Source organism: Calonectris borealis, chromosome 1 (genome assembly GCF_964195595.1).
Source record: "Calonectris borealis chromosome 1, bCalBor7.hap1.2, whole genome shotgun sequence".
Classification (NCBI taxonomy): domain Eukaryota; kingdom Metazoa; phylum Chordata; class Aves; order Procellariiformes; family Procellariidae; genus Calonectris; species Calonectris borealis.
The window spans coordinates 205,160,330-205,403,446 of NC_134312.1; the positions used below are offsets into that span (position 1 = coordinate 205,160,330).

Genomic DNA, 243,117 nt, shown 5'->3' on the forward strand with positions numbered 1-243,117 from the left:
TAACTGTACTGATGAAGTTACAGAAGTGAACTTCCCTATGACCCTGTGGTTTCACTATTGGAATGATATGAAAAGAGAGAGCCAAAGCTGGCTGGTAGCTGTGACATGACATCAACGGGGAAGTCAAAGGAAAGATTTGTTTAACATGCTTTTGTTTACTTCTTAGAATAGTGATGACATTACATTAACACCACCAAAAAGTGAGTCACATGTAATTGCCACTTGGAGCTATCAGGATCTATATAAGCATTTTAGCTGTGGTCTTGGGAGACAGAAGGCGAAACCCTTTCTGCTGTAGCAAGGCTCCTTAGCAAGCTGGGCACTATGCAATACCTCCTACTTTGTGCTGCCATCCTCCTACCTGAGAGTCTTGCTTTTCCAGCACGAGAATCATGGGGCAACACAGCCTTTGAGAATGTAAAGGTATGTTACCAGAGGGACAATGTAACTGCATTATGAATAACCTGGTTTTTGATTCAGTTTCTACATTCCTTTTCTATCGGTTTATATTATCTTCTTATCTTACATTACCACAACAGTTTTTGCAGAGGTGACATAAAACAATTTAAACTTGCTGACTAGTTAGATAACTTACAAAAGGGACCAAGTTCCAACTGGTAAATAAAGGGGAGCATGTCATTTTTAAAACATCTAAAAAATATTATGTAGACTACATTGGAAGGCTGCGGATTTGAATGCTCAGTAAATTGTGTTTATTTAAAAGGATTTCTTGCTTACAGTGTTTCGCTGCTATTGCAATGCTTTTTATATATGCTAATCTATACTACAGAGAAAAACAGCACTTGCTAAACTGAAATGGGAAGAAAAAATACATCTGAAACTAGCCATGACTGCAGGACGATGAAACAATTCAATCAAATGTAACATGCAGTCACTAAAAGATCACAGATATTAATTTTTATTTTCCTTTTCTTCTTCCAGGCATATCTTGATAAATACTTTCCACTTTTTACAAAAACACAAAGCCTAAGCTTAGAAGACAGGATTAAAGAAATGCAGAGGTTTTTCCACCTGACTGTAACTGGAAAATTAAATGCAGAAACAGAAGAAACCATGAAACAGCCCAGATGTGGAGTCCCCGATATAGCAGACTACAAAACATTTCCTGGAAGTCCAAGATGGAAAAAGACACATTTGACTTACAAGTTAGTGATGTTTCAGGTTTTTGGGGAAGGGGTTGCTTCGTATTTAACTATGTGGGTTTCCTTCATACCCTAAATGACATTAATCTGTTTCCTTCTGCTCCCAGAATTTTCAATTATACACCTGATCTACCCCCAAAGAAAGTGGATGATGCAATTAGAAGGGCTTTTATGGTATGGAGTGATGTGACTCCACTGCAGTTCCGAAGAGTATTCAAGGGACATGCAGACATTGTGATTGGATTTGCGCATCGTGGTGAGAATACCTGTCATTTTTAAAATGCAATGGTCTATATTTGACTCAAAGCATGCATTTTTATAGCCTCAGCTTTAAGAAAGAACAAAGAGTTTGGAATTATTCTGAAGTCTGCATAAATTTTATCTTCTCTTTATCATGCCACCAAACTTGTATGTTATGATTCAGTTTTCCTCCTATGAAACCATTAGAAAATCCTTGCAGGGTTACAGCTGTGAAATGGAGGGAGAATTCAGCTCCAGAATGAGACACCTAAATTTAGATGTTCAAGGCTCTGTCTGCCTTGACAAATAGTGCAAAGTAATGGGAACAGATCTGTAGAGCAAACCAGCCGGTTCTGAAGATCCAGCCTCCACAGGCTGGATTCAGGCAGGTTCAGGCAGGTTTACTTTGGTCTAGATCTAGTCTGGTTCCCTGGACTAAACAGTCTTTGGCAGCTGGGGTGCATTAGGTTTGGCCATAGAGAGTATCTTCTAGCTGATTTTCTTCCAGAAGGAATACCATTGGTGCACTCCAAAATTGCACCAAGGTGCAAGCCAAAGTATGGTAAATGCGGATCAGTAGAGTCACTTCAGAAGCTCACTTGTGATCCAGACTAATACATGGATGTAGCCACAACTTGTGCCTGGCACCTAAACTGACTCAACTTAGCCAAACTAAATGCCTACTTTAAGGTTAGCTGACTTGTTCTCTAGATCCATTGACCATATTTGCTAGATCTCCATTGGCTGTAAGTGAAGATCAGACACCTGCCTTACAAGTAGATGACGGCATATAACCACTAAAGTGTCCCAAGCTCATGCTTCACTGATGGGAAGCATATTATGTTGCCATGAAGAGTCAACTAATGTGCCAGTCAAAGTGAGAAAGGATCCTGCAAGCTGGAATGGGTTTTAAGCCCTCGTCATGCACTAGGACTAGGTCTCTTCTGCCTCGACCATCCACCTGGTCTGAGGGAAAGGACACAAAATGGCATTTGAGTGCCCAAATACTCCTCAATCAAGTCAGAAGCTCACTAAGGGGTAGGGGAAAATTTTCAGAGCTGGTACAAACATACCATCCTGTCAGCTCTTGCACTCAAGGTAGGAAATGGTAACGTTCCACATGCACTGTGATAGAAGTAGGTAATAGACCATACTCCAAGGCTGGGGACAAATGAACTTAGCCCTTCAGGAACATGGTTATCTATCCCAAACCATTGTCTTCCACTAAAATCAGTAGAAGTGAGAATGGCTACAAGTAATGTTGCCCAGTACTTTCAATATTGAAAACATTCAGGTGCTTATAACGTTGTCAAGCATCAAGTAGTTATTCTGAAATAATACCTGATTGCTGCCTCAGAAACACATTTCTGACAAAGGCTCAGAAAAAATGTTCAGCTCTTTCTGAAACATGCAGCAGCCTGAATTATCAAATACAAGTTTTGAACTTGTTATGAATTGTGAGATTGTTTCCTAAGCCTTGCTCCTCATTTTTACAACCTTGCTGCTATCGTAGGATTTTTTTTTAAGGATTGGTAATGAACAAAACTAGCACAAACAAGCAACGTGCTTCAATTTGCTGAATTTAAACATTACAGCTGATGCCATCTGATGACATTTATTTCTTTTCAAATGCAGAGCATGGTGATGGATATCCTTTTGACGGAAGAGGTAACACACTAGCTCATGCGTTTGCACCTGGAGAAGGGCTTGGTGGAGATGCTCATTTTGATGATGATGAAAGGTGGTCAGAGTCCAATCGAGGTAAAACCCACATGTGTGTATGAAGGGGAAAGGCGAATATTGTATATGTTAGAAGAACACAGCCATAGGAAATGCTTTCCATAACTCTTCATGCTTCGGTACCATTTCAGTACCAACATTTCAGTTCTTTTCAACTACCTTTCAAAGTACTTGTGCTTCATTATCATTAGCAGCTACATAATGCCTGTTCTGTCCATATTTTAAAGCACTTTTCACAGGCTAAACAAGGACTATGAGCCTCTGCTTTCTACATAAATTATGAAAAGGTAAAATGACTTGCTTGTAGGAAGAAGGTTGACTAAAAGCAGAGTTGGAAAGAGACTCAAGGTCTCTAGATGCGTATGCAAGGGATCGGTAATGTTTTTATTAAAATATTATAGTTACATAAGAAAGTTCAGTAATAACTGATCAAAACTCCGAGGTTTCATTCCAAGGGAATGAAAGATGTAAATTCTCCTGCTACTTTGGTTCTTTGTATGCTAAAAAGAAATTCCATACCTTTAACATACTTTTCTATGCTTCTGTGCTGCAGAAGTTAATTTGTTTCTTGTTGCTGCTCACGAATTTGGCCATTCTTTGGGACTTGCTCATTCAAATGTCCGTGAAGCTCTGATGTACCCTATCTACTCATATGTGAACCCAGCAACCTTCAGACTTTCAGAGGACGATAAGCGAGGAATTCAGAAGTTATACGGTAAATTCATGATGAGATTTTATTTTCAAGATAAAATCTACTGGGGAACAGGTTTCACTACTCTCCCTGATTGCAAGGGCCTCATCAAATTACCGAAAAGAAAGAAGGGGAACAAACTTGGGAAAAACACATTCCTGTATACTCCGTCCACTATGTTCCTTCTGTAGTGTGTCCCCACTGCAACCAAGAGGTGACGGAGCAGCAGTGCAGCGGTCTGGCACACTGTCTTCCTGCACACCCACATATTGCCAAACAAATCCTGTGGACCTTGCTCTGCGAATGAGCTGTTTCACTGAGTGGGACTACCGGCAGGGAAATGAGAGATACTGTGCCACTTACCAAGTCAATGGGACAGTTCAGTGAAGGCAGAAACTATTCAGCAGTAGGAGTGGAACATAACCAGAATTGACCCCACAGGGTAAACTTTGCCAGGTTTGCTTTTCTTTAGGCACCACCTTGCTCAGAGCGTGCTAGAGGAACACTAGGAATAAAACACAGTTGTCTCCATTGTCCATTTCCAGTACAGTCTCTATATTTTGTGCTTCTTTCCCACAGGGAGAAAGTCGTCAAACTCTTGAAGAAAGTGCTTCAAAAAGACCAAAGAATTCGCATCTGGTTTTTCTGGTGTTCCAAAACAATTTTAATCCTCTAGCTAATTAAAGTGCTAAACTCCTGGACTGCACTTTCTTTCCCTGATTTTTTATATTGATTTATTTGCACTTTATACAATTTCACTTAACAATTAAAAAAAACCCCAAACTTGTACACTCTGTTGTCTAATGTTTTTTTTTTTTCTCACATTTCACTGGGGGATTAAATAACTCCTGCATGTGTGATAGACAGACAAATATCCTTCCAAATAGAGGAACAGGTACCTAAAGAGCCTATGTGCACTTACTGCTGGAGTCACAAACCCTGTTCCTGGCTTGCTTTCAGTTCCCATGCATGTCCTGGCCCTTCACAGTACCTCCTGCTGCCTCCTCAGAATCACAGTGTGCTTCCCAATCGGCTCACACATAGAGGACAAGGTCTCCACACTGCTTCCTTCAGCACGGGCTGGGATGCTTTCCTAAAGGGAAGAGCTTTTCAACTTTGTGCCCTCCCCGGCTTGCCAGAGAAGCAGGTTTAAGAAGTAGTGGACTAGGATTTCCATTGTGATATTCAAACAACTCTTGGGTATTTTGAAATTTAAAAAACCAACCAAACAGGAATTCTCCTTCTCTCCTTTGGAACACTAATCCCACATTGCCAGAAAACAAAAACAAGCACAGACAGGCATAACCCTAGAAAAACTAGGATCACCTCCTGGTTGCTGGAGCTGGTCAGTTGTCCAGAGGGCCTGAGCTGCTCTCTCCTGCAGGGTGGGATGCCTGTCTTCCTCCATAACTGAAGAGCTGAAATGACACGGGAAAATGCATCCATGTCTCTCAATCCCAGGAGAAAATGGCTATGCCTTCCTGGCTCCCTGAGCAAAGCATCACCTGAGAAACTTGAAAGCCTCCACTGGGCTCAGTCCTTGGAGAGGTTGGGAAGGATGTGATGAGAATAGCTTACTTTGCACACAGGCACTGGTCTACAAACACTAGAGCTTTTTTGCATATTTAACAGGATAAACTCTTATGGGATCAATGTTTTCTCTGTTAGGAGTTTTTTATGCTCCCTGATGAGGAGAGAAGGCTGCTTCTACCTCAACACATTTGCCAAATCTGCACAAAGTTCTAGTCTCTCAAAAGCTTGACAGCATTTCCCAGACTTTACCCAAAAGCCTTTTCCAGTTCAAGAGCTGCTGCCTGGTGATGCAAGGGCTCTGAGTCCACATAACAACTGGGAAAAAGTTTTGCCCAGCCCCAGGTTTGGTGCAGGACACCTGAGAGAATGAAGTCTGCTGATGGGCAACGTGAGGCACAAGAAAGTGGTGTCATCTTTTGCAATTCAAGGGCCGGGTGGAAAGGAGGAGAGGTAATTTTAACCTATCTGTACTCAGAAGACTCATGTCCTGCTCTCACAGCCACCAGACATATACATTTCCTAGGGTAGCATCTAAACACTACTACACTTCCCAAGGTAGGCCTAATTCCCAGTCAAGTTTCTGGGACCCAACTGATCTCTGGGGTTTGCTCCTCCTGGCTCCCTGGAGCTGGAAGGGATGTGAAACAAGTAAGGAATGAAGGTCAATTCCTCCCTGTCACATTGAAAAACTACCTTTTCATGCTTTCCTTCTGACCTCTTCTAATCATTCCCTTCCTAGCTGACACTTTACTTTCGAGGAACCGCAGCAGAAAAAGGATCTTCACCATCCATGGGATCGCCACTGCTCTGTTATTGCCTTGGAAGTGCCTCCAGCAATGGCAACACAGCAACCCTACAGCTACCTCCTCCATAAGGAGAGGGAGCAACCAGCTAAAGAGGGGAGGAGAGAGAATTAGAGGTCCTGACCTGCCAGATGGACAGCAGTTTATTCCACAAAGAATTCCTGTTAGTCCAGTCCATCTAACCTAGTATCTGCTGCAAGAAGCGGCATCAGATGGTGGGATGGCTGAAATAAGTCGCTGGCTGAGACATCCAGAATGTCAAGGATATGTAAGGATAGGGTATGAAGCATGGTTCCTTCAAGTTCTTCCCTCTCAGAAAGGTTTCTCACCTCTGGTAAGACAGAAGTTTGAAAACACTCCCATCAGTTACTAGGCATTTCTTCCACATTAAGCTCAAAGATGAAGTAGCTAGCGCTAAGTGGGTATGATTCTGAGAGCACGGGTGCCTTGAGGCATGAGAAAAACAGGAAGTCCCAGAATAGAGGGTCAGATCCCAGACTCCATTAAAGACTATGAAGAATAGGACTAGTGAGCTCCACGGCCTGGTGATGCTCAACCATCATGGGCCGACCTGAGGGGTCCTGGAAAGATGCAATGTTGACAGAAAGTACCCTGTTCTCTTGGCCAAAGTCCCCACAGGGAACATAGCACAAAACAGAGACACGCCATGCTCTTTACTGAGCTCAAGTCACTCGCTAGTGCTTCTTAAACAGAAAACAGACTAAAAGACAGACATCATCAGAGGAAAGACTGTGCAGAAACAACCATTCCTAAGGACGCATGGGACAAGCCATGCACCATGCTGGACGAGGCACCGTACTGACAAATGAGGAAGGCATCAGAACAAATACTTGACTGAAAGTAGCAGATCTGTTTTCTAGTGTACAATTAATTTCCATATGAACTGAGATGAATGGGATAAAATTCCAGAGGTGTATTCGTAGTAAGACTATCCTGACAATGGGACACATCTGGAAACAGCTTCTAACGAGCACATGAGCTGACTGGCCTGCAGCGGGGCCAACACAAGGTGGGAGTGAGGTAGTGAGGTGTCTTGAAGGAGGTATCTCCGAGAGGCAGTAGCACTCAGCTAGCATCTCCACAGCATGTGAAATAAAGTAGGAGCCAGGATTTTTGTCCTCAGAGAGGGCAAAGGTACCACTGATGAGCTGTCAGCAGCATCTTACCTCTTGCCGAGCTCCTCTTGTGCTTCCACTCGTATACAGGACCTTTCCATTGGGGAAAACGGCTGCCACCGGCACACCTCACCCTGCTTACTAGATGTGAACTATGCAATATCTGCCTCCATCTAGCGGTACAGCTCGGCAAACTGCAGTGGCTTTACACCCCATTGTAAAGTGCATCTTACCTGTCCACAAGCCCACAGTAGTTACTACTATACATCCCACCATTAGAAGAAATTAGGGACAAGAGCAAATTTAGCAAGGGTGCTGCTGCCTCTTCCATCTTCACTTTATTCTACTGCATTCTGTGTAAGTTTTTACATGCTCTCTCTAGTACATATTTGAGGATATCGAAGTGCATTATGTCACTTAAATAGCATCTGCTCCTGCCTCTTCCATCCAGAGGAAAAAATGGGTAATCACGTAGTATTTTGTTTTGGTAGGGCTTTGGATTTTTGTTTGCTTGTACTACTGTTCTTTTAAATAAAAATATATTTAAATGCAGCTTTTCTGCTCCAGATAGTACAACGAGCAGCAAATGAACTCTCAAATGTGTTAACATTTCTGATGGGTCCTTTGACCATCCGCATATAAAGGACAAGCTTTACTCCTGTTCTAAAAAAGTCATGGTTACTACCCTAGAGCTGCTATTATTGGGACTCACCCAGTCATTCAGGTATCCTGAGTCTACTCCATCAAACACGGAGTGATATTCTAAGAGGGCAAAGTCGATATACGCGTGATAGAATTGTGCACAAGAGGTGCACAGGACCGGTAGGAAAATTCTAGTTTTAATTCACACTACACTATTGATTCTACTTCATCTGCTGTCTAATAAAAGTTTAAGGCAAAATACACATTTGGATCATTTTAATTGTACCATGCATTAATTTTTCATTCTTTTAAGAAGTGTTTTTAAATATAATTGTCTTATATAAATTTATCTGTCCATATAGATGTATGTACGGATTAGATTTGATTAGTATAAATTGAAACTGTATCACAGGTTATTCTTCTGAATAAAAGCCCAGTGCTATGCTCTAGCCTTTTTTCATTATCCAGATTTTAAGTATTTATTATTTTATAAGATTTTGAAACAGTTTGTATATCCGAAGACATAAAAAAAAGTGACGAAGGTTGTCGTTTCCTGAGCCATCAGAAATACTGCAGGAAGAGTCCTCATCTCTCCTCATCTGCCTTTGCCAAATACAGTAGAAACAGCATTTTACTCAAAGCACTAGCAATTTCTACAGTTTAAATACACACCGTTTCAAGGTGAGCAGGGGGGACTTATAATTCCCCTTTTCTACTCTTAAGTCACTGCTTTTTCCTTTCACATTAATCTTTTTACATAACATCCCTCCTTCTTTTTAGATATTTTTAGATTTTTTTTAATTACTGTGTCCGTATTTTCTCCTCTTCTCCTTGGTGATTGTAACAGTGTTTGGCTGTGCTGGGGCAATGCACATTCAAACACAACCTCAGTCCTTTCTTTCAGTCTATCATTTCTCCTACCCAACAAGGGAGAATCATCTTTAATCCAGAGCTTCTCTGTGAAATGTGTGACATGATGTCCTTGTGATTAGTTTCCTCTAGAATCCTGGAAATGGAAACATTTAATTATACAAAGAAAGCCAGGAAGAAGGTTATACTGGGCATAAAGACACTTTCATTTATCTTTTAATTTATTCATTTCCCCAATGAACAGCCTACCAAAAAGAGAAACAATAGTAAAAAAATACAGACAGTGTATCAGGAATTAAGTGAGATGGCCGTTTTGACATTGCAAGGGTGGACAAAGAGTACTAAATAAAACATCTCACGGTAAGAAATACACTTTTGTTTCAAGTTCTCAGCTACAGGAAAATGGTCCTCCAACACATGAAATGACCTAAGTCCAGCTCTAAAGTTTATACAGCAGCCTGTAACTCTTCATTTTCTATATCTCCATGTCTGAGATCACAGAAATAAAAAATAGAGGTCATGCCATGAACAGTACATGCTCCCAGAGCTTTGTTTCATTTTGTAGTGAGGTATTTCTGCACACAGTGTTAACAGTGACATTCAGTGGAGCTTGTCTAATTTCACCACATGAGAATCCACTCCTGGTGCTGTAATATTCGTGACCCTTCACTTCCAAAAGGGCCATCATTCTTGAGGAAATTCCTTTTATTTTATAATCTGAGTACTTAAAGTTTATATGGTTCAAATACTGTCTGGACAAATTCATGGAGAAAAAAAATCCATTAAATGATTCCTCGTGAGTCCCTACCTCATGGACTTCCTGACCTACAAATTACTAAAAGCTAGTATGTTTTTCTTGGGAATTACTACTGCATGTTTGTCCTATTATTATATTCTTGTCTAGGTAGTCCTTATGGGAGACCAAACACTGAGCTACACAGGTATTTTTTTGATCCAGTATAGCCATTCTTATATTTGACTTTTTTTTTCCTTTCTATAGGATATGTCCTTAAATCCAACCTGCTTTTCCAAGCTTTGCAATCTGCCCAAGTGCGCTCTCTTACACTTCTTTTACAAGGTTATTTTGCCAACCCTATCTTCATCTGGCTATTTAATAACTATCTATCTCACTGCTTTCTGAATATTTCTCAGTTTTCTTTCTCATTTATATACAGTTCCATCCAGGGCCCTTTTTCCTTCTCAGATGAATAATAAAAATATATATTTCCCTTTACTGGCTGCTGTTCCTAAGAAAAACAAGGGTACTGCCCTTGGCACCCTGTCGCCTGTGATGCATTCAGATCCAGGGAAAACCCTGCCATCAGGCAGCTGAGCTCCCACCCCAGCTCTGTGCAGGAACTTGGCTTCACACAAAGCTTCACACAAAGCTTCAGCTTTTAATTCTATAATGGGGCTTAATTGCTACACACTCTAAATGAGGGCCAGCAATACCTGGTATTAACAGAGGAATAAGATCTCTGGAGAATAAATTTAATGACAGCAGCAGCAGCAATTCCAGCCTTAGCAATGTATATTAAAGCTGCCACAGATAAAAAGCTCACAGATATATGATGGGAAAGAACTGATGAGCTGCATACGTATGAACTATGGCCTGTCACAGTTCCGTCCTCTTGGCTTTTCCAATGTTAACTGGAAATGTCATCCAATTTGAAGATTCTTTTTTTTTTCTGTTTTTATAAAATCATACCTTCAACAAAACCCACCTCAAACAGGATGTTCTTAATGGTATCATAATTACGTTTTCAGTTTCAGCAATGTCAATCTGAAGTGGCTCCACTGATGTCAATGGAATTATTTTGGATTTATCTATAAAGGTAAAAATGTTAGAAAAGGACTACAGAAAATATTATCTGTTTTGATTATTGTTACAGCGGGAACCACCACAAGCCAGAGAACTACAGATAACCACTGTTTGTTGGAAAAGACTGAGGAAAATTATTTGGGGGTGGAAATTGTTACTGTTTTCTGTCAGCCCTAAAAATAAAGTTCACAGACAATAAAACAAGAAGCATAGAGAAAAGCAGCAGGATGCTCAGGGTTATATGAAAATATGGAAGCCCATTCACATCAGAAAAACAGAAACACTAGAGGTCTTCAGCCGGGCCACATGAAGGCATCTGACAGAGCTGATATACTGAGTGTAGTAAAAGATATTAATTTTTTCTTGTAACTCATAAAGTACTGCTCTGTTATGGGAGATTTTAAATGAAGAAGGATGTACTTTTTTTACACAGCAAGTAACTCAGTTGTGTAATTCACTAACATAGGATATTCATTGACTGTGGAGACCCAAATTCATATATGGATTCTGAAATGTTTAGACATATTTATGTAGCCTAACAGCTATTAAACACGAGGGCACGGTGGCAAATGGTGGCTCACTATCTTGTTGAATACCAAAGGAAGGATCAATCTACATCTACCCAGTTTTGCTAACATTGCAAATCGTGCTATAGGCAAAAGGAAACACCTTGTCTGCAAAGCCAGGAATTCTTAACTTAGCAGTTTAATCAAAGAATTACTATTATTCCAGATGTAAGTATTGCAGAAAAAAAGGGGAGAAGGCAGAGGGAAGAAAAAAAAGAGTACTAATACAGAAAAAGTCTCAATAATGATATAGCCAAAATTATTAGCACACTTCCTACTATTTACCCCTTTCTCTGCTGTTGTGCCCACGCTTCCCCAGCCCCTCTGCATCCTACAGTCCTTGGCGCCAGTCTCAGGGGAGTGTTACAGTGAGTCACCAGTGTCCCGAGTCTTTCCCAGGAGTTGATGTTGTTGATGGTTTCTCTCCCTTCACTCTAGAGCTCACCTTTTGTTGCACTAAACAAAACAAATTTTATTTTTAATAAACATTCCAGTTTTCTACTCAATCTGGTAAGTCCTCTCCCATTCATCAAAATCCTTTTTAACCTATAGGCCCCAGAAATTGATATATTCCAGCAGTCATTTATAATGTCAAATAAAAGGGTGAAAAAACCAGAAAAGCCCCATCAACGCCTCCTGCTCCTTTCTCAGACATCCTTATATATTTACATAAGGAGTGCATTAAACATTTTAGTTACTGCCTCACACTGGAAGATCATGTGCAACTAGTTATCTACCAAGACTTCTAAGTCCTTTTCAGAATCACTGTCTAGGGACACCATCCTGCCCTAAAGGCCATGTCAGGGTGAAAGGGATCTGTGGCATTACTATGGGCTTTCTCTAGATGGAGCTTTGCACTCAAAGCAGAGATATCTAGGAGCAAAGTAAGGTGGTGCCAAAAAGCAGGTTGCATTAAACACCAATGTACCCAGTTTGGGCATGAATCAAAGTTTTCTTTTACCAAGTAAACTATGCAAAAAACCTGCATAAAAGTAAATAGCAGTTTTATAAATCAAACCTTAAGTACCTATTCCCATTTCAAGCAGTAATTTAAAGAGTTGTAGCAGAAATATTGTCTTTGCAGCCATTATAATTCAAACACTGAAACTTGTAAACCTTTTATTATAGCCCATTTTCAAAATGCCTATGCCTAATGTAAGAAAGGTATTTCTAATTCTGGTAATTTGTGCTATCAGAGAGGTACAAACAGTGAATGTAATGTTATTCCCTGTAGATACTTTACTTCTAGGCTATGTCTATAAAATAGAAAAAATACCATTTTTGTAATTACTTCAAATATAATTGCAGGTGTCATATGATATAAATTAGAGATCCCTAAATCTTTCCCAACTGGAGTGTGCATTCACAAGCTGATGTGCACTCATGCATAGCCACAGATGCTTCAAGGTGTACCTTCTTCAGCATGGACTTATCCTTGAGCCACAATCCCTTCAGAGGTATACTGTTTTTCATCAACAGAGAAAAGAATAAATAAGAACATATATGCAATGTAGTAGAAAACCCATCGTATTTCAGGATACTAAACAACATTAAAATCAAAAAAAAGGAATAAAACTTGGTAGTCCTGACTCACTGAAGTAGACTGAAGAACACTGTCTTCATTACAATGCATTGTCACAGAGTGCTAGGCTCTAAATTAATAAAGTCTGAAGACAAGAATTCTTTGTAACTGATCTAGAAAGCTTGGCTATTTAAAAACAGAAACAATTACATATTTTACTAATCTGCAAACATTTTTATAGGAAGCAAAAGGACTGAAAAGCAAGCTTATTGGATAGGGTTGCGAACAGTTTGTACAATGTACAAAACAACTGACATGAGGATTTGTTATTCTTTTCAAATAGAATGTCTCCTAAAAAGATGAGATGAGAGATTTTAGTCACTCATATGGAAAAAACACATGTACTCTCCAAAAAATAATCTATCTGATAGGGGTCTCTCCATCTTTCTCTGTATACCATGTAATTTCTGTAAACAAACTCTAAATGTTACATCAGAAGATAATATATGACTGCTTTGAAAATGAATGGTATGATTGTATTATAACTTTAAAATAAGCAATTTTAATTATTCTTATTACCTCAACGGATGCAGTTTTTATTTAAATTTATTGCAGCAACGATTTTATTTAAATCAGATAAGGCAACTGTGATGCTATAAAAATAAACATTTGAATTGCATCCCTTTCCCATCAAATATGAACAACTTTTGTATATGCCTTGGATCTATGTCACTTTAAAATACTCAGTTGAGTTTGCTCCCAAGTATTTTTGGGATAATTTCATATGCTAGTTTACTGTCTTTCTTACAAGGTCTTTGTAAAGCAGGTTTCTTTTCAAGTCTGATAAAAAGATCATTTAAATCAGCTGGAGATTTTGGGTCCGGACAGTTTTTCCAGTGTCTCTTCCTTTTCTAGTCTCTTTTACTCCCTCTTTTATGTAAATATTTTCCCCAGGGCCATATATGTACACAGGTTATGGACATGTGTCCAAGGCTTGTTTGTCACATGTTTAGGAGCATATATGACACAACAGCAAATAAAGGTAAGCTTCTGGGCTGCGAGTAAGTCTCACTTCAGGTCTAGGTGACTAGGCAGAATGTGCATGCCTTCGTCATCGGTAGGTACACTGAACAAGGATGATTTATTGGCTGTGCATCAGGTAGTTTAAGGAGAAGCTGTATGGAAGAGCTTGGGATGGAAAAAAGGGAAGGAGTTTAGACCAAGACAGTCTAAGTAGCACTGCAACAAAATATCCATCTGCAGCCTTAGCATCAGGGCCTCATCTACACGTCTTTTAAATACTTGCAGGGATGGTGACTCCACCACTTCCCTGGGCAGCCTGTTCCAAGGCCTGATCACTCTTTCAGTAAAGAAATTTCTCCTAATGTCCAATCTAAACCTCCCTTGGCGCAACTTGAGGCCATAATCCCATTTGGAAATGACAAAATACTGATTCAAGGCAGCGGAGAGAAGATGAATAACAGAATCTACCCATTCTCCTCTTTTCTTCAAGGAAAGAAAGCATTTGCTTTTGTCAACAGGAAAGAACTGGGTTTCGTCTGCTCCTCAAGTGATCTAATACAGGGGCAAGGCAGCTGGTCTTTAAATGCCGAGGTAGCAATGGAAAAATAGAAACTTACTGCCATTCTCAGACAGCTTCAAAAGCAGAACTAAAGGGACAGAAGCACACAGAGCAAGTCTACCAGAGCTCTTAGCTGGTCTTATGCTATTATAGAGAAGTCACTGTAGACAGTGTCAGGAGACCATTTCTGAAGACATGCTGCATGCTTTGTGTGGAAGGGGAGTTCCAGGAGACAAGGTGTGTATTTTTTTCCCCAAGCTTTTCCGCAGATATCACTCCTGAACGCATTTGACTTCCATAAGGCTATTTTAAAGCATAAAGTTCATTATTCAGTCCTATTTATTCTCTTTAAGAAAGAAAGGATCCAGAAATGAACGGCAGAAGGCTTAATTAAACCTGTTATGTGTCTGTCAGGATAACACTATGGTAAGAAATCCACACGGACCATTTCAACTCTTCCTGTAGAAATCCTCATGTTTAGCAAAGAATTTAAGCACGTGCTTAATTTTAAGCACGTACATCATCCCTACAAAACTTCAAAAAGATCATGCAAATATTTTAAGAGGAAATATCTTGTTAGACTAGGGCCAAAGTTCTTAGCATCTTCCATCATTGAACTTAGTTGTATAAGATGAAGGTTTCTATAAACAACAAAATAATCACCACTACAGCTAAAATACAAATAACTTCATTTCTTCCAAAGCTGAAATTACATTAAAAGTTACAACTTGACTCAAAGTTTCATTTTTTCACCATTTTCAAGTTAAAAATATACATGTATTTCAGTTTAAAAACCCTTCTGAGCAAATATACTCCTTGCAACAGCAGCAGTCACACATGACCTGCAAAGGCCAGAATTAGGACTCAGGCGCTTTTGGTCTGATGATGCTGTAATAATGCAAAGGCAAACAAACAGGTCGATAAGAAAATCACGACACTTCCAGCAATGGACACCCCTTGCTACCAGAGTCACTCCATCTGGCTACACGCTTCCCTGCTACAGTCCCTCCTTTAACAAAAGACTCCTCTTGGCATCTGCTTGAATTGCATCAAAACAACATGATTTTAAAAGTTGTTTTTTGGGACCTCTCTATTTCCATACATACCTTTCCGATGCCCCTTCCAAAGGCAGGATGGACTCCCTGCCCTATTCAACACAAAAATACTTCTGGTCCAGAATTCCACTTCCAGGAACTAGAAGGAAAAGCATTTGCATATATTAGGCTCTTGTCAAATATCGTACAACAGTAAATCCTGCGAGGGAATAAGGCCAATTGCTCAGAAGGTGTGATTGGAAATACAGTTCCTAAAGGTTTAGCTACAAGTGTACTCTGAGCAACCTGACCCAGCAGAAGGTGTCCCTGCCCTCGGCAGGGGGGTTGGACTAGATGGCCTTTAAAGGTCCCTTCCAACCCAAACCATTCCATGACTCTATGATACCTGTATCAGGAGATTAGTCTACAAGGAGAAAAGAAACTCATTCTATTTCATGGGAGTACCAAGTAGAAACCATCTGAACAAAACAGAGACGGACAAACTCATCTCCCATTCTCATCAGTGTAAGTCCACAAAGCCTCCAATGACATCTATACGTGTTTTTCAGTTTAAAAACCTTTCTGATTCTCTCAACGTAAGAAAGGGCTGGATTTGCGGAATGGCAAAGTAGGTATGTGCAAGCGGTTGGAAACTGCATGTGGGAAACTGTGGCCCGGGGGTTTGATCCGAGTCCTGCATTCACTAAAGACAGAACCTTAACCTGGAGATCTCATTTTCTAAGAAAGATCTCACTCATAAATAGGTGACGAGATGGCAAGCAGAGTCTCCACAGCCGAACTACAAGTCAGATCCCTTCCTTCCGTAAGATAACACTACATCCTCAGTCTTCATTTACCTGAAACTCCTCGTGGAGCATGACACAAATTCATATTCATCTCAGGTTCACTGAATGATACTCTTCAATTAATCAACTAGTTATGAATAAAATGCAACCTGTCCTATATACAATGAACTTCTCCTGGCATGTACACCCGGTTTGCAGGTGTATCGCAAACATTGCACGCATTTCCCCCGAACAGCAACTTGGAATTATGCAGAAAATCATCCAAAAGCTTTACAGTGCAAATCACTGTTGACCGACGTAGTAACGTCTGTGATGCTTTCTGAGCAATGCCCAACTCAGGCTGTATTACAGGATGATCAGGGACATTTTTAAAAATGAAAGTATGACTACTTGCATTCTGATTTCTTTTCCCATTTCAGCTTGTTCTCGTCTTTCTTTTATAGTGTTGAAAACTGTTTAGCTGTGTATGGTTTAGAAGGAAACATGGATATTGTAATGCGATCAAGCATTTTCTTATGTTGTATATTCTGGAACTAACACAAGAAATCAAGGGTTTTCTCAGGTACAGAGGGTTGTAACTAAATCAACTCTTTGCACATTAATTTTTATTAGAAAACCATGGAGTAAAGCCAACAATACGCCTGAGGCTCTCACTTTTCTTGTCATTTCTTTCAGCTGGAGGTCAAATGGCCACCTGTTAGCCGTGCTCCCAAAATGGGAACAGAAACCTGAGGTTCAGAGCCCTAGAACAATCTATGATACCAGTTGTCAGGTTCTCTAACCAAGTGATTTATTTCAGGATGTTTTTCTTGTCTAAAAGATAAAATGTAGCAGAATTTTCTCAGAGCTAAATAATTTTCTCTGAGCTAAATAATTTTCTCAGACAGCCAATAACACGCAGCGATAAGATGAAGCGATGAAGCTCTGCCTCCCTACCTCATGTGTCCAAAGAAGAACAATGAAGCTGGTGAAAGGTCTAGAGAACAAGTCTCCCGGGGAACCGGGACTGTTTAGTCTGGAGAAAAGGAGGCTCAGGGGAGACCTTATCGCTCTCTACAACTACCTGAAGGGAGGTTGTAGCGAGGTGGGTGTTGGTCTCTTCTGCCAAGTAACAAGCGATAGGACGAGAGGAAATGGCCTCAAGTTGTGCCAAGGGAGGTTTAGGTTGGATATTAGGAAATATTGCTTCACCAAAAAGGTTACCAAGCATTGGAACAGGCTGCCCAGGGAAGTGGTTGAGTCACCATCCCTGCAGGTATTTAAAAGATGTGTAGATGCGCCACTCAGGGACATGGTTTAGTGGTGGACTTGGCAGTGTTAGGTTTACGGTTGGACTCGATGATCTTAAAGGTCTGTTCCAACCTAAATCATTCCGTGATTCTATGATTCTGATGATTATGGCCAAAGGACAGCATCAAGCTTAGTCTACAGAACCTGACAGCCCTGGCTGTTGCTAAGGAGGACAGCTACACAAAGATACTCTGTGCAGTAACCCATTCCTTTGGCAAAGCTTTGGATGGAGATGTTCCACAACGTGTGCCTGACAAAAGCTTTGCTGAAAGAAGCGACTCAAAACAGATCTTTGGTCTCTGAGGAGAAAGCATATTCCTCATTTTACCAAGGATGAATTAAATTCGTGAGCCTTTTTTTTGCAAAACTATCATCCACAAACACTTGGGACTTGAAAACTGTTTAGCAGATGCATCCTTTATATCAAAAGTAGAACTTTTACCGGCCTTATGATAATCAAAGTTTCAATTCACGTTTCATCATCAAAGCCTTAGGCCCAGATGAGCTTAGAGAGTTCATAGAGCTGAGTCTGCACTGCATGAAGGCAAGGAACCTTTCTTTTCCATGCTTTCAGCATTTGTTCTTCTGAGCCCAAGGAATGGAGAAACCTGATTTAAATACAGAAAGTAGAAGAGCAAGGCCTGGGAAGAGCAGGGAGGAAGATTGATGTATGTAAGCTGTTATCAAATAAGGGATGTTGGCAATGGAGAAAGGCAAAAGAATATCAGCTGGGCCAAGATACACCAAATTCAGAGAAGACTGGTCCAGGGGAGACTGGAATTAGCTGGAGGCTGGTCAACGGTAATGCCTGGCAGGTACCAGGTAAATGGAAGCTCAGATCACATGAGGAGTTGGCAGAAGGAATACTAAGTTTGGGAGGTGTTTGGGAGTGAAAGGAGAAGCCTGAACAGAAGAGACAGGGATGGCAGTGAAGATAAGGTGCAACAAGCCAGGCTTGGCAGAGACAACCTCAATTCTGGAATTTTTGAGTGCTTTAAGTGGTTTTTTTTTAAGGTAGCTGTTTTTTAAAAGAAATGTTGTACTGTGCTGGGCCTTCCATCAGCCCTGGCTCCCCCTGGTGATGTGGTGGCCGTGTCACAGCGGGCAGAACGTTGGTGGTGGCCCTGTCACAGGGGGTTGCTGGCACGGCCGCCCGGGACGGCTAGAGGAAGGGCTGCGCGGTGAGCCGGCCCAGACTGGAGGCGAGCAGGCGGGTGAGCGAGGGCTGAGGCGAGAGGGCGGGGAGGAGGGCAGGGAGGAGAGGGCAGGGCTGCTGGGCCCGGGCAGGGAGGCAGGGCTTGCCCGTGGCGCGACAGATGGCGGCTGCTCCTCCTTTGTCTTCCAGAGCCGGAGGCTCACACGAGGACAGGACCAGACCATGGCGCTCTCCCCTCCTCGGCCACACAGCCAGAGAGATTCGCTCCTGTCTACAGGAACACTAAGTTAAGGCATCAAGAGTCTGGCAGAGCCCTGGGCAGGGGTTGCCCACGGTGAGCCAGGGTGGCTGCTCCCTTTGGTTTTTATCCTGCTTTTTGCAGCCGCCAGCCCAGACAGGGACAGGACCAGACCATGGCGCACTCCCGGCCCCTCCCTCCGCAGCCACTCAGAGAGAGATTTCTGCAGCTGTCGACAAAGCCATTGACCTCAGGACAAGGAAGCACACACAGCCCCAGTCTGCACCGCGCCATGGTCCCACAGGCAGCTGGAGGCTCCCCACAGCCGTGGACAAGGGGAGCTCCGCGCCACCCGCCCTCTCCCTCTGAAACTCACCTTGAAATACAATTTTCTGATTCGTGAACCATTGGCTGGTTCTTCTGCTTTGTGTGGTCTTTTGGGCCTCTTCCTTATTGTCCTTATTACATTGAATTTCTAGATCTTTATTTATGTCTATAGATAAAAATAGAAGTATCTTTCTCTATAGACATACAGAAAGTGTTCCTGTATCCTCCTTATGGGAAGGAAGTGGGGAGCCCCTCAGAGGCTGCTCTGAGATCATGTGTGTATGATGCTTTCAAAACATGGAAGCCAGCCAATCACAGAGCAGTATGAAAACACGAGGGGTGTGAGCCAAGAGCCATCTCCTTGGCTCAGGGGGATGAGGCAGGAGGCAGAGGTCAGCCTGCGGTACACGGGCTCCAAGCAGACCTCACCAACGAGGTCATTTGTTGTCAAGTGCGCAACTGGGATGTTCTACACTCGGTCTCTGGGCATTTTCACCAGAGGCATCCAAGGAAAACATTTCACCCCCTGGCCTGTTTTCTCCTAGAAAACATCCATTAGCCATGGAATTCCCTATAGATTCACATAAAGATGCGTATGGATGCTATTCTGAATTTAGCGATTGTAAAATTACCATATAGTGCATCAAATCCAGAGCAGACTCTGTTACTAAAGATTTTTTCCCCAACATTTCATTATATAGATTTTTAAAACCCTCAGATTCTCAGAAAATCATCAGTCTAAGCCAATGATGGTAAGACAATACTGGTATCTTAATAGTATCTTGGTAACTTCCCCAAATCATGGTAGAATCTCAGTTTTGCCAAAGTAGCTAAGCCAGTGTTTTATGCTTCCAGAATTCCACTTCCAGGAACTAGAAGGAAAAGCATTTGCATATATTAGGCTCTTGTCAAATATCGTACAACAGTAAATCCTGCGAGGGAATAAGGCCAATTGCTCAGAAGGTGTGATTGGAAATACAGTTCCTAAAGGTTTAGCTACAAGTGTACTCTGAGCAACCTGACCCAGCAGAAGGTGTCCCTGCCCTCGGCAGGGGGGTTGGACTAGATGGCCTTTAAAGGTCCCTTCCAACCCAAACCATTCCATGACTCTATGATACCTGTATCAGGAGATTAGTCTACAAGGAGAAAAGAAACTCATTCTATTTCATGGGAGTATCAAGTAGAAACCATCTGAACAAAACAGAGACGGACAAACTCATCTCCCATTCTCATCAGTGTAAGTCCACAAAGCCTCCAATGACATCTATAAAAGTCATCCTGGATTTAATCCAGACAACGCAGAGTAAAATTTACCCCGTCCTACTGACAAGAAGAAACAACACTTCCGGAGGTTTTTATTCCATATTTTTTAAAGTCTTTACATAGAATTTTTTTGGTCCACTCAAACATATCTCAGTACAATCAAATGTGTCGTATTCCCTATCCTTCCCATTTTTTCATATTCCCTATCCTTTCCCATTTTCAGAATATACTGTAAATGAGTCTACCTCGGAGGGGAAACAAGAGAACTTCCACATAGACCTCACACTTCCATGTGAGCAGGAGACTGCGACTTACTAGAATTTCTCAAATTATGAAATGCATTCAGCAAAGAGCAAGTTTGACTGATTTTCGGTTTATTCATTAAAGCTTTGGTTTTCAGATGTGCTCAGCGTTTAGTCTTCTGCTTCAACTTAGGGAGACTTAGTTAAGGATGCTTAAGGTCTTTTTCCTTACTTTTTGCATAGAAAGCACTCTAACCTGAGGGTCCAAGACTCAGACTGAATTTTAGACATTCCCTTTTAAAATCCTATTCTTACGATAACGTAGGGTTTTTTACAAACTGCATTGCTTCTGGCTAATTAGGCATAAAGATGTTCGTAACTTTCTAGAACTGTGTTTATTTTTGCAGTTTTTTCTTCTTTAAAAATGAGGTCACTATTAACAATCTCTGTTTTGATTAACAGAAGATCTCATAAACACAATATTTCATAAAGACAAGACTTTTAGTTTTTAATATTAAGGAATGCCATGCAGTGCAGAATATTATCTCAACCAACCACTAGTGCCAAGTACCCTGGCTGATGTGTTTGAGTAAGTGGTAAATTCATTCCTCTGATGCAATTACATTTGCATGAATATTTGCATTTTCATCTTTTAAAAAAGTGTATTTCCAGGTTCATCTCAGAGAATGTTCTGTAACAGGGAGAAGTTTTTCCACTACTGAGAATTACTTCTGAAAATCAAGATCTGATGTAATATAGCAGACTGCAGCTGTGTTCATATCTATTGCTATGAGCTCCCTCTCCTTCTGTCTGCATAGACATACATCTATACCCAAGTCTGAATCAGACTGCAGAAGCCAGCTGGGGTTAGCCTTAATCAGCACTAGGACAGATATGCCCAAGTGGTACCTGCCAAATGCTGAAGGAAGCAACATTGTCCATGCCAAATACATAAATCTCCCTGGTCCAGGACAGTGTGAAACCGATAGACGGCTGCACCAAGGGCTGTGCCATTAAGGTCCTGTAATGGATTTTGTCAGAATAGTTGTTTCGTCATCCCGTCAAACTGGTCAGGCTGCAAAATCAACTACTCACTTCTGGATCACTGAAATTCACCTGAAGTTCCAATTAGGTTTTTTTGTTGTTTGGTTTGGTTTTTTTTTACTATTTCCTGGTTTACAGCATTACGAACATTTGTGGTGTCACCTCTGTAAGGTGGCTGCATTGCACTCAGCCAACAGCCTCCTCTTTCTGTCACAGCACAACAGCCAGAAGTTAGCTATCTTGCTGAGCATCTTAAACTCCCACTCACTAAAGTATCTGTGCACTTTCACTGGAAACTGAAGAGTCAAAAAGACCGCTACACTTAATTTTCACAAAGCATTTTGAGCTGTGTGGAAAAACTGCTGTATAAGAGGAAAGCACTCTATTTTTACCATTTAAATTACCTGTTCAAATCAGGTCAATTATGACTGGAAGTTTTTTCCTCTGACAACCACTACCACTATATGAGAAGCAGGTAGTTGTTGCAGTCAGTTTCTTACTCATCAGAGTGCAAGACAACACGAAAAAGCAGCACTAAGCAGGTATGCTTCCCACATTCCTGACCATACATACCCCAGACTCCCGAGCACCCTCCGTAGCAGGCTCTATGCTTTACCAGATCCCTGGTTGAAAGGGTGCATGCCTCAGGACCTGCATGCAAAACTATGTGCCAGGCACAGCATCCACAGAAATACAACATTATGCAGTCTTAGTACAGAATTTACTATAGGAGCTAGTATAGTAGAGTTTGTAGAACAGAAAAGTCATCAGGAGGTTCACACTTACAGCGAGTACAATACAGTGATAAAAAATCTATTGTATAGATTGGAAAATTTAAAGCTGCCCAGGAATAGAAAGTTCATAGAGTTAAAGGCTTTTCAAACCACCATGTATACAGATCTTTCTGACTGACATACTTGAATTATGGTTGATTTTCATTACATTTGTTCACTTCTGGGTCAATACTGAGCTCAAGGAAATGCCAGTATTCATTCATAGGGTGCTGATGCTTCATGTGGGCACTGCTGCTTAACAAAATATGGCTAACCCTGGTAGTGCTAATATAATTTAGAACTCGTTGCCAAGAAGCATGAACTAAAGCTACCCTTGCCAGTATTTCAGCAAAACATGTTGCATGTTCCTGTCTTTTCCTGATTAGAAATACTGTGCTGTTAGCTAGCAGTGTTGCTTTAACTCTGATGTCTAAGAATATAAAAATGACATGATCTGTAAAACAAGTGTCTTCTATTGTGCTTGGAATAAGACATTTTGGGGTGGGGAATAAAAACTCTTTTACAAGTTGGATCCATACGTAGCAGACACCTAAGTACAGGCTGGGAATGACTGTTATTCTAAACTATACTAATAGTTTGGAATATTCTATACTAATAGTTTAGAACTATTCTATACTAAATTAATATTCCTCAAACACCTTAAGAGAGGAAGATAGCTGATGAAGTATGTCAACTAGGAGAGATGACAGGCTTATAGAAATGAATTTATGTGGAACGACAATGGGTTAATAGTTGATGAGATGTACGGAAAACTACAGCAGTCATAAAACTTTTACTGAGTAAATACTGAGTCCACAGTTTTCAGTGCTGAGTGGAATTTGTAGTTCTGGTTCCCAGGTTTGCCTTTGTAGGTCTTTCCTGAGGATCAGGTTTCAGATGTGAATAAAAAGAGTTTTCCTTGTTCCAGCTGGGTGTTTCTGGTTTTTGTTGATCACCTTTTTGAGTTAACCCTGCCCTGGAGCTGTGGAATAAAAAGAGTTTTCTTTGTTCCAACTGAGTGTTTCTGGTTTTTATTGATTATCTTTGTGAGTTAACCCTGCTCTGGAGCTGTTTGGTTTCACCTGCACCATCTCCACAAAGCCATTTTAATGTCTCATGGACAAAATGGATCTGAGATGCTCATGTTTAAGATCCATGGATTTTGACAATTCCATTGCGGGACTTTCATTTTAATACTTGTGCGAATGTCCTAGCAGTTATACATCTACCTCACCAACATAAGAACAACTTTCACCAATCAAGGACATTCCTCTAAGAGGTCAGATTGTACCTTTGAATGAACTGCTAGAATGTCAGGGTCATGAGTGCGCTAGTCAGCCTTAACTGATAATAATAAGCCCTGACCAACCTCACCTGGGACCTCCATCCACATGCCCTCTGCTCATTCATCCCGGAGCTCTGTTTCAACTCTGACCTGAGCCTTCAGTCCCTGCCTGAGCTGCACCATAGCTGTGCCTGTCCCCAGCCTGGTCTCCAGCTGCCCTGACTTAGTGACTGGTTTTCCTTGAGGGACTCCAGATTGACAAAGGTGGTAGCCTTATATCCTGTCCCCTGGATTGACATTGGACCTATGCCATAGCCTTGTCTCTGAGCAATCTCCTGCTGTTGCCTCCCAGCTGGACTCCCTGCATCGGCTCATCACTTTGACTTGTCCGGGACTGCTGCTGGACCCTGCCACTATCACCATCCCGCCCTGCTCAGGTCCTGTGGGACTGTGCCCTGGTTGGTGAGCTCCTGTGGTCACCCTCAGCCTCCAGCTCATCCGCACCATGGGGTAGCCCCATTCTTGCTGCTCCCTGACACTGAATATCGCATACAAAATTAGGAAAAAAGAAAAAAAACCCTCACCAATCCTATTTTTATGTGGGAATCTATATGGTAAATCATTAATTACACCATGTACCAAAAGGAGATGATCACTTCCACTAAATTTTCCCAGAATGTTTCCTTCTCAGCATACGAACAACTCCCAGCCACCTCCAGATACATTGTCAGAAATTCACCTCCCACAGAACAATAAACACCAAATGGAACAAGATCATGCCAAAACAATCAACACAAGTCCTTCCAACACCTCTGCCTTTACACAGTAAAGAGCCTGTACTATTTTGCAACACGTCTCAGTTCCTGCTAACTCATCACTTCTACAGGAGTTGCGTAGCTAGCTCTCACAAGCCTACGACTTCTCTTTGTTCCATGTATCTTAACTACTCTTTTCGTGCAGATACACAAGTTGAGCAATGTTAATTAGGCTGTTCCAAAATAAATTGCTTCCAGGCCGTTCTAAGCCTGGTGTTCACAGGAGTTGTGAAAGAGCTGAAGGACTTTTGGACTTGATGATCTTGGAGGTCTTTTCCAACCTTAATGATTGTATGACTTACATAATTAATATCTTTATCCTCTAAATATATGTTAATAAAAATATTCTTTCTCACTATAAGCTTTGCCTCTATAACCAAACAGAGGCCCTTATACTTAGTAACATATGGATTACTAGTATTTCTAAGCTTTACTGGAGTTAGGCTAGCTGCAGATATTACTCCTACTGCCATCATAAAGAAAAGCTTTGGAGGATCATCTCAGAAAATTCACAGGAAAAAGATGCACGTTGGTCTTCAGGTACCTTAGTGATGAGAACCGCACAGGAAGCAATGTAGAACAAAGGCATAAGAAAATGCCAGAAGCGTAACACACGCACCTATTTTCAATGAATGCAAACTATGGGGCCTAATTAGGCTAGAACAAAAAAAAATCAAAATCTTTATTTAGCATTTTAGTTTACTACTTGCTTGCTGAGACTTACAGAGCAAATGCAATTCTGTCATTAGGGGAGGGAACTAGGTTTCACACAGTACCCAAGTACAGTTTCACAGCCACTTTCCCTCTCAGGCCACTTTCCCTCTCTGGCTCAGATGCATTGCTTGACATGGAAACATCATTGTGCTGCAGTGAACATAAATGTAGTAATATGTGTTAAATATTCTACTGCGGCTTTGATGATGATCCTACAATTATCCACACTAAAAGTATTTCTCTCTAACTTATTAGAAAGCAATTTGTAGCAGTGCGTAGTTTTCCTTCCTTTGATAAATAATTTTCAAGTTGTTTTTACTCTTAAGAACATATCAATAAATTCCCTTTGAAAAATAAATTTCTAACATCAACTTCATGTTCGAAGTACACAAGAAAAATTTGAAAGAACTGAACATGGTTGTTACCTTTCACTTTTCCCTATCACCTTCGTAGTTGGTTTCACAATTTTCCAAGTACATGGGAAAATTCCAGATTACCTCTACGGCATTAGCTCTGGTGACTTAACAGCATAAAACACAACCAGACTGTATGATAGTCGGCACCATTTAAACGGACTGCGAACAGTACAACAGCTACAGCCTGTAGCAAGCTCTTAGGAAGACGTGCGCTGTGAGCTGCAAATGGAGAACATTAATAACCAGATACTATTCAGACAGATGTTACTAACAAGGAGAATAAATCCTCACTGTTGAGGCTCTGGTGGGAGATACTAAATTGGTGTTCAGAAAATGTGCTGGCTTACATTAATAATTGCCAGCGTTGTTTGCAGGCAGCTCGCCTAGTGCGTGACCCCCGTTTCCACGGGTGCTCACGGACCCACCAGAGCGCTCCGCGGGTATCACTCCCTGTGCACGTTGCGAAGCACGGGCTTCCCTCCACTTACTAGTCCCTCCCTACGAACACCACAACGCTTTGCCGCCCAGCCTGCTGTAAAACCGGCGGCAGAGAGCGGGGCCCCGGCGGCAGAGAGCGGGGCCCCGGCGGCAGAGAGCGGGGCCCCGGCGGCAGAGAGCGGGGCCCCGGCGGCAGAGAGCGGGGCCCCGGCGGCAGAGAGCGGGGCCCCGGCGGCAGAGAGCGGGGCCCCGGCGGCAGAGAGCGGGGCCCCGGCGGCAGAGAGCGGGGCCCCGGCAGGGCATCCCCCGCGGAGGAGTGGGCTGAGGCCGTACCGCGGGCGACTTCGCCCGCATCAGGCCGCGCCGCCGGCCCCGGCCCGCGCTGAGGCGGCCGCACCGCGCGGGGGCGGAGGGCCACGGCTGCCGCCGCCAGCGCCGTGCGGTCGGGAGGAGCGGCGACCGCCTCACGCTCAGGACGCGCCCCCGGCCCGGCCCGGCCCGCCGCCCCCTCGCGGCGCGGCGGCCCCGCCCCGCCGCCCCGCGCAGGCAGCGGCTCGCGTGGTGCGGCGGATTCTCAGCGGCGCCCCGCGGCTCCCTCAGCGGCCATGCGGCCCCTCACCGGCGCTTCCTGCGCGCTGCAGGCGGCAGCGCTGCTGCTGCTCGCCCCCGGCTCCCGTGAGTAGCGGCCGCGAGGGGATGGGCGGGCGGGACGGGCACAGCGGGCGGCGGCGCTGCCGCTCTCCGCCGGCACGGAGGCGGCAGCCGGGCCGCCCGGTGCCCGCTGCGACACCGTCGCCGGGCGGACCCAGGCCTCGCCGTGTCGCTGGCGGCTGGGAGCGGGGAGGGGAGCGGGGCCGGGGGTGCGGGCCGCCCCTTTGCCCCCCCGCCGAGCGCCCTTTCGCTCGGGTTTCCCGCTGCGAGGAAGTTGGGCGGTTTGCTGGTTGTGTCTCTCCGCCTCCCCAAACAAGAGCTGGGATTGCACCGTCCCAGGGCCAGTTTTCCTAGAGCGGACCTGTAACAGAAACGGGGTGAGGGGGCTTAATAGTCAGGATGTTTTCGAAGTAGAAACAATAATTAAAAGAACAAACAAACCAGACAAGGAGCGTTCTGGTTCTCGGGGTGTGTGTGCATGTTTGCACACCCCGCAGGGTGTGCCGCCCGGCTCCCCCCGAAGTTCAGCCGTGGCTCCTCTCTCCCGCCTGCCCGCGCGCCCGCAGGTGTGAGCAGGGCCGGGAGGGGATGCTCCCCAAACCCCGCAGGTGTCCCGGGGCGTGGGGCCAGGGCCTTCCCGTGGTGGGTGTCCGGCCGAGTGGGTCATGGAGGAGCCGGGGAAGCCGCGGCGCCCCAGACAGCACTAGACTGGAAGGAGACGCTTTCCTTACCCTTCCTGATGCTGTTCTCTGAGGCGTGCTGTAATTGTGGCGAGTGGATTTTAATACCTTTGGGGTCATCGTGGCTTTGCTGTTAGGACGGATGGTGTGTTTTGTCGCGTTTCTGTCAGGCGCTTGCAGCAATGCTTCTTTTTAATGGCCGATTCTAGTAAATGCACAGCCTCCTGTTTTCTTGCGCTTTAACTCAGGTGGTAGAAGACCAGATTCAGGGGACAATCGTCAACATGCATTCAAATAAAATGAAAGATACCAAAGTCTGAGCTGCCAGGGTTGCCTTTTCAGAGACTGAAATGCCTCATACAGTGCCCCACAGTTTTCCAAAGTAAAGAAGCTGAAAGATAGGTAGCAAAATTAACCTGCCATAAATAATGTTGAGGAACATCAGTCAGTCCAGCAGTGTTAATATGCTGTTGTTTAATCTGGTGAAGCTATAATATGAATTGACACAAAAAAAAGTAAAATGAGGAATGTAAACAGCTTTCTAATTGCCCGTCCACAAAAAGCAAGCTTTTTTTGAGGAAGTTTACCAGATCTTGTGGCCTCCATTTAACAACGATAGACTGTCATTTCATTTGGTACAAGATTGGCCTGATTTGTCTTTTATCATGCTGCTTCCTGGGTGCGTATGCTGGTTTAACTCAGTGTACAGTCAGTGCTGTCTTCTGGGGCAGGGTTGACCTCGCCTAACTTTTGACAGTCAAATGTAGTCCTTCCTCTATATGTGAATTTGTTGTCTAGAGCCCATTTTAATATGTTGTGTCCTTTTAAGGCTCAGTCAAACGTATCTGTTGAAGTATCTTTTTTTTCTTACTCAGAAACTTCCAGAAACTACTGCTGAGATTTGTGTTGGTTTCAGCAAAAGTTTGTGATTCACTAAGGAACGCTATAGGAGAAAGTGTGAAACCCGTCAAATACTATGATTTGCAAGAAGTGAAAGTGGCAATAGATTTGTCCTTGCTCCAGTTAAGATTTTTGGGCAGGCTGGTTATTTCAATATAATGCTGTTCTTTTACTCTGCTGGAAAGTTTATTTCTATGTGTCGGTCAAGTCAGTGGAAGAAACATCACCAAGATGTTATGGTTTAGGAAAAATCCTTCCCACTATTATGTAAAATCCAGCTGGCTTCCTGATATCTGAGCGAGTAAGGAGAATCCACACTTCCTGGGAGGAAGCTGCCCCCACCTCCTTCCTGGTCTGTTCAGAAAAGAGAGCTAGCAACATCTTCCAAGAGCTTACCTGTATACAAAACCACTCGAAGTACAAAAAATGAGCAGCAGCAGCAGCAGCCTCGAGACCTGAAAATAGGCATGGCATTTTGATTTCAGTGTATCTTCTTACTTCTCTTAGATTCTTGGGTGACAGCAAAAGGTGGTGTAGTTTTTCGATCTCAAATTGACCAGGGTTGAGAATTGGTTACTTGGGTCCATGTTATTTCCTTCAGCATCTATGCAATGGTGTTTACGCTTTCTTTTGCAAGACTGGGAGGTAATTTCACAATGTTAAGGCCTGAGGACCTGTCCGAGAAGTGGCTGAGATAATTCTGCCTGACCTCTGTCTCAGCATGACCTACCTTCTTCGTAGGTCAAGAACGCCACTTCAAAAATAGGTGCCAAAAGACCTTGTTGAGTCAAAGGGAAAAGAAGTATAAAGTTTCCAGATAGCAGGGATTTGAATTTATATTTTGTCAAAATTACCTGGCAGATGTTACAATAGATTTCAGGTCAGGGGTTGTTTTTGTTTTAATCTCCAGAATTTGAGTTTCATCCATTTCAACTGAGAAGAACGAGTATCCTGATGGAGACTACCTAGGGGATGGTTATATTCATGTTGCTGCTCTCACATCTCTGCTTTAACCATTCCAACATCTCAACTGTTACTCATTTGGATTGCTTAGAGGTTACTGTGCAAGTCAAAGATCTTTCTGATGGACGTGCATTGCCAGTGCCTCTGTACTTTTTGTTTTTAAACCAACAAAAGTGGAATGGCTTGGGCATAAAACTCTCCTACTTACCTGTTATGCATCAAACTTGAAAAGAGGAGATGCCCAGACAGAATTTTATATATGACTTTTGAAATGAATGTGTAAAATTGTGCTTAGTAAAAATGTGAGTTTATATACCAACATCTTTCTACAGCATGAGGTTTAGTTAGACTAGACATAAAGCCTGCAAGTCCTTAGAAATGTGTTTATCTTAAATGTGAATGCGGGAGTGGGCAAATTGACCTTTCTCACGTGCAGGGAATTGAATGAGTAGTGCCACTCACTCATCAGTGTATGGTTCTCCTGCTAGGCTTCATCTACAGAGAGTAGTAATTTGGTACGTGACTGAGCTGGAGACTACAGATTCCAAACGTTAAAGGTTCATGGGTGTTATCCACTGTGTTGATTTTTGCAGGATCTGGCAAAATCAAGTCCATTTAAAGTCTTGTCCTGTTTGTTTTCAACAAGTATTGGAGCTATCCCTATCACTGACCCTGCATCTATCTATGTGTTTAGCACAAACACGGACCTTCAGCTCCTGTGTCTGAATGCTACTTCTGGAAGCCAAATTCCAACTATAAAGCTGGAGGAACTGGCCTGATTTTGCCCTTTTGAAAGTTTGCTTATTCAAATTGTCTCCAACTCATGACTTCTTACGCACTAGAGCAACAAAACCGCGAGAGGCCCTGGAAGCGCTCAGTGTACCACACTGTGCCGTAGCGTTTCACAGGAAACACGCTTGCCTTCAGATACACCCCATCCAGCCACAAGCAGTTATGTTTTTAGCTGCATCTGCGCCTGACCTTAAATGGAGGAAAACAAGAGTTGTCTGACAAAAATATTGTTGATCCTCTTTCCCTGTCCGTTTCCAGTATGTGGTGCTTCAGTACATTCTTTTAAGTTGGGTATTTCCTTGGTTCGGTTCTTGTTCATCATGAAAAATGAACATGGAGATCCTTTGGGGTTTGGTTTTTTTTTTTCCTTCCCCTCTCTCCTCTGGATCACGGTGGGAACAAGCATCAGCACAGAGTTTCTCTGCTCAAGATTTGTAGGCCCAATATTGCAACTAATACTGTGGCCCAAAGAACTTTACCTCTGCTCATGCACAGGACCTTCCACGCTGCAGCTGGCTGCTGGCTTTCTCTCCCCTTCCTGTACTCAGGCCTGCACGTGTACACCTGGGTCAGTGCAGACTTCTAACCCTTGTACTTCTGCTCCCTGGAGAAGGCCAGAAATCCTCATTGTTTCGCTTTGGGCCGGTTGCACCGTGCAGTCTGTGGTCTCACATGAGTCTCCACTTGTTGTCAGAGCCATCACCGCATAAAAGCATGCTTTTCCCTTTGCCTTAACCCAGGAGTCCTTCCTGCCTCCCTGGTTGAAGTCTCCTGCTGTCCCTGCAGTGATACACATGGATTCAAATCCACAACCAGTCGGAGGATAGAGAACAGTTTGGGAATAGTGTCATTTTAAGATTTTCTTTTTCTTACCTGTCCCATTCACTGCCATGTGTTCCGATGTGGCATATGCTTATGCAGTACTCCATATTAAGATGTGTTTGTATTCTGGAGCAACTGCTTGTGATCCAAATGAAGAAACTTATCAATGTTTGGGGGTTTTTTGAGGAGGAAACAAAAAGTTGTATCTTTTAAGCCGGATAAGGTACTTGACGTCTTTCAAGGTGTGCAGTCCAAGCTGATCTGAACTAGGACTAATACAGTCCTGTCTTCCCTTCCACCTCTGGTTCCTGCCACTCTCTTTCATCTGATCCTACAGGGAGCCCATTCTGCTGGTTGAAGCAGCAAAAACCATTGTGTGCTGTTGAGGAGGGGGGTAATGTCAGTTTTCTGTTGGCTTAGCTTCCTCAATCAGATCACTGTTAAATGTGAGAGGACTAGCTCTGATGTAGACCACTTTCTGCAGGATTGGGTCCTTCCCCTTTCCTGGGGAAGCTTAGTTTAGCTGTGTCCCATCCTCCTTTTTCTGATCGTTTGTTTTCCTTCAGATCCCTAATTAAACAGTCTAACATATCTCGCAGTGCTGCCCTCAATCTTGATATTGCAGGGGTTAAGATGCAATGATTAAGATACAATATCATTTGTATTTGCAAACTTTACCGTTCTGAGATCTTCACTAAGGTTTTGTAAGTACTAAGAAAATGCCCTATTTCTGTGATACTTAGTGCAGGCTATTTGCTTGCCTTTAGCAGAATATTGTTATAAGTGATCAAAACTAAACTCTGCTTGTCAGAGGCAGAATCCACAACTGATCCTCTTGCACGAATGTGAATGCCAGACTTTTCATTCTGTGTGGTTTATCTTTAAATTTTACCACTTGTTTGTAGACCAAGCCTGAGGACAGAGTAATCAGGGCTCAATTAGTCTTTAGGGTATGATGATATTTCACCAGAGGTGTGATCCTTCTCTATCCCACTCCCCACCTACCAAATGCCCAGTGGATGCATTAACATGCTGTTAGTCCCAAACTGACCAATGCAACTTCTTTGTGGATCTTATTGTCTTACCATGCTGTCCATGAGCACAGCAAGCGCTCATGTGCCTGCAAAGGCCTTGCAGACTTGATAGGAAAAGATTTATGTGAGGAGTTCTTTTCCTTCTGCTGTAGGTGATGCAGCTCATATGTTATTACTGAAGGAAGGTGCCTGATTTTCTACCTCTTAGTTGTTTCAGTCTCATTTCATCTTAAGGAAGAAGAGAACTTGGGAAGGTGATGATGGGGAAGATAAAGCTGAGGATGGGACAGAGTTCCAGTTCATTTGATGGTTGGGTAGTGCAAATGTTGTCACTCTTAATGTGCTAAGAGGAGGCTATTGTACCATGCTTTTGTATCGTCTTTATACCTGACTCTTGTCCATGGTAGTTTAGTCATTTATATGCCCAAAGCAAGTGACAGATGCTGTACTAACTTTTTTTTTTGCTTCTTAGTAATAAAGCACCTAAAACTATCTTATTCTTCTTGTTTTTTATCTAGGAAATGAAAAGACAAACAACTCTGGCAGTACTACATCCTTTACTACGATTCCAGACCATAAGTTGCAAGGTAATACTCTTGGCATTTCTGTTGCTGTTCTTCAGTAGCATCAAGAAAAGCAATGTGTATTATTGTATGCCTTAAACTGTCCTGTAATAGTTTGCCCTTTATTTTATTTTGAATTGTGAACAGCTGTAGGGCAGGAGGGAGGTACTCCAATTGTCGCATCTATTCCAGGACAACTAAAGATATTTAAAAGGAACTGATGAACAGTAGAACAACTCAATCCTCATATCCTTAGGTACCCCAGAACAACCGAGAGAGGAGAAATCACATGGGAAAAATTTATGTATAGAACTAGAAATACCTGCCAACATCAATTTATAGTTAAAAAGAGAACCACCACTCAAGAAGTCTGCTGGGCTAGACTTCAGTGCTCATAAGAAAAAGGCAAGGCACTTTTCCATTTGATTTTTGATGTCAAAATGGATTCTAGGTCCACCGTGCTTGAGCTCATTGCTAAAGTACACATTTATTTCATAGTGTAATCTTACTTTGACTGCGTTAAGCTGTACACCTTTAAGCATGTGCCATGCAAAAGGCATATTCCTTAAGTCATTTTTGCCCTGTACTACTTCACTCATCTCATTTGCTGTTGGCCAACAAGTGGGATGTATAGCCAATACTCTGCTCATTGACTCACTCTATCTTGTGTTAATTGCATCACTGACTCACACCCAAATTCCAGGCAGTGTATGTGGCTTCTTTTCACCTGTATGAGCATGCAGTCCACATCCAGATGTTTTCCCAGGGTTGCAGAAGTAAGCATTCAGAACTTGGGGGGAACCCAAAGCTGTATTCTGGTTACAGTATTGGGCCAGTGTGGGAAAGGTTTAGCCCCAGGCATATCCATGGCTTACACTGGTATAAAAATCAACATATCGAAGAAAGAATGTGTTTGTAATTGTACAGTCATAGACTGTTTCTCAAAGGCAATTAAATCTGCAACTTAATATCCCAGGTATGTCAGTATAAGGGTTGTGTGTGCAGTACTCAATAGTGGGGCTAGCTGGCTATGATTGCACCAAAGAAAAGGCAAGGTCATTCCCTCTGTAATGTTTTTTCCCCCCTTTTTGGTAGGTGGTATGAAGGTATAAATTTGTGGCATTTGTTCTTAAACCTGAGCTTGCTTGTAACATGTATGAATTGCAAAGAGGGTTGACAAAACTGTTTTAGACTAGACTTTTCCAGTGGTAAGAACATCTGTTCAAAGGAAATAGGCCTGCTTCTTGATTCTGGTGGCTGTGTTGCAATTCTCACCATCTCTGAGGTTACGCACTTTGTTTTTAAGCCATGCTGAAAAGCAGTAGAGCTGCTGCAAGGCGCATAGCACTAGTAATGCAGGCAGATGCTGTAAAAGATCAGTAACTTCAGAGAAAAGACTAATCACAGAATGGGCGTAGACAACAGTGCAGAGGGAAGGGAGGGAAGTATGGGCAGTGACGCTTCCAGGAACGGGAGTTACCGAACAGCCCAGTAGATCTTTGCCAGGAGGAAGAGATCCTGTTAACCTGTAAGAAACACTGAAGAGGTTTGCAGCAATAAGGACAGAAGTAAGAGTGGGAGGGTGCCTGAGAACCTAGAAGTAACATGAGTAGGAAGGGGGGAAAAAAAGAGAACTGGAAAAGTAGAAGTGAAAGAAAGGAGGGACGGACAAAACCATTAAGACTGAAACTCGGTTTATGTTTTAAGTCTTTGGAAACAGGTACATTCTTAGGACCCTTTTTGTGTAGAGAGAGCATAAGCCCACAGAAAGATGTTTCACAGGGTATCGGTCTGTCCCTACTTGACACAACTACAGTGTGTTCCTAGCATAAACCCTGTTTGCAACAGAAATGCAGCAAAATGAAAGAAAAGATTGAGGGACAGGAAGTGGAACTGAAACAGAGGGATAAAAACTAGGAAAAAAAACCCACAGTGCTTAAGTAGGTCAAGAAAGCCAGTGAAAGTATGGCTGATACAGCAACTGGAATAGAGCATGACATAGAAGTGGAAGAGAGCAAAAAGAGGAGATGTAAAGAATTCAGATGCAGACCATTTGGGCATTGCTGTGCATACAGCGTAACCATGTTCTTGCTGCACTGAGATCTGGAAGCATTTTGCAGAGGGATAAAACCATCTGCTTTGGGATGGCGTACTCCCTGCTCTATTCCCACTTGTAGGCTGCAAACACAGATACCCTGAGGAGAGTATTGGGTTGTGGATACTTTAATTACAGTATGTTAAAATGAATAATATTTCTTTTCTTGTTTTCTTTTTTCCTTGAAGACAATAGCAGTTCATCCAATCTTACTGTTATATCATCCACACAATCTACAGCAACATCAACAGTAGGTACGTATTTGTTCATTTTGTCCATTACTATGAACCTAGAATCTGTTCATTTGTCCATTACTATGAACCTAGAAGCTAGCTCCAAACCTACCCCAGATCATACCAAATTCTAAAGAAATATCCACAAAAGTGGGTATTTGAGAGAGGCATTATCATTTTAGGGCTGGGGGGCAACATGTAAAACAACTCTGAAACGAAGCTATAGTGTTTTTCAAGTTTAGGTAGCATGCTTCATCAGTAGAAGCAATGACATTTGCAGTGCCATTGAAAAACAGGAATCAAAATAAAACTTCAAGGAAGAATTGAAAGAAGTTGGTCTTTTAATGTTCATTCTTTATCTCTAAGCAAACTTCTTCCATTTTCATGGAGTAAAGATGAATAGGTTGTTGTGCAAACAGTGCGTATCTGTTTAATGGTATTTCACAGTAAATAGATTAAGGGTATAATGAAGTCCTGGGGGCTTGAGTTTCAAGAGTAAGACTCCATTTCCCTTTAGGTAAGACTCATGGCACCTTATACCATAGAAAATAGTCCTTATAGAGCTCATAGCACAAAACAGTGGAGTTCAAGCGAGACACGAGCGGCAGATCTGGGACAGTCTGTCACAGGTACTTTTGCATTGTTCTAGTACTACCATCTTTCCTTCACAACTTGGCAAAATAACTGTAGGTAAGAATGATTTCCCAAGGCAACAGTGTTGCAGTCGTGATGCTCCAACATAAGTAATGTGTTTACAAAACAAATCTTTGTAGAAAGAAGAAATAGGTGTATTAGATCAACTAGTAGAGTTTGGAAGCAGGTATTTAACCTGGGGCACAAACAAACAGTTCATCCACTTGGATTTGCAGTGTTCCAACTGTTGGCTATGTCAATGTGAGATTATTAAAAAAGGAAGCTAAAAAAAATATTTTCTGGAAAAACTTGCATAGGCATATTTCACCACATCAGTAAAGACTGGATAAGAATTAATGTCATGCAGTTGTTCAGTCTGTGATGCACAGATAAAAAAGGTTGTATCTGAGAGAAGAGAAGAAAAGCTAGTTCCATGCATGAACTAAGTCCCCTTTTTGTGCTAAGAGCCATGTGAAAGCAGGGCAGAAATATTGTGCCTACCTTAAGATACTTGGTGTATTTGTGGAGTTTTACGCTGATCATAAGGTCCCAACTATGTCATTTCATTTCTAGTACAGCTCTCACTTTGTGTCTCTGTAGTCTCCAGGTGACCTCTGAGTTACCACACTCAGAAGTTGCTTGTTATTCATTTAAGAATAAAATACTCGCCAGGTCACCAGGGGAAAAAAAAAAAATCTCTGTAAAGACCTTTTGATAGCAAGGAAGTGGTGCAGTGTCTCATTCCATTGCCTGCAGTGTACCGGTTTAAACATGTCCAACTTGGAAAGTGGAGAGATTTTTGTAATCCCCTTGTTGCCTTAGGGCCTTTCCCCATGTGTAAAGCCATTGTTAACCACAGGTGTTTCACCCACCCTGTGCTCCAGTCCTTCTGCCCTCTGCTCCCACCCTGACTATGGGTTTCTTCCAGAGGTCTGAGCTTTACTATGTCTAGGTAATAATAGTAAAAAGAGGCCTGAGCCCTTTACTGTTAGGCACAGTACAAACCTTTTTTTTTTTTTTTTTTTGGAAGCTTTTCATGGCGGAAGCAAAAGTCTCTTTCATTCAATCAATTCAATCATTTTATGTGCAAAGGAGAATATTTATTTTAGGAAGAGCATTCCATGATAATTACTTTGTATGTTAGCACGGTGCTTATGCAGTTTGAGCTGTTGTGTTCGTTCTTGTTGAGTGAGAACACTAAGGGAGTAGTGCCTGCTGCTAAGAATTCTTATCTTAATGCTATATATGTAGTTTGATTGATGGATATAGCATAGCTATTTAATGTTTAAACACAGGTAGCAGACAAAGTAAAATACTTGTCTCTTTTAAAAATAAAGCATCATAAACCTGAACTGTATTACTGGCATGCATCCTTTTTAAATAATAAAAATTAACTCAGGCAGTCTGGGTTTGTTTAGCGTGATGTTCAATGAAGCCCAGCTGGTCTTTTGGGGGAAAAGTAATTAGGGAAATAAAAGATAAAAGGACAGATGTTGCTAGCAAATGTTCTTTCATCTTAACTCTGTTGGTAAAATGGTACGGGTAAGATTTTTCAAAGACGCAGAAGAACAGATTGGTGCCCAATTCATGTCAGCTTCCCAAATTCTCCAGCTGCCTCAGATAGCCTCCCACTGATGTTTTGAAATGACTGATGCTAAATACATCATGAAAGATAAGTCTGTAGGAGATTAACCAGATTTTACTCTTAAAGTTACATCACCAAGTCTGTAATCTTGATAAAGTAAGAAAAAAGGATTGCTAGTAGGAAAGAGAGGGGCAAAAAAGTAATGTGCAAATTTGCTGAAATTCCTCATGATAGCTGCTTGGATATTTTTTGTGCTGACTCGGGTTTTCTGTAGGGTAATTTAATGCCCATGGAATAAGTACCATCTTTGTGTAACATCGTTTAATAATGTTATGCATGGAACAATTAGCCATTATATTGCTCAGAAACACAAGCCAGTTTGACACTCAGAAATCATGGCTCAAAAAAAAAACGACCACAGAAAACTGACTGGTTGACACTTGCATTCAGATTTGTCTTTCTTTTGTTATCTCTTGTATTAGGAATGCAGTTACCAGGTGTGGTTTCATGTCATGTAACTGTAGATGGTTTCCATACAGAAACTTCCTTGCTTATTTCCTACAATGAGGAACCATTTGATATTTATAGATCATTGTGCCTTTGGGGAGTTTACCTGTCAGTATTAAAATGTGCCCTGAATTTTATCTGATGTATTTTACGCATGCTTCATAGAGGAACTGAATTTCCTAATTGTAACAAGGTAAGCACATGAATATAGTACTCCAACTGTTCCATCTCAATGAATGCTCATTTCAAGGTGTTTCCTAGGATTATGGCACAATACAATTATAACATCAAAGAACAGGAAAATAAATAACAATTAGTATGGGGAGTGTATTGGGCTGTTTCAGTAGTTTTTATGTTAAATGTCTCAGAAAGGTGTTTTGTAGGCCAATTCCTTTCTGAATGCTTACATTGTCGTATTGTCTGGGGTTTTTAAGTTTTTGATGTTCACATCTGTACTTAAGTCTTAGCAAAGATACCATTCTGTGTGTAGCTACTCACATTTTAAACCATACTTACAGGAAGATTATTCTATAGCAGCATTTTAGATGCTGTATAAAAAAAGCAGAAATTGAATATCAAGCTTACTGTGGAATTGAGATGAAACCACCTATTCTTCAGTTCTAGTTTTAGACAATTTCGAGAAAACATGGGTATAATTACATATTTGAATGTCCATAATGAAAAGCTTTTGTGGTGTTTAAAATGAACCCAGCTTGTGTGAGGTTATAGAAATAATACAGAAGTAGACAGCTGCAAAGGGAGCTTTTTCTCCCTAAAATTCCTTCATACATAAAAGCAATTTGCCTCATATTGTCTGCTTAGAGAAATGTTAGTTGCATAACAGGCTCATGTTTCTTGTTAGTTCCTTCTTAGAAAAAATAAGTAATTATTCTTAAGATCATTCTAGCTGGCTGCCTTTTACTAAGGTTCTAAGGATTTTGCTATAAATATCAATCTCTGTTATTCTTGAATTTTGCTTCATGGGATTTTTATTCTGAACAGTTCATTACTGCTTTTTGAGGGGGAAGGGGAAGTGTTAGGTAAAAGCAGAGTAAAAGTTAAAGACATTAGGTGTCAATTAAACTTGTGAAACAGCATTCCAGTCTTTGTTTTAACCTTGGCAAAACAGCTCGCTACCAAATAAATGATACAAGCCAGCAGATTTACTTTAGTCGAACTTTTATCACATGTGGAAAACCTTTTAAACCTTCAGTTTAACATACATACAGAATTCTCTCTGGTAACTTTAATATAGATGCAGCCTTAGTAAATCCAGTATTTCATTCAAAAGCAAATTAAAGATTAAATCATTACTAAAATTGGGGGGGGGGGGGGAGGGGGAGAAGGAGGGGGCTGTTTTCATTCAAAATTCGTTCTTATCAGAAAAGCTTAGTTACCTGAAAAGTGGGGCGCTTCAAATGAAGAGTTACTCTTGATCCAGAATTTTATCACATTTTAAAATCCTGTAAGTTAGGCGTGATTCTATGGAAATTGATAGTGTTATCCAAAAAAAAATTGACCCTTCTAAAAGTTAGCAGATATTATCCAGGTTTTCTTTACAGCTTTTCCTTTAAACCATTCCTGAGCCCCAGAAATCAGGACTTAGGTCTTTCCAAAGGAGATGCATAGGGGAAGAGTCTGTATGCAAGCCTCGATATCCATGCAGTGGCATTTTCATTGTTACTCTGTCATTCTATTTGGGCATGATAAATGCTATCTTATTCAATGAGTATACAGTTTATTATTTTTATGTATTTTTCTGTATGATATCACAAATAAAAATTTCCCAGGTATGTCCACCAGTACTACTCATCTGACCAGTACCAGTCAGCCCACCAACACCACTATGTCTACCACCTTGACGACTCAGCCCACCAAAACCAGCCAGACAACGAGATCCACCACAGCTTCATCAGTCACATCATCACAACTCAATATTACAGTGGTGACCACTTCCAAGTTTTCTTTCACTTCTGTAACAGGTGAGTTCACATTTCAGGAAGCTCATAAAGGCTTGTATACATGTTGACATGTGTTGTACAATTGTAGAATTGTTAGTTTTACAGTAGTATAACAAAGAAGGAAGGTATTTGTGTGCTGAAAAACGAGAGTAAGGTGGGGTTTTATTATTAAGTTGACTACAATAATGTTGCTCTGAGCACTCCACTTACTTAAATAAGGCTTTACTTAACCTGAGAGACCTGACATATTTAGGAGGAAAAAATAAAATGCGAGTGGTCTGAACCAGCAGCCACCTGCAAGGAGGTTAGCAATGTGAGGAGAAAGCCTGGCTTTTGAATACAACTTCTCTATTTGGTCAGTTCTCCCTTCTACAGCTTACTTGAACTCATCTCTAATACTTCCTTTTTCACAGCTGACCTGTGGCTCAAAATACACCTACTGGCTCGGTAGAAAGACAGAGTTCTGTTAGCTACATTTGTAGCATTTGTAGAATTTTATCCCTAATGGAGGATAGAGTGTGACTATGAATGAGTCACACTTCATGTAAAAGTTGGCAAATAGAGTTTGACAGTACCCTTTAATACAAAAACAATGATTGTAGAATTCAGTATTTCCTTGTGGTTAGCTGCTTGTTCACACCACTTCATGCTTACACTTCCAAACAGATCAGGGTTGCTCACATGTCAGTGAAGCGTTATTGGGTAGGTGGAGCTGTCATCAGCAGAACTTCTAGTTGGCCGTGTAACGCTACCTGTGGCAAGTGCAAATAGAGATGGGGACAGACTGGGTGTTTTGGTGGGAGTTTGTAGCAGATAAAACCAGTTCTTACACGGGAAACTGCTGTGGCTTATCTGAGGTCATGTTTATCTATGTCAATATTTGTGTTGGGCTGCAGAGCTGATCTCACTTGGAGAGTGAGGGTACAATTCCATGAGACAAGGTAAAGCAATCCAACAGCTCATTGCCACCAAAAGTATTTTACTCCCACCATGTAACTATGCTGACTGACTTGGTGGTTGTTGGACCCCTCTGCAGGCTGATTCAGTGTGCTTATCTGACTAAAAGCAACTTCCTTTTCTGCTTGGATTAATTTCAGGCCAGTTAATCTATGTTAAATTTGTCTAGCTGGGTCTTTAGATGATATGTCAATGGGAAGGGCAGATATAGAGGAGTCCCTCAAAACAAAATTTTGCAACCTCTGTAAAAACTGCCTTTTGTTTTCTTCTTTTCAGCCACATCAAAATCTGAGGCTGTCGTAGCCAAAACCTCCAGATTTGATGTGGGCAGTTTCATAGGTGGCATCGTGCTGACACTTGGAGTCCTAGTTATTCTCTACATCGGATGCAAAACCTATCACTCTAAAAGAGGCATTCAGTACAGAACCATGTAAGTTCCCAAGGGATTGTCCCTTGTCAATTTATTACTTTCTTGAGGGGAACAAGGACAAACAAAATAAGCAGAAAGAATTCTAATACATCCATTTGTTTAATGTACATTGTATTTATATCATTAAGAGATTTAACTATGATATTTTGTCTTTCACCACTTCAGCTATTCCTCATTGCTATTGCTATTGCCTCTCTTCTGAGTGGGTTTTTTCTCTGGTCTATTATATAAAATAATTTTGGTTTTTTAAAGGATCCTTGTCGTTTAGCTATTCCATGAATAGCTAACATTTCCTTGAAAACATTTCCTTTAAAGGTTTGCTGCAATTTGCAAGACTTCTCGTTCTTCCTGGCACTTTCTCCTAGACTCTATTTGTCTATTCACTCTTTGGTGTTTTCTTCCCCCTTGTCTGTAATTTTTTTGTAGTAGCTCTATTTTCTATTACCTATATGACGTCTTGTTGGAACTTTTACCATGACCTTTTATGTACCTTCAAGTCTAGTTTGAGCAGGCAGTTTTAAAGCCAGACATCTAATATTCTACATTCTTAAGCCACCACTGTTGAATTGATTCATTTATTTATTGTCACAGAAAATATTCAAAGGCAATATGGCCATTATTCACATTTGTAAAAGCACAGTATTTGAGTGTTGTCAATATATAAACTCAAACTTTTGTCCCACCTTCCAATATAGGCAGGCCAACGGGTTGATTTCTAATATTTAGTTTTCTGTGTTATCTTGTTCTCAACTCCAGAAACCTGCCCATAAAATTGTATGCACTGAACCTGCTTTAAATACTTTTCACAAGTCCATGAAATGAGAAGTAGAATTCATTTAACAGAATACAGGCATCTGCATCTGAACTAGACCTTTCATATCATTCATATTACCCTAAAGTAGGGTAAATCTGTCAGATGAATCAGCCTATCCATGCATGTTTGTATTCACTTACTCTGAGGGCAGCTAAAGGTCTTAGATAAAGAAGTCTGTGCTGTGGATATTGAAAGGTATAGGCTGGATCCCACCTAAAGTCACTTGTTTACTCTGTGTACACCAGTGACTTTCAACCTTCTTTGAGCTGCAGGCTGCTGATACTTTCCCTGTGGAGTGTAGGTGCTGTACAGCAAATACAACCCTATTGAGAGTAAGCTGGCTTTTCTTAGTTACCTTTTCAAGACCATTTAGAAGTTGTCTGTGGGCTTCAGACAGTCTGTAGACTACAAGTTGAAAAACACTGCTTTGAACAGATTCTCTACCACCAACAACTTCTAGGCAACTGGTCTCTCTCCTTTATGATACGAGCTTGGGGGACAGGAGGTAGTAGGCCCAGTCTTGTCTTGGGTATGGTTCTTTGTGGAGGTACTCTTTTCCTCTCCTTTGCAGCATTCATTTCTGAGAGCACAGCACCAGTCAGACATCTATGATTTTGACTTCATCTTGTATCTCACCCCTTTTGTAGTGAATAGTTCAACCAAAATTGTACCATCTCACTTTCCATTTATACCCAGCTCTCCTCAGTTTTCTTCCAGGCTTCCAGACTTGCCTCCTTGTCCCACGTTTAGTTTAAGAACTGGGAATTCTTAAAACTAGATTGCTTTTCTTTTTCCTATTCAGTATCTTCCATCTCGGTTGAGAAGCTGGTTTTAAGCGAGGTGATGTCATTAGACTTGTGGGGATGCTAGTGTTTAGGCCTTGTGCTTTGTATCCATCTTGATTCCTGCTTGCTGGTCATGGAATTCAACCAGTCCCTGCTGCATATGTGTACCCACAGTAGTGTTTGAATGAATATTGTAGAATTCAGATCACCAGTATCTTTAACATAAAGGAAGCCTGTCACTGAGCTTGTAAACTGGTTTTGATTAGCTGTTACTACTGGATATAGATAAGATAGATAGGGTAAAAATGCCTGAGCAACAGCTGATCTAAAAATATTTACTTGAATGAAATGTGAAAGCCAAAATGTTAATAAGGCTAGTGAAGCTAGAGGAGTGTTGACAAAATGAAATTGTTCTGTTAACTTCAGGCTTGGCTCAGAGAGGACTGTAACTCCCAGATCAATGTGCCCTTAGCCCTTCCCAGCAAGATGGCCTCTGTTCACAAAATAACCTTCTTAGTAGCAGCTGGGTGGCTGTTTCTCATGTTGACTCTTGCTTGTACTGCAGAACATTAATTACTGTGTTTCTATTACAGTGATGAACACGATGCCATCATTTAAAGAGACTTCAGGGAAGACAGTGTTGGAAACCCATCCTATCACAGCTGTCATAACTTACTTCTGAAAGAATTCCTTTCATAAAGATGTTCACGGTCTCTAAACCTGTCTTGAGTGTGATCCTGCAAAATGTTGAGAACCTCTTTAAACATCCTGATTTTTTTGCATTGGCTTTCATAAGAACAAGAGGAACTCAGCACTTTGTAGAGACATTATTTTCTTTTTCCAGTATTTGTAACCAAATTTAAAGAAACACACATATTGAGTCAATTCAAGGCACACACACAAGTCTCTGAAATAGCTAATTACTAGCACAGTGGATCGCATCATTGCAATTCTAAGTTCAATTGTTTCTCACATATGGCGTAAATCCAGTGTGTTCCATAACGGATATAGTAGGTTAAATAGGATACCTGTGAGACCAAGCATAGGCTTTTGCAAGTAAAATTTTTTTTTCCTAATATTTTGTATGAAGTTGTATTTATTTTGAAGTTTGATGTGAACTTTAGTTTAGAAATTTTGGATTTTGAACAATTCAGTTAATTTTTATTAGGCTATAAAGGGACATGGTTTGCTAACTGTATAGAAGGTGATAATGAGTACTTTAAACTTCAGTCATTAGCTCGCCAGTGACCTGCAGAGACTTTCCTTAACTGGCTATACAATGAGACTAGCTGCAGGAAGCATGGACAGACTGGAGATACTCATCCATAACTCTTTTCTCTAAATGGATCCTTATAAGAAAACAGACTATGCAATCCATAGCTTCTTTTTTCTAGCATGTCCTAATGACACATGTGCAATTGAAGATAAAATAAAAATGGAAAAAAGTAATTGCGCCATCATAAATAGGATAAAATATGAAAATTGCTTCTAAAAATTGGCTTTTAAGTTGAATGTAGCAATCACTTCACTCGGTTTTTATTATTATGAAGCTGTATGCAATGTTTTAGCAGCATTTGATAAGCATTGAAAGTTACATAGAGAAGTGGAAAATCTGTAAGATAGCATTTTAGAAGAATATTATCTGCATTTTTACAACTATTTTCAAACTTGGTACTGCTGCATATGTGTACAGAGGTCTGGTCAAAAGCCCACTGAAGGCAACAGGGCATGTCTCAGAAGGCCTTTAGATTAAGGCCCAAATACACTGGGGGTCCTGCGCAAGATGGCTGATGCTGCTTCCGTATCACTTCTGCATTTACACTGAGATAAACCTGCTGACTTCAGTAGATGGGCTCCTGATTTACACTGGTGTAAGGAAAACTAGAGCAAGGATGAAGAAACACAGCCCTGCATCTCCTTATGTCACTGAATAATCATTCAGCCCTGCTCAGGCTCCACTTGTAGACCTGTCCCTGGTGAAGACGGGGGATGGTGTGGTGGGACTTGACCATCCTGGTTACTGCTGGCACTAGTCCATCACAGACGGGCAGTGGTGTCAGCAGAGGAAGGTCACAACGGGAACTGCATACAGGTCTGTCAGGGGGCTGGGATACAGCACATCAGGGGAAGTAAGACTACAGCTCTGGCACAGGTTAAATTTTTGTTGAGCAATAGTTTATTCTGACATGCAGTGTTAAAGTGGCCATATGGGTGGTTTTTTCCTTTTTCACATGGAGTAGTAAAACTGTTGTGTCCGAGGCACAGCTGACTCCAGCAAACCATGGCTAGTAGTCTTAATGGCACCAGCCGTGCACCTGAAATGAGGGTAGCAGGGCTGTTTCATTTTCCACCGAGTTTGACGTACAAGGGGAAGAGAGATTTGAAGTAACTTTTGTGATTTTTCTTAATTGGATTTTTTGGTGGAAAACTTCTGGTTTGGACTTGAAGAGTTTGGAAACAATTCTTCCATAGAGCTGCAATTCCTTACTTTGTAGAAATTAAGACAATTAAGTGCAACTCAAATACTGGGATTCTCTCACCTGTGTTGTACAGATGAATAAATAAAGTTAAATCTTCGGAGTTACTATACCAATTTCAGTTGGATTTTTATTTTATTAGACGGTTTTATAATTCTCTCAACCTTTTCCAGTCATAACCATTGAATAAAAAGTGATCACTGTATACACTTTAAAATGCTAGAATACCAGACCTAGTGCATTTTTGCCCAGCTCAATTATTTGTAATGTATTTAGTAATCTCATTACTACAATACATCAAAATTATGCGGTCTTAGTGCAAATATAAAACCTGACATCCTTTCAGGTGTTTGGATACTAGACAAAGTGAGGTGCAATTGATAAATCTTACCTTTAACTTTACATTTGCTTTCCAGAAGTAAGTGAAAACCCATCTTTAAGTTACACACATATGAAGTGGAATGAACAGGGCAGGTTTTCAGTGTATCATAGCACCAGTAAGTACATATTTAGGCCTCAGTCCTGGACGTTGCTCTACAGTATTGGAACAAGCAGTAAATTCAGACCTGAATTTAGCTGTGTTCTACACATGTAGAGGGGTTGACTGTATTAAATAACTGAAATAGTAGTTTAGCATTCAAAAATCCTGATTATGTTAACTAACACTGGCACTGAATTTCTGTAAGGAAAGAGTATTTGAAAGGGTTTGCCGCAGGAGTCTACCACATTTTAGACCAATATGAGGTATAAAGCTGAAGTAGGAGCAAAAGACAGAAAAAGGTCTTTTGTCTCATAGACTGAAGTCTAGCACTATCCCAGGCAACTAGGGAATAGAATATAGAATAGCATAGTTGGAAGGGACCATTTAGTCCAACTGCCTGACCACTTCAGGGCTGGCTAAAAGTTAAAGCATGTTACTAAGGGCATTGTCCAAATGCCTCTTAAACACTGACAGGCTTGGGGCATTGACCACCTCTCTAGAAAGCCTGTTCCAGTGTTTAACCACCCTCTCTGTAAAGAAATGTTTCCTAAATGTAATCCCTTCCTCATGGAAGTTTCTTTCCACCCACTTCTCTGGTGATTAGTTATTCCAAATTCAATTATAAGTTTATGATCTGTTTATATTCATTATGTGCAACAAATTTTTAGCATAAATACCTCCTCCCCCTCTCTAGGTATACTTATGCTACAGTCAGTCTTTCAGCTGTTCCTTAACTGAGTTTATTAATATTGTGAAGATGATTCAGCTGTTTATAGTTCATCCTTTCAATGGGACTGCATAACTGTTTTCTTACTAGTACTGATGACTGAGCCACGCAGTTCATGGTTCCGTCTTGATTAGGAACCCCTCTGGTGACACATCACAGAACTGCATTTACAGCATTCAGTTGATTATTACAGCTCTTTCACACAATCCCTATACTCATTTTTAATCCTTAAAATTCATGGTTTTGTGCTCATACTAAAATTTATTTTACTTATTACTACAGGCTTGGGAAGTCATCCAATGGCTACAGAACATAGCCACCTTAGGTCAGATATCATGAATGTTACTTTCGCCCTTCAAACACATCTAGATCAAGCATATGACCAAATTTCAGGACTGCAGCACTCTGCCTTCCTCCCACAGGTCTTTTTCCTTTTTATGCAACGCTCCTTTAGCCTGTGTTTAGTACCAAATCACAGCCCTTCCAGCTTGTTTTGATAGGGCCCTGCATCAAAGGTTTCAAAGCAGCCCAGAAATACTGCAGTGCTATATTTGGGTTTTTATTAAAAAAAAATTAAAGCAAGATCATGTTACTGTGATACTGTTCAGTAACTTCAAAATTATCCCGTTGTAGATCTGCTTTCATACCTTTCCTTTTTGCTCACCGACTGTTAAAGCGCTTACATACTCATGCCATTCTTTATATTTTTGCCTTGAAGACATACATAGCATTCTTAACATGCTTTATTGAAAAAGATATAAGCAACAAAATGACAATATTGCTGAAAGCAAATTGGAACAGCATGAGAGACTGAAAATTGCCTAGATAACTCAAGAGGTTAAGAATTTAGCTGAGATACAGAAGCAGATAGGATGAGAATGGACCTGTGCAGAATGTATACACATTCTCTAGATGACACTGGAGGAGTCCTGACTGATGTATGACTGAGATAGGAGTCTTAAAAAACAGGAAAGTTGTTAAATGAATTTAGGAATCTGCATTTGACTGTTCTCACAAACAGCACAGACACACGGATTGCCAATTCCTGGTATTGATCCTGCAGTATCTAAGTATCTAAGCAGTATCTAGCTTGCGTTAGAATTTAGTGTTTGCTTCACTATAAAAACACTACTTTGAAGACTGGATCAATGATTAATTTCATCCTTCAGTGTCAGGTCATCGCTATACTTCAAAACATCCAATTCAGTAACTCTGAAAATTGAAGAATAAAAGAGACACTAAGTTCTGGAGGCTCTTAAGTGTCCTTTTAGAAGACCAAGAGGAAATACATTCTCACTCTGATACTCAAAATTTTGAGTTTGACTATTGCTTGTTCTGACCTTCTCCACATCAAGTTTAAAGCAGTTTGGAAACCAAGGTGGTGTACCTGGCCGGCACTGAGGTGATGGGTGCTTCTAAAGTGTTAGAAGAAAAACTATGTAACTCCGTTTCCTTGACAGGGTTCATAAAGAAAAGCAACGAGAGTCTGTACAAATGGGGTGCTTGCTTCTTTTTATTGTTTCATATATGACTTAATCTTTTCTAAAGACTTTATTCTTCCCTTAGAACTGAAGCTATCTTCCATTGGGCAAATCACAGCCCTAATATCCTATACTCTGTAATATCGAGTCTTTCACTTCTCTATCATCTGCCAAAATAATACGGCATCAGTTAAGTCAAGCTATACAGATCCAAAAGGAAGAGATTTTGTTCTGACCAAGTCTACACCCTCTAACACGTGAGCTTAGAAACCTTTCGCAAGTTCTCTAGCTTTTCCCTAAAAAAATTTCACCAGGTCAAAACTAAACGTGAAAGCCACTGCTAGGACATTGCTTATTGTGTGAACAATTTCCTGCTGTGTTCCAGTGTATTTTGATCTCTTCCAAGAGAAAAAAAAGTAACTCACCTGTCTCTTCTTTGAAAATAGCACAGCAGGATCTGCTGTTTGGAGTTCTGCTCTTCCTTGCGCAGGACGTATGCAATACCCCAGACTCTTAGGCTTGAAGGGTCCCATGCCGGGAGCCATCAGTGAGGAAGCTGGGCTGGAGCGTTGTGATCACATGCTCAATTAAAAACAGAAACAAAGGACCGGTGATTTAGTATTGTCTCAGGAAGTTTACTCCCTGCACTAGTAACCTCTGGAGCAAGAGTGACAACAATTGCATGTTAAGTAGTTTAACAGAACAGAGAATACTTTTTCGTATCCAGAGTACATCTCTTGCCTGAATTCATGTACCTGAGGTGGGTCACTTTAGGATTAACTAACAAACAGCAAGAAAACTGAATTTGCAAGTTCAGTCCACCTGCAACATTAAACATGATACCGCACACCCCAGCCTCACTACACTACAATTGCCACAATGCAGAATTAAAGGCAGATGAATACGCTGTTTACAATTTCATGTGTTTCTCTTCTTCTGATGTCTTGTGAGGAATATAGCAAAGAACCAAGTTCTGAGAGCGTAGCACTATGGAGTTACTAAACAATCACTAACTCTCTCAGTCACAAGAAGCAGTAATACAAAGATTTTTCTTTTATATCATGCTAATGGAGTTCCTAGGTATTTCATATATGGCCATTCATTTCAGCATTTAAGAGCAGTACTCTAATGACTAGTGGCAGTCTGATCACTTGTGGATGCTAGGACTGCATGGTGTGCTCAATTTGAAGAGCACTGGGCTTCCTAGTCAATGCTCAAAAGCAAACAGAAGAGAAAGATATGCATTCAGTTAAAAAAAATAACACACACAGAAGAAAAACCATGCAGGAAACTGCCAAACAATTACAATAAAGCTTCATGGCACTTGCTTCACAAAACACACAGCTGCTACTTGTGAAGCTGCTGTATCTTGCAGTATCTCAAACCAGTATCAGAAACTGCAACTGCTCCAGGCTAGATCCTTTGCAGGTATGATAAGCTTCATTCAAGTAAAGAAATTGCTGATTTACAGAAGCTGGGAATATTGCCTTCTATCTTCATCTGACAGCAAGTCTGACCACTGAACTCCAATGATACCAAAGTTCCCACCCTCTACACCCCCTAAGCCATGCAAAAACACTCTGCCAGCTCAAGACAAGCTGTGGACCTGGAACACTGACGTCTGAGAACTTGAGCTGCTCGATCAGCAGAGCTGCACAGGAAGCTGGGGCAGGGGGGCTGTTTATCGCTGTTTAACCCAGTCAAAGCTCCGGAAAACGCTTTCAAAGGAGGAAGTGGAGACAGAACAAAGTGTGAACACGGTCAGCTGGTTCACAAGTAACAGAAGTCACTTGATCCTCTCCAAACACCACTACGCAGACAGTCTTCTCCACGGTTTAATATTTTGCTAAGGTTCTGTTTGCAGTGTGCTATAGGCAATAGTTTTATTACAGCTTTCTTGGAATAGTACTGAGGAGAGCGCAACTGCTCACATGTACAGCATTATAGATCAGGGCAACCACAGTCATTATAGTGGGGAGTGGTGGAAAGCCATAGCTAGATCAGCCTTCCTGCCAAAACTAGGTCAAAGAGTTTTACCCAGTAGTTTCTAGATCAAGTTCTTCCACTTCTCAGGAAGCGGTTCAGCTGCCTACATGCAGGCAGCCAGTGCTGGCTGAAGTTGCCCAGAACATTCAAAACACTCACCAGCCAGGGCTGACAGGTATGTTGCAGATCCCGAGATACGCTCCGCCATCACAAATGACACTGAACACCTGAATTGCTCAGGTTTTAAAGCCCTGTATATCCTGTCATCTGATCTATATGTAGTAACTGCAACGTTTGGAAAAACTCTAAGCCCATATGGTTCTAAAGAAAAATGTATTGCTTAAAAAGTCTTCCTGCTACTGTGTTTTTCCCTATCCTCTTCCCTGTTCAGGCTTACATACTAATAATTCCACACTCTTCAGGTAAGTCTGACCTCTCCAGCTCCCCCTGCAGACTCATCTTAATCTGTAGAAAGTATACTTGGTTCTATTACTAATTTCCGGATCTGAATATCAAATCTCAAGTCATGTGCTTTATTCCTTAACAAGCTTTCATAATCTTTGACAACTTTTTAAGTTGCTACACAAGATAAAAGAGCCTTTAGAATCATCTCAAAACCAGAAAAGCAAAAGTATGTTAATCAAAGCTGTTTAAAACTACATGCTAGGTTTGAAATATTTACATTTTTAACATCAAAATTAAAGGGCAGATATGTACATGTAATAAAGTTGGACAAAATTCTGCATTTAAAAGAATTGCAGCAAGCCAACCTACAGTTAAAGAATCCTATGTACTGCAAGGAATGTATACCAAAGCATTAAAACAATTATAGTGCCAGCTAATGCACAGCATGAAGGTGTTGCAGAAATTATGGAAAAATGAATGAAACCAAAGATCAGTGTTGCCGAGTTCTCACTAAAAATGTTTAAAGACAAACCAGTCCAGATTCTTACACCCCTCCCCTAACCGCCCAGACAGCAAAGCAAGATTTCTTTAAAATTAGTATCTCCAGTATTATTTTGAAAGGGACTCTAGCCCAGGAGGTACTGCTTGGAGACAGAGGGGAAAGACAAACAGACGATAACTAGAATGTATCTGTAACTTCCTTCGCACAATTGTCCTCACTAAATTTAGTCATCAGTACTACTGATGAAAACATCCTGAATCTGCTAACAAATCAGCCACAATCACATAATTAACAGACAAAAGTACATGTTTTGGCCCTTTTTAGCTAGCCAAAACTTTGATTCAATGCTGTGGCTGCCATTATGCTAGAAATAAAACATGCTGTTAACTCCACGCACAGTCTATATTCCAAACTCAGTGGACAGATTTCCCCAGGTGGCAGGTGATTATAGGACGAGACCCAGAGGTCTCTTTCACAGACTTAGAGGGGGACTTTTATTAAATTACAACTCAGATGTACAACGGGAAAGATGTATACAAATGCCAAACATACAGCAACTGTAAGTATGAATAGAAATTTATTTGCTAGTGACAAACATTTCCCCCACTTAATACAAGCCTTGCTCTAAACACTAGGCAATCATTGCACAAGGGTAAGTCATTAATGAGTCACAAGTTACACAGCCTGCACAAGTTCTTTTTAATGTATACACTTTACTACTTTCATACATATGGGGTGCTCTCTTTTTAGACGAGGTAACACATGTATAGCTAAGAGCCATATATGAAGTGATGAAAGCCAGTTACATGCGCAGAACTTGCAAACATTGGCATCCTGAAACTTCAGGAAATGGTATTTTCATCTCGCACTACAGAGCGCAAGACACCAAAATACTGTTAAAAACATCTTATTGCTGGCAGGTCCGAAGATTGAGAGGTCCACACTTGGGCATTAAGATAGGTCTGCAGAAGACTGACTTCACAATTAGAGCCAGACAAACTGACACCACTACTGCAGGATCTGATGCCATTATCCTGGCAGTGTTCTTCTGCCACTGTTTTACATGAAATCTTTGAGCAATATCTATGAACGCTTTCCCCCTGTAGGTATCTACTGTTCAAGTCTAGGGATACAAAGCAGAAAATGGTAAAGTAAGAGTCAACCAGTAAGGAAGTAAGAGTCCCTGGGCCACCAGCTTACAAAACAAGACACAAGAGTTCAGAGTGGGCTGGAAGATCCTACTATTTAATTGCACAATCACTATAAAGTTCCAAATGCAGAAAAGCAGCTTTTACTTTTTAATCCCTAGCATAAAGGCTATATTGCTGTACAGCTACCCTCTGCCTCACCTCTAAGGTCATGAGGACCATTCCTGGCCAGGATTTCTATCCTTTGAAAAAATCAAGACAGAAGGAAGTACCAGATGCTGTTAGGGGTTGGGGGGGGGGGGGGGGTGGGGGGTGTTTTTAAATAAGGATAAAAATCTGACCCCCTACTTTACCAGAGGGAATCACCAAGCAGCATAGAAGCTCACTTCCCTGTTCAAAAATGAATTAAAAGACACACAGAATTAAGTATTCTTATACTTTTGCAGGCAAACAAACCCCAAACTTTTGTCGGGAAAAGACAGCATTCTAATCACTGCAGTCTACAGAGAAAAGCCAACAATGGGAACAGAGTAAACAAGCACTCATTTAAGGAGTAGAAATATTTTAATTCAGTCTTCATATAAACTATTAATACACATTACACAAGTATCCAGATATAAACAAAACTTTTTTAAAAGTCCTGCTGTTCCTGCAACAGTTAGCTTCTTTCCTCCTCAAGTCCACAGGAAAGCCAAAACAGAACCAAAACAGTAGCTGAAGTTAATTAATATTAATTATTAATAAACAGCAATCTTTATGTCTTTTCTCACATCCATATGGAGGAATCTCATCAGAAGAGTTATGCCAAGCTCCATTTTAGGAACTCAGCCAGAAAGCTTTTTATTCAAACTGACACAAGGGCATATAGTGAAACTGCTTTCCTTACTCAGAAAGGAAAGCTACAAAAACTTCACCTTAGTATCGAGTTAGTTTTATGAACAGAAATAGTCTTTGGCAAGGAAGACCTAGTATGTTCATAATGGTGTTTACTATTACACAACAGTGTTAGGTAGTTGATGAATCATCTTCTGTACCACAATTTTCCATTCTTAAGACACTGCTGGCTTAAGCTTCAACAGTTGGGGGATGAAGGAACAAAGACATTTTGCAGGTTTCCCTCTTTACGAAAGAAATGTACGAACTGTACCCTTTATTGTCCCCCTGCAAATAGGGCATTTTCTAAGGGACGGTGCACATTCTTTGCATACCACTAAGTGACCACATGGAATAAAAACAATAGAAACTTCTTTGTCCATGCAAACTTTACATGTTCTTTCCTCTTGCAATCTTCTTAGTTGTTCTTCCATAGGTAAACCTGGAAAAAATTATTTAACTTTTTAAGAAGCCTGAATGTATGTGCATTCTAATTAGAATATAGCCATGTTCCACTTCACCCTTTATTTCCCCATCTGTATCCACTAAATATAGATGGCAGTGAGAGAATAAGTACATTTTCCAGAGCTCAGAAAGTGGCATGCAAGGAACTAGTCTACTTTCCACTTCTGTCAGACAACAAACCGCTCAGGGATTGGAGGCCAACTGTAGTTCTTGAGACCAACCAATGCTTACATTTTAGCAAATGCTGTACTTTTCTTGCTTGGATATTAGAAGCACAGAGCACAGCCTGACTGGTGGAACTGAGCTATATTCAGGCTTGTATACTTTTCTGCAGTCTATTAACATATTAAGCTATAGGACTAAGAACCAAGAAAACTCAATCCCATGTCTGACAAGTTTTTATCTACCCAGCTGTTGGTCAAACTAGATCTTAGGACACCTATAACCCACTTTGGAAAAGTAGAGATGATGATACCTGCTGTGAAATGCTAACCGACTATTCACTGTCCGGTCTTTACCAAATGCCTGAATGTTGTACCAGGATCAAGTCCAGCACATGCTTGAATCGTCAAGCTCCAGAAAGCTCTACCTCCTTAGGTGCAAAAGCACATGTAAGGCACAGCAGATAGACTTGCTTGCAAGTCTGCACATGCACTTAACTTTTTCAGGTGTCCTCTTACCAAAGCAAAATTAGGGAGAGGGTAAAGCATAAAACCTACTTCTTAACCAAAGCAATTTTCTTTTTTATGATGTTAGCTATTTGTCCCACAATACCCTTTAAAGTAAGAAGATAGAGTTTAAGTACCTGAAACATCTTCAGTGGGAACATACTTCATGTTCTTCTCCACTAAAATAAGAGAAAAAAAATGCTAGTCATTTGACTAATCTATATTCAAACAGCATCTGTTTGGTTTTTTTTATCTTTAGGTTGCTATGACAGCACTGGTTAGACTTCTGTAAATTTACATTCTTAAAAAAAAAAAAAAAGACAGACATACCAAATAAATCTTTGTACAGTACAGGGTCACAATCTCGTAGACAGTTTTTAAATATGCTGGCTGCTTCATTTCCTTTCACTAAAACTGTATCTATCAATTCCCTTGCTTGCAATTGTGTCTGAGTCTTCTGCTTAATAACATCATGCTCAAGTTCCGTTATCACTTTAGCTGATAACAAACTCCCCAGGATTGGAAGTACACATGTTAAGCGTTGGAATAAAGCCATTCGATTCTTCCGGATTAAGGACAAATCATCTGGAATGCAAAGGGGATTAGATGTTTGTTAGGAATACACTACTCCAAGTTGCATTTCTGCTTAACAGTAATTGATACATTCTTTAAACTTTACTTGAAATGTGTGCTTACTACTCATTAATAAAGACCTCAGTAAGTTTTAGTGGTATTCACATAAAGAAGAGACTTAAGAAAACCACATACAAGCAGCTTCTGAGCTGAAGCCTTTTCACCAATGAACCCTCCTGCTCCCATCTCTAGGTTAAATTATCTGAGGGGATCTCGTCTAACTTCACACTACCAAGACTTACATTCTCTGCAGAACTGCAAAGAAAAAACAACACCTCTGCATAACACCAACGCTAACTCACTGACAACCAACAGGTTAACTTTAGTCAGTGGCAGTCAAAATCACGTCTGAGATGTAGATAGAATCAAGGTTTTCTAAGAGGTGTCCAACAGAATTATGTTCAAGAAAACAGAAGCCCAGCACAACCAGACTTGGGAGATTTTTTTTTTTAAATAGTCTACCACAAACAACAACAACAAAAAAATCATTTGCATTAAGATTTAATGGCTGAATCCATCTATGCTTTTTTGATAGAACATGCAAGTAGGAAAGAAGCAGTCTTAATTCAATTTATGATTGAGAAGTTCCATTACTGCTTCACAGACTCAAAAATAGTAGGATTTTTTTAGGCTTCAAAACTTTTATGGTATTAAAAAACAGTAGGGAATGTTAAAGACACATCAAATAAACACTGTTAAATAGCTGACTTACATGGTTGAGTCAGACACAGAAAAGCAGACCTTTGGCCATCTTACAGAATTTAAATTTGTAAGAGTTCATGGCCTCTTCTAGGTGGTGGATATGGTGGCTCACCGATTCAAGTAGCTTAAAGAGCAGGCAAATTTGGAAAAAAAAAAATGAGTAGAGTGTGCCAAGTAAAGTATTTTGGTTCCATTTATTTTATTAACAGCAATATAAAGGCACACAAATTAAAAAATGTGGCTTTGTTCCTGTGGAGAGAATCAGGCGATTCTGAACCCTTGGCACCTGTATAAAACATCCTCCTTTAAAGGGAATGAAACAATTCCCAGACTGCCAGTTCCATACAGATACTCTGACAATGCTTCTACAGAAGCTGATCCTAATAGCAATTAAATTAAATCACTTAGTGAATAAAAACAATTATAAAAACTATACATAACACAAACCGCTTCTGCTTTCACTTTTATTCATGCCTTATGCGTACCTGATGCCACTTCTTCAAATTGTCTCTCTTTCTCTTCTTCCCTCTTCTCATCTTCAGCAGTGAGCAGATCAGACACAAGATCATTAACAGTCTTGTAGTTTTCTCCAGTGGTCAAGATTTTACTTTGCACTGTTTGCTTTATTAGCCTTCTACTGAATCCCATCTCCAAGGCAGCTTTAACCACAGGCGTGTTCATCATGATTGCATCTTCTGAATGACTCTCTCCAGGTTCAAAATGAATAACTAATCAAAGAGGAAAATCACCATGTATAATATAAAGAATAAATACCCATACAACCCAGAAGTCAGACACATTGACATTACCTACACATACGCATATATACATGAATATCTAGCATTAAAAAGTTTCAATCGTTAAAAAAGTCTATTTAAGTAGTTAGTTTTAAAAACGGAAGCCAGTCACTTAGATTCAATTGGATTGAATCCATGATAAACTTCAATCCATGTCAGGCCTTCACTAAAATCTAGGATAATCCAGAGAAACCACAGAGAATTCCATTGTGTCTTCGCAGCTTTTTTATACTTAGTCATTTCTAACTTCAGCCTTGAAAAATGGGGGGGGGGGGGGAGGGGGGAGGGACAGGAATCAAATTCAGAGTTTATAGTACAAACAATTGCTCTATTCCATCTCTTGATCAGTATTTTCCATTCAACTTCCTAAGCACCAGGCACGTGGGATCCTGACTCATTGTCCTCAAACAGCAGGGACTATGATAGCATAACCCACTCACCCTCTGGGAGGAGTTTATTTCCACCATAACTAGAGTCCAACTCAGAAAGACTTCCCTTTATCAGCTTGTCCTACCCTCTCCTTGACCACTGCTGCTCAACTCAGGGCATTTACCTAGCTATGTGCCTAAAATGGAGTTGCATAATTGCATAGTCATGATACCCTCTAGCAACTGTTCCACCAAGTTCAATACCATAGGTGAATTTAACAAATGCCAAATCGACTTGTTCTGTTTAACCCAACCATGAAACTAAAAACCACAAATACAGTGGATGCCAAACATTCAAAACCAAAAATCTTAATATGAGCTGCTAGTATGAAAATAAGGAAAATGAAAGACAAGATCTCTTAAAGGTCTTTCCTTGGAAGTTCGTCTATATATCATTGAAGCTACCTAACTTTTATCGTTCATTAAAAACCCCTTTAATATTGTTGTTTCCAAGAAAATCTAAGAATTTTTAAGCAAGTTAGCTTTGAATAGCCAATCATTAAGTTTGCAAAGTGTTGAGGAAGTTTAAAAATATAATTTAATATACATACTTGCGGGATCAATGTTTTCATCTACAGGCGTATCAGAGGTTGACAAGAGCTGTGGAACACAACAGAACTGCATTAGTATCAAAGTACGGCTTTTCCCCACACATACCCTTCTAACATATTCTTCCCTCATCAACCATGCTAAGCTTTTTACCTGAATGGTACCTGTTAAGTATTTTAGATGTGGTTGCACAAGTCTGCAAATTTGTGCAACTATACAACTAATATAAAGTTAGTGCTGACCACTTCCATGAAGAGAAGTTTGGCTTACTCTTGCCAGAAGCATTAAGGATAGAAATAATTCAGGCTGTCCATGACTCATTTCCGAAATAACAATTACTGATCTGCATTATTCACAGAAATAATCAGAATTTCCTTCTTCTGACACGAAGGAGCTCACTGCCTCATAACACTTTCCATAAGTAATCTGGACAGGTTAAACTCTAGTAAGTCCAAGTCCGTTAGCCATGGTTCAGTACTGGTTTCGTTTTTGTGCTCATAAAAAGCATTTATGTTAGAAACCCAGTAAAAATATATGCACAAGTGAGGAGAAGGATGGACCAAACTCCCAAAAAGAACACAGCACTCTTCAACAAGAGAAAAATCAAAGTTACAGAACAGTAAAGTTTACCTGTTCAAGAAGATGGGGGAACCTGGCCTGAATTTGACTTACAAACTCTCCTCCTTTTACTCGAAGCAGATACTCACACCTGAAACATTGACAAAAGTGTACTAAATTATACTTTCCACTTGCCAAAAAAAGAAAAAAAAATACAGAAGAATAAAACAGTTTACACTAACACACCATAACTTAAGTACGTGTTTCTCTTCCTTCAGAAGTGAAAGAGTTCTCTTAATTGGAAGCCTGATATAGCCTAGTGTCTGGTGACACTTTGATAAAGCTTTTCCATGATGTTCAGCAGTCAGTAGGTTTAGGTATATAAATGCAGCAGCTTTACATTCTGCTACCACTTCTAATCAAAATGGCATGTCATGAGAAATGATACCGTGTCAGCGTCACTACAACGTGCAGTGATAAACTGTTTCTATCTCGCATCTCACCATTCTTATCTCCTACTCAAATCATTCAAAAGTAGTTAACAAAATTTAACACCACTATCAAAGCCAGATCTGCTTCACTAACGCAGAGTTATATCTCTTAAGTACATTTACTGAGAGGTGTAACACAGAAGGAGACAAAGGTATCAGTTAACTCTACATACATCGTGTAGTCCAGCAGTAGCTGGTAAACTGCCCATGAAAGACTAGCTTGAGATCTACAATGTGAAAAATTATTATTAGCTTTCCTAAAATTAAGTGCAGCTATTTCTGTCATTAATGTAGGTGGAGATTTCCACAGGCACAGATAGCAATTATGTATGCAATTGCCATTTAATTATGGGGGACATTTTAAAGAGTTATTTCTGTCATTTTTCCAACAGAGACATGTTAAACAACTGCTGAAATCTTCTTCACAAGTTTTTCCACACCGAAGAAACTAAACCACACCTGCTGAAAGACTGGTTCAAGAACATTCAGCGTGGGCACAGAACTAGACCAAAGGAGTTAGATATTCCTTCTACTTCATTTCTCAGCAGCTTTTGTTCTCCTCAGTCTGCTTTCTGACTGCTTCTCTTAGCTAAGTATGCTCATTAACAATGCAGCCTCACTTGCTAATAGTGATTTGGGGATGCACACAGCTTTTAATTATGAAGTGGAAAGCATTAACCATTATGCTTAATGAAGAAATGCTTTAATTAACTATTAAGTGCAGTACATATCTGCTAAAATTAAAAGTATTTAAGTAGAAAGGATGTGAACAAATTATGATAAAGATTTTGCAAGTTACCTTGGAAACCACTTTGCATGCTCAATCCATGGATCATCTCCAGATTCCCAGCACCTTAACCCACCATCACAGCAAAAACACTTGACATCATCGTTGCGACCTTTAAAAAAAAAAAAAGGCAAAATATCTAGCAAACATTCACACAACTTAAAGTAAAAGCTGACATAGCGGTATGAATAAAACCAGAGACGTCAGTTTTTCTTACCTACATAGTAAAAGCCAGCATCTGCAAGCTGTTCAGGCTGAACTGGAATTCTAGTTGGCCAATTTATGAATGTTTTAACACGTGCTTCATGGGTTTGCATGCTCACATTTGAAACATTGAAACTTGGCTGGTCTCGGGTAAGGTTTTCCACAAAAGGGCAGTTAGGAAAGTGTCTCCGATGCTCTGACATAGCATTATCTTTTGGTTCCCAGTTACTCAGCTGACCACCACAGGTGAAACAAGCAACTTTGTCTGCTGTCCCCAAGTAATAAAGTCCAGCCTTTGCCAGATCAGTGGGCGAGAGAAACGTCAGTGGCCATGAGTGAAAAGTGCGTCGTCTAGCATCTTCTGTACTCATTGAAGGATTGTGAAGTTTAGGTCTCAAGAATGAAAGGTCTTCAACTGCCCTAGTAGTTATTGGGTCTTGAGGAAAACTGCAAAAAGAGCCACTGAAATATCCAACTTGTTCTAAACTTGGAGAAAGTGTTATGGAACGTAGAGATGGTGAGAGACTGTTTGTGACCAGAGGCGAAAAGGCAGAACGAGAGGACAGTCCCAGGTTGTTAACCGAAAGCATGTTTTGAACAAAACTGCAGCTAGGATACAGCTGTTTATGTTTTTCCATAGCATTATCTCCTGGTTGCCAGTTATCCAATGTTAAGCCACAACTGAAGCACTTAACTTTATCTTGCACGCCAGTGTAATAAAACCCAGCCCGGGCAAGACTCCGTTCTGACAGTGGCACTTTAACAGGGAAAGTGGAAAACGTCGACATTCTGTAGAGTTCACAGGACAAGTCATACTTCAGTTCACCGCACAAAGCATTCTGCTTCATGATGCTAGCCAAGAAAGGGCTATTTTCCATTATGTTCATAATGAACTATTTTTGGAAGAATGGGACAAGTCTTCCTCTGGGAGGTAGTTGTGTGCATTAAAGGCAATTCGGAATAACCCCTGCCTGTACAAAAGTAAGAACCTGAAAATTAAATACTTCAATGTGCAACTTTGAATGCATATGCAAATAGAATCAGCCTCATGATTAACAGTCTTTAAACATTTGGGAAGTTCTTGTACTCAGTTTACACAACTGCTTTCAGTGCAAGAGCTGCCCCATCCCATTTTGACAATTGAAGAAAGCGTGTCAAAAAGGACTTTCCCTTGAATCATATAGGCATCACATGCTTTCCTTGTACTGTATATCAGTTTGTATCAATTTGCAGTATCAATTTGTCAAGCTAGGGGAGGTGGGATCCAGAGGGGAAAAACCTCAAATGGGTTTATCAGAATCCTTTGTCAATAAAGAAACTAAAATGGGGGCAACTAAAACGACATCATTTTTAACCAGAACATATGTTAAGTGATTTAAGAACTATTTCACCCCAGATAGCTAATACACATGTAAAGATTTTAGTTTATAAACCTCATCAGGAGGCTGAAAATAATAGTTTATCAAACTTAGAAGGCATACGAAAAAAGAGCCCCTGAACTGATATTACTGAATTGATCTGGTATATTTGTTACTACTAGACTTCAAAAAAAACCCTCAACTTCTGCATATTGTTGTAATAATTGTTAATACTAAAGAAGTTAGTTTACACTCAACTGCACATACATTGAATATTCAGCTATGAGATAAACACACCCTATACAGTGTCTCTGACAAGGATCAACTGTCTTAATTAACAAGACTGGAATAGCCCCAGGCTTTTGTGTCTATAACGTTGTCAGCACAGACTGAACAGAGCATTTCAGTTTTAACCTGGTGCCTTAGTTACAAGTATACAGTTATCAAATTTAACACAAATGAATTGCCTTGTGTCGGGACATTCTAATGCTTTATACTGTTGAATTAAGTTTTTTCTGTATGCCATGTTTATGGCATACAGAAGCAAACAATCCTCAGATTAAAAAAAAAAAAATTAAAGCCTTAGTTTCTTTATTTGTGCACAGAACTACCTCCCAGAGTTCAGACTAAAGTCCCTTCTAAGGTGCCTACGCCTCCATATTGATACTGACTGTTCGCAAGAAGAAATTGTAAGTATCTATAGTTTCAATCATTTAATTCTTTCGGGCGGAACAAAACCTGTAAGGAAGAAAGAGAGGAGTGTTTCAAAATATACAAAATGAGGTGCATGTGATGTCTAGACAAACAGGAATTACACAAATTGAAACACTAAAATCTCATCATAAGCTTTTTTGTAATGTTAGCTAGAAAGTTTCAGGGAGTCAACTTTACATACTGTCCTACGGTTACTTAATTTCCCTGTTACTGACACATTGCAAAACCGTTTAATCCACAAACAGAACTTTTTTGGCAGATAGATGAATCAGGCTGCTTGATCACAAGCTGTACAACTAAAGGTAAGATCTCTTGTACTAAAGAAGTTGCATCCATTTAAATTGGTTTAAAGCCTGCAGAGTCTCAAACAATGAGGATCCAGTTTTAATACACTGACTTAAATTAAGAGCACTTAAATTAAATTCTAATTTAGTTAAATCCAATGATAGTTGAAGCACAGGACTTCAGCAAAACTGAACTTCACCAAAAATTTCAGGTAAGAGCAAAGATAAAGTTCAAAAGTTTTTAAATATATAATTTTATATTTATTCCTAGATACATATATAGCATATATTACAGTATCAGTTCCTAAAAAGTTCTTCCAGGAAAGACTCAAAACAGATATACTTGTCATGATGACACAGCCCTAAAAAAAATCACCTACTGGAAAACAGCAGAGCATTTCCTACTCATCTCAGTAACTCCTAGTAGGTATGTTCTTAATACGGTCACACTATTACTAGTACTAGCTTCTTAATCACTGAGGACATGAGCTAAAAATGCCTTACACCAGTCCACTCCTTTAACACAGATGGTGGGACTAAACTATCAACATACATGAACGATGCTCGTCCAAGAAGTTAAGCCAGTTTCCATACCGGAGAAAGTCTGATACCTCAGAGTAAATTACTAGAAATATCAGAGCCAACTGAGATCCTGATAATCATAAAAACATTCAGGATCACTTAAACCTGAGATCCTGCACTCATTTTCTGCCGAACGCTCTTCTAATATTACGCTCCACTATAGTACTGAGTATCCTTGATTTCCAGAGTCACCCAGCTGCTCTGAATCTCATCGTTTTTTTCTTCCATTATCCTGCAGCGACACTAGGAAGTTATTCAAGCCCGAGTAGTGATATTTAAAGTACAGCAAGCTCAAAACTCAATTTAATACTCTTCTACGCTTGTTTGCTCTTTGTGCCAGGCAAAACAAGTTTACATTCCAAGCACCCTTGCCTAAGCTTACAGATCTCGAGCACCGAAATCCACCCGGCGGCGTCTGTGCGCGGTCGCGCACCCTCAACGCCAGCCCCAGGCCCCCCCATCAGCCCGCGCCGTCCCTCCCCGCCACGCCAGGGCCTCGCTCGCCGCGCCTCCACCCTCACGCTACCGCCGCCACCGCGCGTCGCTGGCAGCCGTCCCGGGCCTCCCGCAGGGCCCGAGCCCCGCTCCCTGAGCGGCCATCCAGCAGGGCTGCCGCGCCCCCCTCCAGCGCCGGGGGCAGAGCAGGCCCCTCAGCCCGCCCCGGGTCTCCCCTGCCGCCGGCCGAGCCCAGCGGCCACAAGCCGGCACCGCGAGGCTGGTGACAGGCGCAGCCGCCCCCTGACACGACGCACCCCCTCGGCCGGGCGCGGAAACCCGGCGCAGCCCACGCAGCAGCAGCGCTCTGCCGGCAGGGCCCCACCAGGCCGCGGCCCGGCCCCCACCCGCACCCCCCTGTACTCACGGTCTCCGGTCGGCCCCCCACAGCGGGCGGGCCTGGTGCGCGCCCCAGCCTATATACGGTGCCTGGCAAGGGGGCAGGGGGGAGAGGTGCCCCCGGCCGGCACCGCCCCTGCCCGGGAAACGCCGAGTGGAGGCGCCGCTCCGGGAAAGCCCCGGCGGCCGCCGGGCGCATGCGCGGCCTGACGGGGCGGGCCGTGCCTCCCCTTCCTCGGTCCTTCCCGCGGGGCCGGGGGAGCTGCAGGCCCGCTGGGTTGTCCCTCCCGGCCCCCGAGCGAGCGAGCGCCTTCGTGTGGCGGCCGCTGGCGGGAGGAGCGTGTCCGTGCCCCTCAGCCCTGGGGCATCGGCCAGCCGGCTCCTCCGTTCGGCCTCGCCGCCCTCTCCTCGTTCAAGCAGCTGCACTGAGGCGAGGAGGGAGGCCCCGGCCCCGCCGGCGTCAGCGGGGACGTTAGGTACTTTCCTCCCGGCCGGGGAAACCCGCCAGGAGAGCGTGCTTCCCCGGCGGCCCGGCCCGGCCTGTCGCGGCCCAGGGCGGGGATTTCCAGCCCCGTGGGCGCGGCGCCGTGCGGGGCTGGCGGGCGGCCCGGGCGGCCTGTGCCCCCCGCCGCCGGGAAGGGGAGCGGCCGGAGGGGCAGCGGCGCAGGCCCACGGCCTTGCCTTCGGGACCTCGCGCTAGCACTGACGGAAGCAAGCAGGGCTGCTGCGGAGGCGACGGCCTTTTCGGGTGCCTTGGCTCTCGCTAGCGCTGCTCTCCCCACAGCAAGCGGCTACAGACACAGCCCGCTCGTACGGTTTTGCTGTCCTGAGGGGCTGGCGAGGACGGGACTTGCTGCAACTCGGCCGTTTTACCTTTTCTCCCTGACACCAGCGTAAAACACAGTTGCTTGGCCACATTTCCTAATATAGACAGCACTGCAAACTGCAAGAGGGGAAACAACATGACTGATGAAAGACTTCAGTCATTGAAAGTCACAGGGGAAGAACAGGAGGAAGACAAAATAGAATACAAATTTCCACTGGAGGGGTATAAGACAGTATCTCTGCATATCAAAATCTGAAAAACTTCCACAGCAGGTACCAGAACACTGACCGAAGCTCAAAATCTCCCAGCACAGTCATGGTCTGGCATTTCCTATGAAGAAACAGCAGATAATAAAAAAAATTTTAAAAAGCCCCGTTTTGTGATGACAGAATGGTAGTAGGGTGTTTACACAACTGAGAACTGAAGAGTAAAAATAAAGGAAGCATAACTGAACAGGGCATTATGACACTAGCGGGTAATTTTCTGTAACAGAGTTCCAGTAAGATGAATTTGCAAGAGACTTACTCATATCTTTTCTAAAACTGTTTCAAATTTCCTGTCATATGTGATGACTTTTATCATATATAACAACACTGTCATCTGTCAAATTTCAAACATCTAGCTGCGGTGACAGCTAGTATAGTATAGCTACTACTGTAACACCATTTAACTTTGCATAACTATAGACACAGTAACGTTTGCTGTTTCAGCAGTTGCATAAAAAAAACCCCACAGGTTAAAAACTCCTTTTAAAAGTTTTAAATTGTTATCACATCATTGATGTGTTATTTTAAGGAAGCTGCTGACACGAAGAAGACAAGGCTACGGATTCAAAAATTGAGTCGGCTCTCCAAATACCATATCTGAAGAGTGATGGGCTGTGGGATTTAGAGTTTTATTGGACGTAGGGAACTGTTTAATGTCACATAAGGAACCGAGCTCTGTATCTGTACATGTGTGTGGCTTCAATTGCAACTGCTTAAAGATTTACTTTCACAGAGGGGATGCTCCCAGTTTGGGGACTTTAAGCAGGACCCCCCAAATGAAGTTACATTGAATCTATTGTAACAGATTCTTGACTTTTCACCATATATTCTCCCAAGGCTAATTAATCCAGTGTTCCTCCTTAACTCTCTGCAGCCTGCATCCCTCCCTCCCTTGTGCCACTCCACCCCCAGCCACATATCTGCCCTTTGCCCCTCTGTACCCTTCTGCCTCCTTCCAATCTGGCAATATAAGCCGCTCTTTCCTCCCCTCCCAGGCCTCAAGGCGAGCAGTTTCAGGCTCTCCCTTTCTGCTTGGCAAGCCTCATGTCGCAATGAGGAGGAAGGGAGGGGGAGGAACAAAAAGCTGGCTAAAATGCTTGTAATAGCAGAAGAGGTGTAGCTGCCCTGAGCTGCCAAGCCCTTTCTGCTTGCTTTGTCTCTTCAAGTATAGTAGCAGCTCCATTCCCAGCAATTCCTTTGCTTTTCAGAGAAAGGAATAAGAGGGAACTTTCGCCACCTACTTAGCTGCAGTGATGGATAGTCCTTTCCCCAAAGGACATGAAGTAAGAACATAGCTAAAGGTTTCTTCTTAGGACAGAAATTCTTAGGACAAAAATGAGGAACAGTGCATTATCGTCAGCATCCTGAGTCTGGCTTCAGCCTGGGGCCAAGGTAACTCTCCAGAGGCAGAGAGAGAGAGGAGAGCAGTGGTGCTTAAGTCCTACCCAAGCTAAATGCAGGCTTCGGCTTTCGTTCTTAGGCTGTGGCACATCACAGTGGGACTGATCCTTATTCCAGCCCTTTCACCTGCTGCAACAAGCTATCCCATGCAATGCTACAGGCTTGGGGAAGAGTGGCTGGAAAGCTGCCCAGAGGAAAAGGACCTGGGTGTGGTGGTCGACAGCCGGCTGAACATGAGCCGGCAGTGTGCCCAGGTGGCCAAGAAGGCCAACGGCATCCTGGCCTGTATCAGAAATAGTGTGGCCAGCAGGAGCAGGGAGGTGATCATGCCCCTGTACTCAGCACTGGTGAGGCCGCACCTCGAATACTGTGTTCAGTTCTGGGCCCCTCACTACAAGAAGGACATGGAGGTGCTGGAGCGTGTCCAGAGAAGGGCAACGAAGCTGATGAAGGGCCTGGAGCACAAGTCTTATGAGGAGCGGCTGAGGGAACTGGGGTTGTTTAGCCTGGAGAAGAGGAGGCTGAGGGGAGACCTCATCGCGCTCTACAACTACCTGAAAGGAGGTTGTAGCGAGGTGGGTGTTGGTCTCTTCTCCCAAGTAACAAGCGATAGGACGAGAGGAAATGGCCTCAAGTTGCGCCAGGGGAGGTTTAGGTTGGACATTAGGAAAAACTTGTTTACTGAAAGAGTGGTCAGGCCTTGGAACAGGCTGCCCAGGGAAGTGGTTGAGTCACGAACCCTGGAAGTATTTGAAAGACGTGTAGATGAGGCGCTTGGGACATGGTGTAGTGGGCATGGTGGTATTGGGTTGACGGTTGGACTTGATGATCTTGGAGGTCTTTTCCAACCTTAATGATTCTATGATTCTAAGCTTCCAAGATCACAACCTTGACCTAAAAAACAGTAAGACTGGTAAACTGAAACAAGGCACTCTACTTTGCAGACTCTTGGCTCTGGAGAGGTGGGAAGAAGGCTGCATTCAGATAAAGCTGTCCTCAACCAAGGGAAACTGCTTTCTTAAGGAGTACCATCTAATCATAGAGGTCGAAGTGTTAATAAAAGTGTGGCTGCCACATTACCAGTGTTTATGAAAATAAACCTCATGGCAGTGTTGACGGAAACAGCAAAGGTGACACAGCAAATTTCTGGAGGTGGAACACAGTGATCCTGCAGCATGAGTGCATTATCAATGCCAACATCAAGTAGCACAGACAGCCCTTGAAGTACCTGATGTAACTGCGTGTCCAGAAGTCTTCTCCAAGAGGCCTGATGAATGTCAGTCTCCCCACGCTGTCATCCTTTTCTGATGCCTTCTCCAGTTTACCGTCTTCCACAGCATTAAAACATCTGACTTTAATGGCGGCTTTGTAACACACACCTAAACATCTATGAAGGAGAGAGAGGGAGAAAAGGCACTGTTACACCTTTCCATTGCTACTGCTCTTCTCTCCCATAAATTACAGAAAAAATACTGTTACCTAGTTTCTCACCACCATAAGTGACTGTCAGAATATCTCGCTAGGATTTCAACCTTACCAGTTACACACACGCAACCTTAACAACCTGACATGCACAAATATTAACCATGATTTTTATCTTAAATGTTTTCCAGAGATACAACCAGCTCGAAGTAGCAAATTCATCATGTCAGTGCTACCGAGGATAAGAACAACATAATCTGCAGTTTCAGTAGTACTGCTCTGGTCTTTAATCTTAGCCAAGAATGTAACCTGTAGTTGCTTTTTTGTCTTAGGGACAAGCATTCAATTAGGTGAAGAAAAAATACGCCCTAGAACATTACATGTGTTACTGCAACTGTATCTGTAGCCTGCCTGGCTGTTGATGTATAGAAATAACAGAAACTATCTTAATTCCAAGCTGCTTTTGGGAGTGAGAAACAAGGCATTTCTCCAAGACTTCACAAGGCTTCATCAGGGAGCCATCCAACTCAGCTAGTGAACTGAGAGATGGAAGGAGACTCCTGTACCCACTCTCCCACAAATCTAAACCCACCTACAAAACCTGTATTAAAAAATAAAAACAGTTATCGCTGGCTAGTGCCCACATTTTTCAGCTTCCCAAAGGTATCAAATGCCTCCATGGAACATGATCTACTTATTTTGAACTTTGGAGCATTAGCTTCATTGTGAGCATCAACCCCCTTTCCAGCAGGAAAGAGGTAGGTTTCATGTTTGGAAGATGTGGCTCCTTCAGGACATAAGAGGAGGATAATGGTGAGAGAAATAGGAAAAAAAAAAGATATTAAGGAAAACTTAGGAAAAGCCAACTTGAGACAGAAAATATTAACTGTAGATAAAGTTGCACTATCTATTTAATTTACAAGTGAAGCCAAGTCCCAAGAGCAGAGTAGTTCTGACATCCTGTAAACATGAGATCAGACAAACTATATTTTGATAATCTAGGTGGATGTAAACTGCCCACTTTGTTTTGACTAAACACAGCCACAGGGCACCTACATCTAGACCAGCAATAACTATTACTTTTTTTTTTTTAAATGAGACCTTTTTAACTGCATTTGGGCATATAGCAAAAAAATGAGTAAAAAGCTCAGAAGGCACAAATATATCTAGACATTAAGGGCATCCATGACTCATTGTAATAGCCTCAAATGTTCAAGGAAAAGAAACCAAAACCCAGAGCGTACATCTTGCTGCTCCCTTACCGAAGGTCAGTACATTCACAATCTGGAAAGTTTCCATTCCCTTTGCACCCAGACAGAGTTTTGTTTTCCACATCCTCCTACACAAAGGATCACAAGTACAAATGTTGAAGTTTACCTAAATCAGTTGTGGGTTTTCTTTTCTCACATTTAGTGCTCAGATAAATTCTCCCATAACCCGTAAATAGTCTCAAGAACATATCAAAGCCACACTGAATAAGTTGAAGCTTTTAAATCAATCAGAAACTCTCTTTCATTGTTACTTGGAGGATAAAAAAGAGTTGGAATGAGTTGCAAGAAGATCTTGGTAAATGTTGAGTTCAATTCCCTTTTTAGATTTGAGAATCTGCTCACTTTTCTAAGTTTTATTCTCTGCTTCTAGGAAGACAATTTTGTTCTCCTGATGGTATAATAAACATTACATTCAGCAGGAGATAGGAACGTGAAGAATTCCAAAACAGAGATGACTGGACTAAAATAAGCCACATTCAGGTGGGAAAAGGACCACCTATATATCAAGGAAATCAAAAGGCTGCTATTCAGCTGCATCAAATTGTGTAAATTCAGGGCTCCACATTCCTGGTTCTTCCAAGGGAGTTGTCTTTCTAAACAGCAGGTTGTCTACTTGGACTCCAAGTTACTTCCTGCTGTCATAGTGAGAAAATTTCTCTAGATTTTATTTCCCTCATTTATTCCCCATCATCTCTCTGCAAATTTTAGATCCTTCCTAAGGTGTTTAATTTGCTTTAGTTGAACTAGCTGTTGCTATTCACGTTCTTGAGGAAACTTTTATGTCAATACTCTTTCAACTGAAAGAGAATCAGATGTGGCACTGTTTGATTTCCTGAGGATTACACTGGAGGTTTTCTAAGACTACTGTTAGGTTCGGGAAGATACAACCGGATTGTGAATCGTGCTAAATGTGATTGCATCACACTTTACCTAGGAACTGGGTCATTGCCGTGATGAAGCGTTCCGTTTAAAAGGCCAGCTACCTCAGAAATTAAATCGTTTATTCAGAGGTTACAGATACAAGGTGAAGTTTCCCAAAGTATCTACACCATGGTTTCAAATGGCACATAAGCACATGGGAATTCACTAACTTCCAAAAACCTTCGTGCAAAAAGGAGCTCAAATCTCATGTTGCCACATGCAAAATAAGGCCCTAATTCCAGAAGCAAAACCAGAAATCTGAGCTCTGTGCCCGAGTTCCCAATGCAGCTAATGGGGAACCGATCTGTGGTTTACAGCAAAACCAAAAAAAAAAAAACCCTGTGCGTAAACTGAACAAGCCATAAATCAGCTTTACTTGCACAATGATGGCACAAACATTTGTAGCAGACACGGGATTCAATGACGGGAGCAGGGGCTGCTTAGGTTAATCCTGCTGCCAAATGGTAGTAAAACTGCAGCCTGAGAGAAGCTGGGCTTTTCTTTTTTGTGTTCTGCTGCGCAATAGTCCATTTCTTAAGAATATTTTGAGAAATAAGAGGAGTCATATTCGTACTGAAAACCCTTTGTCTTTTTAGCACGTAAGGGAATGAATAAATGAAAACTAATTTAATGTGCACTACTGAAAAAAGTTTCCTTTAGACTTTACGTTAAATTTGTAATATTTTAATAAGAGTATATTGGAAGGACAAACATAGAGAAAATAGGAAGAAGGGTGATGAACCTTTGATAAGGGTTAAAGCTAGTATTTTTTGGCTAGCAGCTACAAATTGAATATTAACCCACATACCAATACCCGTTGGATACGCATAACGGGGAGGGGGGAAGAGACAACAAGTGCTAATTGAGTGAATATAAAAAGCTATTTAGTGAAAACGTTAGAAGACTGGGTTTCCAGCGGATGGAATTTGCTGTCAAATTTTGACAAATTTGCTGTTAAATCGGTCAAACAATTGAAAAGTTATTGCGGTAGAGTGGACAGACAGATACATTCTTACACAAAAAATGATTGCATAAACAAGATGCCAAACTCAGGCTAAAAAACACATACTAGATGCCATGCTGAATACTCACTACTTTTTTTTTTTTTTTAGTGGAGTAGGAAACAAAATTGCTCCGTTCCTGGTCCGTTCATTCAGAAGGATCACCTCAGACTCAGAAAACAAAGAACATACTGACAGGGCTTAATTCAGCATCAACCAGTGATGGCACTGACCTAAAATCCATCTATCCCAGTACCAGCCAGTACCAGACATCCCAGGTAGCAGATAATCTGTTTATGCAATGGAAGCCATCTGGACCTCTTGTGGTGATATTGTGATAATCCAAAAGCTCAATCAAGTCCTTATTTTATGAACAAAGTTTTTTTTGGAAAAAATAGTTTGCATCCAAGTGGAAACATTCTTGGCCCACAAATTCAGAGTGCCAGCAAGCGCAGCTGGCTTGGGGAGCAGGAGCTATATGCTGAGTTCTTTACCCCACGGTGCTGCCGAGACAGAGGATACAGCAGCCTTGGAGGAGCAAAGGGTCCTTTGTTACTATGTTGAGTAATTTCAGCAGAGACAGACCATTTTCAGCTGGAAAAGCACTGTCCTAAAGATCACTGGGATCAAAGAACATGAAGAGAAGGGACAAAGTAAGATTCTCCTCTCCTTTCATACGTGAGATTAAAGAAACAAAATAAAACACCCCATTGGTAACACACAAAAGCAATGACAGTGTGTTTTCAACAAAAAGGAAAACCTGGTAAAATATGCTTGCACAGCATCTGGAAAATGAAGCCCCAGCCTCTGAGGCTTTAAGAAGTCATTACTTTAGAAAACATTAATGTCATAAGTAGACATAAGATGGATTGTTCTGAGAGTAAGGCACATAGTTAAAAAAGACAGGACCACCAGTTCTGAGATTCAAGGTGCTGTGCTCTGTTCAGGCTCTGGTAATAGTGGACGTTAAATTACCGTCTAAGGGCTGGCACAGAAGTTCATGTGTCTCAATATCAAATGAAGCCTTAAGCACACGGCATCATTTCTAGCACCACCTGCACATTGAGAATTCCAAATGCAAGGGTCTGAATAAAGTACCAACATCTTGGGGTTTGATACTGGCCTTTTTGCCACTTCCTTATGACTTCTTTGGTTTTATTTTAGAGAAAGTTAACTTTTATCCTATGTCGAAGCTCTTCCTAATACAGTTTTGAATGGATATATAACTATGAACCTGGGTTGTGTCTGAGCTTTGTCAAACACATGCTGTAGGTCTCCAGAACGCTGTCTCTTTCACTTGGCCACTCAGTTATAAGCATAAAATAAACTACTGCGAGAACATCAAAAATTAAACAGGTTATCTTCCTCTGAAAGAATATACAACAGTTTGGCGTCGGCCCAGGACTGTAGGAGTTTCTGTGTTTTCTGCGGGTCTGTTTTTCTTACTTGGAAACAATAGTGGTATTCATGCCTGGGCGGTTCACGAGGTTACCGCTTCTGAAGCTGCGTTTCTCAATATGCAGCAATCGCTATAAAAGATGCAGCATATTTCAGACCTTAGCACATTCAGTGTAACCACAGTGATTTCCCTTCTGCTGGCTCCTATGGAGTAATTAAAAAATTAATTTGTTTGTTTGAAGTGAAATGTTGCATGTACATATGAAGCTGCTCAATCCTGCATCCAGACATACAGACCTACGGGCCAAGGCTTTGTAGACTGAAATACATATACATTGTGAGTGCTATTCTTTTGTTTCTGACCTTTCAAATCTCTCTTTCCCCCTCCAGTCAGTTCCTTTCTAGCCAGTGCTAATCATCTGCACACAGAAAATGACCACATTTATACAATATCCTGTTTTTCACATGTTGTTTTGTCCCTGTAGTTATTACACACAAGTAGTCTTCAGCTGACAAATTGTCAGCTACATCGTTTGCAGGTTGTCAGGCCTCCCACATTACAGTATATTTGCCCAGCCCCAGCAAGACATAGACATGGCTTTTTCATAGACAAAGATAAGCTACAAAATTAATTGTAAACCAATTTCTTCTGTTCAATAAGTAGTAGAACAAAAGATAAGCCTATGCAAAGCAATGTGTGTTTGTCTTCTGTAGTATAACACTATGACAGGCACTATGGAAAGCTATAGAAGGCAGGCATGCTACAGCAGCTCTGAAAACAAAAAGAGCTGCTGATCAGCAAAACTCTTAGGAAATGCCAAAAAAGGGTGCAGAATTTGAATGTCAAGCAAGAGAAGGACAAAGGTTACAATGATGCAATTAACAAGAGAGAATCGTCAAGTCAAATGTGGAAGAGCTGTAGGATAGATATATATACCTGAGCTGGTCAGTCTTTATAGTCGAATGAAAAGAAAAAGGTGCTTTTAGGATGTGTTTTGTATTAAATCCTGAAATAAACTTTTAAAATGGATCACATGCACCACCCTGAAGTGCCTTTTTCTCCCTGTTAATTGCTAAGGAGGTGAGTGTTAAGTTGCTAGCGAGCCTGTTCCAAGGCTGTTAGGGCAGAGAACAGAAAACAAATCTGATTTTAATCTTACATTCCAGTAACATCATAGGAGGCTAATGTAACTAAAATCAGTGGAAGGGGGAAAATGATAAGTCCATGGTTTCTCCACATCTACCTGCTTTTCAGTGCGTGGTTTATGTATCAAAGGCAGGAACCCAACAGTTGTTCCCACGAACTGGACCTGAGGTCTGGGGCACTCTGCTGCAGTTTCTAGGAGCAGCAGAAGGTACAAGAAGTTCTACAGCAGGAAGTTATGGGTAAACACAGCACACCTTCAAATACGTTTGTCTTTTTGTTTCTGTCCATTTTTACTTTTGTTTCATCGAGGACAGGATTTGATAGAACTGCAGAGAAATGAAACTGAAATGTTCCTTTCTGGGGCAGCAGATTAGAACACGAGCTTTTTTTTTTTTTTTTAAATGCACTGCTTCAGGGTGGTTTTTTTAGAGGATAATCAGGAAAGGGTCATTGTTTTACTGGAATAATTACACAGAATGAGCTATGACAATAATATTGACAATATTCCTAGTAAGACACTAAAAACTATCTGTAGATGTCCATTTGGCAGGCCTGAGCTCATAAAACACCAGCCCAGAAGGCCCAGGCTGGGTAGCCACATGCTCCGGTCCCAAAGAGCCTCTTCTCAGCAGCAAGCACCTTCTCTTGGGTTGGGCTGCTCCTCCCTGTGGCTCAGGGCACCGCTGTCCCCATGGCCGCTTCTGAGTGTGAAAATCCAGGTACCCACCGGTCATGGCAGTTGCATCTCACGCATTAGCAGCAGTTCTGCCATCTCGTCCTCATTCTGTGTGCCCAACAAGTAAAATGCAGTAGGTGCCTGCTGTTTGGGCGGCCAGACAGGGAGAGCGAGCATAGTGATAAACTGCTCATCGGGAGGGTGGTCCTGCAGAAGAGCACAACAGTCTGTTTCACACATCAGGATTTTGGAAAGCTGAGCAGTCTACAGGCGGGTTCAGACACATAGAAACTTTTAACTTTTGACACACTTACAAAGTGCCAAATTTCACAAGACAAGTAGTCAAGATAATCAAAATGATCTGGCTGTTCCCACCAAGGGCTGCGTTTTCCAAAGTATGATCTATCACGCAGCGTGACAGTGGGATTTTATTGCCAAAGAGGCTTGAGTGGAATCCTCAGTGAGGTTTCAGATTGCTTTCTGGGGAACGAGGCTTCCGGGGGTGGGGGCAGGAAATTTGGCAGGATTCCCCTCAGTTTGTGGGAATCATCTTTGAGGCTGAAGGGATGTGAGAGTTCGTGGACTGAAGATGGATCTCCCCAGCCTGTGGAGCCAAGGACTCAGAGGCACACCACTGCTGAGGAGCCAGTGTTTCTGTAGTGAACATCTGCTTTTCTAGCAGAAGTGTATTCGGCAGGGAAAGTCCATCCTTGGGGTTCCTCGGGGTAGCTACGGTCATTACAAGCGCTACAGACCACACACCTCTATGGAACGCTGCTGCAAAGAGAGAGCAGCGACAAAGCCAGACGCTCGCTCCTTTACCTTCCCCGTGGTGTTCTCCTTACCCCTGAAGCCCTCACCCCATCACCTCCTGCACCCAGCCACCACGGAGCCCGCGAGGTCGTGCGTCTCCCATCTGTGCCCCACCAGGGAGCTACAAACAGCCATCTCTGTCCCTGAAAGAGGAGAAGTTACGGGGTCTTGTTGACTCGCAGCACAAGAGAAGCCAGGATTCAGGTAAATCCATATTTTCTGGGTAGCCAGTGAACTGGAAGAGGTCCAGCCCTGGCAGAGCACAGGCACTGCCTGACTCAGCGTCACCCACACGCATCTGGCGTGGTAGCTGGTGCAGAGGGCAACCTGGTCATGTCCCTGGCATGTGCCACACTCCTGGAGCATGAGCTGGTTCTTGGGCTCTTCACACAGAATTTAAACGGTTAAGAGGTCTATGTGCATCAGCAGGTCGTAAGCTATAAATTAGGCCATTAACCCCCAACACTGCTTCTGGTCACAGGAAGTTAATACGCTAAAAACTGGTATGAAGAGGGAGAACAAAGTACTTGTTAAACCCTTGTCCGCAAGGATTTAACTGCCCACGTGCCAGTGAGTGCTGGGGATGCCTGGAGTTTTTTCATAAAACCAGAGTTCAGAGATACTATTGCAACTGTCCACACAGAGTTACATTGCAAGAATCAATACAATAAATGTAATCACATCACATGCTATATAAGTTTTTCTGACCAATTTTAACTTCAGAGAATCCTCCCCTTCAGACATACTGAGCCACCTGACATTTTGTGCGTGTCGATTCTGAGAATTAGGGTTAGGAAATATTTCTGGCTGCTCAAATCCTGATCCTTCTCGCTGTGCGCAGCTCCGCATGGGCTCTGCGCTGGATGGTGAGGCTTGGGTTCATCTCACCTGCCTGTAAATACCCAGAGGCAGCACACAAGTCAATTCAGATTTTGGGCAGGCTGAATTCCCCTCTGGGAACCTGAGTCCTGACTGAGAAGCCTGGACACAGCACTGGTGTTCAGGTAAAATGAAAAGCTCAACCTGTCGCTCTGAAGACCCGCTGCGTCCCTTCTCCGAGCTGCCCCGTGGCCAGATGCTCTGCCTGGGGAAGGGGAGAGACTCCTAACAGCCAGTTAGTCTGGCATTGGAGGTGCTTTCATAGCATCCTGAACACACAGCCCTTCCCAGCAGGACATCTCCTTTGGTGATACACACTAGTTTAAAAGTAATTGAACCTGAAGAGAATTGTGTGTCACAGGTTAAACTTTGTTTTTTTCACCCATCTTTTTCATATCAGTTGGTTAACAGAAAAAATGATTTTTCCCACAAACTGCCTAGCAGCATCAATTCTTCTTGGTCAGCTCTTTTTGAAAACAAAAGTAGTTTTAGTAGTGACGTTACCCCATTCACTTTTTCTCTAAAAACAACATAGAATCCTGAATTAATTAAATTATAATCAACATTAGAGAAAAAGATTGTGGGTTTGCTAATCTCTTCCTATGTAATTAGGCATGACGAGTCTTTTGTGTTGCTTATCTCTATCCCATTGGAAATGAAGAGCCGGGGTACACAGCAGCGACCCAGGGAGCTAATTAGGTTTCCTGACTATTGGATTTGCAGGGGTGGTTCTTTAAAGCGGTGACTTGAACATCCCCCAAGAGCGCAGACACGCTCCGCCTGACACACCGCAGTAAGAAAATGCCAAAAAAGGGCTGGTGTTGTTTCAGCACCACCGAGTGGACAAATATGGAAAAAAAAGTTCATTTTTGAGACTGGATGCGCGGGTGTCCTGGGCAGGCTCCAGGCAGGCGATGGTCCCGCCGTGGGGCTGGAGCCCCGAGCAGTGCTCCACCCTCACCATGTTCTTCTTCTTATCAACAAGTATCCCGGGAAGCTTTCATACACCTCGTCATCAAACCAGGCTTTTTTGTCACACTGCACGTGGTACCGGAGTCTGGAAAGTCACTCCAGAAAACATTAGATCTGTAAATACATACATAATATCTGTAATAAATATAACTATAACATAAAACCAAACAAAATCTGTAATTTGTAATACAGAATTTCAGTTACCTCAGAAATAGCTTAGACACTTCTCAGTATTTTCTGCCAGTTCTGTGCCTCCCTTGAAATCAATACCCCAAATGAGTGGGCTGTTCCCTAAATCACAGGAAAAAAGCCCTTAATGTAACGTTTCAAAGGGTTTCTTATACCCCAATTGTTCTGTGGGGCTTTGGAGAGTAACTCTTGTGGGTGGCTGAGCTTGGACAGCTTTTAATGCTGTTCACAGAAGATATATGAAAACATGTAGCAGCTGTAGCTATGTAAGAACTTCTTTCCCCTGGCACCAGATAAGATAGTTTGTTGAATTAGATAAAAGTGCACTCACCTCCCCACCTATATTCTCTATACTTTACTGGCATACTTCTGCCTAAAGCTTTGGCCAGCTCTGTCTCCTGTGACTTATCTGATATGGATCTATTATTTGGATTACACTACAGCCTAGAGAGCCCTTTGTGCTTGTCGTGGTTTAACCCCAGCCAGCAACTAAGCCCCACACAGCCGCTTGCTCACTCCCCCCTGGTGGGATGGGGGAGAGAATCGGAAGGTAAAAGTGAGTGAACTCACAGGCTGAGATAAAGACAGTTTAATAGGGAAAGCAAAAGCCGCGCACGCAAGCAAAGCAAAACAGGGAATTCATTCCCTACTTCCCATCGGCAGGCAGGTGTTCAGCCATCTCCAGGAAAGCAGGGCTCCATCACGCGTAACGGTGACTTGGGAAGACAAACGCCATCATTCTGAAAGTCCCCCCCTTCCTTTTTCTTCCCCCAGCTTTATGTACTGAGCATGACGTCATATGGTATGGAATACCCCACTGGCCAGTTTGGGTCAGCTGTCCTGGCTATGCCCCCTCCCAGCTTCTTGTGCACCTGGCAGAGCATGGGAAGCTGAAAAGTCCTTGACCAGGGTAAGCACTACTTAGCAACAACTAAAACATCAGTGTGTTATCAACATTCTTCTCATCCTAAATCCACAACACAGCACTATACCAGCTACTAGGAAGAAAATTAACTCTGTCCCAGCCAAAACCAGGACTGTGCTACTCCACAAATGCACGCGCTGTCTCTGTACCAAAGCGTTTACCACCAGCCGAGATAAGCCAGGGAGAAACCAAAAGCACAGGCCACTTTCGCAGCAGCTCAGCAGCAGGACCACCGCCACGGCCTGCGCTGTGCAAGGGGTCTCGGTGTCCTCCCACACCGAGCCGGTGGAAAGCAGGCAGAGATGGCTCCTTTCCAAGAGGGGATCAACATGCTGGTATAGGAGACAGAGACAAGGAGAGGCAACACTCCTGAAATACATCCTATAAAAGGTTAAAACTTGGACGACTGGTGAGCATCCTCTGGGATACCTGACCGCACCTCTGCAGCCACCAGAGCTCTCCTGGAACCAGCACAGGGCAGACTATGCACACCCTTTCTGCAAATTCCACATTTAACAGCATGTTTGCTGCTTGCTTATCACATACAGCCTGCTTAAAATAGAAGCATTTGAGAGACAGCTGGCATCTCAGGTCCTCTCAGCTTTGAATGAAGGAGAAAAAAAATCCCCCTCAGAGATTCAAAGGCTACAAATTCTAGTTGTTGCTAACCTTTGTCATGTACTTCTCCTCCTTCACCCCACCCATACACCTCTGAAGGTCCAGCAAATGCTCAGAGCCGGGTCTGGCAGTAGATTTCTCAGCTGTTTATAAGACATGGAGCACCTAAGTTCAAAATAATGCAGCCAAAGACAACTAGTCATGGGTCTGAAGAAAGAAGGAAGGAGCCTGACTACTATTTTGCTTGTTATTAGCCTAATATTTCCAGTGTTTACCTTGGACGCTTGAATTCCACTCCCTGCCCTCAAGACTATTTCTGTTTTACCTGATGGCTGTTCCTGTGTTTGATATTAAGCTGGTTTGATGGAGAAGGATCTGCCTCCAACCTGCCTGCCACTCTCCCAGAGGAGGCACTCACATCTTCAGCCCAGCACTCTCAAGTCCTTGGCTGCTTGATAGCCCAAGCACTATAGGAAGATTGGCAAATTGTGGCATTATTCCAAGTTATCTATAACCCGGACATGTTGGTTGAACTGGTTTAACCCTTCAGAGTAAGGAGAGAATTCACAACAGGTCCTCCACGTCCTGGGCACATGAGGTGTGCAGCTGGCTACTTAGGTCACGTGGGCCAGCGTGTTGGCCCAGGTACCAGGACTGGGTCACCTCCTTCAGCTGATGGCACCGATTTGCAGCACAACCTGTTACTTGCATACAGGCACTGCAGCAACTCATGGGATTGAGACTTGAACACATGGGGACACCGAAATTATTCAAAATCAGCAGGGATATGGAATAAGCGTGTTAGATCCCATGCAATATGCCCTCAACCACCTTCTCTCTTCTAAAATAAGCTTGAGCCTTTCTTCCATGAAAGAAATGAATTGCAAAGACAGCTGGGCTCAAGGGAAGCCTCTGAGCTAGGTACCCTAAGTAAAGCAAGGCAATGAAAACCCTGAAAGGCAAAATTTTAATCTATGCTTGTCCCCAGAACTTCTTGCTGGTTCATTCCAAGTAGCTTCCCACAAAACAGCTTAGGATCAGGTGGCTCTTGCTCTATGTGGTGACGTTTTGGATCCCATTGAGATCATCTGAGTCTTCCTAAATATTGCATGCAGGGAAGGTGGGTGCCTAACACGGGGTCCTGCTTCCATTCCACATGGGAAGCTCCTTGAAGTCCAGCTTTGCAACGTTCAATTTGTAAGCACATAAGTCATCTTTTACACCTAGTTCTCAACATCTGGGAGATCTGTTACTGAGCTTGTTTAGAAAGTATATTTGATCTTAGTTCTGGCTGGAGCAGAGCATCTGCATTTTGTCTCTCCTCATCCTGCGTTGTCCAGCTGTTTGTGTACCAGCTTTCTGTGCAAACAAACCTGCTCCTGCCTGATTCATTCAGCAGTTTCATGAGCTGGCATCTGTGACCTTGCAGTTCCCAGGCCTCCCTTGGAACAAGGCTGATTAAAGGAGAGCTTGTACTACCTCGCTGTCCCGGTACCTCACAGTAATGGGAAAAGGGATACAGAAACCTAGGACCACGTATGCATGTGAATACAATGAAGATATTGTTCCAGCTCGCCCAGCTGTGGCAATGACATTAAGAAAACCAAAGAGTTTGTGCTATGATTTTCATACTAGGAGTACAAAGGCTTTAAAAAGCGCAGCTACAGTATATAGCTCGGATCTCTCTTACCCTCAGGCTGACTTGCCGACTGCAGTGCTTTTCAGAGATGTAGCAATGTGAACTTCAATGAAAATACAGCCTAGAGAGATAACCCCGGCTGGCTCAGCAGTACCCATCGTCTCCCTGCCCCTTCCCTGCCTCTGGGGACCAGCTTGTCACCCTGTCCCCTCCTGACCCTCTCTGGCCTCTGATCCTCCCCAGGAGGCACCAATGAGCAATTAACCATTCTTCTTCTGAGCTTGTTTCTCACAAGCACCATCCAATAATTGGGTAAACAGAAAACAGACATGGAAAGGGAACAGGATGAGATCCAGCCGACAGCTCCCCACACCCCATGTACATCACATCATCCCACCACACCGCATCCTTCTGATCCATGGTACCACCTACCAGACCACCCGATTACATGCGCCTTCTCCAGAACACAGTGAATGAGGAAACCAGAAAGGTAAAGCATGCAAAGGGAGTTTTGAACGATAAAAACTATAAATAAAGAAAAAAGTGAATTTCCTGCAATTCTGATCGTTCTGTCTCGGTCACCTTTCCAACGACATCTGCAAATGTCTCCAGAGCAGGATTCAACAGCTGTGCAAAGGCAAACACCTCCTCAGTGCAGTATGCTCTCTTTGCTCCAAGGGATTTTCAGTAACAGAAAAACCCAGGTAATTGCATCGATTAGTAGATTGTAAATTAGTTTAATAGCAAATTATGTAACAAGCCTGCTATTGAAATGTGATAGACTATTTTCAAAACAAATGTTCTTATTTAACATCTGCAGCTGGTGGAACTGTTCTCATCCCAGCGAGGAAAAAGTTTTCCTCTTGGGTAACAGAGATGTCCATTAGTACGACCGTGATTAAACCGCTGGCGTTACCTAGCAGTCGGGTAACTCCACATCACAGGGATTCATCACCATTAAGAAGGTGCCAACTATTTAGGTACCTTTAAGTGCTCACAAGTTACACCCATCATTAACCTGAAAGCATTACAGATGCACAACCTGGGGGCTCATAACTGGGGGATCAGTGTGTGAAGTACCTAGAGCTACCATTAAATTGTGCCTGGGTATTGCTTTTTTCAAGAAGATTGTGGTCTAATTGAGAAAACCTCAATCCAGGGAAGCCCCACAGCCTGTGTTATGCAAGATATCAGATTAGATAACAAACCTGTCTCCTGGATTTACAGCTGTGAAACGCTGAATCATTCCTACAACTGACTGGGCAGAATTTTAACCCTCTGTGAATCCAAGCAAGAGCTGGCTGAGCAAGTTGACCTGTGGATACTTCATCCTGTGTGGTTGGTGAGCAACATACTCTCCTAAGTATGCCACTTGTACCTATTAGCTTATTTGTAAGCTTATATCTGGAGAGTATATAAACGAGATTCAAACAATATCCACAGATGCAAGTTATAGACTATCTGTTTTTTTAGTTGGCTTTATCTGAATCTCAATCCTATGCTAAATTGTAAGTTAATACTTCTTCCTCGCTTCTCACATGGGCATTTTTTGCAGCATCAGCAGCTTAAAAAAACATTAAAAAGTAGGCAGTGAGTGAAATGAAGCATCTATTAATCTTTCTGATTTTGGGAACAGACTAGATTTTACTAAAGGTTTGTTTTTAAGATGGAGCTAATCTAATCTAAGTTGTCCATGGTTTTTGCACACTAATTTTTTTGCCTTCTTCTAATTTAAATAATGGTTCATAATCAGGAAATAGCTTTACATAAATTGTCCAGTGAAAGTCAGTATCATAAATGTTAATGTATTCAGGATCATATGTATTTGTAGATTTGCCTCCTTTTTATAATCCTTTTTAAAACAAGCCCCAAATATTCTCAGCTGAGTTGAGTAAACTATTTCAGAGATTAATATTAACAGAATGAGGAGAAAAATAAGAGCAAAAGACAAGGGATCTCAGATATGTATTTACCGAAAGCTGACATTAGAGAGTTGATAGAAGAATACAAGAACGCTGTTCCAGATGGCAGGAACTGCAGAGGAGGAAGAGCATGACTGCAAGAAGCAACAGAGGATGGATGAAGTAGGATGAGAAACAGACACTCCGCGGCATGCATCCAATTCTTCAGGTTACATAAAATTATCTTTACCATTTATGCACTTCCCTCCTTTTCTGGGTGATGCACATTGCAGATAGAGTTGATAGCACTGCTTGTAATTATACCGCCTGACAGTTCTCGTTATAAGATCCTGCTTTCGGTTGCTGGTAAGTTTGTTAGATGTTACTCATCCAGGCTGAAATCTCTTCTGCCAAGGCCTGGCCTCGGGCTGATTCTTTCCCCCTCCATTTTCTTTGAGGAGGAGGAGGAGAGGGGAGGGCAGTTTCAGTAAAAATGGTTCTGTGGTTTTCAGGGCAAGATTAGGCAACCGTTCATTTGAGCAAGAGCTTGAAATTTGGCAAAAGTGGGGGAGGTCACCCTGATGCCAGAAGACGTAGCCAAGTTATAAATGTGTTTTTAAAAAGTCTCAGCTCACGTACTTTAGCAGAGACTTGTCAGCCTGGCAGATGAATTTGCAGAGGGCTGTGTCAGCACAGGGCACGCTGTGTCCCCTGCCAGGGCTGTCCCTGGCGGGCAGCAGAGCTGGACGCTGCCCGCACCCGGTGCTGCCCCCCACCCCGCGCCCCGCGCCGGGGCAGCCGCCTGCCTCTGGGCGCCAGGCTGCGGCTGCTGGGGAGGCTCACGGATGAAGGTGGGTGGGAGCAGGGAAGGGGGGGCTGAGTTAGCAAGGTTAAAAGGCACCTGATTACAAACCAGGGAGAATGAAGCTGTGATGACATAAGGAACTGGAAAGGTAAATACGAGCGCCCCAGCCTAGCAAAGGGCCCAGGACCTGAAGCGGGGTGACTGGTGGGACAGGAGGAGCAGGCTGGTCAGGTGGAGGAGGAGGAAGGAGAACGGAAGGGAGAGGGAAGAAAAACATCTCGGTGATAGCTACCACGTCCTTTCCAGAGCCCAGAGCGGAGCTGAGGTCACCCCTGTCCTCTTTTACCAGCAGAAATCTGGAAGTCGACTGGCACATGTGGTTCTTCCTGCTTGCAGGGGCTTCCCGCACTGGCTGAAAACCTGTTACTCCTGTTCCTTGGTTAGGTCTGAAGCTTCAATTCTCCACCAGGGAGATGCATTAGCGCTTCTCCTTGGTGGAGCACCTCAGCTTGGGATCAGGGCAGACTTCTCTGCCATCTGTCGTGCACACTCCACCCTAACGCTGCAGGGGAGATGAGAAATGAGTCGTGGTGCACAGCCAGACTAGCTGTCTGTGCTCCCTTCCTTGCTGCTTGGGGGGAGAAAGAGCAGCTGTCACCAGGCCGGGCTGCACAGAGATGATAAAGGCCCTAATACCACGTGTTGCTGCAGCCCCGAAGCATAACACAGAGCAGTTGTGGGGGAAGAACTTGAAGAAAGGTAAGAAGCAACAGCCATTAACGGTATCCTTGTTCTTATGTCCTAATGATCTCTTTCTTCCCCCAGGCAAGTCAACAGCCAGTCTCCCCTCACACCCCCACCAGCTCCTCACCCCAATATTTTCAATCCCCATAAAACTACACCTCTGCCCCAGTCATGCCAGCATGTCCTTGTTCGGCACCTCAACATCCTCCCAATACCATTGCTCCTGTGACTGTTATCCCTCAGGCCTCTTAGCCCCAGTATCATCTGAATATCCCAGCATCCTCCTGATAACTCAACCCCAGTGACAGCACCCTGGAGCCCTTCTAGATCTTGCATTAAACCATGTTATTCTGCAGCCTCTACACCCTCACGCCCCAGTCATCCCCCCCCTCACCAAGACCCTGCTCGCCTTCAGATTTTTCCATATCATCCCAAATGACTATTCCTACAACAACTCCCTCATCCCTGGTGCTGCCCAGGTCTCCAAGGTCTAGTTCCCAGTGTCATCCCGAACACTTTCTCCAGCTGCCTCCTCCTCTCCACGCGAGGGGAGCTGGACGCAGAGACCTCACCAGCAAAACAGCACAACACTTTCTTGTCTTTTCTAGATACAGTCAAACCCTCGGTCCAGAGGGTTGGGGTTCCTCCCAGCTGACCTTAGACACCTGCATCCAACCAAGTGAGCATCAGTTTCCCTTACAGTGGATGGAGATAATCGGACACTTTTAGGCCACTGTTGATCTAACTAACTCAGTTTAGACATTTACTTTGGCTGCCCCAAAAGCACCATTATCTCTCTAATCACTGTAAGTCGAGACAAGGATTAGCTCAGTTTAGATATGTCCCTTGTTGACTTAAAGTTTGTTGAGATGATTGCACCCCAAACAACATTGCATATTTACACTTATTTCTTAATTCATGCTCAGCAATGATCTTTATTGTCCTTCAAAACAGCATTTTTGTTTCCAGGGGAGTGTCCTGCATCGTGAGCTCGCCCAGTGGGGGGTAGCTCAGCAGCAGCACCCTTGGCTGATCGATGCCATCAGCACACCCCACCCCACCCCACCCCACCTAGTGGTAAGAGCTTGCATCTCAAAGCATGGTGTAGAAAAAAATTCATAACACAGTTGGGCACAGAAATGCCTCAGCGTTAAGCATTATTGCAAAGCAGGAATAAGGGAAGGTTCCAAAAATGTTTTTTCCACCATTTCCATCCTTGTTCCTAGGAAGCACCCTTCTCAGCTAGGCATTGTTTAGAATAAATTTCAGTGATACCTTTTGTTAAGGTCGGTATGTTCCAGTTTGATCAGCTTGACCAGAATGGGTTGAAAGCTACAGAGACTAGAGAGTAGAGGAGATGACAACATTACACGCTGGAGAAATCCAGGGTGTGCTCATGTCTGGAAGCCTCTGGGCAGTTTTCTCCATTGAAAATGATAGCGCGGAAATGGAAAGGCTCCAAGAAGGGCTAGAAGGGCACAGAGGTTTGGCACCAATTTCACACAGAGAGTATTTGAACAAGCTACAGTTTTTAATCTCACAAATAGAGAGGACTAAGGAGAAAAAGGTGAAATATAAATAGGAAGAAAGTGAACAGGAACTACTCCTCACCCTCTCTTCTGATACAAAAATCAGACACCACCAAATGAGATTAGCAGGGACCAGGCTCAAGACAAGAAGGTGCAATGGCTATTTGCACAAGAGTTAAGTAGGCAAAGAACTGTGTAAGTCTCTGCCACACGATGTAGTGAATACTGAAATGCTTACCGCCTGTCAGGTGAGCATTCAGGGCTTCTGCACCACACTCAGAGAGTGCAGCCTGTGATACTACTTCCATCCTCTGTGCTTACAGCCTCTCTGCTGCTGGCCACGGCTGGCGATGGGGTACCTTTGCTCTAGAAGTGGAGATGTTCCTCGGGAAAAAACATTGTGTTTAAGTACGAAACAAAATTCAGAAACAAAAACACAGTGTGTAAAGATACAGATAAATATATCTAAGATTTTTTTCAGTTGATCTTGAACAGTTGTTTTCAAAGTTTTACAATAGAAAAACTAAAAATGATTTTTTATTGTGCATTGAAACAAGAAAATCTGAAGTAACATAATCTTCAAAAATTAATCTTGGCTCCAAGCTCCTTTTACATAGTATAGGTTGGTTGCTCATTCACTGACTATTTTCGTTATGTGCTTCTGTAGGGAAGATGATTTGTAGCCGAATTTATTTGAAGACTATATTACAATGAATAAGCATAAGTAATGTATATGAGAAGGCAGGGTAGGATTGCCTGGCAGCCTTCAATCCGTCATTCCCATGACTGCTAACTTGGCAATCTTAACATAGCTCTTTGTGTGGGACAAATTATAAACCAAATAATCCTGAGGTAAGGCTTTCATTGCCTACAGGGTACTGAATGCATTTATTTTTCAATTCCATTCAAGCCCCAAGTGCTGTCAGAGTGCCAAAGCTTCAGTCAATATGATTTTTCATGCTGCACTGCAAATCATCTTTGTTTAGTTTAAAATGGAGCTGTCACATCTCTCGTGATGACTGGGGTAATGGTTTTTACAAAGGTATCAAAAACTATTGAAACTTTTCAAGGTCTCTGACAATTTCCACAGAGAGAGGTTGCCGTTGAGGTGCGCTGAGTCACGTCCAGCAACAGCCTCTCTGGCGGCTGACAGAGGACCTCATGGTCTCTTGAGCCTTTCTCTTTCAGTCTGGTGGTTTAGTAGGTGACATGGTGCCCAATGAGAGCTGCCACGAGCACGTCACGTAGCCAAGAGCCCCAAGGTCCCTGTGCAAGAACGTCACCTGAAAGCAAGGGCTCTGCTGGTTCCCCTCAGCGTGCGTCTTCAGCCACACCAAGCACGGTAACTCTTCACGGTGTCTCGGCATCGGCTCATTGTAATGGAGGGATATTACTCCTTCACGCACATCGCCCGCCTTCCAAGGTGCTTTCAAAGGCTTTTTCTCCCCTTTGTACAAGGGCAGGCGGTGGTTTGCCTGGGAGCTGGGGGGGAGCAGATCTCCTAATGCTCTCCAGCAGTTCATTCCCTCCTCCTCCTTCGTATACAAGTGAGTAGGGGGAGGGAAGGAGGAATGGAGCCCACTTCTGGGGATGCTGTAGCTGAAGATCCAGTTTAAACTGCCAGAGAGATTTCTTCTTTATTTACTACTGCAGAACAAAATACAATTACCAACGATTCGTTTATTTTATCTTAAAAAAAAAAAAAAAATGATTGACCTAGAAGGCTGATGCTTTTCTTTATATCGCTGCAAATGACAGATCTTTTTGCTGTTTCAACACTGGTGGCATGAAAGTTTTAACAATTAAAAAAAAAGCCAAAATAACCACATTAAATCTGTAAGTATGCACCATGAACAAAATAAAAATATCTTAGGATGCTAGAATCGTTCCAAAGCAAACACAACCTAAAAATAATGAAGCTAAAGTTAAATTTAACAGCAATCAAATATATTAAGATCCAGGAAATCTTAAGCTAAAAAAACCCACTTTGCTCTGACTCTTTAAAAAGTTATTTCAGGATCATAAACACTATTTGGTTTTATACTGAGCTGGGATTTTTTGGATGCCTCATCTATATATTTACTTCTGTTTGAGATTCTGGCCTTTACAAGTGTTTAACATTGGGCATTTATGAAGGAATTAAGCATTTAGAAATGGACGTTCCCAATTGACTATTATGGCTAGATGATTTTCTAGGAGGCAAAGGATTGAGGACAAAGGAAATTCTTCAGTTTAAGGAAAAATCACTTCAAAAGTTGAGCACTACTCTGGATAAGAGAATTTACATTGAATAATGAAATTTTTAAACAAAACTAAGAGGCATATACTTCCATTTACTTCCCCCTTAGTAAAAATAGTGTTCAAGCACACAAGTAAATGTAATCCTTGATGAGAATCTCTTCTGGTTTTCAAAACGTGAGCAAGAGGATGTTCAGGTTGTACATTTTGGGCCCATGCTGAGGTATTACGTTTTCAAAATCAGTGTGGTTGCTACCGATACTCCTCTGAAAAGCACCAAAGTTTCTGAATTGCTTTTGGGGTGGTCTTATTCACCTGGAGGTCTATGGTTTGGTGGATGCATTAGCTAACACTGCTATGTAGGACACGTTTCCTTTTTTATGTAAGCAGCTGATGCAAACTCCATCTCTTTCAAAATTATGTGTCAAGTATTTTCTTCTTTGCTGGGAGACCGCTTTTATTTATCTCGTAATTTTCCGTAAAGGTGGGTTGAGGGGGCCATTCTGTTTGGGGGAAAAAGGGGAAAGACTACTATTTAGGGTAGGACTGGCAGCATCCATTTCAGGTCCCTTTGGTTTGGAAAAAGCACCAGAGTTAGGCCAGAACAAAAAATGGGAAGGGCCAAAAAGCTCAAGAAAAAATGGTTATGATTTGTAGACTGTTCCATTTATTGTGAATGAGAAGAATAGATGAATTCCTAGCTTTTTCTGTCCATCAGTGAGTAACTGAGCTTATCCCAGCTCGTAACACAGCAAAATTCACCCCGAGTCTGACGCTTATGAACTCTTCCTGCCTCTCCCCCAGACAGCCGTGAACTTAAAAGCTGCTGTTCACACAAATGCCACAAAATAGCGAAAGTCAGCTTCAGCTGGAGGGCAACCGCTCTCGTAGCCAATTTCAACAGCACTGGTGTCATGAGGACCATCTCACCAGCAGGAGTTAGTTGGTGGCTTCTCCAAACCCGTCAAGCCAAATCTCTCGGTGCACACTTCTTTTCAGATTTTCCTAAAGCTATATGGATATGTTAAAAAAAAAAAAATTTCCCTTGCCCAGATACAGCACTGCCACGGAAGACCAGCTTGTTGGGGGGATCCCTGTTGTTACTGGATTTAATGGGTTAATCCCATCGGCACAGGATCTTTCAGACGTTTGGTTTTCCAAGGACTTTCTCAGGCAAGGACGCTGGGGCCTAAGTCACCGAATCACTGGTGGGGCAGGACATCCCAGGCTTTTACATACAGTCCCCCATGTTTTGGGGGTCTCTGCTGAGAGGAGTACCGTGCACGGAGGGCTGTCGGAGGATCTGGCACCCTGGCAGGAACATGGATGGCTCAAAGCAGACCGGCACTGAAGCACTCGGATTACTTTTCAATTCCTCCCAGATCTTTTAATGCAAAGGTGGAATTTACACTGCAAAGGGAAGGTTAAAGCCATGGAAGTATTCATCAAGCAAAACTGGATTCAGTTTGTTGGAGGTCCCGTACGCAGATCTGTGATTTACTTCAGGCTGGGAGCAACGTTTAGAGTTCCCTGTCACGGCTCTTAATTATGTTGTGCAGAGCTCCAAGCTTATTTAAAATTGTAGCAGACAAGTATAATTTGCGTGTTTGGGATCAGGGTGATTCACTCGGCCACACGAAAACCCGTGGCCTGCACTGGCAGGGGGACAGCTCGAGGTCTGCTCGCAGGGGGCTCTGCTGGCATCAACTTCAGCTATTCTCTTACATTATTTAAAGCCAAAACCAAGGAGCAATTTGAAAGTAATAGATGTAAATGAATTACTACTATAAATGAGGGAAAAAAATCCAGCTAAATGGAGAAATCATTTTTAGAGGATGCCCCTCCTACTCCCCCTCATATGTGCTTCAAGGTAAACTCTGTTCTTTCCTCCCAGACAGAAAAATAAAATAGGACCTAAACCGAAAATTGCATTATTAATTTGCAATTTATGGCATAGCAACAACTATCCAAAAGGATGCTGGATTAGCTGGCTCTGGGTTTGCTTTTATCTATCCATATTCTGGAAGGATGCACTTAATTCAGTGTTCCTTAAGTTTTAACTATGGTCATGCTCTGATAATTGAACTAAGCCCCAGGAATGGGATTTATATATATTTCTGACACCTGGCCATCACACCCTCCACTAAAGAAACACTGCAAAGGTAACGTAATGATTTTTTTTGTAAATGATGTAGGGACTCCACACACCTACTGAACGGGTGAATCAAGCAACTTACTTTTCAGCAAAACCATTTTAAGGTAGCTTTACAGGATTAGTAAAATTCATGAGAAATAACAATGAATGACTGTGCTCTCATTGATGTAATTGTACTGGGCGTGACTGCATGCTTACTTACACCTTTGCAACCATTTTTCCAGTACCGAGACTGACTACAGATTTCTGTTTCCCTCGTCTCGCTAGACAGAATAGCATTAACAGGTTTATACTGTACAGCAAACACAGTTGAAGAATATCCCAGGGAGAATTTTCCAGGGAATTTTCCATTACTACCTGTGATAATTCCTTTCTACACCTGTGATTTGACTTAGTGGCATTTTGCTCCTGCTTTTCATAGAAAAATCTACGCAGTATCTAACACACCACAGAGTCAAGGTACCCATTGGTACAAAACGAGAGATGCCAGGCTTGCCGGGGCAGTTTTCTGGCGTGACAGAGTTTTGTGGCAGATGCAAGCGTTGCCAAGCCTACGAAGGTGACACCGTTGGTGAGCTAGGCTCCAAGAGAAGGCACTGAAATACCTCTGGAGAACAGCAGGCCAAGCGCACCTTGGCTCCCAGGGAAGCCTTTCTGGGCCAGGTTTTCACACTTTCAGGAAATATTTGCGTAGTTCTTAACCCTACTTTTTTGTGTGAATGCCTTTCAAGAATGACTTGCTAGCAAAGGGAAAAAAACCCCTTGAAATTACTTGATAAAGCAAGTTATCTTCATAGTGGCACATTAACCATACCCATTTCACAGGTGAGGCATGTGAAGGGAAGAGGTTTGCCAGAAGTCTGTGCTCGATTACAGTTCCGGGTTTGGCCTGTGACCCTGTGCGACACCCCTACCCATCCACTCGCGAGTGACTGCTTCACTAGTCAGAAGTATCAAATTCCTGGTTTCGCCATTTGCCTTTCCACACAAAGCAAACTAGAAAAGCTTGCTTGTATAAAGTGACTGTATTTTTAATCTCATCTTTTCCATACTAAGGAATCAAGAGAATCGGTGCATTTTGTAGATCAGGCATCTTGATTGCTGGCATCAGGTGCAGGGTATCATACAGTTAATAGCCTCAGAAAGATGGTGTGTTGTCTTTTGTGCAAGACCAAAGCACACACGTGCTAAGGAGTTCTCTGCTAACCGGACTCAAATACCACTTGAAGGGAACAAAGTGTTCCCATCCCTCTATCCAAAAATAGACGAGGGAGAGACAATACTTCTTCAGGCATTTGCCAAAATGATAAGGGAGACAAACAGAAACCACTCCTAGCTCCAAAGCTCTAGTTTAAGCTCACCAAAACGCCGTTTCACCTACTCCAGTGCTGACCCCGAACTCCCCAAAGTCCCATCCCTTCCACGTGGGGCAGAGAGAAGCAGCAATACTATCTTGTCTGCATTTTAAAATAAAATCATTTGAGGGGGAAAAAAAAAATGCTGGTGAACTTCTGGAGGAAGTGACAAACTCTTTGATGGTATCACCTAAATTGGCATGCCCGGGCTTGGAACTCCACCTCTTGCATGTTGTTAGCTGTACATTTAGTTCACTGAAGTACATCTTCAGGGAGGGGCTGTCTCCTGAAAGCTTCAAGATATATTGCTTCCTGTCTCCCTCATCAGCTGTGCAACGGGGTAAATTTAGAAACAAAAGGCAGCGCAGCAGCGCTGGCAAATAGGTTTAGTGCACATTAAAACCTGTTTTGGAAAAGTCAGAACAGGTCGTGCATGTCTCCAGTGCAGGCAGAACTGGCAGGCTCTGAGCAAAATAATAAATGACTTGCATACATTTAGCACCTTTCATCCTGAGAGAGCCTGAAGTATTTTACATAATAGGAGTTATCGCCTACCCACCCATGGAACAGGCACCTGTGGAAGGCAGGCTGCACGAGCCAGATGGGGCACAAGCATTTTAAAGAGGCAAGTGAAGACTATCATCTCCTCTATTCAAACATGCAGGAGGAATTTAGGTGGGCACATGAATTAGCCAGGTTGGAATTTAGCCAGGAAAACAGCATATGAAATAGTCCTTGCTTGGCAATAAGTACAGTGAATTATTTAATGATCCTGAGCCAAACACAGAGCATTTCATCTTGACTTACTGAAATTGCTCCCGAGTCCCAAACAGGTTTATATTCCAAAAAAATTCTCTTTCAAGTCTCATGAAACTTATTTATTCAAGGGCAGAATTGCAAACAGCAGAAAGTCTGTTTGAGGAAGGCCTTCCTCAATAGCAAAAAGAAAAAAAAAAAATCTTAAAGAGAAAGTTTTGAGGTGAAGGGGGGCGGGAAATATGCCACTGCCTTAAGGGAAATATATACCAGTAAACAAATGATGTATAAGTCTGCAGGCCATCATTTTTACCACACTGCTCTGTATTGGAGAACGTGCAAAAGACTGTTCCATTAGAAAAGACCACACACTTCTTCTGCTGGATTTTTTTCCCTCTTACCCAGTTTGATGCTTTTGTTTTTGCCAAGACTGGTATCTGGGCTTAGCTTCAAGCTCATCAGTAGTCCCTTAGAGTTTCAGCCAAAAATACATCTTTTCCACAAAGGCTGGATGATTTTCAGGAAGATTTTACTTCTCCGCAGGAGGTTTTTCTCCTACTAAGTGGGAGCTGTGCTCAATCTATTGTATCTTGGCCACACTCAGACTCAACTAGCTGGGTTAATTCACAGACAAATTGAACACAAGCAGTACATTTAGTTAGAAGACAGATAGCACTGAAGTGCCCTTTACCACAGTGGAAACATTTTGTCCAGTTTATTAAAGCTGTCGAGCTTAATTAAAGCATGTAAATATTTTCAATAGAAGAAAAGAGCAGGTACTAAAGGACTTCTTAAGCAGAGAAAGAACCAATGTTTTGAAACCAAAGCCTGTGCACGGTGGATAATAGATTCTTAGTAGCAGTCGCTTTTTACTTGAAGGTCATCTTTAACTATTTAATCAGCTTTCCTCTTGGTAAACCACCCAACTACTGTAATCTTCCTGTCTCACGCTTTCCTCATCATCATTACTCTCCTCTGCACCCTTCAGTCCATGTCTTTCGTCAAATGCTGTACCAAAAGGCCGACCCACACTCAGCTGCTCACCGATACGCACCAGCGTAGAATTGCTTCGTGTCTGTTGTATTTGCATTTGTGCGTCTCGTGAGACCATATGCATTTTTATAATAGCAAAAAACCTGACAGATAAATCAATTTTGTGATGTTCCCTTGAGTCACAAAAGCAATTTTATCTACTGAGCTACCAGGTCCTGATCTTCAATTCCCGTAGTTTACTGTTGCTACCTGAGTGCATACTCGTGTATCTGTCTTTAATGGTTGCCTCCATTTTTTCTCCAAACACTTCACTGGCTGATCTTGTCTTACAGCACACTCAGAGCCCCTCCAATTTTTACGTGTGTATTTCTAAATACAATTCACAAATATATGCAAATGTATTAATTCATATAAACGCATAAAATGCAAACATTCCTGCTGAGACCTGAGTATTTTAGTAACAAGGAAAGTATATCATACATTTTTACAGATGACCCAATGGAAAAAAGAAAAAAAAAGAAAAGCCTAGAAGAGTGGCCACTGGAGTCAGTGCTAGCAGCAATTAGAGCACTCAGTTTGCCTCTTATGGGATATAAAAATCTCCTCTTTGTTCCAGTAGCAGGCTAGACCCTGTGCAAGCACAACAAGCAGTCCAAAGGGCTGATTCAAAACCTAAGGTCAAAGATTTCTGACTTCAAAAGCATCCTGAATCAGCTTCAAATGCCTGGACATCAGCTTGTCATCTTATATTCCAGTGCTACTGTTCTACCAAAGAAATACCTAGCAACAAGAGTTGTGGCACAGAAATAGTTATACTCAAGTGTGGAACAAATCCACGTGTTAATACCTTTTAGAACAGTCTAGGCCCACCCATGGACGCAGCTTAAACCTTCAAAACCAAAAGAAACTCTAGCAACATCATGGGATCTTGAGAATGGGGAAGTAATCCAAAACCATCTTAATCTCTATTTAAAAAGAATAACTTAAGCAAGTAGCATAGTATGTGCTATGTATCAGTGGAACATGGCACTCGGTAGCATTAGACGCCCATTAGGGGTTTAATCCTTGCCATGAGTAAACGTTTTGCTCCATAATGTACCAGTTCTCTATCTCCTTAGCCACACATACACAGGCTGTGTTTGTGTATGCACGAATATGACTATGCAGTTACAGAATTGCATAGACTAAGATGCATAGCCTGGATTATGCATTAAACTTGAAGGTAAACTTCAGTGTAGACAAATCTTCCCTGAAGCCAGCTGCCCTTCTGTCCCAGATTAAAGGCCACAGATCCGCTCTCACAGGAGGGGAGTGACTGGCAACCCATCTTCTTTCACCCCACTCCTTTGGTTTTGGGGTTTTGTTTTGGGTTTTGTTTTTTTTTTTTTTGTTCAAGGTGACTTTAAGTCCCAAAAAGCTAAACTAATTTACATATGGGTGCATACCTGAATAACATGTGCATTCACGTTCTCTCTCACTATTCATTTTGGTTTTGTTACTGAAATGCTCCTACATCACACCTAAAAACCTGAAGATTTAAAAATAAGCAACAACCATACAGACTTTATAACTGGGATGGCACTTCTATTGTTTTTTTTTTCCCTTATGACCCTAGACTAAATTTCATAATGCTCATGAGAACCTGAGTTGCCTTTAGGCAGGAAATTAGTGTTTATATATAGTGTGTCTATATATAGATACACATACAAATGCATCCAGCAGTGCTCTATGCGCATATATGTATAATGATGCAAGATTTTTTCCCCCTCACGCTCATAATTAACCAATATACATTTACAGCTAAAAGATTACTTTGGCTTCCCAGAAAGAAGACTGGATAAAGCTCAACAGGAAAGCTGAATCTGAAAAATAGCTAAAAACCTAAGCACAGAAGTTTTCAGAGAAGGAAGAACTGGTGCACGTTAATCTGTCAGTGGTAAACGTGCACTCTTGTCTTCCACCAAATACAAAGTAATTCAAGTTAACTGGTGAGCAGCAGAGGAAGGCTAACTTGAATCAGCTCACCCTTCCCACCGAGTGTCCACATGCCAGAGAAAACTATCATTTGATATGCACTTACATATTACTTTTCTGTAATGTATTTGTGGGTTTAAGCTAGTAGAATCAGATGCATACCTTACATTACTTTACAAAAATTATATTCCTATATGATGGTGCCACTCAGTAAGAGACCCTCAAAATAGCAGGGTTTGAGAATGAATTAATAGGAAGCACTTAAATACTGCTTTAGCCTCAAAGCATTTTGCAAACATTAACATTTCAGTGCTCACAAGTAAAACCATGCCACACAGCTTTCCTGGGAAATGGTAAAATGCCTCACTTAAAGGCTAGGCAGAAAGTCAGATGTGCCACTACAAGGTGGGAGTCCTCTTTATCCAGGGCAATGCCTGCCCAGCTAGAGCGCACCTGACTGCGTTTTGAAAAACATCTTTATCCTTTGTTTCAGTTGTCACCAATGCACTCACTTCAATAACGCGGCCATCTGTTAGATGTTAGTGACATTAAAAATAAAATGCAAGCAAATGTGAAGCCAGTTGCCACAAAGAGACGAGTCCACCAGATGTCTTCACTTCGTTAGAAGCGAGACATTTCTAAAAGCAGCTGAGCAGCTCTGGCCTCACGCAGCAGCACAGGTCTGCCTCCTGCCCCTTTTCATGGACCTCACCAGACTTCACCATTTTGTTTTCAAAGTCATGATAAAGCAAAATCCACATATTGCAACAGTAAACTTCATCGGCAGAGATCAGAGTCGTAAGGAACCTAGCTTCAATCATGGATAGTTGCAATCAAGGAGTCTTGCTGCAATCATGGATTTTCATGTAAAACCAGCTTATTTTCCAAGCCAGGGCTAGCATGTGGGTAAGAGGAACTTGGATACTGATACTGTTTGGCTGACAGGTTTTCTAGCATTCTTGCCACTAAGCTGCAAAGAGAAATTTCTATTTCTCAGTGATCTGTTGGTCACTACATTCAGACAATTCTTAGAGGAATCTATATCTATATAAAGATTACCAAATTTAATTCATCAAGTGCCTCAAAGGACTGAGTTCAATGCCTGTGGGTCAAACTGCTTGCTACTTGAACAAGAATGCAGAGAATGCGAAGAGGAATGATCTCCATCTCTCTTGCTATTTTGAGCTGGAACCAGGTACATGTTTCAGTGTCTAACAAAAACCATGCTTTTAGGGAAAACTCCGAGGTATTTCTCATTGTAAGCTCAGCTTTTCCTGAACATTACTTCATGCTCAAAAGCCTGTTTTAATCCTGCATTCGAGAAAGATCCTGAAAGCCTCTTAACAGGAACAAAGACCTTTAAAAGGAGAGTCATGTTTTAAGTAAAAAATCAAAATTAGGAAATAAAGGAAGTCACAGTTGTGCATAAATGGTGTATATGAATCTAAAAGCCAGGGCTTTAAAGCAGTTGTTAGGATCACCGGTGGCCGGGGGTGAGGGTGGCGGCAGGTACAGGCCGCAGCAGCGGGGGAGCTTTAAGTCCGGCAGTTGTCACCTGTTGTGGGCACCGAGACTTTTCTCAGGAGCCGCCGGAATCTCTCCTGTACAGAAAGCATAAGGCTGTCCGACAGGCTTTGCTCTCGCTAGCAACTTCCTTGGACTGAACAGACACCCATAGCCCCTTGCAGCCTGCAGACCACCGGCTGAAGGCCACTGGTCTAACCAGAAGGCATCTCACAGTTACTGCCATTTGCTGAGAGATATCACCGCCTAAATCATGCAGCTTCTTAAAAGTGTGGGTCTGGGATTTTGTCATAGATCCACACAACCAGCATCTTGTTTTAACTGCAGAAAGTCCAGAATTACAGCTGGACCTCTCAGAGGCCTCCAGGTCACACTCTTCAACAGCGGACGATGGGTAGGAAAGGACTGTATTGCTTGGTGAAGTCTGAAAAGGGTCACTCGTCAGTCAAGAGAGCCGAGACAATTGTATTTGCATGCCTAACAATGAAACTATGAGTGAAACACTGAATAAAACTGTCAGCTTTGAAAAAATCACTGTTAACATCAGGTTGAAGTGCTGGTTGAGTCCTCCAGCAGGCACGGTGGCAGTGGCGCGGGGAGGACTCTGTGCCCCTGCTATGACAACCAGCCGCAGAAATCAAAGTAACGGAATAGGAAAGCTGAACGTTTCCAGTCTCTGGGAAGTCAAACCAGAACAGGAATCCACCATCGTTCAAAAAATCGTGCTTGCCAGTAACCACCCTGTAACAGCGGTTGGGCAGCATGTTTGGAGTCAGACTGTAATTTCTGCATTATATTACAGACTTCAAACGGGATGACAGCTGAATGCTGGAGGGGAGGAACTCTGGTCTCCTTTGGGGACGAAGAGCACCTAGCACTACGGTCCCAGTCTTTAGGGGTCAGCAAGCAAAACTCACAGATGGTAAATACAATAAATAATTTAAAAAACACTAGAGTAGCTCAGAAATAACATCTAGGGGAGAAGGAGAAAGGGTATTTCAGGTGAGATCTAACATACCATTTTTATGGAGCTCTATTTTGTTGCTGTATAACATCGAAGAAAAAGCCTCTTGGGCTGCTCTTGACTTTCTTTTTTTCCCGTCTTTTTTTTTTTTAAATCATTTGCTAATAAAAAGACAGGCAAATCCAATAAAATTACTTTACCTCTCATGTTCTAATACAAGCCACTTTAATACCAAAAATACTATAATCAGAGTGACCAACTTCATTCCCATTATAGAGAAAATAATACCAGTCAATAACAGCCTACATCTGTAGCATTCACTGTTGCAACCTCCACATTAAAGAGAAAGGAGTATGTCAGGAAAAGTAAAAATAATGAGTTTTCCACAAAAACCATTAGGCAGCTTTGTCAGATGCATTGGTGTTTGTATGTTTCTTATTCAACATGCTTCCTCAATTCTTTTTCTTTAGAGAAAAACATACTGGGTTTTTTGTTTAAGAGACGAAGTACTGGATATGGTAGTTGGTACAAAGCTCTACCCGCTATTCTAAAGACAATTTGGAGACAATTTGGTTCTTCAGTTAGTGTTGGTTTTACCATTTCATGTAAGCCAAGATTTTTCATGCTGTACAGATATCTTCCTGCTTTGATGACATCTAAATTTAGAAGGTGCGGATAACTATTGTTAGCAAAAATAAGTGGTGACAACAAGGGGCAAGAAGCACACCTTTAGAAGCATAGAATCATTAAGGTTGGAAAAGGCCTCCAAGATCATCGAGTCCAACCATCAACTCAACACCACCATGCCCACTAAACCATATCCCTAAGCGCCTCATCTACATGTCTTTTAAATACTTCCAGGGATGGTGACTCAACCCGTCAGCCTGTTCCAAGGCCTGACCACTCTTTCAGTAAAGACATTTTTCGTCACGTCCAATCTTTACTCTTCAACAGGAACATATAAACTATGGATGCTGATGCTGTAAATAAAATTGATGGCCCCACTTCATCTCCGAATGAACCTCCAGAACAGGAGGTGCTACACAGATCATAGCCCGATCTCAAATAATTATTTTGTTAATGATCCTGGGTGAAAAATGCTTTTTTTGCTGATAACTTGCACATCAGCATAGGGAAGACTCAAGGCTTCCTCGGAAGCATACTACGTCTGGCTTACTGAAACCAATACTTTTTGTTTTTAACTAAGTGTTGAAAATATTTCAAAAAGAATTGCCAAGTGAGCCTGGAACACCTGGACCAGATACCCTGCTTTGCTGTAATACAGTCTATTTAGGACTGCCTCAGAAGGTCACTCATACTTCAACTACCGCAGTATGTCACCACCTTATAAATGGGAGAGAGTGATATCAGCAAACAAAATTGGTGCCTTGTCATGCCCTGGCACTGGCTTTCTACTCCCAGGTGCAAGGTGTGATGTTAGGTTTAAATTTAAAGAATCTTAGTGACTAAACCTAGCTATGAACTCATCAGTGAAAGACAAACCGATAGAAGCATTGAGCCCTGGACCTTTAACTAAGAAAACTGCACTGAATTTCACGGGGTTGAGGCATCTCAGTGCTGAATAGTAGTAACCCTGGGACTGCTAAAATGCGAACAGTGTATGATTTCAGCCATCACAAATTGCATTACATTAAAAAAAACACCTTTCAGAATTTCTGTTTTACAGAAGGTCAAAATCAATGAATCCTGTCAAGATTTTTTAAACTAAAATCTTCAGACACTTTCAAGGTATGTCATTACATATTTCACAATTCGTAAGTCAAAAATCAGAAACGAAAATAGTGTGTCTTTATTGATAGTCTGCCACAAATTATTGTATAAACTTAGAGTTAGCAAAAAATGTATCTGCTACGTGGGAAGATCCTGAACATTGCAAGCATATCTGCAAAAAGCGGATGCTTTCTTATAGTAGAATACAGATGCTCTGTTACCAGCTCTCACTGTAGTGCCATATGCAGTTAAAGTATTGTTTTTTACACAAACTGTATGAGGCTCAGTAGAGTCACTGTCTCTTCATTACTGCAAACACACAGAGATGTATACGTTCATGTTAAGCCTTCACTGACTTCAGTGGGACTCCTTTGTCTCTTAGGTGAGCTTGTACACAATGTTTGCAGGACTGGAGTTCATGACTACAAAAGCTGTGACAAGAGGGACGAGAACAGACATACTACAATAGGAATTCCAACAATTCAATGCATCCATCTTACTGAAGGAAATCAGTATCTTTACATACTATTGAATGTTAAAAACAAACAAAGATGTTTAAGCACAAAGTATATATTTATACCAAATAAAACAACTGAAAAAGTATTACATAAAGAAAAATAATGTAACAGAACGTACTTAAGTACCTAACTTACAGTCATGCTCATATCTAAAAGTAACATTGGTAACTAATATATATAATTTTTGACAAGGGTGCATTTAAGAGTTCTCTAACATACAACATTCTAAATGTGGAGAGTATTTTTTCCAAGATACAGAACACAAATTATTTTACAGGCACACCTGTTAATTTGTATAAAAAACATGCTTGTAAGTGAAAAGGTCACTTTAGTACTATTTTACCAGATGTGTGAAAGCTATGTAGTGTTAATCATGTTGAAATCGTCTCTTCTCCTTTTGCATTGGTGAGCGCCAACACTGAATGGTACAATATTTGATCCATATGGTTTACTGACACTGCAACCTGTTTCCAAGCAGTAGCCCTGCCCAGGTGTTGAACAGCACAGTACTGTACAGCTCCATCTGTCTGCATGTAGTGTATTTATAACTAAAAGCTATTACAATTATTACAATGATTTCTGTTTCAATATATACATCAGTATAAAATACTACCCAAAATACTTTCGCATTTCAAACAATGTTAACCACTTCATCAAACAACGCATTTGCAGAATTAAAAAAAAAAAAATCCAAATTAATGTCGATTGCCAACAGTACAGCATCTCTAGGGTATGTTTCCTAATAAATGAGAGAACGGAAATGTATTAAAATCAATTAAAATAAGTATCACAAAACAGAACTAATGTTAGAGCAGTTCAAGGATTCCCAGTTTGTCAGTATCTACCCTAAGCAGTGCTACCCAAATACAGTATAAGCCACTTAGTGTTTCTACGACGAGAAGAAAACATTCAAATATTAAAGCTGTGACAAACACACAAAAGCAAGGAAAGAAAATTTGTTCTGTACTCATCCCTGTTGTAGCAAGGTACAGCATGTCAGGAGTTTGCACTCAGTGCATTGTATGTGCTATGATACCTGGATACAACCGTGGAAGACAACTGAAATGGAATCAACTCTGAATTTCCTTGCTGTTGTGGTTTTCTGTCAGACCATTCAAGTTATAACAACTTAGTGTCTTTTTTTCCTGAAGGGAAGAAGAGAGAAGAAGTCATAATGAAATTGTAAAAATGCTGCTAAAATCCCTATCTTGGACACAATATACTGCTTTAGGAGCTACTGTGTCATTGCACAATATAAGTGGCCTATTAATCGCTGAATAATTGGTGTAGCAGAATACATTTGTCATTGTGGATGTGTTTTGAAAATTGGTATTTTAAAACCTGCCTGTATTCCATAACAAACCACAAACAATTTTGTGTATTTCAAACACCAATATCCTTACGTAAAGTAGTAAATGTACATTTATAGTGGCAAATTTCAAATCTCTGCCTCTGCTGCTTCAGCTTTTAAAATGAGACTTGGTTCAGAGTTTTCATTCTTTCCATTATCCTAAAACAGAACTATTTCTGAAGCATAAAAAATCCAAATGATAATAATAATATGGGTTTTTTTGTTTTGTTTTGCTGATTCATTCCTAGCTTGAAAAATAATCAATGTCTTTAAAAAAAACACAAAACAAAAAACTCCAAAAAATCTCTCCCCAGGAGAAGTCCCTGCTAGCTGAGATTTTTTTCAAAACCAAGTTTCACGCTTACAGTATCTTTATAGTCATGTTATACACCCTTGAAAATAAAGGCTCATGTTAAGAATGGTGACAGGCCCTTAATTATAGAGGTGTTAACTGGTGACACTATTTTTCATCAGAAAAAAACAAAAGCCCCACAAAACTTCATAGCTTATACTGAAAGTTTGATTCATGCTCATTTTGTTCATTTAAAAATACTCTTTGGAAGCTGTGTCAACTCCTGCAGACAACTTAGTGATACATCTTTTCCTGTTAAAATAAAGATAATTCATATTCACCTCTACCCCATGCTAAGCTCTACTACTAATATACACTTCATTACCTGCTCATGTCACCATCTAACACATATCCTTACATTCTTCTACGTATAGTGTCCAGGGCTTATTTTTCACCAAACAGAATTTGATAACTGTTACACTTAGGAGTTTTTCTTGAGGATTTTTTTTTTGGTGTTCTAGCCTTTTCATTGCAACTCAGAGTGATATTAATAGTTCAGACTTTTTCCATACTAACTTAAGAGAAACTTTTCATAAAGTTTTTTCCCCATTAAGGATTTTAAAATCTAAACTCGCTTAGATATCAAAACTGAAAACCAGAAGAGAGATTAGATGCATCTGTCATTTTAAAATGGTTTCTGCTACTTTAAAATGCAATTAAAAATTGTACATATGACACTTAGGATTCTAACTTTTACATTGCTGCAATCAGATTCTAATTCAAAATCTTGCAAATAAACGTGAAAAATAAGCCACTGGTCATGAATTCTAATGATTACATTCAAAGCTAGCCTTTAAAAAAAATAAAAAAGTTACAGGCAAAACATACTGGTTTATGTACTCACTAGCTTATCAGGCTACAATAGGCATGTTTTAAGTATAAAAAAGCAGACAATTCAGATTTAAATAAGACTATGTGAAATCAGAAAAAACCCTTAGATTTCACTATTTTAAAAAAAAAAACACCACCTATAATTACTTCCCATCCTACAGCTACAGTTAAACCAACTAACAAAAATAATCAAACTATTTTTGACAAATGAAAGTTAGGCTAGAATATGTGGCAACAATCAAAGTTCATATATGTTTCTATGTAAAATGACTCATGATTTACTATAACATAAAATATGAACAAGAGCACTTTGTGACTAATGAAAGAGCTACTAGTAGAAACACTTAATGCCAAACAGTCTTCAGCCCTCCTTTAAGTCGTATCTCCAAATCAGTATTGACTTCTTTTGACCAGATACATCATTTTTGGCTTGTCACCCCAGTATGTCATGTTTTACCACTTGCCACAGGCAGCAGGAGACAACTAGCTGAGCAAACTACAAGCAGTGACATGCAGAAATTAACTCTCAAATCTGAGCACTTAGATAAAATGATATGCAAGCGCACACTAGGACAAAAGGAATGGCATTCGTCATCCAAATAGGCTCATCATCCCTCCCCACCCCCCTTGAACAGTAGTTGCAACAGCAATAGAAAAAGATCAAGATGATGTCTGTTCTTCAGAGTCAACTGTGGAAAAAAGTCAGCAATATATAACAGCAGCGATGGACAAGGAAGAGCAAAACGAAAGAATCTTGTTGAGTATTTGTTCATTTACTTTTTCTGAACACAAGCCGAAGTGTGCCACACTGGCTTGTTCTGAACTTCAGATACAGATGTCCTATTCTCCTTAGATCCTTCACAGATTTAGAATTCAGTCTCCCTGAGGCCCCTATAACCAAGTAAGAAAACTCTCTTTATCTAGCTTGGTGGCTGCCAAGACAGATTCCATGTCATTAAGGATGTCAGAGCTCAAAGCCTCTTGCAGACTTGGCATCAGTTCTTCTCCTTCTATATTCATCCCATCTCCTTCCAGTGTCCCAAGGTCCACATTTGTCCCTGGAATGGCTTCAAGGTAGTCTGGGAAACGGTTCTGATGGGACGGTATGTTACTTTGGCTGATACTGTCACCTAGTTATAACACAAAGCAAGATGGATATTAACTATACTGGAAGTACCAAACCCATAATTTATCAGGACAACTAGTTAAAGGTTAATCCTGTATCTTGCATCGTACAAGCAACATGATTCATAGAAATCCATCACAAAAACCAAAGATGACTTGACTGCAGGCAGAGGTACAAAGAACATGCCTTTGTTTCAACCTTTTCACCTATTGACCCAAATCTCTACAGATCTTTGATGTCATTTAGCATATTTTAATTTTTATGCTTAAAGGAAAAAGACAATACTGAGTCAAATACTGTTTTGGTGCAGTATTAGCAACACTGGATGAGGTCCTATTCTTAGCTCTCACAAACTATTACTTAAAAAAGCAAACAGACACTCAAATTCCATATAACAACAGGAGTGATACTGTTAATGAGCAATGCCCCATCCTCCCAATGGAGTTAATTACAAGTATGTTTTTCACAAATCTAACTATTTCTATTACAGAAATAGAAGAAGGTAGAAAACAATGCAAAAGGCATCACAGCTTCTCAAAGTTGCTTATTTTCATTGCAAAGGGGCCGAGCATTTGATGGACACAAGTATGTTTGGAAAACGTGCATTAAGGATGTACACAAAAACAAACCTGTATCCATCTCATCAACACTGTTCAGGAAGTCATCAGGGGTTCTGGGTACGCTATAACTGCTCATGCTAAGTCCACTATCTGTGCTTTCATCTCTGGAGTGATATGTTCCACTGTAACAGAAGAAAGGGAGCAAAAAATGAGCGTAAAGTACTGAAGAAATTCAAATATATGCTTGTTTTTGAACCAGTTCAAGGGCTTTGAAAACATTGCTGTCACAAGAAAGACTCTATTCTAATCAAAAACTGAAGTCTCTGTGAGACACCTGGCTTTTATTTTATGCAGACCTTTTCCAATTAAAACCATATTATTTAGATTCAGTTTAACTTGAAGAGAACATAGTTAAGCAGCTTTAAAAAGCTGCCTACCTGTGTTCTACATAGTTTTAAACTTTTCACACCCACCCTCAGCTAAAAAACATTAGAAGTGTATCACAGATAGTCCCTAATGATTATAAAAATAATAATGGCGTACACTTTCACACTTGTATAAGGATAAAAAAAAATATTTCTAACTACTAATGTCCCCTCGTTTAATCAACCACTGAAATGTATTTTTAAGTTACTACTGTTATAAATAGGAGCTATAGTTAGAACTCCTTTAGCGATTCTTCAATTGCTTCCCACTGTTGCATTACTCCTAGTCCAGTCATACATGTCACGGCAAGAGTGCGCCCTAATATAAATCAAACACTGGTAGAGAAGCCATCCTGTAAACAAACCCTGTTCAGAACGATCTTGTTGACAGAACGAGATGGCGTGGGGCCTTACACGCGTTCGCTTTCTTAGTGGCACCTCACTGCCCGTGGAGCGAGCCAGACCAAGAAAGCTGCAGTGGGAAATCTGGGCTGGGGTGGGGCGCGGGGAAGTGGGCCCGGGTATTGAGTTCACGTAGCAAGGTCTTCATAGCAGGGGGGCTGCAGGGGGGGCCTCTGCGAGAAGACAGCAGGAGCTGACCCCATGTCAGACACAGCTGGTTCCAGCTGGCACCAAAATGGTCCTGCTGCTGCCCAAAGCTGAGCCCATCGGTGACAGTGGTGGTACCTCTGTGATAACCATGGAACATAAACCACTGTGCAGCAGCTGGAGAGAGGAGTGAGAAAATGTGAGAGAAACAGCCCTGCAGACACCCAGGCCAGTGAAGAAGGAGGGGACGAGGTGCTCCAGCTGCCGGAGCAGAGATTCCCCTGCAGCCCATGGAGAAGATCATGGTGACACAGGTTGTCTCCCTGCACCCCATGGAGGTCCGTGGTGGAGCAGATATCCACCGGCAGCCCATGGAGGACCCTGGGCTGCAGCAGGTGGATGTGCCCTAAAGGAAGCTGCAGCTGTGAAGAGTCCTTGCAGGAGGACCGGCAGTTCCTGGCAGAACTGTAACCTGTGGAGAGGAGCGCAAGCAAGGAGCAGGTTTTCTGGTAGGAACTGTGGCCTGCATAAGCAGCTGTAGAAATATACCATTACCTCCCTCCCCCTGCATCTCCTAATATCCAAGATTCACAAAGTATTTTCAAAATCTCTGTTTCTTCAGGTTGTGGTAGCATTCACTGAGAATCCTCACTTATTTTCCAGCTTGAATACTAAATGAAGATCAGCTTGACTTACTGTTGAAATTAGCATTTGAAGGCATACTGATTCTCCTTATAATGTGCTCATGAAATATATACCGTATGCCTTTTTGTCAAGTATGAAGAACCAAACAGATGGTGGTTGAACAGCTATTCAACATCCGATGCAAGCAGAATGCCATCAGCCATGAATATATATGTATTAGATTTCACGAAGACGTCTTTGCCATACAAGAAAGAAATCTAATGGTTTTTATAGTTAAATCATAAATATTTCTTTTTTTTTCAGATTGATTTAAAAATACTATCACCACAAATTTGACAACAATCCTAGTAATTAAGCTATTTAAAGCTTCTGTGAAGAAAACGTTGGTTTACTTTGTGGGACAAAATAATAAAAACAGAACTGAGACTATGCTGAACTAAATCACTCTAGTTGAGAAGGCTTTTTTGGCTGCTGCTCTCAGACTTGGAATGTCCAGCCCTTCTCTTCAAATCACTCTTTAATACACATTTCCTCTTTCTTCAACAAGGATTTCTTCATTTAGTAGTCACACCACCCAAAATTACTGCATGCAACTAAATTGCATTACCCAAAATAGAGTGGATGCTTCTTAACTAATACTTGTTAAAATACATGTATACACAAGAAGTCCCAATTTAGGAGTTAAACAGAGAATTACCATCACTACCAATATAAATCTAATAGACAAAAATATATAAACAGAGTGGCAAACCAAAAGGTGAAATCATCTAATAAAGTCTGCATTGCTGGATGTTCTATTTAAAAAATAAAATTTACCACAATGACAGTAAGTACTGAAGATAGCAGGCAGAAGATTGACTATGTAAATGAAAACACTACTGTACATTTTTTCAAATTGCTCCAATGTGGCAATTATTTCCTGAGGTTTTTTGGATGTTCTGATTATGTAGGCAGTGGAAAAATATTCAACTACCTAAACTTTGGATATCCAACTTTGGTACCTAAAGTTAGGAGGACTGTCTCACCAGGAACTTTATATATACCCTATAAAGATAGAGAGAAGCATTTCTCTAAGTCTGAACTTTAACATAAGGCACGTGAAGGAGATCTTTAGGGCAAAACTATTGGACTGCTGTATCTAATTCAGAGATAGCAACACATATCCACAAACGTCCTTTTCTAAAGTCTCTTTCCCCTTACCCATATGCCAGAATTAAGTGTGGTGATGCACATAAAATTACCTAGAAGGGCACAATGCTCAGACCAAAATGCAAATTAAGATATTCTGAAATAAAGTCAGGTACAGATTTTCAGTATTTTGCGTGGGGTAAGGGCTACAAAAACAGCCCAGTTAAACATATTTGCGACTAGGCAAGTAGTATCTTTTTGCACTTCACAGTAAATAGTCCTTGCTAATTATCAACCTGCCAAAAAATTACAAACAACATGAATTTGCCCTTTCTAGCTTTTTTCCTGTTTCTAATTAAAGGTAAAGATCCATCATTTTATATTTCATGTGTGTAGACACCCAATGGATAAATTGCATTAGCCCATGCCACGGCCATTTGAAACCTAAAGATGCATTTCTTTCAGGTCAGAAAACAGGTTTTGAAAATGTGAGGATTCTTCATCATTTAAGAACAAATTTCAAAATATACCTGGGCTCAATGTATTGATGGCAACAGCCTTCCAGAAACTCAAGCTAGTATGTTACTATAACACATCAAGGCCATCATCTATCTAGAGAGGCTTCTTATAGGAGAGCAGGTCAGTTTTAAGATTTCTTGTCCTTTTTATGCCTTGGGACAGGGCCAGTCCAGTTAAAGTTCACACCAGATTCCAGGATGAATTCCATGGAGGACAATCCCTCCCGCTAACAAAAAATTAAGTTTTCTAATCAGATTTGTCTGTGTAGGAGCTAAGTCTTCCTGAACGGCTGACCCAAAACTTGGAAATACTGCTTACTTCCTTAGGGAGTTTAACAACAAAACACCACTAGTTTCTTCTCCATGTGCAAGACTTTTTTTTTTTAAAAACTTGATTTTCTCCAATATATACAAAGCACTGTGTACCTTGAGACAAATTTTTCTCCCACTCTCACAGTAGCACACACAACACTTCATGCAGTAGGAGAAAAAGCTTAAGAGCAACATGCGTTATTTACAGAACCTAAACTATATGAATGACAACAGATTCCACTGGCAAGATGGAGGGTATGTTCTTGCACCATCTCCACTGAACTTTACTAGTTTTGAGAATTAGAGTGAGGATAGAGTATATGAAATGATGGAGAAGTCTCCTAGAAAAGGCAGAAAATAAAACAAACTTAAGCTAAGCTGATGGAATATCAGTAACTGGAAAAGTTACATACAATGACAGTACATCTTTAGGGATGAAGAACCTAAGTGTGAGAGATCAGCAACATTAAGTTATTTAAAAGAATACAGGAAAGGATTTATAATTGCAGCAAAGGTTTACAAAGATTTTAACCATTTTCAGTATCTAAAATTACAGTAGGTATTTAAGCTTGCCCTATTTCAAAATCATGCCAGTTCTAACTTGATGTGGACTTCTTACCTTACGAGCAGGTTTGAAACTGTATTGGTGGCAAAAACCAATGGAAGTTAAGACTTACATCGAAAGAATCAAGGTGAATTTTATGGGGTTTTCCACAAGTATAATAATGTACCATTAAAGAGAAGGACGAGCATTTGTTATACTTCATGAGCACTTACAGTAAGCATCCTAAAGTTAGGCTAACATTTCAAGGTGATGCAGAAAAGTAGTGATGAGCTCTGACAGAACAGATAATTTTTCTCTTTTATGGTAGGGGATACTGAGTTGGTATCAGTTTAGAATGCTGTCAAAATATAGTCCAAAAGAACCACAAAATTAACTACTCCAACTTAAGATCAACTACTTGATACTGCTGAAATGTTAGTACATTTTTGCTCCATTAATTAAAAGTTTATATGGCTTGGAGAGTTGACTGTTTTACCATTTTCACCTTTTCTTTCCAGCATGCTAAGCAAAAAATACAGATACGACTTATCTCAAGCTGCAGCAGTTTCTCCAAAGTTGTAATGGTTAGTATGAAGCATTTGCAAGCTGTAATTAGAACAGCATTTCCAACAAAACAAACATTCCAAATCAGAGGGATTAAAGAAGAAGTTATATGAAAAAGACTAGTCTATACTGTAAAATTCTAAATCTTGAATTAAAAGACCCGCTTCAAAACAATACAGCATTTAGAATGAAACATGCCATTATTTGCAGACCTAACATTAACAGAGTAAAAATACTGCTAAATTAAATACCTGAAGCGGAGGGGAGGGGTGAATGGAGAAACCTTAAAATGAACCTCAAGGTGTAGTCCTAAATGTGCCTCACAGTTCATTTGATCTCATAGCAAGCTATTCACAAATTCTTCTGAGTCAGTAATTTGAAATGACTGTTAGTCAACAGATTATGCAGAGGCAAACATGTTATGACTTTGAATAAAAAACCTTCCTACAAGTCTGAACAGACTACTTCCTCCCACAGGAGACAGCTTTTAATCCTCAACTTTTACTAGACTTGCCATTTAAGGAAAGATTCATTTACAGCTGTGGCTTTTGGCACAGACAGATGTTCAAAATAAACTATTACATGTACCAAACAGAATTTTAAATCAATTTCTTTCCACTCTAGTAGCTACTCCTACAAACCTGTTAAGAAAGGGATCAGAACTATTTGTAGTCATTGTTCTCAGTTCCTGAGACATTCCAGGAGATGACACGGGATTTTGAGATCCACCGTCTTGTTCCATTGTTGGAAGCTGGCTACGGAGAGCCAATTCCTAGAACAGGGGGAAGGGGAGAAAGAACGAACATGTTAGGCATTTGAATGCACTTTTCAGATACATAAACACATGGTAGGTAATTGTTGTTTTTACTGTTTTCAGTTACAACATTTCAATGAAATTAAGTTTCTGAGGACAAAGCAAGAATTTTTACTGGCTGCAATGATAATGAAAGTTCCACCAGTCAAGCACAGTATTACAGAGACTTTACTGTAAATGTATTTATGGATATAAATATCTGTATATTTACATAAATATTTTCTAGTTCACTTCAATATCCTTTTGCTAAGTCTACTCTTAAGATCAAAAAGAGAATTGTTAACACTATCTGACTCCTAAGATATGTCTGTCTAGCTCTGCTGACTAGCATTTTTTTCCCCATTTCTTTTAAGTTCTGATTTAGTCCCTGGTTTCCTTTTTACCTTGTTTCATTCACCAAACTTTAAAGTCTTTCCCTGCAAGTTCCCATTCACTCCTCCTGTTTGAGGCATACATTTCGAAATTTCTGATTGATCAAATCAGTGATTTGTCCTATAAGTAAATCTTAAAGCTCTTCAAATCCCTAGCTATTCTTAGTAAAACTAAGACACTGCACTTCTGAAGTTACGAACCTAGATTACATACATATTTTTATGCATCTGACTGTGCACCAACTTGAATCAATCCATCCATAAAGCTTGTCATTACTATTTGATGAAAATAAGTTTTAACGTAAAATACGCAAAATTTAAAGGTAGGTGGAGATAAGCAGCATTTTATGTAATGTCCAGTGCCCCCTTTCTCCCTTTTTAAAGAGGTAATCCATGTGAAAAAATACAATAATTTTCTTCAAGCACCTCTCCTAAAACATCATCAATGGCTCACGAAGTCTGTGCTTTGTTAATGTAGAGACTGGTAAAGAAATGTATTTACTATCTTTTTACCATTATTAATAGTATGTGATCTCCAGGCTGTGCCTGGGAAGCTAATCACAGGCAGAACCAATCTTGTCAGTCTTGACAATACTCAGTATTTCTCACTTGTAAAATGAGACGTCTTCATCCGTTCTCAATTATGAGCCTAAGGACTACTATAGACTTTTAATATATAAAAATAATCTTTCTCCAATTTTTCTTCAAAGTGCTTTCTTTTAAAAAAAGTCTAAGGTTATTTTATTTTCCACCAGCTTGTGCCAAATATTGAATGTTTCCCTACCACCTGTTTTTTTTTCCTTTTCTAATCTGCATATGCTTCACTCCCATTCCTGTGGATTATTATTCTACATATTCCTTTAATAGCAAGTTTCATGTCTTGTACTAGAAGGTTTTCTCACTCCAGTTGATTAGACCTTTGCAGAAAGTATACAAACATACCATTGGTTTTTGCGTTTGTCACACCCAATTGCCTACTCCAAGTAAATCCAGTCCTCTGCTCATCACCACTTACTTGGCCACTGTTCTAGTAAATAGTAATAACACTCCTCCTCCTCATATTCAGATCACAGGATGGTAGGCACCTTTTAATCATTTCTATAGGGTTATCCTATAGATTTTCATTTGCTTATGTAATAAAACCAAGTGCAAAGACTATATAATGAGGTTTTACTTCACAGCTAAGTTTACAAACTTCTATCAGTCCCATCAGCCTTGATACAAGAGGGTTGATGCACAGATGGACTCAATCCATTAAAAAAAAAAAAAAGAAAAAGAAAAAAGGTTTTCTTTCCTGGAATGCTTCCCAAATGGTGACCTGAAGAAGGCAGAAGGTCTTAGAGCAGCCATCCAGAGATGGTTCGAGAACTGCTCGCTCACATCATAATCTGTATGCTCTTCCTCTGGAGACCAGAATCCTTTCAAATGTCACCTGAGCATCCCCTTCTCTGAGAAACTGCCTTCACGTGATGACTTTTAACTAATTCTATCTTGCTATTTATCCAATGAAAAAGGAGGAAGGGAAAATAAATTTTAAAAAATCACTTGCTTTTGCACCACTACTTCTAGAATCTTTTCAGCCTTGGTTTCATACCCGGCACACAGCACACCTTCCTTCCCCGCTGACAGCAGAGCTGCCCGTCGGTGAGGGCTCTGCTCTGACGTAGCTGCAACTGCCTGGCTGTGGCAAGAATGCTCTGTCCTTTTCCCCTTCCCCCTTGCTTTGATCTGCGAGTTGCATTTTTATTTCCTCGGCCTGCAGTCCCCCACCAGGATGAAGAGAAGGGGCCAAAAGTGCCAGCAGCTTGCAGAAGAAGCTTAATCACACACCAGTGCCCCAATGAGTGATGGCAACGCAAAACCAACACAGAGTCATCTCTGTATATAAGGCACTAAAGTGACATTATATCTCATTGTGTGGTAGTCCTGGTCTTTCCAACCAGCACTGCCTCGTGATGCGGGGGTGGGGGGAGAGAGAGAGAGACAGAAGAGGAATCCATACGGTCCCCCTTTTCAAGAGTTACTGACACCAGAAAAGAAAAAACCCACAATTTTCTCCTCTGTATCTTAAGAAAAAAAGTCAGTACAAAGAAATAAGTAATTTGGAAAAATGAGAAAGCTACTTTTGTATTTTCTAAATCCTTAGAGGGTAGGTGAGATTGAAGTTTCATCAATTTATGCACTTAAATAGTACGGTAAAAATAAACGCAGTTAGATACTAGCCAGCTAAAAAAGAAAAATCACATTTCACTGAAGGCCCACTAAAAAGAGATGTATTAAACCAGGAGAGAGAACTGTATTTCGCCTATTCTTTGGCACGTACAATGTAGTGAAATAAGTCTTTTTAATATTAGTACTACTTTTATCCTTGTTTCAACAACAGTGCTAAAACTGCAAAACTACAACTATTTTTAACTACAAGTAGCATTAATGCTACTTATTCAGGAGGCAGAACTACAGCACTTCCCCCTAGAAAGAATGTTATTCCATTACTCATTCAAGTAATAAATTTATGTCAATCTGGGAGTCTACAAGAGAAAGGAATTACCAAAAAAGACGAGCTATTAAGAATGATTTTTAATCATTCCATAAGATAAGCAAAGTTTTCTATCAGCCCTAAAGAGTGTATTAAGACTATGTTTCCTAAAAAATGCATGTAATGGAAGCTAAAGTTGTGTTGCTTGAAGAATGATCTTTTTATTTCTTTTTCCTTTTAAAACTGATTCTCAATAAAGAAAGTTATGTGTTTCCTATACTTAAAAAAAATGTAAGGCAGTGTACAAGCCTCTCCCAGCTCCAAAGAGAGCAATGTGAACTCTAGGATTTTAGTTCATGCTTTAAAATATATCCTTTATTAGAAGTATTTAAAGTCTGGAGGCAAAAATAAAACCATGACAAAATCCTGGCTTAGATTTCTATAACTTGATCTCATCCTATTTTTGTAAGTATGTCAAACTTTTTTTAAGTACCTCTGGGAAAATAAAAGCTTAGCATTCCTATTGTTAACACAAAAGCTGAATTGTGGTTACTGCATAAAAGACCAAAATGATCTGTCATGTTCTTAAGCAAATTAATTTTAAAAATAAGGTCAGCATTGTGTAATTTATCCAGCTGACCTTATCTTTTTTTTTTTTTTAATAATTGCACAGAGATTAAGTTTTACATGAAGTCCAGGTCATTCACACCATGTCCAAATTAACTTTATAAAATTACTCTTTTCAGAGCATTTTTATTTTTATCTTCATTGCGCTTTTGAAGAAAGGTAAAAGACTCCCTCATGCAACTCACGTATCATATTCTGACTGTATTAAACATACGATATGCTACTCAACTTGAATTGATATATCCTTATAATTGGGGTTTTTTTGGTAAATTTACTTTAAAAGGCCAATTGTAACATTTTGCCCCCAAACACTACTCAACTATCAAACTATCCACAGGCTTCACTGGGATGGGAAAGAAGTGTTAGGGGAAAGAGGAGACCATGGCACTTAGGGGCAGACTTTCAGCACCAGTTATTTCTTCAGAATAAGTATTTACATTCTTGTTTGAGGGCCACAAAGTTACAGCATATGTATAAAAGAAACAGGGAAAACACATGGACAGATGAAGACAAATTAATTCAGCAATGAGGAGTTATGCAATTACTGAAGAGTAAGGGGGAAACATAAATCCTTCTGTGTTGCAATCATGAAAACCAGCAAAATTAATTTAAGAGGCGATACTGATAGAGTGATAGTTAATTGCATTGTATACACTTGGCAAAGAACTCAATGCTACCTACTGTCTTCTGCATAAACATTCTGTGAACAAAAGCTTTTAAGCAACTCCTTTGCAAGCGCAGATAGGGCATCATAAATTGGAATAGACATTTGTAAATAAAGTCCGGCTTCTTGTCTGGTTTTGCAGTCCTTCAACTGTGCCACTGCTTCATACTCCTCTTGCTATTTATCTGCCCGTGGCTCCAGTACTGCACCTGCCCAGCCGGGGTGTCTCAGAGCACCAGTAAGGCACGTACGTGCAGCAGGAGTCAGCAATCACGAAGGCCATGCAGAGCTGGGTGGCCTCCCTGTACCAATTTTTGTTTGCTTCTAGCAAAAGCTGTTATTCACGGCCATCTTGTACTCAGGTCAACATGACTCATATCTTCTGCTGACCAACTGCTTTAGCGATTGAGGTCTTCTGTGATTAAGTTTTGCAACTGCAAGCAGCACCAGTGACTCCAGGAAATCCACTGCAGTGAGCTACAACTCCTATACAGACACAAAAGGTGTCCTGAAGCAATTAGGGGCATAAAAACCAAACAAAGGCAATGAATACAGATCTGATTTACTCTATAGACTTTTAGACATGGTATTTATCCATAAAGATCTACATTCACAAGCAAGCAATAAAATTATTTTGTTAATCTGTAAAGCTTAGGTGCTGCGAGTGGAATCAGAGCTTCTGAATTTTCAAGTTACTCATTTAATACAAGTATCCTTCCTCTGTGTAACTTCTAGCTACTGATGCTCAGCACTTCCAATGTAAACAGAGTGTGAAACTCAAATTCTACAGCTCTTGCCACACAAACTAACAAACAAAGTTTCATTTAGATCTATGGTTTTCAATAAGGAATGAAGCTATATGATTTCAGAAGCCGAAGAACATTTAAAGCACTTAGTTCCAAAGATGGCTGAACAACAGCAATGTTGCTTTTGCAGTAAAACTAGCTGAATTACACATTTTGTACATTTTGATGGCAGCCAACGTACCTTTCCCCCCCAAATCTAGCCACACAATAATGCTTGCCTATTTATGTCCAAACATACTTGCGTTTTCTAGGCAGTCTTTACAGTAGTACCTTAGTGTACCGCTCATTAGAAATACAAAAGACTTAAATAATAATTAGGTCAAGTAATATCTCCATAATTTCTACAGGACATTCAACTCCAAGCTGAAATTCCCGACGCTTTGACAAAACTTTCTGTTTTATTTAACAGTGTTTAGAAGAAGCAGATTTTGTTAGTCAGGGCAGAGGAAGATGTGTGCTTTGATCTCTTAATCACTGTGGGTCACAACCCAGGGGCAATTCCACAGTGACTTTTTACTGATAGTTACAGAAGGCCTTTGACTGCATATTCTTACCCCTCTCTTCAGCTGGAACTAGCACTTTTATGGCCATACATTAAGACAAGTCAGAAAACTGACCTAGCTGAAAAATCATTTTTCTGATAGATCAGGTGTCTGATCTGTCTTGCAGTGTAGCCACACCAATGCTTCAGCTACTAGATTGTGAAAAAATAATGTTAGACACATCCTGTTCTGCTGCCTTATTATTAAGGCAATCTCTGGCAGACAGCTGAGTTTAATGTCTTAAACTGCTGCAGTTCAGTTTGCCAGAGCATGTCTACCAGACCTCTCACTCAGAAGTCATTTTATTAAGAAGCAAATATTTTGCTTAAAAAATACCACACAACTCCACAGCTGCAGTCTTCAGCCCCAGTTTAGGATGGCTCTAGACAGCTGGTTAAGTCTTCTCCTGAATTAATTTCTGAAGCCACAGCACTGCATAGGTGTGCTGTCTTACCTGTAAGCCTCACGGTACTCTATAACAAAGCTCTGTGCAATTGATGCAGAGTAAATGACGAGTACTTATCTGAACTAACCTTTAGCTAGCTAAATTACAAGTGCTTTCCTAGAAACAAATGCCTATATAAATAGAGGCAACATGCTAAGATTTGTTATTACCTGCTGAATTTACTGCCACAGACTAAAGAAGTCAGTTCATTAATTACAAAGATTTTTGTAAGGTAGTCCAGTGAAGAACAACGGTTTGTTACCTAATGAAGAAAAATATTCCTGCTAACCATAACATATCAACAGTTCAATGAAAACTGAGATAAACACATACAAAACTGATTGCTGCCTACTTGGAATCTTCAAGTTATTTACGATACCATACATGCTGCTCAGCTCCCTTACCTGTGTGACGGTTCTCCAGTAACATTTTGTTATTGACTTTGGAGAGTAAGAAATCAGTAAGTTTCTGTTCATTGTGCAAAAGAAACATCTAACAGAAAACTTAAACCATAAGGGACAAAGCAAAACTTAGTACTAATAAAAAGAGCTATCAAGCCAGTAAAACACAACAAAAGGAGGGATACAGTATTTACTTCCAATAAAATGAGAAGTTTCAGGTATTATTTGTGACTATTAACTACAAAAAGTTCAATCAGAAGCAAAATTTTTAAATGGGAAAAAACTTTGTTGGAAAGACTCTTCACTGTGTCTTAGCTAGCCCTCCTCAAAACTTCTCACATAATGGTTCTATTCTTAGAATAAGACATTATCACAGACGATTTTCTCTATCAAATATCAAGCAATAAGGCGAATTAAAACCGAGGGACACAACACAGCTAAGAATTTGCTGCAAGTGACTTGTTATTTTCTTCCTGCATCTTGTAAACGTAATTTTCAAAAATGTTTCTGTATACCAGTGGTCATATCTTCACCGGTTGAAAAAGTCATGTTCAAAGACCAAATGGCTGGCTTCAGTACCTTATCTCTGTTTAAAATAATAAAAAAAACAAACCAAGAAACAAAAACAAACAAACAAAAAACAAAACAAACAAACAAACTAAAACATCAACAAAAACCCAACACCAACCCCCCCTGCCAATACGAACACCCTTGATGAAACCAGGACAAGTCATTTATCTTGTTTACCTAGGTCAGCTTCAGATACGGGAATGGAGGGATGGGAAACAAGAGATTCAGGGACAACACTGTTTGGGATTCACTAAGAAACTAAAATAACTATTGTCCACTATTTCCACGAAGATTTGAACACAAGTATATCTTGTTATTTAAAGACATATTACAGTAGAGGAAAAAAAAAAAACCAAAAAACAAACCCAAAACCTAAGTCCTCAGTAAAACTTCCAGCTTCACTAACATCATAGAAGTTCAAGAGTACGGAATTCAAGACCGTACTGGTTTTTAACAATGCCTTCCCTACTTTCTAGAAAATGTCACAAACCTGACAGTAACACAGCTTTGTATTGGTGTACATGCAAATTGACTGAAAAAATCTCTTAACGAAAAATAGTAATAGTCTTCTAGAAAACTAATACTTTCCTGGAACACTGCAAGTCTTCTCGACTAAGCTCATGAAAGGTGTCAAACACCAGCTAAAATGAACTTTTAAAGAAAAGGAATCATAGGAAACTAAAATAATATTTCAAACCCAGTAACTATTCACTACTGTAAGTGCTTATATTTTATGCAATAAGAGCAAATATAAAAAAAAAAAAAGAAACAAAACCAAGTGATTCAGCAAACAGTGACAGACTGGCCATATGTCTTTGCAGATTCTTTCCTGAGCAGTGGAGTTTCCAGAATGTCACTTAAAAGTTGATAAGAAATAAGTCAGGGGCAACAGGACAGAGAACATGAGAGGTCTTTCATAAAATAAGAAGGACAAAAGAATGGAGACAATGAACAGAGAGTACATTCCAGCTATGCAGAATTACCAAGAAAGCAGCACAGAGGTAACAGAAAGGTAAGCTGGAAAGCACAACTGAGCAGAGCCGTAAGGAAGCAAGGCCGTATCTGGTTCTCAGACAGGGATCTCCATTCAGTGCTAGAAACAAGCTGCAGATACAGAATGAGCAAGCATATATAGAGGAACCTATTACGTAAACTGCTGTAGTATGCTGATCTTAGCAGCAAACACCTTAATATTAACAGCAGACAAATAAGAAATCTTCCAGTCTTAGCACAAGAAAGTAGTCTGCACAACATCCAAGAATAATGCCATCAGTACCTCAACATTATTTGCCTCTATCTCTTTGCATCGTACACTGGAAGGCAAGAAATCTGTTACCTAACATCTAGCCAATTTTATGATTTATACAAAAATTGACCAACATCTACTTTAGGTGAGACATTGTTGAAACTGGATGCTAATTGCAGGAAAACAGAAGGAGAGCTACTGTGCATGGAGAAAAAGTCAAGTCACTCAATCTCTTAATTAAGACAGGTAGGCATCTTTAAGGTGTTCACAGAAAATTAATGACGATAAGCATAAGTAACTGGACAGATACTTGGTGTTTCCATTCCCTGGATGTATCAATAGCTCTTGTTTATACACAGTAAATATGGAAGTTATAATTTTTGCTTCAAATACTTTTGACTTGGACATTTTTAGAATTATAATAAAATAATAAATATATAAATAAAATTATAAAATAATAAAATCCTCATTCAAACAAGAAGAGTCTTTCACAGTACTTGCTACAAAAGATGAAGCTGAGCAATTGTGTAATCTTTCCAGGAGGTATTTAAGAGCTAAGGCCTCCATACGTAACACTCTGAGGGTTAGTGTCACTACAGGATACTACAGTATCATGGCAGAGAGATAAAAACTGGCAAGGACACAATGATCGCCCAGTACCAAAAAAACCTGACCAAAGATATCAATACAACCATGGCACTGTATCCAGGTTATGTGGACAAAAATGTCAAGAAGGAAGAGGAGGTTGGGCTGGATGCGGGATGTTGGACTAGATGACCTCCACCAGTCCCTTCCAACCTATTTGATTCTGTGATTAAGAAAAGCTCAGAAACCCAGTTAAAAGTAAAGGAACATTTCTCAGTTTTTTCAATCGATATAAAAGAGATACTTCATTAGAAGCAAGCTTCAAGAATGCTGGTGTAATATAATTTCTTTACAAAAGGAAGACCTTGACAATCCCTCTCTAAAATAGACTTAGTCTTCCCAGAATTAAGAGCACTGAACATTCGAAGATTTTATTTTCAGTATTCCTTAAAAGAACATCTAAAATTTAGCAAGAGAAGCTATTATTCTTCCCCCAAGCACAGCTTTATCATCATGAAAGCAGATAATTCCTCTAAACTTCATTAATTTTATTCACAAAGGAAAGAAAGGATCTGTCAAAAAGAAAAAGTTGACTGAAGAAATGTTAGGTCTTCCTACAGATTTTTCACAGATTCCCTAGGTTGACTATGACCTGATAGGATGTACAGATTGGGACTTCAACAGCAGCATCACTGGAGAAGACAGACACCATTTGCCTCTATAGTACAAGGCCTCAAGAAGCATTTAGAGAACGATTTCCAGAAGCAGTTCTCTAAGCACCTTCTTCCACATGTGGCTGCTCGCTACATTTTTGAAGTGACACATGAAAACACAGAAAATACATTTAGATGATACAACATGAATAACCTAGTATTATAGAACTTCAGTTGTCATGATTGCCTACTTTTCTATCCACCAGATCACTCAAACACAGCTTAACTCATTAGCAAGTGCAGACTAATAAAACTGATCCCAGGCAGGTGAGTATACAAGTAAGTCTGGTATGAAGACAGTTTAAGCGTAACTGGAATCCTGATTTTTGCATAAATCCTTTTATCAGTTCCCATCCCAAACAAAGCAGAGTGACCACAACATACACATTTAATGAATTATCAATAATTCCTTTTGAGCTTTTGCAGCTTTTTAGTGTTTTAAGCCAGAATTTCAAGAAGTTCCAAAAATCTGATCTTACTGAGTTAAGTATGAAACTGATCCCAAAGTTCTCCATTTGCTGCATATTTCTGAGTTGGCAACAGGAAGAAGTTACTGTGAAAGAGCGAACAATTGTATGACAGGGCTTCAGGCATACAAGAAAACATAAAATACACTTTTGGCATTCAGTAAGAAAAACATCCCTTCTGAATGACCTAATTGTGGCAGAAGATAAGGTGTTTCCAACTAGTGTGGAGGAGTGTGTTTATTCCCTTGTATACCAGCAATTCTTAAGGAATTTTTTTTCTCCTCCTTCATAATAAGATCTTATATTGATCGATAAGATCATTATGTGGTTAATGCTCTGTAAATGAATCAAATTATTACTTCTCAATTAAAATGCTTCAGTTTTAGAGCTACACTAATATTGCCAAACAAGAAAGTATTTTTTCCAGGGTGTCAGTACTGTTTCTAAGGTCTGAGGTTTTGAAGATCATCTTCTCAGGAGAACTAGTAATGCACAAATTTTGTGCTACTCTTCAGAATGCAATAGTATACTCATGGCTTCCAAACACAGAATAGTTTCTTTTATTCTGTTTTTCTTGCCTAGTGTGTATAGTGTTTTTCTTAGAAAAACAAAGTACAATACAAGCCAATAAAAATACTGCCCTAAGAACCGTAGATTAAAAATACTGTTAGCAATAGCAAGCAAAAAGCTCTCTGAATACATCCATAAATCCACCCTTTCAGAGATTCATTCCATATTCAACTTCTTAAGAGCCTAAAAGAAGTCCACATTAAACTGTTTATTATGCTTCACATTTTGACCAATTTTCTTTTGGTATGAGTTTGCGAGGCTTTTCAGAATTGTTATTTCCTATACAGAAAATGTATCTGTGCAGGAGCCTGTTAAACGTCAAAATGGAATAATTACATATTGTATCCCCATAGCAATTATTTCGTTAGTCTAATCTATTAAATAATTCTGTTACACTGCACATGCTTAAAAATCATAAATATTTCAAGTGACTTTTTATTTAACTGATTACAAACATCCTTCTTCGAGATCATACCTGTTTAAACAAACTGATAAGAACATTCATATGAACAGTACTTAAAAGTCACAAACTACTACCTTAGATATAATGGGAGGTTTGCTTTAAATACACATCTTGATGACATCAGGACTGGAACAGCAGTATCCTCAAGAATGCTAAACAAGAAGGTTGTTTTCAATGCAGAAAAATGTGTAATGAATTCCTCAATTGCTTTTAAATATTGATACTAAGTTGTGGTAATGCAGCACTCTTAAAAACAACGTTAGGATCGTGACCAGAGAAGTGGTTCAAAAATGTGTATGGGCTTGGAGGTTTTTTTTCGTTTATTTTTCTTTTTTTAGAATGTCTTTATGTAGCAAAAAGTTCCTCTGCTAGCCTAATTTAATGCCTTAATTTTTCTAATTATGCTGAAACATCAGTTAAGAGCCTACCTGATGTTTTGGAGAATTTGCTGTGCTGGGATTGATATTCCGCAATGCCTAAGAGTAAAAATAAGATGGATAAAAATTACTTTAGCTGCATGGTTTGCCTATGCAGGCTGTCTTATAAACACCATCTTGTAGTATCAAGCCCCCAAGACAGGCCAGATGAGACAGGATAAGGGAGTTAAGAAACTATGAAAATCACAACACAGCGAAACAAAACTCACAGATTTACCAAGGATGCATATTTGACAGATTAGCTTAACGACCAGGGAGAATAACATGAAAGGAACTGGCTGTCACCTGGTCCAAAGTTAGTCAGGTTCTCAATGACAACTGAGGTAAGAAGACAATTAGAAGGCCTACCTAGAAGCATGCTAGCACAGGGTAAAATGTTTGTTGGTGGATTAATAGCAAAGCGGGAACAGCAGAAGCCCAGGTGCTTAAGCAGAGGGGAAGTCCTGATGCCACCTTTGCAATATATTCTTACCTAGAGTACTACAAAAAGTAACGGCTGTAAAGATGACCCATCCTACACCAAGAGATGCTGAAGATTCCTACAAAACAGGCCTTGACTACAAAGTGGATAACGGGAGTCAGATTCCAGGACAGAATACTGCAGGTGATGAAGAAAGAGAAAGGCTGTCTTTGAAGACATTAAGATATTATCCTCTCCTGATACAAGGCCCATCACCCAAAGTGAAAAGGGAACAGGGTAAGATTTTAGAAGGTTTTCCTCAAAGAAACGATTAGTGCTTTCTCTGGTAGTGTCAAAAAACCCAAAGAATATCCTAAGTATCTAGCACAGATGGTAGTAACTCTTAAAACATTCAGATGGAAAAATCGAAGCAGAAGGCTTAGAGTCAAAAGGAAGTCAAGCCCGAATTCAAATCTAGAGATTCCAATGTCCAGTCCTACACTTTAACATTTGCTACAGCTATATTCACAGAGTAGAAAAATACTGAAAGGAATAGCTTGCAGCCTAATTATGAAGTCTGAAATTCTTCAGCATAAGAAAACCACAGGTTCAAAACGCAGCACGAGTGATTCAGTTGTTGCGTGCTCCACTCCACTGTTTAACAGGTAAGATTTTAGCAACAAGGTGTCTCCCCAATGAATCTTATATAAACTTTAAAAGTACTTTGAAATCCTACAGACTGCGACAGGTTCTAAAAGTGAAAGACTTTCCTCCACTTAAAAGGGAGAACTAAAGCAGCTGTGGGAACTAACTTCTTGTCTTTTTGCATGACTCAGAACTCAATGAATATGAAATATATTCCCAAGAGGAATATCCAATCATATCAACAGTGCATGATGTCATCCTAATAGTAAAGAAGCCTGTTTTTGGAGAGTTTTGTTAGAGAGAGGAATGAGGGAGGAAAGCAAAATCCTTCAGTGTGGTAAGTCAGATGCTTTCACTACCAAGCTGATACCAGTAACAGAATGAATTCAAACCTTTTTAGGTCTCAAAGCTTTTGCACAGTCACCGGTCTTTAAGACTCACTGAAACAACAACTTTGCCACAACAAAACATAACATACAAAAGAAATAGTGGAAGTAGGTGTCTAACCTGTGGCCTCACCTGCCGAAGCAGTTCTTGATGCTTCAGTCTCAGCCTTTCCTTCTCCATCTGTAGCTGCTGAAGTCTCATCTGTTGTTGCTGATTGGAGCTACTCCCACCCATCACACCACCCTGGGGACTCTGAGGAGCCAGAGGGGGTGGCTGTTTCACTGGAGCACTTTGGCTGATTCGCTGATTCATGGCTAAGGAACCAAAACAATAAACATTTAAAAATGAAATTCAGACAAATACATGCAAGGAAAGTACTATCCTTAGAAGGCATATATTAAAAACTTTATAAAATTACAAGCCATGGCAGTACAAAACGTGCAACTACACTGATGCTCAGAGTGTGAAATGTATGCTCACATGTTATTCCTGTGAAATCAATGCAACAGTCTCATGTTTAAGAGTACATAGTTGTTCTAAAGGCTTCTGAACACAGTTAAATGTGTAAGTTGGTGAAAAATTCAAAAGTAGTAGTAAAATATTTCAAGTTTAATTAGAAGGATCTCTCTCTCTTCTTCCTAATAAACTATTCTCAATTTAGACACAAATAATACAAAATCACTTTTCTTATTCATGTGAAATCTTAGAATCATTAAACTCAAGAACACACAGAATGACACAACAGATCATCTCACTCATATCAAACTACATTTAGTTAAAGGCTACCATTCTTCCCAACGTGGTGCAGGTCATGCAACAATCATTCACGCCCTTGTCACATCAAGTTTTGAGCGTTACAGACTCCATTTAGGGCATCTTGACATGCAAAATTAGAGCTGGTACAGAAATGGCAGATGAATTATACTGCATATAATTATAGTGCAGCCAAAAATACTGCCATCAACATAGGAAACATTCTGCTAGTGCTTCGTTTTCTTTTACCCCACAGAAGTATGTAATGCATCTTTTCTGGGATGTGGAGAAGAAAAAGTATCATCTTGTATGCCTAATGCACAATGAGAACCCATCTTCCCCTCCCCCATAAAAGCAAGACCTAAGACAATTTTATTTTATAAAATAATGCATGACTGGGGTGCATCTACTTGACAGGCCTGTGATTTTTCCCCTATACGAGACCTATATGGTTAAAGTCAACAGAGACACTGGAGTTCCCATAGTGAAAGAGAGGGCTGGGAAAGGCTGAATGTATTACAAGGGCATTATTTTCAGGGGCTTTCAGTTTTGGAATTAGCTCTCCATCTTGTTGTCTGGAACAGCCTGAATCCGTTAACATTCACAATATGCTGCAGAATGCATTTGCTGAAGCAGTGATGGGAGAGCGGTAGGGATTTTTTTTTTTTCTGGGAATGAGGATTATGGTTTATGGGAACTAAGGAAAAAAAGGGAGTGAGCTTCTTTTAGGATGACAGGCTGATTTGGTGCAAAGAAAACCATCTGTTGTATTAGCTTGAATTAATGTTTTCATCATATAGAGAGGATTCCTGGAACACTAACACTTCTAACTATCACAAGAAAGGAGAATTATCTCATAAAGAATCTGTATCATCTTTTCTCTGAAAAGTCCTTCAGTCTCCACTGTCTTTTGAGTGTTCAACTTAAGGTACAATAGTGCTTTTCTTCTGTTCCAAGAAAGCCTAAATATATTTATCTCATAATAGCAGTAAAAATGGCTGTTGCTTCCCAGCCTTGCTCCCCCTCCTCTCCCCTTGCCACAGCTCATCTTTCCACTGAGAGGTAACATACGAAGAAGAAATGCCATATGCTCACTGGAGTGAGAACAGAAAAGAAAAAAAAGTCAAAACCAGTTACAGACTCAACTCTCTAGTCTACCCTTTCAACTATTCCATAGGTCCAGCATAGAGTCAATAGTCTAATGGACAGGTGGGTCACATTTTCATGAGTCGAGTCAAGTCAAAATAAAATGAAGTGTCAAATAGCTCGAAGTAATTTGAAAGAATCTTTTATGTAGTTACTTGTGAGAGCACTTCATACATACGATCATAAATAAGATAAAACTTCCTGTAAAGGTAAGTGAACAGGTAGGAATAGAAACTGAATCCCAATACCAAGTAGAAACAACAGAGTGAATACAAAGGGCTGGAGGTTCAAATCCAACCTGCAAGTAGCATTCTGACCCGGGGTGGGGAGAAAATAGTGGGAAGATGATGTTGCTGTGGATTAAAGCTTAAAGTCAAGCAGTTGATCTTACGAGACATCCAGCACCACTTCACCATCAAAACTGAACTTCAGGAAGAAGGTGACCAGGATGAGCCAATCAACCAGCTTTGTGATGTGAGCTGTGGTCCCCAGGGCCAGCAACAGGAAGAGACAGGACAGCTTGTTCCTCTGCTGAACAGAGACAGGACCTTCATACGCCTCAAAACACCAGAAACTGTTAAGCAGAAGTCTCAACAGCACCAACAGCTGTCCTGCAAGGATGTGAGCAGTGAGCTGTAATTACAAGCTCCAGGACCTCCACTGGGCAATCTCTGCTGGAAGACTGACAGCAATTAGACTACCCACATGTACCAAATTAGGGTGAAGTTGAAGGTAGAGAGAGCAATGCAAAAGAAAGGCAGCCCACCTAGCAGCTCTAGACAAGCTGGACATGACACTGCTGGAGTGGGGAATATATCTCCTCCTTTCTCTCTTTCTACCCAGAATCCTATTAAGTCTGGAACCAGAACTACGCCTTTTGCTTTTTATCTGTTACCCTCTTTCACCTTGAAAGCAGGCAATGAAGGGGTTAGCAGGGGGCAACAGAAAACACCACCCTTCTCCTGCTGTTAGCTAATTCTGCAACTCAAGCAGAAGTCTGTACTACCCTTCAGAAGGACCAGGACTGAAACCCTGTTATTAAACAAGATGGAAGGTCAATTACAGCAGAAAGTAAAGAGGGATAAAGGTTAGAAAATTAAAATCACCTGAAAGAAGCACATCTAAGTTAAAACCAAACTACCTAGCTTGTAAAAATTAAGTACCCAAAGCTGAAGAATGTCAACTTTCTTTAGGTTAAAAAGACCGCCTTTATGGTCTAGTCTCCAATTATATAATCATGGTTTTGGAGTCCCTGCCTCATGCAGTTCATAGCCAAGTCATGTTACAGATAACCCCATAAAAATTTAACAGTTTCTAACCTTACTTAACCACTTAAGTGCAATATCACTAACGTCCCTTCAACATGTTATGAATTTGTTTTTCCTGCATGCACCATAGAAGTATTAATTCCCTAGGTCTCTTTTCTATTAATATGCAGCTTTGGAAATAATTTCCCTTTCATGCCAAGTCTTAATATTTTATATACCTGTATCTTTCTGACAGCTGCTCATATTATTCCTGTTCCTCCTGATTATAGTTTGCTCCATTCTTCCCATCTACTGACTTTGCAATTAAAAATGCAATAAATAAATCATGTTTGTCTGATGTTTTTCATTTTATTCCATCATCCTAGATTCCTGAAATGCCTTCTAATGTCCATTTTGAAAGTAATGTTTCTAACTAAAAGTGTACCTATACAGGAATATCAAAATATTGAGATTTCAGTGTGTATTTAATATTCATCAATAAATATTGGGGGAAAATTTAATTATATGATTTGATAACTCTTCAGAAACCAAACCTAAAAATCTAGTTTCTAAATTCTTATTCGGGTATTCATTAAAAGGATTTTTTCGAGCATTTTATTATTTCAAGAATGCAGTGCAAAAGACTTCAAACTGACAAGATTTTGAACCGTTCTCAGAACGTCCTCAGACCATGGAGATGTTTTTCATGTAAGGGAACTATTTTTAACTGTGAAATTAAATTAAAAGTTTGGACATTAAAAGAAAATACTGCTAACTGAATTTTACTGACTTAATAACATACCCAAGTGAAGAACCAGTCGGAAAAAACCAACAGTAATAATACTGAATGATTTTCAGACATCTTGGCTGATTACACAAGTGTATCTTCAAGGGAAGCAGAAAGAAGAATGTAATTTTCTATCATTTCCAACACAATATTTAATGAAAAGAGGCAAAACGCATCTTGTTTCAAGTGACAGGAAAAAAAACAGCGGGTTTTAAAGTTTTTTTGTTGTTGGTTTGGTGTTTTTGTTTGTTTTGTGGTTTGTTTGTTTTTTTTTTTTTAATTCTCAATTCTCCATTACTTACTGAGGACATGACTGCAGAAATCTGCACTCTAAAGAATATGCTTATCAATGTGATCTCAGATAAGCACATTTTAATTTTTCCACACCTCACGGGTTTGTGATGATCCTGACATGCACAGCTCTTTTTAAGTACTTTGAATTCAAAGGCAAGGAGCTTCATTTATCTATTAGAGTTAGGACTTATCAGTTTTCTGATGCATCCTGTTCCTTACCTTCCACGGGTATGGAAAGCATTTAAATAAGGGGCTCTGCACCCACACAGCGGAGGCTGCAAAGACCTCACAGGCAGAGAAGGAACAAACATCTCTTTGTTTCTGGAAGAGGGGGATTTGAGGGAGGAGGAGGAGGAGCAGAGAAGTTAAAAAACACAGGCAACTTAAGACAATAAAAAAGATCTTCCCGTCCTATAATATGGCTTAGCTTCACAATCTGCAGAATACAGTCAATTGTAATAGCTGCAACACGCTTCTGAGAACAGAGAATTAGTGGTCTTCAAATGTTACAACGTTACATGTTCTACTGTCCAAACTCAACAGCAAAATGCCTGTTCTGTACTGTAGCAGGTAATACCTGACAGTCACTGACAAAAGTTTAGACTGCTGTCTACATCCTTAAAGGGGGAGGGGGATGGACCAAAACAAAAAACACTAACCAAGACAGAGAAACAATTATCAGTTATTGGTGTTAGAGAGGAAAGGCCAGCAGATTGTTAACAACTCAAACATAAAAGGCTAATTCTCTCCAAAGATCCTATGCCAATTTAATCACGCATCTCAGGGCACTGACAGTTTGCAGTAACACAGCACCTTTCCCCTATGCAGCATTACATGCAAAAATTGCTGTAGAACACCCTTAACGATTAATAGACACAGCTGAATGTTTGATGGTTTTTCTTTTGTATTTATCATTTCACCCTTCAAAATTAAAACTAATTTTAATCTGCAAATTTAAAGACGTTATTTATTTGAACAAACAACAACAAAAAAGCTCAGGATCTGAGCATACTGTAACTACTGTTCCTAATAATAAGAATCAATGTTTTCATTGAAGAAACTGAAAAAGAGTACTTGTCCCATTCAGCTTTATTTGGAAACTAGAGAGTTTTGTGCATCATTTTGGTTATGGCCAGGTTTTTGGCTGGTGCTAGTTTGCACCACTGCCACAAAGGCAAAAATCCTCTTTGATTAAATTCAAAAGAGCTGTGAAGAAAAAAAAAATTACCAGCAGGATTTGAAAGAATGAGTCTCTGAAGTAACAAAAACTTGTTCCAAGTGGCTTTTTTAGTGAGCCTTGGTACAACAATTTGTTGTTTAATCAGGATACAAGTCATGTTTCTGGACTGCATTCTTTATAATGCGTTGCTATATTACTTTAAAGAGATCCCAGTTGCAGTTTCATAATGCTGCTGTTATAATACAACCTAAAAATTAGCACATTAAAATATTGCATTGTTTTCAGTCTCAGATTAATCCGAGAATCCTGGAATTTAAGAGTAAGGGGGAAACCTGAAACAGACAGTTCTCCAGGCTCATTTTGCTGTCTTAAGTGTACAAACAAATTTTAGTGTCTTAGTCAGGTAAAAAGAAATATTCACACACTCCTGAGCTGGACTCTTGGTTAAAACAAGATACATCCAATGAAAATACTACCTATTACAGAAGCATGTCCAAACTACAGATTGATTACTCTGCATTTATCAATTATTTGTATTCAAATGGATTAATATTTTTCTTTTTGTTCTTCTATCACTACGGCACCTGCTGATCAAAACAATATAAATTAATTTAAACAGTTCTTTATTTTCTTTAAAAAAGCTGCCATTTTGTTTTTAAAAGTTTTTCTGTATCCTAAAATGCAGAGGTGCAACAGCTGGATTGATTGACCACCACTAAGACTCTGTAGCATGCACAGACAGACTCTTAACACACTGGAAACTAAACTGGAGTAAAATGCTGTTGCAGTTGTTCATGGATCTAACTTTTTTCCCCCATAGAAGTCAATAGCATATTTATAAAGCACTTTCATCACTCAATGTGTGCCAGTTTCAGAAGAACTGAAATATTCTGGCCAGCCAGAAAAGCATATATAAATGAGATTCAGCAGTAAAGTAAATAGCTATAAGAAACTTCTGCTCAGTGCATGCATATAAAACAAAATATTTTCCATTCTTTAAAAAGAAATCAATTTTAATTTTGGAAATCTAAACAATTTTTAAAACATATATTTTTAAATCTTCATACAGAATGGAACTGACAGTGTAAGTATTAGTAGCACTACAGGAGAACTATGTAGGACACACTGCATAGGACAGATTATGAGAAGAAACCTCAGCTAACGTCACCTAAGTTTAAAGTGTATGTATGAAACACTGAAGACTACAGAAAGTGCAAGACTCTGAGCTCAAGGCCTCATGCCTGTCCACCGAATATGTGGTAAAATATATTTAATCAAAGCTACTCCGCATTTTAGACCAAAGTTTAATCAGCAAAGAGTCTACATAAGGGTATTAGCTGCAAACAGTTTCACTACTTAATCACCACATAATACTTCCTGAGTTAATTAGGCCAAAACACAAGCTTCTGTATAATTTCTTTTGAAATAATACAAAAACTTTTTTTTTAAATGCAGGTTTCCTTCAATTTGAGGGAAACAAACCCTGTGTATATGCATGTGCACATCTGCATCTTTTTTTTAATCTGTCATAAGTCATTAGAAATGATTAAACAGGAATTACAAAATCCAGTAAAAACTACTGTAATTAAAAAAAAAAAATCAACAGTGTAATGTCAAGAAACAGAGCAAAATTGTTTTCTGTATATAAGAAACTGAAATCGTGTTTCAACATGATTGAGTTCAAGGAGGAAAAAAGCTGACGCTTCTTTGAATATTAGATTATATATGATTAGGTATAGAATATATAATTATTGTGTGTGTATATATATTTAGATTACAGATAATGAACAATGTGTTCAAAACGATGCACCTTCAATTTTTAACGTAGTATGCTCATTGACAGAGACATGCAAACTGTGGTGTTAGAAGGATATGGTGGAAAAAATGGCCCTACTAGGAGTGCAGTTTCTTTCACTGCCACAGCTGTTCTAGCACAAGACTGGAAGCAAGCATTATTTTTACTGGCATAAAGACACCATTACCAACAAATCTCCTTTCTCAAACAGGATTAAATTATTCTGAAAACAAAACAAAACCAAACCAAACACAAAACAGGTATAAACTTATATAAGCCTATTGACAAATCCTTAATAAAAGTGTTTTTTTTTTCCCCCCTTTGTATTAGTATACAAATATTCTACATAAAGTAGATAACTGCATCCTTACACAATATTTGTGGACAGATTTAACAATTTCTTCAGTGAACTCTGAACCAGACATAAGGCCAAAGGCCAAAAAAAAGTTTTCCAGTCTAGGGTTCTAGTTCTATCTCGTCCACAAATCTGCCTCTGGCAAGGCTCCTACAAACTGATTTGAAGAAACACATATTAAACAAAGTGCTAGACAGGTAAGGGATAAGAAAGAATCACTATGGAATACTTCCTTTTAATTTCTGATACTTAAAAATTAGCAGATGCTCCGAAGCTTAAGCTTTTAAGTGCATTTCAAGTTTGTTGTGTGATTAGGTTTTTGTTTGTTTGTGGTTTTTTTTTCTTTTTTTTTAAATAGAAATGATAAATACATGTTTCAATGAAATCTACAGGTACATTTTACTTCAGTATTTCTGAACGAGCCCTTTTCATTGTTTCAAAAGTATAATATTCTTACATCACAAAAAAAGGAAGCAGAAAATCCTCATGTGCATTTTCTATACTCCTACTGTTCTTATCGCTTTTAATTCTTTTCCTACTTGTGTAGTTCAAGCAGCTACTGTACACAGAGCCCCTATGGCACTTTCCATAGTGATATTAAACACTGTCCTGCCTTGCCTTCCCCCTCATCCAAAATTCATACAGAACTTCAAAAAACATGCATATAATCTTTAAGTGGGAGTGATAAAAATAAAGTCGTGGCAACAATTTCAATCTGAGGTCACATCTTTTACTTCATACCCCATATGGCAGCTCCAACATTTGAAAGAACACAGGAAAAAGACTGGGCGTGTGTAACACTGGTATCATCACTAGTAACAAACCCATAAAACTGAAGTCTGGAATAAAATAACAAGAAAACTGAAACAGTATCTTGTTTTACTCCAGTTCCTGCAGACAGACTTTTCTGACGACTCCACTGTTTAATCACAAGACTTGCATTAACCCAATAGAGACACAGAAATCAACTGCCAGTTTCCCGTATTTTCTCACTTCAAGTTCACTGTCCCATCTTGGAATTTAACAAATTAAGTATCCTCAAAAGGCAAATTTTTTTAAGTTGCATTTCAAAAACAAGTCCTATCATCTGCAAAGTTAAATAACAGTTAAAATTCCTTTAATGGTATTTGATACAAAAGCGTATTCTTGGAAACTTGTAGCAATAAAGTTGAATGATTCCAAACTTCAACTGGTCTAGGAAATTTAATTTTACAGAAAAAGCAGATGTTGCTCTACTTCACCAACTCCAGCCACTCAGAATGCATAGCTGACCTGCTCCCTACCCAGACGTTCTTTGAGTATCAAGAAAACGTATTAACTTATCTGGAAGGCTTAAGAAAAACAGTAGGATCTGTGAAGAACGACCAATGGACAATAGCAGAAGCTAGTAAAAGACAAAACAGTCCAAACCACAAGCTCCACCTGACAGTCCAATTCTCTTAAAGAAATAACCTTCAAAAAAAAAAAAAAAAGTAATTTGAATCCCCTTACTATGAGGCCTGCAAAGGCACTGAGAAGGTAGGACAGCATGTTTGTACCAGATGCTCCACTAGACAAAGAATCCTGCTGACACAGGCCTAAGGACCCACCCCCCATCCCCATTCTTTTGATCCCATGTCATCTTTTATGATTGCCTGTGCTTGGCATGAGAAGACCCTCCTTTCATACTTAGTTCTTTCCTAGATTTTAAAGTTTGTGAATTCTCCTAACGCAAAACTGTTCTAAAGTCAAATACGCAGACTTGGAGGATCAACATCTGAGCCACAACAAGACTTCACCACTTAAGTGGTGTGGCTGAAGACCTCAAGCCCACTTCAAAGATGTTAGATCTGAGTCTTGGAACAATGTTCTTATCTTCAACTTGGAGCACTCAGGTTTTAGACCCAGCCTACTCCACAGCCAGGTATTCTGACAGGGACTATTATCTGATGCATTAGTCTTAAAAGCCTGCTCCAAGAAAGAATCCATATTAACTGCATCCTTTTATTTTCTGTTTAAAAGCATGAATGCAATACTTGGTAAGGGGAATTGGGTAAGTCAATAGGTGTGTTCGCCTAAAACAATTTCTTCAAACTGATCCTCCTTCCTCTCTCTTTTCTAGTCACATTAATGGAAAATACTCAGAACTAATTTTTTTTTTTAAAAAAAAAAAAAGGTATATGCACACCTACTAGAGAAAATAAAGATGAATGCAAAGCTACCATCTAATGAGGAAGATAAAGAGCCATAAAGGCTGTCTCCCTGGAAGCTGGGAATTCAGAAGCAATAAGGACAAAGACTCTTCAAACCTTCTGTTTCTGAATACTGGAACAGAAGAGTATGTTTGCACATACCAATTCAACAGCTTTATTGTTTTCAATAGTTCTTCAGATTGGTGAAAGTGGCAGTATCAAGGAAGAAATGAATTTCTCCTTCATTTTCAATCAGCATTAGTATCACTGTAATAATCAAAAGCTTCAACATTACAAAGATGAATTCACCTAGGATTGCTTCTGAAAGTGTTAGTAGTCAAAAAATAGTGAAAACTAAGCCCTTATATTAAAACACAGCGATAGAAAAGAGCATGGTGATCCTCAGGGGGAAAACACCCAACAGGATTTTCAACCTATATTAACCACAGAAAGGTAAACTTCTGAGTCATTCAGATGCTATTTAGGGTCACAGCACACATTTGTTGAGGATCTCCACATGATAAATAAATGCAAGGCTCAGTAAGTTAGCTCTGTCAAACAGATTTTCTTCTTCTTTACTGGAGTGACTTAAGGAGGTCACAAGTGAGAAAGCAACAGGAATAAGACTTTGTATTTTCTTGGCTTGAATGATAAAAACATAAACCACAATACAATGTGTACAACTTAAGATTTCAAGGAAAACTCCTTCAAGCTCAACAGCAGCTAGCAGCTTGTCTCTATTTGCCGTCACTCTAGATCAGAAGAGCCCACATGCTTTTTTTTTTCTCCTTTCCTGCCCCTTTCAGTTACACTTGAGCTCTTTGACTGAAAAGGTCTGGAACAGATTAAAAGTCCAACCACAAAATAAAGAGCCTTGGCATGTACTCAAGCCTGTCTGGGATACACATACGCAGTGGGCCCAAAAAGGGAAGCTATGCAGCAAGAAACCCTTATGCAGTCTTTTGGACATTTCTAACTTCTTTCAGTTTAGCTGCACAGCCTTAACATTTGATGGAGTTTCAGTATGCACAAGACAAATAGTTTCTGCCCTTACAGTTAGACCATACTATTTACAGGAGTACAAAATAGTTCTGAGAAACAAAATTAATCTCACTCACGACCTCTCTCAATTAAAGCCTTTTCCGCACTCCTTTTTAATTCCAGCTCATCATTGGAAACTATAAAGTAATAAAAAAAAAAAAGAAAAATACATACCCTGCAAGATTACTTAAGTAAATATAATTGACCTGCCTCTTCTAACTGCAAAAGGCAACACTGATTTTCAAAATGACTGCTTCCTTTTCAGCCTTATTCACATATTAAGTAATTGTGAAGTTGCAAATTACCCACACACTCCTCTTGCAACGCGCAAACAGGTCTGCAGCTCTGGCTGGTGTTAAAGCCAGCATGGACATTTGCCAAAGCTGACAACCTTCAATATACGCCCCACCTTTGGGCTCAAGTTGCACAGTGGTTCAACCAGTCTACAAACTGGTGAGCAGTTTATAAACAGAGTGTGACAATCTGGTGTTCTCCATACGAGCAGACGGATGTTTAAGGTAAGCACTCAAGCCTACAATACAAAAATGCTGAAGTTTCTAACAGCCATTTCGGAAAAACAAAACAGAACAGCGACTGTGAGTTTTGCAGCTATGTGTTTATATGGCATTCATGGAGTTAATGCCTCTCCCAAAAGGGGCCCACAGTTGTTGTTAGGTCAACCCCTGTAAAGCTTCAAAGGCTTTGTATCCCCTCAGCCTGACCTACTCAGTGATCTGCACACTGTTTTCATTTAGTTGCACTGAGTCCAAAACTAAAGCCTGAAAACCACAATGATCTCTTCTTTTTTTTACCCCTACTGTTTTTTCCATGGCTCTGGAAGAAAAATAACTAAAATCCAAAGGAGTTGAAAGTAGTAAGTTACTGGGAAAACAAATCAAGGGTAAATTAATACAGCTAATAAAGCCTACACACACAGGTCATGGCTTTATACAAAAACTAAAGTGGTAATACCACCTTAAATACATCAGAACAATCACTTGGGACAATCTAAGAAACTAGTTCAGAGTCTCTTAATATTATATGCTATTGCTAGTCATAGTCATCAGTGCCAATATTTTATTTAAACGTTTGCAGCTCTGCTTTCTATATAGATCAAAAACATTACAAAAAAATGAGATATCACTTCTATTTTGTAAATTTTTACATCTAGACCTTGTGATCCCTAATTTACTATTTCTATTTCCAATATTACAGTCTTTACTCCACAAAAAGATTATTAAAACAGAAACAACAAAACTAATCATTTCTCTCCATATTGTTTAAAACAAAGTTTTGTCATGATCATCACTGTGACAAGCTGGAATTATAAGCTGGTATATGTTTCAAGTGTATTTAAACAGCATGAATTGTTATTTGACAATGCCCTCTTTAGGATAGAGCAAAGGAAAGTATGTATTTGTTTGGGAATTAAAAGATTCTTCTGTGGTAAAGTTTTGCAATTTTAAAGGGAAGAGTGAGCTTGGCTGAAACTGTCTCTAGGGTAAGCAATTTCTGAATGCCACCAATTTTGGGAACTGTATGGATCATATGACAAAATCCCAACACCTAGCATTAGAAACTTTGGTGACATACGCTCTTACAGGATATATGCTAATCCTTTTTATCTTTTTTTTTTTAAATAATGATTTAAATAAGGTCTCCATAATTCAAATGAAAATATGTTTTAATCGTACTATAAAAAGTTTTCAAAATATGCCTGCAAAATTAAAACTGAGTGAACTGAAGCGAATCAAAAATTCTGAAGTGAGATGAACTTTTACCAAAGCGTGGGTCAAGCCTTGGGTCTAGCCAAGATGTGGTCTTGTTCTTATGGTTTATGTAGTAAATTTCTCCATCCTGGGTCATAGCTTGTTCCCATCCATCGGGGAGTGGGCCTGCAATATAGAAGGAAGGAGTTGATGGCGGGCTCTTGTTTGCTCCAGCTGAAATTGATCTAAAAAAAATTCCAACATTTTACATATATAACAGTACATGAAACAGAAGAGTTTCAAGCTCATGTCTAACATTTCTAGGGATAAGGGCAAAGAAGTGGCGGGTGGAAAATCAAAGAACAGAAAGCACTTCTATCATTTTGATTTAGGATTTGGAGTTTAATTTTATAACTTGTTTGCATCCTTTCATATGCTTTTGACGCTTCCTTTTGCTATAGCACTATAGTACAAAACCAGCAATAAGTCAAGCCTGCCAGAATGAAACCAGCATGAGCACCAGGAAAAAGAATAAGCAAGAGATATTCTACCTTTCATGGGAAAGTTAATCTAATGATTAATGCCCAGCAGCGGCAACAAGGTAACACTGATGACATCCTGAAATATTCCTCTATCTTTCACAAACAATTAAAAAAAAGTGACAAAACTCGTTTTCCCTTTACCTCATACCATAACCTTCTGTGAAAGCATTAAAGGCTTAAGCAAGCAAAAACACAAACCTGAAGAACAGGAGGCAAACAAGCAATGAAAAAGTAAAGGTAAGACAACACCAGGAGCAGACATAGAGACACAGTGCTACGAACAGCAGTGCTACGCCTCTACGAGCAAGAAGGCACAGGCAGGGAAACCTACATTTAGGAAATGGTGAAAGGGAGGTAGGTGGTGGTGTTCTGGAGTCCAGAGCTAATGTCTGAACATAGAGTCTTGAGGTGTGTTTCCCTTATGTTCCAAATTGCAGCTTTCGAGAAAATCACCGTTTATCGCTATACAGTTCATAAACCACTCATTCCCATCTCTATATGATCATGTACATTCATCTGTATTTTGCCTAGACTGAAAACTATTCTTAAAGTTACATTCATCTCATCTTATCTGGCAGGTGCTTTACAAATATATGCTTTTGAGTTCTTATACCCACATAGATACAGACTTTTAAAAAACATCTAAATTAGATACAGGAAGATCTTGCCTATATTACTTTAGATTTAAGTACAATCCTAAGATGATATAGCAAAAGATCCATTACAAATGTTAAGAATGTAAAAGAAATTAGAATAAGACTGCTGCCAGAAGCCATCAGATTTCAAACTCTCCTTCAGTGTAATATAGTGATAACTAGCAAAAGCCATCTGGCTGTTAGACTTGGGACTAACAGACCATTCTGTATAATGTAAGATACATTAAGTATGCACAATCATAATTTCACACATGAGATTCAGATATACACACAAAAATATGTGTCTGTATCTGGTAAATGCCTGAAGTACCTACTATATCCCAGTTCAAGGTACATTAGCTCTTTGTCTGTCACTTTGTCCTGAAGTCATGCTCCTGTTGAAGAATTCATTGTCTAAAGCTGGGGGGGAGGGGGGAGGGAACGATGCATTTGTTTGCTTAATCTCAAAAGACGTTCTTGAAGAAATGTCAAAAAGAGTAAAATAATAATTCGATTGCATTCCAATAATATCTCAAGGCATAACTAGGACAAGAATTTCTTACTGTGGTCTTTGAAGATCCCTTGCAAACTACATTTCTGATTTAAACTCTTTCATTTTGGCTCAGAAAACACTGCCTTTCTCTAGCAACCTCACTACTCCACCATTAGAGCTACAGGTTTTCGAATGAGGAAAAACAGTGATCTAACCATTGGACATTTCCTTCCCATCCTTAACGCTCACAAGCTTTCAATGCTGCATACAAGTACTTCAGCTTTTATCAGAGGCTTTTATGTGAACAGAACAGGCAAGAAAGAATGACAACACTGCAAAACACTCATAAATCCTAACATATTCACAGTATAACAGGACTTCGATGCAGAATTGAAAGCTCAAGTGCAAAGAACCCTGTACTTCGTTACCACACCCAAAGACCAGCCAGCTGATCAGTGAGATGCTATTTTATAAAACTGGGGCACAGGAGCACAGTGACATGCCCCACATCACCCAAGTGTAGAAGCCAATGAAGAACCAAAAATGTTCCTTGACTGCTAAGCCAACACCCTAACCTTGTGGGCAGACCTTCTCACTACCATTCTCCTCAGAGTCCTTCTAAGCCACACATCCCATCTAAGCCACATGAGAGATGAAACTCAGCAAGAAATTATGTTTTGAACTGCAAAGCCAAAAAACCCAAGTGGCTCTAGGAAAAACAAAAGTAGCTTTGGGGTGTCAGTCCTGCTGAACATTAAGTACAGTGTATACTGGTCCAGCATGTTCCTTTGTAGCAAATAAGAACAAAATGCCTTTGAAGCAGGATGCCAGGAGTTGATCAGTCCACCTACCTGGTGAAAGAATACTGCTTATTAGATTCAGTGATCTGATGAGTACTAGCTTACTAGCGACAAACCTGGGCAAGGCTCTCTTTCTAAATAAAATGCACAGCTGTGGACAGGACAGGAAAGGTCTGTCTGGTCACCTGGCTCTCATAGTAGCAAGTCCTCCTTGCTAGATGCCATCAACAGCTGCAGGAGCAGAACTTTTCTCTCTAGTAACTTTTGGCATTAATCATGATGTTGCTTTCTTCCTTGGCCAGTAACCTGCTCTCATGTTTCTGCTGTCATCCCTACATCTTGAAATGGCAGTTCAAAAATTGATTAGTACTGCTTTCTGTAATTCTTATTTGGTTTTGTGAACAGTTGTGAAACCAGAAGACTGTCAAGTCTGATTTTGTAACTGGCTGTCTGACAAACTCTGTATTAGAGGCAAGTAACAGAGGAAAAATGGAAAACCACGGTGAAGAATAGCAGACACATTCACTCAGAGCATCTAGGAAAATTCCTGTGCAATTACATGTCCCTTTTCCCCCAAAAGGCTCAATAGGAACAGAATTCCCAGCATTAGCTTATGTTTTGAAGTGACTTAAGTTATATAAGCTCTATATTGCTGCTTTTCAGACCTTCTCACTAAAATTTCCATAGCTAATGTAGCCCGTGTTGTACAAAAACAGCCATGCTGGGTCTAACTAAAAGTCCACTTAGCCCAGGCACCTAGCCTGGGGTGATGGACAGATCTTATTGCTGAAAGCAGCCCATTTAGTCACTGTCAGACTCTATAAACTTTTAAATAAAACACTGGATATATAGACCCATATAGACCCATATAAACACATATAGACCCAATAAGTATAGTGGCTATGAAAAGTCACTTGGCCTTCAACTACCTCAGGTGATTTCTTGAGTCAGATTCTGTCTACTTACTAGGTGCCAAAGGATCTCTCTTTCAAGCACTTTTCCAGTCTCCCCCTGAACCTTTGTAAACATTTTGCACCAACAATATCCCTGTGGCATGGTCTTTTACCAGTTCTGTTTGATGCCTCCTAGGTCAATGGTTGAATACGATCACAACCATAAGCTTACAATTCTACGAAATTATTTGCACAGGGAGAGACAACCCTTCTAGGGAACTCACCATTTACTGTGAGTACTTACTTTTAAAGACAAGGTTATCCAAAAACTAGATTCCAATTTCCAAATGTAAGCCATCCTTACAGAACTACTGATACGGCATACCTCTGTAACTAAATATTTATATAATGCTGTAACTTAACATAAATACATGTAATTTTAAAAGTCTGTGTGCATGTCTCTGGTGCATGTCTCCATTTTTTGTGAGTTTTTACTTTCTCAATATACCATTTTTGCCATGAAATGCAGTCTTGAACGCAAAGCAGAGCTCACTGCTGGCAGATAGAAAGCAACAGAAAGAGTAACAAAAGCAAAAATGTAGTATAGATTCAAACTATGCTGGGATACAAAGTAAATCTTGCAGCCCCTACAGTTTCTGATACATAATTGTAACCTAAATGTAAATAAAGCTGTATTTTATCACAAGGTTAACGCATATTAGAGGGCATCTGTATCTAGATATTAAAAGAATATGCATGGACAACCTAGGAACTGGAACACCTGTGTTCAACAGCAGGAATCACCTAATACAAACACTGATCTCTAAGAACCTTCCTAATCTTTCTCTGTGAAAGCTCAAATTTTTCCCTTCAATCACTGTCACTGTGATTCCAAAACTTTTAAAAATTATATCAAAGTCTACAAAACTTACCTAATGTCCACCTTTACTCTGTCGAATCAGTAAAACTTACCAAAACACACTATTAAAAAAGGGCCATTTTTTGCAGATGGAGAAAGAAATGAACATTACTGCCATGCAAATACTTAGAAACTCAAGTTTCACAACAGATCGTATGTGGTGTTGACTGTACACAAAGCAGAATTTGTAGTATGACTGGTTACATAGAAGAGAAATCTGCAGCTGAAGTGAGCAAGAATCTAAGAGAAGAGCTAGAACTTGTTTTAGTTATTGGCATATTCCTCTTACCTTCCGCCCACCAAGGGGGAAAAAAACCTCAAGAGTTATGAATTCGAGTGTCCATTTTCCTACCAACCTTTATCATGGCACTACAGCCTTCCCCAAAGAGGCAACGGAATTACAGTAAGTCTACAAACTTTCACCAGGAAGCCCAATTCAACACTGCAATGTAAGAGGGAAGACAAAAGAGGACAAAGAGAGTAATCTGCTCCAAAGCTAATTATCTAATGTCTATGAGCAAGCAGAAGAGGCTAAAGTAAGCAGTGCTGTCAAGCATGATTCAGGAAGTAAAAGTGTCTGAAGAATGGAAGTATATAAATACAATTACTGTTCCCATCTCTGTTATATCAACAGTAATTGTATAAGAAACAGGCATTGTTTACTTTCAAATTTATAACTTTACCTCAGTGAGAAATGTATAGGACACGTTCCTCAGAAGAACAACGTACCATTATTACTCTTTTTTTTTTTTTTTTTTTTTTTTTAAGATTAAGACAGAAGAACATAATTTTTCCTGTAATACCTTTGGGGAAAAATGGTTAGAAACACACACACAAAAAATCACTAGTCAAGACTCATTTTTACATACATGTTGCATATTTAGAAGTAACAGGCTTATTTTCTTTCCATTATTGATGTGAAGATGCAATCCTATTTCACAGAAGATTAAGCAACAAATGCCATCTAGAAGAGCCCTGTTTCTCTGCATACGTATGGCCCAAACCATTTTAGTTTGTAGCAAGCTAAGTTCAGCAAGACTAAGACAAAAAAAAAAAAATCAAATAACCAAAACAAGTGTGGAAAAAAAATTTCTTACTTTTCACATACTGATGTCCTCCTGGTAAACGATGTATGCTTACTGACACTTATAAAATAGTTCATTCACAAAATCATGCCGGGAACAGATGAAGCTGGTTCAGCTTATTAGTCTCCTTAAAGAAACATAACTTGCAGTAAGGTATCTGGATTCTCATCCAGTCTTAGCTGCCTTAAGAGGTGGAATTTAAGAAAAACAACCTAAAAATCTCAACCTCATGCTAAACTACATCTTCCCTATGCCAGTTTTGATTTTAAACACTCTTTTGACTTGCATTCACCCTTACCACACCTTCTAGTTTTGCTTTCTTCCCATTTCCCCTGAACTGTACTTATCCTACTTATCCAGAAAAGACAACAGGTTTATCTTCAATACGCAGACAGCAGCTTTCTGTTCTCTCTCTCCCTCTTCAGTTTGTTTTCCTGTTCTTAATTCTAGCTAATGGAAGCTTCCAATGGCTTTCAAGACAGTTCCTAAAAATCTTCTCTCTTATGTTTTACCACAGCAACTTCATTCACAAGCTCCTACGGCAGTCTGTAATTAAATACACTAAAACTTGGACAGTAACTTCTGATTAAGGGCTACAATTACTGAGTGCTGTATAGGGATGAACCATACAGAAAGGAAAACGTTCTCCCTTGTGGCATTTCGAACATTTTTTTTGCAAGTCAGTGACCTCCAGCTGTCACAATACTTACCCTTGGTTTTTCCCAATATCTTTCATGAAAGGCTCTCAAAGCACAAGGGCATGTTTCATTGCCAGAAATATTTCATAACAGGAAACTTCTGTCTTAAAGGTCTCAACTTTATTTCCCAGTTCTTGAGGATGAATATCCAAATTAGAACATTAAGTAGTCCTGTATTTACGACATTAGCGCTCAGATTTAAGTTCCACTGTGCTGAGGTGGTACATAGTTACTTGATTTTTCCATTTCTCTCATTCTTTATGAGGCCACCAAGGAAGCATAAGTTACCATGAACTCAGAAGTAAAAAGTAACAGAACCAGATATAAGAAACTTTAGTAAAAAAAAAATACACAGTCATAATTTAAAGTTAGTACATAAAGATTTGCCAAATCAGGTATCAGAAACAGAATCATATACAATAAATGCAGATTCAATATTATTTAATTCAAAACAGACTTTTGTTAAATGCAAGTAAGTCAAGAGAAAGCAAGTGCACCCAAAGAGCCAGTTCCAGGTCATACTACCTCAACTGATTTAAGCTTAAAAAAAGCAATGCCACGTAAACACATAACTTAATATACACAGAAGTTCTGATTTCTTCATGCACTTTATCAAATTCAGAGCACTGGGGAAAAAACTTTACAAGATTTTCAGTTCATATTCAATACAGTATCATCTGTGAAATTAAAAATAAATGTTCAATGAATTTGTATTCAAATAAGTGTTTTCTCAAGTCACAAAACAACCCACTTAAATGTCTCAACTCTTCTTTATTGCATGAGCAATAAATAAGATCTATGCAGGATCACTTGCTCAGACGCTTACATCAGTCAATTGGATGTAAATTCTTCGTTTTCTTTTTAAAATAGTCCTCATGTACTGATTGCTAGATTCTCCTTTAGATTTTTACCACTTACAAGTAACCAGTTTATTTTTTTGCTAAGGACCCTTCATTTCTTTCTAAGTACATAACATGAATCCCACTTCACTATTTTTTCCCGTAAATTCTCAGTACAACAGCAGGTTTGAGGAGTTATCTTAAAACACAGAATTTATGTCAATATTCAAACAGCAAGCATCTAATTTTAGCACAAATCAGAAACACCAAAAGGCAAGACAGACCAAGGGAATTGTTTCCTTTCTCCTATTCCCTGTTCTTCAGAAGTGTCCCTGCAAAAGCATGTCATCTCTATTGCTGCAGGTTTCCTGGGATATATTTACAGAAAAAATAATCACAGATACTATATTTTCACATCAGAGCCTGAGACCTTAATTGCTCTGAATCATGACTTCCTGAAGTTGAACAGGACTGTCATTTGTTTCAGGATAATCCAACCTCCTGGCCTAGCCAGCAAAAAGTTTGATTAGCTTCCCCTCCAATACTCAGTCATGAACAGCACAGGTTGGTCATGCCTGTTAATCTTTTGGTGTTGTCTGCAGCATATGAACTGCAGCATGAAACAAAGCTGTCTAAATGGACAACAAAAAGCAAACCAGAAAATAACCTTTGTGAAATACAGGAACAGCAGACATACACAAAATACAATCAGGCTGTGAGAAAAGAAACGAAACATGAACCTCAGCGACAGACAGAAGGTGACAATGCATAGGGAAGAGCGCAGCAGTCAAACTAGCATGGCACCAAATTTATCTGCTTGCTCTTTGCACCATCAGGACAAGAGCGCTCTGAAAACATACAGCAGATTCTATAGCAAGAACAAGCACACTTTACTGCTGTCTAGTGACGACCCCTGCAAACTAGAAGAAAAACAATTCTATATTCCAGGAAAAGATATCAGACTTGCTCAGCTAGAGGAATAATCATCATGATACAGGATTTTGGAAACGATAGGAAAGCAAGCGGAAAACCAAAACGTCTCTGCTTCTAAACAAAGTTTTCCAAGTGTTGCTTTACTCATTTAGGGAAGACAGAAAAAACGAGATGTTCATAACAAATGTAGGAAATGTAAATGAATGGGAGTTTACCAAGTCTAGAAAGTGAGCAAGGGGAGGCAGAAGAACACTGCAGAAGCACAATAGCTTTCATGTAAATTGACGCTAATTTAATGGAAATTCTGGTTTTCATCAATTTAACAGCATTTTCAGTCACAAGAAATTAGACAAAAATTCTGCTTCTTTCCAGGTTTGAATCATCCATTTGAAAAAATAAAAACACAAACCAAAGAACTACAGGATACTTTCTGTTGACATCATAAATATTATAGAAATTCTCTTACCTCAAGTATCAGCCTCTTCCTTGATGCATCAAGCATCAACAAATTTAAAGTTTAAACCCAGGATAACTAGAAGGACAATTGTGAGATTTGGACTCCCTCCCCCCAATTAAAATAGCTAGTGGTATCTTCATTTTTATGATCTTTTTGATAATACAAATTCTGCTTACCTGATGCTGAGTTCATGATGTTCTGCTGCACGGAAGGACTGGTGGGAGCTGTAACATTCATCTGGGAAAGCATGGCCTTTCTAGGATCTTGCCATGTTGTTGTTTGATCAATGTGACTAAGACAAAACAAAGCAAGAGTTAGGACAGTCATGCATTCACAACAATGACCTGCTAGCACAGAAAGTTTAAAAACAAAAGATTAAGCCTGCCAACAACAGCCACATTCAAAACCAAGCAAGAATTGTTTGGATTCTTTCCAAGCATCATGGTACGTCCAATTCTCAAACCCTTACTCTGGCCACCACCACTTTCCCAACAAACAGCTATAATGATCAGAGCTAGAGCAATGGTGAGATAAGGCTCAACATGACTATCATAACCTAGACTATTGTACCATAACTAGATGTGTCCCCTTGAACAAAACATTCTCTTCCTTTTCTTGTTGATTAGTTACTTGTCATTTTAAAATGTGACTTCAGAGCCTTTCAAACCAAGCCAGTTATGTCTGGAATCTCAAGCACAGTCCAGTAACTTGGCATGATGAGCTCATATGCAGTGCCTAGGGAGTTGTAATGAACTGGCTAGCGAGTAATCATTAGTGTTCCCAAACATTCTGTGCATAGACCACATCCTCACATTATTTGATGGATTACTCCCCTCACCACTGTCAATCGAACAATCTCTCTGTGGTAATTTAAGTAACCAGTCACACTAGAGCAGTAATATGAAAATGATGTGCAGCTGCCTTTCAACTTCATGTGAAAAGATGATGACAGCTGGACTGTCAAGTAACTCAACTACCCTTCTGCAGAACCTAATTACAAAACTTTGGGAGGTTACATTTATCTGTTTTGAAAAAAATGGAAAGTACATTCAGCACTGTCACTCACAAAAGTATTCAATTCAATGAAAATACAAAAGTGTAATGAATGATTACTTCACCTTTTGAGTATGTGATTAGCATGTTTTGCTAGTGAATAACAAATGCAGGCTATTCATAACGAGCATCTACGTTATCTTGATGCCATTAAGCAACATTGCTCCAAGACGTACATGTGGACAAAAATAAAACTACTAATGCACACTGAGCGTTGACAACAAAGCTTGTTATCGATTCATTTAGAACTGGTATCAATTAAAACTCATATTCAAATAGTATTGTTATCAATTAGAATCCAACACATCATTAATTTGGTACCTTTTTTTCCTCACATTAGTAATCCTTAAAGTTACTTTTTTCTGGATTACATGGAATGCCCATTTTCATTTACTTTAGCAAAAACACAACATTTAAAGCTGCAATATAAATTCCGTTGGTGATCTGAGTTCAAAACTAGGTACTCCAACTCATACCTCATTGTACCCATGTCTTGCATTGTGTTTTGTATGTATGTATCTTGGTGGATCAATGCGTATTTGTACTGAACTATCAATCAGGCTGTAAATTTTCCATCTTTTTGTTGGGATTAAATAATAATTGCGCAGCAACTGTTCCCAATTCACAGTTTCTCTTATTTTAAGGCATATTCAAGTTTAGGGGGTGGTGCTGTATTATTTTAGACATTCTAATGGGATAAATAATTCAGATTTGGTCACCTCAACACTAGCATCTTTGTGGGCATCTGACCTTGTCACCCTGCTCTCCACCAATGAGAAAGGAACCTAAATAAACACTGGTAGGATGTAATTAATTTGATCAATTTAAGGAACATATTGAAGGTGAATCAGGCCTATTTTCTCCTTCAAGAAGGGAACCTAAGTTAACTAGGTCAAATACATTGACATTAGAAGAGATGAATCCCAAACTATTTGCATGACCACAACATCCCAGAACTCTGGTCATAAATTAAGACCTCATCACAGGTCAAACTGGACAAACAAAACAGTGTTATTTTCTCCCTGCTCTAAGCAACTAATTGCTACGCCTAGAAACTTACTAACGAAACCCTTGACTCCAATTAATAAAAATGTGCTCGACTGAATTAGTGTTTTTAATTAGTAATTTAATTAGTAATTTTAATTAGTGTTCTTTGGTGTTCAAAAAGTTGGTATTTTCCCCCAAAATACTAAATTTTCTAACTACTTCATCATTTCAAACAAGTAAGAATGAGTAGATACAAATTCAGAAGATGATAAAACGGGGCAGTAGTCACCAAAACAATTACTTATGTAGAATTATTTACCACATTCTAATCATTGAAGGGACTTTCTGTTACAAGGTAGAAGGTATCACTAAGCAGCTTTTTAAAAAGTTTTGTTTTAAATTATGTACATTTTACCCTCTCTAAATACACACACAAACAATTCCAGGTCAAATTGGAATTTGTAGCAGAGTCACAAAATAAGCAGGAATGTTACTTGTACAAAAATATAATAGTAAACAAAGCTCTACTTTGTCTGCATGTGGCAACTACTGCCAGCGTTCCCTTGTGTGCTGGAAACCCCCCATTACTACAGCATTAATTAAAATGGTGTCACTGCCATGTTAGTTTCCACGATACAGCTCATTTAATACAGGTACTATTAAGCACCTGATTATGCATCTTTGGTTGCATATGTTTTCCAACATTCAGCTCCACTGGGAAACATGGCACATGCAGCAAGACTTCTTTATTTCCTTTTTAGCCTGTTTATTTATAAAACAGGGCACCATGTAGTAAAGACTGCCCTATATATACTGGACTATACATAACCCTTCATACTGGAGAACATTTTTTCATTTTTCTGCTGGTCAATTTTGCAAAGCAATGAAAGCAGATAAAGATAATACAGATGTAAAAACACTGCTCAGTAATGATTCACAGACTATGGGTTTAAATTACAGTACCAGCATGTGCTACTCCTCCCCTCTATTTCTGATTTGTTATATTTACTCAACACAGTTCTGGGAACAGTGGAAACTGGGAAAACACCACTGCACCCATGACTACACATTCGTTAATTTCCATTTAACTCCTATAAAAATCCATGTAATACTATGAACTTATAAAACGTCTACCTAAGGTACATATTTTATAGCCTTTGTTTTTATACGCTATTTGAGTGTAGAGTAAGAAACAGAAGAAAAACGTCGTCTATACATTACAGAACCATTTTTGCAGTTAACTGTGGGAACACTCTGAAACAACATTCACCAGCTTTTCCAAACATCTGAATATGGGATAGATGAATGGACTATAGAAGAAGCAGTCTTAAAGGTACCTCCAATTTTGAGCACAAGGACAGTATTATCAATTCCTCAAGACTGCTTAAGCATACCATGCAAAGTATAGTTAATGTTCATGTGGAGTTGTAACCATGGGTAGCTATTTTAGGCAGCAGCTCCAACCTTTCCCTAGCTGAGTATCACTTGAGAAAAGTCAGCATGTTCCTTACTTTACCAGCTGAACTCCAACCAGTAGTCTGCTTAGAGCAAAGAGCCACGGAAGAAAAGTCTCAAAGTAAGCAAGCTGATTACATTAAAATCATACTAATCATAGGGTTGGTTCAATAAGGAAACTCTTTGTCCCCTCCCACTCAGCTTTGTGCTTCCTGACCTACATATCCATTTCCCCCACACCTTCCCTCAAAACCTTTCTCTTCAACTTCTCTCAAGCCACAGTCCTTACATGTATCTTACCTGCTCCATATCCTGAGTTTTTGAATGCTATGTACTAAGAAACCACCCAAAACACATCACAACAGATCAGTTATTTTCCACGACTTCCAAAATATGCTCATCAATTGACAGAATACAAAGCAGGCAAACCCCCACTTATATGGATGAAATGTTTAAATAAATCCTAGTACTACAGGAAGGAATATAGGTCTTCATTTTGTTCAATATCTGCAGCATGTGCACCAGAGTAACTTACTATAAACACTATGTATTTCTCATTATCAATTTAAGTATGGAAACAGGACATTCTCCACAGGTAAAGATCTTTCTCTCTGTTTTGAATAGCAGTGCAGAAAAGGTCTAAATGGACATAACAAGAACTCTGACACCAACACTACACTATCTTTCCTGGCAATAAATAGATTTTTTTTTTTTCCTTAGTAGCTACATTACGTAACAACTGCCCCAATCCTTACATTCAATATCTTCTATTTACATGACCTGAGCCACATCTTGATAAAGCACTACTCTCAGCCTCAAAAATTTAAAAAAATATTAGCAAATTATATCAAATCAATGAAACCCATAAATCAGCCATTACATTTAGTACAATACTATCAAATTAAACTTAAATTCTACCTACTCAGGAACTAGAATCACAGCTCTGTACTGTGTGCACAGAACAAAATCAGTAAACAGTCCTGGAATTAAAATCAACATCTCTAGGACAATCAAGAAACATAAGACATTTTACTTCATAGAGTAAATTCTCAAATCCAACATCTTGCTATCTGACGCTATCTATTATTGTTCATTTATGCCTAGGTGAAGCAAATTCCTTGTCAAATCAGACAAATGTTGTACAAAATAAGGAAATTGACTTAGGCTGTACCATAAACGTAGGTCTATGCTAACAGGCCTTAGAAAAACAGAGCTAAAACACCCAGAACATGCTGAGTATTTGTTAGCAAAGTTATGTCAATTCCGGTATCAAGAAGAGTGACCGTTCCAAGCCACACCATCCCCCACGCTCCACCAAAAAGCACTTTCAAAGTGCTGTGCGTTATGAAGAGAATCAAGCTGCCTCTCCCCACCCATCCTGAAGTTTTACAGTCATATACAAATTATTTACATATTGGCAACTTTAAAGAAAAGAAAAATGTTCTCATTTTATGCATGCAAAGAGCATTTCTGCAGTTACTGGGAGCCTGAATTTCTAATTGAAAGAAATCTTCATTGGCATTAAACACTATCACGTGCCTGAAGATTTGTCAGATTCAATTTCATAGAATCGAATCATAGAATGGTTTGGGTGGGTTGGAGGGGACTTTTAAAGGTCATCTAGTCCAACCCCCTACCATGGGCAGGGACATCTTTAACTAGATCAGGTTGCTCAGAGCCCCATCCAACCTGACCTTGAATGTTCCCAGGGATGGGGCATCTACCACCTCTCTGGGCAACCTGTGCCAGTGTTTCACCACCCTCATTGTAAAAAATTTCTTCCTTATAGCTAGTCTACACCTACCCTCTTTTAGTTTAAAACCATTACCCCTTGTCCTATCGCAACAGGGCCTGCTAAAAAGTTTGCTGCCATCTTTCTTATAAGCCCCCTTTAAGTACTGAAAGGCCACAATAAGGTCTCCCTGAAGCCTTCTCTTCTCCAGGCTGAATAACCCCAACTTTCTCAGCCTTTCTTCATAGGGGACGTGTTCCATCCCCTGATAATTTTTGTGGCCCTCGTCTGGACCTGCTCCAACAGGTCCATGTCTTTCTTGTTCTAAGGGCTCCAGAGCTGGACGCAATACTGCAGGTGGGGTCTCACCAGAGCAGAGTAGAGGGGAAGAACCGCCTCCCTCGACCTGCTGGCCACGCTGCTTTTGGTGCAGCCCAGGATACGGTTGGCCTTCTGGGCTGCAAGCGCACATTGCCCGTTCATGTCCAGCTTTTCATCCACCAGTACCCCCAGGTCCTTCTTGGCAGGGCTGCTCTCAATCCCTTCATCCCCCAGCCTGTATTGATGCCAGGGGTTGCCCCAACCCAGGTGCAGGACCTTGCGCACTTGGCCTTGTTGAACATTATGAGGTTCACATGGGCCCACTTCTCGAGCTTGTCCAGGTCCCTCTGGATGGCATCCCATCCCTCAGGCATGTCGACAGCACCACTCAGCTTGGTGTCATCTGCAAACTTGCTGAGCGTGCACTCGATCCCACTGTCTATGTCATTGATTAAGATATTAAACAGTAGCGGTCCCAATATGGACCCCTGAGGGACACCACTCGTCACCGATCTCCATCTGGGCATTGAGCCGTTGACCACTACCCTCTGGATGTGACCATCCAACCAGTTCGTCATCCACTGGACAGTCCATATCAAATCCATACCTCTCCAGTTTAGAGAGAAGGATGTTGGGGGGCACTGTGTCAAAGGCCTTACAGAGGTCCAGACAGATGACATCGGTAGCCCTTCCCATGTCCACTGATGCAGTCACTCCATCCTAGAAGGCCACTAGGTTGGTCAGGCAGGACTTGCCCTTAGTGAAGCCATGCTGGCTGTCTCGAATCACCTCCCTGTCTTCCATGTGCTTTTGCATAGCTTCCAGGAGGATCTGTTCCATGATCTTCCCAGGGACAGAGGTGAGACTGACCTAATTCTAACCTAATTTTAAAGAGTTGGTGGTTTGGTTGGTTGTTTTGTTTTGTTGGGTGTGTTGTTTTTTTTTTTTTTGGGGGGGGGGCAGCGGGGAGTGGTTTGTTTGTTGCTTTTTGGGTTTTTTTTTAAAAGTACAACAGAAAAGAAGCAGGAGATCCAGAGGCCAAAACAAATCATATTTGTTACTTTTTATTGAAAATAACCTCTAGATGCTAATAGACTAATAAAAATAAAACCATTTCTAAAACCAGAGAACTGATCTGCCTTTGCACAAAGCATGATAGACCTTCACATTTGTACTCCAGTTGCTGCACTGAAAAGACATGAACTGTATTATTGAAAGACATGTCAGAAATGAACTAACACACACAGGACACTCAAAAATTACTTAAATCCTTCAAGAAAGGCTTATCTAAGAGGCCTTCAATTTTGATATTCTGTAGTATTCATTGCAGCTACAGTGACCTTGTTGGTAGGTACACTTCTCAAGGTACGTTGAGGACTTTATTCACGTAACAGAATTTTCAGTCATTACAAAACCATCTTTGATTCATCCTCTTTTTTGCCTTTATTCGTATAAAGTCACATTATATACAGTGCATGTCTGCTACGTCATTTGTAGTGAGAACTTTCCTTTCACAAGAAAAGATCTTCTCAGAAAAGATATTATTAACATAAGCAGATCAGAAATTGCCAGATTATTTTACTAAAATGTGTAATAGAAATGTGCCATTAGGAAGAAAAGCAAAAGACAGTGAACAGATATTTTAATCTTAGGTACCAGATGAACATACTACATGAAACTTCTGCAGCAGCAAAAACTGAAGAGGTCTGATCTACACATAAAAGAATACAAACAAGGCAGAATAAATCATCCATCGCTCCTCTTTGTGTTTGGACATGATTCTTCATAAAAAGACATTTCAAAAAAACAGTCACAAACATTCAGAAAAATAAGTTGTTCTTCAGTATAAAATCATCACCATAAAAAACTACGCAAGCATCTCTCAGTAAAGTAATGCTTGTGTTTTACAATGTAGACAAGACTTATATTTTATGTCTGTGAGAAAATTATTGCCAGTCTCCAGTGAAGTTAAGATGACTAACTTGGATTCTGGCTTTCAGATTTTTGGGACTGTTTTAGGAATTCACTGGAAATCCTATTTTATTAAAAGCAAAACACAAACACACACCACTGACCACATCATGACAGACCTACCAAAACTGTTGATTTGGCTTTGTGTACTTTTTGTATTGGGGATGGATAGGAAAGTCTCTGTGTAACACAAGCAAGTGCACAAATGAAGGTAAACCTAATTATTTTCTAAACTTTGTGTGGAATTTCAACTTTTCATTATATCCCAAATGCAAACTGGTCCATTGACAAGCGCATCACCTATGATTCTGTTTTACCTTAAATGACTGAGCTACAGATTCTATTCTTTCATATTTTCTCCTTTGTCTTCCTAACCAACTGGTTTCCTCAATCCAGATAATGCATGTCTTGCTGAAACGTTTTCCCTTTTTATTTCTTTTCATCTAAGAACTTTAAAGATTAGATGAATCATGACCAGAGTGAGCTTCTCCTCATAAATGCCGTTAGTGAATTACTTTAGAGCTATCACCAGTACATTTTAGTACATCAAGACTTGATGTATATAATGAAAATTAGTTCTCCTGGTGACACTAGGATAAACTGAGCATTTCTGCTCTTGAAACTACCATAAATTGTCTCAAAAAAAAAAAAATCAACTTCAGAGTAAACCCTTTGCCAAATCTTATATAAACTCGTCCTATGCATAGGCAGTGTAGGCTACCTGCAATATACCCACGTACATACCATTCTAACAGGCAGAGAAGAAAACACAACACCTACTTCTGCAGAGGCCTAACCCCTACAGGAGAATCACAAACGTGGTGGTCTGACCACAGGGCAGCTATGAAAGTGACAGTATCTACTAATTCAAGAACAGAGCTAGATGCAAATTCCTAAGAAGGGCAGCAATAGCTAGAAGGCCAAGACCAGTCTGACATGGCAAATGGGCTAGCGGACCCCACAGGTGAATTTTCGACAGTTCGGTTTAGACATGAGATGAAAGTTTAGACTAGAAGCAGCCTTGACATGAACTGCCCTGATGACCACTCTCAAAAACTGGGGTGTGGCATGCAGAGGTTTCTGGGTTATGGCCGATGATGCTCTTAGGGTATTACACACAAGGGAGTGGATTCATCTTTGCCTGAGGGTAGAAGCTGTGACAGTCTTTGTGCACCCTTTTTTCTACCCTATTCAGGGGATTTAAAAAATTGGAAAAAATTAAAACATGAAACTATGTCTTCAGATATATTGGCCATTTTTTAATTAGGCATTGCTGACTTAAAAGTGAAGTACGTTTCTTTGCAAATGGTGTAACAAAGTTACAGATTTATATTTTAAGTAGCATTAATACATTGTTTGAGATGACACAAATTTCAATACTAAGCAGCAACAGTAAAGAGAAAAGCCTGAAGGGGAAATGAGACAGCTCTGTTAGCAATTATCTCTACCCCCAACTCAGTCCTCCATAAACACTTCCCTAAATTTGCACCACTGTTAGACAAGGAGACACACTTGAAGTGGCCCAAGATCCTTTAAGGACTTTCCAACTGTCTTTGTAAATAACAAATCCAACAAAAAGAAAAGCTGCTGGTCACACAGCAACGAACATCTCATCTGCTGAGACACGATATTCTACGCATTGCTTGGGAAAGCACTGTGTTTCCACTTGTCCTCTCCATATTAACTTGCAGTATTTCCTTAGGTTTCAGGATTAGTACAGCCTAATATGTATAAAAGCACACAGCAGTAAAATTCGTAACTTCTTAATCTCACTGTTTCCCAGAAATGTCAGAAGAACACCCTAAAATTCATTGTCTCGTAAGGACAGTAACATCTCCAGCCATGGCCTAATTGCCTCAAAGAAACAGAAACATAGATAAAAGTTTCTGAATATTGCTGCAATACATAATATGGCTGTATTTTTGAATTGTCCATATTTTTTCTTCTGCTTGACAGGTCTTTATGCATTAACTAAACAAAGCTTGTGCTGGACTACTCCATCTACGCTACTGACGATTTCATCAGCAAACCATATCACAGGCATACAATGACAGAGAGCATATTGGTGATATGACAATAGACAGCTCTATCCTACTTTCAGCTTGCAAAAGCATACCTTAAAAATCAACATACAATTGCTCAGTGTGCAATCATGTGTTGTGCCACAACTGTGATGTCGTTAACTTTGAGAAAGAACACAAGCAAAATGTACGAGAACGGTTGGCACGAACATCCTGTTGACCAGGTGGGAAGAGAGCCTATCAGAGCTCTAGCCCCTTAATCAAAGCATGAAATAGAACCATATATGCTATCCTACATAATTACAGTCTTAGGCAGCAGAAATTCATTCAGCAAATTAATGGTTTGAATCTGAACTAGAACAAAGCAGTAAGGGGAACTTAAATGCCTTAAATGTCTCTGACAAAAGTCTAATTGGTGCAGAAATAGATTTTGCACACAGTCACTAAGAGTCAGGCAAGTTCTTCTACAAATCCCTCTGGAATTTATTCCTAAAGTAGTTGCAACTTGCAAGAAGCTAAGAGCCACCAGAAAATTCTGAAAGCATGGACTATAAAGCCGTGGACACTGATACACAAAATAGAGTGTTTACAGATACACAAAATACATTATTTAACATTAAGGTATTCAAAGGCAGCGTTCATTAGCACTGGCTTGCATGCAGACAGCGCACAATACATACACGAAGGACTTAATACTAAGCTTACTGTTCTGATTATAAACACCTTGCTGTTTTGGAGTTGCAGAACTCTTCTTAGGAAAGCACTCACAGAAAGGTCCTCACTTCAGAGTGTATAATGCTAAAATGGACGGTGGGCAGTAGGCAGTCTAACCACACATGCATGTCTAACAGAAGAGAAGGCGGCATGACATGATGTTCAAAGATTTGCCAAAGTAGCACCACTTTTATTATAGTGTACTCTTGAAGCAACTGCCATTTGTCAAAGCAAAAATGGAAGTAATAACATGCTTATTTTTGCATTTATTATTCCTTTTCCTCCTGTCCCTCTTCCCGTCCTGCACTCAAGGACCTTATCTAGAAAAATAGGGCTAGTATCATGATGCTTAGAAGTATTTTGAGTCTCAAAAATATGATTCTTGGATTCCTCTGTGGATTTCCCACAGAGAAAAATATAAAATAAAGTAAGATTACTTTCTGAGTTTCAGACAAAAAGGAGTATGATGGCATTTTCATTTCTAGGGTTCTTTCCATTACTTTGAAAACTAGAAGAAAGAGCAGTATTACAGAGACTAAGAAGAAAAGTCCTTGCTCTTACAGTCCTTGTAGCATTTCAATCCTTTTCCAAACTCCGTAAAGGACTAAATGCTGTGTGATCACATTCCATATCACCAGATTTATTTAATTTTACACTTGCTGTCTCTGTTCCACAGCAGAAAAAGAGGCTGTATTTAAAGAAAACCTCCCCCTTCTCTCCACCCTGCCCCCAAAGGTAAGAAGTTTGCTTGCGGTGGCTAAGTCGCTCAGCATACTCAGAATTCATCTTTCTTTCTCTCCTTAATTTTAAATGAGTGTGATAAAGATATATCACCAAGGAGGGCAAATCTAAAGGAAGAACTGCCTCTGCTGCTATTTCAAGGGAAATTACTGGATTCGTTTAACTTTACAGATACCCTCCTACACCACTGCTTAGCAAACACAGGGAAGACCTTCTCAAGATGCAAACATTTTGTCTTCTGTAACACTAAAGACAAGATTACACAAACACTAACTTTCACATTATTAAGGGAAGGGCAGATGATTTTCAGAAGTGATGGGCCATAGAATCCTTTATCACTTTCTTGTCCTTTTATCTCCGAGATTCTATCTCATTTCTCTTTCCCTAGTTAGCTCTTAAAAGGAGACAAAGCAAGCAAGAGGGAAATCAAATGCCTCTTTGCATGAACAGGAGCCAGGCAATTTTACGCCCCTTTCTATATACCCTATTTTTGGTTGCCTGAAGGTTTTCAAGTCAGAGAGGCTTGCCTAAGCATGCTGCAATAAAAGCTGCTCTAGCCAGCTGCCTTAGTATCTAAAGGGGGTTCCTAGCAATCCTGTTGAATAACCCTGAGGCTAACCACCACCAAGGAAAACAAAATATTAAGATAAAAAGATTCTTTAGGTTGTTTCCTTATTGCTCTAAGTAGGAAGTCTCAGAGGGCAGTTCAAACTGGTTGCTGGGGTGTTCAGACAATGATCACTCCCAGATGGCCTTGACAGGATGAGCTGACTCTAAGAAACCATTAGGTAGGACCTACTGAAAATGAATGCATAGCTTTCTGCTACAAAAAATAAATGAATCTGTTTTTCTTGCCATTATGATCATTCATATTGACAACTATTTTTAATGTATGCTTCAGAACTGACACTTCACACCTTAAATCGATCAGCTCTTTAGATGTTTTCAGTTTTAGTTATACAAAATAGTCTTATGGACTATCTTCTCCCTCATTTGAGACTGCAGCTTAGCAAAAAACCAACTCCTCTATTTCCTTTCTCTAGACTTACGTGGTTTTTATGTTTTTCTTCCTTTTTTTTTTTTTTCTTTTTCACTTCCACTTCCTGTATTACAGTTTTTTTCATCCCTTTTTGACTCCTCCTTATGACCGCGTCTCAGGGAGAGCTTTTCACTGTTACAACTCAGACAAACACTACATGCTGCTGAGGTTGGAGGCAATTATTCATGTCCCTGGAGACTTTGCATATTGCCACGTAAAACAAAGACAAAAATCTTCCAGCAGCAAGTTGCTGCCTGAGTCAGTACTTGTGAGCTACCTGCTCAGCCAACTCTAGGCAATCTCGCATACTCTGCTTTTCGCCAGCAAATTATTCTTTTTCATCCCCCACGCTTCAGCCCCCCGGAGACAGATTTCCCAAGTTGCAATGCACCAGAAGCAACAGATTTCTCGGCAGCCAGATACAACACATTGTCTAAAGGCTATGCTTTGAAAAGTTATTTTTATTTACCCATTTAACCTAGGGTGGCAAAGACAATACAGAGCAAAAGCACGAGAAGAGATTAAGCTACTTAGATTATATCATTTAAAATGATAGCTACAATAATTAAATGTATAGTATACTTAAATATAATAGCTATTATTTTTATTTTTAAAAGTGACTTAAAAAATGTTTTTAACCTGAGGATTTTCAAGTTCCAGGCTCTACATTTCCCTTCACCAGTCACAAAAAGTTTAAAGAGCATCAGTTTAAAAAGTATTTCAGAAGCCCATTGTTAAATAAATAATGCAAAGTAAAACTAATTTTGAACTCAAATTTCATTGCAAGTTTCAGAAGTTATCAAATGGAAATTTTCATTTCTATTTTGTTTTATTATTAAGAATTTGGGGAAGTAACAGAGAAACTTAGAAATCACCAGCAGCAAACCAAACTCTACTTTCTTTCTAGAAACAAAAAATAAAGACCATGTATTATTTAAAAGAGATCTTAAGTTTTAAGTTATTCCATTAAATCAACATAATAAATACCAATACCTCAGCTTTTATGTATTTGATTTGTAGTAATTTGATTTGCTTTGTCAGTATCCTTTGGTATAGAGGGAATTAAAAATAGTGACTATTAAATGTGTTAAGCACAGAACTTTTTTTAAAAGCACATCACTTAAATTACTAACAGTTCATTCTTAAAGTACAAATTTCATTGAGAGATACGTAACAGTTTAGTCTTTGCCAAAATTAGCAACTACCATGTTTTATCAATAAACATAGTGAAGTACTTATTCAGAAACTATTCAACCCTACCCTTAGATGCAAAACAGATCACAAAATAAAAATCGCAGATCTCCAACTTTCACTAAACTTCAACGGGAGATTAATAGTAAGAGTTGAAGTTCCCAATAAATCCTAAATAACTTAAAAAATTATCATTTTAACTTAGTGTAAGTTAATTCCAAATTTAGAATCCCTGCAGTCTTCATCTACTAGTTATGAAAAATCAGCATTCAGCCATTAAGGGAGGTGGGGGGGATGTGCTGCTGCAGTGGGCGAAGGGGGAAGAACATTATATTTACTTATTGGCATACATTTTTAAAAAAACATGTACTCATAAAATATATGTCTAGCATTTAAAATCATGCTTACTAGTAACAGGCCTCTCTAATACAATAAAGACATGAATACATCCTACCCACATAAGAGATCAGAATACAGGTCACACCAGCAGTTAGTTGCACATCTTTTTCAATGGCCAAGAACATCATTACGATCAAGCTCTCCTTCCAGCATAGTCCTTCCCCACTTTCTAATAGTCCAACCCAAACTTTATGCTTGAACAGCATGGGATTTATTTTCCTTTTAGGAAGTGAGGCCAGCTCTTAATACAAGAACTCCCTTACAGTGTTTGCTGACCATTAGTCAGCACTTCCCTACGACCCATCCCTTTCCTCCACTCCCTTTCAGTTCCAAAGGCCGCCATTATCAACTTCCAGCTTTTCCTTTTTTGCCTGCAAAATTCACAAACTGTTTTAGAAATTCTCTTGATGGTCAAGAAGCTTTTTTCAAACTCTTGGACAAACTAAGCTCCTTTAATCTCTTCTCTAAGATTGGCTTTCTACAGCCAAAAGTCGTCTTACCACCATTCTATAGGGTTACTTTTGCCCACCAACCAGGTGGCCAAAATAGTTTTAAACCCTTCAATTCAAACCAAACTGTAAGTGCAAGCTCTGAAGGTTGTTTAGGTTTTGTCTGTTTGATTGGGTTTGGCTAATTCAGTACGTAGCATATAAAATTCCAGAGACAAAATGTATTTGTTTCATAACCCGTGTTTGGAAGATACACTGCTACTGATCTCAGAAGTGCCAGTATGTACTATCACATATGAGTAACTTCAACAGCTGAGTAATAGGACACAACTTTTCTGGATTTTAGGCAGTAAATTAGAGAACACAGTTAAGAGAACAATATTTGTCCCAATTCCACGTCAACTTCTCACAAAGCAAGCCTTTACATAGGCTCCCCAATATACACCTGACGGGACAAGCTGAGTGAACTGCAAATGAACACAGGGTTACAACGTGGCCCCATCATAGGGACTCACTGTCACTGCAAACTTCAGAATATATCCACTCCTGCCCTTTAAACTCAGTAATCTAGATTGTAATCTTCAGATCAGTACCTGCAGGCAAAAAAAAGGAGGCTATACCGAGAGGAGAATGAAACCCCCAATATCTTTTTTCATTAATATTCCTTCATAGTCCTCCACAATTAGCCTGCTAAAACCTAACACTGAGCTAATATAATCCCTTTAGTCTGCCCTGCTCCAGTAATTTTCAACATTCTCATAAAATGTCCTATCTGTATTTAGTGATCTGAATCAATTGCTTCTAGTCACCATGTACTGAAAGTTTTTTAAAACAGATGTCATTTCTTCACATCACTTTTGTATTCAGAATTATGGAAGAAGGAAACAAACCACTCTGCTCGTCAGCTCCCAGTTTCTTAGTTTTGAACCGAGAAGCTTGAATAAACCAACAAAGTAAACATTCACTTGGCTAATGCTTTCTGAGCTGTGGTTTAACACTTTATAGTTCCAGGTACTTACCCAGCAACTTCCTTCCAGAATTTATCACTCAGAGTTCAGTAGCAAACATGTACTGTTTAGTGTTATCTTGAAAATTTAGTCTGCAATCACGTTATATCACTACACAGGTCGTAATTTTAAACTTTATCTCAAAACCTTTTAAAAGTAAACTGTACATTAAAAGGAAATAAATTTATTTCTAGATACCGTGACTCTAGTTCTATAAATTGGCACATTATACCTTCTAGTCACTCTTCTCTGATACCTTGTTATCCTTTAAATATACTTTCAGAACGCTGTTTCTTCAGAAAATCGTTACAAAATATTTATGTTCAAATGAGAACCGAAGTTGCTCTCTACAAGAAACCTACTTGCATTTTCATGTATATCAAGAAGACCAAAATGTAACAGCATAACCAGGGCAAAGAATATGCTGCAGAAGATGGACAAAATAATCAGTGCGAAACTGAGAATGCAGAGAAGGCCCTGGAGTTGAGTGGCTCTATTTCAAAGTCTCCATTTCTTTGTGCTCCGTTTCTCCTCGTCTCTGACGTGACTACTTCTATTCTGAGTTCTTCAGGATTGCAATCTTACTTGACTAACTAAATGGACCTTGATTGCAGCAGTCCTGTAATCTAGCATTCTGTCTGGTAACTCACTACAGGGAACAGCTGCTTGGACAGCAAGCATCATCCAAGCAGCCAAATACCACCTTCTGTGCTGGAGCATGCACGGAGCTGGCTGGAAGCTGCCAGCACTGCTTCCACACGAGAGAGGAGGAGGAGGAGGGCCTGGAGGCACGCTCCTCCTGCGCACGGAGCAGGCCAGGAACTGCTCTTTGCTGATTTTGTCAATGCAATCAATGCGGGAGGTAGTAGGCAGACGTAGGATTTGTCCCTTAAATACAGTAACTGCAGTGAGACCATATCACACTATCAGTACACACAAGACAAATGAATCTGCTGACGGAGTCACTCTGCTACAATTTACTTAGAAATTCATTGGTGATGAGGGACTTCAAGCAAATCAATTTCCTGGATATCTTCATCAGATGCTAAGTATCCTATCTGAAAATCACTGTATATGTTGGAGTAACAGATGTCCTGCAGGTGAAAGCTGCTAAAGAACAGTTTGCACAAAAATAAATCACGTCCATGGAAAATTAATTTGCATCCTATCCAGAACTATGCAAGGATCTAATGAACTGTTTAATTTCTGAAAACTTGTAGCTATTTTGTGAGACAATGAAACTCATCTAAATTTCTGGACTTTCATAGAATTGAAGGGCACTACCACAAAACAATGCAGATCTGGAAACATGGTTTACTGGGCTCCATAACTGTGCAGCTGATTATTTATTTTCAGTCACGTAAGAAAGAAGAAAATCACTGTGAACCATTTCAGCACAGTACTAGGGGTGATTAATTAGGGAGTGGCAGAGGAAAGGATGAAACATCAAAAGAAAGTGAATAGTGGAAGTCTAAAAGAGGAAACATGACTGCAGAGGAATCTGGCAATCTGGTAATATCAACATCTCCTAAGGAGCCAAGCTTCATGAAGAGCAGCTGAAGTAGCCAAGGAAGGAGGTTGAAATCTGCAAGTTTACAGACCACAGGAAGAATTCTTGCCGAGAATGAACAAACTGTGAGTTCACTGGACAGAAATATATTGGTCTGGGAGATTAAACTGGGAGGCAGGCTCTCACTGGAATGGAAGCATGTACTGAATAAAAACAGTATGAAACCTCTACTCTCAGGCAGAGGAGGAATACAGAGCTCCTCAGCTCCGGTGGAAGAATTAACTCAATTTGTTGAGCAGAAAACTATCACAGCAGAGCAACACAACTTGTCAGAGAGACTAGGAACTGTAACAGAGATTAGCAACTGTAACAGAAGGATACAGCTGCATTTGAAGATCAGCAGCTGAAGAACAGTAAAAAGAACACAATGAAGGAGAAGCTAAAAGCTGATATAAAATTTTCCCAATATAAGAACAGATTTTGTTTGTTAAATCTGTAAAAGTCAAAATAAAACTTTACACACTTGCAAAGCAAAACCATGCTCCTTCTATTAAGCATCTGAAATGCATTGTAGGCATCAATTGAGAAACAGAAAAACATCATCAAAAGCTGCAAAGCAATAAGTTTTACAGTAAAAAATATATGCCAGCTGCATACAAGGAATGTCCACTTCTCAATGCTAGAATTATTTTTAGAAGTATTGTGCAATTCCTCCTTCTCTTTTGAAAATCTTGCCCCCAAAAAAATAAGAAAGGAAAAGTTCCCTCACTCTCACATTGGAAATTACTAGATGAAACACTTTCACTTCACCGTAACTGGTAACAACCAAGATTTTCCCTTAGTTTTGAACAGAAGGATTTTCTAAAACTATACAACAAATATCCCAAGACCCTACAGAAACGTGCATGTATTCTATGTAAGGTGGCAACGCCGTTCTCAGCGCAGAGAAAGCCAGCACTGACTTAGCAGTTTTGTGCACAAAGCTGCCCATTTGCTCCCTGCTCTCCTTGTTTTTGCTTTGCTGATCAAAGGAGTTGCCAAGTTTTTTCTTTACCATTACAAGGCAGGAAAAATGGCTCTCCTCGGAGAGGCCCCTTGTGAAGGTCACAAAGGTTAGCTCCACAAGCCCTGGAGTCTGCTCTGATGCCGGAGTGATTGGCTGGCTTCCCTGCAGTTACCCTGCATTTCCCCTCCTTCACAATAGTGTGCTGGTTATGGAAACTAAATATGAAAGAACGTGGTGGGGGAGGAAAGAATTTCTATGGAGACACAGTCGAAAACACTCAGAAGTTATACTTGTTTTAGCAGCCTGAAAACCTAGCATTCTAAAACATTTGCTTTCTTTCTGGAAAACTCAATAAAAATTTCAGCATGCACACACATACACCCTCCCCCCCCTTAACAAAAATTAGGAAGGAAAAAAAGAGTTTGCTTTTTCTTAGAATACAGGCCAATGCATACTGCTCTGCCTTGGTCTGGAAGAAGTTATTTCTTAAGATGTCTACTTGCCCCATCCCTGGATTTAATCAACTGGAACCCACAGGTCATAACCTCTTAACGAAGATTGAAATGAAGCCAACTAATCAGGATTCAGATTTGTAGCACCTTCCAGCTCCTGAGCAGTATCACACCAGGGACATTTTTAAAATCTTACAGAATATATAAAAGCTTATTTATAGGCATCAGACCCCAATTACTTTTAGGTCCTAAAGTCAAGTAATAAAGATATCTTGGAATACACAGCAAAATAATCATTACATTTCAGATGGCTGATTAAATACACTCCCCATTTTCCACAAATTCAAACCTCCCAATCCACAGGCAGCCACAATTATTTAGGTTTTTCTTGAACATAAAAAAATCTAACCTGTAGTGTATACACTGAAAGCTCTAGTCACTTCAAAGCATCTACTCCTAGGAAACAGATTCAATGTTGGTCTAAGTAGGGGAAAGTAGCATAAATTTTGTATATTGAAGAAGGAGCTTTTTGAGACTTCATATTTTGAGAGCACAATTTCATATCACTTCACAAGTAAAACTGTGATTCTCAGCATTACTCAAAAAGCTTTCTTACCACCCTGAAAGTCAAGCCAGGCTCCTTCCTCTCTATATAACTGTAGGTGTCAAGTTCTGCCTCCAGAGCCATCACCCATATGTTTGGACAGGTGAAGCTAATTAAAACTCTGCCATCAGTGTGTTTGATGCTGAACCCACCTCTGCAGCTGTTTTGAGTTCATTATATTACCAGGAGTCAAAAGTACTTCCAGAAGTAGTCAAGTTGTACAGCCCCACTAACTAGGTATTTCAATCTGTTTAAGTACTCTCAAGATTTAACAATATCCAGTAACAGAGAAGCTCATACTACAGCCTTTTCTTCCTAGGAGGAATCAACAGGCTTCCTCTCCCTACCCAGTCACCTCTGTTCACAAAACATCTAGGAAAACAAACCCTCTGTACTGAGAGACACCAATAAATGACTGACAATGCCAGAACTCTAAGGAAACTAAGCTGAAAACAATAAAATACGTCATTAAAGAAGAAGGAATATCATAGTTCATATAAAAGCATAGAAGTGTAAGTGGGATTTTGACCCAGTTACTTAGATCTATTCACCTGTAAAAATATATAGCAAAAAGTACAGACACCTCAAGGGGTCTCCAGAACTGCTTCACCTGCAAGCCCAGATTCAAATGCAGAAGCATCAGGAGAGTAGGGAGAAATCTGCACAATAGCCACACTGTAACAAAAAGCAAAAGGTATATATAGGAAAGAACTGCACCTGATCATCATTAATATTTACTGGAGAAACTTCTTTAAAAAGCGCAAAAACACAATACCAAATTCCTCTTTTCCTCTTTTGCAGGAGAGCTTTTATGACCAACATGTGGCGCGCTTTTTTTTTTTTTTTTTTTTTTAAGCTGGTGTAATAAGAGATAGCACTTCTGCCTGGGAACCTTACCAAACTTCTCAAGCCTCTTTAGGGGTGGCTACAAAGGCCAGCACGCCTAACATCTACCAAGCCCTCCTCAGCTCCCATACAAATGCCAGGTGCACGATGTGCTGGCCAGCAGAAGACACGGTCACCAGATTACCTGAAACACTTACAATGCCAACAGATCACTTATCTTTCAAACTTGCCACGACAATAAAACCCAAGAGGAGAAAGAACTGACTCAAGAGTCAGCAACACATGCTATTTTGCTAGCAGGCACATCTTTGACCACCTCAGTATGGGACAAAAATTCTTATCCTTCTGGCTGATGTTGCTATGCAGGCAAAGTCTCCCATGGTATATGCTGTGCCAAGGTTAAGGAACTTCTGGCTCTGCCTTTGTTACTCAGATGATAGAAGTACAAGGCAAAAAAACTCCTTTTGCCATAACTACTGAATCCACACTAGGGGACTCTGCTGATGTAATCACATTTTCTGAGAGGTACTTACTTCATGACTATCTAAGGAATTAAATTCAGTATCTGGAAAAGGTGGAGCAGCATCACCTTGCCGCAACTCCCGTATTCTTACAGACACCACGGCTCAGAGGAAAGAAAAGAAAACAGAACAAAAAATACTTAAAATATCCAAGAATATAAAAACCAACAGAAGACACTAAGAAATGAACAAAATAACCCTCCATAAGCAACAAGACCAAGACCCCACCCAAACCTGTAACATGGGAGAAGGCTAAAGTTTAGGGCTATGGTTTTGTAAGTTTTTATGTAAAGGTTCAGATTGCTGTAATTCTTTAATGGTGACACAACTGGGCCAAGGAACAGACACGCTGTAAGCAGCCCCTTCTTTCTGCTGTATGTAATGCAGGAGGAGCTTCCAAGACAGCTTTGGAAAGCAACCCCCTTCAAAAAGACGTTTGTAAGAAAATGCTGAGTACTTCCCCGATACAAGACTCAAGCAATACAAGAAACTGTCAAGTGGATGTAGTACCAAGTGTCCTACATCAATCCTGAAACTGTACAGAAAAAAGATGTCCAGAGCTACTGCCTTTTTTTGAGCAAGTTAAAATTACAGGAAAATTAATAAAAACAGCCTGAACACCTATCTTTCTCAAAATTTGAATTGAAAAGAGTTTCATGTATGGCAAAAAGCTTCAACATTTCATTAGGTAACTCAGTTTCTTTCAGTTTTATGACTTACGATGTAACCAACAGGTCAATAAGCTCATAATTTCTAAATTAACAAAAAATTACATAAATTGATCACAGAACATGAAAGAAGAATAAGGACAAAAACAAGGATGCAGATCAAAATCAGCTAATTCATTCACACTTTCTATTTCAGCAATATGGATGACTCAACCTATCAAATATCACATCTGACCTTCAAAGTTAGGTTTTTACTTAAACTATGACAGGCTTTATTTTTTGTATTCAGCCTATAAACCTAATATTATGTTGTTTAAAAGTGGCCAGTATTTCTTGGAAACTTCAATTCTGACATCATATAAAAATGTAACTACTAAAATTTTTAACACCAAAACAACTGAATCAAAGCAATCTTACCACAATTTAATTGTTCACACCAGACAGCCTCACGTATACCCATGCAGGTAAACCTGATGAACTAAAAACGAAACTGCAAAATGTTTTGTTCCTAATGTTTTAAATATAAAGTTATATGAGAATACAGTTTTCCAATAGGAAAGGGAAGCAGAACAAAGAACCCAACAAAAACACACATGCCAAAATGCTTGTTACAAGGTAGCTTAGACCAGTGGTTTCCAAACTTTTTTGACCACAAACCCTACCAGTAAAAAAATTTTTGAGTATGCACCCCCAATATATGTATATTTATAAATTATATACATGTACTATATAATATATTATGTACATTATAAAACATAAACAAAATTAGAAAGCAAAAAAGGATGAGCTAAACGAAACACTTTTTTTTTTTTTCCTTGATTTTATTTATTAATGGTACAAAAGCCATTTACTTCCCCCACCCCAATGGACTGTCTTGAACACCGCCTGGGATGCATGCACCCCACGCTGGAGACCACTGGCTTAGCCTGTCTAAAAGGTTAATGTCATCCTTCTGAAATGCACTCAATTTCAGAACTTGGAATATGATTTCCCCTAAAGTAGCCAAAAATACAATTAAATTGTTTTTAAAGTAAATTATGCTGGTTGACCACACTGCTCTTATATGTTTGTTGTACAACTATTGGAAAGGCTGATGAGAGCTATACTTTAAATCAAGGCTAAAAACATACATGTTTTGTTTGTAACAGACTTATTTTTAACAGGGATCATATTTGCTACATTCCATCAAAAGTTGTTGAGACTTCTTCCAGTGGTGTAGGGAGGAGACAAGGCAAAGCTGGCAGCATTTAAACTGCAAAACATTATTTTACAAGGGATTACATAGTTTCATCTTTCCAACTGGGAAATGCACTTAGATACATTACAAATACTACCTGAAATTAGGAGTCTCACACTGAAAGCTACTGGAATTTCTGTTGCTTTTTTATTTTCATAAATGCAAAGAGAAATCTGGAGTTGAAGCTGAAGGAGATCCAGTTCTAATAATTCTCCACCAAATACAACAGGATTGGGAGAAGGGGTGAAAGGAGGAAAAAAAGGTTGTTTTAGTACAAAGCCAAGTCTAAATCCAGAAGACAAAACAAAATCATAGCCAGCAATGAAGCCAGGCCTGACACAAAAGGCACAAGCTACATAAAGTCAAAGTTTCCCCCATTTGCTGCTTGTTGTAGAGGAGGAATCCTTTAGTTTGCCACAATTTTAATATCACCAATTCACAGCTAAAGGGCGACCAGCTAGTCATTGATCGCCTATTGAAAACTACCACCTCAGAGGATGCTGACTTTAGCCCGAAGGATGCTCTACTAAGAAAACAGAGCTATGACAATCTATGCAGGTATTTATTTCTTTTAAATGTTATTACTTTTTTGCTAGATCAAACGATTAGGTGTTCAGAATGTATTCAAGCTAATGGGAGGTGGGACAGATTGGAGATTCAGCACTACTCTTAAGGATTTTTGAGTCACTGGGCCACAAGGTTCAATTTCTACATATGGTTAAACAGAAAAAAAGCACATGCCCAGGAAACCAAGAGGAGAGACAACACTGTGACCAACTCAGCCTTATTTTGATCCAACACTCCCCAAGCACGTAGTAGTAGCACCTCAAGACAGTCATCTGCATCAGTACAGTTGACTCAAAAAAAACTGGTGAAATGGCAGAGGAAATTATGGTCCACTTACTAAGCCTACATTTGTTATGTGAGAGTGCTATTTATAATGTCACATGCTGGAACTTGTTCCCAAGCTAGCTAAACCTACATGCTTAATTGACTCAATAGACAATGCTGCATTGTCAAGACTAATCTTTTCCTACAGGCTACAGTTTCTAAACCATGAAAGCTTTTATACATTTTAATTTTCTTAACAGTTCCAAACCCAGAAAACTTCAAAATACACACACACACAGAGTATGTATTTGGGTAAATACTATATTGACTACCACTAAAATTCACATATCCGTATGCAAACTGAGCCATCAGAAAGTCCAAGCATTTTAAAGAACACAGGAGCCAGCAGGTTCTTTAAGTTCCTATTTCAGACATCCAAGACAGAAGGGACTGAGGAAGAAAAAGCCTGCCAACAGATTCATGTCACCAATATACACCATGTGATGCATGGAGCAGCAGCTCTCACATCACACTAGATTTTGACACCTTTAAAGTGTTTGTTTCAAGTTACTTCCCAAGAGTAAGGTTTTCGGAAGAAAGAAATCTACATCTAATTAGTTTAAAGTCTGAGAAGTTGTCAGTTAAGAACTCATTTAAACAAAGATTACCTTGAATGCTGCAGACAGACTGAATTGCCAACTCCTGCAAACTACTTTTTATTCATATTGATAAAAAATGCTTTCAGGAAAAAAAGCATATTTAGGAAAAAAAAAGAGATCATAAAATATGAAGTTTTGCACAGTTAACAAGTTTCATGAAGTAATTCAACAGTGAAGTGGAACTTAAGTTTTTTAACATCTGTATACCAACCATCAAAATAACTGCTGAATTTTAGGGATTGAAGTGATTCAATTACTATTTATTTAAAAGAGCAAACTGGCTCAATCTCTTCTATAATCGGCTTCAGAAAGCTGAAGTTCAGTATCTTAGGATCCACCGAGCAATTCTGTTTTTTTAATATTCCTCCTGCCTCCCCCAAAACTGATGAAAAGAAACACCTTAGAGAACAACACTATTAAATCTCAAAAGCTCTTGAGAAGCTTTAGGACAAAATAACAAATAAAGAAGAAAAAATAATTAAACTATGCCTTCTCAAACTGTTGCCAGATGTAAGCAACTAGCAGAACTGAATTCTTCATAATACCGCCAAGCAACTCTGACAAGGGCACTTGAGTTCTTTAAGAAGCTGAAAGTCAATTGTGATCACCTGGTCTAAATGGCTATAAACCACACAACAAATACACAACACAGTTACCAAAAACATAGAGACTAAAAGTCAGGCTAAAAATTAAAGACATCCACGTATGGATGTACATATATTTTTCTGTTCAGATTGTCTGTTTAATGAGTTTATATTTCAAATTTTTATAGTTAAAATAATGAAGATTGGATTTTAAGTAACTTTTTTTGTTGCTAGTATCTCGACAAGATAGCACTCAAGAACAAAAACAGTCTTCCCCTTTTAAATGGCAATGCCTCACTGTAAAGACAGCCTTCAAAAGGATGTATTCAAGTACATGCAACATTCCTTGAATGCGGCAGTCATGAATGACATTGCTGAGCATGTTGCATCCAGCACACTGCTGATAAAACCTGTTTCAGATGGTCTGCCATATCTTGTGCTTCATTAACTCAGGTTGAAAACAACCTTCTAAAACAAAGGAGGGTTAAATTAACAACCATCATGTCTTTCCTCTATAATGCACCTCCCCCTTCTAATTTTCCACACCAAGCAGCCATCAGGTTTATATCGCAGGAGGATAAAACAGTTTTGCAAAACCAATGCATTACTCCCTTTAATAATATGCTGAAGTGCATCTGGTCCCATTTGTTTCACTTTTTTCCTGATCTCCACAAAACCACCATTATTCAACCTGACTGCAAAAATTAAAAGAAAAAGTTGTAGATAGAAAACTGCTAAAATACTTAAAGCATAAAAAATGGACTCCAAAAAGCCAAGCCATGTTGGAAAGATGTTCTTTCAATCGCCACAGGGTCTAATGATATTTTGACAAGACTGCAATTATGCTTCTGTTACAAGAACAGATCTTGTTCTCCACGTCTTGCCAGGATAATACTGCTTTTAATTAATGCTTTTGTTGTGAACTGTATCCTCAGGCAGTAATAAGTTTTATAATAATTTCAGTGTGTAGCATGTATTTCCCCACACCATTTATTCAAAATTTCTCATCATTCGGCCTCATAGATAATGCCCAAGCCTTACTTCCCAGAATTCTTCAAAACATGGCTAAACACTGTTGTGCCTAGCAAGACACTGTTAAAACATGTCGTCGTATGACTGTTTTCCTCTGCTTCCCTCGAGAAGAAAGGAACATTATGTGCCTATCAGACTGGCACAACCTCAAGAGAACCAAATTTCCTTTTAAACATCAGTCCCAGTTTCACTTTGAGGAATCGGCACACACGTCTTTCTTCTTTTCAAATAGTTGATACATGCTTTTAGTGTATTATCTTTTTAGTAGACTCAGTTCTCCAAAGTGTTCGAGCACTAAAAGCAATAGCAATACCTTCAACAACAAGGAGTTAATGTTAAACATTATTTCCATTTATTTTCCATTACTCTTTTATTTCTCTAATAAAACAAATCCAATATTCTGCCCAATCTCTCAAAGGAGAAATTAATTTCAGAATCCTATCCACATTTCATGCAGAAACAACCTTCAGTTTCTCCTGCATGGTCTTTGCATGACTTCAGTGATAGCAAACACTTAAATAGAACAGTAATTGGTAAGAATAAATGTACGTATTGTCAACAGCAAAATTCATAGATTACGTTATCTGGCCTTTATCATGGTCAAACTAGGTGACACCCATATCTACTGTTTCCAAGTTCTCTTGCTGTTGCTGGAAGGTACATCTGTCTAAAAGAGCACCACTTGAATTTTTTAGCCAGGTTGGACTTGTTCATGCAGCCTAAAATCTGATGAACTAGTAAAAACAACAGCATCTTGAACTCCAAGTTGTGTGATTTTGTATTTGCAAAAGCAACCAGTGGAAGAGTTTTAAGGCTTGCAACATCACAGAAAAAAAAGTAATTTAGTATGAACTCTATTTAAACAGCTTAACAGACATAAGACCACTCACACAAACAATGTAATTGTGTATATGTAACTATTTTTAGAATCAAACCTACCACAACTTTGAGCTTTTGCAGTCTTAACTGCCAGTTTCTTCTACACCACTGACATATTTGCGCAGCAAGTAACTACTGATGGACCTAATCAGAGAGGTCAAAGCCAAACCAAAAATAAAGATGTTAAACACACAGGCTTTCCTTATAAGAAGTGTTTGAATTGCCACAATCAATAGAAATCCAGTGGTTGCCACTGAACAGCATGCTATAAGCATTGATTAAAGAAATTATCCTTTTGACCTTTCCCCTTTTCTTTAAGGGGAAGCCTGACTGCATTACTCAGTTCCCAATATGTTTCTCAGAATGAAGCAAAACATAACCTTGGAATGAAAACCGAAGCAGACTGAATAAGGAGTTAAAATACTAGACTTCTGGTAATCAATCTTAATACTATTAATACCAAATCATTCACTGAAGAAGGAAGCATTCAGTCTCTAAAAACCTGTGAATTGGCTTCAATTAACTGTACAATCAAAAAGCTTGTATCTTGATACAAAGCAGTATTAAAAAAGGAAATTAAAGTAATTAATTTTTACTGTCTCTCTCCTGTTGCTACTGGGTGACATTACCACCAATGGCATATCTAGTGCTACTAGAATGAAAAAATAGGTCACAACCTAGAGTATAAAAAAAGCACATAACTCATGACCAAGATTTCCTCCCTCTCTTTATGATTTTTTTTTCACACTGGCTAAGCTGCATAAAGTTACTCTCTAAAGACTATTAAAAAACACATGAAATAGCTTCAAATACAAAAATTTCCAGAATCAGAACTACAACCTTTAGATCTCAGGCATATCTGATAATTTCTACTTCGAAAGAAAATAAATTTCATGCTATACAAAGTCCTTGACTGGATTTACACAAAATATCCAAGTCTAACACTGCTATACCTTTTCATTCCAAGGATGTGTCAATCATTGAAATTCTGTATTGAACACTGAGAATTTTAATGGCATTTATTTCTTAAAACGTGTTTGTGCATTATAATTCTGACTTCTGATTAGAATAAAATCATATACGTTTTGATTTATGTATCCGATTGTATACATATGGGCAAATAAAAGGTTCACAGATGAGCTGAATACATCTTTCCATAATGAACACATACACTGAAACTATTTGCTCTATCATCATATGGTAGGAAAGTTAATTAAAGCATTCAAAGTTTACTTTAGTTTTACACAGCACAGCAGTTAAACCAAGCTGGTCAACTGGAAGAACAAGTCATAAATCAAAAAGGAGCTGTGTGTAGCAAGGAACAACTTCAATTTTTATTCTGGTGTTTGAGATGAACCATAACTGCAGTAACTATTTACAAAAGGAACAGAGAAGAAGAGATCTAAAATAGCATTGAAAGTTTGTAAAATACTACAGTTTATTCACACTTTTAAATGCCTAGTAGAATATCTGAAGACAGACAATGGTACAGGCTTGAATTCTTTGTTAGTATCAGTTCCTCCAAGAATAAACCATGACAAATTCCTTTACTAGCAGACCTGCACCTACATGTTTCTTGTTCCCCCACAACAACTCCTGTTGGTCAGACACTCCGTATTCTTCACCACCCTGCTTTGCCTATGGCAAACAAAACAGCCACCTGTGTTTCCTGAGCAAAAAACACAACGCAGAACAAGCCTATCCCTCCTCTTAGGCTTCTATATCAAGCCTAACTTGACTATAGGAAATAAAGCAGTAGCATGCTAGTTTTGTCACTGAAAAGCATAGTACACCGTATTGTACAGGCATGCAATTATAATTTCAAACTTTTCATTACTACTTTAAGCTAAAATAATTACCTGTTTTATTGCTTTTGCGGAACAACTTTGCTTCAACATAAGGGAGAAATGAAGAAATGCCAATTCTGCATTATTTTTCAGTTCCTTTCTATTTCAGTCTCCCTATATGCCCTCCCTCACATTACCTGCTGTATGAATTTGTACCTTGCTCTACACTTCAATTTTGCTGGTAGCTGTGCTTCAAGAACTTGCAAGATGTTCAACAACAACAACAAAACCACCCAACCCCGCTCTGCTTCCAGCCCCCCTCCAAAAACAACCCAAAACTGTGGTGTGGATACAATTATGAACAAAATTATGTGATTACCCTTTCCTTAATAAAGCTTGCACTTTTTATGATTTATTCTACTGATGTAGATCATCTGAGATTTTTCGCTTGCACAGGTGTACTTACAAAACTTTGGAGGACAGACAAGTACTTATTCTGATTTTACCTGGGCCAGTAATGGTCAGAGTTGTAACAGACCTACTACTTAAGAGTTGTGCTGTGTAAGTACACTAGTTTGTGTTAAATATACCACTTAAAAATAGAACAATTCAGAATATTTATCAATACCCCACTTTAGATCTAAACCACTCTGCTTTTGTAAAAGCGTTTTTTTCCCTCCATTTTATTTTTAGCATGCTTTGATCAAATTATTACTGAATCATAGAATCATACAGGTTGGAAAAGACCTCTAAGATCATCGAGTCCAATCGTCAACCCAACACACCATGCCCACTACACCATGTCCCTAAGGGCCTCATCTACACGTCTTTTAAATACTTCCAGGGATGGTGACTCCACCACTTCCCTGGGCAGCCTGTTCCAAGGCCTGACCACTCTTTCAGGAAAGAAATTTTTCCTAATGTCCAATCTAAACCTCCCTTAGCGCAACTTGAGGCCATTTCCTCTCGTCCTATCGCTTGTTACTTGGCAGAAGAGACCAACACCCACCTCGCTACAACCTCCTTTCAGGTAGTTGTAGAGCGCGATGAGGTCTCCCCTCAGCCTCCTCTTCTCCAGGCTAAACAATCCCAGTTCCCTCAGCCGCTCCTCATAAGACTTGTGCTCCAGGTCCTTCACCAGCTTCGCTGCCCTCCTCTGGACACGCTCCAGCACCTCCATGTCCTTCTTGTAGTGAGGGGCCCAAAACTGAACACAGTATTCGAGGTGCGGCCTCACCAGTGCCGAGTACAGGGGCACAATCACCTCCCTGCTCCTGCTGGCCACACTATTCCTAATACAGGCCAGGATGCCATTGGCCTTCTTGGCCACCTGAGCACACTGCTGGCTCATGTTCAGCCGGCTGTCAATCAGCACCCCCAGGTCCTTTTCCTCCAGGCAGCTTCCCAGCCACTCTTCCCCAAGCCTGTAGCGTTGCATGGGGTTGTTGTGGCCAAAGTGCAGGACCCGGCACTTGGCCTTGTTGAACCTCATACAGTTGGCCTCGGCCCATCAATCCAGCCTGTCCAGGTCCCTCTGCAGAGCCTTCCTACCCTCCAGCAGATCAACACTCCCGCCCAACTTGGTGTCGTCTGCAAACTTCCTGAGGGAGCACTCGATCCCCTCGTCCAGATCATCGATAAAGATATTGAACAGGACCGGCCCCAGTACTGAGCCCTGGGGAACACCGCTCGTGACCGGCCGCCAACTGGATTTAACTCTGTTCACCACAACTCTCTGGGCTCGGCCGTCCAGCCAGTTTTTTACCCAGCGAAGAGTGCACCTGTCCAGGCCGTGAGCCGCCAGCTTCTCTAGGAGAATGCTGTGGGAGACAGTGTCAAAGACTTTACTGAAGTCCAGGTAGACCACATCCACAGCCTTTCCCTCATCCACTAGGCGGGTCACCTGCTCATAGGAGGAGATCAGGTTGGTCAAGCAGGACCTGCCTTCCATGAACCTGTGCTGGCTGGGCCTGATCCCCTGGTTGTCCCGGACATGGCTCATGAGCACCCTCAAAACCAACCACTCCATGATCTTCCCTGGCACCGAGGTCAGGCTGACCGGCCTGTAGTTCCCCGGATCCTCCTTCTGGCCCTTCTTATAGATCGGCGTCACATTGGCGAGCCTCCAGTCGTCCGGGACCTCCCCAGTTAACCAGGACTGCTGGTAAATGATGGAGAGCGGCTCGGCAAGCTCCTCCACCAGCTCCCTCAGTACCCTCGGGTGGATCCCATCTGGCCCCATAGACTTGTGAACGTCCAGGTGGCATAGCAGGTCATTAACTTCTTCCTCATGAATTATGGGGGGTTTATCCTGCTCGTCATCCATGTCTTCCAGCTCAGGGGGCTGAGTACCCTGAGGATAACCACTCTGACTACTAAAGACTGAGGCAAAGAAGGCATTGAGTACCTCAGCCTTTTCCTCATCCTTGGTGGCAACGTACCCCCCCGCATCCAATAGGGGATGGAGCTTCTCCTTGGCTCTCCTTTTGTCATTAACATACTTATAAAAGCATTTTTTGTTGTCTCTCACGACAGTGGCCAGGTTGAGTTCTAGCCGGGCTTTTGCCTTTCTAATTTCCTCTCTGCACGACCTAACGAGATCCCTGTACTCTTCCTGAGTTGCCTGCCCCTTTTTCCACAAGTGATAAACTCTCCTTTTTTCCCTGAGTCCCAGCCAGAGCTCCCCGTTCAGCCAGGCCGGTCGTCTTCCCCGCCCGTTCTTCTTGCGGCACATGGGGACAGCCTGCTCCTGCGCCTTTAAGACTTCCTTCTTGAAGAACGTCCAGCCTTCCTGGACCCCTTTGCCCTTCAGGACTGTTTCCCAAGGGACCCTCTCGACCAGTGTCCTGAGCAGGCCAAAGTCCGCCCTCCAGAAGTCCATGGTAGCGGTTTTGCTGGCCCCCCTCCTTACTTCACCAAGTATCGAGAATTCTACCATTTCATGGTCGCTAAGCCCAAGCCGGCCTCCGACCACCACATCTCCCACCAGTCCTTCTCTGTTCGTGAACAGCAGGTCAAGCGAGGCATCTCCCCTGGTGGGCTTGCTTACCAGCTGCGTCAGGAAGTTATCCTCCACACACTCCAGGAACCTCCTCGACTGTTTCCTCTCTGCTGTGTGGTATTTCCAGCAGACGTCCGGAAAGTTGAAGTCCCCCACGAGAACAAGGGCTAGCAACTGGGAGACTTCTGCCAGCCTCTTGTAGAATATTTCATCTGCCTCCTCGTCCTGGCTAGGTGGTCTATAACAGACTCCCAGCAGGATATCTGCCTTGTTGGCCTTCCCCCTCATCCTCACCCACAAGCACTCGACCTCGTCATCACTACCATTGAGCTCTAGACAGTCAAAGCACTCCCTAACATACAGGGCTACTCCACCGCCTCTCCTTCCTCGCCTGTCCCTTCTGAAGAGCTTATAGCCATCCATTGCAGCACTCCAGTCGTGAGACTCATCCCACCACTGAGAATGGTTTCGTGGGAATATTAAAAGTCACTCATAGGTCAGTCATTAGTTGAGCTCAGTATGTTTTTCTTGTAGTAACTTTTGAATACCAGGTGTACAAAATTTACACTGTTAATAAACTAAAATTAATATTCTGATCCCTCATTAAAAGTTGTCTACACTAAGATGTTGATTTTGTGCAGATTTTACACTCTTTTAAAGGCTTGGACAGGCTGAAACTCTGTTGAGCACCTGTAGGCTTAAAAATTAAACACTTATATGCAGCAACAAAAATCCAAGCTGTCTTCCTCCTAACACTCTTCCCAAAACCCACAGTATTTCAGATCTTCCAGTTTAGCTAGAGGTTTTTTGCTCTGATAAATTACAAAGAAAAAAAAGATTCTATTTGTAACAAAATTTGGTTTCAAAACAGCTTTATTAGCATATTATCCACAATAGCATAACACAACATACTGGCTAACAGCTCAATTCAATGCCCAATTTTTTTTTTTTTTAAATTAAGAAAACTAACAAAACACAAAACCAACCAAACCCAAACAAAAAACCCCGAAACCTCAAACCAAAATAACAAAAAACAAAAAACCAATCCCAAGAAAACCAACCACAAAACCACCACAAACACACACACCTTGCTGACTTCAGCTGAATTCAGTTCACACATCAAATTTGTAACTGCAGCAAAGCCAAGTTTACACATATTGTTAGAACTTTTTAAAACCGAGCTCAGACCTCGGAGTGTCAGCTACAGAATGCATACCGGACCACAGCCAGGTATTACACTTATCCAATATTAAAGCACGTCTTTTTTCTGTCTTTTTAATTGCCAGTCCTAAGTAACTAAGATGTGTATTGGTGGGATTGGAAGAACCATTGTGTCACCCTAATTCAGTTTCTGTGCAACGAGAAGGTAGTAACTCTACACAGATGTCTGCAATAAAACTTCTCCAATTTCGGTTTACAAGCCAGACAAACACCAATGCTTTTTAATATTTTTTCCCCTTCCATATGGCTCATTAAGAACTGCTTTTCCCCATTATTTTATTTTCTGGTTTTGAAGTTCATATTAAGTTACATATTAATGCGTGGTTTTATTTACTAAAAAACCAAAAAACCCCAACAACCACCACCCTCCCCAAAAAACCTATCCAAACCAATGATTTGTTACACCAGCATATCTGTACCATTTCCACTGTCCCCCACTGATGTACCGCATATTCCTAGCAGAAGACTGACATTTTCTGTTAAAGACACTGAAATAGACTATCTTACACCATATTTCAGATTACTCCATTCAAGGAAATCTGTGCTTCTACAAACAGCATGGAAATGCAAATTCCACAACAGAAGAAGATGCTGATCACATATCTACAGGAGCTCAAACACCAGTTTTTTGTTTTGGTTTGTTTTTTTTTTAACCAAATATCTCAAAATACAATTTTAAGAGTGAAATTTTGTAGACTTTTAAAGCTAATTTTCTTGAGGATTGCAGTCAATCAGCTCTCCGACTTTTAGTTTAAGAATTCCTAGTTTTGTTGAACATAGCCATAGCTGCTAGGATGTAGGTAGAGATTAACTGAAAAACCAAAAGGACGTCTTTTCTGGAGGTTCATAATAGAATTTGAATTTAAGGAAGACAAGAATAAATGTTATGCCTTATTACTGGCTTACTCTTGGAATGACTGTGTTTAATATTCACAATGAATTTGTTTGCAACTAGGAACAGAAGAATACCGCTTAGAAACTTGAGTCAAGAATTAAGAAGTAACATTTCAAAAAAGCCTTTTAAAAATATTTACATCGTCTCTCCTGTAAATGTAGTTTTATCATTCAACTCAGCCATTATAAGGTTGATCAAAATATTATTTGATTAAGTCACAGAGCAAAAGAAAGTAAAAACAGGCTTCAGTTAAATCTAAAATATATTTATTGAAGACAATACAAATGGATCATATCCTGTCTGAAACCGCCCAGGATAGAGCAATGTAGAATCCATCTATTTGTCCATAGGAAATGGTAACAATATGATTTTACATAGCAGAGAATTTGACAATAATTCTAAAAAAAAAAAAAAAAAAACACCAAACAAAAAAAAAAAACACCAAAAAACAAAACCTCCAACCCTCCCCCCCCCCAACAAGCCCCTCCTCTAAAACCCCAAAACCATTCAGTACATCCCAAAGAGTAAATCAAAACTGTTTTACTGGCTCCAAAATTGCATTTGATCTCCTATAAAATTATCACTATAAATGTGGAGGGATAAATAAATAAATTTTTTTTTTAAATTGATTGCATTATTTACTATGGTTCTGATAAAGTCACCGACACTGTACAAATTATTTTAAAAGCTCTAAGAATGTAAAATATTTTGTTTATGATTATATTGAATATTAGATTAACACTACTGAAATTCATCAGCAATACTTTAAAGAGTAGTGGCTTGTTTTGCCTAAAAAGGAAAACTGGATTCCTATGTCAGATGGAATGACTCCACATGCATCTCTCTTTAGTGGCATCATTGATTTAAGGCTTAATTTACTCTCATGCAGCATCTCTCTCTACTTCTTCCTCTAAGCAAATCACACCATGAACTGGATCAGAGAACTGACCCAAATGAAAAAAAAATCATTGCAGAAAAAAATTGGTATATGGCTTATGACATAACTACACAAGTAACTATGCCAGCACAGCAACAACTATGAAACTCAGAAAGGCTGCCTCAAAGTCTACCAACAAAGCTTGCTTTCGCTCTTCAAACCGAACCTATCCTAACATAAGAACATCTTTAACCTCATTATGCTCTGCTGTCTTCCCATGAGTTTCCTTATTCCCACCCCACGTGCCATGACAAGTTCTCCAACAACTGACTTGCAGGGAAAAATTAAGAGCAACTGTAGCAATAAGAACCAGTGAGTAGGACCCAAAATAGACCAAGTACCATTGCTGATGAAATGACCACATCTGTGTATAGATGTGGCTACCTTGCATTATAGGCCCATCACTGGAATCAGCTATGAAGTTAACATTGTAAGACTTTTTTCAAAATCAAACAACATTAAAAATAAGACACATACTTTCGCAATAGAAATATGTTTTTCTCTGTTCTATCTAGTTCTCTCTTCTCTGTTCTATCTTGTTCAGAAACCCATAATTACAGAGCACCAAGAGTACAAATATGGAGGATGATTTCACAGACAAGCAGCAATTTCTTCTATTTTGAATAGAATTCCCTGCTATTATGACTTACACACAGCGTATAGATCATTTAAGAAGCCATGTCATGTGCTAGCTGAAATGCAATTACTATACTACACATCCAGTAACCTGTCAGAGCTTCAAGCAAGTTAAAAGGAATTGCAAAAATATGACCACATAGTAAGCAATAACCCAGAAAACTGATACATGTCAACCAGGCATTCCAAGAAGGCAAGTCCCTGTATGAATTACTGAACACATACAAGACTGTTAGAGTACAGCACAGTCATTTGGACAACTTACTCGATGTAAGATGGGACGTCACTATACATGACTATCTTATGTATATGAAACTGATTGAGCAAGTTTCTTAATTGCTCTTTTCAAAATCCTAAGAAAATCCTACCTAACGCATGTAATCTTATTTTTTTGGCTAGTAGAGAAACTACAGCCCATTTAAAAAGTCATTAGGTGTGAGCTGTCCATCAGGAGCTACACTAGATGTTCTGCTCTGATGCAGAGAACCATTTTCTGAATGAGCACATTAACAGGAGAAAGGGAGGTTGTGGGATCTCCATCCTTGAAAGTTTTCCAGACTTGGCTAAACAGTCACTTCTGACCTTTAGCAACATTCATGCTTTCAGCAGAAGGTTGGATGGATAACCAACCTTCACTAAATACTAGGTTGGCTAGATAATAATAAAGACACTAACGGCTGTGTTTGTGAACTTTGAAAAAAAAACAAAAACAAAACCAAACTTGTCTAGATGACCTGATAAATTCATGGCTCTTCGAATCTTCCAGTCAACTTAAGATCCTAACAATCCTGAAGCTCCTATGCAGAATTTATCAACCTTCCCTGCTGGGAGAAGAAAGCTTCTATCTGAACCACTCAAGTTTTTTTTAGATTCAGACAATTGTCCCTTATTATCTGATTATTTACTGATTGCCGCATTTGAAACAACATATTCAATATCACAAAATCAGTTACAGCTGGTTGACAATCTTAAAAAAAACCTCACAAATTTGGAGAGCCAAATACTTTTCTTCTGCTTACTGAACTGTTGTGATATGTAGACATACTGCACGACACAGAAAAATATGGTGTAAGTATCTGGTACTGAGATGCTAGGAAGTAAGGCATGGTATTGATAGAAGCTATTTTGTAACTAAACTTAAAAGTAAAATATGAAATGACAGTTCCAAAGCAAGGCTGAGATTGACATTCTTTCAGCATTGATGGAACTGACGAAACATGTATGAAGAAAAATAACCTGTCTTCCAAATACCCTGGCATTGCTTACTTCTCTAATGTTCCATTCAATTAAAAACCTACATACATGTGTAGTATCAGCCACAAGATAGATATTTTATTCTAGAAATGAATCTCACTTGGATTTTTTTTTTTTTTAATGACATACACACACATCATTTTATCACAGCAGCTTCCGTTTTGTTGGAGCAGCTCCCAGACATAAGCTGGAAGCAAGTGCAGACGACCTTTCCCTGTCAAGGTGAATGCACCAACAGAAGCATTTGCATCCCAAAGTTCATACGGAAGACTCAACTTCTGGAGACACAGCAATCATAGCAGGCATTAAATTCCAGAAACCAATGACTAGATGATCTGATTAGGAACAGCAAGTGTTGTTTTTTTAAAAACAACAACCAAACAAACCAAAACAAAAAGCAGCTACAGGATAAGGATAGGTCCTGATATGACATGAACAAACAATTGCTAGTTAGAAATTAAAAAAACAACAGGGAAAAAGAAAAAAAAAAAAAACAAAAACCAAAAACAACCAACCAAACAAAAAACCAGGAGGGAAAAATCAGCTGGTTTTGCATCAGAGGTAGGCCCTGGTCAACTTCCACAGGGGCCAATACACCAGGATCTATGCAAGAAAAAGAGCAGCAGCATCACAAAGTTTCCCAATGATACAAATTTACTCTTGGGCAACTGCTAGCTGCAAAGCACTGCAAAAAAAAAAAGTATATAAATTGAGAGGACAAGCAGCAGAAGGAGTAAATTGAACTTTTTATTTTTTTTTTTTTTATTTTTAGATGAAAGGTTCAGAATGGTGGATGTTGTAAAACATTCTTAACCTTTCACCTGAAAAATAACAAAAATTGGAAAAGGCTTATAGAAGGGCTGCAGAGATCACTGAAAAAATCTTCTATCCCAGGAAGACCCAGCAGGTTGGGACTCTTCAAGTTTCAAAAGACATAAGACTATCTTTTCCAGAGGAAAAGATACCAATCTTGAGCAGGACAAATATGCATCAACTGTTCATTGCCACTTCCAAAATAAGAACTGGGCACCACTGAACAAAGCTGATGGGAGCCAAGCTTAAAACAGAACGAAGGCGTTTCTTCAGGCAGTGGACAGACAACCAGTGAGAGTCCTCGCCAAAGCACGCACCAGATGCTAGAAGTTTCTGTGGCCTCAAGGGGAGGCAGCACAAGTCTTGGAGGACCATTGGAAACTGGGCGAGTTGTCAGAGAGAGTATCACACATGCTTACCCTGTTCTTAGTCTTTCCAAGAAATTCGCTCATGACTGCTACTGGCAACAAGATACTGATCTGGACAGGCACTTGCTTTGAATCAATATGGACAGTTTAAAAAGAGATGCTGCTAACAAGCTCTCCTACAAGAGCAAAGCTGGCAGGGCCCAGCAGTTGCTAGGTTTTAAAAGCGAACATCTTACCAAGAACAGCAGAAGACTTAAGGAGAACAGCATGGCTACTTCTGCTGCCTCACTACTGCCAGTATTCCTATTTTTTATCTCCAACCATACATCTTCCAAATTTTTTCCCTCACCTAATCATTGCAAGTATACTTAGATGTATCACACAAGAAGATACCTGTATGAAACAACACAACATTATCATCTGATTCTGCAGCTGAGCCTTGCTATGTCCGCCAAAAGCCCAGTATTGGCTCGGTAGGATCTACTAGAGGTGTAACAGTAGGAAATGCTCTGCTGGTCTAAAACGCTGGGCAGGAGCATGAGCTAAACAGCCTAATAGCTTTGACAAATAAATGTTTCTTTAGCAGAAACATTGCCTTGAATGGTATGCAAGTGATATTCTAACCTAAATGAAAAGCCACTAGTCTTAATGAAGTGCAAATGAAGAGACTGCTTGATGAAGCACAATGTGACAGCACCAGTTGCTACTGCACTGCAGTCTGTGTATCTTCGTTTAATAAAACTTTTCCTTTTTGGACTCACCAGTCTGATAAAGTAATTGCTTACAAGAATTTGCATCTTATTTATTTTTCTGCAGCTTGCAAAAACAGACAAAATATTTTTAGCTGGAAGTCAAGAACTGAACAGCATCCTATACAACAAAAGAACATGTGCATCTACTTCTTTTACAGACAGTGTACCTTGCAGTTTGACTAAATGAAGAGAGACAAAGTATATGCGTATCTACCTACATATGAAGGTGGAGCTGGAATATCTTAATCAACAGTGGGTATGTAACTGAACAGTTAGTATTCTAAGCTCTAACAACTTCGTATCACAACTGCAGGTAAGGGCAATACAGATCAAATATATTTGTCTGTTGAAATTGGATAGAAGCTAGTTATTTCCGCTACTTATGAAGTAAAAGCATCATGCATTAGCAAAAATCTTAAGTTTGCTTATATCTTTCAAATAAAGAATTTTACAAAGTTACAGGCAAATTCTGTGCAGATCCTGGCAAAGCAAGAAGCATCAGCACCAGAATCTCCTGTATTTCAAATAAATTCCCTACAAACTTGTTCTGCATGCACAAAATAAGAGCTCAAATGGCTTCTTGTGAGGATAAAAGACTCCTCCTCATAAATTTATTTACATAAAATTTATCCATTACAAAAGCCAGCAATTTTCACTTTATTGCAATTCCCTCAACTATTTGGTAAGTTAGCTATTACCTTGGCTTAGAAGGCACTTAAAATCCTCCCCCTTCAGTTTCACAGAGCAAGCATTTGAGGCCGTTTTAAAAGGGCAAAACTTGGCACAGACCAGGGTCTACACTCCTACTCCAATAGGACTGCGGAGTGGAGGAATCAATTAAAGTTCACACGCAATCTCCGAGTTGCTCACCATCACAGCAAAAACAGGGTTCAAACCGTAGCCCTGAGCAAAAGCCACACAAATAGTTGCTCCAGAAGAAGAAAAAAAAAAGTCCCCTTCTGCTTCCCCCCACCCTATTCCAATGCAACCTTAAAAGCAGAAGTTGGACAATGGGTACCACAACTATGAAACTGAATTAAGATTCATTTTTCCTGCAGACATTACCACGTACAACTGACATTTAATTCATTAAGAAAACAATGAACTGTCCAAGTTCCTCAACAAATCTCTATAATACAAAGCTGATCATGTCAAGACCCATCTAACAGTGTAATAAGAAACGGGCACAAATTTGAATTGCAAACTATTTTTTAAAATCATATAATTAAGACTTCCTTTGACCTTGTTAATAGGGATGCTAAAATATTAATTCTTAACTAACTGTTTATGCTAAGATCTGTTTCACATTTTCTCTTCCTTATGCCTAGCCAGTGACTAAATTATCAGGATATTGTGAAATATCCAATAGATTTTTTCCAGTTATTAGTCATTACGGTTAAAAAAAAAGAAAAGCAACAAAAAGCAAAAAACAAATGCCAAAACAAAAGCCCGCAAGCATACAAATTATAACAGTTCTCCTAATACTACAAATCTGAAAGTTCCTATCCTCTGCTACCTAGTAATTCTTTGGTCCCAATATTTTAGGCCTGCTTTAGAACAGTTTCAGAATAAGATCCCTGTAAAAAGTGAAAACTTGAAAGACCAGTTATGAAAGGGAACACTTCAGTCCAAATGTTAAACTCACTGGCTAGAAGAGTTTAAGTGACATACACAGATGGAAATTAAGTGTGCGTGTGTTTAGGGACAGAAGGTAAGAAAATGAAACACGGCTTTACACTGATGATAACATACGTATAATTGTGTCAACAGCAGCATAACAAAAAGCTCTCAAAAATTTATCCATACACAAACTAGAAGGCAGGCAGTTTTAGCTTAGTCAGGCTCATGCGTACAAAGCCCTGTAACCACGGAATGTGCTATTAACTGTTTTCACTGAAGACTGGAAGTTTTTAGAACTTTTTGTTGTTACAGGAGTATAATTCATCCTGACCCAAAGACTAGCACAGAAGTCAATGGACACCTAAACTCCAATTAAAGCACAGTATTACTTTTCTTTTTTTCCCTACAAGCATGTTTTTCATATCTATACAAAAATGGCCTATAAAGTTGGGCATAGAACATCCTTCCAAGTCCTTTCACCTTTTTTTGTAACAGCCTTTTATACGTCAGATTACACCTTTTAAAGTTATATCTCATTTCATATCCTTAACTCGTGCAAAGCTAGTTACTCTGACAATGACAAAGGTTTTGTAAATAAAAAAATAGAAATCACCACTGAATTACGTGTGCATTGGATATATAGGTCTACCGACTATATTAACTATACCATCAACATAGTAAGTAAGTATGGAAAGAAATTTCTCTTCTACTCTATTTCTCACCATTCTAAAGAGACTATACAGATGTTGGAATTAAAGTAATTGCAGCAGACTTGCCAACCAAGCCTTTCAAATAGGAACAACAAATGAGAAAGAAAAAATTTGGAAAGTGAGATCCTATGAGAAAACGCACCTGAGTTGTGTTTCTTTCCTTTACCCAAAGAATTCCATTTTGCCCATACAACCTACGTTTGTTTGCTTTCAGATAATGTTTTACGTCATAAATGTCTAATTTTACAACATATCCAGAAAAAGCAAAAAGTTTACTTAACATTTCAGTTACAACAGGTAATTAGAAAGGGAATAGTATCCTTAAAGCAGTAACACTATTTAAATAAATGTGTGTAGTGCAGACAGACTTCCAACAAAGCTCTCCATAAATCAGAACCTATTGGAGATAAACTAGCAATAGCAAATGACCTTTACTTTACTTTCCTATAAAACAGACCAGCAGAAAAAAAACTGGCTTCACAACCTCAATCAATAACTAAACTTAACCACTAACACTGATCTAAGTTACCAAACAGCATGTCGGAGGCTCAACAAAAAGAATCTGGTCTTTCACTATAATGCAGTAAAGTCTCATTAGTGAAATTAAAGCAAAGTCCAAGACTGTTTTCAAGACAGCTTTGTTTCCTTAGCAACTGGCATGACTGATAGGCAGTATACTGGTAAAAGTCTTACTTTACAAGGCAGCTTTATGGTATTAGCTTGACTTAACCAGCAATGTAGAAAACCTAGCTATACTTGCCTGAAACACAGCCTGAAGTAACTTTGTTAAAAGCCAAACAGAACACCAGCACAGTGAATCCCAGAAAACAGACTCCAAGAAGTACTTCAGGAGGCCATGAAACAGCGACACAGCCTAGTCACGCCTTTCAAAAACTCCTGTTCTCCAAATAAAACTCCAGTTTTATTTACCAAAAAATAGCCATTAAGTACCATTTTCATAATAAAGACAAATTTCCCCCATGCTCTAGATTGCTACTTAAAGGCTTAACAAAAAATATAGTTTATCTGGTAAATTTCCCAATATAGCCTTACATCAAATGAGGTTTAGCAACCTGTTTGTGAGAGTATGTCCTGCCATTACACGACATCTATCTGTTAACACTCCAATACGCAGCCTCCTCCTAAGAATTTCGTTTCACATTATGATAACTCCCAGGCTGCCAAATCTCCCCTACAGACCATTCTGTCTTTCTCTTGGGTCAACTACATGGTATCCTGACCATGTCCTAGGGGCACCTGCCAGAGGACTGCTACTCACAGACATCTCCTGTAAATTTCCTGCATTCTACCAAGCGAAATTTTCTTTAGAATTTACAAGGGAAACAGAGTCATTTAAATATTAGGGTTTACATACTCATGTGCAGCTTGTTTGGGGGAAAGAAAAGAAAAAACAAAAAAGAAAAAAACCACACACCTTAAAAGAGGGGACAATGTTTACACAAATAGTGAAAAACAGTGAGTTCCACCATTAATGAGTTTTACTGCATATGTATGTTTGGATCGTACAAACAATAAATGCAAAGATGCTGGAATTTATAAAAATATAAGGATACAAAATTAATAGGAGAACTGAGTAGCTATCACCTTCAAAAGGTTAAACTAGATCTAATTACATCATCTGAATTTGTTCCCAGCTGTGAAGATAAACACATGCAGTGGTCTGGCCACATATAAAAAGAAGAGAAACATCTCTCCTTTTGGCTGACAGCTCTCTATAGCTGTTTACTTCATTTTTGGTTTTTTTTTTCTTTGGTTGGCTGCGGGGGGAAGTGTCTAGTCTTAATCCAGAGCCTGACAGAAATTGCTTGTAGTTAAGATCAGACTAGTTTTAACAGTTAATCTTGTACCTCAACCCTGAGTAACACATCTTGCTCTCCTGGGCATCATCCAGTAACTGCTTACGTCCGATATGTGAAAATGTTTCTTTGGGAGCAAACTAGGAACTCTGCTTTAATTTCACATGTGACCCAATTTAGGTCCTGCAGTCAAATATTTCAGCATTCCCAGTGCTAGTAAGTTACTTTCTCTGAAAGTCTACTGTAAAAATGGATAAACTGAGTGAAAAATCCACTTTGCTTGCTCTGTGTCAGCTTTTAAAAATTTGCAGCTGTTGTGCCACAATTGCAGAGGGAAACTGAGCAAACTGTAAATGGAGGTTTTATATTTGGAATTTTAAAGCTACTGAGTTTTTTTCATTTCCAGAAGAGGAAAGATAAGAGAGTAAGAGATGAATCTGCTAAAAGTAGGTATGATTTTACTCACATATGCCACTGATCAGTTCAATCGCATTTACCCATTAGAAGTATTTTTTGCAAAAACTGGTGGGGTAGCATCTGTCTTACTTTCATGGGAACTTTCAAATTAACATCCTCTTATTATTTTACTGCTTTCTATCGAGTGGGAATTTCCATGATGTGACTGATGGGTTACAGATTACCCTATGCTACAAACCAGATGACTACTAAAAAAACCACAACTATAATTCTTTGCCATCTTCAACATACACAAGAAGAAAGGCAAAAGGATAAGGGAGTCCAGAAGACGCTCATCTTGATTTATATCAGATTCTTGTTTGTCTTTAGAAGTGGTCAAGACCTGAGAAAACAGAAGTGGTCCCACAGCGGTGTAATTGCTCCCACAGACCTTGGTGCTACTACTTTTAACCAAATACAACCTGCCAAAATGTTTAATAAGCAGAATTGCAGAAGCATCTTTTTTAAACATGAAATTCTTATTAAACCTGTATCAGAAGTCTCTTCTTATTACTTACCAGAGAGATTCTAAGAGTTCTCATTATAAAAGACTCAGTCACAATTATAGCTTTCAACATAATACAAAGTTTTCAGACCACAGTAAGATAAAACTGATCTCAAATTTGATTCAGGAGATAGGCAAGCATTCCTATAAAGCAGTATTAGGCATTTGAAGCATATAAACCAAAACTACACCAGTGTTCTCAACAGCTAAACCAGAAGTAATTTTGACCAACTCCTTAAGGGAAGTTGAAAGGTTAAATTTTATATGTTTGCTACTTGAAACAACCATATTTTTCCTCCTTAATGAACATTGCGTTAATACAACCTTATTTTTCCGAGTATGCCATTGCTTTCTCTCGCCAATGCATATATATTCAGATCCTATTTAGATATGTAACAATTATATTCACATTATATTTTCTACAGCTGGGGCATGCTCCCCTACGGTATTAGAAGCTCTCAGTAGAGGTTTAATCCAGTGGTTTTTAGAGTTTATGGAGAGATTTCAATAGGCATCAAATCAGACACTATAAAGCACAAAGATTATTTTTATGAGAGACACTGGAAGGCAAAACCTGTGGGAGGAAGAAAGGTACAGATCAACAGCTAATTAAAAAAAAAATTAAACAAAAATCCTCAGAGATAATTTAATTATTAACTTACAACTAACTGCCACAGATCCTGTATTTTTCCCCCATTCTACTTTCTTCTGAAGATAATAAATGCCAATATGCTTATAAGTAAAAGGAAAATACATTAGTGAGAACCACCGGGTATATTTTTGGTTTACCTGAACTCACACCTATTAAACTGTTTTTGGAATAGTCTCATAAAATTACCTTGTATGGCAGGGTATTCAATGCATGGATATCATCATTTGCAGGTTTTCTTAAGCAAAACAAAACACAAGAAAAGCACTGTGTGCCATTGCTTTCACTGATGCCCACCCACTAAGCTGGCTGCAAGTTCTCCGAATTCAGAGGGCTGAAGATGTACTTTCATCCTCCTCCCAGCTCAGTCTCAGTGCTAACACAAATAAGGCAGGTTTGCCCTTATTCTTCTTCTGTCCTTTTAAAGATAAGGAAATCTTTAGTACAACTGCAAATTCAAAATAGTTTGTATCATTGTTCCTTCACAGGACTCTTCAAAGTAAGAGGCAGAAGGAAAGCTATACACTTAGTAGTACTATGACGGTCTTCCAAGACAAAAAAAACTGAAGTTGCCAAAAACACACCACAGCGTTTTTATTCTAAAAGCATTTTAACTAATATTTCTTTCCTCCATGTATTTTCTGAAACTGACAGTGCCCATTTTCCCCTGCACAAACCTCATGGCATTTTTTTTTGTAGATCATCAATCTTACGAATATTTTCATAAACAGTCAGAAATCATCAATATAAAAATGAAATTAATTTGACATATTAGCAAAATCTTCAACTGCTTTTTAGTACAGAAAGCATGAAAAAGTGACAAACCCATCAAAAGCAGTGGTTGCAGCTTTGGTTTCCAACAACACAGCTCTCTTAATGACTAACTAACCTGAATTATAGAACCATAAACACAAGAAGTCACATTAACTGATGATTCTGAATAGGCATTTCCCCAGTAAATTAAAGTATTCCATAAAATATGCAATTGTGGCAGCAGTTTTTCCAATAAACATCTGCCCTGGAAGACTAAGACTACTTTGGCAAGGTCAGGAGGAGAGGAGGAGGAAGGGAGCAGATGATACTGGTGTAGTGGGTGGTTCCAGTCAGGGGCAAAAATGGGATGAGAGAGAAATTTAACAGCATTGCTGGATATTTTTCATGTGTAACATGAGGAAAAAAAAAAAGCATAGCAATAAACTTCCCTGTTATCTTAAAACAGTTTTGTTTCATAACATCCAAAGCCATACCTCTGCACATACGAAATGTGTAACAGTAATCTATTTTTAAGGTTTCAGCCAGATGGGTAAGCACCTCAAACACACCCACAGATACTAATGAAAACCACCTTGGCCTCCTTCAGGAAGTCATTCAACACTTCACAGAAAAAAATAGGAAGTTGTTGATAAACTACTTGCAAGAACTACTTCCTGTAGGAAAAATAATTACAAGACTTGTTTGCTGGACAATCAGTTAACTTCTCCTCACCCTACAAAACGAGAAGAGGTATTACACAAGCTTTGTAAGAATTAAAAGCGTAACACCAAGTTAAAACGATACAAGCGTAATTCTAAAATTGAGCGAAACTTATTTTTTCTTTCTGAAAGTTGTTGTCTGCTACTCCCGTGGCATATTATCTTTTGCCTAGAGAGCGAGCCCCTATCTTTCTCCATAGTTCACTGAAATGTCAACCAGCAGCTGGCTAACAGGAAGCGGTTAAAAAGCAACGCAGTTGACATCGCCACACAAACCAAGCGCGTCGTCTTTACTGCATGTTTAAGAACGGGCTAAAGCGTACCGCACAGCAGCGCTGAGATGACTCAGACGTGACCACTTACTAGCCAGGCAAGTCTTAACTTATGAGTTCTATTTAAGTAGCAGTTTCAGTAAAAAATAGTATTAGTTTTACCAGCTGTATAGCAAGCATGTCTTAACTCACTGCCCAAAGTCATCTGCATTTTCACTAACGGAAAATTATACTCAGGAGTCCTACTCATAACAGTGAGATGAACACCAATGAGGGGAATTCTGGCAAATCATATGTTGGGCATTCATACATAAAGGGGTCTATTTATCTAGAAGACACACTGATTTACAAGAGTAGTGCTGGTTCAGACCCTACACTACCACTCTCACCCTCTTTTAATATGTACGGATACATGTGTGGTGTGTATATAAAATATCTGGCCAAGTAACTCTGTGCATGTACCTAAATATACAGACAAGTATTTTCTCTCCCATACACACTATTTGTATTTCTTTGCGCAAATTACTATGCTTGCAGTGCTTGACCCATTGATTAGTGGAAGTGACTATATCCCAGACTGTATTAAGTACAGTACTCAATTTTACATTATTCTGTTTGCACTGTAGCATATTATGATAACTATAACCATAAGGCTTACTGACATCTGGAAAAAATCTAATACTGTTACCTATTCTGCAAAGATCTTTCTAGAGCCTGATTACCAGACTGTTCATGGAGTGGATGCAGAACAGAGCAAATGGAAACAAAGAGCAATGCAGCCAATCCAACAAAAAAGCTGAATACTTGGAAGAGACACCAAAAATCTGCATATGGTGGAAGGAACCACGTTAAATGTATTTAGCATCAGGAATCTTAGTACTCACGCTTCGAGCAAATGTTTAACGTGAAACTAGACAAGATGCGAGTTTTCACGGGCTTGTAGGTATGAGATAGAACTTATCACTCAACATTGAAAAAAGCTTCTGAAATACAAACTTGCCATTCAAAAATAATTCATACATTTCTTTAGATTTCCTAAACATACAAAGCAAACCTTTTGCTAGTACTCGACATGCTTTTTACAAATCTTCATGAACTCCAATGAAGTTGGTGGATCTCACCTGTAGATAGTATTAAACAACCTTTTAGGAACAACAAATGTTCTTCAAGTGTGAACAGAGCCTTCAGAACTGTCCTCATTAGACTCTCCCATACCACAGCATCACCCAAGGAAAGCCAAAAGAAAACAGCCCATTAAGCTGTTTAAAATCTCCCAAGGTCAGCATGTGACCCAGCAGGGAGAGGTTCAAAAAGTACAGCCTTTATTTTTCTTCCTAACAACCTGGTTTGTTTCCACTCCTTTCCCCTTCAAGACACATCCTTCACAGCTAGCAGCTCTTTCAATCATTTACTTTGGATGTCTGCTTGAGAACAAACGATCTTGCTCATGCAGATGAGTTTGCCAGACTTGTGTGTACTTTCCAGTCTCAGGCTCTTTATTGTTCTTGCTGAAACCTGACCCTTTGAAATGGATACCAGGACACCAAGAAAGGACAAAAAAACTTGCAGAAAAAAAGGAAAAGATTTTTTGTGGTAATAATGAAACTGCAGAAAAGCTTTCCAAGAACAAATCTTTCACTCTGATTTCACCTGAATGAGCATAATTTAAAAAATCGATTATAAGAGCATGAAGACATTTTGCAACCCTTAAACTGTTCTATTTTCTGTAAAATTGACAGCGTTATCAAAAAAAAACACTTGTGACAGTAAAACTTAAAAATCAAATATCTATTTGTCATGCTTCATAAGCTGCTCTTTAAGAGCTCTCACTAGCACAGTCAAACTAAAGTTTGCTTTTCATTTCAAAACTCAGTCTGTGCTTTCCTCAAGGTCCAATGAGCTACAGTTCTCAAATGGCATAAACTTGCACAGTTCCAAAAAAAATCTGTTTATGCCCACTGAAGAGCTCACATTCTAGAATACGCTGATTTGTTAAACTTCACTAAAGTAAATATCACATCTTCAAGATCTATAGCTAATGCTCATTTTCGCAGTCCTAATACAGAATGATTGTTTTCAAAAAGTAACCTTCAGGCTCAAATGATGTCAGACAACTGCTGTAACCTCTTTTCAGTTAAAAAAAGTGATGCTAATTTCTCTGTATGGAAACACCATCGCTATAGGAACAAGAAACAGTTTTAAGAAGTTCTGCAAGTTCCATTTTCATCGCAGACAATGTCAATTTGTTTTTGAAGCTACAAACTCAACAACTTCAATCAAATGCACATATTAATGACAATGTTTCAGCAAGAAGGGTAGGGATAAAGATGTTTTTCTTGGCTGAAACAAGTTTAAATAAATAACACACTGTGCTGCCCCCTCCCCTCTCCCGGCCCTGAAAATGACAAATAATGCGTTATTTTGAGACTTGCAGTTAAATAAAATGTTCAAAATATAGTCGAAATATTTGAGGGCCAGTTATGTCTCTTGGTGGGCACACTTTCAGGAAGACGGACAAGCTCCTGCTGCTTTAGAAAACTACGCAGCATAAAAGAAAATGCTCCCTGATGGATTAGGTGTCAGATGGCTGGCATGTGTAACCTCTCTTCAGTTATAGAAAAGGTGATACTAATTTCACTGTGTGAAAAAGCTACAGCTGTAGGAACAAGAAACAATGTTAGAAGTTCTGCAATTTCCCTTTCACTGCAGGGAATGTAGATGAGTTAAGAGTTACAGACGCAAATACTGCAATCAAACACATACTAATTTCCTCATGAGCAGAGAGTAGGCAAAAATGTTTTGATTGCGTACTTATGCAATTGACTTTATTCAAAAAATAAGAAGTCCTGATATATTCTCACTACAATAGTTTCTAAAGTTACTCTCTATTTTTACATCTGTACCATAGAAACGAGGTAAAATGTATTTTGAGCTGCATGAGAACTCTGGCAAGATTCAACAAATTCAAAATCCATTGTTTAAAAATCATTATGCACATTTCACTGATTTTCAGTTTACAATACAATGGATAACATTCTTCAGCTAAGATTAAGATAGGATAAATGTTCACAGAGTACCATACAGTTTTCAGAAACAGCAGAGAGTTGATATGGGAGAAATATTGAAGTGATAGGATCTCCTACTTAAAATCAGGAGCATGTTTTTAAAAATACATATTTTAAACACAATGAAATTTACTAAAATTCAAAGACTGGGGGAAAAAAAAAATAAATCGAAAAACCACCAGAGAACAGCTAACTGAAAACAAGTTTTACTTACTTAAGAAAGTATCTCTGTCCAGATGGTGTCTTAGCCATCTCCCAACCTGGTGGCAAAGGTACATCATCAGGAATCTCAAATGAAGACTGGCGGAGATGTTGAGAAGATGGAGCTCCGGGTCCAGTCACTACTCCAGAGGGTGTAAGAGTCCCTGGAGAAACAGCTCCCAGCTGCAGGGATGCTGGAGAGGAATGAGCTCGGACATGCTGAGGGGTCAGGGCGCCTGCTGTCCCCGCATCAGTGCTGGCCTGCCAGGAGAAATTATTCCCATTAAGATTCTTGTATTTCAGCAGAAACACAGCTGTCAGAAGACATTTCACTTTAAATGAATTTTTCAGAAGAAATTAATACGTTAGTCTTTCTAAAGTTCTGCTTATTTTCCAGTTGTTACTGTTCAAGAGAGCCTCCAAGTAGGTTGGTTAATTAGCATCACAAAAGCCCTTGTGTAAGTCAAGAAATACTAACTATAAGTACGTGCTAAGTGCCTTTAGTTTTATTTGAAATCCTTGGTGCAGGGTTAAGAAAAAACCACGCCGGCAATCAGCAGACCTCATACAGCATCCTGCATGGTTCATTACTGGACTGCACCCACCCATTACCATGGCACCCACTTTCTGCTGGAGGAGTTAATTTCCCACTCTCCTTTGGAAATGCCCCATTTCCAAAGTGTGGGGGTGCAAGGACACCCAAACATACACCCTCTGCAGGGGTTTAAATGATTACACAAGGAGAAAGGCAACAAAGAAACGCCAGCTGACGGCAGAGAGTTCCAACCGAGGAAGACTCCTGAACCCAACCGTAAAAAAAACCTACACAAACAAGACTGAGCACAAAATTTCCTAACCCGCACACAAACCACACTTTAAGGGTATCGGGAGCTTATAAAGAGTCTGCCCATGCTCTATCCAATGCAAAGCTTCAGCCAACTGTTGAACCCGTCAATCAGAAGTGACTCACAAAACCATTCACCAGAGTTACCAGTCATAAGTACATAGAACTTCTTTGCCAGTAGTAAATACGTGTCCACCGTGAAACAGAAAAAGCAGCTCTGAAAACTGGATTAAAGTAATGTTGACTTTTTTTATATATTTACCAATTAATTGATTTTGTAGATACAACAGAACAACATGGACACCTATAATAAGATGCATGTACCAGCCCTTGCCACACCTCTCTACACAAGGTATTGCACCATACCTGAGGCCCCATTTATATACTGTTATGGAGACTGACAATTCTGCTTCACTACATCTGTATGCAAGCGCATGCGAAGTTTCATATATTAGACTGGAAACGAATTAGCTTAGATTTAAACAAAATATGCAAGCTACAAATCAACTGATTTTGAGGGATTTTAATTCTTGAGAAACAGGGAGAATTACAGAAACTTAAAGACCTTATCTGTTAAACAGAATATTTTTGTGGCACAACTAAACAAAAGGGAAAATTTTATTTTAAAAGACAGTCCACAATGAAGCAAATGATTCTCTGGCTTCAGCTGAATTTCAGGATTATGTTTTAGGAACCACCGACTGGCACAAGGAGCAGCGATCCAACTAAATATGCATTACAGATGAAGAGCAATGTACACAAGCAAGATAATGCTAAGCTTAAAAGTACAAGTTGTATGAACGTCACACACGTTAAGTGCATTTCAAACGCGATAGCTATTTAACTCCAGTTACTGTATTTAACAAGACACAGCAGCAGTGTTAGCTGAATGTATAACAGTTCACATCTGTGCACAATGGAACTGCGATAAGACTTGCACAACTTAGAAAAAACTATACGTAATAACCTTACTCCTCGCCGGATTTCAGAATGTTATTAAAAGTCTGCAAGTCAGAAGCAAGCAAAACTACAGAAGCAACTCGGCCCCACCCCTTTCTATTTTCTTTTCAGTCTTGCAATATGAAGGCCAGACTGATTTTTCGAGTATTTGGAAAATGAATTAACTCCTAGGCTGGGAGTACGTGCCAAGGTTCAGCCTGGAGTGAACTTCTGAAGCCAAGTTATAAATCCTTCAAAACAGAAGTTTAATAATGGAAATGTTGACAGACCCTTAACAACAAGGGTACCAGGCACCAGTACACAGAGCAAGTTTCACTCCTACTGGCTACACAGATAAAGTGACAATAGCCAATAATAAAACCTATTTTATAGCTTAGCAACAAAGTTCATTACTTAATAAAACACTCGAGTAGGCACAGCCTCCTTCCAAAAAGTTGGTAACAGCAGCCTAAACATTAACTTTCAGTCTCATTCGCACCAACACTTCGGTCTGGGCGCAGAAGCCGCTCCGCTCGCAGACCGAACGCTACCGGAGGCCGAGCGCCGGCCCTGCCCCGCACGCCCCCCGGGGCCCCGGCAGCCCCAGCCCCGCGTCCAGGCCCCAGCGCTCACACTTCACGCCCCGGGTGCGCCCCGGTTAACTCGGCGGACCCCCGACGCCGTCAGACCTGAAGGGCGGCTCGGGAACTCACTGCTGAAGTGTGCGTGTGTGTGTGTGGGGGGGTTAATCCTACTCGACCCAGCGCGGTGATGAAATGGTGGAAAAGCCACATCCATGTTGTTTGACGGGGAGGGAAGTCTGGCACAACTTCATCACCCCCCCACAGACGGGCAGCCCCTGGACGCAGGAGCATTAGACCCCAAAGCGAAATTCTCCCCGTCTTCCAAGAAAAGCGTTTTCACAGAAGTTTTAGGGGCTCCCCCCCCTCCCATCGCCACCGCCTATCCTGGCGAGGCCGAGAAAGCGGCCGCGGGTCTCGCCAAGGAGCGGACGCGGAGTCCGAGGCCCCGCCGGAGCCTGGGCCGGGGCCCACGGCCGCTCTCCCGCCGCGGCGCCGGCTCCCCTCAGCGCCCCCGCCCCTAGGGCAGAACAACTAAAGTGGGGGCGGGGGCGGGCAGACCCCCCGGCAGACGGGGGAGGAAGGTCGGAGCGGGCGCCCGGCAGCCCCGGCCGGCGCCCCCCGCCCCGCTCAGCCCCGCGGAGGACGGATTCCCGCCCCGGCCCCCTCCCCCACACGCCTCCCCCGGGAGGAGCTCGGCGGCGGTGGCGGCGGGGAGGGCGGGCGAGCGCACGGCCGGGCCGGGCCGCCCCCCGCCTCCCTCCCGCCCGCCCGCGGCGCGGCCGCCCCCTCCCCCTCACCTGGCGGGAGTGGGCCTTGGGCTCGGGCGGCTTGAAGAAGGAGTCGGGCAGCTTGCGAAGCCGCATGGGCAGCGTGTGCGGCACGTTGGCGCCCTTGGGGTTCATCACGGCGTTAAAGAGGGCCTCCAAGTCTGTCTCCGAGTCGCCCCGCACATGGACGATCTGGTGCCCCGCCGGAGGGGGCCCCGCGCCCGGGGGCTGCGCCGCGCCGGCCGGGGCCCCCGACACCGCGCCCGGGGGCTGCGGCGGCGGCTGCTGCGAGGCCGGGGGCTGCGTTGCCTGCGGCGGCTGCTGCGGTTGAGGCTGCCCAGGATCCATGGCTCCGTCGGGACCCCCCGGCGCTTCCCTGGCGGGGCTCGGCGGCTCAGAGCCCGGATTCCCAGCCCCGCATGCCCCGCTCCCCGGGCCGCGGCTCGTCCTGCTGTCGCCGGTTAGCTTCTCACCCCTCGGCAGGGAAACCGACCCGGCCGCAGCAACTGGCAAAACAACTCTGTCCGTGCGGCGCTTCCCCGAGCCCGGCCCAGCCCGGCCGGCGCCTCTGTCCCGGCGGCGGAAACTAACTCGCACAACACGCCAAACAAAAGTTCGGAGTTACGCCCGCCCGAATCACTCGCCGCCGCCGGCTCCGCCCCTCCTGAGCCCGCCCGCACCGTATCCGACCAGGGCAGCCTGTGCCGCGCAGCCCTCCTGCGCGCGCCCGCCCGCACCGCCTCCTGCTCGAGGGGCGCCCGGCGCGGGGGGCGCCGCCCGGCCCCCTCGACCCCCCACTGCGCGCGGCCCGCAGCCGCCTCACGCCCCGGCTCGCCCGCCGCCCCACCTTGCGCGCCCGCCCGCACCTCTTCCGACTCCCGCCCGCCCGCCCTCGGGTGCCACGGAGCGGTGCCGCCAACCAGAACTTTTTTTTTCCTCCCCGAACTCCTGTCCCGACTTCCAGGCGGCCGCTCCGCGAGGGGGTGGGGAGGGGCGGCCGCGCTCCCCTCCCCCGCCCGCCCGGAAGGGGGGCGGGCGCCCCCGCCTCCCCCGCGCCCCCGGGGAGCCGCCGCCGGGCCCCGGCTGCGCCCCCACACGCGTCCCTCCCGCGGGGCGGGGAGGGGGGCTGCTCGGCCCGGGACGCCCCCCCGCCCTCCGGCCAGCCCCCTCCCGCAGCGAGGGCAGCCGCGGGGCTGAGGCGGCGGGGCCCGGCCCTTCTCGGGGCGAGAGGGCGGCCGGGCCCGGCCTCACCTTGCGGTGGCGTGGCGGCCGCGCCCCAGGCGGCACCGGGCTCCCGGGGCTGTTACCGCGCGGGGCCGGGGTGAGGGGCGGTGGAGGTCGGTCAGGGCCGGGCCGCCTGCGGCACTGTCTGCCGGCTCCGCAGAGGTTTCGCTGCCGCCAGAGCCTCCCGCTGCATTTACACGTCGTGAATCCGAAAAGCTGGTTCGTAAGGAGAGACATCCAGAGAAACACCTTTTATTAGATCAGACGGGTGAGGGAAGGGGGGACAAAACTGCCGAGAAAACAACTTCAAGAAGTATGCCTTCTAAATATCGAAAAACTTCTGCCACGAATCGCACAGTAACATCTCCGTGAACGCGCAGCCGATCAGAGCGCGTAATCAAGGAGCACGTCCTTCCTCGTAAGAAAACTAGGCAATTTCTGCCTGAATTCGCGCAGAGAGAAGGCCACCCCCACTGTAACACTGGAGAACAGCCAGGTTATAGCTAGTCAGTAAATACGCTTCCACCAAAACAGTGGTACAGAGTGTGCACGTGTCGCTTGCAGGGATCCACAATCAAGTAGGCAAAAGTCTGTTCGTGGCTTTTGCGTGAAGGGTAACACAGGCCGTTATCATCCTGAAAAGAAAAAAACAAAACCCAGTATTAGCGACAACATGGATGCCCACGAGAGAATTCATAACATCTGAATGAAATGTATCATTTTGTTCCAATTGTAACAGCTTCTTTCAGGGTAAAATAGAATAAATACACCATACTTTACTTAAGCAGCACTATGCCTCCATGAGGTTCCTGACACTACAAAATGCACAGTAGTTCTGTCTGAATAGTTCCAGTAACCTTGAGGTAAATGTAATATGAATATAAAATGTAAAATTAAACATGTAACCATGTGTTTACACAATTAGAGCCTAAAATACAGATGATTAAGTATACAACGGTCCAATCATGTTTCCTTTGAAACAGAAAAATATTTAGGGACTCTATATTAATACATAAAGCTGTTCTATCAGTAATTCTTTTTCACTTAACATTTGCTAATGCATCTGTTCAGTTCCAAATATTTGCATTTAAGGAAAACCTTCATTACAGCTCTTATTAACAACTTTGAACTGTTACTGAAAACATTTTGCGTGCCAATCCTCAGAAAGGGTTTGAAGGGAATCTAGGCACCTATCTCCAAAATCCTCATTCTGAAAAAACACGTTCAGCTGTCAACCAACACGAGAACTGGGCTCTTCAGTTTAACATCCTACGTCTGCACATGCCAATAAAAGCTTCAGCGTTGACAGGGCAGCACAGCTTGACACGCGCTTCAAATCCACTAGGGATCCAGAAACTAGATGGGGGGATTTTTGGAGGATTGATTTTTTTTTTATTCATTCAGCCTGGTAATTGAACATCTAAAAGATCAACAAATACATAGCTGACACCTCCTTTATTTTAAAACACGTAACAGTTTCCTCCTGCTCCCCAACACCTTTACACAACAGTTGAAGAAGAGATGTAGGTTCCGTTCCACTTTTTTGCCTGAGGGAAATTGCTATATTGCATATATTGTCCATTTTCTTCATTAAAATTTTAAACTCCCAGACTACAGACTATTCCAGATTAGAGGCACATCTCTCTCATTCTTTTGTTGATGCTGTCTTCCTTTGCATAAAATAATCCATCCTTGGATCAAGGAAACATGAAAACTGTAACCTCTCTCAGTGGTTAAGGCAGTCTAAGCTTAGAAAGAAAAGGTCTGGTTCCAATTTCTGCTGCAAGGGCCATTTGTGAATTTTATCCAGTAGCTGTTACTGGCACCCCATTTTCTCTCCTGTTATTTCAAAGAGGATGAATCCCCTACTATATGTTCTGGTGTCTTCCTTTGGGGGATTATTCAAAACCATAAATCTTAAATTAAGATAAGCACCACCATAAAAGCATTGTTTAAGACAGGTAGAGATTTGATAATGTGTATTCACAGCATTTTCCAATGGTAGTCAAAAGCCGCAAGCTAAAAATAGCATTCTATTTTTAAGCAACACAGTATACAAGCTCTGTAGCTCCAATTTTAAGATGCCTGGCTCTCTTCAGGTGTTTTTTAGGGATACATGTGTATCAAACACTGGATTCTCAATTGCAGTAAGGAGAGCAAGCTTTAAGATTTCACAGTACTCGGCATCACAATGCCTTTGGAGTTTGATCCAGAAATAACCTAAGCTCATGCATGAAACCAAAAAAAAGCAAAAGAAGACCAACATCAAGATGTGATTGCTAATTAAACTTTTTTCCCATTGCTTCTGAAGATTGCACTCCTGCAGTCCTTATGGAATCGACCAATGTCATTTGAGGGTTTGACTGTTTAAAGGCAATGTAGCACACTAAAAAATTGTTCAATAACTCAAGAACAAAAACGAGGTAAGTTCTGGTGATGAGGCATTTCAAGAAACTCCAGAATATACCAAATGCAGTATCAGGAGAACAATAAATATAATCTAATTAAATTAAAAGGGTTCTTAAATTTATTTTAATTAGTAAAAGAGGTCATAAAAACCCTAAAATACTTGCGCATAAAGGCTCTGGAATTTACACAGACTTACTCTGGTTTTAAGAGCAATAGGGTGCATGTACACGAATTAAGAATCATACCAATTCCATCTGCAGTGTGGACTTCGGTTCAGAAATGCAGGGGCTGTAATGATTGATTTACTGATGTTAGAGTAGGATCATTTTATTTTTTCTTTGTAGGAACACAGATAATTAGCTGATGATTTAAGAATACATATGCATAGCATAATGCATAGCATAATACAGAAATAAAGATACTGCTGAACATCTCTCAAAACTGCATCATTTAATCAACTTCTTTTTTAAAATACTTTTTGAATAAACTATGCATTACACTGAATTCAAACACTGCCATAGTTCCGTTTCAGGTAAAGAAAGTTCTAAAATACCAGTTAGCATCCAAGTACTTCAGCTGTAACAATGTTTCGTTATATGCAAGCCCCAAAGCTCTCAAGGGTATCTGGAGTTCAGTAAAGTACATGGTCAGAAGATTTAAAATTATTTCTCTTGTGATGCCCAAGTCTATCGAGTTTTGATGGTAAACAGACATTTATAACTACACCTTAATATCTTGAAATATCTACATCTCTAATAGTGTGCTCTTTTAGATATTGTTTCTAAAACAAGGGCTTCTTAGCCACAGCTTAAAAACCAAATAAAAAGGAAGGGATGGTGTCAGGATGGTGATACATAAAGTTCTTAATTCTGATTCAATTTGTACTTTGTGCAAATATACAAGTATATTTATTAGTCCATTTATTAATCCAGCTTGCAAAAATGTGTGTTTTTCTAGCTTCTCAGCTGCTCTTCAAGTCACTTTTACCAGAACAACTTTTTTTATTTTTATCAGGCTAAGAGGGTATGTCCATTTCTTTCAGATACAAACCAGGAAAACGTGGCTTAAAAATTGTCAGCTCAACAGTAAGATTATAATAACACACTCTACAGTTATTTACCAAATGAACTCAGAAACTAAATCTATTGCAGAAATGTAGTTATCTCCTTGAGAGAAACTCTTCGTCACAATCACAAGACATTTGTGCTCCAGTAGGTGCCCTTCCTGTAATTTCCAAGTAGAGTTTAAAGAGTTTTGATCCACAGAGCCATCAAACAATCTAGACATATATGTTTAAGCCTTTCTCTATTCTGAGAGAAAATTCTTCAGGATGTTCTTTAATGGAAACCAGAATTTCAGAATTCTCCTTCACCTCACAAATTTTCAGAATGTGCAGAAAAGCCCAATTTTCCGCCAAGGCTACAGGGAGGATAGCCTGCTCTGTATTTACACTGGATTTTGTTTTGTCCATCCACTTTTTTGTTTTCAAAAAGTTGCCAAAGTTTGTCTTTTTTTCTTTTCTTTTTTTTTTATTTAATACTGATGATATTTAATGTATGGCAAAGACAGTTAGGGGAGCTCTTAAATATCATGCATCTACCTAAACACAGAAATCTGCAAATACATTTGATTCAGAAATGGGGAGGAAACGGTAATAACAGAAGAACATCAAGTTATCAGAGTTTTGCTTTTTTATTTTATTTTTATTACAGTCTGCAGCCTAGTAGAAAGGTAAATTTTGATACACCCATAAAGTGCTTATTTTCAGAAACCCTTCAAAAGTCTTTTATGAATCTCACATAGTACTTAAAAGATGATGACCCACAGATAAACAACTGGGCTACTGGCAACTTACAGGGAAGTTTGTGCAGTCTGAAATGACATCAGCTAGTTCTTTTGAAAGTGGGTACATTATCTGACATTTAATTATTACATATTCTGGTTACTCAAGAAGAATTTGGAGTAGTTCATCCTACTTAACAATTGAATGACAGATATGCTGAATCTAGTAAACATGCAGCCAGTTCTCAAACTTATCTTGATGGTAAATGTATGATTTTGCAAGAGAAACAGGTAGGAATGAGACTTGACAAGGGAGGGGAAAAGAGGTTAGCAGTCATCTCACCACCTCAATCTTTTTGTATAGTAAACTTCCTTGCAGTCTTTACAGAAACAGATGCAATACAAGCTATTCAGAAAGCTCTAGCAACGTTTCTAAAAACACGACTATACAAAGTCAAGAGTGGATTCTTAATCCTTACTGCTATGTCAAGTAGATCTAAAACCAGAATTATTCAGACTTAAAGATACATTTTTTTCATAAACTAGGTTCTGCATGACTATTATGACTTCAAGTACAATCCAGTAAACCTATTTTTAGTGAGCTACCAAATAAAACTTTAGTTGGTGGTTATTGATGAAGAGTTAATCAAGAGGACAAGAAAGCAGGATGAGATCAGGGAAAGAGTTCATGAATAAAAAATGACAACAACTATGGAAAAATAACCCTTTAAAATGGAATATTAAACTTCCTTTGTGTAAATGTCAATTCGTTATTTTCATGTTATGCATGTTTCTTCCAGTAAAATCCTGTACCAAAAAACTATTAATACTTACATATGCAGACACTCTGAAGACTGTAGAAATAATACGTATTTCTTTTGTTTCAGGATTCTTTTGAACACTGAAATACAGGGGAATAATACATACTTAATACATACAGTAAGCAATGATTATTAGGGTCCTTCATTCAATAAATACATTTTTAACATATGCACTGTGTTCTCGCTCAAATTTTATCAAGTTCAAATTAATAATTAAAATTCAATTCATGTCACATTGACCATGAAAAGGGACGTTGACCATTGTTAGACAATGTGGATATTACAATATTTTACTGAAAACTATTGAACGTATCTAGTCATCTGAGTTGGTTTCACTGTTTTTAGCTACTAAATCACAGCAATATTACCCAGGTCTAGATGACTCCAATATAAAGTTTACATTTTGTTAGCTATGAAAAGTTATTCACCTAAACATTTTGGAAAAATCTTTTCACATATTCTTTGAGAAAAAAACCTGCAAAGTGAACTGCATCTTAATAATAGACTACAAGAAGTATCAGCAGCACTGGTGAAAAAATGCAGACTTTAGGCCATTTTTAATTAATATATAATTAGAGCTTAGGTTCATTTTTCCTCCTTTGGAATGTTGTATATATAGACAGCTATGCGACTTTGAATGGTATTAGTTCCGAATTTTTGTATTTCTAGACTGTGTTTGTTGTGAAGACTGCCATTTCTTCCATCACAATTACCAATAACACTAAGATACTATTGCAAAGCATCCAGGCATCTCAACATATTTCAAATTTAAGTATTTTTAAATGTGTCATTTTTCCTCAGGTCTGCTTTAAGTGATGCTTACATTTCTTCATAAATTAGATCATGTAAATTTGATTACTGTGTATAATTTCACAGATTCCTATTTACATTAACTCACTCTGGAGCAGTTGAGCCTTATAAATTCCATACTTATACAGTTCCAAGAAATGCATAGCTCAAAACTTGCCTTGTCACAAACCAGTTCAGTTTCCAGGAAAGGTCCCAATATAGCCAAATTGCTAGAGGATGCGTGTTAAACACAGCCCGGTTGTACACCGCACCAGCTCCAAGCTGTCTGTGACAGCAGTCCCCTATTACCACTGCTTTCGCAAAGCTTCTTTTTATAAGAACAAACAAACCCCAAATCAACTAACATCATCTTTGTTGATTCAATCTCTCCAACCAATAAAAAAAAATTGACTCTCCGATTAACTGATTTAATCTGTAGAGTAATGACACAGTCATGTATGAATTAAGCCTATACTGTAAAGTTGATCTTTCCTGTGGTGAGTCAGTAACGAGGCTTTCTCAGAATTTTTTGTTGCAACTGACATGTTGATATACTCAACAGTGGATTAAGACAGCATTGCTGAAACTGGTACTGGCCCCAGTTGTGTCTGCCTTACCACCCCTCTCGAGATTACTGCCTTCCCAGCAGGGACAGCTCAACTGGTTCATGACTCAGCTTCTGAACCACTGCAGTTTACAGACCAGCATATTAAGATAAACTAACATGGATGTCAGTTTATGCTAACGTACAGGGCTGTAAACTGCAGCAGTTCAGAAACTGTTTAACCATCTCTGCTGAAAGTGTGACAACTTTCAGAACAAGGTATAGAGGGTTAGGGGTGTTAGCACTTTCTACCATATATCCCCACCCCCAAAAGCTACAGCTGTATTTAAGTTACTCTGGCTTCATATTCTTGTGTCTGAAAACAATGCTTTCGATTTCTGGTTTCTTAATTTTTATGTTATATATATCTAGGATACCAAAGTAAGGGATGACAGAGAATAAGTCTTCCTATTTATTCTCTGCCTTGAGAAATTTTCCCCTTGCGGTTAGCTTCCTGTAAGTAATTTTTTAGACTGAGTGTTTATTTCTAGTACTTTGGTTAATTTTTAAGGCAAAATAATATATCTGCCAAAATCAGATGAGATTCTTCCCTTGCTGACTTGATAGAACACAGGAGGTTGCCTTTGACAAGCTCGTTAGCTCTATTTCTTTTTTTTTTCCCCCTAAAAGGTTTTAGAAAAAACTACCTTGTCTTCTTGAAGAAGATAGTATTTCCTTAAAAATAGTCTTAATACCCCCCTTTGTCCTTTCAAATTGTTAACTTCTAAGCTATTCATTGAATATGGTAGTTCCTTCATCATTTTAATGTGCATCTATTCTCTTTTTATGAAGAGCAAACTTCCTCATCGTCTCTCAATTCACTTTGGGTTCTATTTATATCCTAACCTTACTGGCAATATTTTTTTAGGCTTTCCAAACATTAAAAGAACAACTCAATGCTTTCACATAAATTCATTTATTATGAGGGAAAGGGCATGGAGATGGCATAGAAGGAAGGAGAAGATATTACAGCAGCTGTCACCATGGAGAGAAAAATCAGGGGTTAAGTACAGAAGAAAAGATTTATCAACAAAGATTCATAGATCATATTTTAATTAACAAGTTTTTGTCATGTAAATGTATTCTTTAACTAAACCAAAAATACTACACAAGGATTTTGAAATTATTTAGGTTACACAGGATACGACACTGAATGCTAAAATTTTGGATGGATTCAACTGGTCACAGACTAATTGCTAGATTAGTAACAGACAACAAGTTGTGCATTAATTCATTAGGAAGTAATTATTACTTTTTTTACAAAGGAGAAAATGTCTGCCATTTAATAGTTGTATTTGGAAGTCCCTATCTGTGCTTGTAAAATATCGGGAGCAGTTTATTTCAAAAGATTATTGCATTCTCTCATAATAAAGCAATATACATGGAAATGCTTTAATAAAAAGAAATCTCAAACCTTTTGAGACTATTTTGAATGCTAATGTCTTGGAGTTAGAACTCAGGAAGGGCCAGAAGAAAGGCTGTAAGAAAGAGAAGTGGGGAAAAGCTTGTAATAGGTCCGCCACTCCCAGCACTAAGGACACTTTTGTGGAACTCTTCATGCCAGGGCTCTTTTCCATAAGAAAAACTGTTACAGGACCAAACAATGGTGGTTTATGCTTCTGTAAGCATATCATGATTAGACTAAGTTCATCTGTGGGGACTAATTTTTCTATGCACGTTAGCTAGCAGCTAATAATTATTGTACTACCCATTTGTTTTGCACCAAGCCTTCTGAGCTCTCAAGACATAAAAATTAAAGCTTAAGAGTACAGTTTACAGAATTTTTTAATACCACGAAAAGTTTTTAATATCACTTTACGAAAAGTAGAAAGTATCCAATGTGACTGCAATCCAAGATTAAAAGAAACCAGATGGAGAATAGCAGTCTAGAAAAGAAGAATTGAAAGAATAGTTGGTTTTCAACAGGAATTTGAAGGTGAACTCTTTGGTAAACAGAACTTAAGAGACCACTACTCTCATTAGCAATTGTCTACTGAAAATAAGAGGCCATAAGAAAGTAATTTTCATTGCTTTATTTTCTGGTGTAATTTGTGCGAAAATGTATTAAGTAACACAGTGCACATCATGGACTAGAAATTAGAAATTAAGTCAAGACTGTGGCACGAGTGTCTCTCTTCAGAGCTGCATTGCTTATCCTTTCACTGGCTTTTTCTCTCTTGAGATGGTGGTAACAAAACAGCAACATCATTTTGAATAAACTGGGGGCAGAGGGAAATGAGACAAAGCAGGAGACAACCGTGATTGTGAAGGGGGAGGGAAAGCCTGAAATGTCAAGATCAAAAGCTTTTCTTATAGGATGGACAGAAAACTTAATATCAAAGGAGCAAGATAAAAGATTTAGTTAAATTGTGAGTTTCTTTTTCAACTGCTAGTCAGTGTTAAGTGCCAGCTCCACTGGCAATGAGAAACCAGCAGACATTTATAGGCACAGAAACGGAGAGACACATGGTAGATAAATATTGAAGATCAGTTATGACACATGAACTGAGTAGATGTACTTCAAAACTTTGGAGGATAGAAAGCAAGCTGCCAACTGGAAAAAAAAAACCCTAAACAGCCAACCACCAAAAACCAGAGGAATGGATCTTGAAAGGTTTTCTCCCGATATTGTATAACAGACAGAAGTAGCACACAAGGGAAAAATCACAGAAATATATAAAGGGCCAATAGAGAACAGGTTGAGGGTATAGAAAAAGCAAACCTTGAAAGCAGGATGAAATTGTGGGGAAGATTTTGGCAGATGCTTTTTTTTTTTTTTTTTTAAGTAACAAGAACTACTTGACATCCTTATCAAATTTTACAGCAGGAAAAGGAAAAAGAAGGGGAAAAGGTTTAAGGAGATAGGAAGGTAAAGAAAAGGAGTGGCTTAAAACAAAACTTGAACATGTTTAGGAGAAAACAACTCAACAGCCAAGGGAAGCAATAAAATGAAGGAACTGATTGGATTTGGGCTTTGTCCTAGGTCAATTCAACAACACAAGAACAGAAACAGCTGTAGTCAATGCAGAGTCAACTAAGGCCATGGATTAGAGTAACAAACAGCTTGTTTCAAGTGCAAAGTGAACGATTTAAAAGAAAAGGGAGGGTAGAGGTGAAGCACTGATGGATCCTTTTATGTCATATTCTGTATTTCTGAAGAACCCACTTTTGATTTCCATCTACGTATGATATGAAAATACCAAAACTAATCACACTAATAAGAAAGCTCTGGTGACTAATCACAGTATTCAAATTAATACATGCAGCAATCTAAGTTCGTTATTTCTAAAAAATCTTCTTGGAATATTGATAACGCTCAATTTCTCTGTTTCAGTGGTTTCTCTAAAAGTATCAACTGTTCTACTACTTTAATCATTTATTTTAGACGACCCTGAGAAACAGCACGTTACTAAATCAACTTGCACTCTGAAAAGTACTGACCATTAGAAAATCTGAAAGCTGCTTAGAAGTTATTAGAGTTGTAAGCTTCTTTGGTTACGTATTACAAAAAAATTCCAAAAGCCAGCCAAATATTTTGTTTTAAATATTTTGTTTGGATACAGCACTTACGTATAGATTGCTACAGAAGTAAAGAAATATTCAGGTGATTAAGAATCACTGGGTCTAATCCTTTCACTGTATCTTTGTTCAGACATATAAATGTTACTCTTAAGTTTATCCAAAGACATTTTAAGAAAGACTTAATGATGAATACATCTTACATGATTTTTTTGCTAATATGCTTGTCTATAAACTTAAAATAGGAGATGAAATAAAAATTGGTCACCACACCATTCCAAACAGAGCTGAGAAGAAAGAAAAATATCAGTTCCTACTTAAGCAATTTGAAGCCTTTGTAGTGTACATTGTAGTGCATTACTTAGTATCCACATTATCAGAGTTCATGTACTATCTCTCATTTCAGAGGTCTGCAATTGTTTTCCATTGTTCAGGTTAATATTGTTCTTTATACTATCCCACAAATACTTATTATGAGTGGCAAAGTATAATATAATATAAAATTTTAGTAATATCATTGACAATCTTCATATTCGCATTAGCTTAGGTAGGAATGAGTCTTTGCATAACAGATAACTACATTCCATTTTCCACTAACCAGGAAATAAGAAATTTTGTCAATTGGAGAAGTCAGCATATGGATATATCAAAATGGGACAAAAAATTGCCTTTTTTTTCTGAATTTGAACCTCTGATCAATCACCTCTAACCTCAAGAAAAAAAATATATAAAATCCCCAACTATTCCATACACCAGACCTGCCAAAAATGTGTGTTAGTCCACTGTGTCATGTTAACAGCCAGATTCTATCACCCTTAGCTTTATGCTGCGAGAAGTGTATTTGTGGAATTGAGAATGTCAAAATCCAACTGTATTTAAAAAAAAAAAATCAGCTGGAATAAAATATATACAGAACTAAAAATTTCAATTAATGTGTTTCAATTTTTAAATCCTAAGCCAAAGGCAGCTTGAAATAGTCCAAGACTATACATCCAAGACTTAATTGTTGATATTTTCTCAATGACAGGGGAACACAATCTGGTTCCAGCACCATGCCATGTTTTCAGCAGATGATTACAAAACCAAAAATCTTTAAAATGGGAGTGAATTCTAAAACATCAATGTCCATATATGTAATATAAAAAGAGTTTTTAATGGCATGGTCAGATGCCATTAAAATTGCATGTATTTTGCCATTGAACTTACTACCATTGTTACACGATATTTTGATAGTTGAAGACAAATAAGTTTGCAGATTGAGTAAATAACAAACAGCCCCATTTTTGAAGCAGTAATGCACAATAAATTTACACAAATACACACAAAGCATCTAGACACAGCACATACATTTACAATTGTATAAAACAGAAAACATTTACCTCACCAAGTCTTTATATAAAGCTTTTGTAGTTTCTAAGTATGGGCCAACTACATCTTCAAACTGGCAAAGAGTTCCTCCAATGCAAAGATGCTTAAAAAGACAGAACAGAAATTCCTTGCGATCCAATTGACTGAATAAGTCATAATGGTCTGAATCTTCCAGAAGCAAGACCTTGTGGAACAAGAAAATAACAAAGAAGTCAAATAGATGAAAATTGCGTATTTAAGTTTATAAACAATGCAACTACTTTGCTGTATGTCACACAGAGTTTACGTCCGTATAAAATATATGAACTAGGAATGGAAATAAATAAGTACTTAAGTACTTCTCTCTAAATCCTTCTTTCAATGATGCAATTATGTTCAAAATTTATAGATACAATGTAAAGCAGAATCAGAGTCCGATTTGTGCCCACAAGACATAAGGGAAGATTTTTCAAGTCTTGTTATTTACTGGTTAATTGCGCATCATGCTAATGAAACAATCCATAATCTGAAAATAATCTAGCTATATTTGGTATGTCAATCACTACCAATTAGTTTGTCTTCAGTAACTTTGCCTACATTTGCTTTTTTACTCTAAGTTTACACAGTTATCTCACATTTGTAAAGGAATCCCAAGGATCTCCCAGATGAGATCACTCAAACTCACATCATTCTTTACTGCAGACTCTAGAGAGGCTTTATCTGTAGCCTGGATAAACCAGACATGCTATCCAGCTGCTTCCGTGTGTCTCACCTGCCTTTTGCTGCAATATTATGTGATCACAGAGGACTTGCTAGATTAATCCCAATACTGCGCACTGTAAGGTGGACAGGAATTGTAACTCAGTATGGCTACAAGACATTTGAGTCACATCAACCAAACTGCAGATGCCAACCCAGGCAAACTGGTCAAAGCTAGACATGAGCTTACCGCTCTCTGGCCCTCTTTATAATCACTACACAACCTGAGTGAAAAAGGGCCTGGGCAGCAACTGTTGTTGATGGCCACCTCATATGTATCCCAACCTCCTTCTTGGTTGAAGGAAGAGAAGACGTGGCAGGTAGGAAAGAAACATGGAGTTTTGCAGCTGAGGGCCACCGTCTGACACCAGGAGATAGACAGTTTGCTGCCCCCTACAGTCTACTGTACTAGGGCGTTGACTAATTGAATCTGAAGTTTTGACGTCGTTCCTGGAAGATTTTGACTCTTAATTCTTTCTGCCATCTTATGTCTTACGAGTAGGAATTGCATTCATTTCAAACAAATGTGAATCCTTCAATTTGCAACTTGCAGACACAGACAACCCTTCCAAGGGAAGGAAAATGGCAAGAGACTGAAACTCCAATTGTTTCTTATTTTAAATGTTACCTCTAACTTTTCTACATCCAATATACTTAATTTTCAGAAAACATTTCACACGTACCTGACTTATAAATAAATAGATAGTATTTTGAACTGCTAGGCTACAAACCACATCTGAAATTCAAACATGAGCTTGAGTTCTCTCCTTTTCCCAGAACTTTACAAGACAGACCAGTATTTCAGGCCACATCCTGTAACCAGTGTCACTGGTTCAAATACATTGCCTTCAAAGGATTTGCCAAGTGCAAATGAGTGCAACTCTATAATTATTAAGTACTTATGATGATTATATATACAAGGAAGAACAAAATCCAGTTCTCCCACACTATGCTTTGCTAATGCTAAACAAACATAAGTAAAAAAAATTGTTTTAGCTTATGAAGTCAAAAGAAACACTTACAGTGAAGACATACATTAATTAGGAAGGTGCCACTGTTAGAGAGATCCTTTTTCAGAACAATCTGCTCTCTAACACCTCCACTGGAGTATAACAAACAGTTTTTACCTTGCAGACCTGTTCAGGAGTTATATTTAGTCCTTTTCCAATGTTACACTGAAAAATAATTTCCCTTTTCACAGTATCCTTTCCTTTGTTTCAGTGAAAATACATGAAGATGCCTTTCCTTAAATGTCTTCACATGTGATACAGTCAGCATTCCTGGCCAGGAATGCTTCAGGATGTAGCTATTGAGTGCATTCAGTTTCATCAACTACCTGGAAGGCTGGGTGAATCCACAGCTCTGGGTATCATGGGACCTCTCCATTAGCACCACTTGTTTTCCCCTCCTAGGCAAATGAATCATAGAATCATAGAATCATACAGGTTGGAAAAGACCTCTAAGATCATCGTGTCCAACCATCAACCCAACACCACCATACCCACTACACCATGTCCCTAAGGGCCTCATCTACACGTCTTTTAAATACCTCCAGGGATGGTGACTCCACCACTTCCCTGGGCAGCCTGTTCCAAGGTCTGACCACTCTTTCAGTAAAGAAATTTCTCCTAATGTCCAATCTAAACCTCCCTTGGCGCAACTTGAGGCCATTTCCTCTCGTCCTATCGCTTGTTACTTGGCAGAAGAGACCAACACCCACCTCGCTACAACCTCCTTTCAGGTAGTTGTAGAGCGCGATGAGGTCTCCCCTCAGCCTCCTCTTCTCCAGACTAAACAACCCCAGTTCCCTCAGCCGCTCCTCAGAAGACTTGTGCTCCAGGTCCTTCACCAGCTTCGCTGCCCTCCTCTGGACACGCTCCAGCACCTCCATGTCCTTCTTGTAGTGAGGGGCCCAAAACTGAACACAGTATTCGAGGTGCGGCCTCACCAGTGCCGAGTACAGGGGCACGATCACCTCCCTGCTCCTGCTGGCCACACTATTCCTAATACAGGCCAGGATGCCGTTGGCCTTCTTGGCCACCTGAGCACACTGCTGGCTCATGTTCAGCCGGCTGTCAATCAGCACCCCCAGGTCCTTTTCCTCCGGGAAATGAGTAGCTGCATTTCCTCCCCACACACTCCCAAGCACTGACTACTTGAGACAAGGGTGGGTAGAAGAAGGTTTTAGCTTTTTCTCCCACCTAAAAAGGACAGAGGGCCCACCTGGAAAACGGCCATCGCTTTCACACATTCAGGCACTGCAGTGCCTCAGTAGTTTCTATCACATGGCTATTGATGCCCATTTTTACCATGGAAAGTATGTATGACAGAAAAAAAAAATACTGAAAAATGTGTCCTTACGGTACCTAATAGAGTATGAAAAATTATAAGGAATTATTCAGTGCTATACTGACCTTCCTTAATTCATCAGAGATGAGAATATCATCGTAATAGTCATCATAACATTTCACAATATCTCCAGTTTCTCTAACAATTCCTTCACAGTACAGCCGATCAAAAAATGACATGGAAATCTCTGTGCAGGGCACCACTGTAGCTTCAATTTTTGTCACTTTGGAACCTGGAATACATAGGAAGGCTTCACTCCATGACTCTTGCAATAAATAAAATAGGACAATTTCCATTTACTAATGGTTTTACAGTAATTCGTAATTCGATACAATGTGGAAATTATCAGCTTCTCTAAATGGTTGTGTGTGGCATATTCTTTAAAAAAAACCACAGATCACATAAGTATGACTCAATCACACAGTCCCTCAAAAACCAAAGAAAGCTAAGAAAGAAACAAGGGTAAAGAAAACATTAAATTCATCTGAATGCTACCTTCCATTAAGGCTCATGTGTCTGCTCCCCCTGTTGGTAATATTATCAACCGAAATAAGTAATAGATGAAACACCATGTGAACTCAACATCACATTAGATCACACCCTTAGAAAATCATATTCCACAGCTTAAGCCTTAAAGAATCTGAGGACAAATACCAAATTTGGCGTGATGAAGTACAAAAGTCAATAGCTGCTAACAGCACCCCACAGAGTAAAAATCAAAATGAACACAGCCCTGATGAATTTTTGGTTTGTCAAGTATTATATCTGAACTTTTTGAAAAGTTATTTTGTAGCTACTGTAAGCTTTACTAACCAGCTATTTCAGCAGATGAAAAAGGTACTATCAGCACTTCCTGTATGAATCTGGAATATTATCTTTGTAATCATTAAGCACAGAGTACATTTTTCTATAGTTTTTCTGTTTTCTGCGCTTGCAAGTCATCTAAGGCTTGATCCTGTTGCTCATAGACATCTAGTGCCATTTGAGATGCCCTACAGTATTTTCCTCAATGAGGTATCAGTCCATAAGGGCACATACCTTCTCTATATACAGTGTTACATCTACAAATCTGTATGTGTGGAGTTGGATAACTGATGGCATCTCAAATAGCATTAGACTCCATGTTTAAGAAGCTTGGGACTCAGTCCAGTTCCATCTGCTCTCTGCGGTCCAAGTGTTCAGACCAAATGTTAGAACCTATTCTCTACTCATCTCCAAGTCCTGCTGAACACCCTTCAAAGTGCTTCTGAACAGGAGAAGGTAGGAGAGCACAAGTGAGCATAAGCACGAGTGAGCACGCAACACAAGGGCAATGTGTCTCGGCAGAGATAATATTCACAGCATTCCAGCTTTCCATGAGTTTACTCTTATCTTTTCTCCTCTGTAGGTTCCCTTGTAGATCATCAACATCACAATATCAAAAGGCTTTTGACCATACAATTAAAGATAAAAATAAGTGGCGTCCTGACAAACTGACCTAAAGGATCACTAAAGACTAGTATTCAAGAAACGTCCAAATTTTACTCTAGATGACAGTATTTCAGGAACAGAAACATGCCAAAAAGGGATGTATGAACCATGATGCTTCCAAGAGCACCTATCATTTCATTCTGATCCTAATCTTTGCAAGCATAGCATAACCTAAAATTTCTCTTGCCCCCACACTTCCAAAAAGTCCTTGGGATTTCTCCCATATATTATTACATGGAGATTATTTATTCATAGGTTAAATAGGACTGGCATTTTGGTATCTAAACCCAGGTAAACTGTACCACCTACCTGACCAACACTAAGAAAAAAATTAAAGAGAAACTAAAAGTTGTTGGCTTGAAAATGTGTCTACTTAAGCTAAAAATACTGGCATGAAATTTTATATTATTTTATTGGGCCAATGTGATGTAAAGGAAATCGGTACAGAGAAAAGCTCGGCAATTTATTGCTTGGCTTCACATCTACTAATATGGTTATGAAAAAGGGTACCTTTTATTAAAGAAAAAAGGTTTAGGATGTTCTCCTACCTGTCCACATAGTGAATATAGAAAAATAATCAAATTATGTAACCAAAATCTCAAGTCAGAAAAAACATGACTTACAGTCTCACAACCTAAGAAAAAAACCAAACTGATATTTATTTATTTATGCTTCCTCTCACCCCCTCACCTCCAGACTCCTCTAACTTCTAATTCTCCAGCTTCCTTTCAGAGGGATAGAATTTTTATTTTATAAGAGATTTAATAAGAGCTAAATCAGCCTCTAACATAGGAATTATTTTGTAAAGACCTATGTATCAAAAATTGAGTCAAGATTAATAAAAATCAGATGTTAAATGTCTTGAGAAGAAAGAGACATTTTACATTTTCCCAGTTATTGAGCTCAAAGTATAAGAAATTGAGCTATTTACAGGCCTTCAAATTGTTAGGATTTTATTGGGGTAGGGGGAGGAGACACACTTCTGCTCTGAAACAAGATTTTATGAAAACTTTCATCAGGAAAAAAACATCAAGAGCTTTTTAATCTGTTCAGTAGTTCAGAAAATCAAACTATAAATGGAAAAGTTTAAATATACTGGAAGCTCCTATTCTCCACTGGAGAGGTGAGATTTGAAATTGGAGATTCAGAATTTCCTGGAAAAGAGTGACCAGTTTTAATAACATTGTAAAAGTGAGCAATAAAATAGGAAGAAGAAATGCCTTGACAACTCTGCAAGTGGAAAACAAAGAGCTGAGAAGTACTAAAGCAGATTAAGCTGCTTATAACAGTGAGCTCTGGAATATCTATAAAGTGCTGCCAATATACTTTTAAATGAACATGTTGCGTATCTAGTATGGTGCAGACAAACCCTACATTAGGTATATTTAGAATTCCTCCAAAGTCTAAGAAAGATTTTTACCTCAGGGAAACAACTTGCAACTTACTATTTACAAAACAGTTTATATAGAACATGCATAATGCAAGTTCAGTGCTCTGTACTAAAAAGATGGTATTTCAAAAGTAAAACGTGCAAATTGATGATTTATAGGTTCAAATGACATCTAAAATTTTTGCAAATGATAACCTATAACAGTAGTCTAAAAAATTGCTGATTTAAGATTACCTTCCAGATTTTAAAACCCCAATCCAAAGACAGCAATCGTTGGAGCTTCAAGTACATAGGGCAACTCAAGAATCTTTCTTAGGCAAATACTAAATTTTTATTTACACAAAAAGACAGTAACCCTATCCCTTTGAAGATAACTTTTGAAGTGTTAATTGAGCTTAACCAGATACAGTCCTGCCTCCCCAAGACTGCTGACAGGTGCAAGGCCAGTAATGTGTCCAAGGAAAAACTACTATTTAGTTTTCGTTACAGCTATTTAAAAATACAAGTTGGTATGCATCAAATTTGTTCCTTTTGCTGCTTCTATTGTAGAAATATGAGAGTAACAGATGAAGGGGGGGCTTAAAGCACATGACAGAACTATCAGGTACTCTGCCATGCAGCCAGAAACAGGGGGAAAAATATCCTTACTACAACAGGCAAAAAAGTGTGGTGTAAGAATAGGCAATTACGTATCTGTCTGATCTGCTGAAGCAGACTAGAGAATATCCTTGTGTATTGTTTACCTAAAATGTTACATTTCAAGTAATCTTAAAGCTGGAGTCCTTGATGTACTATTGTGGGATTCTACCAGGAATCCCAACACGTGGGGGAGCTGAGAAGAGAGGTACATGCTGCATTCCTTGGGGACCCCATAGGCATTGTTTTATGCCACCTTTTGATCTAACAGATGGAGACCGAGGACATTGTGGTCTGATATAAGGTGAGGATGAAAAGCAGTCAAGAGAAACAAAAAATTAGATTAAACACAGGAAAAAAAAAAAAAGTACTTCTAGAAACAGATTTTAGGAAAAGAAGATAGAAAAGTAAGAGAGAAGAAGTTGAGATAAATATGAAAGTGAAACCACGCCCACTGAATTAAAAAAATAAATAAATTCTTACTAAGAAGGTAAAAGGGGACCACAGCCTGGAAAAAGACAATGGGATTATGAAAACACACAGTCTCATAAAGTAATATAATATTGATGTTTTATATAATGCTGACATCTTTCTGTGCGTCCATAAATACTTTCTGCCCAAGCTCATGGCAGGGAGGAGAAGGAGGTTTCTAAGAACCTATCTAAACCCCACTTGTATTATGCATCCAAAATATCTCCCCCCTGCAAAAAAACCCTAACATTTTTGTTTGCAAAAGAATAAATACAGAATTTGAATCAACCTAGATTATGTAATTTTCTTCAGATTTTCTAAAAAGCAAAATAAGCACATTTCTAGTATTTTCTTTCAAGAACAGGAACTTGTTTTTAAAAGAGTTACTCCACAGGGATAAGTAAATGGTATATCTGGACTAATATATTGGCATGTCTGAAGAAGAATATACTAGAAGATTATATATCACCTCCTCCCACTCAAAGCTAATTCTTACTATATTTTCAAAAAATGCACATGAAGACTAAGTATAGAAAAATGTGCCAACATTCCTCACCAAAAATAGGCAAAGAATGGGAAGATGAAATTTTAAGAGCAAATGGGGTATACCAGCTGTTCAGGATTTAGAAAGGGAACCCTTCCAGTCCTCAGAACAAAATGCATTACTTCTGTGCTGAGGAAGACTGAGCAGAATCAGGAGTTTAGCTGGGATACTTGCCAAGTGACCCTCCGCCCTTAACACAAGGTATGTAACCTACTGACCTTCACTACAGGGACTGGCAAGTCATAGGCTAGACAGATAGCCTAAAAAAATTCTTGCCTAAAGCAGGAAAAGGTTTACCCACAGTTTGAAATATATTTATTTTCTTTCTGCTTGCCAGAATGAAAAAGATGTACCTGAAGAGGGACTTGAGATATTTTTTGCATCTTATATATTTCAATTGTTTTAACAGCCAGATACAGTGTTTGCAAAATGGATTTTGCTGACAAAAAGGTGGCAATGTCTAGTGTCATTGTATATAGTGGGGAAAATCTATGCCTGTTCCAGAGAGCTGAAATGGAAAAGTTAGAAAATTCCCAAAGCTCCATTAAATATTTACACATAGTAAAGTTATTTACAGAAAAATCAAAAGAACTGAGGACTTCCCACTACCCCCTTTTAAAATATTCCTATTAAGGAAAATCACTTTGGCGATATCAGAGTTCACATTATGCATAAAATCCCATTACATTATCACATGCAATTTCTATGAAATTCTGGGTGTCATTTACATAACCAAAAACACAAATTCAAAGTGGTGCCATAAAATCATGTGCTATTTGCTTTTGATCTTTCTTCTTTAGTGTCTCATCTCCACCTACAGACATAATCAAGTGTTATAAGCAGCTAGTGATACGGCAACAAACTAGAAGTCAACCGTACGCCATGATTGCAACCAGAACAACCTATCACATGGCGCTCTCTCTGCACCCAGATCACTTCTGTTGTGCAGACAGCATATTTACACAAGCTCTATCTAATCTTCTGCTCTCTCAACTTTAATTTGTAACAGAGCAATAATCTCAGATCTGTCCTAAGTAAGGTGGTTGCATCTATAGAAGAGTGTCTTTCTCCAAATACTATCTGCATAAGGTAGTACTATAATTCCACAATTAATGCAGTTTATTATGTCTGGATATATGATCAGGTCAACTGGATGTCACAGACCATTTAAAACCACTTCTAGTAGCTTGGTTTATGGATCGATGCAAGGGTCAAGGAAAAAGAAGTGTAAAATGTGACAATTTAGTAACAAGCTAGGTAAGAATCTTTTCTTATTATTTAGTAAAATAAGACATTCTTTAAGTTATTTCAACCAGGTGAAGATACACATATATGAACTGTCCTTATTACAAAATGGTAAATTAGAGGAAAATAGTTAAACACAGACTTTTTTATTTAAGATTAATTTATTCTAAATTTACCCAATGTAGTCCATTGTCCTGAAGCTGAGAGCAACTTTAAACTGGAGTTCACATTTTGATCATTAAAAAATGCCTATAATATTCAAATAAGAGAATACAAGTTAATGAAATGAAACATAAAATCATCATTTATAGTGCCTTGGATACTTTCAAAGCAAATTATAAGGATCCAATTAGTATGATTCTGTGTGATCTTTCAGTTTGGATACTAAATATTACGCTACCAAATACATGGTTTTGTAACTTTGTGTAGCCAGTGTCTTTTATATATTCAAGATATCTTCATGTACATATTTAAACATGCAGTATTAAGGTTTTACAGTAAAGCACTTTTTGTCCAAGAACACATAAAAAGGCTGTATGCAATCCTTGGAGGTACAGAAAATGGAAGAAGAGATGAAACAATTCTATCTCTGCATGCAATGTTGCTGAAGTCAAAAATGAAATGCTAAGTATGATTGTAAAATTTACATTTTGTAAATAAATTTGAAGCTTGGAGAAGTGTAGTGACACACAAAAATTATTAAACAGATACAGAAGAAATCCATAAGTTATTGAAGGGATGGAGAAGATGTTCCACAGTAAGATTTGAAGTATTCAATCTTATTGATTTATCAGTTAAAAAAAGAAGACGTGCATAGTAATGTCGGTAGCTGACAAGTTTAAATGATAAATAAGCCAATTAAGAAAACACACAATTATGTATAATACATACTCCGCGTACAAGCGGAGTGAATAATCATTGAAGAAGCTGCTAAAAAAATGATGGATTTTTCAGTCTCTGCATCACCAAATCTCTTTACCACCTCTCTGGGATACAGAGAGATCAGACTATATAATGTAATAGTCCCTTTGTTGTCAATTAATTCACAGCTACTCAGAGTTCATCACTTCATAGTGATATTTTTACGTTTTTAATTCAAAAGAGACAAGCATTGAGAAGGTAAATGCATGTTTTGTAAACTTCAATCATTTGAAATGTGTATCAGTGGGAGATGAAATATTGAAGTATTTCTGTGTGAATTTCTTTAAAATACAAAGAGGCTGAATTCTATATCCAGGATAACAATATGAAATAGACATACAACAAATCAAAGAGTTGTTTTTAAAACAACAGATGTAAAAACCACACTGTTTTTAAAACCACTGATTATTTTTTTTTCTGTCTGCAAAGAGATGAACAGATTTGACTTTGCAGACAACAAAAGTGGAGGACACAAAATCAGCAAGAGACTTGAGTCTCCGAAAGCTGAGAGCCCAAAATTCCAGTATAAAGCAATGGTATCCAATAAATTTTAAAACCTTGTATTTTCAGATATATAGTGTATATGCACATCTAATTGCACAGTGAAGCAGTAATAGCTGTGAGCAAGGGTACCAACTGCATGTACACTGTTTAAAGTCTCCCCCCGGGTGGACTTCCCAACATTAAATGTGATGGCCAAGATCAGCATCCAGTTCAGATTCCCATTCTTGGGAATCTTGAATGACTAAATTGTTCCCTCTTAAACCAGAGTAACATTAGTACAGACTAAAATATTTTTACTGGACAATACAGTTAACCCACAAAGTAAGACTTGAGCACCACACCTACATCACCTACTTTCAAGGAGACAGTGAGCAGGCGAATAGCATGCTAACACTGCTACATAATGTTTGCCATTATGCAGTTTTCCAATAGTTATAATTTCATGGAAAAAAGTCAATATAAAGGACTTAGAACTACCATAACAAATTCATCCTTTTGATAGGGCTTAAACTGCTGGTCAAAACTGAATGCTTGTGCTGTGATCCTGCCTTGCATGGACCTGAAATGGAAAAATGAGATTAAATATCCTGCAGACATACTAGGTACTTACTCACTATGCAAATTTGCCTAGGTACACTACATAAGTCCTACTCTGACCAATAATCATAATTTTTTCTTTTCCGTTTTTTCATTCTCTCTCTCACTTACAGCCGCCTCCCACCCCTCCTTGGAGGGGTGGGGGAAGCACAACCGCTGCTCAAGCAGCATCAGAGCAACGCTGCGAAACTGAAACAGATCTTGGCTAACTCTGGAAGACAAGGATAAGTGCCTTGCACCTCAGAAGAAGCATTTTACGTGCCTGAAAAATACCGAGGAGACTTCCAATTAAAGGAGAGAAAAAAAAAAAGAAAGAAAAAAAAAGAAGAAAAAACAGGAGGAAAAAACCAAGGGGGGAAAAAAAAAAAAAAAGAGAGACAGGGACCCACCGCCACAGGAGCGGCAGCCCTGAGGGCGCGGTGACGGCCCCAGTCCTCAGCACCGCCCGCCTTTTCCCCTCCCACCCGGCTCTCATCGCTCCCCGCCACCCCCAGCGAGGCGCCTCTCGCAGCGGGCTTTCCCCCTCCCACCATTTGAGGAATCGGTCCCCGATGTCCCTGTCCTCCAGGCAGGAGAAAACTTTCTGGGGCAGGGAGCGGAAAGCGAAGCCCGCCGCGCAGCGCCGATCCCCGGCGGACATCTTCCAGCGCCGGCGGCGGCTCGGCGGTTGCCGTGGAAACGGCGCCGCGGAGGCGGTGCGCCGCCGGCGCGCTCCCGCCGCGGGGCTCGGCCCCGCTCACAAGCGTTCCGCCGCCCGGCGGGGCCGCCGGCCACCCCTGCACGTGAGGGCCGCGAGGGCATGGCTGGCTGCCTCACTTCTGACAGGATTTCTTTGATTTTCACTTATAAAATGACCCAATTAAAGATTAGTCTTCTCCTCCTCTCCCCTCTGCTGTCTGTGCACCGGGAAAACTCTTTCAAGCTTGGCAGAGGAGAGCCTGTGCACACAGGCAGGCAAAGGTGGGAGCAGGACCACCGTTGCTGGCTTAATCAACGCCGCTCCCAGTAATGTAATGCCAAAACGAATTAGGAAAAGCACAAGGTTATGAATTATGAAGCTCGAATGAATCAGGGCTGCTTCTTGCTTCCCAGGGTGTCAAGCCACTTGGGGATAGCGAGGCCATGCTTTCAAGCTCTTCCCAGTGGAAAATTTAAGGAAAGTACATCATTACTTAAGGAAGTTATTTTTAAAAGTCCAGTAAAGCAAGAGACACCTTGCAAAATTTGGGGAATTTCCTGCCCTTTGCAGGGAAAGCAGTGAGAGTTGAAGGCTGCTGCACATCTCACGCTATATCCTTTAGCAATCCACCCTCCTCCACAACCTGCTCTCGCTTTGCTGCAGATCTCCAAAAATGTCATTTTCCCATTAATCTGCTGCTCAGGCTAAACAGCAGCCCCATTTCTAAGAAGTTTAGCAGTGGTTTTGTTTGTTTCTAATTAAAAAAAAAAAATTAAGCTGAACCACGTTCGATTTGATTAGAAAGCAGAAGAGAAAGGTGCAGCGTGCCACAGCGGCAGGGAGCAAAGCTGAAACTGCCGACATGCCCTCCCTTGTCTCATCGGCCTCTGAAAGACGTCCTACAGATTTAACTTGTAAGACATGTTAGTCAAACAGGCTTGTACCAAAGGGATCCAGAAGAAACAGCTATCATAAGCCTGTTAAGAAACCCTGTTTTAACATAGTTTCAAAGAATTGATTGCTCACTACATACTCACCAAATTTTGTAAAAGAGTGCTTACACCAGCGGGCTGCAGTTCAGCGGAACAAGTTATTGTGTAGCAGCTACGTGACATTTAAGGAGCCATTCCCCTGTATCGTCTCCATTCTGTTTTCTCCAAGTGTTTTCCCACACACTTCCACTTTTTTTTCCAAAAAATTTTACTTACGCCTAAACAACAATAGAAAATAAAGCTACGCTATACTTCAAGATGTTTAAATGGTAGAGACAGTTCAAGAGGGGATAAACAAAAAGTGTGCCTTTCTTCTTAGTATTTAAATACAATCTAAAGAGGAGGCACCTGAAACAAATTATTATAACCTTATTCTCAACACATTCTCCACCTACTCCAGCACTACCTCATCTGTTAAATTCCTCTTGCCACTAATATTACTAGCCAGAGATTAAATAGCCAAAGTGAAAGAACTGGTTTGGGCAGGTAGTGATGCGTAGCAACAAATACCAAACACATAAATTCTAATTTTGAGTTGTGTGGACTCAAGTACCGGATTAAAAAAAAAGAGTGAAACTTTAGGTCACTTGGGGAAAAAATTCCTACTGACTTCAGTGAGGATTTTCTCTGATTAAAGTGTTGAATCAACAAGCATATGCTTAAATCCCACTGAAATCTAGAGTGTTTAAATGCTTTGATGAATCAGAAGTAAGGAAATGAGTAAGGACTTCAGGACTGGCTCAGGAGGATCAGGACAGGAACTGAACTCTAAACTATGGAATTAATTTCTTTTATGTTGTGCCATCTACCTACAGTAGTTTTATAATTCAACATTTCCAGTTTTAAGCAGTTTACAATAATAAAAGTTAAACTGGGACTTTCAGTTTAAACACTGACCTCATTATCCTCTGATGTCATTCACAACGGCCTGAAGTAGAAAGTCAGGCACAGTACTCTCCTAAACACAAGTATTTAACTTGTTTTTTAAAAAGTTAAGGATTTTATGGTCTCACAGAAGATATTTGGAGGGTGGAAAATATATTTTTCTGCTGCAGAATGAAGTCTTGTAAGTATATATTATTAAGCAATTGTAGTCCCTCACTTTTGATCAGACTAATTTTCAGCATTGTTTGTTTTTCACATATTTACTTATATGTGATTTTGAAGAGTTTTACAGTCCTGAATAAACTGTGGGCCTTAAGTGCAAAGCAAACAACCAGCCTTTCCATGGCAAACAAAAATCAAATTACAGAGGACCAGCCCTGTTGCACCTTTGCGAAGTGCTTCAGTCTTTAAGGCAAAGGTCAGTTGGTGACGGAGCAGCAGCCCGTTCCAGTCAGGGAGGTAGCGAAGAACCTGAACAGCAGCTCCTCCCTCCCTCCTGCAGAAGTCTTCAGCATCGCTGAGGGATAGTTAAGCCACATGAATTAGCCGAACACAGGAGGAAAGGGATAATTATCAGTATACATCTGTGAAATAAATTAGTCTTTCCAGTGTTAAAATAAATAGGAAAAGTCTGATGGAGAGTAAATTAAAGTCCAGATCCTGCATCTTGTCTGTAATGAGGATTAGAACCCCCCAGAATAGAAAGCACTGCACACTACGTGAAGCTCAGCTCCCGCAAAAGACGTACGGGGTATCGATGTCCAATTCTAGGCACTTGCACTGATAAAAGACTGCAGGCTCAAGTCTGCGAGAGAGACAGAAGCCAGTTAGGAGCCAATTAAAAATATCTCAAAATTAGCAAATAGGAAAGACTGTAGTATATCTGAATTCCCCCTTTTCTCCACCCCTACCCCAAATGTTGTCCTTCAGTAACCCAAGGCTGCAAGGCAGGAGTCCCTATCCGCTCTGGAGGCAGGCTCTGGATCCTCAGGTGAAGGCAGGCACCAATACCTCTGCTTGCAGAGAACTGCCAGAGGTTTTCTTTTAAAACACCACCAAAGGGCTCATGGTGGCCACCTTCATACCATGCACCTAGAGCCCTCACCCAGGAAGAGGGAAATCTGGATTTTAGCCTCTTTCAGCATGAGGAAGCGCAAAGCTTTTACATCTAAAGTGCCTCAACTACTAGGGCTGGTGTCATGTCCCCTGAGTTAACCTACCACTGTCCTAGCAAGCTTATTTCTGGATCACGGTGTCAGGGCCCTGCAGAGGCTCAGCAACCACTTTTCCCCAGTGATGTGACTGCCTGCACTCAAGGCCAGCTCTGCCGTAACCTTGGGTCAGATGGCTGCGAGAAGAGCTGGGTGGGACAGAGCTGTGAGGCACCTCGACAGGAGCCTCATCCGCTTGGCTTGGGAGCTGTGTTTCAGCCCCAGCTATTGACTCTGCTTCTCGCTGGAGCTGCATGGACAGCATGCCCGTGCCTGGCCATGAACCCCACTGATCCTGAGCCTGACCTCAGACTCAACCTCTCTCTCTCACTACGGACTGGTCTGGTGATCTGGACTCATGGTTGAATGTGGTCACTGTCACCAGACCTGTTTTGCTGTTCTGGCTGGGGTGCTGCGGGACGGGGCCGTGTTGGGGAGGGCACTGCCCTACCGGCCTCGCTGTCACCCGCGGCTCGCAGCTCACCCCATCTTACAGAGCAGCCCCCTCGTGCTGCTGCCCGACACACAGTATGCGGTAGAAAGATGGCTGTGTTTACGCTAGATTTGTCCACGTTGCCTGCTTCAGTTTAATCAATCAACTTGGTATGTCTGAGTGACTGTTCCATTATAACCTCTGCTTCCAAAGGACGTGTGATATATTGCTTTATACATGCGCTACAGCTTATTATGAAGCTTAATTCAAAAAGCAATGCTGAAATAGATAATTTACAATTTGCATCATAAAAAGTATTTAGAGATAAGTAGCAAAGAAAATATGTGAGGCTAAATAACAAAAGTGAGTTTAGACATCAAAGCATCGCAATGCCTAAATTTTCTGTGGTCATCCAATTCAAAACATGAGATGCTGGAGATGCACAGTAAGAATTAGAGTGAGGCCCTGGAAACTCAACACAGTGTGTGTGACACCATCCAGGCCTATCTAAGAGGGAAACAAGGAGGATTCATGCACTTTAGTCTCGGTTCTCTTATACAATTTATGTACTCCCCTGGAGATTCACTGCCTTAAAGCTCTTCTTTGAAGGCTGGTGTCTAAACACCCTTTCTCTAAATCAGATACGGGTTGCTGTTTCTTTTAAACCCAGCAGAAGAGAAAAGGGTTACTGAGCTGCTATTCCTCTTTTCAAGCAATACATGGGTTGTTTGTATACACAATAGCAACTGAGATGCCCAGTTTCAAATTCACCCTGTGCTTTGAGAGTTCAGCACCATACTCCCTTTCTTCTAGGACCACAAGCCAAAACGACACAGCTTACATACATAGTTTTCATACACAGTTTACATACAAAAGCTTACTTACAAAAGGCATCTGGGTTATTGTATCTCAGAAACTGTTACCCTATGTAGAAAATAACATTTTACTATAGTAGTTGGAGAACATAAACATGAATTTGTCTCTATAACTTCTTGTTTAGGGCCGTTAGGAGGGAGGGGGCACCTCTGGGGCCTGTTCAAGTGCCAAAGACTGTTTATTACTTTTATCCAGTGACTTCCTGGCTAATATGAAATATTGAAGTGATCTTGGATTTAGGCATGCGAATTCTTCAATAATCCTATTTTAAATGCTTTTTACTGATTCTGTCTAATTGTTTTTTTCCTTATTATTTGTAGACAATTGTGTAGCCATACTGCAAGGTGTTCTGTAAGTTACCCAGCAGTTTTACGTGTATAAAGAACTAAATTTTACCTATAGACATGCTTTTGTCTTCATTGATTTTTGATGCTCACATCTCTTGTGTTGAAAACAAATTCCTTTGAAGTGTCACAGTTCCTCTCCCTTCTACGTGCATGAGTACAGCAGTACCAGGCTACAGGATGTGCTGGTTTTCTCTGGAGAGTGATCAGGGTATTTGTGAGAGTGACTGAAGTTCTAGCTGCTGGAGGCTTGATTCAGTTGCTTGAACTGGGTGTCTGCTACCATTTAAGATCCCTCAAGGGACTGGAACATCTTCATGGGGCTGTCAGATATGACACAAGACCTAGTGGAGACCTATGCTCCTCCAGACTGCTGGCTGGAGGTCAGGTGGGCATTTCAAATGGCACTAAGCCTAGAGGTGAGAGCTAGACCTGGGGGTGTGTTTCAGCTTCAGAGACTTAATTGTAGGTGTCTACTTGTAGATGTTTACAGGTCAGCTAAACTTCCATTATCATCAGGGGAGATCAAGATCTCAATTTAATTGCACAGAGAGGCATTTCAGATGCCCAAGGTGCATTTCAGATGCCCAAGGTACCTTTCAGATTGCCCCAGATACCCCTTTTTTGATTTTCTGGAATGGCAGCTGGAGGCTGAGTCTACTCTAATGTTATATCTGCCAGCTCCATAAAGGCAATACTCTGCTTTGTCTCAGATGGAACTAGGTGGCCATGTGCAGGCATCTGAATTGAGTCCCAAGTCAGTGCTGTCCTTAGAGTCAGCAGATTTATTCAGCTGACGAGATGTCTACCATAAGGTGGGCTCAAAAACATCCTAAACTCCATACTGGAACTCTACTGAATGTATGATTGCATGTATACCTAATGTACATGTTACATGTATACATCTACCCAACAGGCACCTAACGTTAGGATTCAGGGATGAATTCCAGCTGTGGAGGTGCTGGCTGAGTGGCTGAAAAAGCACACTTGTCCCTTCTATTGTAAATTTACTTAATATCCCTCTCAGCTCTGTACACCTTATTCTCCACCTATACTCTTGGTAAAGCATCTAAGACTATTATCTTCCCCACCAGCATTTTGTACATCCCAGTTTAGCCCCACTCCCCCATACCTACAAGCAAATTACAGCTATCTCCAGGATCCCAGTTCCCTGCACCTTCCCTCACTCCCTCCCACCTTTGGCACATTGTACCCAACCTTGGGTTACTTTGTCCCTTCTCCTCCCACTGACCCTCAGGGATCTTTGCGTCCTATGCTGCTCTCTGTGCCATAGCATTCGTGTGTCACTCACAGCTCCTTCACTATACATACCAAAGCCAGACAGTTGTTGACTTTCCTTAAAAATAGTGGGCAGAAATATCACTATCTTTTCCACCATTTTTTCTTCTCTCAAAAGGACTATATATGATATTATTACTATATGCAAAAGGATTCTTTTTGCATATTTTATATGGGACTACTGAATTAGAGATGAGTTATAAGCATATCACTAACGTATACTCCTTGAGTGCTTATTCTGTTACTTATTCACCTTGATATTCCTTGGCTCTCCTTCTTATCAAAAGGGATTTTATAGGGTTTCCAATTTTGGGTTATCAAATACAAAATTCAGTCAGTACTGAGAGCTTTACAGGGTGTGATACTGCATTTGAGGAGTTTATAAAAGGTTTCAGTGAGGAAAAAGAAAATCTTCATTTCAGAAGGCAACTGAGTGTGGTTTTCCAGTAGGACGTATTTACCAAAAATATTGTTAGAGTGACTTTGGAGAAAGGTGTATGTGTTGAAATTAGCAAGAAACAAGCAAGGGTTTGCCTACAGTATTGATTTTACACTGAGAGTGATACATCAATGACAAATCTCAATGTAGCTTGACATGAATAGTTTGAAATTTAGGACTCACAGAGACCTTGATTTCTGTCCTGCAGTGCGTGTGAGCTAAGTGTTCACGAACATGTCCCATGTATGCAAGCTACCCATCAATATACTTCGCTTCAAAAAATGTACCTAGTGAAAAATCAGAGTGGTCTCAGCTGCTGTAAAAGTCAAAGGCTACGAAGGGTTAAGCCTAGCTGCATTTTTTTTCTCATCAGGAGAGGGGGTTAAGGCAAGGGGGGAAGCTATAAACATGTACGATTTGGAATGTAGCACTGTTGCCTAACAAGACCCCTGTCTTTGACATTAAATTCAGTCTTTTTTCAGGGCTGGCAGGCAAAGCAAGTTCTATTGCTCTCTTAAAAGCTGGGTAAGAGGTCATGTGACTTTTGCTTTCATAAAAATAGCTTTTATTGCAAAATCCAGTTTCCTTTGTCTGCTGTTTATACTGTTTAAACAAAGTTTATGAAGTGTTATATAATAAGGTACCCAAATGTCATCTTCCATTCAGTCTGACAAGCATCCTTCATTGCATAAGCATGAATCTTAACCTAGGCCATCTGAGGGGCTGGCAGTCTAAACCCTGTACCAGTCTGGGAGGGTGGCGAAATTGCTCTGTTTTCCAATTTGTTTACTAAAATGATGAGGTCTTTGCTGAACTGCAATATTTGTTCTCTGACCTTTATAAAATGCCTTATGTTTGGGGGTTTATTTTAAATTATTTAGTCTAAATTCCTATGCAGATTTTTTCTTGCTATTGTTTTCAATCGTGTCAGGAAATCTATTCTATTCTTTCTAGAAAGGGGAGGAAAAGATGGGCTCCACTGTGAATTGATTCTTTTGGGCTTTGGAGAACTGAAGTCAGTTCCCAATGTGACCACAAAGCTTCTACTGCAATTTAAGCAAGTAATTTAGCACTAGACCCACAGAGGACATAGCAAGTAGCGTTGTTGGGCTGAGATGCCCATCAAGATCCAGATTCTTAGTTACATGTCTAGGCTACCACTTCAAAATATGAATAGTTACAGAGATCCCCCCAAAAGCCCCACTCTAAGCAAGAAGATGCCTAAACTAGCCAACAGGAATCAGTATTTGACAAAAGGAGAAGTTTCATGTGAATTATGAGAACCAAGGCGCGACCTTGGATTGAAGTCTCCGTGATTTCAGTTGAATACCCTGGCCACTAATTCTACGGTCATTTTTATGCTCTTCAGCCCAACAAGTATTACACTTCTACACAAAGAGAGGCAGTTTCAACAGCGAGACTGATGGAGATCTGTCCTATACTGCCTGGAAGTTATAAAAGGTGATACATGAATACACATTTCCCCTATGGGTAAAATCCAGCTTTAACCACACAGATGAAAGGATAAGACTAACACAACCACTGGTTCTTTTGTTTTGTGCAGGATTCTATCTAGCAGGATTGTTTACTGAATTGGGGTTGGGAAGTCATATAAAAGAGGTAAGTCTTGTCCACAAAAATAAAGAAAATACCAAGAAAAGTGTTTTTTGAGGGAAAATTTTTTTCTTTTCTTTGAAATTTTCTAACAGACTGTTTTGCTGTTTTCCTCCACAATTATGACTTCCACAGCAGCCAATATACTAGCAGCCAAGACATTTATTTCTAGAGGTAATGCCAGTACCTCCTGCCATGGTAAAAGCAGAGTAAGAGAGATATTTCATGCAATTTGACCTGCCCAAAGTCAGATTAAGATTCTGACAGGGAGCTGGTGATAATGGGTTCCTCGCTAAGCATCAGGCGCTATGATTGTCCTTGTTCACCTCTGCAAGTTCAACGCTAGGACAGACAAACATGTCTAAGGACCTGGGGATAATAAGTACCTGGAAGCAGATTGGCACCCATGTGAAAGTCTGAAGCAAAAGGTTCTTGTTATTCTACTCAACCTAAGAGACAGGCTATAGCAATCAGGACTAATTGAAGAGTGATGGTAGCCTTTCAAGGATGCATTAGGGCAGCCTGAAGTCAACAAATATAGGGTCAATTTAGGAAACACTGGTGATGTCAAAACAAAACCATCACCCACTTTGAACAAAAACTTGACATTTCTACATTTCCTACAGAAGAGCCAGGAAATAGGTTTGGAAGTAGGTAACCATTTTGGTTTGAGTTCCAGGAATTCTGTGGTTAATTCTCACCTGTTGGCAAGTCTGGGGCTTTTTGTCAGTGTTAAAGAAGTCTACAGGGTTCAGGAAAACCCCATGGAGTCTCCCAGGGCAGAGCTGAAAGTCTAAAACTTGGGTTCCACAGCTTTATGGAAGGTCACCAAGTGTCCAGGCTTCTTCCTCAGTGCCAGGGTGAAGCCCTCATTAGAGTTAGAAATTTTTGGCTCTGGGAACAACAATATAGAGCCTAGAAATCCAGATCTATCTGCACAATCTGCACTATTTGCACCTGATTATCCTACCAAGCAGTGTCTTTTTGGTGGCAGGAAACTAGAAAGGTTTTTATTCAGAACTCTGCATGAGTTTTGATAAAGTTGGTTTTGATTCATACAAATTTGAATTATCTAATAATAGCCTGCTTATCCAAAACCTCCAGTTATACAACAGAATAAAATAACACATCAGAGAGTGTGATTGCTTTGTTATCTTTGCAAACTCCTCCTCCTGGATCAGTTGGTGTTTTTCTTCTCTATTTTCTATTCTAAGCTGCTATGTGATTTGCTGTGCAGTGTTAAATACTGATCTCCTGACAGTAGCATGCCTCAGAATCCATGTTGAAGGAAGCAATTCCTCTCCCCAGATGCAGGTCCAAGACTGCAAGGAGAGCGTGGAGCTCTTGTTTATGGGCATGAAACGTGGCCTAAATCTTGTGCATGTCCTCTGGTAGGAATCTAAATCAGAGAGCTCACCACTTTGTTTACAGATGCCAATAGATAAGAAGATATGTCCACTAGTTTGCTTTTGTAATTTCTCTCGTGAGAATAAATTTGCACCTGCAAAACAAGTGAACAAAAAGGCTGCTGCAGATCCACAGTAAGTATAGCAGGACAGTATACTTTGCAAGTGCAAAAAATTCTTCTAGAATCTGACCTTACATTGTCTTCCCCACCAGGTGTTTCCGTCTCCTTTCAGTCCTCGGGTCTTACAAATCATGCTGTGTAGTTAGAATGTCAGCATCAATCCCATCTTCCCTTTGACTCCATTCTGAAAGAATCAGTATAAAAGAAATGAGCTTCCTCTTAGCCTTCCAAATGAGTGCATATGGCTCGGTTACTAAGGCAATACTGTCCTGATGAGGAAGTTGCAAACTCATTCTAAGATACGGGCCAGGTAAGAGTCTCACTTTTTTGTTATTCTGCACCGTATCATTTGAATAAAATTATATACAAATGCTTTCTTAAAGTGTTTCTGAGAATATATACCTTTTACTTGGAATAACAAGAGCCAAACTGAGCCAGAAACTATGAAAATTGATGGAAACCAATCAGTTCCGTCCCCTGCAAAAGAGACAGGATTGTCCTTCCTGTTCAGCTGACGTGGTGAAGAATGGATAATCTGCTTTTATTCCTCATCACTGAGCCTGAAAGAGAAATGGCAACATTTTACTTTTGATTTCAATACTTTCTGTATTTCAGCATCTAAATTAAAGTTCTCCTTGCTAGAGCTTGAGCTAAGAAGTGATTGCTAAAGGTTTCAACTTACAAACTTCAAAATCAGAAGTCCTGACAGAAGGATGTGAGGTCTTTTCCTTCTGAAGGATGCACAAGTTACAGTGCCCGGCCTGGCTCCCAGAAGGGTCAATGGCATCATTTCCATTTTCTCTAAAGTTGCAGTTGTCTTCCCAATCATGTTGTAGTTCAGCTGATGAATATTTAGACTAGAGTGGTAAATGTTTGGGTTAAGACCCTTTCAGAAAAAAAAAAATGGATCAGGGAAGCAATATTTAGAGAGATTATTTATATAACAATAGACCAAGAGATCCTTGCCAAAAAATAGACTAGTTGTGCCAGACATGTGCATACAATAGAAGAGTTTGTAATCTGAAGGAGAGGTGTTAAGGGTTTTCAAGCCTGTACCCAAGACACAACAAGTAGGGAAAGGATAAGGTGCTCTTAATAAAGCTATAACTTCCTTCAGAGCTTACAAAATCATCTTCTGAATGCATTCAGAATGGTACACAATCTGATGCTTTATATTTCTATCTAGAGATCTCCATACATTTCAGAAAACAGTATTTAATTTTCTTGTAAGCATTTCCTTATTCCATAAGTACAGAGAGAGAGATTTTTCCAAAAGACTGTTCTAACAGAACTTACTATGCCTGACAAGCCTGGGATTGGCTGTAAGGTCTTTTTTTTTTCCTTGAAAGGTAAATTTAAGTTAATTCATAAACAAGCTTTGCTACTGTGGTTTTTTGTTTGGTTTTGGTTGTGTTTGGGCTTTTTTTGAGGTTGTTTTTTTTTTCTTTTTCTTTCCTTGCTAGTCATTTCTCTTCTCCATTTCAGGTCCCTGAAAATGTTTCAGATGCTATTCCCACTGCAGTTATTGAGTTCTGCCTTTTAATTCAACAGCAGAATTGGAGTCATACATATTATTCATATGTGAATATCTCGAGATGCAAACATACCACTCTTGGTGGATAATAAGATTTTCAATCTTAATACATAATTTTAAAGAACACACTTTTAAAAGTTAGATTTAGAACACACATTGAGAGTTAATAAGGGAACAACAGAGTATTTGAGGAATAAACAAGGGGTCTCAGGGAGCAATTTTTATACCTATGTATTTATATCCTCTTATTTGTCATAAATTAGATCAATGATGCCAAATATCCTGTGAACTGTATTTCTGGCAAATTCATTGAAAAACTTCAAACGCATTGGCATCTAGCTCCCTAAGGAAATTGAAAACAGTCAGAGTTAACTTAACCCCATTCATTATGCAGTTAGCAAGCAATGTAAAAGGTTGGCAAGCTCTACCTCTTCCCCTCTGGGGAAAAATAAACATAAAATTAAAGTGAATGCCCTTCCTAGTATCCTGTTTATTTTGAATGTCCTCCTTATTCTAGACTTTTATTTTACCAAAATCAACATGCTGACTACGTCCTGGTGAAGCATCGATAGTAAACCTGAACACTCCTTGCAACATTATCAGAACAGACAGATTTCTCAAACCCTCATCCTATCATTGGACGAAAGCCCTTAGCTAGACAATACAACAGCTTGATTTGTGGGAAAGGCGGTGTTAAGAGCCCTAAATTGGCATTAAATGGAATCAGAATTGTTTGCTCCTTTTCATCTCATTGAACATACAGACTGTTTGGCTGTTTATACTGCTGAGTTGATTCAAGCCTTGAGGCTGAATAGCACTGACTGGCTTGTGTCCACACTCCGCAGGGTCAACTCCCTCTACAGCTGACTTCTCTTAGTGACAACTGGAGTGGTCCAAAACAGAGTCAAGGAGAGCACTAAGAATTAAGCAGTGTGACAATATGTGTGAATGCTCATTACCTGGTCCTCTTTCGTTTAGCAGCGTAGATACTCCCTAAAGAAAAAAATATCCAGTTGCTGTGAAAACTTAAAAACAAGCAACAAGAGCAACCGTGATGATGAATCCATTAGATGTGTGCGTCTATAGGGGTACGTGTCACAGCCTAGGGCTCCTCCCTAGGATTCTCAGTAATATTTGTGTCTGGAGAAGCAAAGCAGAGATCTGCTTCTCAAGATCATGGTCACAGCAATCACGGATCATGAAGAATGCTGCTGCAGCTGCGCTTACAAGGATCACATGTACCTTGGTATAGGGCTGGTTACCCCTCCTGCATGTATGTACACACACACACGTATACATATGGGAGATGAAATTCATGTGCATATACATAGATATACAGATTGATATATGAAGTAAAACCAGCACTGCTCTCCAGTTTGTATAAAACCAGCTTGTGCTATGGCACTCAGTATAATTTTAAATTGCTGTTAAGAAATCTTTCTGACAATGGAGCCATTGATTTGAGTATGGTCCTTTTAAGATGTCGCCCTGGGCTGCTGTTGGGAAGCAGCTTTGCAGGCTGCCAGATACGTCTTTTTGTTGTGTAACAACAAGGGTGGCTTAGGACATGAGGCCATCAAGAGGCCTGCTGAAATACTGGTTAGTCTGGGAGAAGCCAAATCCAACATGAGTCACACTCATACTGTATCTTCATGCAGTGTGGGGGTGGGACACTGGCACACACCATCTCTTGTCTCTGCCTAGTTCTTCCCAGCCCAGAAACAACTGAACTTGCTCCAGAGTGGAGCTTGAGGGTGAACTAACACTTATGCAGCATGGACATTCAGGAGATAAGACTTGGGCACAAAACTCTAGCAAATACCAACAAGACACTATAGATGTACTTTCTGTTTACTAAATTTGAAATAGCTTTTTTCCTATGTGTTAAATCTTCCATCTAAAGTAACTCAGACCTTTATAGCAGAGTTGGTCAGATTGGATTGGGAAAATTATTTAGGTGACATCATTGAAAATTCTGCCTTGAAAGACTGAGTCTAGAGACTAGGGAGGTGTAATATCAAATCTCCACTCCAGTTTAATATTGAGCATGCTACTGCAATATATTGTTTTCCCTTGATACACTGACAACGTCATATGATATTGAAAATACAGCCAATTGTAGAGTATTGATGGCCAGATTATCTTTGTTGAAGTTAAACCATCTCCTAGGTTCAGAGACGTATGATCTGGCTGCCTGATGGAAGCCATAACCTGCATTCACTTAGCAGTATGTCTGAGCCCATGTATTTTATTAGACTCTGAAACCACCTCTATAGCTACACTGGGAGCATGTACTAACACAGGGGATGGGTTTAGGCGCTGACCTGTTAATGGTCTATACACTTTAACTGGCGGCACAGTCCCCGGCATGGTATGGCCTGTGCCAGCTAGCACTTTCCCAGATAATGTCCAAGCCCAGCTCAGGGCCTGGCACAGTCCTGGGACTCTTCCCAAATGCCATATGAACACAGCCACCTGCTCTAGGTGGAAAGAGAGTTTAGCTGTGTGGTTGCAAGCTGTAGCATGCCACTTGCTTTTGGAGCTAGAGAATTGGCTCTGGTCCATTTTATTTGCTGATAGAGATACAGCCAAACTGATCTATGCAGTGATCTTAGAGCTTAGCTTCTGCACACCCAGTGTACCAGTTGCACCAGACATTTTAGGAATTAGGATGCAGAGATTTCAAACTTCCTTGGTTTAGGTTTGGAAACACATTTTTTCATTTACTTGTGGAATCCTAACTCTTCAGTTACTTGGATAAAGGAGAATTGACTGCAAGTGAACAAAGTTGTACCTACAGGGACATGACCAGTTTGGCCAGAATGCACCACAGGTACATTGGTATTGATCAAGTTCTCATTTTATACGTCCTTTTGTAGCTAACTTTGGTAATCTCAGCTTGAGATCTAGTTAAAAAAAACCAGTATGCCAAGCGAAAATGTGAAGAAAAGAAGTCAATAGACCTCTTCTGGGTCTGTCTACAATGGCATTCATATCATCTACGTTCTACACAGTGCTTATGTCTGAGCTAGTCTCTAAGCTCTCTTTCAAGTCATTAGGGACAAAAAGGCACTTTTAGGGACTGATTCATCTGACCTGTTTTAGATATATAGGGACAGATGGATCGTACCTTAAAATTGTCTCTTTATCTCCTGTTGTTATAAGGGAAGCACGTGGCAATTATGTCACATATAATTTCTGTACACCTACAGGAGACATATACAAAAATTCTAATTCCTCAGTCTGCAATGGTACCGTACAATTATTTTTGACATTTTCTTCAAAATTCCTGAATAAATCCATACACAGCTGCAGTAGGCCACCAAGGGATAGCTTTTGGCTTACGTCCAGTCCCCACATGGTGACCAGGCAGTGAAGGGTAGGGGTGCAGACCTCAGGGGGATGTGGGTGACATACAGTGCCCGGGGGGGCAGCTTGGGGGCCCCCCTCAGCACACAGCAAACACAGTGGCCATGGACCTGGTGGGACCTGGGCTCTGCTACAGCTGCAGATTTACTGCATGTTAAACCTTCGGCCACTCAGCTGCCAAAGGAAACACGGGCGGCCACGGTAGTTACATTCTTTATAGGAAATGAATAAGCGCAAAAGGGCCATCTGATACCCCACACGCTAATATGCGAGTACTGTCTTATTAATGACAAAAGAGATCTGAGGAACAGGCAGAGATGTGAAATCTAGAACTGCTTTTTAAAGTCCGATAATAACTCTGTCTTCCTTAAGTTTTTCTCTTCCTCAGAAAAAAAATAAAAGTAACTTTTAGACTCATTGGCTTTAATATACCTTGCATTTAATAGTACCAGAAGGATCTTAAAATGCTGTATTAATTATAGGCCAGATGTTGTGTGCAGTGCCAAGCTAAATTGATAGGACTGTTCAGGGCTGTAAAGTGCTGTGCCACAAAGTTATGTGTTTGTCGTCAGCTCTCAAAGGAAGGGTAACATGGCTGGCAGCTATCTACCACTGAAAGAGAATTTTGACCCAGGAAGAAAGAGAAAATCTGTATGATTTTCAGAATGATGTTATTTTTTAAAGTCTCTTCTACATGACTTCTGGAAAGGATTTACACTTTGGTGTTCAGGAACTGAACTAGGCATTTCCATTGGGTTCACCTTGATCTGCTGCAATGTGCTCTGTACATTTATGGCTCTTTTTGAGTGCTGTTCAAATGCTGTGTTTGTACTTGGTTTATAAATCATAGCTGAGATTTTCAGATCTTTCAAAAAAATGTGGACACCCAATTTCCATTAAAATGAATGGGAACTTTGAACCCTGTCCCTTCAGATGTCACTAAAAGCTTCTGAAGCTGCCTTTTAAAGCCTTGGACTATTATAACATTGTACAAAAATTATTCATTTCAGTATGCTGAATACTTTATTTCACCTTCTCTGCTTCCAAAATGAAAAAAAAAAAGCACTTCTTTTGATGATTTCATGGCAACATATTTGTCTTGAATTTGGATTTTTATCAATAACACAAAAGCCAAATGAAAGTATTCTGCAGAGACTAGTGCCACTTTTCTTCAGAATCATCTAGCTTTTGCATTCAAAAGAAAGTAATCTCCTCCTAATTTTCTATATTCCTAGCTCATGCAGCAAGACACAAAATTCAAGTTTTTTCTTTGCTTCTCATGTTGTAGAAGACACCAATATAAAAATAAGTATGTAATGACATTATTAGCAACATATAGTAATATATGTATACAATGTAGTATATATACTACAATACTTATTACTTATATTTTTATACAATGATATAAGAATATTGCACAATAGCTTTTATAATGCTCCCCCTCCCTGGTGTAGATCCCCAACATTTTGAAAATCTGTGAGTAACAGATTCAGAGCTATCAGCATGCCAAGTTACAAGGGATATTTGACTCCCCAAATGGCATCTGATCTATTATACACAATTTGTTCTATAATATAATCATACTTAACAAATGGCCATTTGGATTTAGTGTCTCCCAATAATGTCCTTCATCTAAACTTTTAATCAGGAGACTTTGTCCTGTATATAGTTTCATTTAGAAATCTTTGATATGACCAATAGGGAACTTGAAAAGTGCTTTGCTGGAGCAGCCTGTTTGTGTAAATGCTACGAGCCAAAAAGGTCACTTGCAAAGAGAGGTGAAAGAATCTTAGTATTTACTGCCCTTGTTGGAATAACTGAGCCCAGATGATAGGACGTCAGAAAATAGACCCTTGAGGCATTCTACAGAGAGATGGTACTGGCTTTCCTTCGTGCTGTTCTGGTATTGGGTCGAAAGTATGGAGTTTTCTTCTGTATGGGGTCTCTGTTCCTCCATTAATGGCAGATGCAGAACAGCTTAGAACTGGTCTCAAAATTTCTTTTTGTCTTGGATGAATAATTGAGATGAGCCACTCTCCAAACAATTTCAGCATAGTTTTCTGTATGTTATTCAGGCAAAGTTTGCCCTGATGATGTTCTCATCATTTGGGTTGCTATAGTGCAAAACTATGCAATTATATTTGTACAGAATCTCTCAAAAAATACGTACCCCATAGCATTCTCAGGAATCAGGTGAAAGAAGAGACGAGACTGAGTCTGCTATAAATGCCAATAAAAAGGAACAGAAAGCTAGGGACAATATGCTCTCTCCACGCATGAAGGACATGCATTGGACCCTATATGGTGAATAAAGCAATACATTTAGACCACAGCTGTGCTGGAGCCAGTTCAGTAGATCTGGCTGTTGAAATGACCATGTGTGCCCAAATGGCTTTCGGCAAGCTCTGCACCTTGCTGCAGGGTCTCCTGGGAACGGCGCTGCCCATAGTTAGCTCAGTTTACAACTCCTCCTCCTTTTCTCTTCTCCCTCCTTGCCTGCCGAAGCTTGGATCCAGAAGTCTCTGCCTCTGGCCCTGCAACTATTCTCCTTAGGTATTGATCTGGCAATGGATTTAAAGACAGTAACAGAGGAAAAAAAAAAGAAAAAAAAAGAATAGGCCCAAACTGAAAAGAAAACAAGCTTATTTTAACTGCAGTCAGAAATCCTAGAGATATTAATCTATGTAGCCACCATCTGTGTATCGATCTGTGTAGCCACTGCCTTGGCATGCAGTGCCAGGCGCAGTTTCCTTGTTGGAAACGGTCTCTGTGCGGTGTTTATTATCGTGCCATGTGCTCATGGGCAGACAGAGCATGAAACACCTACCAGGTCCCTGAAAAGAGGAGAAGGTGGGTGGATATTATGAGCGTACAGGGGCTCTCTCTTTTGCAAGTACGTATGTATTTTTAACCAATTACTTCTTTGAACATCCCCTGTCTAATACCACTTGGGGATAGCCTGGCGAACAGTACTGTTTTTACTTCCAGTGCCATCCATGACGAGGCTTGTGAGTCAGAGCACCGAGGTGCCCCAGACCCCAGCCCTGGGTATTAACGAACATGTTCTGGGCTGTGAAGTAGAGCTGAGCCATGGGGATGCAAATCTCCAGGGATGGGGAGAATGGACAGATGAGAACTATGACTCCTTAAGCGGCCTAACATTGGGCCACAGTTGGACTCGATGATCTTAACAGTTTTTTCCAACCTAAATGATTCTATGATTCTAACATGAGCTATCAGAGCTTGTGAGCAAGGGGCCTCATAGGGGTTCAATGGCACTGAGATTGGACCATGCGGTTGGACCATGGCAAAGAAAGACTCTGGAGAGGGTTGATTATTAGAGTAGGACGTAACCTCAATAAGGTTGGAGAAGGCTTTTATATTCCTCTTCTCTGTCCTAATTCATTGAGATAATGAGACAGCACAACTGCTATGACTATTGGTGTGTGTGTATATATATATATTAAAGTGACTAGAAGCCAGAGATAATTATTTAGTCTCTGAAGGATATTAACCTCCTTATCTCTGAAGGATATTAACCTTAAGAATGACATGCACATATCTAAGTGGATAAATAAGATCAGGACACAGGTCCAGTGCTTAATCCATACCCAAAGTTTGGTTGCCACCCATGCACAGGAATGCTACTACCTTGGGTTAACAGGCTCTCTGGGCATCAGTCCTAGGTCTAAGGCATTTGAGAGCCCAAATCTACATGTCCTTGCGTATATGTGCTCTGAAAAATGAGGTACCCTTAAAGTACACTTAACAGATGCAAGTAACATGGAGCACACATCAGAGCAAGGTACGGGGTGGAGGAGGTGGCCCTGGTAGCATTTTGTGTAGGGGTCTAATGGTCAGAGCAGTCCTTCAGACAGTGAGTTTGTCGTAATGAGTTGCTCTTACCAATAGGAGCCTTTCTGTCAAGTTTATCTTTTTCAAAATCAAAGTGTGTGGATCTAACAACGTGGCTCTTATCATTTTGATTGAGTGTGTGAATACAAAATATGATTTAAGAAAACACATTGCGGAGCTTGATTCCAAAGCTGAGGCCAGAAGCTTTTGCATAGCGTCCTCCTGCATAACCCCAGCCCTGCTTTTCCCACTCTGGGGCTGGGTCCTCAGAAACATGAAAAGTGCCGTTTCCAGAGGGGAGGCTGGGTGATCCTGCTGAAGTACTGCAGTGGGAGGGTGTGAATGGCGCCGAGAGCTTTCCAAGAAGGGAAACACAGAAGACAATTGAAAACGTTTTTTGGTTGCAAAGATTTAACATAGGATTCATTACTTTAAGCATTGCCTTGTCAGATCATTGCACTTTGACAGAGTTTTAGTAACTGGAGTGGAACAAACCCTGGATTGTCTCTTCCAGCTCTTCATACCAAAGGAAGCGTAAAATCAATTGCACTTGGATAGAAAACTTGTAAAGGAGAACTTCCTTGATGGAAAATAAGATTTATGGGAAGTGTGGCTATTGTGAGAGATAAAGAATAGTTAATACATTTGGGGGGAAAAAAGAAGGAAAAGTTCACATTTTTCTGTCACTTAACATCAAACATTCAGCTAAAGGAAAAAAGGTACGAATTAAGCGGAAGACTGCCAAAGTTAGTTAAAGCTTATCATTCACATATTGCCTAGAAAATGTCATCCATTACTATCCTAATTATTCCATATTTGGGCTGTCTGGCATTCAGCGACAAGTCATTAGCAAGACAGAAAAGCTGCTATTGCAGTACAGTCTGAACTCTTCTGGAAAAAGCTTGCAAAACAGTGAATAGCACAGAAAAAGTGAGCAAGATGTTCCTATTTCCCCAGGCTCCCCAGAGAGCAAAGGTACATGATATGAAGCTGAGATAACCTGAATCCATTTCAAAATCTGTTTAAAAAATGAAGATTAAAAATACCGTGCAACTAACTCTCTTCTGTAACAGCGAGGCCAGGAGCTAATTGAGAGGATGTTGCATTATTTCTTTTAATCTCTACTAGGAGGTCAGGCAGAGGAGACCAAAAGGAAGGTCTAGCTATAGTCCCACAATAGGATGTAAGGATGATCTCTGTTGCTAATTCAACATGCAAAGACTCAGCTGTTGTACCTTTACTGGGGAGAAACGCGTCCTATTTTCACAGTACAAATTGCACGTACCAAGGACGTCGCTGTCGACCTTCACAACACCCACTTTCCCCCATGGCCCTGCACTGCATAGTGTTTCTCTTTCTTTCTACGTGCGATGTGGCTGATCCATGTTTTTTGCAACAGTAGGTGCTATTTAGCTGCAGTTTTCCATGATGTGGAGCTGGCTGCCCTCTGAAGATTTGCCTGACGTGTTTCTGCTGCCCTGTCTCCTCACCTACTCTCAGCTGTTTAATATATGTAAACTGGCCATCGAATTTGGGCTTGAGTGGCCTCTCATCTGAGATGTGCATCAGCTGTCTGGGAGAACATAGCTTACAGAGCATTACTACAGCCCTCAATATGTGGCAGGACCGTGAATATGGGCTAATTGCACTGTATTATTGTTTATACCAGCAACAGCATAAAAGTCAGTGCAGGTGGAATTGCGAAGTCTTGGTAATGATAAACTGCCCATGTTTCACAGGAGTATGAAAAAGTGGTGATGACAGCTGGGTGGCACTTGGTTACTTTGAAGCCAGATGCCTCCTGTATTCCAGATACACTGTCCTTTAATCTCCTAAGAGCCGTGCTGGATTTTGCTGTGCTCTGTGTGACTTCATCTCTTGCCGTGACACTGCGAGACAGCCTCCTGCTGAGGCAGCAGAATTGGTCTGCAGGCTTCAGAGCTGCGTTGTCAACACACGGGGCTGGGCTGGTCTATTTTCTAGTGCGGTGAGTCTGGAAAAGGACCTCCATTTTCTTTTTACTGGTGGTCAGGCCAAATTGCCTGGCAGCATTATTGAAACATTAATTAAAGTGCTGTGCATCCTCTTCTGCATGCACAATGACTACTCGACTGTCAGCGAAGAGCAGGTTCCAGGCCATGCCTTTACGACCTTTCATTTAGCACAGAGGCTCTGGGGGTGGCAGGAGGGAAAGTAGCTCTCAGGATATTATTGTTATTCCACCCACTAATGGTTCTTCTGCACTGGAAGAACATTCTTTTGGTGATTATGTATGATTTGCAAATAATAAGCTATCTTAGAGTGACTCAACTGTGAACAAACATAAATATGTGAAAAGGCATTTTAAGCCGTGTCTCCACAAATCTTTACATGTAATAAGCTCGAGTGTGACGTCTGATCCAGTAATCATTCTGAGAGTTATTAAGGCCAGAAGCATAAGCCACAGTAAGTGCAGATTGAGACCCCTCTATATTTGACTAGCTATTTTCCTGAGAACTTTCTGACCTAAGTGTGTGACAGAAGCTTTCTTTTTTAAATAACTTTATGAATGTTTGCTGGCATGGCAAACCAAAAGAACAAGATACAATAGCCTCTTGGTATAAATCTCTGTTAATGAGATCAGGACTAGAAACCTCATTGTTCAGCTCACATTCTGTCTGAACGCAATCTGCTTCTCAAATTATAAATCAGAGGCAAGACACTGTACCATTGTGTAACCCTACACCCCGGCTCTGGAATGTTTCCTAGTCACAAGAGGATTGTCATCATTTCATTTACAAGAGAACTATCAAACAGGCTTGGGACATATTTGGTCTACAACCCCCCCTCACATGAAGACAAATCCCCCCCTTCCTTGCAGCAGGGTATTTTTGTAGCAACAACAGAGAAGCGTGCATTATAGTGTGCCACGTCCTGAAATCTAAAAACAAAAGAGAAGAAGTTATTATGTCCATCACTCTCATAAGCAGTGCTAATTACTAAGGATTAAGAATTTGTTTATATATGCCCTATATATGTCCATCCCTCTAGAGAACACACACACATATGTGTAGTAAGACCATTGAATTGGAAGGTTTAGTCGTGCCTGCTAAGGCGCATTGTGTGAGCAAAGCCTCTGCCGTCCCACAAGACCTTACAGCACGTTCTGCTTCAGAAAGCAGATCCCTTCTGACCATGTCAGACAGAGAGGGACTTCTTCACAGGGTGCGAATGGTGCGGTAATTTCGAGAGGTCTGAAGGACATAATTGCTTTCACGTTTCATCCAGCTTTCTAACAATCCAAGAAAAAGGGGAAAGACTTACTGTATTTGACACTGGCGTAGGAGCTGTCTAGGAAATCCCAAGCTTGCTCTGCAGCTCCACCGAATGCAGGCCATTGTACACTTAACCTAAACATACAATCTTCCTGGTCAGCCAAATCACCTTTAATTTTTGGTAGGACTCAGGCTACAAGAAGTCTCTCTGGGAAAGGAAGGAAGTTCACCCTTAGCAACCTGTGGTCTGTCTCCCTAGTTCTGTCTGCTGTTAAGAGCAGTATCATGAAAGGTATGTGTAAATACTCATCCTTCCCCCCATATCCCTGCCGGCTGAAACCTCCCTGTGCTGTTCTCAACTACTGAGAACGTCTGTGTTGGTACTGCCGCAGCAGCTGTGCGAAGCAGCACCGCATAGCTCTGTTCTCCAAAGGGAGATTGTGGGCATGGGCTGACTAGAAAACACAGAGATAAGTGTTGCAACGTGAATAACTAAGAGAAAATAACTCCAGCAAACCAATCATATGGTCTCTGAAGGCCATGTCCTCCAGTGCCAAACCCTTTGCCTACAGCTGAGAACAGAGTTCAGACCTCTTGAATAGATCGTGCAAATAATTTTTGCTTTTAATTAGATGGCCAAACTGAGAAATCAGAAGGGGAAATTCATTGGCAAGACATGACCAAAATATTTAAATGGACCTGAAGTTAAACATTTCACTAGCTTTCAACTAATCTGATTAAGCTAAATTTAGACACAAAAGCTTATCTTGAAGTGAAAAGTCAGACTTCTAAATATGAACAGAAATATTTCAACTTTACTGATGTTTTTTTCTTTGACCAAAACTCTTCGCTGAATATGAAGTATTTCAGGAGCATTTCCTTCTTTAGAAATAAATGTTTTCATTTATTTCAGGTTGCTTAATGGCACAGTTCTTCATTGGCCATCAAATAACAGATAATGGTCCTGCCTATTGGCATTTTTACCTAACTGCATGATGGCACAACCTTAGAGATTCAGCATCCTATAAAGTCTCATCTCAGCACCAGTAGAAAAGATTAAATATGAACAGACACTGCTGAAAATCGGACAAAAGGGATAGGAAAGTGTTTTTTCTCTTTCTCTTTCTTTTTCTCCTCTTCTCTTCTCTTCTCTTCTCTTCTCTTCTCTTCTCTTCTCTTCTCTTCTCTTCTCTTCTCTTCTCTTCTCTTCTCTTCTCTTCTCTTCTCTTCTCTTCTCTTTCCTCTCCTCTGCTTCTCCTTTCCTTCTTTTTTCTCTTTTTTCTTTTCTTTTTTCTCTTTTTTCTTTTTTCTCTCTTTTCTTTTTCTTTTCTTTTCTTTTCTTTTCTTTTCTTTTCTTTTCTTTTCTTTTCTTTTCTTTTCTTTTCTTTTCTTTCTTTTCTTTTCTTTTCTTTTCTTTTCTTTTCTTTTCTTTTCTTTTCTTTTCTTTTTTCTTTTCTTTTCTTTCTTTTCTTTTCTTTTCTTTTCTCTTTTCTTTTCTTTTCTTTTCTTTTCTTTTCTTTTCTTTTCTTTTCTCTTTTCTTTTCTTTTCTTTTCTTTTCTTTTCTTTTCTTTTCTTTTCTTTTCTTTTCTTTTCTTTTCTTTTTTCTTTTCTCTTTTCTTTTCTTCTCTTCTCTTTTCTTCTCTTTTCTTCTCTTTTCTTCTCTCTTTTCTTTTTTCTTTTTCTGCCACTCTGAAAGAACATGAACTATTGGATACAGATTAAATAAAAATGTCGAACAATTCCTTCCTTCTCAAAACAAACACAAAATTAATATATACAATAATAGAGACTTTATATGTAGATTTGTGTCACCCATAGCCACTTCTGTCACCTGGATCATTGCCACCATTGTTGCTGGCTTGGGATTTATATTCAATATTGAAGGGATCCTGCGGCTAAGATTTGAAATACAATTCCAAAACCATTGTGGAGTCATCTTTAGTTATATGGGGTCAAATTCACTCTGGGTGAATTCTCTTTTATAAAAGCAGTGGTTTTAGAACAGGAATCATTATGAGCCAGACTATTATGAATATGATGATGAGGATGATTAAAGGAACCTTCTGTCTACTTCATCTAGCAGATTTAAGTGTTTCAGTGTATTTGATGACAAGTGAATCTGATTATTCCCACACACCAACAGCCACGTTTTAGATGTTGCTCCCCGTATTCACTCTGCCCATATTTTGCTGATTTCTTTTCTAATGTGCATTGTCATTCCCATTTTGTCTGCAGAATTTGCCAGCAGTCAGGTTCTCCTCCCCACCAGGAGCTTTACCACAGCTTCTGCCACACAACTCAAGACTTGTGTACTAAGTCTGGCCCAATACAGGTAAATACAGATTTCAAGGGTGCCTTTTAGTCTCAAACGCTTTGAGGTACCCTCAGTCCTGTGCTTATATAGAACAAGAGTGTTCACTGCTGCAATTTTACACAAAAGTTGGCTGCCCTCAAACTCTGTCATAAAGTAAAAGTTTACTTGTGCCCCTTTTGGCTGTTTAAAATGTTTGAAACATGGAATACAGCTGTCAGTCATGGCTCTGCAAAGGCGCTCATCCCTTCACAAGGCTGCAGTTCTGTTTTCCCATGAATCCGGTAGCTACAGAAAATAGTTTTTCCCCATGAAAGCAAATAGGCCAGGAACAGCGGCTGGAGGAAGGTGATCTCTAGCCTCTCCCAGTACCCCTCTTCCCTCCCATTACCACTGCAGTTCTTGCCACCACCAAGACCTTATCCACCAGCATAGGCAAGGACCCTACTGCCTGATGCCCCTGGCTGGCAGAAAGCTCCAGAAGAGGATGGAGAATCAGTGTCTTGTTCAGAAACCCCGGGCTGCTGTGGCAGCCCCAGCTGCAGCCCCGCCAGTCCCTGCCTCCCTGCCTGTCCCTGCCAGCACTGAGGACATGGCGTAGTCCCCATGTGGCTGCAGCTTCACACATCCCTCACAGCCACAGCACCTTCATGGCTGTCACCGCTGCCTCCAGCGCCAACAGCAGGCAGGGGCCCTTCCCACCCTGATCAGGAGGCCTCAGGTCCATTGCCTCCTGCCACCCTAAAACCTAGCTGCAGGTGCTGTGGGTGGTGGCTATCAGCCTGTGGATCCACATCCAGATGTAGAGGTAGATAATCCTCTTCCTGGCAGTGGAGGCTGCTGCATAGGAGATGGAGGAGAGGGTGGACCTCGGCAGGCCTGCTTTCACGTCCTGCAAACCCCTGATCGGGCGTAAAGATTGTGTTAATCTCAGCCCCCTTCTTCTAACTGCTGCCATTCTCCTGGCCATGTCTGCTCGGGAGGCTGCTTGTGGATGACACCTTCATCTGGCTCTGCTCCACTGCCATTTGCAACCCATTTGGGACATTCTCCCTGGCTGCTGCCTTGTATTAGCTGATGGGCTGAAGACAATGCTGTGTCTACATCACTGTTGTAACTTTTCCTGAGTAAAGCTGGAAGGGGTTTATCATCACACACCCCCTACAGCCACAGAGGGGTTGTGGAGCTGCCGTCTCGTGCTGAAATCTTGCCTTCATTTCACCCTGGAGTCTTACTGCTTGTTTGCCAACCTTTGATTTGTGTTCGTCACAATCAGGTTTGCCTGGGCATTGCAGTAATATAAGTAAAATATAACGCCACAGTAATATAAGTAAAATATTACAAAAAATTAATTTAACTTATAAATCCATCATTTATGGATGGGCCGATTTACTCGGAGTGTTGCAGCTCAAGGAGCAAATCAGGCTAAGAGGGAAGCTGAGTGTAAAGCAGCAAATTTCCTTCCAAGAAAAGGAACACTTGCTTTCTGTGAAATGTGAAAGTTTAATCTTATCAATGAAAAATTAATTTTGTGCTCTGGCTCCCCTGTACGACTTCATGTGACCTGTAGCCTTTTGCTTAAAGTATATTTTGTCACATGGGAAAGGATACGTACTGAGGACACGCCGTTGTTTTTTGGGACCATTTGCATGTCATTCTCTGTAAAAGCACTGAGGTGCAGTTGCACCTGAAACCACCCCTACAGGTGTTGAATCAAGTTGAAGTTCAGGCACATAGGTGCACATTTAAAGAAGGTTTGTTTTTTTTTTTTTTTTTAATTTAGGCTTCTATTGGAAACCATAACTTTAACCTGGTTTTCTTGTTTTCTTTTCATGCTAAAATTTTATTGAAGAAAGAATATGGACTAATTTCTTTAAAAAGCAGCAAAAATGGGAGGCAGAGTGAAGAGTTTTTGAAAGAAATCCAAGGTACTCAAATTTTAATATGTTCATGTCTAAACCAAGCTTGTTGATTTTAACATAGTTACCTTACTTCATACTTGAAAAATAAAATTAAGCCTTAAAATTAAGCCTTTTTTTTTTAAAAAAAATTTCTATGTGATGACTAGAAAAGCCTGGAAACATCAATCTG

The 243,117-nt window shown here is 40.2% G+C and overlaps 5 protein-coding genes and 1 long non-coding RNA gene across 19 annotated transcripts; 2 read left to right on the forward strand and 4 right to left on the reverse strand.

Moving 5' to 3' along the window:
• Positions 1-324: 324 nt before the first annotated feature.
• On the forward strand, positions 325-26,537 carry MMP7 (matrix metallopeptidase 7). The gene is made up of 6 exons (XM_075143522.1): positions 325-423; positions 943-1,166; positions 1,271-1,419; positions 3,039-3,164; positions 3,697-3,858; positions 26,242-26,537. The coding sequence occupies exons 1-6, from the start codon at positions 325-327 to the stop codon at positions 26,535-26,537; spliced, it is 1,056 nt and encodes a 351-aa protein (XP_074999623.1).
• A 131-nt stretch (positions 26,538-26,668) lies between these two features.
• Positions 26,669-45,143, forward strand: TMEM123 (transmembrane protein 123). The gene is made up of 6 exons (XM_075140088.1): positions 26,669-26,826; positions 32,512-32,580; positions 34,840-34,905; positions 39,400-39,591; positions 40,804-40,957; positions 43,150-45,143. Exons 1-6 carry the CDS (start codon positions 26,757-26,759, stop codon positions 43,172-43,174), a joined length of 576 nt encoding a protein of 191 aa, XP_074996189.1. The 5' UTR covers positions 26,669-26,756; the 3' UTR covers positions 43,175-45,143.
• A 7,165-nt stretch (positions 45,144-52,308) lies between these two features.
• Positions 52,309-62,898, reverse strand: BIRC2 (baculoviral IAP repeat containing 2). 2 transcript variants are annotated; one of them, XM_075140085.1, is made up of 9 exons: positions 62,719-62,898; positions 58,932-61,014; positions 58,727-58,826; positions 57,509-57,587; positions 56,881-56,929; positions 55,590-55,832; positions 54,100-54,354; positions 53,907-53,948; positions 52,309-53,078 (listed from the first exon to the last, which is right to left on the reverse strand). In XM_075140085.1, exons 2-9 carry the CDS (start codon positions 59,803-59,805, stop codon positions 52,885-52,887), a joined length of 1,836 nt encoding a protein of 611 aa, XP_074996186.1. In that variant the 5' UTR covers positions 59,806-61,014; positions 62,719-62,898; the 3' UTR covers positions 52,309-52,884. The 2 variants fall into 2 exon arrangements, with proteins under 2 accessions (XP_074996186.1, XP_074996187.1); XM_075140086.1 differs by lacking the exon at positions 54,100-54,354 and having other exon boundaries at positions 62,719-62,885.
• Positions 62,899-69,493: 6,595 nt separating this feature from the next.
• LOC142077848 (uncharacterized) lies at positions 69,494-82,379 on the reverse strand. Of its 4 annotated transcripts, XR_012672026.1 has the most exons (5): positions 82,053-82,379; positions 75,888-75,974; positions 74,541-75,797; positions 73,880-73,975; positions 69,494-73,226 (listed from the first exon to the last, which is right to left on the reverse strand). It is a non-coding gene; the product is annotated as an uncharacterized LOC142077848 (long non-coding RNA). The 4 variants fall into 4 exon arrangements; XR_012672024.1 differs by having other exon boundaries at positions 73,880-75,797; XR_012672025.1 differs by lacking the exon at positions 75,888-75,974 and having other exon boundaries at positions 73,880-75,797; positions 82,056-82,379.
• A 15,400-nt stretch (positions 82,380-97,779) lies between these two features.
• On the reverse strand, positions 97,780-193,629 carry YAP1 (Yes1 associated transcriptional regulator). Of its 8 annotated transcripts, none has more exons than XM_075140089.1 (9): positions 193,052-193,451; positions 189,901-190,148; positions 141,724-141,839; positions 133,326-133,439; positions 120,908-121,089; positions 119,335-119,382; positions 107,788-107,918; positions 102,531-102,643; positions 97,780-101,905 (listed from the first exon to the last, which is right to left on the reverse strand). In XM_075140089.1, the coding sequence occupies exons 1-9, from the start codon at positions 193,367-193,369 to the stop codon at positions 101,667-101,669; spliced, it is 1,509 nt and encodes a 502-aa protein (XP_074996190.1). In that variant the 5' UTR covers positions 193,370-193,451; the 3' UTR covers positions 97,780-101,666. The 8 variants fall into 8 exon arrangements, with proteins under 8 accessions (XP_074996190.1, XP_074996192.1, XP_074996196.1 ...); XM_075140096.1 differs by having other exon boundaries at positions 100,396-101,905; positions 120,896-121,089; positions 193,052-193,629; XM_075140091.1 differs by lacking the exon at positions 119,335-119,382 and having other exon boundaries at positions 98,278-101,905.
• Positions 193,630-194,481: 852 nt separating this feature from the next.
• CFAP300 (cilia and flagella associated protein 300) lies at positions 194,482-217,090 on the reverse strand. 3 transcript variants are annotated; one of them, XR_012672089.1, is made up of 8 exons: positions 216,933-217,090; positions 216,283-216,364; positions 214,557-214,629; positions 208,690-208,856; positions 205,549-205,721; positions 199,271-199,337; positions 196,851-196,942; positions 194,482-194,880 (listed from the first exon to the last, which is right to left on the reverse strand). XR_012672089.1 is itself a non-coding variant. In XM_075140347.1 (8 exons), exons 1-7 carry the CDS (start codon positions 217,040-217,042, stop codon positions 196,928-196,930), a joined length of 687 nt encoding a protein of 228 aa, XP_074996448.1. In that variant the 5' UTR covers positions 217,043-217,090; the 3' UTR covers positions 194,482-194,880; positions 196,900-196,927. The 3 variants fall into 3 exon arrangements, 2 of the variants coding, with proteins under 2 accessions (XP_074996448.1, XP_074996437.1); XM_075140347.1 differs by having other exon boundaries at positions 196,900-196,942; XM_075140336.1 differs by lacking the exon at positions 196,851-196,942.
• Positions 217,091-243,117: the final 26,027 nt, after the last annotated feature.

Excerpts from the sequence above, each read along its gene's own strand:
- MMP7 (XM_075143522.1), top strand. The coding sequence starts at position 325 with ATGCAATACCTCCTACTTTGTGCTGCCATCCTCCTACCTGAGAGTCTT. Across the intron at positions 1,167-1,270 it reads AAGACACATTTGACTTACAA|AATTTTCAATTATACACCTG; the intron begins GTTAGTGATGTT and ends TTCTGCTCCCAG. Across the intron at positions 3,859-26,241 it reads AGGAATTCAGAAGTTATACG|CCTGCTGTAAAACCGGCGGC; the intron begins GTAAATTCATGA and ends TTTGCCGCCCAG.
- TMEM123 (XM_075140088.1), top strand. The coding sequence starts at position 26,757 with ATGCGGCCCCTCACCGGCGCTTCCTGCGCGCTGCAGGCGGCAGCGCTG. Across the intron at positions 26,827-32,511 it reads GCTGCTCGCCCCCGGCTCCC|GAAATGAAAAGACAAACAAC; the intron begins GTGAGTAGCGGC and ends TTTTTTATCTAG. Across the intron at positions 39,592-40,803 it reads TTCTTTCACTTCTGTAACAG|CCACATCAAAATCTGAGGCT; the intron begins GTGAGTTCACAT and ends TCTTCTTTTCAG.
- BIRC2 (XM_075140085.1), bottom strand. The coding sequence starts at position 59,805 with ATGAACATAATGGAAAATAGCCCTTTCTTGGCTAGCATCATGAAGCAG. Across the intron at positions 55,833-56,880 it reads TGAAAACATTGATCCCGCAA|TTATTCATTTTGAACCTGGA; the intron begins GTATGTATATTA and ends CTCTTTGATTAG. Across the intron at positions 53,079-53,906 it reads TCCCACTGAAGATGTTTCAG|GTTTACCTATGGAAGAACAA; the intron begins GTACTTAAACTC and ends AATTTTTTCCAG.
- YAP1 (XM_075140096.1), bottom strand. The coding sequence starts at position 193,369 with ATGGATCCTGGGCAGCCTCAACCGCAGCAGCCGCCGCAGGCAACGCAG. Across the intron at positions 133,440-141,723 it reads CATCATGAACTCAGCATCAG|GCCCACTCCCCGATGGATGG; the intron begins GTAAGCAGAATT and ends TCTATATTGCAG. Across the intron at positions 101,906-102,530 it reads TGTTGATGAGATGGATACAG|GTGACAGTATCAGCCAAAGT; the intron begins GTTTGTTTTTGT and ends TGTTATAACTAG.
- CFAP300 (XM_075140336.1), bottom strand. The coding sequence starts at position 217,042 with ATGTCCGCCGGGGATCGGCGCTGCGCGGCGGGCTTCGCTTTCCGCTCC. Across the intron at positions 205,722-208,689 it reads TCTCTGATGAATTAAGGAAG|GTCTTGCTTCTGGAAGATTC; the intron begins GTCAGTATAGCA and ends TTGTTCCACAAG. Across the intron at positions 199,338-205,548 it reads TTATATAAAGACTTGGTGAG|TGTTCAAAAGAATCCTGAAA; the intron begins GTAAATGTTTTC and ends CCTGTATTTCAG.